The 288,358-nt window shown below is 40.0% G+C and overlaps 4 protein-coding genes across 5 annotated transcripts; 3 read left to right on the top strand and 1 right to left on the bottom strand.

The window, feature by feature from the left end:
* The first annotated feature begins 21,956 nt into the window (after positions 1–21,956).
* On the top strand, positions 21,957–34,558 carry C19H5orf46 (chromosome 19 C5orf46 homolog). Its single transcript, XM_059246073.1, has 3 exons — positions 21,957–22,026; positions 29,249–29,414; positions 34,501–34,558. Exons 1-3 carry the CDS (start codon positions 21,957–21,959, stop codon positions 34,556–34,558), a joined length of 294 nt encoding a protein of 97 aa, XP_059102056.1.
* Positions 34,559–48,914: 14,356 nt separating this feature from the next.
* Scgb3a2 (secretoglobin family 3A member 2) lies at positions 48,915–52,438 on the bottom strand. The gene is made up of 3 exons (XM_059246755.1): positions 52,075–52,438; positions 49,443–49,642; positions 48,915–49,079 (listed from the first exon to the last, which is right to left on the bottom strand). The coding sequence occupies exons 1-3, from the start codon at positions 52,127–52,129 to the stop codon at positions 49,056–49,058; spliced, it is 279 nt and encodes a 92-aa protein (XP_059102738.1). The 5' UTR covers positions 52,130–52,438; the 3' UTR covers positions 48,915–49,055.
* Positions 52,439–76,517: 24,079 nt separating this feature from the next.
* Spink1 (serine peptidase inhibitor Kazal type 1) lies at positions 76,518–83,137 on the top strand. The gene is made up of 4 exons (XM_059246615.1): positions 76,518–77,133; positions 78,889–78,920; positions 79,913–80,019; positions 83,014–83,137. Exons 1-4 carry the CDS (start codon positions 77,082–77,084, stop codon positions 83,057–83,059), a joined length of 237 nt encoding a protein of 78 aa, XP_059102598.1. The 5' UTR covers positions 76,518–77,081; the 3' UTR covers positions 83,060–83,137.
* Positions 83,138–120,552: 37,415 nt separating this feature from the next.
* Positions 120,553–273,115, top strand: Jakmip2 (janus kinase and microtubule interacting protein 2). 2 transcript variants are annotated; one of them, XM_059245893.1, is made up of 22 exons: positions 120,553–120,841; positions 214,204–214,479; positions 222,892–223,389; positions 227,006–227,215; positions 229,019–229,117; positions 232,529–232,675; positions 233,221–233,361; positions 235,404–235,460; positions 236,282–236,401; positions 237,626–237,754; positions 239,736–239,819; positions 240,516–240,578; positions 244,006–244,104; positions 245,007–245,105; positions 245,929–245,982; positions 246,782–246,847; positions 251,323–251,391; positions 253,921–253,998; positions 255,869–256,072; positions 262,124–262,189; positions 265,965–266,035; positions 272,662–273,115. In XM_059245893.1, exons 2-21 carry the CDS (start codon positions 214,351–214,353, stop codon positions 266,013–266,015), a joined length of 2,463 nt encoding a protein of 820 aa, XP_059101876.1. In that variant the 5' UTR covers positions 120,553–120,841; positions 214,204–214,350; the 3' UTR covers positions 266,016–266,035; positions 272,662–273,115. The 2 variants fall into 2 exon arrangements, with proteins under 2 accessions (XP_059101876.1, XP_059101877.1); XM_059245894.1 differs by lacking the exon at positions 265,965–266,035.
* Positions 273,116–288,358: the final 15,243 nt, after the last annotated feature.

Genomic DNA, 288,358 nt, shown 5'->3' with positions numbered 1-288,358 from the left:
GCCTGTTGATTAATTGCCTTTTCCCACTTTGTCTGAGCTCATGACATAATTTTAACTTATTTCACAGCTTCTTGCTGATTTTCTCCCTAGTCCAAGTTTTCTACCCCATAATATTCCAATATATAATCTGATCACATTACATTTAAAAGATGTTGCAAGCCTCTGGACAGCTGTGGAAGGGAACATGTGAACATGGAGGAAGGGAAGGCCAAGGTCTCTTCTCACTACTTTGGACTCTCAGATACTCTGCTGCTTTTCTCCCACACTGTTCTGTGGTTGGTGAATGGTGTATTTGTATTCCTTTTCTTGTTTTTTTTTTTTTTTCATTTTTTTTTTTTCAAATCGGAGTTGCCACAGGATGGATGAAGGGATAAGTGAAATGAGAGATAGAAGAGAAGAAGGAAGAGATCCTGGCTGTTTATGGAGGTTGGTTGTAAGAGGACAAATGAAGGGATATTGATCACTGTAAAGAACCAAGGCTCCTCAGTATGACTGAAGTGAACTAACTGCGTCTACATAGAGTCAGAGGGACAACGTTTTTTCTGAGTCTGAAGCCTGGGGAGGAAACACCTAAATGCTAACTATTTCAGTCTTAGTGGAAACAAAGTCAAGATCTTTACTTTTTGGATGTTCTTTGTACACTTAAAAACAGTAACATATCACCTTACTAATTCCAAAGGGTGTCAATCCTAAAAGTTAGTGAGAAAGTATTTTAACTGCCAGCATAGAGCACAGAGGGCTTTGGTAAGCAGCAGCGTGAACATTAACTCTAGAGCCAGGCATTTTTGTGAAAACAGCAAGTTTCTCTCTTACTAATGATTGTGTAACACTCCATGGTGTATTTGTACCACAAAAATTTCTTTGATATTCTTCTATTGATGGACATCTATGCTGATTCAATAGCTTGACTCAATGGTTGTGAGTGGTGCCACAATAAACATGCATAGGCGGACAAATCTATGCCTATTTGTTTTCTCCATGTATATGCTCAGGAGTAGAATAGCTAGAGCTATGTAATATGGCTGTACTAAGTTTAACTAACTGCCATGCTGATTTCCATAGCACTCATTTATATCACACAAGCATTGTATACGGATCCCTTTCCTCTATATCCTGATCAACATTTGTGGTTCTTACATATTTTTATTTATATTTTATTTTAATGATAACCATTCTGACTGTGGTGAGATAGATATCAATGTAGCTTTGATTCACATTTCACTGATAGCTAAAATTTTGAGCGTTTTATTTCATGCATTTTTGGCTATTTGTATGTTTTCATTCTTTTTTTTACATTGCCCCAGTGAATTTGTCCATTTACTAACTGGAATATCTAGAGGTTTGATGTTTAATATTTTATCTTATTAGTATCTCCTGTATAATAATCTCTTGCCAGATAACTAACTGGAGATGACTCCTGATTTGTAGCTTGTCTCTCCGTAGACATGGAGGCTTTTTTCTTTTTTGTTTTTGGCTTTTTAAAAATTTATTTTTAAAAAGTTTTTTTTCATTTAACATATCAATCCCATTTCTCTCTCCCTCCCCTTCTCCTGCACCCCACCTCCCCCAATCTCACCCCCCATGCACTCCTCAAAGAGTGTAAGGCCTCCCTTGGGGAGTCAACAAACTCTAGCATACTAAGTTGAGGCAGGACCAAGCTCCTCCCCCCTGTGTCAAGGCTGAGCAAGGTATCCCACCCTAAGGAATGTGTTCCAAAAAGCCATTTCACGCACCTGGTCCCACTGCCAGGGGCTCCCCAAACAGATCTAGCCATATAACTGTCATCCACTTTCAGAGGGCCTAGTTTGGTCCCGTGCTTGTTCCCCAGCTGACAGGCCAGACTCCATGAGCTCCCACTGGCTTGGGTCAGCTGTCTCTATGGTTTTCCATATCATGATCTTGACCTCACTTGCTCCTCTGATCCCTCTTCCCTTCCTTCAGCTGAAGTCTAGGAGCTAGGCCAGTGCTTGGCTATGGATCACTGCATCTGCTTCCATTAGTTACTGGATGTAGGTTTTATGATGACAATTAGGTTAGTCACTAATCTGACTAGGTAAGTTCAGTCCCTCTTGATTATTGCTAGGAGTCTTAGATGGTGTCATCCTTGTGGCTTCCTGGAGATTTCTCTAGCACCAGGTTTCTCCTTAACCACCTAATGGTTTCCTCTACCAAGATATCTCTTTCATTGCTCTCTCTGTCCATCCCTCCCTCCACTCAGCCATTTCAGTCCCTCCTGTTCCCATTCCTCATCCCTTCCCTTCTACCCTCTCTCCCAGTTTACCCAGGAGATCTTAACTATTTTCCCTTCCTGAGGCCCTCCATGTGTCTCCCTTTTAGGAGACTTCTTATTAAGTATGAATACTTGGCCTTAGATTATACTTGTTCCAACTAGCTCATAAAACTTAACCCATTTATATTAATCTATGTTCTACCACGTGGCTCGTTGCCTCTCCTCAGTACTGTAAGTCTTACTTCCTCTGTGTCTGACTGGTGCATCTCTTGCCTCATATTCTTTCCCAGAGTTCCTTTCTTTACCCCAGAAGTCCTGTCTATCCTTTCCTGACTAGCTATTAGCAAGTCAGCACTTTATTAAACCAGTAAGAAAGTGCCTTACCAGGTGAGGTAAAACAAAAACACATCTTCATTCACACAGTGTACAAAAATATTATCTCAACACTATGAGATCTTTTCAGTTTGATGAAATTCTACTTGTCAACCATGAAGAGGAAGAAGACGAAGATGGAAATCAAGTTAACAAAATTGAGGTGAAGGATGACTTGTTCCACCTAGAAAAGGAAGAGGAAGACAACAGGACCACCACAGAGCCATCTCAGAGCTGGGGAAAAAGAAAAGAATAGTTAAGGGATAAAAGAGAAATAGGTGGTAGGGATAATAGCAAGAAAGAAATAACACAATAAATAACACATTTGAAGCCAGACTCCCCGATGCCACTGGTCGTCAATTGCTTCTGTGCAGAGTAGCATGGAACATTTCACAGAAAATCTCTTCTACATTTTATGGTACTATGATTTTTTACAACAAGTTTTATTAGTCTTTTATATTAATAATGATGTTGTACATAGAGAAAAAGTTTCACTGATCCCTTTATAAAATTCCATAGAAATGTATTCTGAATTCTATTTTCTTAATAGTGAAGAATAGAAAATGGAGACATGTTTTTAAATGCAGCCAGTTTGAAAAGAGGGACAAAGGGATCCAGGGACCCTTCCAAGTCCATCTTGTGGGTTCTGACATGAGCTTAAGGTTTATGCAGAGGGCCAGAGCAATGCACAGCCAAGTATTCCTGGCCACAGTTCAGTCCAGCCCCTTGCTGATCACTCATTGTCTCTCCAGTAAGGTTCTTTGGAAAGGTGTAAATCTCTTTCTGGGAGAATTTCCCAGTATGAGATCCTGGAAGAATTCCAATTTCTTGGGATATAGTATTTTCAAAATCCGAAAAATAAATGGTGGACATAGTGTCTCTTTAGAAGATCTTCACTTAGAACAGGCTGATTGCATTTCTCTGCCTTCTCTTTCCATATTTCACTCTTGAGGTGGAGCATGTCTATGTTTGAAACAATACTATAAGCAGAACGCAAGTAGGGGCCAAAGTTAGAACACAATCATTTAGTGCCAAGTAGCCCTGCTTGAGAGCCATTTCTGAATAACTTTTTGACTAGTGTAAGTAATTCCATCTCATTGGTTTGAGACAGGACAGGATCTCATCATAATGTCTAGGCTGGAGTCAAACTTGTGATACTCCCGCTTCAGATTCCCAAGTAGGTGCTAGGATTCATCATGGCCAACACTAAGTGTCTTTGATTAGCTAGTTATGATAGGTCCCCAAAGCGTGGCTGGTTTTACATGAGTTTCCCATGATTCATTGCATTAAGAATATGTTTGAGTTATCTTTCACAAAACAGAAAAACAGTTGCTACAGCATGCATGCAATGACAGTAGCTCCTCTCTTGAGTGACAACGCCATCATTTTCACTGCTGAACTGAAAATCTCCATTTGGAAGTTACTGCTGTTGTTGACTTACTTGGCAAGAATTTTAAATGATTTTTTAAGCACATTTTTTCAGTTTTCTTTGTCTTGAAGAGAAGCAGTAAAATAGTAACTATTCTTTTTGGCCAGCAGTTTACAGGTTCTCATAGTGTTCATATGGCAGTAGATATTTTATGTAGAAAGTTCCTGGAGAATCACACCTTAAAACACTGAATTTACTTTGTGTGTGTGTGTATGTGTGTGTGTGTGTGTGTGTGTGTGTGTGTGTGTGTGAAATCTTGTTCTAAATAAAACTATATAGCATTTTAAAAACAACATAACAACTCTGGTTGTTGTTTTTAGTGCAAAAAAATTATCTTTTTTTCTTTGTATTATACCTTAAAGTTTTAGAAATGGAATCAATTCTCATAAACTGGGTGTGTGTGTGTGTGTGTGTGTGTGATTTGTTTGTTTTGTTTTCTGAAATAAGAGCCATACAGTGGTTTCATATCCTGAACTGCATTGCTAATTGCTTCCCAATGCCCCATTCAATTCCCAAACAGCCTGGGTGATGGCCAGAAGGCTGATGGATGGGACCAGCTCCACCCTCCCAGCAGAGATTGGGTCTGCCAGCCTAAGCCTATTTACACTCCCTGTCATGTGTGCCATGCTGGATTTGTCAGGCACCCGTCAGCAAATGGCACTCCCTTAGCCATAGAAAAATCACACAGGAGTGGGCAGGCACATGAAAGGGCAAGTCTGGGAAAGAGCAGGAATTTTCTTTACCATGGGTGGGAGGACGGTATGCTGTCTCTGTCTGAACTGGGCCTTTTGTGAACTTAAGACTTACCCTGTGGGCTGGAGAGAAGGTGGTTAAGAACACTTGCTGTGCTTGCACAGGGCCCAAATTCTATTCCCAGCACTTACTAGAAGCTCAGAAACCATTTGTAGCTCCAGTTCTAGGGTATTAGATGCCCTCTTCTGGCCTCTCCAGTCTCCTGCACATGCATGGTGCACATAAACTCATCTGTATAGTACACAAGCATACATTCATATAAAATCAATGAAAATTCTTCCTGACCCCCAGACAATACAATTCAGCCATTTTTCTGTGGTAGAAAGTCAGGCCAAGGGTGAATGGAAAATGACAGTAAATAAATAAAAAGAAAAAAGCACTTGAATGAAAGTTTTAAGAGAACTGTTTCTATAGCCTTTTAAATACCTGAAAGTTCTTTTGCTGTTCGTGTCAGATTGAATTGAGCATCCTACATTTTTCATTACCAAAAACATTTTACTTCATCTAACAACACAGTGAAGTTTAAACTTTAAAAATCGTGTGTGTGTGTGTGTGTGTGTGTGTGTGTGTGTGTGTATCCTCTGATCACAAGCAACCTTTATAATTTCTCTGTGTGTTTCACCACTCCCAGGACAGCAGCACACAACTGAACTCCCTGAGATGTGTTACATGAGCAGCTGGGTTCTAATAAGCAAGCTGCTAGCCCTGTCTGACTACTGAATGCAGAAAGGTGACAAGCATGGATGAAGAACTGTACTTTTAATTCATGTGAAATAATTTTAATGCAAATGGTCACATGTATCTGGTGGCCACAGCATTAAACAGCCCAGCTTTCCCCTAGGGACATTTCCCTTGATTATTGCTATTTCCCACCTTCTTTTTCTATCTAGTTCTTTCCAACTGACCATAATCTTTGTGTGCTGAAATGTCACATAAGTGTAGCTCCCTTGTAAGTCAAGTCCAAATACAGAAATGTTAACACCCACAATACAGTGATTGGTAATTTCCTGTCATTTATAAAATTTTATAAAAGTGTTAATAAGCATGTTACTTCAAGAAAATTTTAAAAATGCATCCATTCCAAATATTCTAGGAAAAGAAAAGTCATAGTCAGCCCTGACCACACCTGCCACTGGTCCCTTTTTGCCAAATCACACTACTTACAATGGATTTCATTATAAGACCATTACCCTTTTTTTCTCTGTTTTTCTTTATGTCCACACCTGTTACATTTCTATAATGTGCAAAAATGTCTGAGATCATTCACCAGGAACAACAAGGAATTTAGTGGTCAAGTGAATAGAATTAGCTCCTCAAGAAGGTCTAAAATGGTCTTCTCGTGAAGTCTTAAACATTTCTAATCCCAGAGCCTCATTTTCGCTTGCCTTGTCTCTGTAACATCTCTAAACAACTCAGAGCAAGTTTTTCCATCTTTCAGTTATCAGATCATCTGCATCATCTCCGTTCTGAATGGATAGGGATGCTCTATAACACATTTGAAAATAGCAGGAATGTGGTAAATGAACCTTAATGTTCATCTTTTGAGGAACGTTATAGGCATTGGAGTGAGAAGACTTAATGGTAGGAGAGCTGCTGTGGAGAATATTGTGTCCATTGCTCAGAACTGAGAGCAAGAGCTAAGGCCAGGAGATAGAAGAAAAACTCTTGAAATGAAAATAACCAAAGGATATTTGACCAGAAAATTGAAACAAAAAGTACCCCTCACAACATGATCTCTGCACCAAAGCTTATGATGTTTGTTTTACATGTATTAGCTAATCTGTGTCTCTTAGTGAGTCTCAAGCAAGAGGCAGATGTTTTAATTCCTATTTTATAGACAGTAAAATTAAAGCTTAGAAAGCTTCTGTAACCTGCCAAAGATATCTTGGCTGATGTTTGGATGAAGCAGCATCCAAACTTTATTCTTTCTGACTTCCAAGTCTGTGCCATATGCTCTCAGTGAGTTCCCGTGGGAACCACATTTATGGGGTGACTGCAAATATTCCTGGGGAGCCAAAAAAGAAGCTCTGGACAGATGACTAGGAGTTACGGTCTCAACACTCTAGCCTTCCCAGTTGGCGTGGGACCTGATAGCTTGAATAGGTTTTGAACATACAGAGATGCATTCAATGGGATATTGTGGATATTGAATAGGTAAGCCCCCATAGACACATATTTTTGAATGCTTAGCCCAAAAGTAGTGACACTATTAGGTGGTGTGGCCTCATTGGAGTAGGTGTGGCCTTACTGGAGGAAGTGTGTCACTGTGGGGGTGGGCTTCGAGGTCTAAGAAGCTCAAGTCAGTCTCTCCTTGCTGCCTGCAGAACAAGATGTAGGACTCTCCTATCCTGTCCCTATCTCCAACACAATGTCTGCCTGCACGCTGACCTGTTTCCTGCCAGGGTGATAATGGACTAAACCTCTGAACTGTAAGCCAACTCCAATTAAATGTTTTCTTTTGTAGGAGTAGTTATGATCATGGTGTCTCTTCCCAGCAATAGAAACCCTAAGACAGGGATTTCATGTAGAAACAGCAGAATCAGCACAAACAAACTTCCCCTGTTCTCTTCTGTGTGTCAATTCATCATATTCTGCCCAACATTAAGTCCTTCTCATCCCATAAGCTTCAGAAGAGGAAAGCAACTGTCAGCGCTGTGTTTCACAGACTCGAAAACTAATCTTCAAGGAAATGTTAACCCTGATGAAATCTGTCTTCTTGTTTCCTACAAACACTTCCCACTACTTTGATGACAGGAAGCTCACTGCACCACCACCTGACACTCCTGTGGGTGAGCAAAAGTCTTATACAACTTGGGAAATAGACCAGAGGATCAAGAGTTTATATTCTCCTCTGTATAGTGTGTTTGAGGCTAGGTTACATGAGAACCTGTCTTAAAAAAGCAAAATAAAAAATTTATAAAAACAAAACAACAACAACAAAATGAACAAAAACCAACAGCACAATAGAAAAAGTATGAAGTGAAAAGACTCCCAAAACAGGCTCCAGTCTACCTGTTCCTCTGTATCACTCCTACTCCAGTTCTATCTCACATTTCTATTGTCCTCAGTACTGTTATGGTGACAGTTTATTACAATGAAAATCTTCTGAACAGTCCTGTTGCACTCAGTCTAGCTTACTGTCAGCTTCTGCTACAGGTGAGCAATCTGAGGAATGCAATCGGGGCCACAGCACTTCTCCACTTAAATCCCTTTTACATTGTCCTAAACAGGAATCCAGCTATAGAAACTAGCCTACAGAATTCCAGACGCATGTAGTCCTGGATATTTTCCAGTGTGCATGCTACCCTATGACACTATGCTGAACTCCTTGATCTCTTATCGACTTTCCTTTTCCTGTCGGTAAATCTTGGTCTGCTTGACCCTCCCCTTGGAACGTTCCCTGGCCTTCCTTATATGCTTGTAGCAAGCTATTCAGCGATGATCTTGTTGAGATAGAATTCCCTCATCAGTTCGTGTACATCCCCAGCAGGTTCCATGACTGCTGGAATTGTGCTTGGCTGGGCCATGTCTGTATTTCTTGAATATAGTGTGGCTTTTGGCACCTTATAGGTTAGTATCTGGGAAGAAAGAGAGAGAGAGAGAGAGAGAGAGAGAGAGAGAGAGAGAGAGAGAGAGAGAGAGAGAGAGAGAGAGACAGAGAGAGACAGAGAGAGACAGAGAGAGACAGAGAGACAGAGACACAGAAAGACAGAGAGAGACAGAGAAACAGAGAGACAGAAAGAGACAGAGAAACAGAGAGACAGAAAGAGACAGAGAAACAGAGAGACAGAAAGAGAAGTTAAGTCTAGGTATGGTGGCTTGAATGAAAATGATCCTATAGGCTCACGGTGAGTGGCACTATTAGAGGTATGGCCTCCTTGGAGTAGGAATGGTGTTGTTGGAGGAGGTGTGTCACTGGGGATGGTCTTCAGATCTCAGAAGCTCAAGGCAGGCCCAGTGTTTTCTCCTTCTTCCTGCTGCCTGTAGATCCAGATGTAGAACTCTTGGCACCTCCTCCAGCACCATGTCTGCCTGTGTGTCCCCACGCTTTCTGCCATGATGATAATGGACTAAACCTCTGAACCTGAAAGCCAGTCCCAGTTAAATGTTTTCCTTATAAACATTGCCATGGTCATGGTGTTTCTTCACAGCAATATTAGCACTAATTAAAGCACCAGGTTTGTACAATCCAGGTTATACACCAGTTATCTGACCTTCCTTAATTGGTTTTAGTAACACACAGCAACAAGTGCACATCCTACCTCTGCCTGTTAGCCGTGGTGAGGCTGATTTGTGCATTAAAATGTCCACACCTTTAATCCAGCACCCGGGAGGCAGAGCCAGGCAGATCTCTGTGAGTTTGAGGCCAGCCTGGTCTACATAGTGAGATCCAGAACAGGCACCAAAACTACACAGAGAAACTTTGTCTCAAAAAAAAAAAAAAGTCCACACCTCAATTTATTTTGCTATTGTTGGTGTTAGATTTTTTTCAGTAATTACAAAATGAGGATAATTATACTCAACCTGACCCTATATTTCAGGGTAGGGTAATTGTGAGGAATGCATGAGTTCCCCATGGGAGTGGGCCTAAAGAATGGAAATTATTCTTACTAAATTATTCGAGCTATTCAATCAGAGAGGCAGAGAAAACAAAACACCTCATGTGCAAGATAATTGCTTGAGATTTGTTTTTGTTGTGTGTATTTTTTTTATTCATCCCGGCTCTGGATTGCTGATGACAATGCATGTTCAGAGCTCAGTCATACACATCTTGCCCAGTCATCGATAACATACACCTTACTTGCAATGTATGGTAATATGCCAGGACATAAACCCAGCCCAGACTGCAGCAAAAACATCAGTTCTCAAAGATTGGGGGAAAACAAAAACAACCTAAGAAATCACTTCATTTGCCATCAGAGGATGCCAAGGCAAGAGAGAATGCCAGTCATTATTCTTTCTGCCCTCCTCTTTGGAAAACTGTAGACATTTGGACCCAAGAACAGAAAAAAAGACAAGTTCGAGTTCACACAACAGGTTAATTGCATAATTGGCACATAACATACACCAGTCCACAGTTATCCAAAACATTCCCACCATGCCACTATCCTCAATGTTATTACAAGTATCATTTCTTTCCTTTTGTTAGTGTATAGTTTGTATGGAATAAAATATTCATGTATATTTTACACACATTTTTAATTGTTAAGGTATAAATCCCAATGGGAGTTTTTCCAAACCCAGCAATTTTGTACCTGTGTTCATACTCATGACACATTATGTCTCAGAGAAACCATTTCGTGCTCACATGTACTCCTGTATCCTCCTCTCTCCCTACCAATCACTCACCTGTTTCCTCTAGCTACAATATTTTCTTCTTTGGAGAAGGTTATACAAGTGGAATTCTTCATGCAAAGTTTTTCATTTAGATCCTATCATTTACAATGATGCTTTGAAATCCATTCGTACTGTCACATATGTAAGTAGTTCATTCTTGAGGCTGCATCAGCATCTACTTCAAGGAGCTATCTAAGCTTTATTATTCATTTACCTGTGAAGGATATTTGCATTCATTTCAGTTTGGGGTTATTACAAAGTCACTGTAACTATTTATGGGTGTGTGCATCTGTATATAAAGTAATACACAGGAAAATATTATATATACATTCAGGAAACTGTTTGATGGGTCAATATGGCCAAGGATATGTTAAGATACATATATATTTTTGTATGCATAGATATAATATGCATAAAAATGTAGAAAAACAGGATACCAGAGAATACGTTCCTATTTCACACTCTACCAACAATGCATATGAGTTTCTATTTTTTAATTTTCTGCTGCTTTTTTGTGTTTGATTTATTTTAATTTAATCCAGTTTGATAGATGGATGGAAAGAGACACCTTTGGTTTTAGTTTTAGTCTTCTAGGACTAAGGGAGCAGGCTGTCATTTCATATATGTTTTTATGTCCATGTATGTACTTCAATGAGACATTTGATCAGATCTTTTGTCCACATTTTAAAATTGGGAAATTTTCTAATCATTTCACTTTGAAAATAATTTGTATAGTCTGACTTTAAATTTTACAAAGAAATATGAGTTTTTCTAGTGATGGAATATTTTCTTTCTAAACAGTGTCCCTGAGTATGTGTGTTTATCTTATATTTAGGGTTATATCTAGAAAACTTTTGTCTAGACTATAAGTAAAAAATTTTCCCTTGTAATTCTATTCCTGAAATATTAAAGTTTTTGTCTTTAAGCATTGTGAACTTGTTTGAATTAATTTATACATAGAACAGAGTATAGCCCCAAATTGCTTTTCCTTTTTCCTTTTCCTAAGAATACCCACATATTTAACTTGTGCTAAAAGGAGTCTTTTCTCTGTTTGGTTATCTGTCTACATTCAATGTATACAGTTGACCACAAAAAACAAAAAATGTTGACATACTCCTGGACTCTATTCTGTCCCATAAATAAGCTTAGCATATACACCACACACACACACACACACACGCACGCACGCACGCACGCACGCGCTGCGCGCCTAGAGCGCACACACACATACACACACACTCACACATTCTGGTTTGCACTGATTCTTTATCTTTCTATTCAAATAGCAAGTTAAAAGTGTTTTCAGTGACCTGGCAATCCCATTCTTAAAATTACTTTACCAGTTTCTGTACAACATCCTCTTAGAATTTAAGAGTTACATTTAATTTATGGATAATTTGGGAGACTTTTTTTTATAACACATTAAATTTATTTGCTTACTTTTATTTATTTCAATAGAATAATATAAGTTTATGCATACACGACATACTTATTTTCTTAGATGTATATTTAAATATATTGCATTTGATATTAGTGAGACTGGTACAATTCAATTTCAGTTTTCTAAGTAGTCCATGCATATAATGCTGTTGGTTTTCAGGTGTTAATCTCCCTTTTCCCACTTGGTTGATGACACATTCATTCTGTGTTGCTGGCTCTTCTGCTGCATCGGTCAGACTTTCTACAAAGTCAGTGTTTCCGTGAATAGAGTTGGTCTCAGTTCTTCCAATTGTTAGGCACGGATGCTTAGCTCACTGCTCTGGGGATGACTTCCAGCACAGCACCTTAAGGAGCAGTAAGAAAGGATATCTACACCTGTTTGTAATGTTAGGGGAGAGGCTGTCATCATGACTAAGCATGTCAGCCAAGGGTGTTTCATAGACTTTCATTAAGAAATTTCCTTCCTGTTTCTTGTTTACTAGCAAGTACACACACACACACACACACACACACACACACACCATATTGTATGTTTTTACCTCTGCATACATCTAATAAATATTAAACTGTCAAATGACTGTCACTATTATATTAATTACAAGGATTTTTTTCTGTTTTAATAGGTCCATATTGTAACTATTGACCTGTAATTTTCTTGCCATTTCTTTCTCTTATTTTGGTATCAAGATAATGTTGGCCTCAAAAAATGACTTGGCTAATGATCACAATGAAATAGACTCAATGTCATTGGCTACCAGGATGCAAATCAAGATCGAACTCACATAGCACTTCACATCAGTTACAAAAGCCAGAACAAAAAGAAATTAGAGCGACTGGGTTATAATGTAGAGGAGACTGTAGCTCTCAAAAAAAGTGCCTCTAAGAATGTAAAATGGTTCAGTTTTTAAGTTCTAGTCCTCAGACCACAAACCTCCCCCTCTGAACCATATCCTCTTCACTGTCTCAATACATTCATTGACCTGTTACAAGCAATAACTGAAGAGGTTGAAAGTCTTCTAAGGCTAAGGTGAGTAATGAGATGAGCAGGTAATTCTATTGCCATGTGAGATCTGTGGAAACTGAAACTGCATGTCCCCTAAAGACTCACACGAACGCCCATCTCCTTGAAGGTTAATACTCAAACAGCATAAACAATGTCTGCTAAAGTGTGACTTGATGATTAAGGTTTAGTATATTCATACAATTCAGGAATACTATTCAGGAAATAAAAGAAATGGCATATAGTTATATAAAATGAACATCCAAGAACCTTGATAACAATGTAATAAGTGAAAGAAGCTGGATGCAAAAGTCATTTATGGCATTATTCCTATTAAAAAAGACAGCAACAGGCCAGTCTGTACATAAGTTGTCGTTGCCAGGGTGAGGAAGGGAAAGTTCAGAGGGAGAGGAGCCACAACTGCTAGTATGTACGGGTTTCATTTGTAATTGATGAGAGTTTCTAAAAGTGCCTGTAACAGGTCAATAACTGTATTGAAATAGTAAAGAGGATACTTCAGAGGGGTAGGTTTTGTGTTCTGTAGACTATAGCTTAAAAAAAACTCTTAAAATTGGTTGGAAATTGTTTTATCCTCTTACATATTGTGAATGAGTTTGTAGCTCTTTTATTCTTTGCTTGTTCGATGTTGAAACATTTTATTGCTGAAGTCCTCCTGCATGCTAAGGAAGTGCCTCACCATTGTGCCCTATCATAGGCCCTTAGGGTGTTGTTCTTCTTGCTTTGGGTTTTTATTTTTCAATTATTTGAGACAGAGTCTCACTAAGTAGCTCACATTGATTTTGAACTTACTAACAGGCTAATGTGGCCTCAAACCCATGAAATTTATGCCTTGTCCTTTCAAGCGCTGGAATTACAGGCGTGTACCACCATGGATGAAGTTTTCAAGTATATGTTTAATTTCTTAATAGACACAGAAAACTCAGGATATTTCTGTGCCACAGAGCACATGTGGTAGTCAGAGGACAATGAATAGGAGTCAGTTCTCTCCTTCTGTCATGTGTGGCCTGGAGGCAGCAGGTGACTTTACCTTCTAAGTCACCTCACTGGCCCAATCACTAAAGTTAAACCACACTCCATTCCGAGTACCATGATGGTGAAATCTCACATCATGCTACAACCCACTTGGAATGAGAATGGATGGGTTACAACCTTTCAGTCATTTTAGCTGACTATATTATCAGATCAAGTGCCACTTGGTCACAGCACTTCTGTTCAAGTAAACTTTACTTTACTTTATAATGGTCCAGAGGGCAAGAGAAGCATGCTGTCAGTTCAGCTGAACCACAGAGAAGCCACCTTTAAGTGTAAAGACTCAATAAGGAAGGAAACTGTATGCTGAGATCATTATATTTCATTAACATTATCATGCATGTTGTTAGAAATTGTCTCTATCATTAGTTATCAGGAGTTACGTGCCTCTTACTATGTTTGATTGGTGAATTAAACTTTATCATAGAAATGTATGGATGTTAGAATGTTATGTATAGACTGTGATACTGTCTGCAGTTTTGTATATCCATTGGGGTCATGCAAACCATAGAAGAAGAGTATGGCTCTAGTAACTCTTCTGCATTCTTCTTGATGTTATGATCTATGAATCACTGGGAAACTTGATCTGTCACTGACTATTGGGTTTTGCCTCACAGATGTTGTAAATCTGTTGTCATTTGTATAAACCAATCATATGTTTTCTTAGTTAATTAACTCTGTAGTTTTGTAATGCCTCTCCATGCCTTTGAATACTATTTGTTCTGAATACTGTGTATTTTGATACTAATATAAACAATATGGGTTTTTTTAATTAGTGTCTGAAGCTACATCTTTTTATATTTTTAAAAACTTTTAGCATTCATTTATTTATTGGAGGGGTGTGTGAATTGCACAGGGCATGTGAAGGTCTGAAGGTATTATATGGGAGTTATTCCATCATGTGGGTACTGGGGATTGAACTTAGGTCATTATGCTTGGTAGCAAGTTTCCTTATCTACTTAACCATCTTCTTGACTTTTCTTGCTTTTACTTAATGTAATTATTAATATATTTTCTTTTGTTTTCACATCCTTTTTACCTACTTTCATATTGAACATTTTTGTAATGATAATTTAGTGCTCTGGTTTTTAATATTTAAGAAAAATCACTATTTTCTGTAATTAATTTGGCAAATATATATATATATGTATATATATATATATTCACACATATATGTGGAGAGAGTTGAGAAAGAGACAGAGAAGGGAAGAGAGAAAGAGACAGAGAGACAGAGACAGATAGAGGACACACTGGAGAGGAGACTAAGGGGGTAGCTCTCTGATAGAATTAGTGTTCATTGTGCTTGAGGTCCTGAGTTCAGTTCCTAGAAAGATGATAGATATATATGCATGTACATTTGTCTCTCTCATTCCATCCCATTTGTCCAAGTGAACTATGACAAAATTCATCTTCTGGAATGTCACCTCCACCCTCTGCCATGTTTTAGCTACTAGCAAAACAAAAGCCACTGAACACCTAACCACCTTACTTGTTTACACTAGAACCTTTAGCTCAAGCCTTGAATCTCATTCCAATGGGCGTCTGAAACCAGCTCTGGACTTAATTGTTATTCACACATTTAACAGGCACCCACTGGACACTCAATGCATTTATTCAACAGTCTTAACTTGCCAATCATTGCCGAGTATTCAAGACAAAGGGTACTCAAGGATAAATAAAGCATGGCTCATTCTTGAGACACCTGTAGCTTAATTGGTGTGGCAGATATATAAGCAATAACTCATGATTCAATACAGTATATGTTATCATGAAGGTGTGTGCAGAGTGAGCTGACAGAAGAAGTGATTGATTTGTCATGGATTAGATCAGTGACGTGATCACAATTTCTTTAAGAAGGATGCAATATTTAAACAATGAGTTGGTGGGAACTGGTTATTTCTAAGCAGAATATACAGAATGATAAGCATGTAAAGCCACCTGGGGAAGGTGCTTCTGGTAAGATAATAGAGGAAGTGACATGTGGAGGAGATCAAAAGGTAATAATCATGATCAGAGAGTGCTGAAGTACTATAGCATTTATTAGAAACACATCATGCCAAGGTCTTCATTAGCATAATCTCACTTATAAAATTTGTATGAAGCTGATACTCCAATTGCCTTCATGCTGGAAATAGAGACATGAAGTTAGAGATCATAAGCTACTTGCCAAATCAAAACTCAGGAACTCAGAGAATGCTAAGTGATTTAGGAAGTAGGGTATGGACACCAACCCAGAATGTATACTGGATGTAAACAACCAGTGTGTACATTCCAGTACATACCAGACAAATTCTCCCTCTGGTGAAGTCACAAACTGATTGGTGGCCCTCTGGCTGTGCTTTAGGAATTATTCTGCTATATTTCTGAGAGGAAGCCTCAAAAAGCAAATGTGGATGATGCATTGAGAGGTCTTATCTGCATGTAAGGATCCACAGTATTAGGTAAGGGAGGTGACAGAGGGTGTAAACATAATTATTGTTTTAGAAATTTAAAAAATTGCACCAATGTGGAGGGCAACTTGCAATGGGGACTATCACAAAATAGAAACCTTAGGCTGCTCTCACTGTGTAACCAGATAAAGTTCCAGGGGTACCATTTACTGTGGAGGTAGGAGAAACAAATTTTAAGGATATCTGGAAAGAGAATCCATAGGGCTTTGGTCAGAAAATTTGGTTCTTTGGTGATAAAGAGCTCAAGAAATTTCACATTTCTAAGTAGTAATGGGGTGGTTGACAGTGTGCTTTTTAAAATTCTGGTTGGGAAAACACAGCAGGACACTAACAATGGGGTGGAGTTTTAATATTTAGTGAACTTTTTTATTTCCTACCTGGAAACATTGCTCTCTATTTCCTCCCCACTCCTCTTTCTTCTTCCTTTCTTTTTTTCTTTCACCTATGCAGATTAACTGAAGAACATTTGAGATTTTAGTCAGCTCACTTTAATTGTTGTTTCTTTTTCTTTTTTTTTTTTTAAATATTTTTATTTACTTATTTTTTGTTTGGGGATTTTTTTTTTTTTTTTTTTTTTTTTTTTTGGTTTTTCGAGACAGGGTTTCTCTGTGTAGCTTTGTGCCTTTCCTGGGACTCACTTGGTAGTCCAGGCTGGCCTTGAACTCACAGAGATCCGCCTGGCTCTGCCTCCTGAGTGCTGGGATTAAAGGCGTGCGCCACCACTGCCCGGCTTTAATTGTTGTTTCTAACGTGATTACTCCAGAAACTGAGAGCTAATTCCTAGAATCAGGCTCTATTCCTCCAGGAACCTCTGCCTGTGTATGCTTCATTCCTTCTGCCTAAAGTGTCTTCTCTATACCTTGCTTGCATAGCCAACACTCATATAATTACCTTTCAACACCCAAATGACCCTCCATAACCCTTCACACACCCTGCTGATGCCCTGTAGGAATCTGTCACAACTCCATTAACATCTGCCTCTGCTGTAGCTATTGGAACTATTTGATTATGAGTTTGTCTCCTTAAGCAAAACAAGATTAGTGTTATGTATTTTCCAGTGCTAAGCAGAATACATGGCAAATAGTACAAGCTCAAAAATGTACACTGAATGAAGAATTAATAAATGCACCTATGTCATGAGAATTAGCTATGTGACAAGTTACAGACAGAAAGGTCTTACAGTGACAGAGTGCTGCCACTCCTCAGCAACTGAGAATGACAATCTCCCCTGCACTGTAAACATTCCTTCCAGGCCAGGTCTTGAACCTCAGCTGAATTGGAGCTGGGATAAGAGAGGGTCCTTGTGACTTCTAGATGAGGAAAAGGGAGGCAAAATACTCCAGGGAAGATTCTCTTAGGAAATGCTCAGAGGAAAACACACTCCAGTTATTCGATTAAAGAGCATCTAGTGCCATGCATGATTTGGGCTTCACACACACTATTTACTTTTTATATACTATTCCTTTGACATGTACTTGACTCCCTTTTGTCTTCAATGTAACTCCACGATATAAATTTTTATGTATGGAAACATTTTTGAGGGCACAGCCAAGCATAGTTACTATATTTCACAAATGAGTATAAGATTTCCCTATTAAATTTCAGTGTTGGCTAAAAGAATAAAATCAGTTTTAGCTCAAACAAGTAATTTTAATATAGCTATATTCTGTGAAATATCTGAGATATACTTCCTATTTCTCATTTGAACTTCAGTGGAATTAGCTATCTTGTGTGATCTTCAAGCTTTGTCTTCTGTTTGCCTTCTGCCAAGAATTAAGAAGGCATTATGGGCATTGAACATGCAGTATATCAAACTGAGATCAAGCTATCATGGGTGCAGAAGACAAACAATTCCCTCAGAGGCCAATAAGTACTGAAGAGGTCAATGCAAGGAACAGAGCAGATGCAAATAAATTAGTGAACTAGGCTGTGGACTACAGTGCCCTTTGCTTGATCTAGGCACTTTAACAGGGCAGCGGCTCAGTGGCTGCCAATGTAATATAATGTTTTGCTTACTAGCAGATTCTTGGGAGCCACACAACCTTGGGTCCAATACCCTGCTCTGTCTCACACAGAATTTGTAACCTTTGACAAACTACCTAATCTTTCTAAATTTGTATTCCATTATATCAAACAAAGATAATAATGGCAGCTTCAGGCTGCTCTGTTTATGTGTTGTATCTCATTTATCATGTGACCAGAGTATTCTATTAGTAACAGTAGTCTTAATCTCAATGTTTCTTGCATGGTTAAGTGTCACATCTTTTGTGGGACAATCCAAGTGAACAGAATGAGAAAGGGTGGGATGGGATTACATGAAGTGGAATATAAGGGAAGGGAACACAGAAGAGAAGAAAGAAGGGTAGAGAGGAGAGAAGGGAAGGGGTGATAAGAGGAGGCTGAGGGGAGAGAAGACGGAGGGAGGAGAGAGAAGAATATGCCCATCATTTATTTTCCCCTAGTGTGTACAAGGCAGTGTGCCACCTGCTCACATATATTTTCCTGTTGAGTCTACAAACAATCACAAGAAAAATAAATATTCTTATTTTTCAGATACTTGGATCCAAGGCACAGAGAAATTGAGGAATATGTCAATGTTCGTAGGAGCTAAAGCATAGTTCTTTCATTTGCATACTTGCTAACCAAGTTAGAGATATGTTCCAGAAAAAAATCCACTGCTTCCTTTTACCAGCATGGGTAAAACTCTCTTTCATTTTCTCTTTATCTAAGTCCAGTTCATTTGCTTATGCCTGTGACTGACAAGGTATAGCCGGTTAATTGCTATTAGCCTGACATGCATGAAAGGCTCCGTACAGACTATCAGACATTTCATCATTGCTATTTAATGTACTGTGGAGACATAGGCCAGGAAACATTATGTTCTGATTCTACAGATAAAGAAGCTGGAGCTCAGAGTGGCACCAGATACTGTCACACAGATACTGCTTGACAGAGCTACCTGAGGCAACCAGTTTAGGTTTCTGTTCTCAAAAATATCCACTACTTCATTTATTCATTACATTATTTATTAGTTATCTTCTACACATAGGCATGGTGCTAGCAAATGTGATACTTATGACAATGCCATTTTCTTGCTACCCAGCCAATAAAAGCAGTTCACTCAGGGTTTTTGCCTGATCCATGTCATTGAACTCCCAAGAAGCCAGCAGAATTCTATCATAAATCACACTGTCTATAGCTTTTGCTTTCCTGTAGTGCATTAGAAAAACATGCCCTTCTGGATTGTTCTCAAAAATTATTGTTTTTCCAGCAAACAGCAACATGCCAGAATCCATGACATGGTTTATGGACTATTCAAAAGGTAGTCACTGGACTGTCTTTTCTCCAATGACCCACAATATAAGCACAGTGCCACATCATAAGCAGTGTACCAGGTGGCATAAAACTAGCTTGATGAATTTTCTGATGAGTGAGTGAGACTTTCTGAAGACCAACCTTTCTCTAAGGAGATCAATGTCAGGTCTTTGGAAGAAATGGATTGTAAAACCTTGACAGTATGTATTTATTTTTATTGAAAATTTTATTTATAGATAGATAATTAGAAAAAGACAGAAGATAGATAACAGATTAGATAGATAGATAGATAGATAGATAGATAGATAGATAGATAGATAGATCAATCCACGGAATGAAGGAAGATAAATCAATTAAAGTCATTAACTCTTAGGCAATGAAATTAAGGGTTCTAAGGGCAATTAATGAAGGAAGAAGTTCCAGCAGAAGTAAGGTATGATAGATATCACAGCAATTACATAGAATGTGGGCATTCAGACCTAAGCTTGCAGAATAAATTGCAATGCCCCAGGGAGAGAAGATGGACAAGTTATCCCAGCAACAAGAAAAAGTATGAGCAAAGGACATGATCTGAGAGGGCATGCCCACCTGTGAATAAGAAGTCAACTCCAAGAATGGAGAGAGACATTAATCTATATGCTTATTTTTGTGCCAGTGGGAGGCTGAATTCATCAGCTACTTAGTATAACTTGAAGTCTGGTACTGTGATAATTCCAGCAATATTCATTCTTCTTAATAGAAGCTGTTTGTAATTGATAGCTTCTGGGAATGGGAAAATTAGTTTTCTTCAGTAGAGTGACAGTAGGTATATCAACCACACTCCAGGGCCAACCTCCTTGCTCAGGAGCAATCAGCCAGCAAAAATTGGACATAATGCCTTTTTTGTCTGATTGTTTCTCTTTATTCAAGAAGGAGAAAGACAATGAAATTGGATGGTTATGGATGTGGGGGAGGATCTGGGAGCAGTTTGGATGGGGGGAAAGAATGTAATCAAAATATATCATATGACATTCTCAAATAAATAAAATCATTACTTAAAAAATAAACAATAAATTTAAAATACATTGTCTTTGCATGGTCTTTTCTATTTCCAAATAAATTTTTGCATTGTTTTCATCTAGTTCTGTGAGGAAACTCATTGGAATTTTGGAGAGAACCGAGTCATATCTTTAGCATCTGTTCAACAAATGGTACTGGGAAAACCAGCTATTTACAAACTTAGATCCACATCACTCACCCTGTACAAAAAAACATCAATTAAAAAGGATCAAGTACATGACTTTAAAACCCAAAAGGCTGATGCTCCCAGCTGAAAACACAGGGAACATACTTGAAGTTATAGATACAGGAAAGAACTTTCTGAACTAGACTTCAATAGCATAGAAAATATCCCTAAGTATCGACAATGGGACTAGGTGAGATTAAAATGTTTCTGCACAGCAAGGAAACTACGGTCAACCATTTTACCAGCGACATCTCAGAGATGAAATTGGTATCCAGAACAAATAAAGAATAGCAAAAATTAAACACCTAAACCACAAACTGTCATTTAGTAAATGTGCTGATGAACAGACAGTCCTGAAAAGATGAAACACAAAAGCCAACAAATATATATTTCAAATGTTCAATGTTCTTAACAATAAAACAATATAAATTAAAATATCTTTGATATTCCGTCTCACCCCAATCAATTTGGCTATGATCAGGACAACAACTGACAGTAAAGATCAATAAAAACATGGAGAAAGAGGAAACCTTTACTCATTGTTGGTGGGATTGTAAACTAATGCAGCCAATATGGAGGTTCCTCCAGAATAATTCAAAGTAGAACTACTGTATGGCCTAGCTGTACCATTTTTGGGCATATACTCAAAAGACTATATATGCTACCACAGAAGTATGTGTACGTTCATGTTCACTGCTGCTGCACTATTCACAATATCTAGGAAACAGATGTCCATCCACAGAAGCCTGAATATTGAAATGTAGCCTGCTAAGAAAAAAATGAAATTGTGAGGTTTCTGGGTGGTGGAAGGAGAATATTATATCAATAAGGTACTCTAGTCTCAGAAAGACAAAATTCACATGTTCTGTCTCATAAGAAAATCTAAACTTTTAATGCTTACATACATGTAAAGCAGCAGTTGTGGGGGTGGGGTAAAGTATGAAACTAGACAGGAGCCCTGAGAAAGAAACAAGAAGTAACAAGAAAGTGGAATAAAGGCAAAAGTCACGTATGACTTGAAAATTGATAGAAGGCTATTAGGCTAGAACAAGGGAGAATGGAGGGATAGAGAGGAGGTCAAAAGAAATGACAAAGGCAAATTTTGTTTGAAAAATGCCTAAATGAAACCCAATTCTTTGTAAGCTATTGAAATTTTTTAAAAAGAAAGAAATTGCTCTGATTTTGAAAGACAGGGCAGAGCCTATTGTTAGAGATCTCAGAGCAAGCTGTTCAGACATCTTGTGCAACAGCCTAAATTCCACAGCAGATGATGTCACCACAACTGTCCTATAAATGGAGCAAAGATTCAGGTGCATCTAAGCAATTTATCTGCACCAATACCCAGGTCAACAGGAATGGCTGTCTCAGTTCTTCGGCTGATGGTTGTCCTGGGACTGTGTGCCCTAATCCTGACAAGCCAGGCAGGTAAGTGTTTCGGATCACAGCCCAGAAACTTTGCCATAGTTAGCAGTAATGGGTGGAAGCTGGCACAGAATATGAAGGGGAGGGGCATTTTGGCATTGCAGAAAGAACATTTGGCAGGGAGGTTGGAAACACATCTAATACAAAGAGCGGTTGTATTAAGATTGATTTGGGTTGTATCCTGCATCCTCAGTAAATAATGAGGTTTGGAATGAATCCTTTCTTATATTCTTAAATTATGAAGTGACACTATTACATTATAAATTCACTGAGAGGTGTCAGTGGGGTGATTTGATGATTATAACTAATAATGTTTAATGATGATGAAGATATCATTTTCAATAGCACCCTATCGTGGTTCTACCACTAAAGAGAAATGTATATTCGGGCATGACATTTGAAACCTCTAGATGTGATACAAATAAGGGACATTAATTGCTAACAGTCTCACAAATGTATCATGAAATTTAAACAAAAGAGGCAACAGTCTGGAATAGTACCTGCTCAATAAAAATCACTAAATAAATATTAACTCTTATTATTATTATGTATAAATTATTTTTAAGTTTGAGGACAGTTTTATTAGAGTTTAAAGAAAAACATCCCAGGTAGTTTGTATATCTCAGCATATGTATGTGTGGTGTGGTGTGTGTGTGTGTGTATGTGTGTATGAATATCTCAGTTTGTATATCTTAGCTAAGGAAAAATAAGTAATGCTATTTATGTTACCAGTGTGGAGTTCAGACTCATGGTGACTGGCAGACACAGTGCTGAGAGGCATCTTAAGAAAAGAAGTTAAGAAGGCCCAAAGTATCAGAAAAACCCAAAGACACGGAAAGGTGCATGCTTAATATAGAGATAGAAGAAGATGAAAAGTTACACTTCCTGAGTACTTCAGACAAACTGGCCGACTCATCAAGCTGCCTGCCTGTAACCTGCTGGGGGTGGGAATTCTGGGAGGAAAAAGTACAGTGTCATTAAAGTGTAGGAGAGAAAAATAAGACACGTAATCATCCTATCTCTTTGGCATGGACTAAGGTGAACTCACCTTCCTTCTTTGGAAGGGGTGGTCCCTTAGCCAGATGACTGACGTGGCACAAGTGGAAATGTTGGGTCTCCACCCAGGCCAGAAATTCTGTTCTCTTAACCAAAAGTGTCTCACATTAATGGACCTTTATTGCTACTCCAGCACTCCCCACTAACCTAAGAATCATTGGGAACCATATCAGGGATGAGAGACTCCCAAACACTTCTGGCATCTTTAGCCTCTGCTAAAGATGAGGTTGCTAAGAAACCCAAATACATTTCCTGCTTTTAGCAGAGAAAGAACTGAGTACTTCTAGGTTTTTGTGTTGTTGTTTCTTGTTGTTGTTTAACCTTAAATTACTTAGCCAATTTCTACCCCCTGTTCTCATTATTCATGCTATAGAAGACCTCTAACTCTAAATTCCTTTATGGAAGTATGGCAATGACCAATCTGGCTTCCTACAGCTGAAAGAGATTGTTGGGCATAGCAGTTGGGGTACCACTTCAGTGGGTCTATTTAAAAGACCCCAAGCGAGCATTGGTAATTTCAATAAAGCCATGTTTAGAGAGGAAAGGAAGTCCTTGATTAGTGCCCAGAAAGACCTGTGAGAGAGAAGACAAGAGGAATTAGCATTGCAAACCCTAGACAAAGAATCAGGAGGAGCCAATACTTTTAAAACACCCCAATCAAAGCCACTGGAATATCTTGATGGTCCACCAGAGCATGCATCCATTGGTCTGGTCCTTGTTTTTCATTTTTCTTTTGGCCTCTGGATTGGACTAAAGTGTAGTGAACTCAGGATGTGCTTTCAAGTACTTCAGTTAACTGAGTGGCTAGAAGGACAGTGCAAGGTTCCTCCCAGATAGTTTCTAGAGTAGGAGAGAAAAAATAAGACATTTAATCATCCTGTTTTTCAGTTGAAGACAACAGTGGCGTGATCCCACCTCTCTTGGCTGCAAGTAAACAGTTCAGTGTTAAAATTGAGCCAACATCCTGATATCTTCTGTCTTGGGTGACATTTTCCTTACCAAGTAGAAAAACATTAGAAAGACCTGATTGTCTAAGTAGCGTCTCATACACACTTAAGCATAATGTCCTTGAGTATGATTCCACGGACAGTCAACCAACATGCATCTTAACTTTGGCTGTACTTTTTTGTCAGGTGTATAAGACCAAGCAGATATTCAAAATTAATCATTTTCATTTTGTTTCCAGGCCAGTCGAGGTTCTGATCCTCAGGGGTCTCTGAGGATGGCAAGGAATCCCTGACTCCCTTGGCCTCCCTTTTATCATTTGTCCCACCTTCTGAGAAAAAGTCAAAGGCCTTGATTGTCCTTGCCTTCACTTGGAAGCACTAAGGTCATTTTTCCCTCTGTGTTGCTCCTTCTGTTTGTAGACTAGACAGGCCCATCCAATGTCATCTCCATGGCCTCCTTAAACAAGAAGACATGTGGCTCATCAGAGCTACAGGTCATTCAGAGAGACGGGCCGGGGGCCCAGTTGACCTGGGAGGGCAAGTGGTAAAATACTGTCTCTGTAAATCCCTCTGTCCACATGACCGCCACACTACGTCATTGAACATGCAGAAGGTCAGTTACACCAGCTTGGTATTTTTAACCACTGTATAATGTTTAGATAAAACATAACCAAACACAAAACATTTAAATAAACCTTCATTAGACATATGTTTTTGTTCTTTTAAGTCAGTATTTGTAACTAATACCAAGAAAGCAGATTAATAAGAGAACCCTACTAATTTAAATAGAAGTTTGACATCAACAATATATTCTAAGTTTTATTCTTTACACACCTTAAATGATTTACCCAGACCCTCCATAACTTATTTAGTCTTTCTGGTTTTCTTTCTTATTCTGGAATCACATGTAATTGTAATAGACTCTCATAATAACCCTACTAAGTAAACATGCCATTCTCTCATTTTGTTTGATTGGTGCAAATCCAAGATTTGCTGGGGGAAGTTTTTTTCTTTATTTGTTTTGTTTTTTAGTATAGGCACAAGGGAAAGTTCTCTGTGAAATCTGAGTTTCTAGGTTCTTCCCCTTGCAACTAAGCATGCGTTTCTTTTGTATCCCATGCAAGCACACAGGACTGCAAGCAGCATGCAGCATTCTCACTTAGGAATTTATCATTTTCTCTGCAGAAGCTGTGAATCCTTGAATTGTCTCTGTTCAGGGTGACGCAGAAAGCAGAGTGTGTAACCACTTAGCAACAGGTCCCTTTGCCTGTAAGCCAGCAGATCTCACAGCCCCAGGTGACTCATGGCATCACCAATAGAAAAGACAGGTGATAGACACAAAAGAACTATGCCAGAGGGGACATGGAATGTCTGTGCCCACTCTGCTTCTAAAGTCACCAACACAGGGATATGAAGGGTGAGATTTGCATTCTAAAGACAATTCTCATTCATCTCATAAACTGTGGAACTGGTTAAATAATCCAGTTTTGTGTTAATTTCCTTAACTATAAAATTACACAACTATCGATGTTACCAGATAAAATGAGCATGCTTTTATAATAACTTTGTAAAATGTAGAAATCTATATAAATTAAAATGTTGTGTTTTTCAGAATTTTATAATCACATTCAATTAAGAAATTCAGCTGAATACTTAATATAAATAAAGGCTACTCTGTATTATATTTTAAAAGAGGAAATATTTAATTATGGAGCTTGATGATTTGAGATTTCTAGATATTCCAATAGCATTTAAATTTTCATAATATTCTAAAATGCTAGAGGAAAATGGAGCTACTTATCATTGTGTTGCTGTTTTTGATAATAATACTAATAGTAACACAAATCAATTACTGTGAGCTTATCCTGAGTCTGATTCTGTGATGAGTGGTATATACACTATGGATATATATCTATATACACATTATAAACTCGAACAATATATACAATACTTTTCATCCTAGCAACATCACAATGAAAAACTAAAAGACAGTGGTTAAATGTAATTTGCAAAAGTACGTGACTAATATTTTGATGAAAACAAAATCAGATTGTAGGACCTTAAATCATGGGGCACACCACTCACTAACACCTATGTCTATGCATATGGACCAAAGACTGAGACTAATTCCCAATTTCCCATATTCTAATCCCCAGCTCCTCCGATATTGAAAAGCTAGTATTTAGTATTACATTAAAAGTGAACAAAACTGTTATATGTTGCAAAAAAGGACTCTTGTTTTGTGCAGGGACTTTCTGCACTACACTTGGCTGGTATCCTCATAGAACCAACTTATGGGGGTAGTGTAATACAACCTGAAGACCATATTCCCTGGAGTTAGACAGAATTCAGGGTTATACACTGGCTCAGCTGAGTTTTACAGAGTGACTTTAGGTGAATTGTTGAATTCCCCAGAGCATCTGTGTTCTCCGGAAACTGTGACTCCATCACTGAGTTGGATAAGGATACAGGTCTGTGAGGATGTACTAGTCCAGCACTGCATGGCAGGTACTCCACAAAGGCATCTGTTTCTTCTCACAATGAAAATAAACCCATTCTGGGAACTTTGGTCACACAGACTTGTAATGTGAGGGTCACCATCTTTAGTTTAACTCAAGTGAAAAGGTTCTGTGCGTGCTCTACTCTGAAAGAAACTAAACCAAAGCAAAATGTGTTCTAAATGAAAAACTCAACTGTTGGATGAATGCATATTTGATTATTGTCTTTTATAAACCCCAGAATAAAAAGCCTATCAAATATTTGATTATGACATAGTAAATAATAGAGGCTTATGGAATTTAATGCCATTTTTCCTAATAGTTTCTATTTTAGAATATAACATAGATCACACATTTTTTCCATCATTTAGTAGAGATGTAGCTACACGACCTTCAACTGAGTCTAGGGAAAACAGTGTTACGCAGTTGAGACTTTATGAGTCAAAACTTGTAGTGAGAATGCAGGAGAGATACAAGACACTACTGTGTATCTTAAAAATCATTTTTATGCAAACAATGTTTAATATTGATCTTAAAAGCTGGGCACACCTTTAATCCCAGTACTCAGGAGGCAGAGTCAGGCAGATCTCTGTGAGTTTGAGGCAAGTCTGGTCTGCAGAGCGAGATCCAGGACAGGCACCAAAACTACACAGAGAAACCCTGTCTCGAAAAACCAAAATATATATATTGATCTTAAATTTCATAAACTTCCAGAGTCAGGAGCAAGATAAATTCTTCAATTCTTAAACATCACTTAAATGGACTTTTCTATAATTCTTATTGGGTGCCTCAATAAAATACTTAAAATTGACTTTCTTATAAATTTGAATTTTAAAATAAACAATGAATTATTGTTATTTTGATACTGTCCTAGATATCACATTTATCAGTTTTATCCTAAAAATAACCTGATGTTCAACTGAAATTGAATAAGGCATCCAGTATTTTTTGTAGAGTCTGGCAACATCATAGTTCTGTTAATAAAATGAAAAAATAAAGGTCCTACATCATCTTATTATCAAGATTCAGAGAGAAGGCAGGACACTGTAGTTTATATCACTCTCCCAGACCTTTTCATCTCATGAAAATGAAGAACATTAACACCCAAGAGACACATCTGAGTCCTATAGTCCTCATGCTTTCTTCTCTTGGATTTGTACAGCCTTCTCGCCCTCAAATATTATCAGTTTCTCCAACTAATAAGCTAAAAATTGCATATCTTAAAGCATTACCCAGGGAGAAAAATTATACAGCATTTGTAAAATCATTGTTCATAAAATTAATAGGTGATATAAAAATGACAGAAATTATTTATTATTTATCTTCTGTTCATTCCCATAAATAAAGTGCAGGTGTATACTTTTCCTGCAAAGAGCACACAGTTTTATCACAGAATACTGTAAACATCTAGATTTTGTTATCAGACAAACATGACCTTGGATTATATTTCTATCATCTGGTAATTCTTTCTCTTTGAAACAGCTTTGAAATCTCTGTCCAACTCCATTTCTTCAACTTTGGATTGGCTTAGTAATTTTCTCACTTCATAGAATTGTGAGGAAAAAATGACAGTACATGTGAAATACCTGTTAACGGTATTGCACAACAAAACTACTATGAAGATTTTTATCTTCCTTATTTATATTACCATTGACACGAAAATCATGTGGAACACCAGTGTTCTATATTATGTGGACAGCTAGGTTTTCTGTATCTTGAACCAGACACTAACATTAGTGTAATGTAATGTAACAGCTTATTGTTGTACCTGTACATAAGAGCGTCTCTCGGTCCTCATCAGAGAAGCCTCTACTTGTAGTAGATGACAATTAACATAGAGACACACCCCACTACACACACACACACAACTTGTCAATATGCAAAGAACAAAAGACTGTGGAGTGCTCAGCCCCAAATAGGACATACCTATCACACCATTCTTCCCCAAGGCTCAGAGAATCTTAATGGAAAAGGGCTTGGAAAGATTGTAAAAGTGTGAAATGGTTGATAACATCAAGAAAACACTGTTTTCCAGACACACCAGGACAGATACATATATAACCCACAGCAATTGTGACAGCATGCACAAGACCTTCACAAGTACAGCAAAATAAAATCTCAGCCTAGAAGGGGGAGGCTGGACACGAAACACCACTGGCTGAGGAACTCTTGGTACTTGACAGCTACTGAGAGAAGTCAGTTTTCTTTAACACCTCACCTTGATAGGTTGACCAGACACCAGGGAAAGTCCAAGTCCCAAAACTAGCTAGGAAACATAAATTGGACTTGATGGGGAGAGAATAAAAAGAATCTCAATGTTGGATGGGAAGGGATGGGAGAGTGCAAAGGATGGTAAGCAGGGCAGCTGGAGTGAAGACACTCAGAATACATTGCATGAAATTCTCAAGGGATGAATAAAAAAATCTTCCAAAAAGAAAAATAAAGGTACCTCTGTGGGTTTTGTTTTCTTGGTAACCAAATATAGCCATTGTCTACCTAAATACTTATGTCTGTTACTCATTTGTTTTTAGAAATAATGAGATAATGTTGTAAAGGATTCAACCAGACAAGCACTGGCTGTTCAGGGACAGGAAGGTGTAACTAATGAGTTGGTACCAGGTAGATACCCAGGAGCTCAACAGTTCCTGTACGAGAAACAGATTTTCCTTTTTGGTTACTAAGAGTCACATCTGAGAATTTTTTCTGTTTATTTTTTGTTTTCAGATGACAACCCAAAGGAAGATGAGAACCCAGATGAGAAATCAGATAACAATCCAGATGACTCCAGTAAAAAACCAGAGCCAGAGTTCCCCAAATTCTTAAGTCTCCTGGGTTCAGAGATCATTGAGAATGCAGTGGATTTCATCCTTCGCTCCATGTCCAGAGGATCGTAAGTACTGAGATAAACCGGTCTTGCCAGCATCACCGTAGATAATGAGCACACTCATGAAATGGAACAAATGCATTCACTTTTCCTTGAAAAAAAACAAAACGTTTCCCTACCTTCCGGCGCGTTTACCCACCAACCTCACAGTTCCCCAGAGTTTTCTTGAGTGCGAGCAGCAGGAAATATTAGATAGAAGGATTTAGATTGTGGAGATAAACAGATAGAAAATAAAGGATAGCCTCGAGAGGGCCTGGAACCTATTCCAACAGGCCCTGACTGTCTCTGCCCCAGGGTATTTATAGAGAGGCCAAGGGTTGGAGCAAAAGACCTTTCCCCAGCACAGCCAAGTGCAGCCCATCTCAGACACCTGCACTTAGGCCCGTGGTCCTAATCATCCTCTCTATGCAGACCTGCTGGGTAAAGCCATGAGGAACCTGAAAACAGGCTCCCACACTACTTTAAGTTACATTTTACATATGAATGAATTGCCCTGAATTCCAGAGTGAGAGTGCTACCTCCAGATCCTTCACACAGTATTTTAAAATCTCAGGGTCATAATAAAAGGGCAAAAGGATGCAGAACCAAAAAATGGAAAACAAGGCAAGGTCTCCCCTGGGGAGTCAGGCCAGCCTGGTAGACTCAGGCATGGCAGGTCTAGTCCCCTCCTCCCTACACCAAGGCTGAGCAAAGTGTCCCAAGATAGGCTCCAGGCTCCAAAAAGGAGGTGGGAATGGGGGGTGGGAGGAGGGTGGATGGAGGAATCCATGGCTGATATGTGAAATTAAGTTAATTATAAAATAAAAAATATTTTTTAAAAAAGAATTTGTACTGTATCAAGCTGATAATCGAAAAAAATAAAATAAAATAATAAAAAAGTAGTAATGTTCAGCATTTAAAAAAAAAGAATTGGAAAACAAGTTGTGGTCCTGATAATGAATGTGATAAGTCCTGTGTTTGGTTTCTAGTTTGTGTAGCTCAAGAGGCCTGGCTGAAGTAGCTGATAACTCTCTTTAGACATAATGTGCAGAACTCTGAGGAACAGTGCATTGACTGCCATGGAGGATGACCTAGCCCAGTCTTTCTAATGTTCTCAGCCTGCTTCTTAATACCCCTTAGATTTGACATATTTTGGATTTGACATGACCTCTCCTTATTCTTCAGAGTTCTTTCAGTCTGCACCCCTGCAAGTTACTGTTTTTAATTCGTTTTCATCTAGAAACCTAAGCATAGTTTGACAGAACTCTGATTTATTACCTACCAGTTTCACAATACAGTGGATAATTATGTTTGAATTAGTCTTCCTGCATTCCGTAGTAGGGTCACCCAAAGGCAAGGCTAAGAATGCAGGTTTTAACAAGCTTTCTGGGTAATTCTGATATGAAAGGCACACATAGCCAGGTGTTCAGCTACAGAGCAGGACCCTACAGTTCTACTGCACGTTGAAGTTCTGTTTATATTCTATTTAAATATGAATTCTCAGGTTTCCCTGGGGTAAGTATACACAGCTTCTTTTTTTTTTTTTTTTTTTTTTTTTGGTTTTTTGAGACAGGGTTTCTCTGTGTAGCTTTGCGCCTTCCCTGGAACTCACTTGGTAGCCCAGGCTGGCCTCGAACTCACAGAGATCCACCTGGCTCTGCCTCCCAAGTGCTGGGATTAAAGGCGTGCGCCACCACCACCCGGCCATACACAGCTTCTTAAACTCAACCAACAACAAATGAAGAGCCATTTTTATAAAGGAGTTGTTGGTTCTCTTCTTGTAGACTTTGATATGCTTAAAATCTATGTTTCGTTGTATAGGATTCTGTATCTGAGCCTTCTCTACACATTGTTAAAACTCAAAGATGACTCTATTTTATTGTTTCATTTTCTTTTGTGGAAGTTTTATTTGCATATGTTGCCTCCTCATGATTATTAATAGAAAAAAGAAGAAAAGTTATAAGAAATAGTAAGTAAAACATTTGATATGTGCAAAATACAAAATAGCTAATAATGTCACCTACAAAGCATAGCAAAGCAAGGAGGCAAAATAATTACTTCTCCTTCACTAGGAAAGTCCCCTTATGCAAAATGTCAAACATGCCATTGTATTGCCCTGAAACTTTACTATCAGTTCCATTAAGGACTTAGAGGTTCTGAGCTCAGAAATGTTAACTCTGTGCCTGTACTTCTCATCATATTTAGAACAGATTCTTGCTTTGTGATACTAGAGCCTTTAATGAGGTCAGGCATGCTACCTTAGAGTTCCCTTCTGCCTGAAATGCTCTTTGTATTTCTCACTGCTTGCTCCTATAGCTCATCTTCAAGCTCCTCCTTAGAAAACAATTCTGTTATTCTTTTATTACTATTCTCTCCCTCCCTGATTACTGTTCTCTGTCACTTTGTTTTGAGATGGTATAATATTACTTACAACAGTCTAAAATTACTTCTTTGTACTCATGTAGCTTAATGGAACACAGAAACCAGATAGGTCTATCTAGTACAATATAATATCATAGCATATTTCCCATGGTGTCAATCAGTAAATAATTATTCATTTGATGAAATAGCTAAGAAAAAAGATCTTAGAGATTATACTTAAAACACACCTATTTCAAATCAGCTATGGAAACCTAGAGGGTCTTTGTTCAAAGACAAAATATTCCTTGTTCAAATGATCAGATGTACTTGAGGATGGAGTCAGGATGCAAAACATATCGCAGAGTTCTTGTACAAAGGAAGAACACCACCAGTGTTATGGAGATGCTTCATAGAAGGAGGCTTCCAAAAAAAATCAATTCTAGGGTCTTAATATATGAAAAGTTGGGATGAAAATTGTGAAGAACAAGATCTAGTCTATAAATTCCTTCTTAAAAAAAACCTTCAGTCTTTAAGGTTAAATAACATGAGCTGATACAAAGACAACTATAGATGCCTAGCAAGATAAACTCTATCTGAATATCAAAGATTACTTCCACAGTAGGCAATGGGGAAAATGCCCATAGAAAAGTGTTTGGGGGAAATGTGAACTATAATTTAGACAGTTAGCAAAATTAGATAGTTAATAAATTTAGATATTTAATAAGAATAGATAAATATAGATTTGCACAAATTTCTCATGTCATCATCAAAAATAAAAAACCCACAAATTTGCTCATTCATTATCATTCCTGAAACTCTTCCATGAATTTCTATTGCCTACCCAGTGAAGCATAAGCCTAGGTTTACTGAGGTGGTGAAGGTCTATTCATGATGTCCTTGTCTTTCCTGTTAATTTCAGCATCCATCTCAGCAGACACCTAAGCCTGAACCACTAATAATATGTATATGAACCCTCAATGTCTTTGCATGAGCTTTTTTCTTTCTCTGCCATCAGTTCAGCCTGAAATCTACCATTCTTTATTTATTCAACAAACCAAATCACTTTCTAAAGCCCAATTCAAAGACAAGCTCTGAGAAGAAGTTACAGACTCCTACAACTACAAAATTCAGGATTTTGTTTTGTTTTATTTTGCAATTTGGAATTCACAATACTTTGTGTTGTGGGTGCAAAGTGGCTGCTTTCATCTTCAAGGGAGTAAGGAATCATTTATCCTGGAGCCATTTTGAGTGACCATGGCCTGGGAGCACAGACTTAGGTTACCCCAAATTCCATGTTCCAACATGAAGGCAGATTTATAAAGTTTTTACAATTTTACAGAGCAGAAAAAGTCATAAATCAAGGCAAGTTTAAAACTTTGATGTGTACATCACAGAGGCAGGTACATTGAGATGGGAGAATACTCTGTAGGCTCAAGATGCTATCTGATGACATTCTTAGCTTTTGGATGGGTAGAAACTAGTAGTCTTCTAAATTAATAGATTCCCAAAGGATTTAGTATACTGTCACAAGATAATAGTTCACATACAGGGTGGGGGTGGGGGAGTGGGGGGGTAATAAGTAATGGCTGTTCTGGAAGGCTAGAACTAGCTCAAGATAAAGTAATTCGCCTCTGGAACAGCAATATTCCAATCTCTCCACACTACTGAAATTCTCATTAACCAGTCAGTCTCTGCAGACACGGACTCCTCTCGGGAGTTTTCGTTCACAGCCAATTGCAGCTTCTTGTTAGGAGCTGTCATTCTCAATATGGATCTGTATGACAGTATTCCCAAGTTTGTTGTAAAGACTGGTCCCTGAGTGTGTCCCTGTTCTCCACTAGACTATGATTTATTCAAAAATCATGTTTGCATCATCTTTCATCTTCTCAAAGACTACCCTTGTTTCCACCCAGCCTGTGAACTATAGAGGGCAGTATGCCTGGCATGTAGTCATCACTCTAGAGAATTCACTTTTGAACTTGGCAGTCTATCAGCCATGTGTTGTGAAAAGGTGGTTTCATCTTCTTTTTGTTTTGTTTTTGTTTTTTTGGGTTTTTTTTTGCTTGTAAAAGAATTATAAAAATTAGTAAAACAAATACACTCAAATTCATACTGGATGTTAGATCCCATTTCAAGTGCTAGCATAATACATATGTGTGTATGCACAGCTAGTACTATATATACATCCATATATAAGCACACACACACACATATATATGTACATATATATGTATATATACACACACACAATGCATACTACTTATGAGGTTTTGTTTATTAAAGGACCGCTAATGGGTTTGTTACTGAGTTCAGAGAAAATCATGCCTAAATACTTTGACAACTATAAAGTATTACAGAAATCTTGGGTCTTACTTCACTTTCATATAGGAAAATCTGGAACAGAAAATTATGCCTCCACTATGAAAAAGCTTAGTTCTAGGCACAGCAGCACAGGCTTGTAGCCCAGATGACTTGAGACACTGAGGCTGGAGGATCACAAGTGTGAGGCTAGCCTAGGGAACAAGTGAGACTCAATTTCAAAAAAATAATAATAAAAATTAAAATTCTAAGTTTAAGGAAATTAAGCAAGAAAAGGGAAAATGAGACAGTGTGTTGTGTGCTCCTGCTAACAATCTCCTAAATCTGCATAGTGTACTCCTGCTAGCAATCCCGTAAGTCTGTATAGTGTGCTCCTGCTAAGAATCCCGTAAGTCTGCAAAGCTCCTGATTTTTTTTTCTTCTCTTTTTCAAGAAGTTTTATGGAACTCGATGAGGACCCCGGACAGCCATCTTCAAAAGTGACCTCCTAAGGTGATTTTAACTTATACTTTACAGGTAAAACAATAGCATCTTAGAGACAGAAAGCAGAGGTTTGGGTAATCATATTCATAGATTTTCGGGAACTCATGCATAGTTATAACCATTAGATGGGGCTTTTTGGTTCCTTCTTTGTCCTAATTGTAGTTTGTTTCTAAAATTACGTTGACATGTCTGTATTGTTATCATCTTACATGTCAGCTTACCAGGAGGCTCTTAAGGGAGGAAGCCAAAAGTGGCATGAAAGAATGAACAATGGGGACAAAGAGATCGGGTCCCTGCTATGGTTCTCCTAAGAACCTGCTGTTGGATCTCTGTCCCCTTAACAAATGCCTGACATAATCAGGTTATAAAAAGAAATTATTTATTTTGGCTCTCAGTTTTCAAGGTTTCATTCTCCAATGGACTGGTGCCATTGGGCCAATGGTGAGGACCTCATTACAGCAGGAGCCCGTGAACCCTTCAGCTCACAGCCTGGAAGAGAAAGAGGAGCAAACCAGAGTTTGTACAAGTCCACCTGTGAAATAAGAGGGCCATGCACACTTAAAAAATAAAAAAAAAAAGGACTCATGCAATCATAGAGTTAGTCTGTCATGGCAAGAATGGAATATGCTGTGTTTGATCCAGGGAAAAAGCACCAGCGATTTCTCTGTCACACACACACATCTTGTTTATGTGAAGACCATATGGTTTGAGTTCCCAGAACTCCCATTCTTTCTTTACTCAATTATCTCTTCAGAACTTAGGTTGGGATATAAAAACAAACATTTTAGAGATGGCAAACTTGTATCAGTACCTGACTCGAAATGAGTTACTGCTCCATTTAAGTGCTGGGTATATGCCTAATTTATAGTCTCTCTGAAGACAAACATCATTAGCTTACATTTCACAAATGAAGAGATGAAGGCATGGGAAAAATTGTTGATATGGTCATATTAATTAGGAAGGAGGAAAAGAATGGAAATGAGTCCCATGCCAGAATATGCGTCCTATAGCTAAGCCATATATCATTGCTAGAGAGCAGAAAATGGCATAGGAGGATGCAGCAGAGGGTAATGATTAAGCCATGATGCATGCTAAAATGAAACACTTCTCTCTTGGTTCGTTGATTTGCCTTATGTACACCTCCAGAAATCATGGCCTTTCCCAACTTCTGTTGTTATCTAAGCTGGGAAAGTTCCTTTTCTCTACTGGTTTCATTTCATAATTTAGGTGTGGCCAATGTGAGGTCAGAAAGCTACTCTTACATTACCCTAGAACATAGCCTACTCTTTCATGAGCTTTGATGAATGGAAATAAGGCTTGGGCATCATAATCAAGATATGCCTGACACACATAATCCCGACTCTTGCTCAAAGCTAGATAAGCTTCTAAAAACACTCTCTTGCGTGTTCACGTTTCCATTTCCTCCTCAAGGAAGGACTTTCCTGTTTTGAGTGCCCAGTACTTTGTCTTCCTTCAAGCTGCTACAGTATATCTGGAATCATTTGTGCCCATATCCCAAATCCTTGAGAGCCAACCTGGGCTTCAGTGTAGGAGGAATAATGTAGATGAGGCATTATGGAGGAGTCAAAAATCAGTTGGCATCATGATAATACAAGTTCAACCTGTACTGTGGACACCTGCTGTGTGTACCTCCATGGGTAGATAGGTGGCTTCACCTCCTGAAGCCTCATTTCTCTCCTTTTGAACTTGAAACACTAGAGGAATGAAACAGTTTCAGACTGTGATGGAATGATTTCTTTTTCAGCTACCCAAAAAATCTTCAGATAGATTTCTGAATGAACTCTAGATAACTTAATGACCCATGAGGAATGGTTCAATATGGAAGTGTAAAAAAAAATAAGTAAAAGAGTTTTGATAAGTGTACAACATGGTCACTTATGGGTAGCCCTTCATGGGTAGTTGAAAAGTTTTGGTTCTATGGTAATTGTCTTATCTAATCAAAAACACGTCATCACTTTACAATTAAGTGATTCACAGCAATGTCTGTTTCTCCAGCTCAGAAAATTTGGCCAAATTTCTATTTGTTTCTTAAATTAAGATATATAGACTAATATATATATATATATATATATATATATATATATATATATATCTTTAAAATGAGCTGGAGAAGTAGCTCAACAATTTGAGTGTTTACTGATCTTCAAAGGACTTGTTTGGTTCCCAGCTCCCATGTGGGACCTCTCACAAGTGCCTGACTCCAGCTCCAGGGCAGCCAAGAATTCTGGACTCCCTAAACACATGCAAGCACACACAGAGAGACATACATATACAAATAAGTAATAAAATAAATCTTTTAAAAAGATACACAATTAAAGGTAATTGACAGAGCATCAATAGGTTCCTATGTTTCTCTTAGTAATGTGTTTAGCACCATTTTTACACCATTTACCATCTTTATTACACACTCCTTTAAAGAGTATTTATTCTACTCCAATTAGGTGTTAAACTTTGTCAGTGTTACCATTAGGAAGCTCATCATCTGTGCGAGCACTGTGCTCAGTGGACCCTGAGCGCATGCATGTAACTGATAGGTACCTGTAGGAAGGCTTGGGGAATGTCTTGGGACAGGGCAACAAGGAACCCCTGGAGGAGGGGTGAGTATGACGAGGGCTTTACAAAGAAGGTGAACTGTCTACATCCAGTATCAGGGGATGGAGAGAAAGCAGTATAGAGATCAGAAAAAGTATGATGCTCCAGCAATTGAACACCTGATTAAGCTGAGATACCCTCAACCTCGGCTCCTCCACACTGATGTGACTTCTGCTAGGCACAAGGTTTCCAAAAACTTTTAACTCTTATTGCCCCGAATTACTTGAAGCCACTTAGAATCAATTTGTCCCCTCTTATATCTTAAGTCATTGGACATAATTGGCTATAAACTGCCTTTTCTCAAAAACAAATGATAAACCTCATTAGATAATTAAGATCTTCAGATGAAGTAGTGGATGAGAATGTCCTTTATTAATTTTTAATTTTTATGCACATTACTCAGGTTAAGAAAAATACATATTTTGGACACACAAAGTCTTGTGCTTAGATTTACTATATCATACCCAAAAATAACTAAATTAAATGGAACGTTCTGATGCAACTAATTAAATTAACTAATTTAATTAATAATTAAAGTTGGGCACACTATCGCCTCTTCTCAGGTCAGCTTGCTCTCCTCCAATCATAAGATGTATGTGATTGCTGTGTCTTTTCCATCTGCCAAGCATCCAGGTCATAGAGACAGTGATATCTCTGTTCATCCTTAAGTTTATTCTGCATGCATCCCATCCTCACCCTTGGTGCTGAGTTTTTGCTTATCTACCTTGAGGGGTTTTTTTTTGTTTGTTTGTTTGTTTCTGTTATTGTGCTTAATTATTTTCTCAAAACTGTTTGACAGTTGATTTTATCGTAAGTCCTCTCATGCTTTAACATTAGATGTAGAAAGTCGTCACTGTATTTGTAAAATTGGAATGTCAATTGCTCACTTCTCTCTATCTGTGTTTTGAAGGGCACACCCATCTGGCAGCAGGACAAAGCAAGGACAGCCAGATCCTGAACATCCAGTTCTGTTTCCCAAAGTCGTCCAGAACCAGAGACCTCAAGGCAGCTCCCAGCAAGTTACTGGGAATGTATCCCCGTTTTCAGACAAATATAATTTGAGCTTTTTGACCTTTCATTCCTCTTTCCACAAAGCCAGGAAACGGCATCCTCTTAGAGTTATAGAATTACATACTTGACTTTACAGAGATTTTTGTTGTTCCTGGCAATTTTCCCTGGCATCTTCAATTTTGTAATGAAGCAAAAAATGAGATTACATATTACACATACAAATGTACATAAGCAAATTCAAGGCTTCTTTATATATACAATATACATGTATGGGAACATATTCTAAAAGATAAAGTAACACATTTAACATTAAAAAGCCAGTATGTAGTAAAAAGAGGATTTAATTATTGCTCCAAAAACTAAGTTCTTAATTTCTAAACATATGTGTGGTTTCAATATTTTATACATTCTTTTTTAAGTTTTCCATTCAAAATATCTGAGCCTCATGTCCTGTGTTTGTGAACTCAAAACTGATCTACTGGTCTCCCTCTTTTCATTCAAATGTCTGTTTCTCATCCATGGTCATTGTTCTGCTAGAATAACAGTGTTGAGGAGGGAAGAGTGCCAAGACTGATGAGTGCAGCCCTTTCCCACTACCACCTCAGTGCACAGAGCTGAGTCCTCAGCAGCCATCACAGCCCACTTGACAGACACATTCTCCCAAAACTACCTAATATGTTCAGGAGGACAAGACTGAAGTCGTGGAGCAAGGTGACCATGACAGGTCTAGAATACAAAGCCATTCTGTTTCCACTGTTCAGTCCACCAGATTTGCCCCTGGGTCCTGTCTTTCCCAAGCATTGCTGCTAATCCAGTCCCACCCTGAATGCAGCCGTTGTATTTTCAATAACCAGTATTTGTCTGTCTTCCTGATTTTGTTTACCTGTGGTAGGTTTGCATACGGCACGAAGAACCTTGAATGATGTAGGTGAACAAACCAAGATGGAATATTCAACCAGTGGAAAATGAAAATGAATGTTGCATTTTACAGTGAATTGGGATGGCCCACTCTTTGCACTTTTTGGAGAAAGATGTCATTTTTCAAATACCACATCCTTCCTAACCAAGTTACCTAAGATATCTATTAAACTCAGCATCTGATAATTAGAGTGGTTTCTATACCAATTGTGCTCTTAAAATCTCTTTCAGGGTTTTTTTTGGGGGGTGGGGTGGGGGCAGGTGTTGTTTGTAGTACTGTGAGTTAAACACAGTCTTTCATACTCTAGGCAAGTATTCTTCCACTGTGTGTGTGTGTGTGTGTGTGTGTGTGTGTGTGTGTGTGTGTAAGAGAGAGAGAGACAGAGACAAGGAGGGGGAAAGGGGACAAGGGAGGGAAGAAGGGGGCTATGGAGAACAAGAGCAAAGTGAGAGCAAGAGTACATATACACCTCTGTGGGCACCAGGAGCCACCCGTTGCATGGAGACCAGAAGAGAGCATGCATCAGTCTTCCCATTCTCTGCTTTATTTCTTTGAGACAGGATGTCTCCTTGAACCTGGAATTTGAGTGTTTTGGCTGCTTGACAATCAACAAGCCCATATGAACCTCTTGTGTTTCCCTCCAAATGCTGGGGTTACAGGCCTGGGCAAGACCACACCCAGCTTGCTACTTGGGTGCTGGGTTCCAAACTCAGATCCTTACCACTGTGCACCAAGCACTCCTAGCCACTGAGGTGTATCCTTAGCCCCTTTTAGACTTTAATTCACTAATTTGCACCTGTGCCGTAATTTTACTACAACAATCAATGCCGTACCCATGCAAGCCACTCACTTCCGTCATCCATCTTGAAGTGACTCTGTCAGGGTAGGACTGGAAATGGTAACAGGTACAATGTCAACACTGGGTGGGGAGTAGGGCTAAACAGGTCCTGCTCAAGAACTCTGGAAATTCTCAGTTCTTTACAGAACATTTTCTCTTTTCTGCCTCTGGTGTTATCTACCCCACTCTCCAATAAGATCCACATATTCAGGCAGCAAATACACTCATTTTGAAAAGCAAAGCTTTCTTTCATATAAATAGTGCTTTCCTTTTATGATCTTGTGGCCTCACTGAAACTTCATAATCACGGTGTGATTGAAGAGAGGTAAAGAGACTCCCTGTGCTCACCTGGGTTCAAGCACAGGATGCCAAAAATCAGGAAGAGAGACTGAGGGAACACCAGAGAAGCATGTGTAACTCCAAGCATAGCATCTGTGACACTGGTGGGCATGGTTCACACCACTGCTATTCTGACCTCACAAGTTCCTACCTTGACTCCACAGTTTGTGGGGATCAGCACTATGCCCTTCATGGAAGTGCTGGGCAGAGGAGGGCTTCTACTTAAATAGAATTCAAATTGTATCAATTCTTTTGACCACTGCCCATCTTTTCTTCTGAGAAAAAGCTATATTTTAGTTACCTCATGGTGGTGGTTAATCCCACCGGAGCTGCTCACCTGCCACCCCTTCTGCTGTATCTCAACCTTTCATTTTTTTCTCTCCAAGCATATTGAGGCAACCTTCAAGTATTTCTAGAATGTTCTTTTTCAGGCTTGGAATTTGCTTTTTCCCTTATTTAACATTTTCCCATACAACATAGCCATGTAGCTGTGCCTTCCATTCATTAAATCCTTTCTCCAATATAACCTTCTCAGAAAGATAGCCATAGGTTCTTGGATTTAAAATCCCATCTCCTCGAGAGTATTTCCCACTTGGGATTATTCATTTCATTCCATCATGTCCATCTCTTAACATGCTGTTTTAACTCAATGTATTTCATTTCTTCATTAGAACGTTGTATATTTATATTTATGAATATATATGTATATATGCACACATACATGAATGTAACAATCTTTAATGAAAAAAGGTCATGAATTTACAAAAAAGCAAGAATGGGTAGATGAGAGGTTTGGATGGAGGAAATGGGAGGGAAAATCATGTAAATACAATATAATCTCAAAAAAATAAAAGAAATCATTTTTAAAATAAAAGAAATAAATCTAAAAACATTTTAAAAATAGAAATTTAATCTCATGAGATAGGCATTGTGATTACTTTGGTCAGTGTTCCTGGCCCAGTTGTGAGCAATAAAAACAGACTCTACTAGCAAATACTTCTCCAGTAACTACTTCTCACATCCATCATTAAGGAAAAAATGGAAACCATAGAAACTTTCCTTAAGGTGAATGCATTACGAGTGCAAAGCAAATATCACTTCAAGTTCAATGTTGTTTTCAAGTGGCTCAGTCTCCACACAAAGGCTAAGTAAGTATCTTACCAACCGGTCACACACAGCACAGTGTAATCATGAGGCCATTCATGGCAATATGAGAGATGGAAGAGCATTCCTTGTGCTCCCTGGAGAGATCTGGGAGGTCTTCTCAGAGGCAATAGTATTGGGGCCATATCCTGATAGAAAGTAAAGGAGAAGGAAAGGCAATTCAATTGAGGCCAGGCAGGTGAGTAGTTAGACATGAGAGAAACAAGGAAACAGCTGCTTATTGGTGGCTGTGTCTCAGTCAGAGGGCCCGTTTGAAACTGACATCTTCCTATATATCAGAGAGCAAGCACTGAGGTAAATTCCAGTTGCCATACATGTGCATTAATGGGGGATCTACATCTGTTACCTTAAAAGACCCAGGCTTCATTACAGCATTATTTCCAATGTGCCTTTGACTACCCCTTATGGGATTTTCCTGAGGGACACTGGTGGTGCTTCATAGGTAAGTGCCCATTTTCAAAAGCTAATGAATATTGTGAGAAAGACTTGGAGGTACAGCCAATACCTTATTGGTTCAAATTGACACTACAGTTAAATGGTAGATTAAATCTGTATCTCATGATGCAAAAGTAAAATGTGTATTGGATCAAGATTGATGTATTATAACCATAAAAATTTGAGTATGCATTTGAGGAATTTCAATAAGTGTCTACCCACAAAACTGTCATGTAAGATACTGAACATATTCATTGTGCCTCAAAGTTTTCTCTTGTCACTTGTAATCCATTTGCTTTTGCTATAGATTGGCTTGCACTTTGTAGAGTCATAAGATTGATTTTAAAGTATATATAGGTAATTCTGTCTTAAGCACTAAGACAACACTTGACAGCATCTTGGGCGTAGTTGACTTATATGAGTCCTAGGCTACCTTGGGAAAGCCAAATCCATTGTTAGCCCACCTCCAGATTCAGATAAAGTGAGAGGGAAGCCATCTATCTGGCTTTTCCTATTGTCAATATAGTTTGCTTGGCAACATGGGTGGAAAACGCATTAACCTAAATATAAATCAGTAGAAACAAAATTGAGAATAATTCATCTCCTACAATGTCTTCAAAGTAAATGTTTGGTAAAATGTCTAAAGTGTGGATCATTCAGAGTTTTATCATGTTATCCATTCATTAATAAATTTCATGGTGAGTATTTTCATGCTCCATAGGCAGTGGTGGATGCTATATTCTGCTCATTTTGAACTTCCCCAAAGTGGAAAACAAATCACAACCAATCATTTATGAATACAATGTTCTGTTTCAAAAGAAATATTCAGAAAGCAAAAACAGTGATTCTTTTTTATAACCTATTACAATTGTATCTTGCCAGCACAAGTGACCAAGGATATTTTAAAAGAAGTAATACTTGTGTTGATATGTGGAGGGTAAAAGAAAGAACTTGGCAGAATGGGGCAAAAATCTCAAAGACAATGAAGAGGAGACATTTAAAGCTGAGTGTGTGACATTTGTAATAGTGCTACCATGCTCTGGCCACAGAGGAAAGCCAAAGTAGCTGTAAGTGAGAATCCATAGAAGTCCAGGAGAAAAGTAATCTTACAGGATCTCACAGGTTATCCTAAAACTTTGCTTCCCAAACCTGAATCAAAGTGCTTAAGCAGTAGAATGAATGTGAACACTGTTTTATATTTTAAACCTCCGATAGGTTGATGGAGAGGCCAGAGGAAAGTGAAAGCCTGCACAGGAGCACTTGCAAGAGATAAACAAACCAGGGCAAAATAGCGTCAGTGAAGAAGCAGTGATGTGGAGGAGCTCAAGAAAATAGGAGATGACTCCATGCAGATGTGGTGATGAGTCAGATGGGATCTGTCAGGGAGAGGGAAGTATCGATAATGACTGACTTACGTCTCAGTATGCGTGGGACGTAGAGGACACTGGACACAAAATTACTCAAAGCTTTCCTAGGTTGTTAGAGAAAAAAAGTGGCCATGATTCTGGTACCCAGCTCTTGGTTTCTACTCTTCTATCCATACAACCTCTGTTCATGTTCACTGCATCTGCTCAAGTGACTTCAGGCACACAGATGTGGCTTCATTTCTTTGAAGAAGCCGTGTTCTCTGCATTATGAGCACATTTACTCCCCTAGTAGCTTTCCTGAACATGATTTGGCTAAGATGTCACAATGTAAGACCTTTAGATGAGTAGGCCTTGTTGGTTAAACTTGTCATAGTATGTTCAGTATCAATCAAAAATACAGCAATCAATGTCCATTTATTGAACAGAATACACAAATAAAATAACAAATGACTAATAATTATTACTTTTAGTAACACAACACAGTAGACAAGTTTACAACTGAATGAGCTACACATCTGGTTAGGGGTATTGCAAAGAGTGATCTTTGACATAAGTATGAAACTAAGGAGTGTCTGTGTCTGTGTTATGAATAGGCTTTAAAATACTGAAAAACTCTTGAAGAATTTGAAGTTTGACTTACTTTACTGTAGAAAAATATCTTTCTTGTTGTATAGCTGATGGATTGAAATGGAATCTTTGGGAATACAGAGAATTGGGAGATTAATACAGCAGCCTGGTGGCACTATTAAGGTTTAAAAAGAGTAGTTAGTACAACAAAAAATATGTAGGATAAACAGGAAAAATTATTATTGACAGAATTTACTTGCTATCTAGAAGGGAACATTGACAAAAGAAAATATTTAGCATAGTTACAAACCTTCTGTCCGAGAAAGCCATGAGAATTATTCTGTTATTAAACTGAGACAGGAAATTAGAAAAGAGGGTTATTTATTATTTAAAAAAAAAGAAATAGGATTCACAGAAAAATCACAACAAACTCCAGAAGCCAATGAACAAAATAAAGCCTCTAAATATGTATGTGTGTAGTTTTTAAATACCCTTGTCAACAGTTTTAAATTTTTATTCAAAAAATTTTTTACATACAACATATTTTCATCATATTGTCCCATCCTTCAACACCTCTCAAATCCTCCCCCACCTCTCTATGCACCCAATTCTGTGTTCTTTCTCTCCTCCAGACTCCAAAAAGAAACTAAGAACAAAGACCAAAACAAATAAAGAAAACAAACAAAAAACCCAGTATGACAAAAAACACCAAAACAAAACAAAACATACACACAAGAAACATATCAATCCAACAACAAAATAAACAAACAAAAAACAAGCAATTAACCAAACAACAACAAAAACCTCAACAACGTGGAGTCAATTTTTGTGTTGGTAAACTACTCATGATCTTGTCTCCTGGGATCCTGGGCATGAAGGCTGTGTTGGAATGTGGTTGATATACCACAGATACTCCACTGGTGAAAATTTATTTTCCCTTTCCCATCATGAATCAATCACAAGTAGATTCTTGGTTAGGAGTGGGACTTTGTGTTCACTTCATCTTCTCTATATTAGGATTTTTTTTCTGGTTTGAATGCATGCCAGTCTTTTGCATGCTGTCACAGTTTCTGTGAGTTCCTAGGTGTGTTAGCCCTGTGTTTTGAAAGAGAGAAAGTTTAAACGCAGGCCTATTGAGTTGAACCTTAGAAGGATCATCTCTTGGAGTTAGTTGTCAGACTAACTAAATAACTAAATCTCTTCTCAAAAAAAGAGATAAAGACCAATGATAGATTTCAAAGTTTAGAACAAGGAGAGTCTAGGCATACTAAGACTTCATACAAGATGAAATGAGAATACTCAAGTTTAGAATCCTAGGAAAATTGTGGGGAAAATCAGAAAATAAGGACCATTTAAAGAAATTAGAAGTTAATGATCAAATAGAAGTAAAGTAGATAAGAAAGAAAAGATGAAAAATAAATAGGGCACAAAACTTTAAATATAATAGAATTGTGTCAGATAACAATTATCTTGAAGTGTGATTAAATATGTTATATTGATGCATATGTGTATGATACTTTTACTTCTTATTGAGGAACTATATACTATATCCCTTCCAAAGTATGTCAGTAGTGATTATTCATGACTAGCTTTGGACAATAAAAAGAATAGTTGGAAATGATATGTATCACCTTCAGGTAGAAGTTTTTAAAAACTAAGCATACTTTTAAATTTTCATCTATGCATACTGTATTTTACATCATCCCCTGATCCTCCCTCCAACCTTCCCATATTCTCTCATCTACTCCTTCTTAAATTCATAATCCTTTCCCTCATTAAGAATCCAACCTTGATTTCACCAGGTTGTCTTTCTCTGTGGCTATTTTAGTCTAAATTGCTGGAGAAAGAATTTGATAATATGTGGTAGACTATTGTCAACCAAACTCAGTCATATACTATGAGTCAAACGTTGCGTATATACAACACTAGGATTTGAGGCTGCTTATTACTGCAGCTGGAAACTAATCTGTTATTACATATTTGGATAAATGAGAAAATGAAACAGAAAGTTTTACCAGGTGCAACTACAAATTGTCCTGACTTCATGATTTTTCTACTTTACAATAGTATAAAAGCATTCTGTAGAAATGGCACTTCAAATTTTGAATTTGAGAGGTCAACATTAACAATAAGATTCTCAATGGGAGAGAGAGAGAGTGACACCTTATGCTGGAGAGAATGTGGAGCTAGGGGAACTCTTCTCCATTGCTGGTGGGAATGTAAGCTTGTACAACCACTTTGGAAATCAATATGGCGATTTCTTAGAAAATTGGGAATCCATCTCCCCCAAGATCCAGCTATACCACTCTTGGGCATATACCCAAGGAATGCTCAACCACACCACAAGAGCACTTGTTCAGCTATATTCATATCAGCATTGTTTGTAATAGCCAGAACATGGAAACAACCTAGATGCCCTTCAACTGAAGAATGGATAAACAAAATGTGGTACATATACACAATGGAATACTACTCAGCAGAGAAAAACAATGACATCATGAGATTTGCAGACAAATGGATGGATCTAGAAAAAATCATCCTGAGTGAGGTATCCCAGACTCAGAAAGACAAACATGGTATGTACTCACTCATAGCAGGATACTAGATGTGGAACAAGGATGACTGGACTGCTACTCACATCACCAGGGAGGCTACCTGGAAAACAGGACCCCAAGAAAGACACAGGGATCGCCCAATGACAGAAAAATGGAATGAGATCTACATGAACAGCCTGGACATGAGTGGGGGTAGTGAAGGGCGAGGGTCGAGGGAAAGAGAGCTTGGGGGAGCGGAAGATCCCAGCTGGATCAAAAACAGAGAGGGAGAACAAGGAATAGGAGACCATGGTAAATGAAGACCACATGAGAATAGGAAGAAACAAAGTGCTAGAGAGGCCCACAGAAATCCACAAAGATACCCCCACAACAGACTGCTGGCAATGGTCGAGAGACAGTCCGAACTGACCTACTCTGGTGATGCGATGGCCAAACACCCTAATTGTCGTGCTAGAAACCTCATCCAACTACTGAGGGATCTGGATGCAGAGATCCATGACTAGGCCCCAGGTGGATCTCTGGGAGTCCAATTAGCGAGAATGAGGAGGGTTTATATGAGTGAGAATTGTTGAGACCAAGGTTGGATAAAGCACAGAGACAAATAGCCAAACGAACGGAAACACATGAAATATGAACCAATGGCTGAGGGGTCACCAACTGGATCAGGCCCTCTGAGTGGGTGAGACAGTTGATTGGCCTGATCTGTTTGGGAGGCATCCAGGCAGTGGCACCGGGTCCTGTGCTCATTGCATGAGTTGGCTGTTTGAAACCTGGGGCCTATGCAGGGTCCCTTGGCTCGGCATGGGAGGAGGGGACTGGACCTACCTGGACTGAGTCCACCAGGTTGATCTCAGTCTGTGGGGAAGGCTTTGCCCTGGAGGAGATTGGAATGGGGGGCGGGCTGGGGGGAAGGTGAGGGGGTCGGGAGGGGGGAGAACAAGGGAATCTGTGGCTGATATGTAGAACTGAATTGTGTTGCAAAATAAAAAAAAAAATCAAAAAAAAAAAATAAGATTCTCTCTGATCATCCTGGGGTCAAGCCACAGCTTCCATACAGCTACGAGGTGACAATGGTACATATTAGCATTCCACACTGTCCTATGAGGCCAAGCTATAATGTTCAGTAAGCTGGGAGTATTGAGTGCTCTTTTTGCTTACAATGGATGTATTGTGATATAAACCCATACTAAGTCAAGAAATAATCTGTACTTCTGTACTTTAGTTAAAAAAAAAAAAAAGAAAGAAAGAAAGAAAAAAAGAAAAGAAAAATAGCCAAGAAATGGCAGGAAATCAAGGTTTGTCTTATTATTTTATTAGTCAAAATCCAACCAGGAAATAGAAGTACTCTTATGCGCTTAGACTACATAAAACGTAACGCAAGGAGTTGATTCAGATGTTAGAATTGACTGAGTGAGGATAGAAGAGCTTCAAATCATGTCAGTATTGGGAAGACAATCCAGAAACTGACAAGAGGAAAAGCCACAGCCACATCATGCTTGCTGGAGAACGAAACTGCATATGCAATCAGATAATCAGAGTTCAGAGACTGGAGTCTCCTGGCAAAATCTGGGTTCATTGCAGTCCCAAACATCCCAACCTAGAACCCTGGACATGGTGCTCTCACTTCCAAAGACTTCCATCAATGAGAAGCAAAGAGATCCACTCCCACAATAGGTTCCTCTTTCTTCAACTCTTGTCTGAGTCTCTCAATGTCCACTGACCTGTCACCCACAGAAACTCTATCTGTGGCAATCAACGTGCTATTTTCTCTCTTCCTTCAACAGAAACCAGAGTAGAGGAAGGACAAAGAAATATGTCTGATGGCAAACGTTTCTAAGACTGTGATAGGCCCAATAGTGCAAAGAGAGTAACACTCTCCATAGGAACAAACTTGATTTTTCATGAAGGTCTGCTAGCACAAAAGGGGTTCAGTTATATGTTTCGTGTGTCTGAGACTGGAGTACACATATAAAAATGATATTAATGAGATTAGATATTTGAACAAAAACCAGATCATTAAGAGCCCTGTGTGTCATGCACAGTAGGTTGAAATCTATTCTTCAGGTGATCATAACATAAGCAAAAATTCTGTCATGGAAAGATAAGTTCAACATTGTTGAAGATGCTAGATTTAGCAGAAGAAATAGATAATTTATAAATGCTTTGCCCAAGGATTCTGTAGTAAAGGCTTGACTTGAGAGAAGACACCTTAAAGCTATTGAATGGTCTTAATGTAGCTACAAACTTGGTACAAATTAGCATCATGGGGTTGCAATGATATCAGCATGGTCTTAGTCTTATTAAACATTACTTGATTTTTTTTCGCTTTTTAAATGCAACTTTTTAAATGAGAGAATAGGAAGTTGATGAATCTAGAGACACCAGTAGATAAAGAAAGGCAGGGAATGGAGATATTTGACATATAGAAAAGAGAAAGTAATGATCATATCCTTCATATGCTAGACTATCTGTCTAATAACAGAGTCTCTAGAGACTGTGGACCGAGAATAAAACTGTCTAGTTAGATTCAAGAATGAACACAGGCTGAGCCCCAGATCTTTTCATTGCTTTATTCATTCTTTTCTAGACTCACTATGCTTTAGGACATAGTCTCCAAACGGTAGAATGAGATTCGGCCAACCAGGATGTGCACATCCTTCTCTTTCCACTCCCACCTTCACTCTCTTTATACAGATGTTACACTAGGTGTGATAGGGCCTCCTGGAAAACAGAAGCACAGAGATAAAGATGCCAGCCTGTTACATGTAATTAGCAAGTTTCAAAAATATTCACTTTCACTCTCCTATTTGACAACGTTTTGCTGATGTTGAAGTAAAGACTCAGTGTTCCTTATCAAGGATTTCAAAGCTGTGCAGTTAGATGAATTCACACCTTAGACTGTTCAAATGTTCTTTGTATAAATGCAGATATTTTGCTTCTTGGAGTCACTGGGATATTATACACATATTTCATGAGTATAATCAATGGAGAAGAAATAATACACTTATAAGCAATGAGAGGGCATTCGGGTAGCTAAGGCTTCTCCCCTGGAAACAAGACCTCCCCCATCCAAGTTGTGATTACCAGAAGCTTCTTCACAGCCTCTGAAGCCTCTGGCCCCAGTTCATCCACACACTTCTTCAGCCCTGCCACCAGATGTTCTACAGAGATTCCCAGAGTTTTCAGAAGCATCTTCAAAGGATCAAATAAGGGAAGAACATTGTCCAAAGGTAAAGGTAGGTTTCCAACAGGAAGAGGGGCACTGTTGATGAGGAAGGCAGTGGCTGCAGAGCAAAAGAGAACAGATTGAAACACGGTACCCCCATCCCTGTCTAAGACCCCATTTCCTTCATCTCTGCCCATCACAGTCTCTACCCTCCATCCATTCATTGGGATTTCCCGTGAATATCTATGCTTTTGGGAGTTTGCATGTGGCAACCCATCTCCCTAGAACTTGCTCTCTCCTGGTAACTGTAGTCCTTTCTTCCTCTTGTGGTCTGGTTTCTTTTTACATGTTACGCCTTACAGAAGCCTGTAGCAGCCACTACACTTGAACATCATCTTCTGTTACTCTTTTCTCATATTTTTCTTATCACTACCTACAATATTATGTGTGTGTTATTTTACTACCTTCATCCTCTCATTGGAATAGAAACTTCGTGAGATTAGTAATGTATTTACTTTTGTTGCTGTGCCTGATGCTCAGAACTGACTGTGGCATGTAGTAAGGGAAAGTGCTGAAAATGAATTCAGTAAATACTAACGGGTGATATTGAATAAGAAAGTACTTTGTATATAGGCTGTCCATAGCCACAGCCTTCCAGCCAAAGGAGAGGTGCCATAAAGCTTCTCCATTCAAGGTCAAGCATAGATGCACTAGATAATGTCCATGAAATCATGTCCGTTCAGGGTAACATCATAATTGCCACCAGTTAGAGCAGGAACAGTTCTGAGAGTAAGGAGAGAGAAAGCATTTAGACACAAAATCAATAAATCATTGGGATGTTAAAATGAATATATATATATACATACACACATATAAATATATATATGCATGTATGCATGTATGTGTCTATACACACACACATACACACACACACATATTTAGTCTGGCCATCTATCCAGAGAGGAAGACCAGAGTGCAGAATTTCAGTGGGTATGGTCAATAGGTAGATGATAGGATGGTGCTGTAAAAATTCATTAAAATCAGATTTTTTTAAACGTCTTCAATACCATACCCACAATTATGGAACTTTTTCCAGAGGACAGTAGGGAGTTATCAAAGTTTTTTCATGGGGCAATTGCATTTTACATCTTTGGTTTAAGTCACTAGCAATAGGAATCGGCAGGGAGGATGAAGGATAGAAAGAAATCAGAAAGGACATTTAGAGGCTGAGCAAGGTACTTATAGAAGGAACAGGTAGAGATAAGGGAAACTGCTCATGATTAGTTTATGATGTATGAATATGTGCACATATCATGTAAAGCCTATTAATTTTTACAATCAACAAGTTAATAATTACAATTTAAAATAATGGTTTTTAATTTTCCAGCTTAAAAAGGAGGGAAATTACTTAGCATAGAAAATAAACAGAATAGAAAAATATGTGATGTACTTTTTTTTGGAAAACCAATGCAGATACATAAATACATGTGTGCATGGGAACATTCACATAAGAATCTATACCTTACTAGCTAAGACTTTCCATAGTTCATTTTTTCTTTGAAAAACGTCTTGATTCCTGATTCAAAGCATGAAACTGAGCCTGTCCCACACCCTGCCTCCATCTTTTATCATCTATTTTCCCTCTCAAACATTCTCCGCATAGGGTGGTAGTTATTTTGATCCATGCTCCTTTCCGCTGCCATATTTGTCTACAAAACTTTCTTTACACATCAAGGGACAATGAAACATTCACAACTGTCCAAATTTCTCAACAAAAAAAAAATACAAAGAATGATCTTAGGTCAGGATCTTAATTGCAGGTAGCACTCAGCATCTCATGGTTAATCCTCATATCATTCACATTAAAGTTTTCCATGAGTTTCTGTATCTTTCTGGGGGATATTCTTTGAATCTTTTACCCTTGGTGAACAATGACTACCATCAAGCATTTTTCTCAGGGATCCAAACACCTCATTCTGGTAGTTACAGTGGTTCCCTCTAAAAGGAGTGGCTTAGGTTCTGAGAAGCCAGCTTCTGTACCTTATTAGAAAATTAAACACTTCAGGTTCCAGTACACCCACTGAACTCTGCCTGTATATCTCACTGGATTGTGCAGTGCAATAATCTCTGCAGAAGTTTCACCCCATGCCCAACTGTAAGAACTTTTGCAACAGTTTTTATAGCCAATAAATAAAATTGTTTCAAGGGAATCTGCCTAGCAGTCTGACTAATTGGAGATAAGAGCAAGAATAACTTCAAAACACTGTTAAAAAAATTAAGGGAAACTGTGATGTCCATTGTCCAACAGCAGAATGGGCTTTGTGGACCCTCAGTAGGAGCTGGTTAATTTACTGTGTATTGGAGATAGTCCTTACATCGGGTTAGCTTGCCTGATAGAGGATCCCCACTATTTTCTAACAGTTACCAACATTTTCTGTGACTCTGAAATTTCTTTTATCGTGCTTCACTGCCAGTATGCCAGGCTTAGTTGTGTTATTACAATAGAAACAAAAAAGTAGAGAACTATTGATGCTCCAGATGGTAACTTACCAGTATAACCACAAATGCTGATGATCACCAGCAGAAAGATGGATATCACCTTCATAGCTGGTGTCTGTGATGATTTCCTGGACTTTGAACAATCGGAAAGCCCAACGAATCCACAGGGATGTCTGCTTTGCCACACATGCACTAATATATGCACCGAAGACCTGAATTTCAACCATTGTCTTTTGACTCACCCCACAAAGAAGAGCATAAAGGGCCTGCTTCCTAACCAAACACAGTGGAGGGCTTTCCACTTTTCATCACATTCTCATGAGGACCAAAGCCACACACGGAAGTAGTCTCAAGTAGTTCTTTCCCAAGCCCTCACATAGAAACGATGGCAGACTGCAAAGAATTCTTCTCCTGGAAGAACACTTAAGAAGAAGAGAAGGCTTTATGTCAGGATAAAGGCATATTTTCCTCCAGTTTGTTCTCTATTTATTTAAAGTTTAGAGAATTGCATTACCTGCTAGACTTCCTCAATTTAGCTTAATGACACTGCCATGTTTCTCTTGAATTTGCTCATTGATCAATATTAACATACTGACTATGACAAGGTCACCAGATCTCTGTTATCTTTCCTAGTGTCCTCCAGTAATCCAAGGACAATTCAGGGTATGTTTATCTATCATCATCTAATACATATCTGTGTCATCTATAACATTCTGTGCATTCTGAGAATCAATCTACATTTGGAAAAACCAATCCATTTCCAAGGCTGTCTTCCCAGGATCCAGGGCTCAGCCATGGGACATCAGAATGACCACAGCAGTAAACAACATTTACTGGAGTTCATTAGGGGCATTGGCTAAGCACTGAATACAAAAAAAAAAAAAAAACCAGGTCGTAAGAGAACATTCAATAGGAGAAACAAGACAGAGTCCATGTGGTTCATGGAATGAGTTGAGAACCCATTGGTCATGTTTTACTGCCTATTTCCAATACCAGAAAATGCAAAGAAGACATGTGTTGTCAGTCCCTTAATATGTGAGATCAAACTTGCCCTAACTTTCCCCCATATGAAGGTGTGGTATTACTATAAAGACTTAATAAATAGTACAAAGGCATATGTGTGTCAAATAAAAATGAATATGTAGGTCATCTGTTACTAATTTCTATACATTGTTAAATTGTACTGTTTTACTGCTGTTAATTTCAGCTACTTGATAAACTAAATGAAAAGACTACAGATTGCTTCTGTGCAAAGTGAGTGCTGCTTTCTCTATGTACTGTTTCTAGTTCTCAGACATATTAATACCTATAATAATAACATGAGGTGGCTATGCTGCCTCCCATAAGTTTTATGTCATCATTTCTTTTGGCATACTAAACATCCACTGTCTTATACCAGGGCTGCCATGCCTAGTGTGATTTAAAAATCATCTTAATAGTGGTTTCTAGAGTTTCCCTCTCAGCTTCAGGAGACATGCTGGCAGACACTGTTCTTTCTCCATGCCTCCAGCTCCTTCCCGCCAAGGCCTCACCTGTGCTTCTAATGTTCTGAACTCTCGTGTGAATTGCCTTTTTATTCCACATTTCTGTTATTTAAGACATGTAGAATCCCTGCTGACCCTGAAGACAATGGCTTCACCCAAATTCCTAATTCCTAGAGGTTAAGAGCAACTCAACTGTGAGTTCATTTTTTCTTCATGTGCAAAACAAACAATTCAGAGTCCAAACATTTTCCCTGGGCAAAAGCTCTGTTTGTCAAGACACTCTGAATCTCTGTTTCCCCTGCCCTTATCACTGCAGTCATGTACTAGCTGACTAAAGACAGTTCAGCAGGACTGGAGCCCATTGGAACTGTTCAAACTAGTCATTCTTTAGTTCATTGCTCTATTACTCTTATCATTTCCCTTGGAAACAGCAATAAGAGCTCTTGGCCACGTTTTACCTACTCATCTCTCTCCCCAGGACCTTGTCGCTCCTGTGAATTCCTAGGCCCTTTGTCATGCCATGTTCCTGTACCAGGTACCAAATTCTGTTTACACTGACGGTCATCTCCTGATCTGCTGGTAAGAATATTTATAAAATAAAATCTTTTATTTTTAATTTGTTCTTTGAGAATTCTCAAATCCTTTCTTGCATGTTTTTTTCTGACACTGCTAACAGCTTTCTTTGCATCATGGATTGAAGTCTTCTTTCTAAGGTTTAGTTGTGAGTATCTTGAGAAGGTTGTTTCCTCATTTTGGATCCTAATACAGAGCCCAGCAAAGTTTATAATTACAAGGAGTCTCAATGCCAGATCCCATGTGTAATCATTTCAGTCTTATAATATACCCTCTATTGATAAGTTTTCATGGCATTTTTAAACAAATGACATAAAACCAGAAGCACTGAGTTAATTGTTGAGGTCACTTAATCAAAGACAGGATTTACATTATCACCTCAATACAGATAAGCTTTTGACAAATTTCACTCGTTTCTTCTTGGAAAAAGCCCTAAAGAAACTAGGAATAGAATAAAAATGTCCCAACATAGTAAAAGGCTATATCCTATCAACCTTCAGCCAACATCACACTGAATGAGGAAAACCTCATTGAATTTCCATTACAATCAAGAAGGGGACAAGGGCCTGGCAGTGGTGGAACATGCCTTTAACCCCAGCACTCGGGAGGCAGAGCCAGGCAAGATCCAGGACAGTCACCAAAACTACACAGAGAAACCCTGTCCAAAAAAAAAAAAAAAAAAAAAAAAAAAAAAGGAAGGGGACAAGAGCTCCTACTTGCTCTACTTTTATTCAACATGGTCTTAGAAGTCTTAGCTAGAGCAATAAGACAAGAGAAAGAGAAGGTATACAAATAGGAAAAGTAGAAGGCTAGCCCTTATTTGCAAATGATATGATCCTATATATACAACATTATAAAGATTCTACCAGAAAGTTCTAATAACAAACACTTTCAGCAAAGTAGTAGACTACAAATTCAACATCTGAAGACCAGTAGCTTTTCTATATACTGATAGCAAACGAGCTGATAAAGAAATCACAAAACCAATGACATTCACAGTGGCTTCGAACAATCTTAAATACCTAAGAATAAGTCTAACCAAGGAACTTAATGACTTCTCTGACAAAAATGATAACACACTGAAGATAAATAAAAGACACCAGACTTCCTAGACCTGTGAGTTAGCTGAATTAATGAGCGAAATACCTGTATTACTAAAAGTGATCTACAGACCAAATACAATCAAATTTTATTAAAATTTCAATGACTTTTGTTTGTACCTGGAAATTCAAGAATAAAAGTTTGAATTTAAACAAAAAATTTTTTTTTCAATGCCTGGGACCCACCTAGGCCCTCTGAATGCAGGTAACAGTTATGTGGCTTGGGACAGGTGTTACAGCCACATTGCCCTCATATCCAGGTAAGGACTTTCTTAAAATGACTCTAATCACTTGGGAAGTATGACAAATGAGATTATTCTATGAAATTCAAAAACTTCTGCATAGTATGAGAAACATATAAAAACCAAAGTAAGAGTAAGTCCAGGCTGGTGGGCTGACCAACCCTGTAACTACCCAGACCCAGAACCAGGGTTGTGTGTTAGCCCACCCCAACATCCATCTCAACTTTAATCTGCTGGAATGAGAGTCAGGAGGATCAGTCCTGAGGATCCCAGGGCAGGAACTCCAAGGCACATGGAAGCATCAAGATGTCTGGGCGGGGTGTGGGGATGGGGTGGGGTGGGTCATGAAGTCTCAGTGAGGGCCCAGTGTCGATGTTGTGGCAGAGATCAGGGGCCTCAAACCGGACCAATGGTTCTTTGGTATGAACGCCTGCATGTAAAAATATATGAATAAAGGGGTTTACTGTGTGACTGTATTATACTGCAACTTCCATGAGGAGATTTTCCCTTTCTTCCTTTTTTTTCCTTTTTTCTCTTTAATTTTATTTTGTTTTATTTGGGTGGAGGAGGGAGATGGGTGGGATCAGGAAGCATAATATTAAAGATACAAAGAAATAAAAAGAAAGTTTAAAAAATTAAGTCTATAGAGTGAAGGAAAATCATTACTAGCAGTTCTGAAAAGAGAAGTAATATCCAGAATAAATAATGGACTCAAAAACACTAGATGCCAGAAAGCCAACCAACCCATTCAATAAATGAGTTAGTGAAATAAATAGAGTTTGTAAGAGATGAAATATAAATGGTCAAGAGATTCATTTTTAAATATTCAACATCTTTAGATACTAAAGAAAAGCAAAATAAAACCATAGTGACATTCTATCTTACACTGGCCAGAAGTCCTATCAAAAAAAAAAATTTCAAATGCTATTAAAAAGGTAAATTAGTCTAACCACTATGAAAATGAATGTGCAGATTTCTCAAAATAGCAAAAATAGAACTACCACTGAACCCAGTTATACCACTTCTGGTTATGTACAAACGACCCCAAGTCAACATATCACAGAGACATTAGAGCATCGATGTTTACTGTAGCCCTGTTCACAAGATCTGAGTCTAAATGTCTATCAACAGATGGATAAAGAAAATGTGCTGTTGATATACAATGGAATTTTATTCCTCCATAAAACAATAAAATGATGTCATTGGCTATAAAATTGATGAAACTGGAGATTGTCATATTCAGTGAAATAAGCCAATCTCAGAAAGACAAGTATGTTTTCGGTAATTTGTGGACCTGGGGGATTCACATATGTATGTGAGTACATGTTAGGGGGGTATACATGTGAAGACCAGAGGACAACCCCAGACACCACTCCTCAGATGTGATCCACCTTGCTTTTTGAGATAGCTCCCTCTCTGGCGGCAGGCAGAATATGAAGAGGTCCAAGATTAAAGTTTTTTTTTGTTTGTTTGTTTGTTTTTTTGTTTTTCTTGTTTTTTTTTTTTTTTTTTGTCAGCTTGTCTTGGATGGAGCCATACATGTTTCTACATTATTGATATCTTGCTGATGAATTCAGCTGCGCTGTTACTACCGTCACTATGGCTATCCTTCTCAGACACAAGAATCTAGCTTCTTTAGCCTTCCAACATGGGGCAGAGACCATTGGCTCTTCCTCTATTGCAGACCAGCTCCAGGCTGCAGGTAGGGCTCTAAGAGCATGCCCCAGTGTCTCAAAACTAAGACATTTTTCTGTCTGAAGGGTTAGAAGTAATACACATTTCCATCTATTTTCTTGGTGGTTACTTTTCTTTAGTCTCTCATGTTTGCTCTGAATTCCTTTGTTCTACACACACACACACACACACACACACACACACACACACACACACACACGTTAATGTTGTATATAGGAGTTATATTTGAAGGTAACATTTTATTTGATAAGAAAGAGTCATCCTGACAACACACTTGTAATAAACCTCAACTTCTTGATTGGTAGGGCTGCAAAGTGCAGCTGCAGCTGCAAAGAAAGAACAAGTCATTAAGTTATCTACCTAAAGAGATAATCTTATAAAGGATTAAAAGAGTTATAAAGCCAAACTATTGAGGAGTCTAAGAAAATAAGGAACTCGTGCATATATCCTATATTTTTTAGTGTAACAAACATTTTAAACTAACATTTTGTGATTAACAAAAATGCCAGGCTTTCTAGAGCTGGAAGTGTTTACAAAGAGAGCTGTGTCTTAAATGCTTTGGTTGGAACTCAGGTTTACCTTAAATCTCCTAATATAAGCCTGCTTGGCATGTTCCAAGGCACAGTGATGCTAAAAGCATTTTAAATCCTGAAATATATTTTTCTGTCTTATGTGTAACTTCAGAGCATAAAAAAGGGAACTTATAAGTCTTTTTTGCCCACGCAATTTCAGGCCCCAACATTAAAAAAAAAAAAAAAAGTGAGTTGTCTAAATTTTGAGTTTTGAGGTTACATGCCCATATCAGAATTGAGGTTAGGAATCTGTGCAGAGTTAATTGCTATCATATGTTATCATCCAGACTTAGCAAGAGAGACTGGAATAGTAATTAAGTTGCTTTGTGCCTTTAACCTTGGCTCAATAATTCAGACAGCTGGCTACTATATCTTTGTGAACTGGACTGCTTTTCCTAGGAATAGTTTATTCTAAAACCCACTAACAAGGCACCTGGCCTAACCTAAATCTACACTAGGGCATGCTCTTAGAGCCCTGCCTGCAGCCTGGAGCTGGTCTGCAATAGAGGGTTTTTGAAGACCACTGGTCTCTGCCCCATGTTGGAAGGCCAAAGAAGCTGGATTCTTGTGTCTGAGAAGGATAGCCACAGTGACGGTAGTAACGGCGCAGCTGAATTCATCAGCAAGATATCAATAATGTAGAAACATGTATGGCTCCATCCAAGGCAAGCTGACAAAAAAAATATACAACATTTTACAGGGAAATACCAATAGAATGCAGGCCTGGAAAGCAAAAGCAGAGAGAATAATAGATGAATTGAGAGAACCAAACCAAAGTTTTAAATCAGCTAATAGTTATCTTGGCGGCTGGGGAGATTCAACTATTTTCCTATGTCAACCTGAGCTGTGGTATAAAACAGCTTCTCGTGGAACTCAACCGGCCCTGACTGTGTCAAAATTATACAGCATCTTCCTGACAATCCACAGATGTGAATATGCCCAATAGATGGGATGTATTCAAGAGATAAACATACTACAATACAGGCAGTGGGAGACTCCTCACATCATATACATAGTAGCAGCAAGCATGCAGGGACACAAGAGAAGCTAAATACATTCTGGAGTCTTTATTCTCACAAGCCTTGCTTGAGCAATGACAACCCATCAGAGAGTTCCTCTTCTGGTGGGCTGACATCTGAATTTCAATTGTCATCTGTTGCACCTCTGATATGGCTACAGCCACCAGCAACTCTCCAGGACTTCAGCACCAGATTGAAACTGATGAGGCACCACCCACATGGACTGAGCAGTTAAAGGTTCTCAGTATCTCCAGTATGAAGGCAGTCATGTTGCTTTAATACTGTTTAGGTAAATAGTGCCATGCTACCTCAGGCTTCCTGCCAGTGGCTTTCCAACACTTTACAGGGAAATACCAATAGAATGCAGACCTGGGAAGCAAAAGCAGAGAGAATAATAGATGAATTGAGAGAACCAATGCAGAACAGGAGGTAAAGTGCCACAGCTGACTGGATGTTTTCAGTTAAGGCTGCATGGCTTCAAGTGGTTCTTGAGTTTAAAGATTTGGGTGAGAAGACAGAAGAGAAAACCTAGAATTTGCAATGGCGTATATTAGAAAGTAAACTGAAGTAATTAAGTAGATTGATAACAAAAATGGGTGGGTTAGAGTCTCTTAATTTTCTATTCTTTGCATTATTATTCTCTTTCACAACGCATGCCCAGCACAGAAATCAAACACATGCTGCACATGTTCACTTTAAATCAAATAAGCACTACTTGTGTCTGATGAATTTTCTGGGAAGTGTTGACACTAATCTAAACTATGACTAACTGAATGGGATTGGTATTTGATCTGGGAAGAGCCGACCTGGGGTTTTGAATGAGAGAAGAAACTCATTTAGAAACAAAAGGCAGTTAGACCTGCCTGTGTCCAGAAAGACTTCATGCTCATGCATTGCCCATGGAAGCAGCACACTTTAACTGGCTCTCCAGCAACAGGTACTCCCAAACCTACGCTGTAGTCACCACTTCCTTTATGTGATCCTTTCCGGTGTGTGGGGCAATGCCAGGGTGCTCATGCCTTTGTTTTATATTTTTGTATTCTAAACCATAACCTGGGAAAATCTAACCGTGACTTCTTCCCTTAGCCTTAGGCTTTGGCCTTGGCCCTGTCTAGTACTCTACAAGGGAGCTATGTTCCCTCCCAGTAGGTGTCAAACTGAATGTGACCACACTCAGTGACTTTCAACAGTTCAGAATGCACTTGGCCAAAGCACAGGCTAGTTTCAGTGTCTTGGCTAGGAACCATTTCCTTTTTCTTAAATGTTTACACTCACTGTGGTTTTGATGACCAAGACCCAGCCCTGGAGAGTTGCAGGGGCTCCTGGCCAGCACGGTATTTGCATAACACTTCTCCAGCTTCTTAAGACCTACCAAACATTGAGGGAGATCTTTTTTTTCCCTTAAGTTCCTTGTTTTGGGTTCTTAACTATTAAGGACAGAGGTCCCCAGTGCCACATAAGGCAGGTTTGGTGTGTGGGTCTGTATTCTCAGCAGCCAGGAGACAAAGGCAAGAAGATCAAGGATTCAAGGTCATCCACCCATACAGACTGAGTTTAAGCCAGCCTAGGCTACATGAGACCTTATTTTTATTGTTTTGTTTGTTTTAAAGTGGGAATGGAGGAAAAAGTAAAAGTCCAAACTATGGGACATCCTTAGAATTTCTGAAATTCGAAACTGTACAGGAATTACTTTCAAATTGGTGGTACAAGTGTGCTCTCTTGTGGCTAAATTTGAGATTACACTACAGTTTGTCTACAAGTTGTCTTGTAGTTAGGAGAAAATAATTGATTATAAAGCTTAAAGTCGAAAAAGAAACAATTTGAAATGGAAGACTTTTGAGTTCTCTCTGATGTGTTTGTCTTGGCTTTAGACTTTACTGGAATGATAAGCCCATGAAAAAGAGACATTATCTGAAGCAAACCAGAAAGTCTGGAAGCTTTCTTACTGAGTTTAGTGATATGTGGGAATGAGGGATGCTAGTGCAGAGAGTGTTCAAATTGGCTGTTATTCTTATTGTACCTGTTTTACAGTGCCTCTAAATAGTTGACAGTGTGGATACCATCAGAATCATTCTATCATGCCAAGACCTTGATAAATAAGCAGACATTCTAGTCAACACAGGCTATAATAGTACTTAGTCTCCTTTTTCATTCTCTGATCTGTAAATCATAGTTCTAAAACTTCAAGATACTGAAATTATGGGGAATACTTTGAAAGAATATTATATATACAATGTGTGGTGTGTGTGTGTGTGTGTGTGTGTGTGTGTGTGTGTGTGTGTGTGTCTTGGACAGGAACTTAGAAAGTAGCACTAGTAAGAGTGAAGAACCAAAGCACCTCCATTTTAAACAAGCCCCTAACCCCAGTTTGAAACAGGCCTTTGTTTTGAATTCTCAGAACTGCTGACATAAATTCTAGGAACCAGAACCTACAAAGTCAGGGTGTCAGGAACAGCCATCTGGCCATCGGGTGACAACTGATTAACCACAGAATGTCCCAACCTGGAGACAGCTCAGGAAAAAAGGGTTTAACAAAGAGTTAAACTGGACATGAGATAACAGCAGAATTCTAGAAAGTCCCTAGGCACGAGCCAATCAGGATTGTACCCGTACTGAAATCCCCCTGATATGGTAACCTTGTGGTTTTGCCTTTAAAAACTGTGCATCCTCAGGGAGGGGCACTTCCTCTAGCCTCCACTGCGTCAGTGTGCTCAACGAGGTCCCTGCTGTGGCTTGAACTGCTCCAATAAACCTTGCTTTTGCATTTCGGTGAGTTCGTGTCTCTGGTGGTCTCTTTGGGGTCTTGAGACTTGGGCACAACAAAGAGAGAGTCACAGACCACATTCACATACCTATGAACAAACATTAGCATCCCCCATCACATGAATGTGAGTGTTCCAAAGGACAAACTTTAGACAAAGAATACCACAGTACAACATGGCACTTCATTCAGTTGGTCTTGATTATGTATATCATCTCATTGAACTCGTATTCTTTAAGAGTACTTTGATACTAATAAACACCTACCTTTTTTTTTTTTTGGTTTTACGAGGCAGGGTTTCTCTGTGTAGCTTTGTGCCTTTCCTGGATCTCACTCTGTAGACCAGGCTGGCCTCAAACTCACAAAGATTGGCCTGCCTCTGCCTCCCGAGTGCTGGGATTAAAGGCGTGTGCCATCACCACCGGCCAAACACCTACCTTTTTGAATGGTTAGTATAATCCAAGTATATGGTATGTAACAATAATAAAAACACTAATAAAAGTGATAATGACCAGAATGCTGAATTTTTGCTTTATTAGATATATTTCTAAACATTTCCAAGAATTATTTCCTTAAATCCTGACATCTCTGCATGGTATGTACTTATATTATTTATCTTTGTAGAGATGTGTTGGGCCCTGCCCCGCCCCCAATTTCTTGATTATCAGTTGCCCTGCTTGCTGACTTTGACCAGATGTCCTCCATATGCTAATTCCCTGCCAGTTTCCTTTCTCCTGAATGCTTAGCTTATCTATCGGAGGTTCTTTGTATATCCTGCATTCAGTGTAAACAGCTAGGATGCTAGTATGTAAACATCTATAGTGAACTTCTGCCCTCCGGGGTTCTCCCATTGTGCTGTAAGCCTGTATTTAAGGCCTCCTCCCTCCTTCAGTAAACAACATTTGGCATTCTGCTGAGATGAATGACCCGCTAGTCTTGTCTCTTCTCTTGATCCTCAGCCCCTCGCTTGGACATGGTGAACTGGTAGTGGTAGCACTAGCTCAGGCATTACTGCTACAGAGATGAGGGTCTTGGAGTTCAGAGAGGATAGATTTCCCTCTTAGAAGATGGTGTTAAAATATGATGATGCAAGTGATGCCTGACAAGGACATCAAGACACCAATTTCTAAAACCCAGACCCCGCTGTTAGATTCGAGCCACCAGTGGTAGTACATGTGCACTAAAATTTACCCACCGGAAAGTGTGGAAGGGGAGGCATCCCAGGCATCTCAGAACCTTACCAAAACAATGGAGGCATTGATAGGTTTGAAAACTGTCCCATCCTTGAAAGATTTAAAAATCAAAATGAGAGAATAGAATAGAACCAGATGGCAATGCCGGCACCGTGAAATGAAAATTACTAAGATTTCCATAGAAACAGAGAAAGCAGGAATAGCCTGGTCTGATCCTTACACCCAGATCCTAAATGCAGCCAATGTGACCATCCTTCTCTAAGAGAGTACGGAGGCTCACTGGGAGAGCTTATCCCTCTTAGGATATAGGCTTCAGGATACCCTTTTCCCATAACAGGAGAGCATGGTAGTAATGGGGACAAGTCAGGGTTTGTCCTAGAAAGAGCTGGTTCAAGACACGGTTGTGTTAGTAGTGAGTTGAGTTATGAAAACAACCCATCTGGCCAGAAGGAGCTCAATAGTAAAACACGGTTTGCCTGAGTAGCATGAGATTCTGAGAAATGTTAGTGTGAAGCCCAGGAAAGCTTTTTGGAAACCAAATTGGGAATATAAATAGGAATTTCTTTCATGTCATTCAGAAAGTGATATGCAGAGGGGACCAAATTGCAGACATCAAATGTGAATTTTAAGTAATCAGAACTAAGTTCAAAATCCACTTCTATGACATTCTGTAACTTATTAACCTCTCTGAACCTGGGTTTTATCATCTGTAATTAATTCTACTCTACAGATTTGTAGACAGGAGAAATTAAATGTGATACATGCAGAAGGTGCTAGATAGGCAATGTTTGCTTAATTTATGATATACAATGTGAGTAAGTAATATTATAGCTGGCATAGAATAACAGTGCAGCCGGTGGCAGTGGCGCATGCACCTTTCATCCCAGCACTCAGGAGGCAAAGCCAGGCAGATCTCTGAGAGTTGAAGGCCAGCCTGGTCTACAGAGTGAGATCCAGCATAGGCACCAAAACCACACAGAGAAACCCTGTCTCGAAAAACCAAAATAATAATAATAATAATAATAATAATAACAGTGCAGCCGAGAAGATGGGTATAAACAAGTAGGCAAAGGAGAAAGGAAATAGGAATGGTAGTGGGTCAGGAAGGGCATATCTCATCAATGAGAATGGAGCAAGAAAGTCATCTTGGATTTTCATAACACAATATAAGGTGAGAATTTAAACAGGGCACAGTTACAGGAGCTTGAGCCTAATGAAACCTGGGCTGTATATATGGTGCCATAGAAAATTTGTGTGTTGATAGTTCCTTTTCCATTGGTGTGATAAAATATCCTGGCAACAAGAAATTTAGGGAAGAAAATGTTTTATTCAGCTTGAAATTCTAGGTTACTGTCCATCAGAGAACTCACAGAAACACATCATCTCCATAATTAATTACTCTGTGGTATGTATTTTTTAAAATTTTTCTGTAAATTTAAAATTTTTCTGAAGTAAAACATCTACTTTTAATGGCAAAATGTAGCTCAACTGACAGTGGTCTGAACTAGGGAATTGCCAGTAACAAATAAAACTAGTCAAAATTTTGGAAATTGGTTCATCATGGCTGGATTCACTTGGGTTTATTGTAAGAAGATGACCTTTGAGAGAAAGAGGCAGAACAATGATTAGCAGGAGCAAGACACATACTAAGGTCCTCTGCCTCTCTGGGCCATTAGAACCATAGCCTCTCATCTGTCAGAGAGACCATCCTAACTCACTTGCAGGGATAATCCAGGAACAGGGCACAGTGGTAGAAAAGGAACCAGAAGGACGGAGACAAAACATACATTTGGAAAGCAATGACTGGTTTTGTAAAAATCCTTGCAAGGCCTGGGAGGAAGAGTGACTCCATGGGGTAAAAATTAGGCTTTCAAAGGAAGTGGGGACATTCAGAAAAGGAGAGTTGACAATCACGTTAGACAGAGTTGCACTGAGTAGTACCAGTGAAGTGATTTCGGGACACCTAGTAGAAATGCTCACAGTAGAGCAAAGCCAGCTAGAGTCTGGAAATACACACTGAGCATCAAGGATGTGAGAAAGATCCCGGGATTCATTGGTAAAGTGCAAGAGGTTGGTCAGGAGTGGCAGGGACCGAAGGGGGATCTCCTCCAACTATTGGCAGTTACTTCTCATATTTACGCTTTAGCTGTACTTGCTCCCTGCCCCTCCTGTGTTTTCTTATTTAAAATTTAGTAACTTAGTGGTTGATCTTTGCCCCTAGATATACATTATAATCTTTAACTTTTGAATTTTTTGGCATCTAGATAGCATATGAATTCCTTTCTTTCCAATAAGCATTTGTATTTCACAATTGGAATGCTTTCCCTTCTTCCTGCTGAGAACTTAGTTAATCATTGCTGAAGAGGATCCATGACTGGCGAGGGAACAGAGCATCTGGAATGAGAGACTGCGGTGCTACAGTGAAGAGCTGGGTGGAAGGCACTCACAGGTGTTGTGTGTCTGATGCAGATGGCTTTCACCTGTGCCATTCGGAAAAACTGAGATAAGAGAAGTATTCACGTAAATTAATTTTACAAGAGAGAAAGACTGCCCACAAAAAGAAAAAAGGCAGGAGATTGATTGCAAATTCAATAAGAGTGGCCCAGTAGCAGCAGTAGTAACCATTTATTAAGCTTATGTTGGTGTTTGTCATAATGAAATTTACATGCACTATCCTATTTATTTCCTGTGATAATTCATTAAAAGGTACAAGTTCACAGTCCTGATTTCAGTGTTCCAAAGCCCACAGAAATCTGAAAAATAAGTTTTCATTTTATGTTGTAGTTCAGATACAGTAAAATCTATCAAGACATTTAGGATATTTATTTTCTTTGTAGATAATGCCCAACTTAAAATGGTTTGACTTGCTCATTTAACAATGCTATGATATTATCAAAGCATTCCCATATAGTCATCCTATCTTCCACTTTTATTCTCTCTCTCTCTCTCTCTTTTTCTCCCTCTCCCTCTCTCCCTCTCCCTCTCCCCCTCTCTGTCTCTGTTTCAGTCTCTCTATCTCTCCATATAAATCTTAAGAATAAAATAGGCTTAGTGCAAATTGATACTGTTAGGGCTCAAACCCAGGACAAACTGCAGAGGTGCCTACTTAACATATCAAAGCAGACCTGGCCTCCAGGTTATCCCAGCATCCCTCATTCCATTCCTTTTACAGGGTGGGCCTGGCATACCCCACCCACTACCCTGAACTCTCCAGCCCAGGGGCTGGGCTGCCCTTCCCCGAGAGGCTCTTCCCCTATAATCCAGACATTTCTGTTACCAGCCCCATTCTGTACCTTTGGCCTCCTGGCTGCTTCACCTCCTTTCCTCTCTTCCCTCCTCCGTCCCCTCCCCATCTCCCTATCCCATAAGACCCAGCTCCGCCTGGTCATGTCCACCCTGGACATTCCCAGATATCTCTGCCTCTGACTATGCTCTCCCACATGTCTATAGTAAACTTTCTCCTCCACCATACCTAGGAGCAGCCATGTTCTTTCCTTTCCTTTTTGTTTCTTTTTTCATTCAGATAACTTAGACTAATATGCATACTGTAGGCATGTTGAGAGCAACTAGGCTCAGACAGAATGTTCAGTAGGTTAAGTAGCATACTGAATGCATTTTCTATATGAAGATTTTACGAAAACTGTGACTTTTTGGTCTGTGTTTTGCTGCAGGGTCACTGGCCTGTTTGATAAGAAGAGTCTCTGGTATTTTGATTAGATGCCACAGACAGATACACTTGAACTTTCTGTAATGTGCAGAGTAACTAATAAAATGTAGATAGATAGATAGATAGATAGATAGATAGATAGATAGATAGATAGATAGATAGTAGATAGATATACAGACACATAGGTGTATGTGAGAGTGTGCATGTATGTATATGTATATACATGTATGTTTCTGTATTTTCTTGTGTGTGTGAATTCTAACACTTGTCTGGTCCCAGGGATTTTTGCAGAAAGTCTTTGGAAGCTGAGTCCTGAGTGTGAAGCTTAGTTCACAGTCATGTAGACAGGCTTTGAGTTGTTGACTATCCTCCCCACAAATTGGGCTTGGGGTCATCTTCTAGTACACTGGGAGCATTCATCTCTCAAAGACTGGTAATACAATTCATCTGGTTACACAATAAATAAATAAATAAATAAATAAATAAATAAATAAATAAATAAATAAGCTGTCTTTATAGGGTGAGAGTCTAAAAAGCACCTGCTGGCATTACCTCCTCAGGGCTGAGATGTTGTGGGGTTTTTCTGTAGACAAGAAACAAAGAACAGAGTAATCAAAAATGTGTGTTTGACTTCTGCTTGTGTGAAAATGACCAAAGATTTCCAGGGAGGAGCACATAAGAGACTCCTGGGTTTTTTCATGCATTTTGTTGTCCAGTGTGTGATATTATCCCCTCAATTACATTTTTGCAAACTTATAAAATATTCTGTGCCAGAAAGTGATTAGATTTTGTGAATGGATAATGCCACCCTCACACACACACACACACACACACACACACACACACACACACAATGTTGTTATTTCACGACATTGGCTAATGTGCTTGATTCTGGAGATAAAAGTCTTCACATCCAGGAGTTTAGTCTCCATTTAATGCTTTCTCATGGAGGCATGCATAAAGAGAGAGTGTGAATGGATGAAGGAGGAATTGAGACTGACGGTTGACACTTGTTTCCCATCTCAAAACCCTTTTTAATCATATTTCCTTCCAACAACGCCAAGTTTCCTATCCCTTTAGAGCTCCACTTCAGATGGATGCTATTCCTTATCTGCTCTCTCTGGTTTCATGAAAATGAAATTTATGTATTCCATCTGCCAACACAGCTAACGTATATTAGATACAGATAAAACTTGTTGAATGAAAGGAAAACTCACTTTGAGTTACTGTTTCCACATGCTAAGGAAGTAGGAAAGTTGAGGTTCTTCTCCTTATATGAGGTGTGAGCAAAAGGACAGAATTAAGAGCAAAAGCAAGCAGCCATTCATGAAGAGCATGAAAATCAAAGAAATATAGGCCCTGCCTATGCATAAAGCAAGTAAAAAGTATGACTAACAAGAGAGAATTAGTGCAATTTAGATGCCATTATCAGAGTTACAGGGGTGATGTGTAAACATTGCATTGTTCTAAAATAGCATTCCTCTTCAAAAATCATAAAAGTAAAACAACACCTTACAGATGAAAAGCTTTAAATAATGTCAAATGAGGAGTACTTGCTACCCTAGCTCTTCTCAAAGAAGAGTTTAGGATGGACCTCAGACATTATTAACAAATATCTGAAGGGGTATCATGGAGACAAGTAGAATTGCTCTGAGGTCAAAGATTAGACAAACGGCAATTTCAAAAAAACAAAGGAGAAGAGATAAGGCTATATCTTAAATAGAGTGTAAGTAAACAGACACCTTTGAGAATAAGGGACCGTAGTTCCTTGTACATTTTATTGAAGAGATGAAAAATTGCCTTTATCTCAGGGTAACATTTGCCTTGGGCACAGAAGCAGAGCTTGCCCTTTTTTGCCAACCAACACACAAGTATTTAGCCTTAATACTGTTTGTTTTAACTTGAAGGTCACTAAGAGTTGCTATGAGTGTCCTCCAACTGAGGACATGTGCAGATGGAATAACAACTAGCTTCATTTACTATAATCAGTTCGCTTTCTTGTTTTTTGTTTTTATTTTTTGTTTTTTGTCTGTTTATTTGTTTGTTTGCTTGCTTGCTTGCTTGGGATCAGGTCACATAAACAAGAGCATCTGTTGCTGTCAGCTTGTGCCAGGCCCTGACATTGGTTCATCTAACCTTGCAGTTAGTTACAGGCCTAGTGAACTCTATCGCTCACAGAGGTGTTGGCTCTGTGTTGAGATCCACTGTTTCTCATCATCTGAAGTATTACGTTTCGGGTTGATGACCAGCAGTAGATGGACAGTACTTAAACCTCAGTCTGAGAGCCAGAAGCATGACTATTATCCTGCCCAATGCCATGAGAGGAACAGTTATGTATATTCTAGGGAAAGCTGCAGACCCTGGAAAAACATGTTGAAATTGCCAGCTAACATGTGTTTGATCTTACAATGGTAGTATTAAAATATTTTTTAAAAGTCTTTGCATTCCCCTAAACATGGCAGTAGATGTTTTTGTTTTGTTTTGTTTTTGGTAATAGCTTGTCCTGAAAATACCACTTGCCTTCAAAGAGACTAAAGTTTCGTTAGGTGTTGTAATCAAGCTAATAAATGCCCTGGGATTGTTTAAAACAATGTACTCAATCTCTTGTCCTATTGTATACTCCATCTGTTGAAGTTTAACTTGCCTTTAAGAAAACAATGGAAGCAACCTGACTTTGCCATGCGCATCCAATGGAGTCAGCTTTCCAATCTAAGTTAAGTGCTTAGCTTTGATTTCAAACTATGTACTACTCTTCCACTCCCCTGGGCCAAAATAATATATGTATGTGTTTTTTGTGGTAATCACTTACGGAAAGCAAACAGGTTGAAAACAACCATAAAACAAATGTCTGATAAATAACAGCAACAATCTGTGGCTGTATCTCAGTACATCCGCCCCTCCTTGACGTCTGCACACTGATAAGCTCATCCCACTATCTTCCACGTTCATTGTCTCTCTAAAAGTGAGCCAAGGAAGGAGGAAAAAAAAACCATCTCAACTCCAGTTAGCATGATGCTTAGATAAGCTCAGCTTACCTAAGGGTAGGTTGCGGTCTATTTCCCATACTGTTAAGCAATCTTTACAGAGTCAAAAACATCCTGGCAATAGCAAAGAAAGACATAGTAAAAGGATAACTGCCATCTGATGTGCATATCAAGAAAGGTGGGGCAGTTGTGAGGGACAAAATGATGACAGGAGGGCCAGAAAGCATTATAGAAAAAGAAAGTCCCATGGACATGAGGTCCCATGTGGTACTGTAACCAGGGCATATGGGGTCCTCCAGCAAGTTCTTCGGTCTGCAGATTAAGAAAATTTAAACCAGTCTCAAAAGGAAACACAATGATAATTTTATCGAAAACTGGGTATGCTATGGTTCTTGGCAGCTGCCAGGAGGAGGAGAAAATGATAAAAGGAGATGAGGGGAATCTAGAAATTAGGCAGGCTAAGCCACAGAAGTCCTTGAGCAGCTGTGGAGTTGAGTCATCAGAGATACAGAGAATACTCAGAGTGGTAGGGCAAGCAGGCTTAGATATTTGACTAGTATTTGAGGAAAGGAGATAAAAGAAGAGCAAGAAAAAAAAGTCAAAGCTTTAATAGACTGTAAGTAAAAAAACATCTGCCTAGTCAAGGTGGGAACAGTGGAGAACTGGGTACCCAGAGTATTTTTTTCCCTTGTTTTTATTGAGAGGATGAAAATTGTCCTCCTCTCTAGCTGATGTGGCCCTTAGGTATGAAAGCAGTGCGCCTCCATCTGGGGCCAACCAAGGAGGGCGTATTTAGTTAGCATTTGTCCTTCACCTTCCAGTTTAGTTAGCTTTAAGTCAGGAATGAATAATTAACATCTATTGCTGTTAAGTTTCCTTTTGATTTGGTTAACTTTGGTCCAGTTTAAAACCCCTATCATTGGCTCACCCATAACCTTATGATTAGTGACAGTGGCTTAGGGCTCCTTTTCACTTCCTGAAAGGCTGTTGTTGATTTGTTTACAGTCTAACCACTGAAGACCAGCAACTTAGAAGACAGTGCCACCAGCTTAGAAGTTGTCCATCTGAAAACCCGTCTCCCTTGTAAAAATCTTTCACTCTCTGTGTACCAGGATGTTACTGATTCCTGATCATGACATTTGACTCAGAGGAGGCTGACATATTGATAGTCATATTTTCCAAAACATTACCCAGAAGTAGATGTCTGCAGGGGCCATTAATTCCCTTTCTTCCTGGCTAGCATCCTGTTCCAGTATCTCAGCAAAGATAGAAAATATTCACTCATACATGTAGCATGAATCTTAAAAGTTCTTATTAATAAAAACAAACCTGAAGCCAGGTATTGGAGTCAATGCTGGAAGATCAGAAAAGCAGAACAAGCCACAGCTTCCTCACCTCGCCAGTTCCTCAGCTGATCCCGTTTCCTCAGACTGGAAGCTTCTCAGTCCTCATCCAGAATGAACTATTGCTCAAAAGCCTAAAAGCTTAACCAGCTCTAGTTCCTGGTCCTCATGCTTTATATACCTTTATGCTTTCTGACATCACTTCCTGGGATTAAAGGTGTGAGTCACCATGCCTGGCTGTTTCCAGTGTGGCCTTGAACTCACAGAGATCCAGGTGGATCTCTGCCTCTGGAATGCTAGGATTAAAGGCATGAGTGCCACCGTTTTCTGGCCTCTATATCTAGTGGCTGTTCTGTTTTCTGACCCCAGATAAGTTTATTAGGGTGTACAATATTTTGGGGAACACAATATCACCACACACACACGTATGACCAAATGGATTCCACCAAGAGTAACATTGCATAGCATTTGCAGAAAAGTTGTGATTTTAGTCATTAAAAAATGACCCCCAAATCCATGTTTTAAAAGTTCCACTGTAACTTTTATTGACATCAGTCATTATAATTAATTGATTTCCTTCGTGATGGGTAAACTGTTTAGCAATATTTTCATTTATTAAAAAACTAAGAATAAGTGAAAATATTGGTAAACATGACTCAATACTAAAAACTGTCATGGAGCCTGTGAAAATTTAAGCATCTCATTAGAAGGTGCTGAAAATAGATATAACCAGGAAAGTGAGGGTGGTAGAATAATGTGAACCTATAAAACATAGAACATGTTGGGGTTGGAAAGATGCCTCAGTCATTAAGAATACTTCGTGCTCTTGCAGAGGACCCTGGTTCTATTCCCAGCATTCACAAAGCAGTTCAGAGCTGTTTATAACTCCAATTCCAGGGGATCTGACTCCCTCTTCTGGACTTTAAGTATAACAGACATAAACATATACATATATATGCAGTCAAAGCACTCATACATGTAAAAATATTTTTTTTTTATCAGACAGATTGTCAATGACAATAAAAGATTAGGAAACTTAGTTCTTGAAATCTAAGTCAGTGTTCTAATCATGTCATTAAGTTCAATTTTATGTAAGTTCAGCTTGATCTCTGTGGCCAGAAATGAGAGAATCGAAATGCCTTGTGCCTCGGTTTCCTTCCTCATAACATGGGAATAAAAGTGCCATAGGGATTAAGATATGGAAATGAAGTACCACAGAGTGGTTGAATTTTCAGCAGTAGTAATTATATTTGTAAGGATGATGAGAATAATGCAGTGGATATAAATATCACAAAGCAATAACTTTATAAAGTGCTATAAGAGACCAGGAAGTTAAAAAAAAAACACATTACTTATCCAATCAACTGCCCAGATATCCTTCTAAGATTTAGAAGACAGGCCTATTAAAAATCTCTGGGGCTAGTTCCAGAGCATGGAGGGAGACAAAACCAAGCACATTTAACAAAAATGATGAGGTGGGGGATATGTTTCAAAGGGCAGGAGAGCTCACCTCATAAATATGAGACCTTAGATAAGATCCCCTGAACTCATAAAAAAAAGTGCGGTGTGATTACACAAGTTCATTACATCCAGCACTGGTGTTGTAGGGTTGGAGGGTGTCGGGGTGTGGGCAGAGATAGGACAGTTGCTGAGGTTTACTCGTCAACCAGCCTAGATGTAAAGGGTGAAACCGCAGGGCAGAAACTGATAGAGCAGGGCACCTGAGGTTCGCCTCTGAACTCTACAGGTATATGCATGGGCATTCATTCCTGTGTGTGTGTGTGTGTGTGTGTGTGTGTGTGTGTGTGTGTGTGTGTGTGTGTGAAAGAGAGAGAGAGAGAGAGAGAGAGAGAGAGAGAGAGAGAGAGAGAGAGAGAGAGTCTAAACAGTTATGAAGTTCCTTGAATAAAACAAACAAACAAACAAAAAAAACTAAGTTGTGTTACAGGAGACCCTGTTTCAAAAAACAAGCATGAAAAAGACTTGGCTATGTCAAGGGCATCGTCAAATGTGAGATCAAACACCTTAGACTTGATGTCTCTCTTTTCCTTACACGGAAAACCTTTGTACAGGATGTGAAAATCAACAGGTACCTTCCCAACACCCTCATTCCAGGAAGTTTTGTCAGCATCCATTAAATAGTTCTCCTAAGTGTTGTTATCATTCTCTGTTTATGTACATAATCAGTCCTTGCATCAGTGGGGAATAGGTCATGTCATATTTGAGTTCCCAATGTACACCAAGAGGTAAGAAAGGGGAAGAGATTTCTACAAGGCTAGACAATGTAAGCATTCTAAACATGATCAAGATTGAACACAAAAGTATCAATTAGGGTTGTTCTAGTCAAAGCCTGTACCATCCTCCAAGATAAACAACAGTTACTCTGTCCAGACAATGAGCATAGGAAGATGAGATACATTGCTCCAACTCATGGAAGAAGGATCATATTACTACCAGTCAGCAATTGTAATTTCAGAATAAATATCATTGTGCAATACTTATGTACATATTCTAAGTCTATTCTCCTACCAAATAAATACATTTTGATGTATGTTTTTGTCCCTGAGGGAAGAATGTCACCCCGCAGGTAAAATAGTAGACTTAGTCTTGAAACCAGGCCTGCCTTGACTTCTGCGCAGACTTTCTTCACAGCCTTCAACACGATGCCACTAAAAGGACATTCCCATCCCAATTTCATGGGCAATTTCTAACCAGAACTGTGTCCCATATTGTACCATTCAGAATCACAAGATTACTTGGAAATCACTGCAGTGAAGTGTTTCCCAAGGCACAGGTGGGGACTGGTGAGTTATGAGTCAGAATAGAATCAAAATACAAAGTCATAATGAAATTGATCTTTCTTTCTTCATGATTTTACTTATCAATCCATCATAACATGATTTTTTTTTTTGCTTTGGATTCAGAGTCAAAGAGTGTCAAAATCACTGTCAAGACTCTAGAATCAGCAAGCCTAAATCAGAATGCTGTTACTACTGCTAGTATTACTTAAAGGATGCCTAGGACAAGATCCTAGAGGACTCCCTTTCCCACACTATACGACCTTCCCTTACTTTGTTGGATCAAAAGAAATAATCCTTTTCTGGAGGGTGAACTCTCCTTAACAGTGGCTATTGAAACTTTCTTGCCAGCAATATGGCACTACACAGTGGATGACAAGAGATGAAACGCAAGAATTTTACTGATTCAAATACTTCACGGTGGCAGAAAACACATCCATGTCCTAAACATGCAGATGAGAGTTTACAGACAGAAGAAAACTATATTTTATTCTATCAAGACTTGAATGAATAAACTGCTAAATGAACCAAGAAAAGAACACCATATGGAAAAGACCGAAAACACATGAATGAACAAGACATAAACTTTGGTCTTTGGAAAAATCAGAATATTTACATTTTACTGAATGTGTATTTTCAGCAAATATTTATTTAATACCCAACATTTTGCAGGTACTTTGCTAGGTGCTAAACCAAAACAACTATATTTCTCCCCTAAAAGTAAAAAAATATATATATATTTTCTAGCAGTCAAATAAGGAGATATAGATTTTAAATTATTTTTAAATTGTTATGTATGTGAGTTTTTTTCTGCCTGCATGTATGTCTGTACACCACATGCATGCCTGAGGCATGTAAGACCAGAAGAAGGATTCAGGTTCACTAAAACTGGAGTTACTGATGTTTATGTGGAGCAATATGGGTTCTGGGAATCTAATCTAGGCCCTTTGGAAGAGCAACAAGTACTCTTAAATTCTTAAATTCACCTCTCAAGCCCATAGAATTAAAATTATTTTAAGTGACATGAAGAATACCATGACCATTAATGTAAATGAAAGGTAAGGTTAAGGAGGATTCAGGAAAAGAGAAAAGGGAACATTTCATGAGAAAATATTTATTAACACATCTTAAAGTTTGAATGAAGGAGTTTATGTTTTACTTCTCATCCAGGGAGAACACAGAAATGACCCACATGGCTGGGAATATTAAGAAGGATGCCATCCAGAGGTAAAGCAAGTCTAAATCCATTCCAAGGATCTTGAAGAATGAAAAACTGGAAAGAAGTATGGTCATAGCTGCATTCCACAGAGACTGTTGCATGGACAGAGCACTGAAGAAAGAAGACACGAGAAAACACCTAGAGGAATTGGGGGCAAGCCAAAGTAGATGTAGTAATGTCATCTAAGATGCTATAGTGGATATGATTGGAAGTGTGTATAAGTTTTGGACATAGAACTGAGAGAGAGAGAGAGAGAGAGAGAGAGAGAGAGAGAGAGAGAGAGAGAGAGAGAGAGAGAGAGAGAGGAGAGACAGAGACAGAGACAGAGACAGAGACAGAGACAGAATGGTGAGAAAAAATTGCAGACTTCTTTTGGCAATTGGTAAAGGAATCATCAAGATGAATAGTAAGGTTTTGGTTTGAGCAATCAATTTGAAATAAAAAAGTAACAGTGAGGAAAATGAAGAAAAATTCTAAGTGATTCAAATAATAGCACAGAGCATGCTTCATTTGAGATGCCTATAGGATGTCCTGAGAAAGATATCAAACTTCATATCCCCAAATTTTCCCATTCATAAAAATTAATATCCTCACAATGCCCTGCATGCCCCTTCGTGACTCAGGCCCTTACTGTTTTCTTAGTATCATGCCCCACATTTCACTTTCATTTCCCTCAAAGTGGGCTGTCCTGCTCAATGATGGCGAACACATCAACTGGTTCTTGCCTCAGAGCCTAACCCTAAACTTTCTCTCTGCCTGGGATGGATATTCATAGCTTTACCCATGGTTCAATTCCTTACTTCCTTCTGTTTGGATGCCACCTGGTCATCAATGCATTTTCTTACCACCTTGTCATGAGTACCCCCACCTTCCATTGACATCTCCCTACTCCTCTCCATAAATTTGTCATAATCTTATTTTTTTTTTTTTTTGGTTTTTCGAGACAGGGTTTCTCTGTGCAGCTTTGCGCCTTTCCTGGAACTCGCTTGGGAGACCAGGCTGGCCTCGAACTCACAGAGATCCGCCTGGCTCTGCCTCCCGAGTGCTGGGATTAAAGGCGTGCGCCACCACCGCCCGGCACATAATCTTATTTTTATAATCTTTTATTATTGCCTATTGTCTGTCTTCCTCAACTAAAATGTATGGAAGCTCCATGAGATATAGAGTTCCATGTCATTTGTATCCAGTGATATATACCAAAAGATGGGTAGTGATTAACAATTCTGAAGACTTGAAGAAGGTCTGAGAATTTACCCTACTGGTTAGCTGAAACATTAGCCAGTCACCATTTGGGGATGTTGAAATAAGCCAGGCACCAAGGTCAGGCAAATGACTTAATTATTTTGTAACAATAGCTAGTGTGTCAATATTTGTATCAAAGATGATGTAAGGCGGGCCATATGACATCTATGCAGAAAGTGTCCTGTGCTGTGAGTAAAGGACACCAAACTTAAAAAAAAAAAAAAGTAAGTCTAAGTCGTTTTAAGGAGCAGTAACTCCACCTTAGTGCTGCTCTGAAATATGTTCTTTATTATTCTAGACAATAAAAGAAAAAACTTACCTCTCATGACAAAGGAAGACATTACTTCATATGTCAAGGCTGTTTGCTATGCAAACATCCTGGAAAAGATAGTATGAAACAAAGTAATGAGTATCTCTACTCACAAGACAAGCAGAAACTTGAAAGGAAATAGAGAAGTACCATCATGCATGGTAGATACTCAGAACATATCAGTTAATGAAGAATCAGTCCTGTGAGTTACTTATTACTGTTACATCAGTTTTCAAATGCATAAATTGAAGCAATCAGAAAGTGAATCAATTTTCTAGAGGCATGCAGCTACTCTGGTAAGCACACACAGCCCCAAGACAGGGAACTGAGGAGACCAGGAGACAGGGAACTGAGTCCTCTTTATCTTTTACCCCACCCTGCCATCAGCCTGTCAAGCATTAAGGAACACATGGAGACTAAAGAGAGAAATGGGAAAAAATGAAAAACAGGAATGGAAGAATGGAAGAAAAGGAAAGAATGGAGAGTGCCTTTGAGCTCTCTACTTTTGCTCATCCATTCAGAACTACAGAGGAGACAGGACTTTTGATCTTGCCTACAGACAAGAAAACCAGGCTCAGGAAAGCAGGGAGCATTTCTCAAAACCTGAGAGGATATCAGGAATCAAGCTAACTAGCTTTTCCTGGAGAATTTGGGTCCAGCCTTTCCTGCCTTGTTTACTACTGAGATAACATTTCCCCAGCCTGACAGCCTCACAGAGTCAATCAATAACCAAGGATACCTATTATACAGCACGGTGGGTGGAGCCTGTGCTACGATCTGTCTATAAGACCACTTCTCAGTTCCTGAGGAGAAGTACAGTGCAGAGCTCCTGACCTTTGCACCTGGATCTGCAACCATGAAGGTGGCAACTATCTTTCTTGGTGCCTTGGCCCTGCTCAGTTTAGCAGGTAGGTGTGTTCGCGTATTCTTCGAAAATTAGTAAAAAAAAAACAAAAAACAAAAAAACCAACTTTGATCTATTGCTTTACTGAATATATCTCGTGGAAATTTAGATAGTCTAGTGTTAGCTCATTGGTGCCCGTGAATTGAAATGAAGTCAATGGAGTGAATACCAAGAAGTATCTCTAGCATGAATTACAGAAAGAAGTCATTTCTAACATAAGTGAGGAAAGCATCTCCGGTAAGACGTGCCCAGAGATAGTCATGGCCTGCTCTAAAACAAGGTTGCTACTCCATTAGGGATGTGGTAAGAAGAAAGGGTTTCAATCTAAAATACCCTTCTAACTCTAGAAATGGTTACTAGACTATGTAAGGCCAACTTAACAAAATTGAAATTCTTATGAACTTGCATAAAATAGGTAACAATGACTGCCATTTAGTTTGCATGAAAGTCACATTTTGAGTGATTAGAAGTTTGATGTTTGATCTGTAGGATGTTTAGAAAGAAAACATCCTGTTTGAACCGGTGAAGAAATGCTCAAACTTACCATGAGACTGTTGGGAGGCGATTCTGGTTGAGATGGGTTTGGCTTTTGTAACTGGCATTGATGGACACTTTCCCTTCCCGCGGCTCAGGCAGAACTTTGACGAGAGCCACATCTGTGCTGAGCTAAGAAAGAGAAGGCCACTGCTTGTTGTTTTAGATAAATATTTATAGAAGAAAAGGGCCCTTTGTCCCACCTCAAGCCTAATAATTAATATAACTAGATGCCTGTAATAAGCCCCTGCTCATCAATTTTTAGACTTGTTTACATTCTGGATCCAAAGGGACCCTAGCAGCCTCATCTTCTCTGATGAATCCCCGCGTTCTTTTTCATTTCTTCAGAGATCATTGACTGAAAATTAAGTTTCAGGAACATTTCTCCTTTGGGGGCTATCAGATTAGATTCCTTTCCCTGGTAAACTCATCTACATTCACAGTTGCCATCTGCTCTTTTAAAAAAAAATAATAACTTTTTGATAGTATAACATAATTACATCATTTCCCCCTTCCCTTTTCTCCTTCCAAACCTTCCCATATACTTTCTTGCTCTCTTTCAAATTCAATTTTCTTTAATTATTGTTACATATAAGCATATCTATCATATGCTTTGATGTCAGCAAGACTTGTTTTTTGAAGAATGGAATCTTTTCTGAACTACATAAATACCCAAAAGACAACACAGACCTTTAGTCAGTCAGTGTAATGCACCTGTGGGAAAAAGTTCTTTGGGAACCGATGGTGAGCTGGCAGAGAAGCCCCATTTTTAACATTATTTACAAAAGGAACTTAATTACATCCCAAGACCCGATGGCTATTTCCCATACTGCCACCCACACCCTGAGGTACAGATATTTCTAAGTCACTGACTGAGATGAAAATTCTATGGACATCCAGAAGTTGTCTGAATAATTAGTGCCTATACATTTCAAACTCTGAGTACATAATTTCTATTCTCAAGGAAGTGGATCAAATTTTCTGAAATGCCAAATTGAAATGCTCAGTAACAGTCAAATTTTTACTTAATCCTTTTCAAGATCTTAGCAGGCAGGGAGTGGAGAAAACCTATCCAGTGTCCTTGAAAGTCTGTGGAAATAAGAAGTGAGAAGTGGATAGTGAAAGCAGAGAAGTCACTGTAAAAACCGCATTCTTTTGTAAGTAAGAATAGATCTGACTTCTTTATTTGGGATTCTAGTTGGCATGTCTGATTTATGTTTTCTAGGTAACACTACGGCTGACTTCGCAGGCAAAAAGGTAAAGAGAACTGTATAATTTTCTTGTTTCTTATAATTTATAATTTCTTAATTCTCTAATTTCCTATGCGAGCTGTTAGAGAGGTGAAGGAAGGTTCCCCAAGTATTGATCCATGAGGAATGAATGAGTGTCAGCAAAACAGAGCTGGTGGCCGACGTCCTGGAACAGAGAGGTGATGACGCAACACCCAGGAACTGGAATTCAGGGTCCAAGAATGACTAGCTGTGTGACTTTAACTCAATTCATCATTTTGTGACTCTTCCATTGTGGAAGAGTGGAATGATAACTTTACAAGATAGTTATTGGGTAGATCAATGAATGGATAATTGACAGTTTTGATTCTGGGGTGAGACTTTTCCACTAGAACGATGCATAAAAATAAGACAGTTGCTGGGCGGTGGTGGCGCACGCCTTTAATCCCAGCACTCGGGAGGCAGAGGCAGGCGGATCTCTGTGAGTTCAAGGCCAGCCTGGGCTACCAAGTGAGTTCCAGGAAAGGCGCAAAGCTACACAGAGAAACCCTGTCTCGAAAAACCAAAAAATAAAAAAAAAATTTAAAAAAATTAAAAAAATAAAAAAATAAGACAGTGCCCTATGAAAGGTGTTTAATAATAATCAGCAAGGAAGACTACCCTGTTAGCAGCTTTCCTTCAGGAAGACAGCATACCAGGAAATGTGAGCTTGAGAGTTATCTTCTTCTTCTTACCAAACCTCACCATAGCATCATGATGTAAGTTGGGAACTGATGTTTTCCCAATTTGCAGATGAAGTGACTGAGATCAAGGGCAGAATTAGTAGACAGCCATAACTTGACTTTAAATCAGATTTTCTGATTCCAGGGCAGATTTCTTTTGTTGTTGTTGTTATTGCTTTCTTATACAACATCCAGTGTCATTATCCTAATTGAAAAAAATTAATTTAAATTTTAAAAAATATTTTAAGATCAAACATTGAAAATGATAGAAAGTGACTGTTTTTAATTCTGTGTTTAGGCTGATTGCAATTATGGAGTTACAGGATGTCCCAGGATTTATGACCCTGTGTGTGGGATGGATGGAATTACTTACTCCAATGAATGCACCCTGTGCTCTGAAAACAGGTGAGGATAAAACCCAATTTCTAAGTACTTATTTTAACTTACTTACCATTAGAATTTTACACATGTTATCCTATTGAAACCTAGGTCAATAAATAAACCTTTCTTTTCATAAATTTGGTATGATAATATGATTTAAAAATCACTTGGATGATAAAGGCCTTAATTTTCTTAGCAATATGGTTAATAGTCTAGATTTTCAAAAAGCCTATACATACAAAATAACTTTAATCTGAAAAAAAATGATTCTTGACAATAGCTAAAATGGCATTTTCTAATGCTCCCCCCAATTAGCAAATGTCAGTTATATAGGTTTTAGTGAACAGAAGTGTATTTTATAACATGTGTATTCATGGAAATGAAATCTAGGCTCAATGTAGTTTAATCTTCTGACGTGTTTAAAGTTGGGGAACAGGAATCACTCAGGACACTGGGACAAATAGACGTATCGGTTGTTCTCTTGCACTATGACCGAGCAGTCAACCACGTGCCAGTTATTATCCTTGTGTCCCATGTGTTTGTGACAGAAACAAACGAAACAACCACCAACAACACAGCCCACCTCATGAGCATGTGTAAGAGCTTCTTATACGTGGTGGACATTAACAGCAAAAAAAGAGTGTAAAGGGTTATGTGACCAAGCAAAAATGGCAATATCTTCTAACTGAAAGGGAAAAAAAAAAAAAAAAAAAATTAATGAAAAAAATGCCATTTAAATGAGACTGAGTTTCAACCAAACAACAGGGATCCCACACGGGACAGGAACAACTTAGATTTTCTAGAATTGACTCCATGTTAAAGACTTCAGCTCAGGCTCAAGTGACTATAAATTGTCACTATTCCTCTGCATGAATCTCCTCCCTGTAATGCAAATTCTCTTCTGGGATGCTCTAAAAGAGTTCATTAAAGTCTCAGAGTTTACCCAGGATTGTAGACATTTTAGACCCCAAACACTAGGCATTCAGCTTTACGGTGAGGGTGCTGCCAGTGTGTAAAATATGCCAGGCATGATAGCACATGCCTGCTAACCCCACACTGCAGGCCAAGACAGAAAAAATCCTGAGCTCTAAGCCAGTCTGTTCTTTCACCTGTCAGCCTGGGCTACAGGCTGAGCTCCTGGCTCAGGCGTTTGGGGAAGAACAGGGGAAACTTGTAGAAAGAATACATTCGAAACCACTTGTTAATTTTCTCATGACCTATGTTGTTGACATTAAGGTCAAGCATCATAATTTCCATCCACAGGGTGGAGGAAAGCCCCATAACACCCTTGAGACTTGTGAAATCTCCAAGTGTAAGCTCTAAAGTCTGAAGGCCTCTATTTAGAGCGAAGCATTCGGAAAATATGAGCAAAATGCTGAACACGCTCTCCTTTGACCTTTTAACCTTCTGGTTGCAATTAGCTCTTTGTATTCTTTCAAATACGTGTAAATGTAAGAGGCACATTCCACTGCCTGAGAGTGCAATGTTTTCCCCTGTGTTCTGAAATAATATTTATGTCTCAAGATAGGTTTGTCTTTCTCAAACATAAGAGGATGATCTGAGGTTTCTATAGTGCCTTTGTTTCGATTGCCCATTAAAAGTCACACATACAAACAACAAAAAATGGACTCAGCAGGTTGTATCTATTTGTACACACACACACACACACACACACACACACACACACACAATAATAATCAAAGAAAAAGAGGCTATCAATTTGAAAGTGAATGGGTAATGAGGGTTTGGACAGAGGGAACTTGAGAGTGGTTAGAGAAGAAAAGTAATGTAATTATATTTTAATTAAAAATGTCATCTTTTGAAGTTGCACAAAAATGACCTGTGTGGTAACTATTACTAGAGCCAGGCTCTGAGTCTAACTACCAGGATTTGAAACACCAAACAGGCCTTTCCTATGATAGGTCCCATGTGTATCAGGCGCCTGCCAGGCATGTTAAGTCAGGACATTATACGTCTTCTACGCTTTGTCGGAGAAGCTCTTAACAATTCTTTTAAATAGGAGAGCAGTGACTGACAGAACTTTCTGTGGCACTAGAAGTGTTTTCTATCTGTGTGGGCCAATACAGAGCCACTGGCCAATTGTGCTAGTCACTGACTCTTAAGCACAGATAGTATACTGAGAAACTGAAGTGTTAATGTTGTTAAACTTTTAAGTGTAAGTAACCCAATGTGGTTAAAGAGCAAAGTGAACCAAAGTGAACAGCACAGCTGCGGATAACAGACTTATATAAGTGACTTTGAAATCGGCATTATTATAAGTTAATGTTAATGTTAAAGTGAAGAAACAATGGATCCAGAAAAAGTACATGTGAAAATAGATGAGTATTACATCTTCTCCAATAACAGAGAAAAAAATGGTTGCATTCCAGTCTGTTCAAGGAAACATTAACTAGAAAGATAACGCTAGAAGCAGTCTTAGAACTAGGGAACAATTACAGAATTAAAGGACATTTAGATTTTGTGAGAGAAACTGGTTTGGTAAAGGAAACATGGGAAGGGCAGAGAAGATTTTATCTAAAGAGGCCTCAGTATTGGCTGCTGTTATGAGACTCAAGATGGCGTGACAGGTTCAAGCCCCCATCTTCTAAGATGAAATGTTAAACAGTGAGAAGGCCCTGCTGTAGCCTGGGCACCAGCTAAGAGTTCCATATTGTTAGTAAGTTTGCAGCACTTGCAGTAAAAGAAACAGTGTTGAATTTGAGATTAATTTCAAAGGTTCCCAGTAATACCCCATTAGATCTGTAAATAGTAATGATAGAAACGTTTACTATTCTGTCGTATCCCATGTAAACACAATAGAAAGCAACAAATACTCAGTGAATAAGTGAACGAATGAATGTATTGGAAAAAGGGAAAACTGGGAATAAAACATAAGCCTCTCTTTTTTTAAAAGGGGAAATTATTTTTTTAACTTTCATTGTCATTCTCCCATAATCACTTATCTGTGCCAATGAAGTTCAAGCTGACCATTATTTGTTTTCTTCAACTCTTCTACAGGGAACGCCAGGTTCCTGTCCTCATTAGAAAATATGGGCCTTGCTGAAAGTCAAGATTTCGAACGCTTTTAAGACTACCACAATGCTTGGCTAGCCTGTTTGTTGAATAAATGCATCTGAATAGACCTTGTTCTTCCCAAAGCTTTCTGATCAAAGGCGTGGGTGAATATCTTGGGGATTGGGAACTTGGGAAAGATCCAGACTAGACTGAGCTCCACCAGTTACTTCCTCACACCTGTAAAATCAGCTGTCAGAGATAGACAATGCACAGTTGAGCACAAACCTGTGTAATGAATAGAGTTTGGATAAGTGTAAAGAATATATCCTGTGCCATGCCCAGGAAGTCATCTGGCAAGGAGAAAGGGGGCCGTCTACCCAAGGAACTGAGTGTGAGCGTTTTGTGTGGCTTGCACTGCTTCGTTTGTGAGCCACCAAAACTCTGCAGGGTTCCTCTTGTCCTGTGAGTAAAGTTGGAAAAGTAAAGTCACTTGACTAACACCACAGCCTACAAGCTGCAGGGCTGCTCTTTTAGATCTGGGCTGGCCTGAAGGTCAGTGCTGCTGCCTTGAGCCACAGTGACCTCATGTGGATTATGCCTTGACTTTCTTCAACAGGAATTCTAGATCATGTCCCCTATCTTAAGATCTTCTGTGTCTATATTCAATAATAATAAATAAGATAGAAACAAGGAAATATTCCCAAGGGAGGAAATATCTACAACTACTTAACAAAAATAAAAGAAGCAGCTTGAGATTCTGAGTCTCTAAAAAGTTAGTCTAAGATGGAGAGGGAGTAGAGAGCTAACGTAAGCGGGACTGTGTCAGGATCTATAGTACAGTGGGGAATGGGTCAGCCATTGAGCTGAAAATAATCAAGGCAAAGTTTTCTGCACTAGGGAAGTTGAGCTGTCTAGTCACCCACTTCTGATGATACGCCAATATTCCTGTCTTGAAATTGAACTCTGACCACTAGAGGGTGATGTAGTCTAGCAAGTGACTCAACTGAAGCAGCCTGCTGGCTCTCACTAAATGCCTTGCTAACTCAAGTTATGGATGTAAGATGGCTTCCAGCATCTTATCTGTGATGCTAGAGGACACTTGAAGGACACCAAACATTAAAGAAGTCTGTGATGGTAAAATTAATTTAATCATTGAATGTTTTAAGTTGCCACATGTAGTTAGACCAGTCTGCAAGTCCTCAAGGAAAAAAATGATTTGTGTTTTTTAAAAATATATATAATTATAAGTTAATCTCAAATCATATATCTTTGATGGCTTTGCTTCCTGGGCCTATCAGAAGGCACGTGGATTCTATGTCCATGTCTGGTGGTTACACTTCAAAAGGGTGGATTCGTGAACCAGAACATGCTTAAATGAGACTATGAGCATTGATTGATATCAATATAAAACTTCAACCCATGAAGAGCAATTAAAATAAGGAAAATTGGCTAATAGGAAAACCCCTTAGCACTGGGAGGGTCTTCCAAACAATTCAAGGGTTAAGAATATCGAACAGCTCAACTCTAAACATCTGTATCATACACACACACACACACACACACACACACACACACACACATACGCCAGAGTTCAGGGAACATTGAGGAAGAAGAAGCAGAAATAATATAAAAGTCAGAGAAAGACGAGTTGTGTGAAATTCTATCTGTAGTTACCTATACAAGACCTGTACAAAGTTGCATCCATCAATATTCCATTATTAATGAGGAAGGGGCTCATGAGGTCACATCCCTCTCTGAGAAGCTATTGACAGCTAAAGAGTGTGAAAGGAAAGTCAACAACACTCATTAAACTTATGAGGTCATTTTTTAAAAGTATAATAGAGATGTTTTGACATCTGTGTTTTAAAATATAATATATTTCTTAATTCTCTGAGAACGTTATATATAAGCAATATATTCTGATCATATTTACACATCCCCAGCTCCTCCCTTCCAGCTCCTTCTGAGTTTCCTTTTCCTAAGTGTCCCCTTCCAACTTAATGCCCTGTTTTTCAAAGAACTCACTGAGTCCAATTAGTGCTGCTCATATACTCATAAATGTAGCACTATCCACTGGTACTGTCAGTCTACCAAAGACTACACCCCTAAAGAAAATTGATTCTCCCTCCCCTAGGAGCCTTCAGCCATCAATAGCTCCTCATTTAGGGGTAGGTACTTCTGTGGTCCTCCCATATTTATGCTGGAATGTTGATTGGCTTGATCTTGTATAGGTAATCACAGGTGCTGTGGGTTCCTGAGGGCAAGAAACCTGTCATGTCCAGAGAACAGTTTCCCCTAAGTCCTTCCTGACTTCTGGCTCTTAAGATATTTCCACCCTCTGCTGGAAGAGGGAATATCCATTTTCTTCAACGAAGTGGTACAGGGTGTATCAACCTTATTCTAGGGCAGGCCCCATGCTCAGGAGCAGTTGCCCATACATATAGAACATCACGTTTTATGGTGACTTTTTTTCTTTTGATTTTTGTTTCAGTTCTAATTTTTAAGAGAAAGAAAAAAAAAACATGAAGTTGGGAGAGGGTAGAAGTGGGGGAGAATCTGGGAGGAGTAAGAATCTAATAAATATATACTGTATGAAATTCTGCAAGAATAAATAAAAATAAAACTATCCACCCACCCTTTTATGTTTTCTGAGCCCGGGGGAGGGAGGTGCAATACTCATTTATGGCAGAGCACTCACACAGACTTGTTCTCTGTACCTTCACCAGTTGGGAGTCTCTGTATCAACTACACAAAGATGGTTCTTTGATAAGGACTGAGAGCTGCACTATTCATGGATATAGATGTATGTTTTTGAAATCAGTTTGACACTATGTCCACTTAGCAGAATAATACTAGCAGGTTTACCTCCAGGGCTTATAGGTCCACAAGTTTGGGTTTTTGGCAAGATTTACAGTACTAAGACTAAGGTTCCTCATGTGGAACAGGCTTCAAATTCACTCTGAAGGTTGATTACCCCAGTAGCATGCAAGCCATTACTGCTCCCTGTCACATCTAGCCAGAACAGTCAATTTTTTAGCTCCCAGCATTCATAACTGAGTAAGATGTTGCCCTTTCTCCCCCAGTATTTGCACAGCACTTTCTGGTCCTCTGAAAGATAGCTAGCTTGACAAAAGCTTCTAGGTCAGTTCTAGCTTAATTTCTCTATGACTAGAAGATTTGGTGTTTTCCTCAATAGAATCTTACCAGGAAGTTCTGACTGCAAACCGAAATCAATGGTAAAATAAATAGATAGATAGATAGATAGATAGATAGATAGATAGATAGATAGATAGATAGATAGATAAAATCTGCATTATTTGGAAAGCCTCTTGGATCCACTAACCACCAACTTTTTAATATAGTCACTTGTAGCTTCTGGGAGAAACACGATTCTTCATGTATGGTAACTAAACAGTATACGAGTTTGTGAAATAGTGGGTTTCTCTATCGGTCTTCAAATATTGACAACATTGCTTAATCCTCCTCCAACTTTCTTTCTCTTTATTACCTTCTCATACCTCTACCTTCCTTCCCCCATTAGTCCCATTTCTTTCTTCATAACACTATTATTCTACTATATCCCCTCCCTTAAGATTTTTCTTTTCCCCTCCCCCTTCCAATGGCCTCTTTCTAGTTTCCTGGCTTCTACAAGCACTTTGAGATAACACACAAATCTGAAAATTCACTCAATGCTAGAAAGTCAAATGCCAAATATTCTTTCTCATATGTGGACCCAACCATCAGGTCATTAGATTTGTGTGTTTGCTGATAAGCTTTTTAGAAAACCCAATGGCTGAGTCCTGGCAAGGCACCTGAAGGTCCTCAGTTGCTGTCCTAAATTTTTACTCATCTTAGATTCCAGGAACAGTAAGTCTCACCAACATCTATTATTGAAATTCACCCCATACCTTGTGTAGGAGCCATTATTCTATATTGGAAACCGAGGCTGTCTGCAAACAAGAATGATCATCTCTTGAGAAGTAAATTGCTCACTCAAAAAACAATGACTCCTTCTATGAAGTTGTCCAGGGTCTCAGGGTTGAGACACTGCCTCACTCTGCTGCACACAGCCAGAAGAATCACATTAAAAACTTGTAATGGCCTATAAAGGCAAACTCTCTAGAGCTTTCTGTTTTTCGATTTTACAAATTTCATTATTAAAAACTTGCAAATAAAATAAGCATCATACACCAAAATAAACCAGACCCAAAGTTTATACATCTCAGTGAACTTCTATCCAGTTAGAACAGGCATTCTGAAGCTGTGGAGCTTCACATTGGATTTTACACTTTCATTACTTATATATTTTTTATGTACTTATTCACCACCAAACCTGAACAATTCATGCCAGAATTAGAACTAGAAAAAAACAATTAGCTTTAAATACTATGAAATAACTTTCATAACTTGTATCTATTACTTGCATTCAGTCTTTCCTCATCCTCTGATATTTAGCCTTTCTTTTTTTTTTTTTAAAGATTTTATTTATTTATCATATATACAGTGAATGTTCAGCCTGCAGGACAGAAGAGGGCACCATATCTCATTGTAGATGGTTGTGAGCCACCATGTGGTTGCTGGGAATTGAACTCAGGACCTCTGGAAGAACAGCCAGTGCTCTTAACCTCTGAGCCATCTCTCCAGCCCTATTTAGCCTTTCTTATTCTCTTTTCTACATGTTATATTGTAACCACATATATGTTTGTTTACATATGACTATATAACACTGGATAAGTTCTACATATGAGAAAGAATATATATTCTTTCTGAGCTTTTTTGATCTCACTTAATATTATACATTCTAAGTCTATCCATCTTCTTGCAAATTTTATAATTTCATTTTTCTTTATCTCTTTCTATAAATATATGTGTCACATTTTTATTATTAATTCATCTGTTGTTGGACAACTAGGCTGATTCCAATTTTTTGCTATACTAAATAAAGCACCAATAAATATTATTGTTAAAATCTTTATGGTAGGATATTGGATTCTTTGGGTATATGCCCAGGAGTAAAATAGCTGGGTCATATGGTAGTTCTAGTTTTAATTTTTGAGAAATCTCTAAAGTGATTTTCATAATGGCTATATTAATTTGCACCCCCATCAACAGTGAATAAGGGTTCCTTTCTCACCACATCGTCTATAACATTTGTTATCACACTTGGTGATAGTCCTCTGATTGGGTAGTATCTCCAAGTAGTTTGAGTTTGCATTTTTCTGATGACTAGGAGTATTAAACATTAAAAGAAATAGTTGCTGGCCATTTCCACTCCTGTTTTAGTTAACTGTCCATTCATTTAATTTGCCCATTTCTTGGACTTTTAGGGACCCTTACTCAAGTAAAGCCAGATTCTTTGCTTTGCTTTGTTACAGAAAGAATTTCAAGAAGGTTCAGTACAAAGCAGTTTACTAAAAGAGATTTTAATGTAGATTCAATTATAAGGATTAAAAGGAAGCACTAGGAAAAAAAGTAAGACAGACCTAAGAGCATGAATGTGTACTTCTCAAAAGGAGGGGGTCACACTTCACTGTCTGTACAGTCATCACACAGAGGACTTTCGAGGTTTTTTTAAGTTGTTATTTTCAAAGAGTGGCTTAAGAACTAAAGTGAGATCACAGGAAAATTCCAGATGTGCATCCAGAAGCAAGGTGATCTGTGCTATAAAAAAAGTTAATAGTCTAGTTTGTGAGATTCCCAGAAAATATCTTGGGCAGGAATGAAGCTATCCCTGAGGTCACATATGCTCTGGCTTTAACCCTTGTTTATCACTATTTCAACATAAAAGAAATATTTCCCCTGTATTGAAATCCTTCACATTAATTGTTAGTTGTGTGGGAATTTTTGGTTCTCAGCAAATTAGAGGCTTCAATCAGACTCTGTAATGAGGGGCTCCTTTCCTTCCCATGTCCTCATAATGCTCCCTGTCTATTTCTCTTGCCTATAGCCATCTCCCAGAAGCAGATGAGAGATCTTCTAAAGAAAGCTGGATACAATGGGCTTAACACAATGATTTAATTCCTACTTGGTAGGTGTCACATATGGTAGTTTGAATGATAATGGCTCCCATGAGCACATAGATTTGAATACCTGGTTAGCAGGAGTGGTGCTATTTGAAAAGATTACCAGGTATAGCCATGTTGGAGGAAGTGGGACACTGGGGGTGGGCTTTGCAGTTTCAATAAGCCCAGAGTCTCTCTCTTCCTGCTGCCTGCAGATCTGGATATAGAACTCTCAGCTACTTCTTCAGCACCATGCCTGCTTGCATGCCGCCATGCTACCTGTCATGATGATAATGGACTAAACCTCTCAAACTGTAAGCCAGCCCCAATTCAATGCTTTCTGTTGTGGAGGGGCCCCAAAACAGCTTGACCATACAGCAGCCATGACAGGCTTAGGGGCCTAGACACAGCTTCTGTGACAGGCTTACTGGCAGGCAACACCCAGATCCAGGAAAAGCCTTAAGCTGACACCACCCAGGGATCCACCCAGGGGTGAAGAAGTACCTGACATCCCAAACATTCCAACCATTAGATAAGGTGGCCAGATGTCCTTGAGTCTAGCACACACCTATTTTTTTTGTTTCACAGATACCCCTAGACGATTGTCAGCCAATCAGGGTCCTGGACCCTGGAAATCCCCTCACCCCAACATCTGCTATGATAAAAACCCTGCCCCACCTGAGCTCAGGGCTCTCTGCTCTCACAGCTATGTCGGACAGATGGAGGGACCAAGCTCTGGAGCTTGAAATAAAGGCTCTTTGCTTTTACATTTGGGATTTGGTCTCCATGGTGGTCTTTGGGGTCCCCATGGCGGGCATAACACTATTATAAGAGTTACCATGGTCATGGTGTCTTTTTGCAGCAATAGAACACAGACCAAGACAACATAGTATGAGAACACCTAGGAAGCACTGTGTGTGATTATTTGAAATTTGAACCAGAAAGTAAAATATCTCAATTTTGCTCTTAGGCTTCCACAGATCAGAATCAGGGGCATTAAAACTCCCTCACCGTTATCTATACTGTTTTGGGATATTTGATTGCACTGTGATACTCTGAGACAGTTAATAAAGTTAAACCTCCAATCAAGGAATGGAGTCCACAACTAGGTGACTGGAATTAGCCATAGAGATTTTGGAAGACCGAGATAGAGAGGCAAAGGAGAGATAGAGAGGGGCTTGGAGAGATGTGTGGCTTTTTCAATCTGGGAAGATGGAAGGAGAGGGTCAGCTAGTCATTCCTCCACTGCTTTCTTGATCTACCAGGTTTGTACCCCAATATCTGACTCTTGAGTTTTTATTAATAGTAGGGTAATTTAAGTAAATGCTTCACTGTCCTTTTCACCTTCCTTTTTCATCATACAAGTTCAGCTACCCTGGGAGCACACAAGGGCACTGATCCCGAATCACTGTGAGAACCAAGGCACAAGCTGCTGTTGGGCCTGGTGTTCTATGTTCACTTCTTCACTAGATCATTAATTCACTCAACACATGCTGGTCACCTGCTGAGTGCCAAATGCGATTCACTGTTCTAATCAGTGGGGATTAGTATTCAACGAGTCAGAGAGGGATGCTATCCCTCTTGGAGCTCATACTCAAGTGGAAGAGGAACATTCATCATCAAAAGCAAGTTAACACACAGCTATTTTCAAATAATGTTAAGAACTACGGAGGAAAGAAATGTGGCGATGTAATAGAAGGGATGGTCAGGCACAGGAAAAGGGGCCGTGATAGATTAAACATAGACAAGGACTATTATAGCAACCCCCATCAAGAGGTAGAACTTGTTTCCTACCCTACATCTTGGCTAATTTTGTTTCAGACTTACGAAAAGAATGCACCTGAGGTAACAGATGTTCAGTTTCAGAGAACACCCCAAGAGATATTGTAGTTTCTATTCTCATCCTCTTCAAATCTGAGATGCCCTGATTGATGGAAGAGTCTTACAGGTAAAACTTTCAATAGATCTGTTCTGGAAACTCAGACTGGTGAGGAAGGCAGCCTAGAAGTGGTCTCTTAGTGAGTTTCCAGCTGACCACAGGTGCCAACAGGATGCAGCAGACAGGTTAGCCCTGAAAAGCCTGAAACAGTTCCGTTGAGTTATGAGCAAATGAACAAAGCTACATGACAACAGACGACTGAAATTGAAACAAAGATGTTTTCAGCTTTAACTGAAGTTGTTGTCAGGAGGGCATCAGCAAGGTGTCTATGTTTGAAAAGAAATCTAAGTATTAGCCAAGCCAGCCACGCAGAGATGCATGGATCATATTTCTAGGCAAATGCAAGTAAGTTCTTGAGGCTGGAAGAATAAAATAAGATACACTACAAAAACAAGAACACTATGTATGGAGTAAGATGGATGCAGGGAAGGAAAAGCAACATAGGGACAGGAGGTGAAGCAGGAGAGTAAGAGGGGCAGTATCATATAGAACCTGGTAGACTGTGGTCTTAACATTGGATAAAGCAAAAGGTTCATGAGAGATTTTAGGAGTAAAGAAAGCAGTATTTTAACAAATAAATATTATCTCCAAGAACAGATCACAGAAATGATAAATAAGACCAGTTAAAAAGCAGTTGAGTTATTCCAACTACAGACTGAATATAATGACTTTGCATGGTACTGACTTTGAAAATGAAGGAAATATTTAGATTGTATTTTAGGTATAAAAGCTATAGGGCTAACATGATTTGGATGAACTGAATGGCTGAGGAGAGAGAATAATCAAGAATGCCTCTAGGTTTGAGCCAAAATTAGATGGATGAATCACAGAGAAATACACTGACAGCAAAAAAGGAGGCAACAGAGATTAAATTTTGATGATGTTTCATTACCTGGTGTGGAGATGCAGAGAAGGTAATTGGCTATCTGTCTGGATACAGGGTAGAATACACAGAGAAATAAATTTGTAATTCTTTAGCATGTCCATTGTATTTAAAGTCATGGATAAACATAACTACTAAGTGTGGATGAATAAAAAGATTTGCTCACATAAAGATGAGATAAAAAAAAAGAGTGACCTGTTAAATGCATAAAAAATAACCATACAAAATCATGAAGGACACACTACAGAACATCAGGTTTTTAAAAGAATGGGACCTAATACTACCGAGAAGTTTAATGATGGTCTGGAGGAAGGTCTGATGGACATTTTTACAGAGAAGTCACCAGTGACAAAGTCAAGAACAATTTTGAAGAAATAATAATCAAACTAGGAGGCTACCATGGGATGAATTGAAGAATGAATGGGAAAGAAAGAATGGAGTAAAGATAGCTATTTGAATAAATTTTGCTGATAAAGAGGAGACAATTAGGGCTATCTATGGAGTAAAATGAAGTCAATGAAGGCTCATAGGTGGTTTCAAAGCATGTTTGAGTCTACCATACCTGCAGTTGTATCCTAACATTCATCTCTTGAGCACACAGTCAATATAAAAAATGGAATCTTCTATTCCATGTTGGACATTGCTAGCCATTTTGTTTAGTATCTACTTAGCTGTTGACTCCTGAGATCAATCATCACCAGATTACAATAGTGGTTGATGGAACTTCAGAGATTTTGTCCACCTTTGCAAAAAGGCTTCATGTAATACATGTGATGCTTACCTCATTCTGTTTCACAGAGTTAGAATAGTAACTGAAAAACACGCAAGCTTGCCTAAAGGGGTGAGGATGGAAAATTCATCTACACATAGTACAAGGGTCAGGCACAGCTAGGAAGGTTTTGGGTAAGTCACAGAGATATATACAATAAAGTGAATGAAAACAATCTTCCAACAGATTTTAAATGATAGTTAGAGCTTGAGTGAAAATAGCTTGCATTAGTGGGAAATATACTCCTAGAGATCAAGTCATAAATTTATTAAAGAAAAATCACAGTGCCAGGATTAGGCTACCTACCTAGGAATTACGAACTATAGAGGACCTTTAGCTGCCCAAAACAATAAAGACCATTGTCACTGTTGTTGGTTACCCATCAGATGGTAAGATCCTACTCCTGAAAACTGCTGCAAAGAACATGGAGATATTAAGTTGAGGCTGAACTGGAGTTTTCCCACTGCTTTCCAGATTTCAGTGCCAAAAGTTGCTTTGCAGGTTCCTGGGGGAGGGGGTCATGGAATGAGAAGCAGAAGAAGGAAATATGAGTATCACTATAAGTCTCATGATCTATTAACAACCATCATGGAAATGTTGATGGTGACTTTTACACATGATTTATCTTGCCTTTTCTGTTCCATTTCTATGTGTTAATCAATTGTTTCTTATTTATTCTCTTCCTTTTTCTACTCTACATTATACCAGAAATGGGAAGTAGGCAATTTTACAACTTAGCATTTAAACTATAGAATATTTACAGTGAGATCATTTTGGCTTATATGCAAATTTGTCCATTTCATTACATAATAGCATGACATCATTGTTATTATCGTTGAATACAGTTTAAATCAGAATAGATAGAAGATGGATGGCTGAACACCACACCACCAAAGGGTGAGCTTTGTTGATTATCTGTCCTAGACTCTTTCTTTAGTATGATTGTGGTTTTTGTTCAGTTGGTTGGTTAGGGTTTTTTTTGTTGTTGTTGTTGTTGTTTTCTACTGTGAAATTGGCAGGAAAAGGAACCTGCAAACTGTATTTTCCAAGTTCCCTGGACAGTCAGTATTAAAATGACATAGAATGAAAGGAGGAAGAAGAAAGTTATTTCATTTCTGTTGTCTGCAGAACACCAAGAAATGACAGCAGCACCCATGGAGTGTCACCTAGATCCCAGTACAGCACTCCCAGTTGTGGGAAAATCATCATCATCATCATCACCAGCAGCAGCAGCAGCAGCAGCAGCAGCAGCAGCAGCAGCAGCAGCAGCAGCAGGAGCTCCTGCATCCCTGTTCAAATGCAAGGATGCAGTCTTGGCGCCTTCATCAGACAGCTGCCGAGAGCAGCTAGGCTTCAGTCCAGATTCAAGTGGAGCTTCTGGTTTTGCGCTCCAGCCTTTTCCCTTTTGTTCTCCCTTTCTGAGCTTATTGTAACCAACTCGCTGCACCAAATCCCTTTTACTTGAAGTATCAAGAACGCTCTATAGTTTGTGGAGTTGACACCAACTGATACAGATATGAATGCCAGTTTTACAAAATACGTAAGAAAAGAGTTTTCCAAAGCTGGGACCTCTTTCTGGTAAGTATTACCTATCTGAGACTTGAATTGTTTGGGAAATTAGGCTTCCCACCTATCCAGGGAGAATGGGGCATAGTGAAGGAGCAATTATGTGATCTTAGGCAAGTTAAATTATTTTTCAAAGCAGGTCTTCCTAAAAATGGAATACAAATATGTTTGATAAAAGAATAGATGCAATTATATAAACTGTAAACACAATTATAATTATTTGTTCTGTGAAATTTTGAATGATTTAGAAAATGTAAAATCAATAGGACAGATGAAGTTCCCTGACTACTATGAATTTTTAGAAGTTTCTATCTGTTAGAACCTTATTCTCTACCCTCCCTTTCTCTTTTGCCATTTCTATCCCTGTCTCCACCTCTCTACATTATTTTTCATCATTTTAAAAATTAACATGAAAGTATAGGTTCTATTATGATATCTTCCTATCATGTGCTTTGCTCACATTCACCCTCCAGTACCAGCTCTTGTTCATTTTTCTTCTATTGTATCTTTCTTTTCTCCTACCAGATATACACTTCTTATTTCATGTCACACACACACACACACACACACACACACACACACACACACACAAGCTTCCTAGTGAGATCTGAGCTTGCTTTACACAGCATAGCTGCATTAGGGGGATGGCTTGACCACATGCAGGGTCACCAGGTGTCTGGGATCGTCTGCACTTGGCTGTGCTGGGGAGAGTCTTTTGCTCCATCCCTTGGCATTCCTTTAAAAGTCCTTTAGTAGAGACAGAAGGGGCTGGTGGGTTTTGACCCAGGTCCTCCCGAGCTATCCTATGTTTCTGTTTCTCTTCTTTATTCTTCTATTACATATTTATCACGTCACCCTCCTCAAGCGTACCCTGGGGGAAAAAGAAGGAGCTGGTCTCCCTCAAGAGAAAGGGAGAGAGAGGGAGGGAGAGGAAGAGGGAGAGGGAGAGGGAGAGAGGGAGGGAGAGAGAGAGGGAGGGAGAGGAAGAGAGAGAGAGAGAGAGAGAGAGAGAGAGAGAGAGAAGCATATATGCCAGTATGTTTCAAACCCTTCAGAACTGATATTCAAATGTCACTTCATTAACTGGAGATTATATTATACCAGAATAGATTCTTGACAGATCTGGGAACTTCTGAAGAACATGACTAAGGAAAAACTTGCTCATACTAAAGGTAAAGCCAATTGAAGATGAAGCTCTTGTGGTGATGGACCCCCAAACAGGCAAAAGCCATTGTTCCGTCTATTGAATCAGAATCCTTTTAAGTAAAGATAAAAAGGATGAAAATTAAAGGACGTGGTGGGTCTGTGAGACAGTGCAGGGAGGGAGATGCAAACCCCAAGAAAAGAGAAAAACACAGATTATACCTTCCCACCATGCAGAAATGTCCCATGCCCACACGCTGCTAACAGGGAGTCTTGTGGGTCTTACGGTATATGTGTTATATATGATACAGAGTCTGCATATGACAGCAAACATGCAAACTGAATTTTTCTGAGTCTGACTCAGATATTCAGCCCCTCCAGTCTCATCTAGGACAACTTCTGATAACTGCAGTCAAACAACATGTCCTGCGCACCTATGGCTGAGACTGCTTATTCATTACAAAGTGAAGAACTTTGAGCTGGATGAAAGGACCATTACCAAGAGCACAGGGTGGGTACACAGCAAATCAAAAGAGGAAAAGGGGAGGGACTGGGGACTGGTGCCTTTTGGTACCTGCTACTTTCAGCATGAGATGTCGATGTAAATAGAACTTCTTAAGGGTCAGTTTAAAATCCTAGGCATGAGGAAGCCCAGCTAAGCATCAGGACAAGTTATCTTTAAAGGAAAGATTACCATTGTTCTACTGTGATTTATGAACCACTTCTCACACATCCACCATCCTCTCTACCCTTACCACATTTGCTTACACTTCTACTGCAAGAGAATGAAGCATGTCTCTGCCAACTGTGTCTCTAAAAACTAACATGGTTATTCTGCCTTTCTGACTAGGAAAGATATACTTGCCAATGTATGGTTTCAGAAAATTATAGAGACTTCCCTCTCAGGCATAAAATATCAGAAATTTTGCCTTTTATAAAATATTCCCTTTTGATTTTTGAGTAGGTGTTTTAATGGAGTGAAATGATTTACACAGAATCAGAGCATCCACGTTTGTTTTGTAGCTTTGCTCATTGTCAGTATAGATAACACCAGGCCAACATAAACAATACTCTACAGATTAATTAATAAAAACTAATAAATTATGAGACACAATTATGTTTGCATGATTTCATCTCACGAGTCACACCGAAGTGTAGCATGAACCTTAAAGGGTCTTATTAATAAAATCAAACCTGATGCCAGGTACTGGGGTCAATGCTAGAAGATCAGAGAAGCGGAACAAGCCACAGCCACCTCACCTTGCCAATTCCTCAGCTGATCCTGTTTCTTCAGACTGGATGCCTCTCAGCTGAACTGTGCTGCTCAAAAACCTAAAAGCTTAACCAGCTTTAGTTCCTGGTCCTTATGCCTTAAATACCTTTCTGCTTTCTGCCATCACTTCCTGGGATTAAAAGTGTGAGTTACCATGCCTAGCTGTTTCCAGTGTGGCCTTGAACTCACAGAGATCTGCTTGGATTTCTGCATCCCAAGTAATAGGATTAAAGGCATGTGTGCCACCATTTTCTGGCCTCTCTATATAGTGGCTGTTCTGTTCTCTGACCCCAGATAAATTTATTAGGGTGCACGATATATTGGGGAATACAATATCACCCCACCTAAGTAAATTTGTTTTAATATTTCAGATTATGTTGATGAAAAAGAAAGCATAAAATTATTTAATCTCATGATTTCTTTTATCTTGTATATATCACTCAAATGCTAAATTCTAATTTGCATTGATGTTAGAATTGCCTCTAACAGTTGATATGACAAGTTGATATGATATTTTCCACTGGTATAACAGTACCACAAATGTTATGGCAGTAACCAACTACTTTCTGGTTGGATTTAAGGCTCACTTCATGAGATGGAACTAACCAATGGAACTAAAATGGTCATAGGCCCTAGGGGAGAATCCAATATTATGGACATAGTATCAAAACAGCTCCTGGAGACTTACTGTTATACCCACAAATAAGTACATTCCTCAACCCTCATTAGGGAAGCTTCTCCTTGCAGTATATGGCAATTAACAGGGACCACCAACTGGTCAATGTGCTGAGAACAAGAGCCTGCAGAGTGTTTATTTCTAAAGGGTATGTGTACATCACACACCTCCCTGACAAGGCTCAGCAATCTTCATGGAAAAAGGAACAGAAAGATTGTAAGACCCAGAGGTGATGGGTAACTTCAAGGAATAGTGTTTACCAGACACAAGACAGTTGAATATATGAATTCCCAGTGATTCTAACAGTGTGACTGAGATCTGTACAAGTTTAAGTAAAAAAAAAAAAAAAAAAAAAACCAAAAAACCCTCCCAGCATACCCAGCATGGAGGGGGTAGGCAAAAATGTAGTGTATTTTCAGTGATATTGTTGAGTGATTTGTACCAAGAATGTTCAGTTCTAACAGAGATAGAGAAATAAGTACTCCCTTTGAACATCACTAAGGCAGGAGAGACAGGGACTAGGACAGAGGGAAGACTCCTTAACATCCATTCAGCACTTGATTTCTGGAGAAGCCAGGAATCAGTCATCCTCCAGTAACAAACAAGGGTAAGGAAGAATTTTCACTATGGAAAGATCCATTTATAAGTGAGGACAGTTCTGAGGATGAATTAGTCACTTCTCATCACTGTGACAAAACACCTGGGAAAAACAATCCAAATAAGGAAAGACTGATTTGGACTCATGACTTCAGAGATTTGAGCCTATGTGGGTAGCTCCATGGCAGAAGTGAGGCAAAAATCAAGCAGCAGCAATTTGAGATAAAGGAGGCTGTTCATCTCACAGTGACCAGGAAGCAGACAGACAGAGAAAGGAAGAGATTGGAAGAAAATTATACTCATCAGAAGTATCCTCCCAGAAACCTATCTCCTCCAATCAAGCCCCACCTTCTACAGTACATAGCACTCCCCAATAGTTCACTCAATTACAAGCTCATCAATGGATTTTTTTTTCATTAATTGTGATAGTAACCTCATGGTTCAATCACTTTCCAAATGTCCAACCTCTGAATCTTGCATTTGGAATCAAACCTTCAACATAAGAGTTTTGGAGGGATGTTTCATATGTAAAGCATGAGAGGCAATTTGCATTGACCTACAAGGGGTGAACTGACTTAGCAAAACACATAACTAGTTAGTGTAACCCTGGAAGCCCTTAATTGTTCCAGTGGAGCTTCTCTTGGAATTCAGAAGTCCTCAGGGGGTACCTTGGGGTTCTTTGTGATGCTCCAAAAGACCTTGACATCAACCAATCAAGTTTACAGATGATTTTCTACTCATCCTTTCAAATGAAGGGAAGTTCCTGGATCTCTTGTTTTTTCCTTCCCATAAGTGGAGGACAGAGGGTTAAGCATCATATAGAAATATCTGTTATTCTCAACTTTTTATTTCTACCTTTTGGAAGTCATCAAACCCTTAGATGTTTGGATTCTTTATGAAAAAAATGAGATATATAGAGGGATATGTATTTAATTTTATCTCCTATTATGCCTTCACCGACAAGCCAGTTGGTCATACTCTAATATAACTACCGTTAGGTTGGCAAAGTTCACTAGGATCAATTGCTCACCCTGAAGTAAGAGAGATTACTTTACATGTGAGAAACAAGATAGGTATAAGGGCTCTAGTACAAGACTAACCCAAATATATACATATGAAGAAAGTCACAGAACAAACACAAATTTAGTACTATGATTCCTTGGGCTTAGATCACATGCTAGGGGGGCTGGGGGTTTAGCTCAGTGGTAGAGTGCAAGCCCTGGGTTGGGTCCTCAGCTCTGGGGAAAAAAAATCATATGCTAGGTTCCAGGTTAACCTAGGTACTCACCTGACTCAGTTTCTACACCTCATCTTTACCTATTTTCCTTCTGTTTTCTCTCTTTCTTTGGGTGGAAATATCTCTTGCTTAAGTAGAGGAGGAAGGTAGTTATAAATATTTACATCTCTCTTCAGATCAACTTAAATTTAATAGATATGTGCCCCTTGCTGCACATCGATAATTTTTTTTGTTGTTTTTGTGTTTTGAGACAGGGTTTCTCTTTCCTGAAACTCGCTTTGTAGACCAGGCTAGCCTCGAACTCACAGAGATCTGCCTGCCTCTGCCTCCCAAGTGCTGGGATTAAAGGCATGAGCCACCACCCCCCAGCTGATAATTTTTTATTACTGCTTCAAGAAAACTGTACTGGCCCAGTTGTTGGAATTGGTCAGGAGAACCCAGAGCACCCAAACAATACAAGCTTTAACCTGTTTTCTTTGTCACCTACCAGAACTAGAGGCTCTATTGATGAAGACAGCATCCATGCTACTATTATTTAACTAAATTGACATGATCCAATTGCCTTCTAAACATCAATGTTTATATGCGTAGACAAAATCTACTCTCATAAAAGGCTTTCTCTGAAGTAAATGGTATTATGAGATACAGGGAAAGCATGCTGGACTTGAGCTAGAAAGTTCTACAATACTGGCTAGATTTCAAAGTGGTGGAAAGTATCATTCTGGCTCCTGGAGGAGAAAAGACATCAATATTCTTACCCAGCTGTGACTCCTGTGAACCACAGAACCAACTTGTCAGGTAAGATGTTCCCACTTGTAAAATAATTTCATGACTGTTATAGAGGTAAACAACTATTCCAATTGGATTAGAGTCTTGCTCTCCAGGAGAGGGCCCATTCCTAGTATTGCAAACCCAATTAACAGCCCATGCTTAGGAACATCCTAGACCCAAGGAAACAACTTATTACTGTTGTTTTAACTAAGTGATATGGCATCAGACTACATTATAAATATGTATAGATGAAATATGTAGATGAAAATAGATGAAAGTTATTCTTGGTTTTAATCAGAGAAGCTTCTTTTCATAGTGAATCATGGTGAATATAGAGACTCAAGGCTCTTCAAGATGCTGAGAATGACTGATGGATGAGGGCCTAGTACCAAATAAGACATCTATAGCACACCCTCTAAAGCATGAGAAACTTTGTGAAAGAGAGGGAAGGATGTAAAAGACACAATAGAGGGTGAAGGGTTATGAAATGCCATCCTCTACATTTAATATAATGTCTACAACTAGGAATTAATTGACAACTTCAGCTACTTACAATGGATCTGCAGAAAACTGACCCTGTGAACAGTTTTGTGTAGGGATGAGCTTATGGAACACTACCTTTCACTCTTGGACTATTGGTTATTGATAGATTCTTGGAGATAAAGAATTATTGTCATCAGTCATATACCAATTGCTAAGCCCAGCAGGCTCCAAAGGATATCTCCAAACTGATGACCACACAGACAGCCCTGGTTAAGCTCAGTTGGTCATAACAAGACAAAACTAATAGACATGAATGTGTGGAAGATATTTGTAGGGATAGGGGTAAACACGAGATGAAAGAGAGTCAGACGTTGGGGTGATCAGTATCCTTTATGTATACGTATGACAAGGTCAAAGAAAAAAACTAACTGATAAGAAATTTGGAAGTTGAAATGTAGAAAACTAACTGTAGTCACTTCTAAGACAGTTGTATGTTTATTTTCCCACAATCATTAAGAAAGGGCAATTGATCAACCAGAGTTTTCATTTCCTCAGACCTCAGCCTGAAGAGTTTTACATTGCATGTTATTATGTCTGTGTGTAGAAAATGAAGAAGACAATTGATCAGATCAAGAGAGACTTGTTTAGGTGACCTTATCTATTTTCCTGCTAATATTAGCTAACAAATGAATTCAGTTTCCTAGTTTTGAAAAGGGTGACATTTATTCAACTATAAAGTAAAGGCAGTATTGTTAACTTTCAACACTTAAACTAGGGATATCTAAGTACAGTGAAGCATATGAAGATTTACTTTTCATTACTAATACTAATGACCAGGTCTGTGAGATGACTACACACATGAAATGGGGACTCAGATTAAGTTTTCTTTGAAAGAATTTGCATAAAATTAATTTTTTTCTTATTCATTGGTAATTTAACACACGAATACAATGTATGCAGATCACTTCCACTATCACCCTCTGCTTTCTCCCTCCAACTCTTCCCAGTACCTCCTTACTCCTTTCCTGATTTCATGTCTTCCTCTCTTTCTCTCTATGCTTGCTGCTCTTATATGATAACTCATTGAGTCCAATTAATGATGCCTACAGACACATAGGTATAGGGTACCACCCACTGGAGAACAGGAAAGGACCATGGGCTACACCTCTGAAGGAAACTGACTTTCTATCTTCCAAAGGCACCATCAACTGCCAAGAGTTCCTCAGTAAGGAGTGGGTCCTAGTGAGTACCTTCCCTGTCTATGCTGGAGTGCCAACTGGCTTGATCTTGTGCGGGTCTTGTGTCAACAGACACAGCTGCTGTGTGTTCAGGAGTGCAATGGCTCTGTTATATCCAGAAGGCTTTATTTTACAGCCATCTTCTTCAACCATTTACTCTTACAATCTTCCCTCCCCACATTGCACAGTGCTCCCTGTGCCTTGTTGGCTATGGGATGTGTTAGAGGTGGCCCATTTAGGACTGAGAACTCTAGAGCCTTTTAGTCTCTGAACTTTTACCAGTTGTAAGTCTCTGTATTAACCACCACCCCCTGTACAAAGATGCTACTCTGATGAAGGCGAGAGTGGCACTAGTCAATGGGTGTAAGAATAAATATATAAAAGGCAATCTGACACTATATCTCTTTAGAAAAATAATAGTAGTAGGAGCTGTGCACAACATTTCCTGTGTGACACTGTGTAATTAGCATCCTGCAGCAAGCCTATCCTCAGCTTTCACTACTCCCACCTTTACTGTGGGATGTTCTGTATGTCAAATATGTTGCTCTGGTTGGTTAATAAATAAAACACTGATTGGCCAGTAGCCAGGCAGGAAGTATAGGCGGGACAAGCAGAGAAGTGAATTCTGGGAAGTGGAAGGCTGAGTCAGAGAGACACTGCCAGCTGCCGCCATGACAAGCAACATGTAAAGATACCGGTAAGCCACATGCCATGTGGCAACTTATAGATTAATAGAAATGGCTTAATTGAAGATAGAAGAAGTAGATAACAAGAAACCTGCCACAGCCATACACTTTGTAAGCAATATAAGTCTCTGTGTGTTTACTTGGTTGGGTCTGAGGGCTGTGGGACTGGCGGGTGAGAGAGATTTGTCCTGACTGGGCCAGGCAGGAAAACTCTAGCTACCCCACCTTGTCTGCTTACCTTAGCTTCAGTGTTAACAGTCATTGAGAATATCCTTCTGAAATTCTTAATTGCAGGGAACTCTCTTTTCTACTTAAAGAAACAGGTTTCTAATATTCTCATACTTAGGATATTTCCCTTACAAAGTGGACTAACAGGAAATCACATCAATGTCACTGTAGTGAGACTTGTGAGTGGATAAGAAAAGCAGAGTGAACCTATTTTTTAAAATTCTCTTACATAAGAATAAGTCATGCAGCACATTTGAACTGTACATTCTCAAAGAATAATTACATTATAAAATTAATCAACAATGACATGACAGTTATTACTGGACCATGAGTGTTAAGATATATCATAGTCATTCAAAATTTCAGCTTAGCTCACTTGTGTGAGATCCACAACCTGAGAATTATATAAGCAGGGAGATTTCTCATTCCCTACCTCTTCTGGATCTTGCTTTCAGTTTCTTGGAACTAAGCGTCTTTTCCATTTGTGCTGCAGCAGCAAAATACCACAGGCTAAGTAATTTCTTTATAAACAACAGAATTTGCTTCTCATGGTTCTGGAGACTTGGAAAGCCAAGGTTACAGTATAAACATGTTTGATATGTGATGAGGGCCCCTTATCTCCTTCCAAGGTGGTATCCAACTGCCCTTACATGGCAGAAGACAGAACGGCAAGAAGAAGCCCTGATAAAGGTCACCAATTCCATTAATGAGAGAAGCTGCATGACCTAATCATCTGCTAGAACAATGCCTACTACTATTGATTATGCTTAATACTACACAATTAATGATGGCTTAGTCTAAGCACCTGCATTTCAGTCAAGCACTTGATCACTTCACTAACTGTGTTAGTGAATTTTATTTTATTCACTAATTTATTAATTTTATTCATGAATTTATTGGATGGCTTCATTATCTCTGAGAGGTCAAAAGATCAAAGGACTGAAATGCTGAACAGGTGACTGCTCAGTGGTGTCTAGGCCTATATATTGCAGGGGCTTTGAGAGGCAAAGAAAGGGGCCATCAACTATCATGGCAAACATCTTGTATTTTAATCAAGATAAATAGTCACATCTAATACAAAGCATCAACATATTTAAAAGTAACTCAGCCTCTATTATGGGAAGGGGATAATAGATGTCTGTGAGACAACCACTAACCACTGTTTTGTTGTTGTTGTTGTTGTTGTTTTGTTTTGTTTTGTTTTCTGTGTTGCTTTGGAGCCTGTCCTGGAACTCACTCTGTAGACCAGGCTGGCCTTAAACTCACAGAGATCCGCCTGCCTCTGCCTCCTGAGTGCTGGGATTAAAGCCATGCACCACAACCACTGTTTTAAATGTTATCATTTGATATAGATTGTATTCTTTAGCACAACCAGGAATATCAGTAAAAGTTATTAGATAACTAGAAGCCAAAGTTGGCCCACAGAGTCAAATCTGAATAGTTCACTGAGAATTGCAAAGGAAATACGGTTTATAGCATATGCGAAAATTCAAGGAAAGACAAGACTAGAATACTAGGGACCAGAGGAAGGAAGTAAGGAGATAGGAAGGGCTTTAAAATTGTGATGAATTAAATGAGTTTTGAATGTCTGATTTTAGAATATGCATGCCACGAAAGATCATTTTCTTAGAAAGGAAAAAAGTCAGTGTATCCCAAATATTTTTCTAAAATTAATTTCTGGGATTCACTTTGCCACCTGGCAGACCTACTGAAGGGTGTATTTGCTTTACCTGGGAGGTGGTAAAAGCTTCTAGTTCCACATTTAACCAAGTTTCTAGTAGATCACTTGTAAATGTTATGGACTAGGGAATATCCAATAGATACAACTGATTATAGACACCCGACTGAATTTCAAGTGTATATGCTTTGTTTTGTTTTATGCCTAGCATGTGGTATGCTCTCCCCAAATTTAATGAGAAATAACTAAGTATAAGATGTGTTATTTGGGGAATACTAGGAAAACGTCCAAAGAGGGGCTCAAACGTGTTCTCTAGTGAGTTTTGATTTTTTGTATAGGCTTTGAGCCCCAAAGACAGTATCAGTGCAATGCTCAGGAGTTCCAAATGGATCTCATAAAATAATACCTTGCTTTCTTTGCTTAGCCTTATCTACATCACGTCTGGACCAAAAAGCAGAGATAGAAATAGTAGAGGAAGTGTCTGAAATAAAATAGAGCCTTTTACTCTACCTAGCAATGATGTTATCTATACTGAGTTTTAAAACCAAGGACCAACTGGAAGCATGTATGTTCATCACATTCTTCTTAACTAAATTTGTTGCCCATCCTCAGCTGTGACTCATGCGCACTGGCAAGTTGTTGAAGCTCTCAGAGGGGACAACAGAAAAAATATCACATATATTTGAGGATGCAAAGAAAAGAGATGAAGACCTCTTTGTAGTATCATTTCTTTAACTGGAGCACAAAGATCTTTCTGAGTGAGCTCTATAGGCAAGCAAAGGCTGCATAAAATCATCCTTTGTTGGGATTCTTTAGTCCCTGTGTGAGTCCTTTTCCATGAATCTGAGGACAGGGAAACACTAGAAGATAAGAATGACTTTTCCATTTGTTCTTCCCTGGTTCACAGTGGGTGGATAACTTGAACTAGGATAAAGTTATTTGAAAGAATGGATAGAAGTTTAGTGCACATAACATTCATCTTCACTTCTTCAAATTTCAGTGAAACTCTTCTTGTGATCTCAACAGTTAAAATACTATCTGTGTTCTCCTTGGAAAAACTAAGCATCAAATCTAAGATGTTAGCTATCAACCACCTCAAAGACAATGATAGAATCAAATAAACTTTAAGTTTCTTTGTTTAACTTACAAAACTGATTTGCTATGGTTGCCATACCAGAGAGCTGGAACACAAATGAGAAATTGTTAGACAAGGGTGTTTTTGTTTTATCTTCTTTTTATTTGTCATAACGGTGCTCTGAGAGGCTCCCACTCTGACAGAAGGATTTGTTCCCCTAAGATTCAACAATAGGGGCTGGGAAGTGACTCAGCAGTTAAAAGTGTTTGCTGCTGGGGCTGGAGAGATGGCTCAGTGGTTAAGAGAACTGGCTGCCCTGCCAGAGGATTGGGGTTCAGTTCCCAGCACTCACATGGCAGCTTGCAACTCCAGCTTCATGGGATCTGACACCCTCACACTTATGTACATATACTGAAATTAATTACTTTAAAAAAAATAGTACTTGTTGCTCTTCTAAAGGACACAACTTGAGTTCCCTTACTCAACATTATTTAGCCCACAACTGCCTATAACTACAGTTCCAGGGGAACAGGTACCCTCTTCTAACCTTAGGGGACAACCCCAGACACGTGACATACCTTCAGACAAACACACACACAAATAAACATAAATCTAACAATTTTTTTTAAAATTAAACAATAGAAAACTTGGGCATGCCCAAGTTGTAATGGATTCTTCCAAGAGAACCTGCCATGCTGAGGACTGACTTGCAAAGGCACCTCCTAAGTAGTTGTGATACACTTAAAGGAGGTTTCAAGAGTAAAATGTTTTCTTATTTCTCATCCTCTTCATCCCACGGTCATTAAACATGATTGCTGGGTCCACAGAAGTGGCAAGAAGTAAGAGCATTATTTGAAACCAATGATTCTGGTTTTTTTTTTTTTTCTAGGTATCTAAATACATCAGGGCTTGGTGAAATTGGGGAAAAATAAAGAGACACATTTGAGATTACAATGTGTATTTGTAGTTTTCCTAATTCCACTTCCCTGAACTGTCCTTGTTAAAGCTTGCCTCTAATTCCACAAGTAAACAAAGAGCATGCCTTATTAACAATGTGATGATGTTTTTCCAGAAGACAGACTCTGTAAAAAGTAAAACTCTTTCCTTAAGGTCTGTGTCTGAGAGATCTGGTTATGCTCTTAGGAAGGGATGACATTCCTGTAACGGAAGCATCCGGCATCTAATAAAGTCTGCAGGTAATAATCAAATGATATTTAATATTCTTCCTTGGAGAAGCTCATATTTGTTTGCATATAGTAGATCCCATAACTATTGACCTGAAAAACTTTCTGAATATTTTATAGGAATTTTTAACTGTAAGAATACAACATAATGTATTCCCTATGGGATGGCATGGGATCCTAGAAAGTTGGAGTTTTGCTTACCTTGGAAATAACATGAAGCTTGTTCTGCAAGGTTGAGTGTCATGCTGGAAGAGACACCAGGAAGGTTCCTGTACAACTGTGAAAGAGAGAGAGAGAGAGAGAGAGAGAGAGAGAGAGACAGAGACAGAGACAGAGACAGAGACACAGAGACAGAGACAGACAAAAAGAGATACACACACAGAGAGAGACAGAGACAGGGGAGAGAGAGAGAGAGAGAGAGAGAGAGAGAGAGAGAGAGAGAGAGAGAGAGAGAGAGAGAGAGAGCATCTCTCTACTCCAGAGCCACTAATACTCTGACCTGTGATACTAGGATAGAGAGAATATGAACCTACCTCACTGCTGCTTTGCAGACAGCCTACTCTGCTGATAAGGAACACTAAGAGTGACTCATTGTTATTTGTTTTTGTTTGAAGGTTCTTCTAAGCATCTCTGAGCATCTTCTTTACCAGGTCACAGGCAGTTTCTTCAACAGTAGTAGATGGTTCACACCACACTATACAGAACAGGCTTATCCTTACTGTGACAGACAGTCACACCAACTATTGAGAGTTTTCCTCATAGGCTCAAGTCAATGACATTGTGAACAAATGAGAAGCTCACCTTCCTAAGAGGTTTAAATTTAATTCCAAGCCATTCCTTCAAGAATTTATGTTTTAACAATTCCAGCTCTTTCCATATTCCATCAGTCTTCTGGAGATAGTTTCCGATTTCTCCCTTTTATGTTACACATAGCCCTCTTCTTTTCCTAATTGTATAACAGCTGTGACGAACTTTATTTTAAATTCTTTGCTGAAACAATCATGGTATTTGTTCCCAAATGGACCTATTACATGCTCTGCTCCTCATGTTTCCTCCACAAAGACAGGCTGGAAAGGGGATAGGAAAGCTAGAGCAAAAAAGTATCCCTGGGAAATAAAGAATACTTATTACCTTCTAAGCACGTATAGCATGAAGTATAAGTAGACACATATGTATTAAAAAATCATAACATCAATTAATTTTGGAAGGTAAAAAAATTGATAATGAAAAAGATTTGGAAAAAGAAGCAAATCATTTGTAGAGAAGCATATAAGACATTAACTCTACTCTCTATTCAAATCCAAAATTCAATTTATAAATTTCTTAGCTTAATCTTTGAGTAGAAGAAAAATAGCCTTTCTCCTTAGCTATTTCTTGAAAGATCCTTCTGTTTTGTTTTGTTGGTTTTTTTTTTTTCATTTAACAAAGTGTGATATTTGAAATTAATGGTCTGGAGACTCATGTACCACCATTTATTCTTTCTCTCTCTCTTGCATCTGACCAACACAATTTATATGTATTTATTGCTCTGTGACTTCATCACTAGAAGCTGGGTCTTTTACTGTCAGAATCTGATTGTGTAGCATCTCAAGCCAGTCTTACTCACATCTGGGTAGTTGGGAGACACAGGGTGATCAGAAGTTAGGAAAACGCTTTCTCTAGTGAGACAGACTATGACTGAAGCTTTCTGCAAACACTGTCCTTATATTCTGTTGCCTACAGAAGACCAAAGAAGAATTGGCACAAATTACAAAAGGCACATGAAGCCCTGCCTCCAAGGCTAGTGTTTGAAATTAGATACTGGAGTATTAAGACTCCTGCTAATCATTATGGCATGTTCAAGGGTAACTCAACGAAAAGACATCATCATCTCCCCTCTCCTAGAAACTACATACAAAATTTTAACTTGAACACAACTTAAAGAAAGCTGGAATCTTGAAAAGATGGGTGTGTGACATGAAGGAATTACATTATTGTTCTTTGTTTTTTCCTCAAATTTGAGATCTTGGCCAGAGGAAAAAGGAGAAAGAGGGTAAAAAAGTTAGGATCAAGCTCCAGCCTACCTAATACTGCCATAGCCATTTGTTGACCAAATTATATGTGTTAAAACCCATCCCAGACACCTTAACATTAAAAGATGCAAAATTATACATATATATATATATGTGTGTGTGTGTGTGTGTGTGTGTATGTGTGTGTGTGCGATTTAAAAAGATATATCAAACATAAGATGACTTAATAAGATATATATTATACATAATTGTATATACATGATTTAATAAGATATAAAACATAAGATTATATTATATATAATATATATAAAACATATGATATAAATAAGATATATATCTTAATAAATCATCTTATGCTGAAATAATAACAGTTTTCTCACATCTGAGAGGATGAGAACCCCATAGATTTTTCAGTTCTTAGGTATCAGGCAAGAAAGGTCCACAGTGTTTGTCTCACACAGGAGAGCTGACAACATGGCAGTTGCTAAGACCATGAGGCTCAATGCCTCAGAAGCCCCAATCTGTCATTGGAAACATAGAGGGTTCCTGAAGAGCTGCTGGTTGTTGGTCAGTGATGGAATCCTGGAGACCAGGGTTCTATAACAGTAGCAGCAGCAGAATAAATCAAGAGGGCATCAAGAGGGAAGGCCAAGTGAGCCAAAGGCCAGTAGTCCTCCTTCTACTATGCCATTTTACATCTGGGCAACTACCAGAAGGTTCCACTCACCTTTGGTGTGTCTTCTCCCAGAAGTTAAGGCAATCAGTGTAATTTTTCAATTAAGGATCCCTATTCAGTTGATTTTACTCTATGGAAAGTGACATTAAAACTAACTATCACAAGTATCAAATGAAAGAATATGTGATGGCCAAAGACAAAGAAATAAGGTAGGTTAGCTAAATCCTAAGAGATAGGAGGAAAGTGCAGGCCTGTGTGTCCAGCTACTTAGGGGCCTGAGGTGAGAGAATCGTAAGTTGACTAGACTTGAAAATTTAGCAAAATATCACAAAGTAAGTTGAGGGCTGGGTAATTCAGCTAATGGTAGAGCTCTTCTTTGGCGTATATGAGAGGTCCTAAATTCAATCTCCATTGTGAGAGAAGAAAAAGAAAGAAGAGGAGAGAGGAGGAGGAAGAGGAGATAAAGTAACAGAAGGTAGTAGTCATTAAGAATATTTGGTAGCTGAGGTCAACTAGTCTACTGATATGCCATGAAGATTAGCCTTCCTGCAGCGTGGCAGGAGATGCAGACCTCTGTGAGGTGCATCTAGAAGCATGGTAGAGAGAGTAACTGCTGTACTGTCTCTTAGTCTCCTACAATAACCTCTTGGGGACTTTTAAGGAAATACTGGACCTGAAGATGTAGAAGGAAGTCATGGAATAGATTGAGGAACCAAGTGACCAATCCATATGAGTAGATCAGAGTTCATTCATTGCTAAATCAGTGAGAGTTTGCCATATTATGATTACAATACAAATACTTATTTTCTTCTATGATTTTATTGCAAACTTTTTTCTGCCAGTGGCAGCTTCCTCCTCCCCCTCTTCCTCTTCTTCTGGTATTGAATAACCAGTTGGTGTTCTTTTCTCTAGGGAAGACTATTTCTCCCACTCTCAGCATTCCTTGGTTGCCTATAGTTCTTTGAATAGAGTTGAGGCCTTGTAGGCTTTCCCTCAGCACATTTAGCATGTCCATTGTTGTTGTCCTTGTTCAGTTTAAGATAGCTTTCTTTCTTCAGCAGAGGTTTTTATAATATTAAGGAGAGGATTAGTATTAGGATTGAGTGGACTTTTTTTTTTCTTCCTGGGGATTGGTATACAGGATTGCTGGCTCTAATCTTCCATCAAGAGTCAGCTACTGTCTGCAATGACAGTCCATGACCAAAGGTCATCATAACTCTGGCAGGTGTTAGCATCTGCTGCTGTCTGATGTGGCTGTGCCTAAGCACCCTACCCAGGGTCAGCTCTGGCCTCATTCCCACTTCTTCAACATCCTCCACATACTGTGAGACTCTACCCACCTGTGAATCTTACTCTCACGTCAAGTCTGCCCCCCTTCTTATGTCTGTGGCATCTCCCATATATTGTAGCACTCTGCCTTCCTGGGTACTCTGTGTTCTGTTATTTAAGACAGGGTCCCACTATCTAGTTAAAAATGCTCTGGAACTTGCTATGTAGCCAAGGCTGGCCTTGTACTCATCTACCATACTCTTGTCTATGTTTTCCAAGAACTGGGATCTTAGATATAAATTACAATGTCTGGAATTTTCCATTATAAAGATCATTTGTCCCCAAAGACATTATATCATGATGATGTCAAGAGATAAAAGTGCTTTGTATCATACAATGTCCCAGTTTCATGTTATTTTCTGAAAAATGGCCTACATCTGGGTACATACTGTCTTAGTTAGGGTTTCTATTGCTGTAAAGAGACACCATGACCATGACAGCTCTTATAAAGCAAAACACTTAATTGTAGTGGCTTGCTTACAGCTCAGAAGTTTAGTTCATTATCATCATAGCAGGACATGGCAGCATGTGGGCAGACATGTGCTAGAGAAGGAGCTAAGAATTCTTACATCTTGACTCACAAGCAACAAGAAGTGGTCTGTCTCATTGGGAGTGGCTTGAGCATATATGAGTCCTCAAAGCCTGCCTGCACAGTGACTCACTTCCTCCCACAAGACCACACTTAATCCAACAAGGCCATACCTCCTAATAGTGTCATTTTCTTTGAAGGCCATTATTTTTTTCAAACCACCACACACAGCATGCTTGATACCACCATTCTGACTGGGTGAAAACTGGCACAGGTTCACAGCATCCCAGTCAGTATAGGGGGATAGTTTTCATCTATTCTTTTCTTGCCTTCAATTTTTAGTTATGTATCTCTCTACCATACATATAAATTGGGAAGACACAATGAGAAATAAGGCACAGATAAAGCACTCATCCTAATATTTGTCTTTGGGCATGCTGTGAGTCACAAGATGATGCTAAAACCATGTGGTAAGATCCAATGAAAGTTTTGATAAAAGGTAGATTTCATTTCTCTGACTTTAATATCAGATCATTGTGGTCTTAATACCCTGTGTACAATATCTCTTAGGAAGAAGAAAATAGGTTGATATTCACTCCGTCGGTTGGTGGAGGTGACAGAAGAGCTGGCTTTTGTGACCAACAAAAGACAACCACTGATTTAGTTTAATCAAGGTCACAAAGGTCATTTTGAATATAACATTTTGACTTAGGGTTTCAGAATCAACTGATATTTCAAAGCCAAAGTTAATAGTTGTCCTCTTCTGCATAGGCACTTCAAAATAACTTGATTCTCTAATGTTATTTTGGATAGTTGTAACACCCAACTAATTAAATCTTTGACATATTTATTTTGCATTTGTCCAAGAGTCTTGATTTTGTCAGCTTTGAAAAGGATACTTCAAGAAGAACTAAGAGGTGATCTGTTATCTCTCTATCATCTATCTATCTATCTATCTATCTATCTATCTATCATCCATCTATCTATCATCTGTCATCTACTATCATCTATCTATTTATCTATCATTATCATTCTCTATCTACCTATCAATCATCTATGTAAGTAATTATTAAATATTGAAAACTTATTAAAAGGAGAACTGAATAAAAAAGAAGAATTTTTAATTTGGAGTAAAAGAAGTTTGAAAGTTAAAATGTGGGAAGCTTCCTTTCTAAACTACCTTCTCTAGATTTGGCTCTGTGTTTCCTTCACTATTTTTATTGAGAACCAAATCCACCAGTGCAGGAAAGGCATTTCTAACATCACAGTTAGGTCCTTTAGCTTGTAAGAAGTAACTGGGACCAAGGGCATGTTAACCAACCAACCTCTAGGAGGACGCAGTGGGGCAGAGGGTATGCAGGTTTCTTCCAAAGACATTTCCTCAGTGATGAAAGTTAAAGGAAAACATGCCTCTGCCTCAAACCCTTCCGTTGTACATTTTTGTAACTCGGAATTATGGGCAAGTGCCAGCTTCCCAATTTCATACTTCAGATCAACAGTAAGAAACAAATCAAATAGTAATAAAAAATAAATTCAGGATGTAAATATTTAAAGGAAGCTGGCTCATAAATATAAGAGACAGAGCATGAAATCTGGGAGCTTCATGCTCTGAGATCCCTTTCTGCTCCCGTCCTACACACAACTTGTTTCTTACAGGAATATAAGCACTCAACTCTTAAGGACCCTAAGGGATAGTTTTGGAATCTTTAGGTGGACAATATAAGGAACATTTTTCACAAACATGGGTGGGGGGGGGAGATGAAGGAAAAGGCTAGACTTCCAAGCGTTTCACAGGGAAGTCCGAAACTAAAGGGAGAGTGATTACAGGGTACCGAAGCTGGGGTTCACAGTGTCTCATGTGCCAGACATGAGCTCAGATTTTTTTGTTTATTTATTTTCACACTGGTTTACTTATGCGTGTATGTATGCATGTGTGTGCATGCCACACAGTGGAGATAAGAGGACAACTTGCAGGGTTGGTTCTTCCCTTCTACTATGTAGGTTCTAGAGATTGAGCACAGGTTGTCAGGCTTGGTGGCCATCCCAGTGAGACTGAGACGTGTATTAGTTTATGTCCCCTTACTGTGACAAAATGCCTGACCAAAGCAGCTTAGGGGAGAAAAGGTTTATTTTGGGTTACAGTTCCAGAAGTAAGGTGTTCATCATAGAGAGGAAGACATGGCGACAATAGAGCGGTCACAGCAGCGGCAGCAGGAAGCTGGCTGGTCACATTTCATCTGCATACAGGAAGAGGGAGGATGGGAAGTGGGGTATAAGACTTCAAAGCCTGCTTCCAGCAAGGTTCCACCTTCTAAATGTCCCATAATCTTCCCAAATAGCAACAGCAGTTGATGGCTAAGTAGTCAAACACATGAGTCCATAGAGGAAAAAACAGAAGATATACTTACCACGTCTCATAGTTATGGAGTGAGAGTAAGTCCCACAGAGAAGGAAGGCAGGCTAGTTACAGTGGGGAGTGGAATTTAGAGTATTTGGAGACCCTGAAGAGAGGAAGGCATTTTCTTCTTTGCAACCCACTTTTTAAGGGCCTTGGAATTTTCAGAATGAAAAGAATCTAAGATCAGGGCCTCTTTATAGTCTTCTCAGCCACATCATTCTCACTGTGGCAGCAGGAGCTCAGCGCTCATGTTCTTTAGTGCTGAGCTCAGAGAAACTCTAGGCCTGGGGATGTGAGCATAGGAACCTTGAAAGTCAAGTACTTAAAACTCCTGGGCTTCCACACACTTCCTAACTTCCCAAAGCCAGCACTCTGAGCCTTTTACTCACTGTAAAATGCAAAGAAACTAAAGCTTAACAGTGCATCCTTCTGAAAGAAGACATTGACTAGCAACCATCTTTCAACCTGGAGAGCTAATCCATGAGCAATGCCTCATAATTCTACCTGTAAAATATCCATGAAGCAGTTCAGTTTTCCTTACCTGCACTGCCACCACACTGACCTAGCCATCACCATGCAGATGCAGCCATTGGACTCATCACTAATGAATTTTTCATGAGGTCTTTAGTCAAATCTAAACTTCACACCAGGCTACATGGTACTGAATATTCATCCCTGCTCACTTCCTCAAATACCTCTCATAATTAGTTTGTATTTTATCACTATACCCTATCTACACTGTGCTTTTGAATATGTTTCTCATTCTTGTATTTTTCTTACCCCAGAGTTCATCTTTCAAACCAGATCTCTTTTGTCAGCTGCTATATGACAAATACAAGCCAAATTTCACATTTTGGCTTCACAGTGGATGCCATGGCGTCATTACCATTTTACCATGTTATTGGTTATTTTTTCCTTATACCCACATCTAGACTGAAAACTCCACAAGAGCAAGAAGTATGCCTGCTTTGCTCCCTGTGAGAGGTGAGTACTCATTGTACATCAAAGGTCTTGATCTTATGTCTTATATTGAAAAATGATTTTGAAAGTCTCTAGACAATATTATATCTCTACAAATACTATGTAAAGATCAGCACTTCCTATAGAAAACTAAAAGATGAAGTAAAACTTGCATGTGTGCTGGAATTGACCTAGACTGTTTATAGGTTTTATGGTTGCAAATGTTAGAAACGGCCATTGAGACAAAACTGTTCTTATGGCTTTGGTGTCTCTTTTGGGGTTTTTATTGCTGCAATGAAACAGCATGACCCAAAAGCAAGTTGTGGAGGAAAGGGTTTATTGGACTTACACTTCTTCATTGTAGTTCATCACTGAAGGGAGCTAGGACAGGAACTCAAACAGGGTAGACACCTGGAGGCTGGGGCTGATACTGAGGCCATGGAGAGTTAGCTCCTCATGGCTTGCTCAGTCTGCTTTCTTACAGAACCCAGTACTATTAGCCCAAAGATGACACTACCCACCATGGGCTTGGCCTTCTCCATTGATCACTGATTGAGAAAATGCCTTACACCTGGATCTCGTGGAGGTATTTCTTCAGCTAAGGCTTCTTCCTCTACAATGACTCTAGCTTGTGTCAAGTTAGCATACAAAACTAGCCAGTGCAGTGTCTGTGCTGACTTTATAACTAATTGACACAGGATAGACTCATTTGGGAAGACAGAATCCCCGTTGAGGAAAAACCCCCAGTAGCTGGCCTGTGGCTAGCCTATGGGGCTTTCTTGATTAATGATTGATGTAAGCGGGACCATCTCACAAGGGGTGGTACCATCCATGGGTCCACTGTCTAGAATGGTATAAGAAAGAAGGCTGACCAAGCTGTAGGCAACAGGCCAGTAAGCATGTATTCCTCCATGGTTTCTGCATCAGTTTCTTCCTTGAATTCCTTAGATTATGGACTGGAAGGTATAAGATGAAATAAACCCTCTCTTCTTCAAGTTGTCATGGTCATAGTCTTTTATCACAGCAGTAGAAACCCCAACTAAGCCAGAGTCCCTGGTTTGCTGGTGTTTTAAACCCAAATGTTATCTACCATTAACTCCTCTGCAATTGCCCAGGACTTGAAAAGAAAACCTGCTTTTTGTTTCCACATCAGAGCAAAGGTTTGGATTGCTAAATGCACTTTAAAGCTACAATGGGACAGCTGTCATTGTTCAGGGCCCAGGTGTCTTTTTGTATTGTAAGAAAACTAATCCTTTGATTGCTTTTCTTCCTTTTTATCCTGACAACTTCACAGATTCTTAAATATTGATAATTCTTTATCTTCCAAACAAATCGACCCAAGAAACAGAGGAAAGAAGTTGTATCTTTCAACAAAATGCAATTGGTGCACAAGCATGTGTTGAGAACCAGGATGATTAAAGATTAAATAAAGACTGAGTAACAAGTGATGTTTTATCCTACAGGATCTGCACACACACACACACACACACACACACACACACACACACACACACACATCCTTTCCTTTCTCTGAAACAGCTTGCTTCCAACCCACCCCACAATCCCTCCAATAATAAAGTATTCCCTACTCTCCCAATGGAGATTATATCCTTTCCTTATCCATTAGTGGAGCTCCCTGCTCTGAGCATTGTTTTTTTTTTTAACTTGCTCATATAATTATCTTTAGACTTTAAGCTTAGTGGAGTATTCATATTACGATTTGTGGGTAGATCCCTGGGTCTTAGTGCCAATACTCAGCATCAGCTAGCAGTAACACTTGCTAAAGCAATGCATCAGTAAACAAGTGAGCATTATCCTGACCTCAGTGCTAGCAGCAAAGTGGGAGAGAATAACCAAGTAAGGAAACATTCTATCCACTATCATGAACACGTTTTTTAAAATGTCACAGATGATGACTTAAGCTGCTGTCAGAGTGTGTATATGTGTGTCCTCCTCTGTGTAGGGGAGGACAAAACCTGTCCATTTGACCACCTATAGAGCAATATAAACTTGCCCTCACCATGTCTTTCCTTTGCTACTTTGTCTTGTTTTCTGAGGATAGCACTTTTTACTGACCCTAGAACTAACTGCTAAAGCTAGACTGGTTGGAAAGCAAGGCCCTGGAACCTGAAGTTCTCGGTAGCATCAACTCCTGCTCTTGGGTTACAGACACGTGACACCTGTTCTAGCTTTTATGTGGTTACTGAGGATCCAATGGAAGTCCTCACACATATGCAGCGAGGACTTGACTCAGTGAGTGAGTCACCTCCGTCGCCTGTTGTCAAAGATTTCCTTGCCAATATCTTCTTGCTGTTGTCACTTTAAGATGTATTTGGGTTTTGAATTGTGTTATTCTGGCTCAGGATGATTTGTGTGTGACTGTGTGCATGTGTGTGTGTTCTCCATGTGTGTAGTATACACGGGCATGCACATGTATGTGAGGGTTTGCTCATCCGTACAAACACGTGTGAAGGTCAGAGGCTGATATTGAGACGTCCTGTTCTGCTCTTCGTCTTTTTTTTTTTTTTTTTGAGATAGGATCTCTTGTTGAACCTGGAGGTTGCCATTTCAGCTAGGCTGGCAGCCTAGGAAATTCCCATGATCTGGCTATCTCTGCCCCCTGATACTGCGGTTAGAGGTGAGTTCTGTCACATCCAGCTTTTATGTAGGTGCTGGAATCTGAACTCAGTTCTCATGCTTGTTCAGCAAGTATGTTACCCACAGAGCCATTTCTCTAGCTACATTGTTACCCATACACTAGTGTGTTTATTTTGTGTAAGGTGAGTTGTGGTTATGGTGTGTGTGGTGTGTGTGGTGTGTGGTGTGTGTGTGTGTGTGTGTGTGTGTGTGTGTGTGTGTGTGTGTGTGTGTGTGTTTCCTTGCTATGCCAATGAGAAGACCAGAGGACAACTTGCAGTTGTAGGAGTTGGTTCTCTCCTTTCACCAAGTAGTCCTAGAGATCAAACTCACTTTATCAGGCCCGGTGGCTGCAGTGATTTAAATAAAAATGGCCCCCAATAGGCTCATAGGGAGTGGCACTATTAGGAGGTCTGGCTTTGTTGGAGTAGGTGTGGCCTTGTTGGAGTAGGTGTGGCCTTGTTGGAGGAAGTGTGTGTCACGGGGGTGGAGCGGGCTTTGAGGTTTCAGATGCTCAAGCCAGGTCCCCTCAGTTTCATTCTCTCTTCCTGCTGACAATGGACTAAACTTCTGAAACTGTAAGCCAGCCCCAATTAAATGTTTTCATTTGTAAGAGTTGCTGTGATCATGGTTATCTTCACAGTAATAGAAACCCTAAGACAAAAGTATGTTACTGAAATCACATGGTACCTTATATGTGCTATTATGGAATATACTATAGTAACTATATTAAACCATATAATATTTTGCAACTTATTATAGCATGCTATGCTATAATTATAACACATTGGTATGATACAAGTTAAAGTTCACTAAAGCAGTAACAGGGAGGAGTGAAATTTAACTTTTTCTTTTCTTTCTTAAAACGATTATATGTTTAGTTGAGGTATTTTATTAAGAATTGGCCTTTGGGTTCATTCTAAGGTGTCATTACTTTCTTCACATTTTGTTTGTTTGTGTGGTGTTCTTGTTTGTTTCTTACAGTTAGGTTGGCTCTGAACTAATAATCCTCCTGTGTGAACATCTTTTTGATGAGTTTATTGGCTCCAGGGCCAATCTCTTTAGCTTTTTAAAATTTTCTCATGTTCTGTTGAAGCCAGAAACGAATTTCACTAAAAAGAAAAACTAATAGATACAGTAAACCAAAAGTAACTAAAAAATATTTAAAGCAAACTACTAACAAATAATGATAGTGCAGTATCGGCATAGTGAGAAAGAGGGTGGGGAGAAGGAGGGGTCTTAAAGTGGTTAACTTGGAAAGTTGTTCAAACACCAAATGTCTCCCAAAGAAGCCAGAGTCTCTCTGGCCTATGTCATCAGGGTCAGCTCTTGGTGCACATGGTGAGATGGTGATGAGGTGCTTGTCCCTGGTTGGGATCTGCCATTCCTGTGATCTTGGCATTATAGCCAGCAGCTTCTTTCTCTCCTTTCTCTTTGAGCCCACCTCTGAGGGGACGGAAGAAAATGAAATACAGAGAAAAAAAAGCTAGATGTGTGCAACCATTCCCTCCTGTGGTACCATACTTACATGTGGATGTTGGGAAATATGAGCAGGCCATGTGTGATGGCTGAGGCTCTAGCAGGAGCTAAGGGCTGCTATCTGCCCAAATCAGGAGACAAGCTCTCCTTGGAAGGGACTCAGATAGCAAAGGCTAAGAATGAGCTGTACTGTTCCCTTGGCCTCCTGGTCATCTTTAAGTCAGCATTGTCAGAACATGCTTGTGTATCCAGGAAAATAAAATCCTCTCATGTGTTCAAATTTATTGCCTATGAATAAGTAGCAACAATTATAAACAATATTTAACCCACAGGTACCATGCGTTGGACATTGTGCTGATGTTTTTTGCATACATCGACTTACTTAGTTCTCACAATGACTCATGAAGGGTTGTAGTATTTCCATTATTTAAATGCAGAAGCAAACATAGGTTCAGGAAAGTTAAACTTGCCTTAAAACATAGTTTTAGTAAATAGTGGAAATGGCATCTGGACTATCAATATCTCTGAGATCTGTGTCAATCCACTTGAACCTGCATGAATCAGCATGAAGGTTAGTTTTGTTCTGTGGAGGAAAGGAAGAAAGGTGAACATTAGAACAAACCGAAATGTTAGAAGATTAGTTTAATTATAGTGTTGCCATTTATTTTATTTGTATGTCAACTTAAAAAAAATTAGCTTGGGGCTAGAGAGGTGGCTCAGTGGTTAAGAACACTGGCTGTTCTTCAGAGATCCTGAGTTCAATTCCCAGCAACCACATGGTGGCTCACAACCATCTGTAACGAGATCTGGCGCCCTCTTCTGGCCTTTGTACATAATAAATAAAATAAATCTTAAAAAAAAAAAATTAGCTTCATTCTCCAAGATTTACAGTGTTCTAATTTGTCAAATTTAAGAGACTATGCAACCTCTTAGAACACTCATGAATTGGCCACCTCCGCCACCACCACCACCACCACCACCACCACCACCATCAGCCACTGCAGCTATCATATATTTAGTATCTTCTCCCCTAGCTGGAATTAGTATATCCTTTCCTTAAAGCTTTTAGATTAAGTGGTGTCTGCAGCGTACCGCTCCACAGCTCTCACTAATAATAGTAAATATTTACTGTATGCTTACTACACGCCAAGGGCTTTTAGTGCATTATCTCAATCAATCTTTACAACGACTGCCTGAGACAAATTCTAGTGTCATCTATAATTTATGGTTAGAAACAGAGCACAACACTGCAAATTCCCTTGCTTTTCTCCTACCTACTACCCTGACTGCCAGCTGGCTTCCAGACTCCTAAAGGGCACCCATGAAAACAGCACGAATTGCTTGCCTATAGTGTTCGCTCAAGGAGTCTGAAGCCAGATAGGTTTGGAACTGTCCAGTGTCTAGTGCTGCCGAGAATCTCGGTTGTTCAAGGTATTTCCGGTTTGTTTGCTCTAACTTCCTTTTTTTCCGGGGGGGTGGGGGGAGGCGGGGGAGGCGGTCAGTATCGCCAGGTCCTTTTCAGGAGACAAACTGGAAAAACGGCGAAACCAAGTGACCTGAGAACAAACTGGAACGCACGTAAAAGAATGTAACGGGCACCTGGTTTATTGCAAGGTCCAGCAGTTTTGTTTTGTTTTAACAACCTTGAGTGGCATTGAGCAAAGGATGCTACCAAGGATGCAGAACTTTGGCGTGATAACAGTCTCCCATCACCCCACATAATCTTCTCATTTATTTTTTTTCCAATAGAAAAATGTAATATATTTCATCTAAAACGTATAGACAATACAAACGCATGCTAAACTGTTTGGTGTGTTTCAATGTGTAACTTCGATTCAACTTTAGCTGTTCTTTCCCGGTGCCTTTTCCACCCTTGGCGCCTCTCAGACTACCTGAAGCTTATGTTAGGAGAGACCAAGAGCATCTCAGAGACAGAGACCGAGTTTTACTCCAGCCCCTGCAGCTTGCCTAGCTCCTCTCCCCTCCCCCTTAGCTTGCCACTTGCAATTGGACATTGCCATGGCAACCGGCAGCTGCCAGGCCGGCTGCCTCTACCGCAGCAGGGGTGGGGCTGTGGGGGTGGGGGAGGATAGGAGGAGCCTGAGGAGGAGTCTGCTGCGAGTTCCTGGCTGATTCTGAGCTCACACCATCCTCCGAGAGGGAGGAGGCTCAAGTGATGCCTCTGCTGCTGGTACTCTAGTGGAGCTGGAAAGGGTGGTTCCTATCGCACCATCGCCAACCAGAGAGGGAGGGGAAAAAAAAAAAAATCCCAGCAGTGGCTGCTGATGTTGGCTTCCGAGGCTGCATCCGACGCGGTCACAAGGAAAATGGATTCAGTTTGCATCCCTCCCTCCTTCCAGTATCTTCTCCTGGTCTCAGCATGGTGAGTAGGAGGCCGAGGGGCTACCTTCCTCATCTATCTGGTTATTAAATGACTTGTGTATATATTTGTGGCCTAGACTTAAACAATGACTCGCGTCTCTCAGACTAGGAAGGGGGGGGGGTTGGGGGTGTGGAGACAGAGATGAGGATGGAGAGGGAGCAAGGTTGCTGGGGGAGAGAAGTGAGAGGCATCCTCTTGTGTTTTAGGGGGAAAAAATGATGTTTTGATTTTTTTTTTTTTTTTTATCACAAACTGGCTCCGAATACCAGCTGAACCACCAGATTCCTTTCCTCTCAAGCTTAGCAACAAAATCAGGGGGTGGAAAGGAGCTAGCAAGAGGAGGACTGAGTTGAAAGCAACCGTTTCCTTTGCAGGTCTCACAAACAGGGTTGGGCCTTCCCTCAAAAACACATTTGGTTTCTCAACCTTGTTGGCCTAATTATAAGGTGATTTTTGCTTATTTGCCCCAGTGCTAAGGTAGTCCCAGAATTAGGCATTCTCTGATTCACAGTTTAACATATTCTCGTTGAAAAGCCATTTCTGAGATCCAGAGTTCCTTTTTCAGGATGTATATTTATGTATATGTGAACATGCACATCTACATACATACAAAAATGTATGTGCACATGTTACTTTGCAGGTGTGTAGCATTTATGGAGTGTATTTATATGCACAGCATGTTTGATTTACTATCTTTTTTATGGGTTATTTATGCCTTTGCATTCTTGGAAGTAATGGCATGTTTTAGGAACCATGCTTCTGGTTTGTATTATTATTCATTGGCTTCATTTGGATTAATTTGACATTTATTCTTGTTATTGTCCCTTAGGTTCGTTGTGGCCAATTAGGACAGATGCCTATCGTTTGCTCTGTGTTAGAGAACTAGATGCCAATTTATAGTCTGGCTATTTTTAATTGAGTTTGTGAGCCTATGTTGAGGGCCCCGAATTAACAATAATGGGAAAGGGAGGTGGCTTGGAATATTATTTAGCATATTGCTTCTTCTCAAATAAATGTTGAATCGGCTTTCTTGACATCCTGACCTATCCTTTTCAAATCTGTATGGTGTGTCCCAGCGAGCACAGCTGAGCTGGCAGGTGAGAGGCATTCGCTCTATTTAATTGTGTTGATATTTGTTGCTCATTCCTTCAGTACCCACCACCATTTTACAGCTCTCTCTAATGTTCTGTCCTTGTATGGCTCCTCTAAGTGATTAAGTAGGGAAGTAGCATGGTCTTAAAAACCTAAGTGTTCTCAAGGACCCCAGGCTAGCCATTTCCGAATTAGCCTGCTCATACAATGAAATGGATGAGAGCAGGCAGGAAAATGTGGCTTGTAACTGAAATGGGGGCAATTGTAGTTTATAAATGCTTACTGGTATCTGCTTGACCTTTTACTATGCTAAGGATTTAAGGCAGCTCAGGAGACTAAAGATGCCTGAGACTGGAACATACAGGGCTCCATTACCACCTAGGATAATGGATTTCATTGAACTAAAGCCAGAAAAATCCTTTCAGGTAAAAATGTATTAGTAATATTACATGCATCAAATACATGTATTGTATCTACCAACCTTCCCCCCATCACTGCCATTGAGAATGTATCTTACAATGCAAAATAATAGATTATTTTCATCTTAATCTTTCATTTTATTTTGCACACTTACCTCTAATTTATAATTTTTATGTCATTGGGACTTTAGTTTTATTTTCCTGAGAATTTCTTTATTTGGTTTATAAGTGGGAAAGATGCTAGTGACTCAATTTTATATGCTCATGTATTATGTGTATTCACAAGTCTAAACTCTTGCTACCATGTGTCTAATTATAAGAACTATATAAAGTAGGTCAAGGAAGGAGGTACTGGGCTTGTATGTCATTGCAAAAAAAATTATAGCACATTTTACAGGGTATTATTAAAGAGAAATTTTGAGTTCCTAAAATAAAATTTCAAATATCTACAGTAAACTTATAAAAGTTAAAACATGTAATAGCTGGACCTGTTTCATTAATGGAAAGCAGGTATCCTGGCGCTTTTGGTTTATTTCATTTCTACTGAATTTGGATGTGGTTTATGGATAAAGTTGGTACAGTTTTAACAGAAGTACATCACTGTAGGTTATGGCTTGGAAAACTCACTGTTGGTAGACTCAGTTATAGGGCCAGACCCTGTCTCTCTGTAGAAGGGCAAATGGACTAGAATTACTTAATCTGGAGGAGAAGAAATTGAGACATGGCCTTCAATTGTTTCATATAAGCTTCTGCTTTTATGTACGACGTTGACAATTGCTGTATTTTGGAATCTAGAATATAATCAGTGGGCTTCAACTTCACAGAAAGTTCTTCACAATAAGTGTGGATAGCCATGTGTGCTCTTCAGTCATCAAGGCTACCAGCTTATGGTCTAGATATGCACTTCTCTGGGATGGACTAGACTTCTTCCTAAAAGAATGCCTAGCTTACTCGAGTAAATTGTCATTTGAATAATTCAGATTAGCTGTTTGACATTGGATACTTTGACATTTGTGGCTGTAGACTCCATTTTGTAATGTGTTTCTAATTGCCAAATCTGGATACTTTAAAAGAAAGTGATTGGTCGTCTATTTGGAAATTTTTTTATGTGGTTTTAACAGGATGCAGGGATTCGCCTGTGTCTTTGCTTACCAGCAACTTCACGGAGAGTAATGCCAAATGATTTTATTAAATTGATTCTTCACTGTATTGCTGATTTTGAAGACTGTATATTTCTTAGTGGGGTCTAAATACAAAATAATTAAAGACTATCAAGTTGGTATTAGAAAAAAAATTGTATGAACACTATGTCCAGTTTATTGTTTCAAGGTGTGTTTAAAGGGAGTATGTAAAAGTTAATTGACTTTTGCTCAAAAAGTATCTTGAAATTACCACTCTTGTTGAAATATTAGTTAAATATTTTTATTGTCATGTAAGCCTTTATTAAAACTTGATATAAAACTGAAATACACATTTAGTTTACTGCTTTATCAGGTGATGCATCCAGTCTCTTCTAATGACCTCAGAACATTCTGTAATTTTGATTTCACACTGTGAGTCTCCTTCTGGGTGGCTGAAAGTTCATATTTGGATAGTAAAAACTGCTTCTCGTTTTCATTAATTCATAAAAAGTTTAATGTTCTTTATTTTCTCAAAATAAGAGCCTAAAATAAAATCAAATTTATCTTGGAGGTTTTGGTATTAGTTAGCGCTGAAATAAATAAATAGATTTATACTTGGTTTTCATTCAGAGAGATCAGTTACTCCCCCATTTACATATGCCTTTATTTTTCCATTAATTAAAACATTTTTTTCAAACAGAGTGAATTAATCAATTTACTAACAACTATTTGTAGAGCTCTTATCTGATTAGCAGAATTTGCATATACTAGCAACATAGAATTTCCTTGGAGGATATAAGATATACACACGTGAAGCAGTTAATGATGAAACAGTACAGTTACTATTCAAATTACCAATACATCTTAAGTGTGTATAAACTTTTATACTTCACAAAGTCACTTTAATTTTAAATGTCAATAGTTTATTGTGTCGGCAAAGGTTCTTTTTGTTGTCCTTTTGATTGTTTTTAATAAATGAAAATGATTCAGGGAAGCTAAACTTGCCCAAGTTTGTGTTAGGGAAATTATCAAACAGGGGTTACATGCCAAATCTTATGAGCCAGAATCTTTCAGGTTACAAAATTTAATAAATTAACTTGAAGATTTGACTTATAATATTAAATACTCTAAATCTGCACTGTGTGGTTCATTTTATTTGGATTTAGATTTGATTATTCCAGGCACTCTAATTTGCTTTTGATGATACTGGTTCTACAAACAGGTTGAGTGTATATAGGGAATTTTCTGAAAGAACAAAAGATGCCACTAATATATTTTGGAGAAAAATCTGAGCTTCTTGATAAGTCACAGAAACACAGAGACATTTGCCAAGAGGAAGTCAGACTTTCACTAGACTAATATGCATTTACTTTATGACAAAGTGTTGTTTTGGTTTCTAACGACATAGAGATTGGGAAGTAGCATTGTTTTCCTTGCGCTTGGGACCAAATTAAGATTCCCATGGGTCCTGGATCTTAAGAGCAATTGTGCCATTTTGCCTATGTTTCTTTCTACCTACTTGTTCTTAAAACAAAAAATGGTAATCTATTATAAAAATAAGTGATCCTAAGTTTGATAACTCTGGCATTTTCTTAGACAAACACTTTTATACATTTCAAAAATATCCAATGTCCAAAATTCACCTTAAAATATTTTGTAAACATAAGTATATATGAATATATGTGTACATACATCTATGCATTTTTTTTGTGAGATGGGTTCTTGCTACATACTGCATGTTCACATAGAACTTGCTATACAATCCAGGCTAGCTTTGAAATTGCTACCCTGAATGGAGGGCTGAATGCAGGTAATGGGGAAGAGTAATGAACAAGGATACAAAGCTAGATGTTTCCCAACTCTGTCATGGGTATTTTGTTTTTGATGATAGGTGAGTGCATAAAGCATATTTGATCCCGAAAGTATAAAATTTAATGTAAATTTCCACAGCTGGTGTTCCAAAGGCCTATTTTAACTGCATAGAAGTTTATTGAGCTATATAGATTTCCAGTCTCATTAACTGTGGTGTGTGATATTTTTATTTGTAAGATTTTTTTTAACAAAGTTTATAATTTTTTTTAAAGTAAGAAATTACTATCATCCTGGCTCAGTAACCTGGGTTTTAGAATTATAGAAATCTGCCACGTGGCTGACTTTTCTATTGTTATTGTTGTTGTTATTATTACTAATAATATGACATGCATTTTATGTGACTGTTGTAATTCAGCTGTAGCCAAGTAGCAAATGGTGCTTCTTAAACTACCATTCCTCTTTGGGAAAAGTACCCTTTGTAATGAATTATCTGTAATAAAGCTGAGATCATTGCAATGAAGATATTCTATTTAAGACACATTTTACTAATACAATTAATTTTGTCTTTCAGTGACTGTGTTCACTTTAAAATTATATATCCTTGTTGTGGATGGGGGAAATACAGGAACATATAAAAGGAAAATGAAAAAAATCTGTAATCTTACTGTTAAGAAATAATTACTTTTAATATATGAGGATATTTACTTTCCATTTTTTCCAATATGTATATAGACACACATTCAGACGTACAATTTCACAAGTGAACCATACTCTAAGCATTGTTTTATGTTTCTGTTACTTTATATATGGTGGCCATCTTTTCATGTCACTAAGTCTCTGTTAAATTTTCTATTTCTGCACTTTTTGATAATTGAAATCTGCCCCCCTCTCCCCCGCCACTTAGGAGTCATTACGCTTTGCTTTGAAATACTTCTTGTATAGGTAGGTCCTGCTTGATTTACAGCAGCTGTGAGGCAAGCATTATTCTAGGAAATACTAGCTCTATATCCTACCTGCCACTGGATCTTACAGTGGTGTTAAATTAACCTTGGTCATCTCTTGTCTTTTGCTAATGAATGAATGTTAAACCCAAGTCAGCGAAATAAATCCCTGCCTGAATCACTAGGAGATTCACAAAGTACAGGCAACAGCACCAACTGAAGAACAAAATATAGAAGAAATCTCTTTCAGAGTTAATTTCTTCAGTGTAATAGTGCTACATACCTTAGCTTTAACCTCTGTGGCCAGTTCAAATGTTCTTTGGAAATAGATTCAAACATCCATCAGTTGTCACAAAGTTTCCAAACTAAACCAAGTCTCATAGTCATCATTTGGTTTTCACTGTGCTCGTGAAGTGTATCTAAGTTTTCCAATGAGAGCTTGGTCATCTGATTGCCATCTTCACCCCAAAAAAAAAAAAAAAAAAAAAAAAAAAGAGTGATTGAATCTTCCTACACTCAGAATTGAAATGTCAATGGTCATTCCTCCCCCTATACTTTGAGTCCTAATTGTATGTAGAACTGTTTGGACTTTTCCTGGGTATACCCTGGGTTGGTCTCTACACACTGCTTCCTTTATAGTATAGAAAAACCATTATAATTTTAGAAACAGTTGCTTTCCATTCATGAGAGTATAAGCTTTCTGAGGGCAAAGGATTAAAATGTCATGTTTCCTGTTTAATAATGTACTCTCTATCACTTATGTGCTCAGTAATGACTGGTAGATTAGACTAAGAAGCTGACAGACCAGTGGACTGACAGACTGGAGAGTGTCCTGAAAGGTCTTAGGCCTCTTATTTTAGAAGAAATTTCTCCTATGAAATCTTCAGAGCCTCATCTTGTTAATGTGACCTCTAGTGTTTGGAATGCTGCCCAGTGGAAAGCATTTGCTCAGCATGCGATAGGCCCTGGATTCATTCTCCAGTATTGCAAATAAATAATCTGTAAAAACAGAATAGGTTGCGTTCATATGAGTAATAGTCTCAGGTTTCTGTTAAGACTTTGAAAGAGAAAATCAAACTTGTTAAATCTACAAAGCAGAACATTTAGAAATCCACCATGAAAGTGATGTGACATAACAAAGCCACCACATGTGATGTGACATAACAAAGCCTGTGAATACTTCGGTGGCTCCTTTTAGTTCCCTTTGAAAACTGAATATTAAGTTGAACATGACAGCATTAAGGCTATGCCTTTCAAATTGCTATAATTGATTAAAATAAGCTAGTAATTTAATTATTATTAGCAGCATCTACTGGTGTGATACACATTCACATTTCTTCAACTACTCTAGAAAGCCACTCAACTAAATTCACTAATTACAAACAAATTATTCTTTCATATCTATATTCAAAGAGCAAGTCAAGACAGAAATGTATGTTACAACATACATCTATAAAAGCAGCATGTGAAGTGAAATATAATGAGAGTGACCTGGAAGATATGGCTATAGTTGGCCGACATGGAGACAGCCCATCCAGCCATTGGAACCACCCATCTATACTGGTGGAAACCTGTCAGTACAGCAAACCTTAAGGAAAAAGGTAGGGTCCTTTTTGCTTTTTTCAACATTTAAGGGTCACGATGTTTACTGTCATCTTTCTAATTCTGGAATTGAATTATAGTTAAAATATAAACCAAAAAAAATGAAATCGAACGAAGTTTAGCTGACACTATCTGGTCCGAAAACAACTCATTGCTATTATTTTCAAGAACAAAATTTTACTGAGAGTATTATGTCTAATGAAGCCTGTAAGCATGTGCTTAAGGGAAAAAAGGTGATATTTTCATCCTGCCTTCTGCTTCAAACTGGAAATATTCCCCTGGAAACTACTTCTCAGCATAACCACATTACAAATGTAAACCCAGCAAATGTTTCTCACCCACGATCCTTATCCAGTTTTCCTGTGCAGAGTTTCATAGAGAGAAACACCTTCAAAAAAAATGGAATTCTTATTCTGTCGTCATCACTGATCCATACTCATGGCCATAAAATTAGTGTTAAGGTCAAAGATAACCAATTTGAACATATTATCCAAGACAGAAGAGTGCCAGAATTTTAATGTTAGAATACTGATGTAAACATTTAAACTTTAAAAATGAGTGTGACTCTGCAAAACCTAGGCTATGATGTCATTCTACCAGTGAGTCCTTTCAAAACAAACCAATCAACAATTGTGTGTGTGTGTGTGTGTGTGTGTGTGTGTGTGTGTGTGTGTGTGTGTGAGAGAGAGAGAGAGAGAGAGAGAGAGAGAGAGAGAGAGAGAGAGAGAGAGAGAGAGAGAGAGTCAGGGTGTGTTTGAGCCTGGATTTTAAACATGGAGTTAGCAAAGCTCTCCCCCTGATTAATTTTCCATAGAAGGAATGATTGCCTCCTGCTGTCTTCTTAGCTAGATGGTCTGCATTTTACATCTACATGCAATGCTGCACTCAGAAAGGAGAAGAAGGAGAGCATCACCATGCAGCAGAGGATATAGATCCTTTACGACCTTCATGTTTTTATCCTGTCTAGGTTTGAAAGGGCTCATTGTCCAAAGTCATATTAGATACACACCTGGTTTGCTCTAAGGTGCGTATATTGTTGAGTACACATACACTATTCCCTTTTTCTGGATAGTGGCATATACTTTTCTGTTTTTCTATTTATAGAGTAGGACACCAAGCCTAGATGACTTAGCCAAAGACCCTGAAAGGTAGTGAGGAGGTAAGGTGTGTGTGTCTCCAGTCAACCACTGGTCTTCTGCTTCTTAAACTTTCACTCCTATCTGTACAGTTTGAAACCTCGGCTATCTCGATTTATTTTGTATAATCCTCTTGCTTTGGAACAGTCTTTGACTATATAGCCAGCTGTAATCTAAGTGGAATTGATCCACCCTTGGTCCACGTGGTACCACTGCAAACCACATCCTCAATGTGCTTAGATGTCCTGTGACTATAGAAAGGACATTTTGATGTCACTGGTGAGAGCAGAGAGTGCATTGTTGAGGAGATGGGCTTCTTACAAAGATGACCTCTCTCTCCCCGGCTCTCTCTCAATATTGTTTCAGACTTGTTTTAGTATTGACTCAACTTCTCTCTCTGGAAGAAGAAAGAGATCCGCATTTTAGAAAACTCTGGATAATTCAAGTAAATCACTTCACTGCAATAGCAGGTGAGGATAGCTATGGCCCTCTTATTAATAAACATAGCGGGCATGCTCTAACTATAATAAATACTAACAGGAAAAGTATTTCTTTCCCATAAGTTACTCGAATTGGAGAAAAAGCCTTAAATTTGTTCAGTATTTGCTTCTTTTTGACTTTATGCAGAATGTTTGTTTTCATTTTTTTAAACTTATTTGCAATATATACTAATCAGGTCTACAGGTCTACAGGGCAAATTAATTGTGACCTATAACAATAGCAATTCAGTTGAGCTATCTAAATATCATGTAGTACAAAAATGAAAATGCTTCATGATATTTAGGAAAACACGTAAAACATAACTTTTAAGCTTAAAATCTAATTTAAAAAATCAAAAGGTAGAATTTAATCCCAATTTTGTGAAGGAGAAATTACACACACACACACCACATTAAAACCCAAATAATATAAATAAAAATGTTAACAGGAATTAACTGTTGTGATAAGGTAATAAGAATTTTTTCACTTGTGTTTTCTATGGTTTTTAAATATTATAAAGGAAAGATTCTATCACTAAAGTGTATAAAGTTTGTAAGAAATTGGCTGTATAGAGCAACTTTTCAGGAATTGTGGAAGATGAACATTTCCACTCTTCCTAGATCACAGGTTTCCAACCTGGTCCCCAAAGAAAGCCACGGTGTCCTAATGAGCCATAGAGAACAGAAGGCGGGATCCAGATCCCCATAGTGTCACCCACATGGTGTCATCTTACAGTTTTGAGGAAAAAGATCCTATCTCCAACAAAGTTTCAATCCCAGTGATATTCCATGTGTCAAAATATTAAACTTCTTCAGAACTGAAGCTCTGATTTTTGTTCAGCTTTCAGTCTCTTTTTTATTAGTGTCAGGGTCATGATTTTTTGTTGGCAGTAGTTATTAGAACCCTGGGAATAAAAATCTTAGTGTAACTCAGTAAGGCTGTGAAAACCCAATTTTATGGGTTTTTAAAAACATGTATTTTCATTATGTGCATGCCTCTCTCTCTCTCTCTCTCTCTCTCTCTCTCTCTCTCTCTCTCTCTCTCTCTCTCTCTCTCTGTGTGTGTGTGTGTGTGTGTGTGTATGTGTGTGTGTGTGTGTGTGTGTGTGTGTATGTGTGTGCATTCAAATCATTTGTGCATTTAACATGTTTTTAATCTGGGAAACTAGAAATGGACTGCTGGTACAGGGTGAGGGGAAACATTTTGGAAGGGGGAATAGTAGAATGTAGGTGAAACCAAAGTAGAGATGGGGTGTGCTGAGGGCAGCAGGCTCAAATACGTAGCAGAGAGAGGAAGATGGAGAAATGAGCCAGGGAAAGGCTCAGCAAAAACGAAGTGTGCATGAAGAGATTACTTGGAAGCCTGAGATCTTGCAATCTGAGGAAAATATTTAAGACGATTTGGTAGAACAGAACGTGACCTGAAAGAACAGGGAGAGAATACTAGTTAAGTGGGTATGGGAGAGGGGGAGGGCTGACGAAAGGGGTAAGGGATGGGTATCCAAAACTAAGGATGTATGAAGAAGCCATATAAGGCTTTACTAGTTCTTAAGCTAATTACAAAAATCATACAGGAGTTTGAACAGAAGTATCACACATCGGTGAACCATGCTGCTCCCAAAAGACATGAGTTGATTAAATGAAAATCTCAGCAACAGTCATGGGTTACCTCCCTAGGAGTCATTGGCCGGGGAGGCCACAGAGGCATCCAAAATAATGCAGGCTATTGTCATTGCTCTAGGTTGTGCCCCACGGTTTGATGGTAAGACCTTGCAGCCAGAGACCACATATTTTGTTTGCAAGACACAGAGAAATCAACCTTTAGCTGACCAGGAACCCATTTCGTTTGTTCAGACTTTATAGTGCTGGAAGGTACCATGCAGGCAGAAGTAGGAGAAAAAACATCAGTACTCTTATCCATCAGCTCCATCCCACATGCTATAATTTCCACCTTCCAGGCAGGAGGTACTCACTGCTGCAACTGTAGCAAGACTTTATGGGCTCAACCCACCACTTTTTTTTCTAATTGGATTTAAGGTTTCTTCCACGGGAGTGAATTCATGCCTGGTACTATAAATATTGTCAAAAAACATGGCTAGGTAAGCCATATGCCCTAAGGAAGAACCTATTGGTATTGGTTTTCTAGACAGGCACGTTTTCAAACTAAATATCGGTGTTTATATCCATGGACTTGGGCTGTTCCTAATGTGGGCCAGAGAAGCTTACAGACAGGGGTAAATGCAGGGATGCAGCACTGTGTAAAGCATGGTGAAGAAGTGGTTGGGAGTTTCCAGCGCTAGCAGGAACATCTCTACCAACCCACCACCACACAACTCATACACAAGCAGGGGCAGGAAGAATGCAAGCTTGCTGTGATAGAATCAGCATCTTTTTACTCTGCACTGGCCTAGTAAACCTGTTCAGTTATGAACAAGGCATGTATTTGAACACTTTCAACTCACAGAATTTAAAAATATTCTTTCAACTAATTTCAAATGGGTGTTCTCTAGACCTCCGCTCCTGGTTTATAACACATACAGAAATGGAATCTAAAAATGATCCTAGCACCTAGCAATGCATTCTCAGCTAGGTGCACTTGTTGGGGAGTAAGGAATGAATGGGGAACCTACAAGGATGATTCAGTCTCCAGCATCCAAGTACAACAAGCAGAAAGCATTTAGGCACCAAAATGAAGAGACCTGGATGCCTTTATCAGAACACGGGCACATCTGCAAATTAGTCATGGAGAATGAAAACATAACACAAGGAAGCGTGCTGAGGAGCAACCAACCACCAAGGCCTGTGAATAAAGGCAACATGAATTTGTGAAGGTTCTGTTTACTGGCCTACATGGGGAGAGGGATTGTAAACTATCTTGCCTTAACATTAACATAGGATGGGACAGCTACCCAGAATCAAGTCACAAATGGCCATTTTTCAGGAAACCAATGCAGAATGTGGCGTTTAAAACAAAGCAGAATGACACCATACAAACAGAGCTCTTGGCAGCCTCAGTGGCTTTCCATGTTCTGAATCTCAGTATATGTAAAACACTGTCACATGACTGTGCTGGGAAACACTCTATAAGATTGAGTTAAGCTTGACTCTCACACCCCGCAAGGGAAACTATGGGATGGCTCTCTCTAAAGTTACTTCCCATTTGAACCCTGACTTGAATATGAATCTAGTGAGAACACATGAACAGTAAATATCAGAAAGTACATTGAATACATCGATTCCAGTCACAGCCAAGGGACTCTTTCATTATTATTTGTTTTCTTCATTTAACACAGAAAGCATGACCCAGAAAGTGAGAGAAAATGGAAACCCAGAGGGGAAAAGGTCACTGAGTATTTAATAAGAATATTGATCCTGACTCTTGCTCTACCTTACTGATTTTTCTTCTTTGAGTTATAATTGTCAGCTCCCCAACCTCAGTTTTAAATAATATGTACCTCTTTTTCTATCTTTCTCTAAATATACATGAAGCAGAAGTCTGTAAAACCAAATTAAATTTCTTAAACTCATTTCTGCTTAAACTAAAAAGTAAATGTTGAGTTAGAGTATGTACACGCTTCTTCGCTTCTTCTAATTGTAAAGGTGTGTTTGTAGCTTTATAACTGTCCAGCACAATTTCTGACTGTCCTTTGTCTTAAATAGATCATTCTCATGATAATCAAATAGTACTAGATTTTTATATTTCAAAATGTGTGTATGTGTGTGTTAGGTTGGGGGAAGGGACAGACAGCAGGGGGAGGAAGGAGAAAAAGTGGGAGGAAAAGGGAAGAGGGACAAATGGAGGAGAGAGAGAGAGGGAGAGGAAGAAAGAGAGAGAGAGGAAGAGGGAGGGGGAGAGGGGAGAGAGAAGGAAGCAGAGACAGACAAAAAGAGACAGAAGAGGCAGAAAGAGAGGATACTGCCATTCAGTTGATCTAACAAGATATTAACCACACCCAACAATGCAGATCCCAGACTAATTAGTCAAAGCAATGCTTCAAAGGAACTGAACTTCTTTCTCTCCCTTAACACAGATACCACATCCTCGCACAAGGTAAATGACACGTTGGCAGAGAAACAGATGTCTTATCAAGCTTACTTAAGAGCTTACAGGAGACCATATTGAAGGATTCTTTGCACTCAACCTTGTGTACCTGTCATAAATGCAGCCCCAAAGGAAAGTGCATCCCCTGCCCTGCAGAATATTTGTGCTTGCACCTTCAAAGAATCACGGCCTAGCTTTCTCTTTTTAGAGGCCAGGTGGGAAGCCAGCTTAGCCATATGTGTGATATTTTAATCAAAGTATGGGCATCGCTTTGCCTGCATGAACACATTAAAGGGTATGTTTATCCCCCTCCTTCTCTCACTTCTCTGGACATGCATTAAGGTCATATTCAGAAGTAGAATGTCTTTTCGAACCAGAGTCCCTTGACTTGACAAGGGTCCTGTTCCTGTGGCTGTGCCTGAAGTACCAAGTTCTGTTCAGGTGATACTTTCCACCTGGAGCAATGTGATGATACAAGGGCACCACAGGGATTCCTCGGTCCTGGGAAGCTAGCTGGGTGACATGAGCAGATAGCCTATCCATTCTGCTTGTTGTTTTTGTTTTGTTTGTTTTGCCTCTTTTTAGTTGTGAAAAGACAGAAATAAAAGACACTGCTTCTTCTTTTTTTTAAAAAAAATATTTCATTCTGAGAAGCAAAGAAAAGATTTAAAATTGTGCATGGAGGTTCTCCTGATTCATTGCTTTCAAACATGTAGACAGATTGGCTAGGGGACTGAAAAATCTCTAAGTCTTCTACAATAATTTGTCCTATTATTTTCCTGCTTTTTCTCCAGCAACTGTGATTTTCTGTGGGGCAGACTTATTCTCCCATTAGCCTACAGTCTCCTTGAAGGAATTGAGGTGGGAGGGTGCAGAAGAAAAGAAAAGGGAAATGTAGTTCTGAGGAACTGATCAGAGCCTGAAGATGGTTTAAAATACACATTAATTTACTCCCTCCATTTGTAATGTGCAGCTGGACACGCTACAGTGCTTGTGCCGGTGAGACAGCATCACTGAGGGGTGTGTGCTGTGGATGTCCTAAAGACTATCACAATGCAAACGTTGGTGACTGATGGAAATGCTTAGAATGCCTTGAGTACAAGTGCAGGTTTGAAAACACTGTGCTCACTTAAAATGCACTTATCTGTGCAAGGAGAAGAAACACAGAAAAGAAAAGAAAAAAAAATTCAGGTGGTGGAAATACATTTGAATTTTGTTTTTTGAGGTTATTTTTCCTTATGACCCATGCTTCTGAAATTGTTCCCAGTGTACATATATTACACGGTTATTAAGGAAAAGAACAGACCAGAAAGAACTTTTAAAGATGGCTTTAACTGAGCATCCTTGAAAGGTCTGTGTGGATACTGGAAACATTAAGTTGAATGGTATTTTTTGTTGTTATTTCTGTTCCTTCAGCCCTTTAAAATTAGGTGTGAATTAGGATAACGATCATTCATAAATGTACCAGCCAAATGAGGTCCAGCAGCAGCACTGCCCTCTCAGAATTAAAGGTGTGAAAATTCTGAAGGAAAAGCCATGGGGTGAGACCAAGGGGACCACAGAGATTATGTCATCGAAATCATAGAAAAGAGCAGACTTTCTTGATGCTCTCCTTGTGAATCATCATGAAGATTAATATTAGGGTCACTTTTTTTTTTATTAAAAGGTGACTAGTTGGCTTATGTTCATATCTTTTTCTTCATTTCCAAATGCATTCTGATAAGCCGTTATTGTCGTCTCTTAGCGCATATTCACACTGCGGTCTTTCTTAGTCACTCTAGCTATTTTCTGGTGCTTCTATTATGAGCACAAATCGCTTTCCCAATAAAGGCCTATTTGAATGTCTACTTAAAATGTGTCTGCATATGCAGAGAGAAGAGGAGGTGAGTAATTTCACTTTTTTCTTTTGTATCATTCACTATCAGGGCCATTTTTGAATATTGGCTCCATTATCCTGCCCTCATCCTGCCCATTTTCAACTTCTCCTCACTTACACCACCTTCTTCTGAGTCACTTATCTCAGACACCTGGTATCTGCGACCACACAATTAGATGAACATCTCCCTGGCAGAGCAGTCTAGCCCACTCAGATGTCCTCTGGTCTGAATTCCTGTGATATTTGTCTCATGCCCCACTGTTCAGTGCACACTTGTTCTTCTCATCTGTATTGAAAGGCTCCTGAGGAATGGACATTTCTCTTCCTGCTTCCCAGAGTGGACAGAAACCCATCTGAGGAATGGACCCTGTGTGCCACACACTCTGCTCTGTGTTTTGTGTGTTTTTCATTCAAGGTGGCTGGGACGTATCAGAGGGGCTTGATACATTCCCTATACTGCACAGCTGGTTACAACCAGACATTTCTGTCTCCTTTTCATCCTTCGGTGGTATCTGGTGGCTCCATAACAATTTTATCTAACTTTCTACACTCCCTTGCTCTTGTGTTGTTTCCCATAACTGTGGTGACAACTCAGTGTATTAAATATGAAATCCAAGCAAACCTTGCTTTGGAGTGCTCTTCCTTGTTCAGGCTAAGAGATCCTCCTTCTCTTGATACCTTTCCTGTGCTATTTTCCCCGCTCATCAAAGGGTCTGATACACTAATCTTGCCCTGCCCCAGGAACCATGCTAAGTTCTCTTCATTTCTTAAGAACGAATATACTTTTTCTCTATTTCAATTGGAGATTGCCATCTACTTTGAAATTAAAATATGCACCCAGTATTGGATTCTGAATTCCAGCACAAAGCTAGCGGTGGAGCAAGCAGTGATGGTGTATTTAATTTCCTGCAGTGCCTCTAGGCTATAAAGCAACCTAACGTCAGCAGGAGACAGCACCAGGGGACTAGTTTGCAGGGGCTCAGAGGGATGCTGAATAGGAAAGGGACCTTATTCATCTGTGTTAGCTTGGAAGAAAGAAGACCCCTGAAGTCCCCAGATTAACCTGCCTGTTCCTCCCAGTCCTTGGTGCTGCCATATTTCTGCTTCTCAGTGGAATGAACTGGATTTCGTTTTCAGATGGAGTCACCTGGATTTCAGATAATGCAGTGATACAGTGTGATCAGCTGAAAGAGAATAACTCAAGAGTGCAGATAGCGAAGATGTGCATTACCTGAGCTAGTCACCCTGTGCCTTCTTCTCAGAGCTCTTGTTTGCTCTGTGGATTCACATGGAACTCAAGAGCAAACAAACCACTCGCTATAGCCAGAGGCCTGAAATATGTATGCTCCCTTGTCATTGACAGCTAAGAAGTAACAGTCACAGCTAAGGAGAATTTAGCTTAGAGAATTTCTCCATTTGTCTCTCTGTATCTGTGTCTGTGTCTGTCTGTCTGTCTGTCTGTCTGTCTCTCTCTCTCTCTCTCTCTCTCTCTCTCTCTCTCTCTCTCTCTCACACACACACACACACACACACACACACACACACACACACACACCATGCCTTAAAAATGTCTGTGTCTTCATTTTCACATGCTATATACTAGCAGTTTATATCCTCGGACTGGCTGTGGATATGAACTTGTTTGTTGTTTTCAAAAGGCTTACAGCGGCACACTTCCTTGGCCTAGGAATTACCCTCTTAGGACTGCACTCCAAGAAAATAGTTGAGTGAAAAATCACTTTATGATTATTGCCCATATGATCTATAGGATCAGAAGGCTGCAAAGATATTGAGGCTCTCATGCCCAGTGTGACTTTTTATTTGGAGATGGAGTCCTGCGAGAAATAGGTAAGCCTCACTGAGGGCATAAAGTATTCATCTAATGTGGCAGGCATCTTTTCAAGAAGGGGCCCCAGAGATAAGCACACACATGGAAGGAGCCCCATAGGAACTCAGTGAGAAGGATGACTTCTGAAAGTCCAGGATGAAGACCACAGGAGAAACCTGCTGTCACTTTCATCTTGCATTTAAATTGTTATATTAGTGTTCATAAATGAACACACAAACCAATCATCGGAAGAAAAGCATAGATTAGAATGCAATCTCATGATGGAATTATAGGACCCAAGGATCTATATTAGTCAAAGTTTGCTACATTACACAAGGAGATGTATAATGTACATCTTACATGATAAAGGCACAGTAGTCTGACAGTGACCACCAACACACTGGAGAGACAAAGAACTGGTTCCAAATCCAGAAAGTGGAATGTCTTTGCCATCCAAACCCAGTGCCCAAAGCATGGAGGTGCCATGCTTTTGACTTCCTGTTGAAGAGCTGATGGAAAAGCTGGAAGCAGCAGCAATAGAACAGCTAGGTGGTGCTTCCAAATAGAGAGACCCTTGCCTGTCCCTCTGCTGCAGGCACACTTCACTCTTCATCCAGTCACCTTGCCCATTTGTGAGCCGCCCCCCCTCTCTAGACCTACATGTCAGTCCTCTCTGGAAACACCCCCAGATACAGAGTGGTGTGACACCTGTCCTAGGCATCCTTAAATGAAATCAAGTTATACCTGAGTTCAGCTTTCACAGGCTCTGTACAATGCTTATTGATATATAGAAAGTTATCCCAACAGGCTTCAGATGCAGAATGAGAAAATGCAAAAGAACTATTTTTTTTTTAAATCAAACTCTGTGTATCTATGTATGTAGTGCTAAGTATTATATTTCAAAACTTTCTTGATCTGATTTTATTGTTGCCCCCCCCTCTCCCTCTCTCTCTCTCTCTCTCTCTCTCTCTCTCTCTCTCTCTCTCTCTGTATGTGTGTGTGTGGTATGCATGTGTGTGCAAGTGTGTGTGTGTGGGGGGGTGCATGTTGGCTAGCATGGAAGCCAGAAATTGATGTTTTGACATTCTTCATCAGTGTCAGGTACCTCTCTGCCTTTGTTTTTGGTTCTGAAGCAGGGTTTTTTATTGAACTTGGAATGCCCCATATCAGCTAAACTGCCTGGCTAGCAACAGCTACATTCACCTCCCAGCAGAGGTGAATGTACAAGCAGGCACCACAATATTTGCAACGGGCATTTATGTAGGTGCTGGAATCTGAATTCAAGTCTTCATGCTCACCCAGAAAATTTGGATGTTCTTTCCTTTCTTTATAAGTTTGTCTGTAAAGCTTTTTTTTTAATGAACATGAGTTATTTTGGGAAATATCCATATGATACGTGTATTTTAATCTCATGCTTTAAAATGCATTTGAAATAGAATAACACTTATCCAGATTATGACCTTTTAAAAGTCTGCAGCTACTAGTTTCTTAAAAACTCATACCTATAATGTCATTAAGTAAAGCATTTTCATTATCCTTATAGCTTAATCTATATTCATTCTCACAGTGGAAAATTTCCCTTTTGATACCACTTGGTGCATGGAACATGTAACCTCTTTACTGTTTCTAAAACCTTTCTTCTTAAAAAAAGATTTAATTTTTGTTATTTGTTTTTTGGCTCTTTTGGGGGGCCCTCCACCCAGCTCCTAAATAAATCACACATGGAGACTTATTCTTAATTATGAATGCCCAGCCTTAGCTTGGCTTGTTTCTTGCCAGCTTTCCTTAACTTAAATGATCTCATCTACCTTTTGCCTCTGGGCTTTTCCTGTTCTCTTACTTTTGTAAATCTTACTCTTACTCCATGGCTTGCTGTGTAGCTGGGTGTCTGACCCCTGATGTCCTCCTCCTTCTCTGGCTCCTCTATCTCTTTCTCCCAGATTTCTCCTCTTCTAAATTTTGTCTGCCAGCCCCACCTATCCATTCTCCTGTCTTGCTATTGGCTATTCAGTTCTTTATTAGACCACCAGGTGTTTTAGACAGACACAGTAACACAGCTTCACAGAGTTAAACAAATACAATGTAAACAAAAGTAACACACCTTAAAATAATATTCTGTAACAAATTTTTATTACTTTTAACTACATGCATGTATGTGTGTCTTGGGCAGTAGTTCTCAAACTGTGAGATGTGACTTCTTTGACAAATCTCTATCTCCAAAAATATTGACATTAAGATTCATAACAGTAGCAAAATTACAGTTATGAAGTATAGCAATAAAAATAATTTTACTGTTGGGGGTTGCCACAACATAAGGAATTGTATTGAAGGGTCTCAATTACAGAAAGTTGTAAGCCTCTTGTCACGGATGCTAGACAATGAACTAGGGTCCCCTGTAAGAGCTGTAAGTACTCTTAACCATTGTATCATCTCTGCAGTGATGAGAATGTACATTTCCAGATAAAAAATTCCAGATTTCAGTACTTCAGAGTCACTGAAATATTGTGACTCTGAGAGAAATCTGCTTAACTCTCCTAAGTCTCACTGTCCTTAGCTTAAGTACAGAAGCATTGTACTCTTCTTGTAAGGCTGTAGTTAAGATGAAGTTAACCAGCAGCAGAGAGATTAGAGACAAGATTCCGGGATCAGAGTGCCCAGTTTCAACTTTAGCTTTCAGATCTGTTCTTTGTGTGACCAGACACACATGCCTAACCTCTGTACCTCAGATTCCTTGGGAATTAAATGAGAATAGTATTACACAAAGTAATCTTGTGTAATCTTAAATATTTTAATATTTATAAAATAATCATAACAATATTGACACATGGCAAGTCTGAGTGTTTAAGTATATAAGGATATAATACAATAAATATATAATATTTACCATCAGGAGTGCCACATTTTTGTAACTATTTGCTCAGAATTTTTGCATACAAATTACTGTATATTTGCGAGCTTTTCTCTTGTTGCATTGGTGGAAAAGCCCTGATTTTGGAGATTTCCTGAAAATACGTAACGTCAAAAATGTATTGTAAGAACAGGCAGTAATGAATCTTAAAAGAAGAAATATTTACCTATGTTCTCATATAACTTTTTAGTAACTCATATTTCCTTACAGCTTGCCTATGATAGCTAAAATATATACACCTGTGTAGATAAACCTCATATTTTCACCATGGGAACATCCCAGGCCTGTGAAGAGCCTATGGGTTCTGTCCCTTCATTCTTATCTCAAGTGCTTCTCCCCTGAAATTGCATTTCTCATTTCCCTGAATCACTTCTTTTTCCCTTGCATTATTCACATCATCTAGTAAATATGTACTTGTACCTTATGTCTTTATTAATACCCCCAATATGGGCAAGGACCTGAGTTCAGTCTTTGGTACTGGGGAAAAAAACCCACACAATTCAAACCAACACACATACACACTCATGAAGGGGGGGGTACTTTAAATCAGGCCCAAATTTCTCTCTCAAATCATCTAGTAAGTACAAAATTCTTGCCAAAATTATGAAGCCTTAATACTTTACTTCATATACCCCTCTATTGTTACCTAACTTTTATCTTCAGTTCTTGTCTTCTCTATTGAATTTAGCTAAGAGTTTAAGCAAATCAAATTGATAAGAGAAAGGAAAAGAGAAAGAAATGGATTGATTTTAGAGGGGACAGACCTGACACAAAAGGAGTGGCAGCCCATTCAGTTCTGTGTTCTAGATTTTAAAGAAGTGTGTATGAGTATTTGTGAGATGGATAGCATAATCATGAGGGTCAAGTTACCCTTTTATGCTATCAAATCATGAAACGGATCTCTCTTTTAGGATCTTCCCATGATCCTCTTAAAAAAGGAGAGGTGAAAACCATGATACACATGATAACATAATGAACCTGGGGACTTTTGAGGATGCAGAGTTTCCTTAGTTCTGTGTGGCAGCTGAGAAGAGCCATGGCATCTTAAGTTTCTGCTATGGTGGAGCAAGCCTACCTGCAGCTTCAAGGAGGCTGAACCACGAAGCTGTACTCTGACCATTAGGAGATACAGTGGCAGAGTCCTTGTTCCCTCACGTCTAACTCCTGCCGATTTGGTCACTGTGTGCTCCTCTTGTGTGTACTGCTCTTCAGACACGCTTCTCTCTTGCCTTGCTCATTGTTCTCTTCTCTCTTGCCTTACATGGCTGCCTTCTTCTTGTCATTCGGCTCACAGCATGTGTGACCTTTTTTAAGACTCCCCTCAGCGCATCCAGTCTAGAGAAGCCACTGCCACCTTTTCCCACTTCACACCATCTGATGCTTCTCAAACTTTCGCTGTCAGTGCCCTAGTCTCCCTAAATCTTAGAACTAGGTCCTAGGAGTAGGCACACATGTCACTTTAAATTACTTCTCATGTGACTGCATAGTCCACAAAACTCACTTTAAATATAATGCTGTCATTGATGGACATCTGCTCTGTTAGTCATTCTGGAAAATTCCTTCTTTCTTCATTTTCTCTCTTGCTTCCATGCTCCCCATAGAAGTAAGTACCTTCCTCCCTCCCTTCTTTCCTTCCTTCCTTCCTTCCTTCCTTTCTTTTCTTTCTTCCTTCATCTTTTATCATTGTTAAATAACATTGAAAAGAACATCTTTATCTATGCATTAAAAAATAACCTTCCTGTTAATTGTCTTCCTGAGATTATTTACCCAGTGATGGAAGACAGATCAAACAGGGTTATAAGACCCCCTGTAACCCTTAAAATGTGTTGCTTTTCTCCTCATCTTTAGAGACCTGTATCACTGAAAATGCAAGGAAGAGGTGTAAAGAGAGAGAGCTTTCCAAGAGCAATAGAACAGACTGTAAGTAAGTCAGAAGGGACAAGTGTCTGTTACCATGTAGGCTAGTGGTAGAGTCATTACCATGGCAACTTAAACAGTGTATCAGAGCTGAAGATGTAGCTCGGTGATATAGTACTTGCCTAGCTTTTGCAGAGCCCTAAATTTGACGTTCAGCACCACCTAAAAGAACACACACACACACACACACACACACACACACACACACACACACACACAATATGAAATACACACCCCATAGATTATTGGGACCTTTGTTCTTTCATGTTTTTGGTTTTTGCATATATAGACTTTTGCTATATTCTAATGAGGTTGTTATCACATAAATTTCTAACATATTTGGATTCTATTATGTTGAAATTTTCTTTGTGTTGTAGTTTGCTTCCTATTGCTGTGATAAAACACTGACCAAAACCAATCTGGGGAGGAAAGGGTTTATTTGACTTGTATTTCCCCATCACAATCCATCTTTAAGGGAAGCTGGGGCAGGAACACGAGGCAGGAACTGAAGCAGAGATCATAGAGGAATGTTCCTTACTGGCTTGCTCCTCAGGCTCCCTCAGCCTGCTTTCTATATACAACTCAAGGCCACCTGCCCAGGAGTGGCACTACCCACAGCAAGCTGTTGTCCCACATTGTCATCAATCAGAAAATGCCCCAGAGACATGCCAATCTGATGGGGACAATTTCCCCATTGAGATCTCCTCTTTCTAGATGACTCTAGCTTCTGTCAAGCTGACAAACAACAACAACAACAACAACAAACAAACTAACTAACTAACCAGCAATTATTTACTGTTTCTATAATTTCAATGTTTGAAAGTTATTGTCCCTTCAGAGATCTGGTAGTCCATTACAACCTGGAGCCTCTTTTGACATACAGAACATACTAAAGGTTACTTAAGTTTTTCAGAATATTTTTTTTTTTGCTCCATCTCATATTAAATTTATACTGTCGAAGAAGTTATTTTTACCTCTCCTTAAATTAGATTTCATTTACATCTTAGCAATTACTCACTGCGCCTCCCATTACAGATAGAAATTAGCTAAATAGTTTAATTGTTATTATACTGCCATGAACTTTTCTATAATGACTTAGATAAAGTTGTAAAATTGGAAACCAGTGGGTGACGGTCTGATTATCCCAGCACTTCCTTGCGCTCATTAGCGGTCTAGTAGCATCGATGTTGGAGGGAGTAAGTCTCAGGACCTTTATTCTTTCTGAAACCTATAAAGCTGCTTGCTAATATACCTATTTTACCTAAATTCCATGATCAACAATTTTAATGCATAAATTTGCTTTTCTTTTAAGTTAAAAAAAACATACGGTATAGTTTATCTTTGATTTTTAAAAATTCTGGGTGATATTTACTACCTAACAACAAATTAATATTTGTATTTGTACTTGATATATTTGCAAGAACAAACAAACAAAAGCAGACCCTTTGGATTGAAGCAAATCCCATTTTTTTTTTTCAAAATCGCCAATGAGTCTTTATTAAAAGTAATTAGAATAAATCAATGCATTTGTGGGCTAGTGCTGAGCCTCGGGTACAAATCTACTACCACCATGGGATTCTAAAAAAATTGCTACCAACATAAATTAATACGTTGAATTCTTACTGTAGGCCCAGCACACTACTAAATGCCCCCAATTATTATCTCTCTTGGTTTCTACAGTTTCTCTGGCAGGCAGGTATTATAGATATTATTCTAATCAGTCACTTCCCTGTAGGCAAAATTTTCTGTCCCATCAGCCAGTTCCCAAATAAGCACACAGATACTTATTATTAATTATCAATGCTCGACTGATAGCTCAGGTTGTCACTAACTAGCTCTTATAACTTAAATTAACCCATATTTCTTATCTACACTCTACCACATGACGCAGTACCTTTTCTCAGTAAGGTAAGTTCACCTCCTGCTTCCTCTGCATCCCCTCATCACTCCGAAGACTCTTCCTCTTCTTTTTGTGCTCTTTTGGTCTGCTGGTCCCACCTAATCTCTGCCTGTCCAGGTACTGGCCAGTCAGCTTCTTTATTAAACCAATCACAGTGACATATATTCACACAGTGTACAGGAATATTCCACACTTCCCAGCTGAGCAGCCAGGGTCTGGGGAGCACACAGCTAGGTTCAGGTTAAGGGGCAGAGTCAGGATTCACACCCAGGCCCATGTGATTCAGTCTGGATACTAACTATCCCTAACTGAGCTGATTTGAACAGATCTCTTACTTTGAAAAAAGCTAGAGTTTCTCAAAGGTTTTTCTCTAGATTTGTGTGCAAAAATCAGAACTAACTTCAATCCTCTGGGTGGAAAGGTGGTCTCCTAATGCAACACAGATGTTGTGCCATTCCTCCCCAGGTGATGGAAGGAGCTTCATTTGTGAAGAATTCTTCCCTCAACAGTACACCTCACCAGAGAAAAGGTCCATGGAGAGTTACCACTGTTTGTCACAGGTGCACCTCTGGCTTCTGGGTTCTGCATTTGTGGTAGATTAGTTTCTTTCATGGTGAATAAGCGTCCATTCACAGGAACCCGCTTAGTCCAGAAGACCCAGTCTCCTTTAAACAAACAATGAAAATTATGTGAAAGGGTGGAAACAAAACCAAAAAACTTCAAAGCATTTATTGAGCACTTACTGAAACATATGACGGTATCTAGCTGCTTCTGGGACACAGGAAGTGCAGTGCTCTGTAACCATCTGTTTCCTTGACTGCCGCCCCCCACCTCCTCTCTGTGTGTCTGTTGTTTGTTCACTGTTGCTCACCTGTGTTAACAGATGGTCAATCCAGAGACAGTGACTGCACTCTGGGAGGACAGTGCCCGGCTATTTATATTCAGTCTTGTCTGCAGACAAGTGTGCTCAGCCCTGCGGGTCCCTGTTGGGACAGCAGACAATAGGAGACCAAACAATGGTTACTTGTTCTCTTTTTCTCCTCCCAGTCTCTTTTCTATTGGCCTGTCTCCTTCTCCCTCCTATTGACATGAGTTCCCATGAACACCTGTCTTATGGAGATTTATTGCACCTTGTTCACAAAGCTATTTCAAATCCTAAGACAAAGAATAAATACAACACATCATGCTGAGCAGGTTATTTTCTGTTAAATGTTTGTGGACAGGACAACTTTTTATGAACAAAGCCTTTTTTTTTAATAGCTCAGAAGATAAATATGAAGAGATATGCACACATAAATATGTGTGCACAAGGGTAAGGAACCACAGTGGGTAGTTCCCTGCCAGGTTTCCTTGATTTTTACTGACTTGATATTTTTCTCTAACAAGAATGAAATGTGTCTTTGATATAACTTTTTTCTCCCTGATAATTCAGTGATTGTGAAATATAAAAATAAATTTTCAAAGTAGTGTATTTTGCATAGGGATGTGCTTAGTCTTACTGCAACTTGATATGTCATGTTTTGTTGATACTCATGGAAGACCTATACTTTCCTAAACAAAAATGGAGAAGGAGTGGATGGGGGTAGAGAGGACAAGGCGGGGGCGGGGGGAGGGACTGGGAGGAGAGGAGTGAGGGGAAAATGTAGCCAGAATGTAAAATAAATAAATAAACAAATTTTTTATTAAAGAATTTTTTTATTCATCTTACATACCAACCACAGATCCCCCTCTCTTCCCTCCTTCTGCCCCTCCAGCCTTCCCCCTCCAACCCATCCCCCATTCCCTCCTTCAACAAGATATGGCCTCCCATGGGGAGTCCAAAGTAGTGCGTTTTGAAAAGTGATCATTTCTAACTAGTATAGTTCAATCTAATTCACAACAGTCAAATGGTAATCACAGAGACTGTCCTTGATATTAAAAACTCATTGGAGCAGGTATATTGGTCTCTTCACACTGGTAAACGTGCTCTTTATCAGACTTCCACGTGGATATGTATGAGCTCACTGAAAAGTAGCCCATATGCCTTTTGTTAGCACACAGGGTGCACACACACACACACACACACACACACACACACACTCAGTTTTCATTGTGAGTTAAGTAAGTTCAATTTCCTGGTGTTCTCATATTAGTCAGTACATTAACTCCTGTAGATGCACCAGTTGTGAACACAATTATCGTCTGGATTCAACCAAAGACCAAAGATACCGAAGAGCACTGGGGAGAGTGCTGAATACCAGGCTAACCATTGCTGTTACCGTCCATGCCCAAGTGTTAACCATTGCTGTTACCGTCCATGCCCAAGTGTTAACCATTGCTGTTACCATCCATGCCCAAGTGTTAACCATTGCTCTTACAGCTGTTGCTGCTACGTCTTAGGTTTTCAACTCCACACTTTACCTGAGTGTAGACAACTTTCCAGTCATGTCTCCATATCTCCAATTATTATTATTTTTGTTTACCCGTTCATAGGCCTTTCACTTACATTGCGAATTTGCCGCACTCAACCCAACCAGTCATTCAAGCTCTAATCTCCGGTGTCACTGTGATATCCCACCTGCCTTATGTATTCTTTTGGTTTGGTTTGGTTTTTGAGAGGGTGTCTCACTATGTAAGCCTAGCTGGCCTGAAACTTGTTATGCAGACCAGCCTGGCCTTGAACTTAAAGTGATCCTCCTGCCTCGACCTCCCAAGTACAGGAATTACAGACATGCTTAACTTATTGGATCATTGTGAGAATGTGCTATATGTCCATGTTTAATAATTTCTTGTGATAAACTTTGTGGCTTTTAGCTTCTGTCAGCTAGAATGTACTTTGCCACACACCTCAATTCTACAGCAACTCCAGTCAGCAATCTTCTCAGTATCTCTTCCTTAGGCCTAGACTTCTTCCGGCTCTGAGTCTACAAACTCATTATTAATCATCCTTTTTTTTTTTTTTTTTTTTTTTTAGCTAATTCCCGGCACATCCTGTAACCTTTCTATTACAGCATGTGTCTCTCTATATTTATTTATGAGTTATCTCTCTAAATGGACAACTAGTGCTGAAGGGTGGAGACAATGGCTTATTCCCAGAACAGGGCATGGAATCTGGCATGTACTTGGCATTGAGTAATCATTCATCTGACTGGGTGGTTTGCAATTTGAGAATCTTAATTTTTCCCTTCACCACACTATTTAGAGGTTGTTGTGTTAAAAATCAAATCAACAGACCAGTGATAGTGCTTTCTAATCTTCAATGTTTATGAAATTAATTTAAATTGAAGTTATCAATATTATCTCCAGCCCCCCCCCCCAAAAAAAAAACCATAGTGGCAAGAATTGAATTGTATAAAGCAAAAATGGGCCAGTGAGAGAGCAGAGTAGTTGCAACAGTCACAACACAAGCCTGGAGACCTGAGTTCAATCCCCTGAGCCCCACGTAAAGGAGGAAGGAAAGAAAACCCCCCACGAAGTTGTCTTCTGACCACGCCATACACGCTGTGACGAGTGTGCTTACATACCTGTTTTTCACAGGCGCCTTTAAATAACCCCCCAAAAATTAAAAAATAAAATAAATAAAATAAAAAGGAAGATGGGAGGAACAGTCAATGTTCTTAGCTCCCAACTGTTTGACAACACAGTGGCATCAGTGGGGCAGCATCCTTGTGTTAGGACTGCAGGCATCCATGAACCACTTAGACAATACGATTTGACGCTTCACTGCAGCCATTAGGCAGATCTTCAGCCTCCGAGAATGGCTACAGTGTTCTGGACACAAAAGGCAAGCGCTTGCCACTCTTGGCTATTATGAGAAACATCCTCAGCAAAAGATACATTTGGCAGAGGATACAGGCCAGTGACTTCTACCAGAAGCGCTAGTTTTTTTTTACTAAAGTTGATTCAAGTTGATTTTCTCCCACTAGAAAGTAGTCAGTATACACACACACACACACACACACACACACACACACACACACACACACAGAGTGTGAGGAAAGACTGCTCGGATTAGATCTTTAAATCTCTAAAGTTTGCTCTAGAATACCTTCTTGTTTATTTTTTTAATTAAGAAACTTCATAGTTAGCAAACTAGACGAAAGTTTCTCTTGGAAAATCAAAGCTGGCAATTCTGTCCGACACCGCATTCACAAAGAGCAGTGCTCGGTGGCCGCAAGGGAGCAATTACCTGCACAGGAAGGCTACACCACTTCCCTTAGTCAGTACCTGGTCTCCTTCACTATTTATACATCCTGATTTGACCTTGTAGAGTAAGCATTTGATTCCTTCCTCTAAGCCCAGGTTTCTAAATCGGTCAATTATCGTATGGTGACTGCAACTGGCATGAGGGACTTTTGTAAGAATGAAGTCATGTAATTTAAATGCCTCACCCAATGTCTGATGTTGTAAGTTTTCTGTAAGTGTTTGCAGTTTGGGTCAAACCCAGCATTTATTGGGCATCTACTGTATGCCAGATGCTGGAATAGGCATGAAGATATGGTGTTGAGAACAAGCATGGTCCCCAACTTTAGAGAGATTGTGGATTATCATCTAGAAAAATGCTACTCATGATGCTCATGCTCATGTGGCCTTTATTGATGTTGTGAAGTGTGAAGGTTGATGAAGCCATTGGATTGCTTAGGGGATTGTTGTGCTGGAGTGTAAAGACAAAAACAGAGAGGCCCTACTATGGAAAGGTGACCCGAGATGAATATTCTCCCAGAGTTCCCCATGCCCACCCTTCCTACAGCTCTGCTCCTCCCCCAGAGCTCCCCATCTCAGCAGATGGCTTTGCTATCTGCTCAGTTGTTCTAGCCCAAAATACTCTGACTCCTTTCTCTCTTCCCTTCTATCCCCCACCACATTTAATTCATTAGCAGATTCCATCATCCCCTTCATGCAAAGCATGTCCTAGATCTGTCCACCTCCCCACATCTGTGCTGCCACCAACTACAGTGGCACAAGCCACCACATTTCTATTGGATACCCAACAACAAGGCCTTCTGACTGCTTCCACTCAACAAGCTTGCTCTGTGAAGAGCCAGACTGTAAACATTTTAGATTTGTGAGCCTCTGTATCACACCACTGAAATATCTCCTTATGGTCCCAAAACAAGTATAGGCAGTTCTTAAAGGGTCGAGCATGGCTATGTCCCAGTGTTTATGAAAACAGACTGCAGGTTGGGTTCATGACGACAATCTATATGAAGATAGAATTCACACCCAAATCCCAGGAGTGGCTTCTCCAGCACTGAGGATGCACCCCAACCTTCCTGACCTTCTCATTTGGGGCCCCTTTCTACCCCAACCATTTTATCCTTTATCTTGAGGTTTGGACCAAACCAGCTAATTTCCCATTCAAGGCCTCTATTCTAATTACCCTGAGTTCTCCTTCCCAGCTGGCATGGCCAATCGCTTCCCTGAATATGTCTCTCCTGAGAGGAATTCCTCACCACAACCTGGGCTCCCTCCAATTCACAATTTAAAGCCACACATCTCTCTATCTTATGCTCTTTTCTGTGCCTACTTCTATCAGAAATGTCCTCATTGTTAATGGTTTATTTTGTGCTGTGATCTGTGAGTGATCAGTTGTGAGCCGAGGGCAAGGTCAGAGGCTGCTGTTCTGTAACTCACCTGCCGGGGCCTCTCCCAGCACCAGACCCAGAACGTAACTCCCAAAGCACTTTAAGAAAGGAGAAAAATTGAGCACTGCCCATCAAACCAGATGCTACTTCAAAATCACAGTCTTCAAAGGGTCATAGAACCCCAGCTATCACACTGGACCGGGCTTTACTCTGCTCTCCTTATCCAAAAATTGCCAAATGTGACTTACCTAAGAATAATCAATGGGAAAAGCCACTGGGCCAGAAATAATTTGAATTTCAGAAGAAAAGGGGGTATTGTCCAGCTAACAAAGAACCTGTTTTACTGCTAAGTACACTGCTGGCTATGTGGCTGTTCTGTCTCCTATGGCTCTTGTCCAAGCATGATGCCTAGAGGCAGGTACTTAAGAAAGACACAGCTAATAAGGAGAAACTATAAAAGGAAGGTTATATTCAGTGTGTTAATTGGCTTTTCTTCTTATCTACAGTATTAAATTATAAAGACACAAATGGCATCTTCCGTACAGGATCCTGGACTTTAAGAGATCTGGTGGAAGATCTTTCTCTTAAGAGCTAACTGGGTTCTTTACTGGAAAATATTAACTGTTTATTTTTAGGATGGAGAGTAGTTCACTGACTGCTGTGTGCTGGTCTGCTCAGGCTGCTGTAATACAATTCCATAATGAGTAGCTGCAGCAGCAGAAATGTGTTTTCTCACCCTTGTGAAGGCTGCAAGTGTCATACCAGCATGATAGCAGGGGTAGATCTTAGCGAGAGCTGGCTGGCTGCAGATGGCAGCCTTCTCGATTAGTCCTTCTGTGGCCTCTTCTCTGTGGATTAGGGGAGGGATCTTAGATGTGACTTCCTCTCCTTATAAGAACATCATCTTATCAGATGTCAGCACCAAACATTGTTCTCACTTCAAAAGTACTAAGGCTAGTTTATTCTGAATCCAAATATGAGTGGCCATGGCCAAAGAACACGGATCCAAGTTATTTCACATACTTCATTCCAAGTCGGTAAGAGTTTCACAAAGCTTTATAGTGCATCAGAACACTTTTCGAACACATCTGTGGAACTATACATCAGGCAGGTTGTAGCAAAGGCAGGGAAACCCCTGCCATAGGCCTCAGGTGCTCTTTGATGATGCTCTTGGCCTTTGCCTGGGGGACACTAGTTGTCTGTTAGTACACTTAAAAACAATTTGCCTAAGAGTCACAAGGATGGATGTTAGGTTAAACTCAGTGGTAGACAGTGGAGGTGAGGCAAAAGATATCTCAAGATAATTTGTCTCTGGACCTGCAACATTTCAGCTTTCCACAATAATTGAAGTTGGAATCAGTCAAGTGGCCTTTTAGAATCTTTAGAACAACTGAAGAGGTGTTCTTCAGGGAACCACAGTTCACAAGGTTGGGGTCTCATGGTTGTGACCTCCATGTGATCTTAAACTATTTGGCTTTTAAAAATGGCTTCTTTTAGCATGCCAAACAATGTGTTTTGTTGTATTCTTAGTTACATCCTTGAAGGACCTGTTTCCAAATGCAGTCACATTAGAGATCAGAGATTCACATATGAATTTGGTGGGAGCACAGTCCAGTCTATCAGGGGAGCAACTTTCAAATGCTGCAGCTTAATGCATTACAGATTTCTTTATTGATGGAGGGGTGGGTGGGGGAGAGAGAGAGAGAGAGAGAGAGAGAGAGAGAGAGAGAGAGAGAGAGAGAGAGAGAGTGAGTTGACTCTTTCTTGGGGAATATCTGCTGTCTGTGCTTAATTTTTTATATTTTTTATTGACTCTTCTTTTTCACAAGTTCTAAACCTGTAGCTTTTTCCAAATTGGAGATGGAAATTTCTACAGAGATGATTGCCACATCAGCAATGCACTCTCCCTGGGAGGTGAGAATGAAGGACAGTCTCACTGTGAGGCCTTTGCCTTTCTCACACTTCTTAACAACACAAAGGTATCCACTGAGGATTGAGTCCCTTGGGGTAAAAAGGAAGCTGTTTACTGCAAGATGGCTGTGCTTCCACTAACTCCTCACAAACTTGGCCCTTTCAGGGCATTTTATGTTCCCTTGTCATCACTTATGTGTATTTTTATAATATTTGTTATGCACCTAGAGGAAGATATTAGATGTAGGCTAGAAGATTACTAGAATCATTTTTTAAAAGTTTTTAATTATTTGACCTGAAATTAATGTTTTCATTTATGAGCTCAACACTACTGACTCCTCACTGTGGATGTGTCACAGTTCTAAATGGTATTCATAAACACTTTCGCTGAATCCCATCAACAATCCGATGAAGGAGGTTTTATTTAGTGTGTGTGTGTGTGTGTGTGTGTGTGTGTGTGTGTGTATGTGTGTGTGTGTGTGTGTGTGTGTGTGTGTGTTTATTTGAATGTATGCCACACATGTTCAGTGCCCTCAGAGGCCAGAAGAGGGCATCATATCCTCTAGAACTGGAGTTTTAGGCAGCTGTGAACCACCTTATGTGGGTACCAGGACTTGAACTAGGGTCCTCTACAAGAGCAGCTAGTGTAAACTACTGAGCCATCTCTCCAGCTTATGAGGTATTATTGTTATCTTGTATTTACATATGGAGAAGCCGAGATTTGTAATGGTAGCAAAATAATCAGAAGCGATTATTAAGCCTTATGCATGGTACCAACTTAAGTCAACTTCACTTTACTTAATGTAAAAATTTGATTTAATTTATTAGTTACCCAGCGAAAAATTGAGCTTAAAGCTGTTGTCTCAGTTTAGCATGAGTATAGATGCTAAGCATTGTTGAAGCATCGCTTGATGTCCAATGATCTGACTTCTGGCATGAAGTTCGTCTATCCAACACTGAATAGGTGTTTAATGTGTAAAACAGTCAGGTAGGAAGTGGTGAGTTGGGCAGACTTCTGCTCTGAGATCTCTGGCAGGTTGGCAAGTCGGTCTTATCCACACAGAACTAAAAAGTCCTCAGTAAGATTGGAATTGCTAGCCGGGCGGTGGTGGCGCACGCCTTTAATCCCAGCACTCGGGAGGCAGAGCCAGGCGGATCTCTGTGAGTTTGAGGCCAGCCTGGGCTACCAAGTGAGTCCCAGGAAAGGCGCAAAGCTACACAGAGAAACCCTGTCTCGAAAAACAAACAAACAAACAAAAAGATTGGAATTGCTGCCACTCAGAACCCTAGAAGAGAGCAAATCATTTCACCTGGGCAGTACATGGTTCAGGTAAGTCTGTCCCTGTGGACTAGTTCTGCCATACGAGAGAAGCTATTAAACACATCTGAAGCGAGATTTCCTCCTCTTGTGAATGGTGACAGTGGTTCCTGCTTGTTAACACAGCTGTGAGATGTTGGGGTAATGCACTATTAATGTTGAGTGCTACGGCCATCACACAGGAAAATCTCAGCAAATGTTAGCTACTATGATTGTTGATCCCATTGTTTGACACTCAAGAAAATCAGTAGTTCTAAAGCAAAGACTCCAGTGAACCCACATTACAGAAAATGCAACCCAGGCTTCAGAGCTCACAGCCTTATCATTGTGCATGTTGCACAGCTGCTGTGTCCATGCGAACATGTTTCCAACCTTCCTAAGCCTCAGTGGTTCCATTTCTTGCATGGGAATAATGGTGTCTACCACACAGCATTCAGTGAGGTGTAACAACACCATACTGAGAATCCTTCTAAGGCATCCATGGAATTGTTTCAGATACTCCTCATAGTAATGTTATCAAGTATTCGTCCTGTTGTGTCACATGTAAGTCACCAGCTTTATTAGGTTTTAGCCATCTTATCCCCATTCATGGGAGAACACAAAAGTCCACAGAACATAGATATCTATGTACTTAGAGCTAATCTGTGGTGGAGCCAGGATTTGAATCGTGGCATCCTGCAGTTTGGACATTATACTGTACTTTCTTACTTTCTAAGTAAATCTATGATATCTACAGCAGAGTCCTCAGGAAAATGCCTGCATTCAGCAAGTGCTCCCAATTATTGCTGTACACGAGAAAGTATGGGGAAAAAGTTTCCCAGATGAGGTAGCTGCACCTTGGGAAAATACAAGTATGTAGTTATAGAAGCCCGGGTGTGAAGAATGTTTTAACATGTAGGTGTTCTAGACAGAGCAAATATTATATGTGAAGACACAGAGACAGGATAGCTGAGGGCATCTATGGAGAACTGTGAGAACTGAGTGTGTTTGGAACACATCACGAGAAAAGAATTTGAGACAATAGACCTGGGAAAGATAGGCTGGCATTTGACTTTGGATTTCACTTAAATCAAATGGAAGTCATCTGGCAAGAAGTCCCTTTCTGACTTGGGACGGAGTTCTCAGACAGTAACTGTCATGGCACCTGAAGCTGGCATGAGGGACATGGAGTCTGCCAAAGGGGAGGCTAGTCAAGATCTACTATTAATTTTGGGACAGATTCAGCAGCCCCAGGACTATTTCAAACAGAAAGCTGCCTTCTGCTTACACCTCTTTTTTGTAATTGTAAGTTGTCCATGCTAGATCTCTGAGTTCCCAGGCCAGTTGTGTCCAATGTTGTAATTATTTTCTTTAACATGTTTAATCTACCCTCAGAAGAGAAACTGTGCATATCTACTTGCAAGTGATGTTTGAAGTATTGTTTCTTGCGGAGATGTTTATATGTGTTACACTTACAGCCTTTATCCCAGTGAGAATGCCCCTCTGCTTTGCTTGGTCAGCCTTTCTCCTGGTTCTAGAATGACATTGTCATAGCATACAAGGACTCTTAGTACCTCTGTGGGGTACAAAACATATGCACGGTGGCATATGGGCAACAAGGAGGCATTCACGCTTACATGGTCTTCCTCTTGTCCTATGAATCCATGCTGCCTGCCTAGCCTTCAGGGAGGCCTGGATGGTAGATCACCTTTTCTGCATGGGATGCTGGTCCTGCTGAAGACTGTGAGGAGACCAATTCCATCTCTTGCTTTGATGTACTCACGGAGATGTAGAACTAATCCTAATTGGTCTTAATAATAAAAACCTGGCATCAGATATCAGGATGAAAGCTGAAAGATCAGAGAAGCAGAGCAGCCAGCCACTGGAAAGGACTTCTTGCCTCTAGGAATCCTCAGACTGAAAGGGGGCTGAGCTCCTGTCTCCTCCCCTTATATTCCTCTCTCCGCCCAGCCTTATCACTCTTCCTGTCTCCACCTGCCTAGTGCTGGGATTAAAGGTATGTGCCACCACTGCCTGGCCTCTGTGGTTATCTAGTGGCTAGCTCCACCCTCTGGTCTTCAGGCAAGCTTTATTTGTTAAAGCACAAACAAAATATCACCACACAGAGAGATACATGCTTACTTGCTGACGTCACTTTTCAACATACTCTTTTGTGTGCTTATGTGTATGTGCACATGCATATCTGTGTATGTTTGTGTGTAAACATGCCACCACACATTTTGGTTTAAATATTTGGAGTTATAGCACTCACTACACAAATTATGGTAAAGCAAACTGTTCTAACAGGTGACCAATCATAAAAAAATAATATGTGAAGAACAGTAATTTTCAATCAATTTTTATGGGCATTTCAGAGTGCTAACCATTTTCAGAGAAAAGAAAGTAGATTTAAAATGTTTTGGAATGTGTACATGGGTGTGGGTTTGGTGTCTGTGTGTGTAGGCTCATGTATGTGGAGGCCAGAGGCTATTCTTAAAGTTGTTCTTAGGAAAAGACTGTATGTCCTTGAAGCTTGGTCAGGCCCTGCTATACTATAACATAGAACATAGGCACCTTTCTTTTTTTTTGGTTTCTTGAGACAGGGTTTCTCTCTGGTTTTCTGGTTTTCTTTTCAAGACAGGCAGTCCTGGAACTACTCACTCTGTACACCAGGCTGGCCTTGAGCTCACGGAAATCTGCCTGTTTCTGCCTCCCAAGTGCTGGGATTAAAGGCGTGCACCACCACCGCCCGGCCTTCTCTTTTTTTCAAGACAGGGTTTCTCTGTTTAGTCCTTGCTGTCCTGAAACTCACTTTGTAGACCAGGTTGGCCTCAAAATTAGAGATCCGCCCCCCTCTGCCTCCTGAGTGCTGAGATTAAAGGAGTGAGACCCCACCACCACCTGGTGCAAAAATTTAAGAATGAAAATCAAGAGCATTTTAAGGCTCAGGGAGTGTCTGAAGGAGCAAAAATACAAAAGTAAGTTCATCGAAGGCTGACAATAATAACGTAATAACATGGCCCTGTGGCTGTTGGGTCTTTCTCTAAAGCACATAACCAGCCAAGTTACTTCTTTAAAACTCTTGGCAAATAAAAGTGCAGATTGGACTATTATTTTCAAGTTCAAAAGCAGATATCAGAAAATACAATCACTAAAAATTGAAGGAAAAACGACTAAAGGCCATAAAAAACCCAAACAAACAAACAAACTAACAGACAAACAAAAAAAAAACCAGAAGTTGAAACCTGCCCGAATGCTGCAGCATTTCAGGAGTGACAGAAAAGAACAGATGTCCTGTGCTGTGGGGTAGATCCCTCATATATAACTTGGTCTCAGCAAGTGGAGATCAAGTCATGGGCCATTATCATGATGACACAGAGGTGTCGAAGATTTCTCCTTTTGACATTCTCTATGAATAAAACAAAAAGTGGGACATCAAGCAAAATCCAACAGAACTTGAACATTGAGAAGCATGAAACAGGTCTTGAGGGGCTGGGGAGCTGGTTCAGTGGTTAAGACAGTAGTCTATTACTCCAGTTTCAGGGTATCTGACACCTTCTTCTGGCCTCTGTGAGCATGAGGCACATACATGGTGTTCATATATATACATGTAACAAAATGCTAGTTAACACATGTAAAAAAAAATAAAAGAAAAGATATGTCTTGAGTTTTCTAATCATTTAAAGGTAGTTTTGACTTCATTTTCTACAGCATTTGTCCTCTGCTAATGGGCTTTCTTCTCAGGTCACTGGTGTTAACATAAATCTAACTTTTCCCTCATGGTTTGTCTCTGTTGTGTCCTAACATTTATACATAGGAAGTTGCTTACAAAGGGGCTGAGGACCTATTTTCCATAGAAAAACCTCACATTTGAACTGGTGCTGTGTCTTGATAAGGAAGCTACAACCAGAGAGCTTTTGTGACAGGGTTTGAAGACATTGGCTATTCTGAATCTTTAAATATTGACACCATTATAAGGCTCTACCACCTACAGTGAACTATAATAAGTTCTGTATAATAAATACAGTGACTGTCCTGGTAAGGAATATACCCTGATATTGCTCTTCAGAGTTTATATAAAATCTCTAACAACATTTAGGTAATTATTTAGGCTCTTTTTCAATTTTAATATAACTAGAGTTTCATAAATGAAAGTGTCTCAGGATTCTCTTTGAGCACCTATACATTTATTAACATCTAAATCCAGTGACTACATTTTAGGATATTGATATATGCTTAATGATGCCATATAAAAGGTCAAGTTCAAAGCTGGTGGTTCCTTATAGATACAGGATGCCTGTCATTATAACGTCTGACATGACATGTTAGAGAAGACACCTTTTTCTCTTGCCTGGTATGCACAGTTTTGTAAAAGAATTCACTAGTCATTCTACGTGCTCTTTATCCACCATTTGCAAACAGGCCAATTTATTACATTAGTTTACTTATTTGTTTTATACACTACATCCAAAGAGGACCTGCCTCTTCTTCACCAGCTCTGGGTTTACAAGTGCATATGACCACCCCAATTTTATTTTATTTTTTTAGCGTGGGTTTGAGGGAACCAAACTCAGAGCCTCCCATTTTCAAGGCAAACTGTTCATTGAGCTATTTCCCCAGCCCTTGTGCCAAGACCTGCAGTACAAATACAGTGGCTGGACCCTGGACAGAGTGTCGTGGGGGAGCACTTGGCCAGCACACCACACTTCAGTCACTGAGAGAGCAGCGTGCCTTGGTCCAGGCAGGCAGGCCCCCCAGCAATTATTTTGTAGGATAACTGAGAGATAATAAGAATTATGATGAAAACTAATCCAGGTTTCTGTCTCATCCTGTCAATTGTACAGAAGACCAAAAAGATACCAGGGCCATAAGTTTCTTTTGAGTTCAAACTCTAACGCCTGCATTTTATGGTGAAGGACACACAGGTTTGATTCTCCCACACCTACCCACTGAAGCTCCAGTATTCCAGCACCATCAGCAAGTTTCAAAATATTTGATAAGTTAGGCTTCGTCCACATGCAAGTCACTTCCAATTAAATGTACAGCATCAGGTTACTTTAGAATGCTTGAGAGTGTTGAAGACCATCAGCTTGTGTCAGATCTCATTGCCGGGCTCTAAGCCTATCACACATCCACAGGCTGTGTGATTCGGAGCAGGTCAGACAACCTGGCTAGGCGTGTTTCCTTATCTAAACTAACAGCCTGGAGGCCTGCTTCCCACAGTGTCAGTACAAGGATTCATACAAATGCCATATGCAAGACTAGCGTGGTAACTTATGTATTTGGCACACCCGGACTATAATTGATCACCATCCTCACTTGAAAGGTTTCTCTAGGGAGAAGGCAAAATATTAAAAGATAAGGTAGGAAATGGCCTGTGAAATTCTTGAGAATGAATGAAAATTTAGTCCTATTTCAGATGCACAATGCTGTGGATCAAATCTTCAAAAATATGACTATGTGTCAAGCATTGTACTAGGCATTTTTCTAAGCCATTAACACATGCATTTCAATGATTAATTTGTTTCTGACACCCAAATAGTATAGGAAGAATATGCAACTAGATGGATTAACAAGAAAACACATGAGAGGTGATTCAAGTCATCATTTTCCCGAGTAAACAATGAAATCAGCAGCATGGGACTCTCTGCAGCCGCTCTCATACACGGTCATGGTGAACATTTGTGGAGTACCCGCATCCTGCCTTCTTGAACATGCTGCATAAATTAAATCCTCCAACTTTCTATTCCCCCACTATATCACCTTTCTTTTAAAAATAAATTGTACTCCAAATCCTACTTTGTTTTTTATATTAAAAAAATTGGGGTGTGTGTGGGCATGTGTCTCTTCACACATGTGTAGAGGTTAGAGGACAACTTGCGGGAATTGGTTTTCCCCTTCTACCATATAAATCCTGAAGACTGAACTTGGGTCAAACCCAGGTCATGGGTCTTGGAGACATTTATCTGCTGAGCCTTCTTAATGGCCCTGTTTTACCCTCTTAATACATATTATCTATTCTACCGCATACTAAACTTATTGCTGTTATAGTCTTCACTCAAAAGACTGTAAGCTCCATGAAATCCCAAATTTTATAAGTTATTCTTCCTAGACCTAGCTCATAATGAATACTTAATGAATATTTACTGAATTTTTATGGTGGAGGAAAAGAAAACACACTTACTTCTTGCTAAACACACTTACTTCTTGCTATACAAGAGCTCAAAAACCAGTTAAAATATGAGATGGCATGATCTTTGGAGGCCAGATTGAGAGGAGGCTCTTCTACTTCTAGTTATACTGCTATCTAGGGACCAATTGTTTTTATTTGTTTTTTGGTGTGTGTTGGGGAGGAGGTATTGTATGCACATCTCTTGAATTTAAGTGCACCTGGAGAATGCAAGAGCCTGCTTGAATTTAAGTACAGTTTGAGAATGCAAGAGCCCTTGGTGGCCAGAGGGTATCAGATCCTCTGGAATTGTACTTGTAGGTTGTTATATACCTATTGATATGGGTGCTGGTAACTAAACCTATGTCATCTGCAAGAGCAGTAAGCACTCTTAACTGCCAAGACATCTCTCTAGACCCCTTGATTTCATCTTTAGACCTGTGATTAGTGTCTCTCACATTCTTATTCTGTAATTAGACATTAGATCTTAGTGTCTCCAGGACAGTTCCAAGATGAGATGGTCTATCATACTATACTTCTAGCCAGAATCTCAGACAACCTTACCCATTACTCTGAGATTGGCTGAAGACCTAAATATCTGAACTTTCTTACAAGACCCCAGAGAGATACCATCATCCCATAAACAGCAGGAAGCAATTCTAAGAAAAAAACACCCCTTCTCCCTAAGGTTTCATTTTTCTCAGGGTTATGGATAAATAGTTATAGGGTTGGGGGTGGAACAATAAAATTCAGACTCAGTATTCTCCTTAAGAAAAGAAAAATGGAAATGGACAGGTATAGGGTATTAAGGTAGATTAATATATATACTAGTAAATAAATTTAGTAAAATATCAGCCTTAAATAATTTGCACTGTTAGGGATTCTTGTATATTGATACAAATGCAAACTATTTTTATATTCATATTTAAGATAATTTGTATATTGATACAAATATAAAACTATATTTGTCATATTGTACATATATTCCTACTCTTATTTGAAATATTTTATATGTTGACACAAATATAAAATTATATTTGTCATATTGTATGTATGTTCTACCTCTGTTTAGGATGTTTTGTATACTGATACATATTAAGGATATTGTTGTCATATTGCACTACACATTTCTACCTCTGTTTAAGATATTTTATGTATTATCAGAATTTTGAGGTCATTGTCCTTTTACTGTACATCTGTTTACAGACTGTTTACCTTGTTAATGTGAAGCCTTAGTCCTTAGGTTATTTAGGTAGATAAGACTTACAGATTTATAGTCATCCATGCTTGTCATTTCTATAGTTATGTTAGATAGGTTGTTCAGATTTACAGAAACATAGGTCAGATGGATAGGTAATCTTCAAACATTTCATAGACCTAGAGAATATGGCATTTAAATGTTTTGATAACTTAGAATTCTGGTGACATAAGACACAATTGCTTCTGACAGCACCGATCTAATCACGAGATAATGTTGGGCTTCCAAAATACTCCATTTGGAAGTTGTCTTCTTCTTGGCACAAAATGGCCTGCTGGGCAAAGAATTGCCCTTGCCCCAACTGCTGACAGTATGAATACTGCCCTTTCCAGACAAGCAGGACACAAGGAAAAGCAACTACTGAACCTTGCCAAGACAGGGTAAGATGGTCTTTCAAAATTCCTGCTTGTAGCGAGGCAGTAGTGGAGCACGCCTTTAATCCCAACACTCAGGAGGCAGAGGAAGGCAGATCTCTGTGAGTTCAAGGACAACCTAGTCTACAGAGCGAGATCCAGAACAGGACAGACATCAAAATTACACAGAGAAACTCTGTCTTGACAAAAAAATTCCTGCTTCTAAAAATGGTCTCTCAGATATTCTAGGCCTGTAGCCAAATTAGATACCCCAACGGTGCTAAGAAACTTGAGGTGACTGTCCAGGCTGCCAGCTGTCTCTGTCTATTCTCACAAGAATTTTCAAAAATTGCTGGCATACATTTCCCATTTTCTCAGATATTATTATGTTCCTTCTCAGGTCTTTAATGGGGTTGAAGACTAATAGTTACAGTTACAATCTTCTTGTATCTTAGCTAGAACATATTAAATAGTAGATTCAGATTCTTCAGGATAGAATAATCTCTGTAACATGCCATTTACCCATGTTCTATACATCTCTAGATTTTAGTATGTTTCTTACTTGATGTTGTTCTTGTTGGTTGTAGTTCTATTTTATTTAGGTCATTACCCTTTATCTCTCCTGGAAAATACTTGATAATCATTCCTATCATATATAATTTTATATTAGGTTAGAACTTTCTTATTTAGACAAAAAGGGTTGATGTAGTGGGATGCACATATGCGGCATTCTTCACTCCCTCGTGGTTTGGATGCTGAGATGGAACAGGCAGATCTTGGACAAGGCAGAAGATCAGTGTTGACCACAGCTCAGTTTTTCAGGTTGTAGTGAGCTTTATCTTCTAATAAATTCCTTAGCCTGTTATACAGACGCCGTGGATTTCTAGCTATAAATAAGTTCTGTTGTTCTATGGCACAATAGAGTAAATATAATTAACAATAGTACATCATATGTAAAAATATTTAGAAGGTAGAAATTTAAATATTTACCATAAATAAATAATGGGGTTTTGAATTTGAAACTAAAAGTTATATTATAGTGGAAACTAGAGAATGCAGCACAGACTCTGACAGTCTCTAATAGATAATCAAGTTATAGGACTGTGGTGATACATTGTGTACCCTAATAAACTTATCTGGGGATCAGAGGACAGAGCCAGCCACTAGATTAAACATAGAGGCCAGACAGTAGTGGCATACACCCTTAATCCTATCACTTGGGAGGCAGAGATCCATCTGGATCTCTGTGAGTTCAAGATCACACTGGGAACAGAGTCAGGCAGTGGTGGCACATGCCTTTAATCCCAGCACTTGAGATCTCATGCCTTTGCTTGGAAAGCACACACACCTTTAATCCCAGGAAGTGACATGGCTGGGTGGAGAACAGTGTATAAGGCATGAGGAGACAGGAACTAAGCAGCAGTTCAACTGAGCCCCTCAGGGGTGAGGACTCAGAGGCTTTCAGTCTGAGGATTTGTGGAAACAGGATTGGCTGAGGAGTTGGCAAGGTGAGATTGGCTGTGGTTTGTTCTGTTTCTCTGATCTTTCAGCTTTTACCCCAATATCTAGCTCCTTTTTTTTTTTTTTAATAAGACATTTTAAGATTCGTGTTACATAGGACCATTTAACTAATATTTTGATTAAGGGACCTCTAAAAGTCCCTATGCCTTCATAGCTAACATTCTTTAAATTAAAGTGGATTCATATTACTAGAATATTTTTAGCAATCTCTGAAATAAAATGATAATTTTAATTAAACAGAAAATTAAATTAACTGGAAAAATCCCATTTCTTAAAAACTATACTTGAAAGTAGTTGTATTTATTTTTAAGCCAGGTTAAGGGTGAATGATGGGAAAGAACATTGTTTATCAAGTATCATTTAACCTTTCAAGAGTGGTAAGAAGTAAGCTCCATACTGAGAATAGAAATATCAAATTCCTTACTTCCAAACTAATACAAACTCTGGCCCACTTTGTTGACATTGTTATCTTCTAGAAATCAAATCAGCTCATAAAAGTATTCATAAGAAAGTACAACAGTTAAAAGACATATATTTGTACATATATGTTTATAAGATACTGAGACGACCAATTATTAACTAAGGCTAATTGTGAAGACATAATTAATCATTGTGTTCTTGGAGATTTGGGGAAGATAATGCCTATAATAATAATTAATAATAATAAACAGCTTGTGAAATGTCACTTATGATTTTTAAATCATTCTGCTTTTTGTGAAATTGTCTGATATGAGTTTCAGATCTCTCGCTTTCATCAGTTGAGGGATTAGAGCAGATGCAGTCATTTGACCGAGGTCACTGTTGGCAGAACCAATGATCAGAGGGAGGTCTGACTGCAGAAAGCATGAAAAAATAGAGATAATGACTGGAAAGGTTCTGGGGGAGCCCATAGGAACACCCCTCTCTTGTATGCCCACCCTGGCCCTCTGCATCACCTGATGATGGAGTGTTTGCTCTGCTTCCAACACAGCATAATTTTCTTCTTATACAGGCATCCACACTGGCCCTCAGGGTCCCCCCTCCACCACTCCCTTAACGCAGACTGTAAATGAGACTCTGTGTTCACACCCATTTGGAACATAGGGCAGTTTATTAGCAATTTGTTATGAGCTCAACGTAGTTAGTACAACCTACCCCCAAATCAATATCTGTTGTTCTTCTTGGAAAGCAATTGGTTTTGTCGATAACTGCATATGAAGATGCTGAGACAGCATTGATAGGTGGAGGAGTGGGAAGTTTATGAAAAAGACACACAGCCACACTAGACAGAACCAGCAAGTTGTCTGTATATATTCATGCATTTATATAAAATGCATATAGCAACAATAAAAAAAGAATTCATAATTTGAGATCTAGCAAGGGAAGAAACATGGGAGGGCTTGGAGGGAAGACAGGGAAAGGGGGAAGTGGTGTAGTTATATTTTAATTTCAAAAATTTTAATACAAACAAAACAAATGGGAGCTGGGTCATGTGATCCTTGCCTGTAATCCTAGCATTTGGCAGAGGTACGAGGATCAGAACTTTAAAGTCATCTTTATCTACATAGTTAGTTTAGGGTTAGTCTATGAGACCCTGTCCCTAAAAGAAAGAAAGGAAGGAAAGAGGGAAGGAAGGAAAGAAGGAAGAAAAAGAAAGAAAGAAAGAAAGAAAGAAAGAAAGAAAGAAAGAAAGAAAGAAAGGAAGGAAGGAAGGAAGGAAGGAAGAAGCGAAGGAAGGAAGGAGGGAAGGAAGAAAAAGAAAGAAAGAAAGAAAGGGAGGGAGGGAGGGAGGGAGGGAGGAAGGAAGACAGAAAAAGGAAAAGTACATGAGAAAGCAAATGTAGGGAACACAGGGAAAATGGCCATATCAGAAGATCATAATTAGAAAAGAAGAGGAAGAAGTAGTGTAGTTGTGCTGGGCGGTGGTGGAGCACGCCTGTAATCCCAGCACTCGGGAGGCAGAGGCAGGTGGATCTCTGTGAGTTCGAGGCCAGCCTGGTCTACAGAGCTAGTCCAGGACAGGCACCAAAGCTACACAGAGAAACCCTGTCTCGGGAAAAAAAAAAAAAAAAAAAAAAAAGAAAAGAAAAGAAAAGAAAAGAAAAGAAAAGAAGTAGTGTAGCTGCAGTAGACAGGTGTTTTCTTTATCCATCCCCTCTCTGGCAGGACACAGCCCAGCACACACACACTTTAGGTTCCCTGTGTCTGAGCTAGCTACTTTGTACCTAGGTGAGTGATGTCATCAGGAGTGCTTAAAAAAAGATGTTATGCTCATTTATTACATAAGCTTTGCTTGGTGGCAGCTCCCTGCCAGTCACTGAGCTCATCAACGGCAATGAGGTAATTGATGCCATCTCTACCTAAGAACCAGAGAGCTCAAAAGATTCTTTTTTTTAAATTTTTTTTAGAGTTTTATTTATTGTGTATATAGTGTTCTGTCTACATGTAGATTTGTAGGCTAGAAGAGGGAACCAGATCTCATTGTAGATGGTTGTGAGCCACCGTGTGGTTGCTGGGAATTGAACTCAGGACCTCTGGAAGAGCAGCCAGTGCTCTTAACCTCTGAGCCATTTCTCCAGCCCCTCAAAAGATTCTTAAGAAGTCCCCACCTAGCCCACAGTTTCACTACAAGTTCCTTTGTACAGCCGACTCTTCTCAGTTTAAAAGTGTAAGCACCATAGAGATATTAATCTTAGATATTTCCTGGAGGGGGCCACAAAGGTAGAAGAATTCTAATATAGTGAAGTAAAATCAAATGGCAAGACAGTAGCAGGTGTGACATACTTCTAAAAGGAAACCTCAGAGCATGGCTGGCATTTCAAACATGATTTTATTGGAAAGTACCGGCTGGTGGCACTAGGTACTGGCAGACGTTGGTCTCCAGACTCAGACTACAGGCTTAACAGTACTTTCCTCCTTGAATTTTTTGTGAGGGTCAATGGTTAGGGGCAGGTATGATCCTAAGCACATGGCAAACCCTCAATACACAACTGTCACTGCCATTACTGTCATGTCTCCTCCCATTATCTGGAAGAACACAATAAGTGCTGTATTTTCTCCTACCACTGAGGCAAACAGGAAGAAATAGTTATATGTAAATTTAACACACTTCTTACAAGAGATATAGAGCCATCTCTATTTTCTGCATTTATAATTAGTACCTGTGACTAGAACATAGTAGCCCCAAGCCATGGGGAGGTAAGGATTAGCTCAGTAAGATGCGGGTAGAGAAATGGCACCAAATGAAGACACTTATCATTTTTTATAGTTGTTTTGGGATTTATGGGAAATAGAGCCATGTGAGCTGCTCTTTTAGATGTCATGTAAGCAAAGCTTTATACATACAATTAAATGTGCTAAGCATTATTCACTAACCATACTCTAGAAACCTAGTGTGGAAGGAATTTGAATGTGCCCCAAGTTAACCACATCTCTTGGAAGAAAAATAAAGCACCAAGGTAAAGATTGCACAAATAAGCAGAATTTAACTTCAGACATTTAGTATTTAGAACCTGCATAATCCATTACCTTCCAAGATTTTTTTCATAGTGATTTATATATATATATATATATATATATATATATATATATATATATATATATATATATATATATATATATATATATCTGCAATGTGCCGATCCTAATTGAAGTGCTGAGTTGTTTGTTTCTCTGAGGCTCAAATGCTTGGTACATCTTCTGAATAGCAAATACCCAGAACAATGCATGATGCTGGGAACGTACAGACCAATGTGTCATGAGAGGGTTTGCTGGGAAACCAAGAGCAGCTCGTTTTCAAAGCCATCTTCCACCACAGATGGCTCGAAATGAAATAGCTTCGATATCTAGGTGACCTATTTCTCAAAACGATTGTTGTGATTACCGTGTGTGTGTGTGTGTGTGTGTGTGTGTGTGTGTGTGTGTGTGTGTGTGTCTGTGGTGGGGAATGTGGCTATGCTCACTGGGACTTCCAATCGTCTTCCTGGCTGAACAGGACCACAGATTTAAATGTCACTTTCCCAGCTTCTGGAATGAGCTCAGCCAGGTTCTCTTCCAATAATCACCCTCTGTTCCAAGGGCTCCAGAAGTGGGGACTGTGGGTGGTTCTGAACACTACTGAGTTACAGAGGTGTAGCAGGTGTGAAGCTAGCCCATCCAAAGCGAGCCAGATTATCATGATTGCTGTATTCAGGAGTCTAATTTACCTCATCGCCCTAAAGGATTTCCTCTGTCTTTAATAGTTTCTTTTCCTAAAAATGAAAGACAGTTATTTTGATGATAAAGGAGATATTTTTCGCCTCATTGGCTTCTCTTCTCTACTCCCAACGGTCCTAGGAAGTGTGTGTTTGGTATGTTTCCATGCCCCACCATTTAGGAGCACACAGCACATGGAATGGTAAAAGGACAGGACATTGCAGAATAAATAATAGGGTGTAAGACCATCTACCTTGTATCCTCAAGACTTGGTTCAGTGCTTTACAAATATTAGTAAAAAAAGTAATATATTTAATTGGCTTCCTGAATTAGTGCCTCTATCACCTTGTTGTATGTTTGGCACAAAGCAAGTCTTTAGTTACATGTCAGCTTGAGTTAATAGTCCTTTATAATAAACAGTATCTTCTGGATATTGAATTGAATCTGATTGATGTCTCTTGGGCAAAGGAATTTTTTTTTTATTAAGAGGTTTTCTATTTATTTTATATACCAACCACAGATTCCCCTGTCCTCCCTCCTCCTGCCTCCCAGCCTTTCTCCCCCAGCCTACCCCCCATTCCCACCTCCTCCAGGGCAAGGTCTCCCATGGGGAGTCAGCAGAGCCTGGTACACTCAGTTGAGGCAGGTCCATGCCCCTCCTCCCTGCACCAAGGCTGCGCAAAGTGTCTCACCATAGGCACTAGACTCCAAAAAGCCTGCTCGTGCACTGGGACAGGTCCCGATCCCACTGCCTGGGGGCCCCCTAAACAGTTCAAGCTAAACAACTGTCTCTCCTACCCAGAGGGCCCAGTCCAGTACCATGGGGGCTCCTCAGCTAATGGTCCACAGTTCATGCGTTTCCACTAGTTTGGCTAGTTGTCTCTACTTTTTTCAGTCATGGTCTCGATATCCCTTGCTCATAGAATCCCTCCTTTCTCTCATCGATTGGACTCCTGGAGGAGCTCTGCCTGGGACCTGGCCACCGATCTCTGCACCTGCTTCCATCAGTCACTGGATGAGGGTTCTATGGTGACATTTAGGGTATTCAGCCATCCGAGCACCAGAGTAGGCCAGCTCAGGCACGCTCTCGAATATTGTTAGTAGTCTAAGGTGGGGTCATCATCCTTGTGGATTCCCGGGAACCTCTGTAGCACTCTGCTTCTCCCTATTCCCATGGTGTCTTCATTTATTATGGTATCTCTTGCCTTGCTTTTCCACTCTGTTCCCATTCCAGCTCAAACCTCCCGCTCCCCTAAGCTCTCATCCCCTGTCCATTGCCCTCCATTACTCCCCCTCACCCTCAGTTTGCTCATGTAGATCTCATCCAGGAAATTCTTTTTTACTAGGGACTAAGGAAGTTCTTGGTCATTCAAACATTCCAGACACCTTGGACATCATTCCTTTGGGGATTCAGATTGTTCATCGTATTTAGGTTTCTATGGATTTGCTTTCCTTGGAATCCTGAGGAAACAACTGCAGATGGACAAGACAGTGTTTTCCAAGCTCTGTAGTGTTCCTTCCTGCATGTCACTTGGTTTATACAGGCTGCATAATGAATGAGGGAGAATGCAGAGAAGTAATTGCTAAAAATAACTGTCAAAGGCATAAAAATGTATGAGAGAATTATCCTATGAATATTAAGAAGTATCAGCTTTTCACTGTTTAACCAGTGATTTACTTGTTTTAGAAAAATTGCCTGTAAGAGGACCGGTAATATGGCTCAACACATAATAGTGTTTGTTGTCGTGCCTGATGACCTGAATTCAACCCCCTGGACCTACATGGCAGAAAAAGAAAAACTGCTACAAACTGTCCTCTGACCTGCCCACACGTGCCTTGATACAAGCACACACATGCGCACGAATGCATGAATAAATACATAGATTCAAAATTGCCTATTATTAAACATAAAAAAGGAAAGAAAATGTCTTTGAAAGCTGATCAGCCTTTATACTGTACTATTACCCCAAACTGATGTTAATAACCCAAAGAAGAGACCGTCGTAGCACAAGCCACCTGGAATGTGTTTGACTCTACCTGTTCCATTAGAATATTTTTTTTTAACCATACAAATGTTTCTTATTTTTGTAAGAGTATTTTTACATGATCTCCATATTTGAAAAGCTTCCAGTTAATGTGTGTGGGAGGTTACTGATTTGTAGGATTGAATTCTATTTTTTCTTTAAAGATGAATTTTTTTTTCACAAATTAAGTGCAGGAAATTAATTTTTTTTTCTTAAAGATGTGCACAAGCTAGAAAGTAGAGGTTAAAAATCACAGTATTATACCAGTTTATAAATTTTTGTAAGATGCCGGGATGCTAAATGCTATGTAAATCATCTCATTAACATCACATTACATACATAGGGATGCTGGTTCTATGTGGATGAATATGGAGTAGGGTGCATTTTTCTCTCTCTAGTCTAATGATGAGAGAAACAGGATACATGGCACAAATGGCTTAGAAAGACCAAGACCAGGGGCTGTAAAATGTGGTGACTATATCCTAAAATTCTCAATATCTCCTTTAACTGAAATAAAATACGGACCTTCCATGGTGGCATTTTTCTTTTATTAAATTCAAAAATTTCATGAAGTGCATGGTGAGTGTATTTCACCCCTCCCCAAATGCCTCTCTGATAGCATGAAACTATCTTACTTTTGTGAGAGTAGGGAAAGTTTTCCTAAATAACATGAAACAGAGCTGCAGAGGAAAAGAAGGTACAAAATCAGAATAAACCACAGGTATTTACCTCTCTCTCTCTCTCTCTCTCTCTCTCTCTCTCTCTCTCTCTCTGTGTGTGTGTGTGTGTGTATGTGTATGAGTGCATGTGACAGTGTGTGTGTGCATGTGACTGTGTGTGTTAGTGTGTGCGCATGAGTGTGATTGTGCATGTGTGACTGTGTGGTATGACTGTGTTGTGTGTGTGTGTGTGTGTGTGTATGTGTGTGTGTGTAAAATCATGTGTACATGCATATTTACATGTGGTATGGAGGTGTGGGAGACAGAGGCTAACATCAGGAAGTCTTCTTCAATTATCTTCTACCTAATGCACTGAGACACGTTCTCTTAATTGAACTCAGAGCTCTCTGATGACCAGTCTAACTAGCCAGCTTGCTCTAAGATTCCATCTCTGCCTCCCAAGCACTGGAATTACATACATTTGCATGTGTTTGGGTTCCCGTTTCCACCTGGAGTTTACATGAGTTCTGGAGCTCCAACTCTGGTCCTCACACTCACAAGCGGTGCTCTGCTGACTAAGCCATCTTCCCAACCCTACCTCTTATTGTTAAAGTAGATTTTAGCAGTTATGAAGATAATCTTGCTTCTGTAGACAAAACCTGAAATGGGGATTATTTATATTATGTAGTTTTACCCTTCATTTTGCTTTCATTTTTAAAAAAGATTTATTCATTTGTTCTGTATACAGTATGTATGACTGTAGGCTAGAAGAGGGCACTAGATCTCATTACAGATGGTTGTGAGCCACCATGTAGTTGCTGGGAATTGAACTCAGGACCTCTGGAAGAGCAGTCAGTGCTCTTAACCTCTAAGCCATCTCTCCAGCCCCTTGCTTTCATTTTTAATGAGACCAAAATATTGTCTTCTTTCACTTATGACTGGTATTGCTTCCATGATAACTTTTCCTTAGCTATTATTTAATAGGACTGCCATTATACTTTAAAGCCTTGGGTCAAATACACTTTACTCAACTTGACAAAATGAAAGTAAACTAATGAATTCCCTAGTACAGAAGACACCATGAATCTCAAAAACACAAAGGATCCAAGGTAGATCTGAGCTGAAGTGTCTTTCTTGGAGACTACCAACTCTTCTGGGACTACTTTCATAGTCCCAGAAGATGCTGTGCAAGCTGCCAAGGGAGAGAGGCAACCAATAGTCCTATCCAGCTGAGAAGCCTGACCAGTATAATAAGATATCCTAAGAGTACAGTACTGCTACTCATGTCTTGGCAGTAACCAACAATTCTCTGATTGGACATAAGGCTTACTCAACAGGAAAGAAACAGATCCGGTATTGGAAACCTGTGACCACCTCAGGCGAGTGGTCGTAGATGTTAAAAGAGAACCTACCATTGCCACTTTTGTAAACAATCATAATTCCCAGGTGCATTCATGATGTATCATCTTATATTTTCATGCTTTTCTCTCTTGCATCCTTTCCCATCCTTGGTCACTCCATGCTTCAGACCTATCATTTTTCTTTTCTTTTTCTTTTGTAAACTTCTAATGGACCTATCTATTGACATTTTGCATTTAGTTACTATTTGTGTAAGTTTCATAATTTTTATTTTGCTGTCCTCTTTGCCTTCTGTATCTTTTTTAAAAAAGTATGTCAAGTGGCCTTTCAATTTTTTTTGATGTTGGATTCTGTCTCCTTGAACTGACTGTGTGAGAGGGGAACATTTTGCTGGCTAGTTTCTGAAGTCCTTGTTGGCTCTTGACTTTGCTGAGTCTCACTTTTACTGTTTCCTTCATGGGTTCCTTCTCTCGGACCACATGCTGAACAGGGTCTTTTCATGGAATATTTTGAGCTTCCCTAACTCCAATCACTTGCTTCTTGCCTCTTTCTGGCTAGTGAGTTAGAGCAATCTGGAAACTTCATCTAAATTGAGAATCTGATGTTTTTCCCAAGGTCACCAAGAAGACTTATAGTCAGGCTACTTACTTTCCATGGTGGTTTTAATGAGAATGGTCCCCATAGGCTCATATATTTGAATACTTAGTTACCTGGGAGTGGAACTGTTTGAAAAGGATTAGATTAGGAGATTAGGAGGTGTTGTCTTGTTGGAATAGGTGTGGCTTTGTTGGATGTAGTGTGTTACTGGGGTGGGTTCTAAGTTTACAAAAGCCCATGCCTGGCCCAGTGTCTCTCTGTCTGCCTGCAGATCAGGATGGTAAGCTCTCAGCTACTTCTCCAGCACCATGCCTGCCTTCCTACCACATGCTCCTCATCATAATGATAATGAACTAACCCTCTGAAACTGCAAGCCCCAAATTAAATGATTTCTTTCATAAGAGTTGCTTTGATCACTGTGTCTCTTCAGAGCAATAGAACAGTAACATAGATTCTTTCCTTTCCCCTTACCTTGGGATGTAGCATCCCTCTCCTAAACCAAGGATAGCTCATCTAGAGTTGGTCTCCTCCTGTGTCACCCCCATTCATCTATCCAAAATTCATCTCATCATTTTAGCTGCCTCTCCTGAATCAACAAATACCGTAAAAGTAAACCCCGAAAGTCTTGTCTTCTTGGCTGAGAGCTTTTATCATCCCCAGATCTTAACCTGGACATATTTCATAATCTTGTTTGCTCTCTAATGATTTTGAAAATTGCAGGCTTTATTTTTTTTCTAGTTGTTTAAATTGTCTTTATTGGGTAGGATTGACCTGGATCATCCTATCCACTATTAAGTAGTGTCCTCAGTGCAGTTAGAATTCTTACTATTTTTTCCCACTGTTCATTTCCTCTTATGTAAAAATGGTGATTACATATTTGTTTGGACCATTTTAAGTAAATTGATGTATATACAACACTTCAAGAGAAATAACACTCATATCATGAATGTTCATCAAAATGTAATGTAGTTTTCTTAATATTTTTGTTTACTAAAACTACTTCATATAAAAAATTAAAGCCTAGGTGGCTGCATCATTGAATTCCTTGCTAGAGATAGTAAGTGTAAGATACAGCAACTTGGTTTTACATGGTGTGTTATTAATATGCAGGACTGCTGTCCAGCACAGATGAGTTTTTATAGTTCCCTTAACTCTCCCTCTTCCCTTACCATATGCATTTCCAAGTCATTAACTGTATTCCTTAAAAGAACCCTGCCTAAGTAGAATCTATTGGGTTTATGAACTCCACATAAACTCAAGGAATTTGTTTCAATCCTTAGCATTCTTGGCAGGGTGACTGCTCAGAATTTTACTTGAAAAGGAAAATAGGATAGATCTGTCTTTGAAGGGAAGTGTGCATTCATCCTTATTTTCTTTTTAGTTTCACGGGCATGACCATTATTTCCACCAGAGTAGAAGGGGTGGGTGCTAGATGTTGTGTAGTTAAGCTGTCTAAATCAAGATGGATGAAGGGGCAACCAAGTGAAACATCCAATTCCTGGCTCTCCATGCAGCCGCCTCCTCCTCCCCCCTACTGATATTGGCAAGGCATTTTCTAATGTGAGGAAGACTCACAAAGAGAAGGGAATATACGAGCACTGAATAGAAGGACTCTGATATTTGTTCCTATTGTCTCAGTAGATTTCATGTAATTTTAGAAGGGTGTCTATTAAAACTGTAATTACTTCCATACTAGAATTATTTTTAAAATTCAGAAGCAGAAATTTATGACAATAAATTTTAAAAGGTAATATGTAATAGAATCTAGTCATGTAGTGGATATAGACACTGAGATCCAAGAAACATAAACTGCTTTGTTGCTGACAGAGGTGACTGAATTGATTCCCTGAATTCTAGGACGAACTCAGAGAAAGCCTTGATTCAGTGGTCTGAGCAGCTATTTCCTGGAATAGGTAGGAAATGTGACTTCTGTGTGTAGTAGTGACTTCTGTGAGGTGCAGCTGAGAGGTCAAACTGGAGCCCGAGAAGACAGTTCAGAGCGTGTGTCTGGTATGGGTGTGACACTGAAGACAGACAGAAAGCCAAGATCAGAAGGGAAGCATCAAATCAGAAAGCAGTTCAATTTGCAAGATGAAATCTAATGTTCTGATTCTAAGTCATAGAAAAAAACAAAGTTCCTGGGAGGATGTTCTAACATGACATAAACTCTACAAAATGTGTTTAACATCTGTGCAATATTTGAGTGTGTGTGTGTGTGTGTGTGTGTGTGTGTGTGTGTGTGTGTGTGTGTTCTGTTATGCCTTGTATTTAGTGGACACATATGTGGTGCATGCACATGAGTGTGAGGGTACACACGTGTGGAGGCCAGAACAGGATGTTGGATGTCAATGCCTTCCTTTGCCACCTTCTGCCTTATTGTTTTGAGGCAGGGTCTGCTCCTGGACTGGAAGTTCACTGTTCTAGTTGGGCTGTCTGGTCAGCAGGTTTTATGGTTTCACCGCTCTCCACTTCCCAGTGCTGGAGTTACAAGCACTCACAAACATGAGCTCTCACAGACTTTTTTCACTTTGGTGCTGGGGATCAAACCCAGGACCTCATGCTTACAGAGCAAGTGTTCTAACCCATTGACTCATTTCCCCACTCCTTGATAATTATAGAACACCTACCATTTATTAAAGCTTTTAGTAGTATCCAGTACAAGTTACACCCTTTGCCTCATTTAGTCTTCTCAGAGACCCTTGAGTTCACTATTCCTTTTTGTCAACAAGGAAATTGAAGCTTAAGAAAACTGGATTTTCCCCAAATCACGAAGATACCTGTTTCTTTAACCTATCTGTACTTTACCAACATTCAGTCCTTCCCCTGTGCTCTTTAACATCCATTTTTTCTACCTATAGATATGTCTGAGAAGGAAGGAAATCTACCCCTCATATTCACTGCTGAGTCCTCACTTCCAAGCAAAGCGCCCAATGCAAAAGTTAATACTTCTTGGATAAGAGTAAATTAAAAGGCCATTCTATCTTATCATAATCATCCCTATACAGTGGCATCTGCTTTATTATGACTTTAAAAAAAACTATAGGCTGAGTCTTGACTGTGTGTTTCCCTAGCCACCAGCACAAGCCTACACCTTCTTGGCCTTAATCATTGAATCTGAGTTTGCCATTGAGTTCATGGTCTTCAAGTCATTATAAATTTTTTAATGTTATTTTTCAAGCTAGATCCAATCATGTGCTACTGTTACTAGTTGTTATTTAACATTTTATCTTTTCAATATCAGTCAGTAATATTCAGAAAGATTTAAGAACCCATGACTTTGGCTTAACTAAGAAATAGCATAGAGGCTTTCTTCGACTCTGTTCAGAAGCATTCATTTGTTGCTGAGACACTTATAACTGCCTCGGAAATCTGCATCAAGATGTAAAATAATATTACTGTACATTTGCATAATGTAATTATGTTTTCAGAGCTGTTTTCCATCACATCTATCATTTTATTTTATGTTTCCCTTTGGCAGAGCCTCGGTGAGCTCTAAATTCATGTTGCCATAATAATATCTAACTGAATACCATTAAAACACTGGTGTGGGGATAAAAGTGCAGCCTTCATTTGTGCAACTCTACATAAGCTGCTTGCTCATATATTGTCTTATTGTACCTCACAACAGCATGAGAGAGATAGCACAGCTGTTATCATCACTGTTTTTCACAGCAGCAAATGGAACCTCAGAAACTGTTAATAATTGACTTTTCTCAAAGGTCATCCAGCTTGCATGTGAAAAGCCAAGACTGGATTTGGGTACTCTTGATTTTAACACTTGAGTTTTCAAATTTTTCTTCTTCCTGACATTTGGCTTTATATTACATTTGTACCTCTTGATCTTAGAGTATTTATTTGACTTTCCTTTTCTGGTAGCTCATGCATCTGTTCCAAGAGTCATAAAAGTATATGTTGTAGCAGGGTATCATGTCTCTGCAATATTATAATGTAGCCACAGTATGCTCAAGATTTATTTTCAGTAGCTTTGTTTATGTGTATATGTCTATTTACAGAAGAGTATGTCCTCGTGAGTGCAGATTTCCGCAGAGGCCACAATTACCTGGAGATGGAGTTACAGGTGCATGTGACCCACCTCATGTGGGTGCTTTGAACTGAACACTGGTCATTTGGTAGAGCAGTAAATGTGTTCTTAATTGCCAAACTGTCTCTCTAGCCCCAGTAATATCTTTTAAAGATATTGCAAGTATCTATTATTTTAAAAATAAATAAAGGTTTATTTTAGTGTATGTGTGTGTGTGTGTGTGTGTGTGAATATGTATATCTTTGTTTGTGTGTATGCACATGTGTGCATGCATGTGGAGGCCAGAGGAGTACACTGGATCCCTCAGAGATGATGCTGTTGACATATGCAGGATACGTAGTGTCTTATGTTTTTTTGTTTCTGTGATAAGACACCATGACCAAGGCAATGTGTAGAAGAAAGCATTTAATTTGGAGCTTACAGTTTCAGAGGGTTGGAGACCATGATCATCATTGCAGGCATATGTCAGCATGCTGGCAGACATGGTTCTGGAGCAATAGCTGAGAGCCACATCTTGATTTATAAGTGCACATCAGAGTGCTAGCAGGAAATAGTGTGGGCTTATGAAAACCTCAAAGCCTGCCCCCTGCGACACACCTCCTACAACAAGGCCACACCCCCCCCCCAATTCTTCCCAAACAGTTGCATCAACTGGGATCCAAGCATTCAAATAGATGAGATATGGGAGTCAATCTCATTAAAACCACCATACTGAGCTTGCTACACGTGTTCCTGTGTCTGAACTCCAGCCCTCATGATGGCATAGCTCCAAATCACTGAGCTATCTCTTCAGCCCTCTCCTGGCTTTAGATAAAGGGCAATTGTTGGTAACATCCTTACTTGGACTAGAGGAAGACTTTGCCATTTCTCTGAGCCTCATCCAGAGAAAGCATCACTGTTTCCATAGACCCGAGGCATTGCATCCTTGATGTGGTCATGCACATGTCAACAATACACATTCACTTCATCTGCTCTCCACACAGAAGTCTCAGGGAAAAGCCATCATCATTTTTGGCTCTGTCTTTAATAAGCTAGCTATGTAATTTATTTCTATGAGACTTCCTTTTTAAAAATATTTTGAGGTTTTCCTGTATAACCTGAATTTTAAGTTTTTTGCCCATAACCACAGGTACTCAATTAGAAATGTTGCCTTATAGATACTGACAGCTGGGGAACCCCCAGTGTTTGTCTATTAGAAAATACTATAATGGTAGCTAGCCTTATTAGAAAATCATTCCCCACATGGGCTGTTACACCTATAGCATAAATTCCTAAAAGCACCACACCCAAATCAGTTACGAAACATTGGCAGATTTCTCTGTATAAACTTACACAAGTTCACACTCCCACCAGAAAGAAGATGTGTTTCCTCACATCTTCACAAAAGCAGGACATTTTAAACACAAGATGCCTAATTCTGTGTAAAGATACACAATTGTAGTTTGAAAGTGTCAGTCTCCACAGTATGTGTTTATACTATACATATATGTGGATGTATATTCTTTTATGTTTGATTACATATTCCTGTATGTGCATGTGCATATGTACACTTAGCTCATCAATTTTATCCGAGTTACTTGTGAGTAAGCCTCCCTTTTCACCTCCCTAACCCTGGGATTGAAAGTACAAACCACCACACCTGTCACTTTAAAGCTAATTCTTTGAGAATTCCATACAGTGTATTTTGATCATATCCACCCCCGCACAAGCTGTTTTCAGATCCACTCCTACCCAACTTGATGGTTTCTTTTAAAAATATTTAAATTTTTATTTATTTTTAGTTTTAAGATTATAATATAATTACAACATTTCTCTCTTCCGTTCCCTCCCTCCAGACCTTCCCATCTACCCTTCCTGGCTCTCCTTCAAAATCATGGCCTCATTTTTCACTAATTATTTCTCCATGCATGTATGTGTATGTATATACATATATATTCCTAAATATAGCCTATTCAGTCTGTGTGATGTTACTTATATGCATGCTTTCAGGGATGGCCATTCGGCACTGGACAGAAAATGTGCGTGCTCTTCCCTGGGGAGGACCACCTCTTCTGCTCCCAGCTGTCCTCAGTTGCCAATAGTTCTTTGTGTAGCGTTGAGGCTTCATGGGCTTTTCTTTGTCCAGTTTGGCCTGTTCACTTGTGGCTTCCTTATTCCACTCATGTTTGGCCAGTCACATTGATGAGACTTTATGGGTGTAACTTCTGATACTTTAAATACCATCCAATCTAATCTGTGTGGTCCAACTACGTAGGTTTGTGGCCCACCTTATAGTGTGGTTGACCTTCCAGGAGTTATGCCGTTACAGAAAACACTCTCTGCTTTTCCCAGAAGGTATCACATGGCAATAGCTCCTCAGGTAGAGATGGCACTTGATGTCCATCATCCCCTCTCCATGCTTGACATTTGTCTGTCCTGAGCTTGCTTAGGTCTTTCATGGATTATCACTACCTCTGTGAGTTCCTGTGCACAGCTTCCCTTTCGGATCCAGAAAACACTGGTTTCCTTAAAACCATGTACTACCTTGACCATTGCAGTAGTTATGCCCCTCTAAGATGAAGACCCGTGATCCTTGGGGAGAGGGGTGTGACATGTGACACAGACGTGTGTCCTCTTTAGAGCTGAACCTTCTTCAGTTTCTTGTTCTCTACACATGGGCCAGTTGTGGTTCTCTGTGTTCATTGGCATTTACTGCAAGAAGAAGTTGATCTGCTGAGGGTTGAGCAATGCACTGATCTCTGGGTACAGCAATATGTCATTAGGAGTCCTTTTATACTATGTCCATTTAGCAACACAACAGTAAAAAGTTCTCTCTTAGGGCCTATGTACTATACAGGCACCGATTCTCAGCCTGTTAATGGTTTCCAGGTATTGTAGACCACAGGAGAAAACATGGAGAGGAATAGCTAATACTGTAGATCCAGCTCAGGTCCCTGTACTTGCAAGGCAAGCACAGTACAGACTGACATATCCCTTTTCCTATCTTTGTTTTTAACAGTGGACTTTTAAAATGCAAATTGCAACTTCTTAATAGCACACAAGCTTGAACCTCTCCTTTTTCTGTGCTCTGTGTAAAACTGAATGAGAACCCCCCAGAGCTACACTTTATCCTTAGGTCAGCTGGTGGTGACACTTCTGTCCTGGTATTGAGCCTAGATCTCACTTTGTCAACTTTTCTCACTTTGAATATCTCAAAGGTGAACACAAAGGTTGGCAGGGTTCTGTCAAGGGTCACTGAAGGCCTTTAACACATTCTCTACTTATCAGGTTACAATTCCGTCTCAGAGTAAAGTGTTCTCTGAATTCCCAGCTAGCTCCAGGAAACTACCACTTAGGTGCAGAAACTTACAGAAACTTTGCAGTTCATATTCAGCTTGATCAATAGAAGTTATTTATGCATCTTAATAGGTTTATTGAGGAACCAAGAAATCAGAGGACAGTCATCATTAAGAGTAGAGAAATAGTCTATCTTTCAGCATCAATGAGCGTATTCCAAAGAGATGTTTGCACACATATCCTGAGCACAGCTGATGATGAGAGAAAATTATTCTGCTTGATTTGTGTGCAGATGTTTGCCGGCACCCTATCATTCTCACTCTGTAATAGCTCCATCAAGTAAATGCAGCACCCTTCTGAAACATGAAGAAAGCCAGCTCCCGCAGGCCCCTGACTGGCTCTGCATAGTCCTGTGAGGTATTACTTCACTGAAGGAGCTTCCTAACTCCACACTGCAGCCTGTACTCAAAGACACAAGAAGCAATAATGTCAGCTACACATGATTTAGAAGTCAGAGCAGTGAATCCTCTTCCAGGTGTCACTGTTGAGTAATGACTGTGCAGACTGATTAGCAAAAGGACTCCATAAGAGACCAATTGATTACCAGTATTTAATGAAGTCTATGAGAAGAACGAATCATACCACTCATTGATTGACATCTCAGACCTTGTCTACTGGTAGTGCTGGAGATGCCCTCCCCCATTTATTTTCTTAACAGCACAGGCCCAGTAGTGAAATGCTGTGGAAGAAATGGAAGTAGGATGAATTGCTCAACATCTGGAGACTGGCAAGCCCATGATCATTGCACCAGAACATTTGTTTGGCGAGAGCACCTTCCCCTCAGATGACACCTTGCTGAACCTTCACTCCCAAGACCCTTACATCACGGCAGCATTTGTGAGAGTGGCACACACTTATGACCTAACCACTACCCCTCAAGTCCTGATGTCTCAATTCCATTACTGTGGGGTTGGATTTCAGCATATGAATGGAGGTGAGGGACTCTAGTAATCACACCACAGCAGAATCCCATTAGGGTCACTGGAATCCACTCTTCGCTAACCAGCAGGCTTATGTTCAAACCAAGTGTGCCTTTCTTGTTGTTTACACTAGCCTTGAGCATGAGCGAAGGACTCAGTGTTGCTTTCCTCTTTAAAATGCACTGCCCACGTCTCTGCCACAAACCAGTTTCTCTGATTGTGGAGTAAATGAACTTAGTCTTTGGCCGTCATCAAAAGTACACCCTGTTGCACCTGTCCCAACATCAAAGACAAGGCACCATCCTCAATTTCTACTTTCTCCTGAAATGAAATAGTTACTAACAGTTCTGTGCTTTCCTTCAAAGCAGTTAGAGAAGCCATATTTCTTACATCATCTTAGAAGATGAGAGAGCTACAGAAGCAAGGAGACAAGGGGGCTGAATCACAGAGGCAGGAGTTTGTCTGAATTCCCTTGGAGACTTGCTGATTCTTGGTTCTAACTAGGGGTTAAAAGCCTGAGATTGGCCTTTGTCAGAAAGCGGTGAGGAAACACAGAAACTTTCAAAAGAAAGAAAGAAAAACAAACAAACAACAAACAAACAAACAAACGAACAAAAGACCAAGCTGGATCTCCTCACACAGACTGAATTCTAAAGCTGTTACTGTGTCCTCAACTATCATTCTCTTTACAGTTCCTGATTTTCTCCTAGAAATTCCATGTGGTGCACCTTAGACTTTCTCAGTCTGATTTCTGTTTTAACCACTTACACTTATTTTTAAATCTCTGACTTTAATTTATACTGTTGAGTCATTTCTTCAGCTCCGTCTTCCAGTTCTTTAGATGTCTATGCCTCTGGATCTTAGCAAACTCTTTTTTAAAAAAAAAAAATTTTATTTTGCAATACAATTCAGTTCTACATATCAGCCACAGATACCCTCGTTCTCCCCCCTCCCGCCCCCCTCACCTTCCCCCCAGCCCGCCCCCCATTCCCATCTCCTCCAGGGCAAAGCCTTCCCCACAGACTGAGATCAACCTGGTAGACTCAGTCCAGGTAGGTCCAGTCCCCTCCTCCCAGGCCGAGCCAAGGGACCCTGCATAGGCCCCAGGTTTCAAACAGCCGACTCATGCAATGAGCACAGGACCCGGTCCCACTGCCTGGATGCCTCCCAAACAGATCAGGCCAATCAACTGTCTCACCCACTCAGAGGGCCTCCATGTGCTTTCAGTTAGGATTGTTTTGACTTAGAGTTTGCTTTGTTTTTAATGATCTCTGCCTCCTTGCTTATACATTCAGTCCTTACTGAACTCTTACATCATTTTCCTGCCCTAATATAAAAATTCTATGCCTAATAATTTCCAAATATGAGCGTCCACGAGTCTAATTTTACTACCAGCTAGTTTTGTCCCCGTAACTTTCGAAATTTGTACAGAAGAAGTTTTTGAGGCCTGTGTGAAAGCAGGGTTTGGAGCATTTTTTCCTCTCTGTTGCTGAAAGAAGTAGTCTTTCAAGGAAATATTTTCTACCAATATATGCATTCAGGCCAGCTTCACCATGAAGGAGGGCTTGGGACTCCTCGTCAGGAAATGATATTCACACATTAAGGATTTGGAAATAGGCATTTTGTCTTAGTGGTCTTATGGAGCAGGGTGGTTTTCATTTCTCATTGAGAACATAGTTTTGCTCATCCTGCCCATAAGAAGTAAGTTCTGTTTTTAAAGAAACATTAGGGTTTGTTTCCTATCTCCAGAGGTCACTAGTCTGCACCTCTTGGTTCCTAACATAAAACCATGTGTGATGGTTAATCTTCATTATGAGTTTGATGGGATTTAGAACCACTGTGGAAGCATCTCTCTGAGTTTCCAGAGAAGTTGATGTGTGGCCCAAGGCAGTTCTTTCTTCATACAGTCCAGAGAAACTGAAAGGTTGGACGCGGACACATCTGATTTAACTGAAGAGTTAAAACCACCCTAAGTGTGGATGGCACTATCCCATGGACTGAGGCCCTGCACTGAATAAAAGGAGACCCCCTCCCCCCTCCGTCTCTCTCCCATCCTTTCCTCCCCTCTCACTACCTCCTTCCCTCTCTCCCTCCTTCCCTCCTGCTCCCTCCTTCCCTCCCCCTCCCTTGTTCCCTCCTCCCTCCCTCCTTCCTGACTGTGGATGCCATGTGACTATTTGTCATACTCTTCTGCTTCCTTGCCTCTCCACCACCATGGACTGTACCCTTGATGTGTGAGCTGAAATAAACCCTTCCTTCATTAAATTGCTTTTTTTTTTTTTTTTTTTTTTTGGCATGGATTTTTGTCACAGAAATAAGAACAGCAACCAACACCCCATGTGTAAAATCTGTTTTTGTTTCTGGAATCCTATTCTGATTCTCTTATTGGCCTTTGCTGCTGTTGTTGGATGATTAAAGGTAAACGTTTTGAGGTGGATAAAGTGTTCAAGAACACTTTTTCTCAGTGCCTTCCTATTCCACAAGCCACTCCTCCTATACCAACCCCAGTTACCTCTCTTCCGAACCTCTTTTCCTGTATCTATCTCCAACGTAAAGATGCCTTCTATCACCGTCCACCCAATAAATATAATAATTTCCGCGGATGTAGCCTGTAATTATCGTCTCTTTCCTTGGAAGTCTCTCTTCAGTTATCTTTCTCTGTTTTCACGTCAGGCTAGAGTCCGATTCTATCTTGTTGAATGGTTGTAGCAGGGCTCTGACTGCAGCCCAGCTTGACTTGTTAGCACACCATCTGCACAGGTCACACACACTGGCAACCCTACAGCCCATTAAGTGAATCCTTTACTTGGCTTAAACTACCTTTCTAGTTTTTTGTTGTTTTTTTTTTTTTTAACCTCAAGTCTCCCTTACTCTACAGTGAAACATGCTGTTCAATTGTGTTTCTCCTGCAATATGTAATGAGTGGGTACATGTTTTATGTGCTTTATTATATTAGGACCATGGCATGAACTGAGGCCTCTGGGAATAAGAGAGTGTAGGCCAATTACAGGAAAAGGTATGCAGTAACTAGATTCCATAGCATGAAATCTCATCAACAGAGACTGTGATAAATGTGGTTCAATCTACACTGGGAAGAGTGTGGTAGAGGAGGTATTGTTCTGTGGGCCACAGGGCGCCAATGACAGCACGTGTTGTATTAATGGTTTCACTGCCACTTGTCTATAACTTTACGAAGCAGAAATGAGTGACAGTCCCCTGAAATGGGACAGCATGTCAGTTTCCATCATTTTTGTACGTGAGCTTTGCTGGCACTTGGTTTGTGCCTTGTGGCTTTGCCCAGTATCCCTACGGGATCATTTTCGTACCATGTTTGTGGTCACTTCACCTTTATTGAAGCAGGAATGTGAAGGATGACAGCATCATGTATAAGGGAAGGATCTCTGTGGAATATTGGGATGCTCTTGTCTCCTTTAAAATGGAAGCAAATGTCATAATATTACACTCCTATTTTTGTCACTGGATCTGCTGTGACTTTAAAATGTATAATGTAATACATAGAACTAAGGGTTATTCTGCATAATCTCTCCAGAAAAAAAGTGTTTCAATTTATATATAACTTTTGTCGCTATATAAATCAAGGAGGCATGCCAGCATTTAGACCTCAGCTTCTATACATTTGTGTATAATAAAGTCTCTCAGTTTGTGCTTCTCTCTCTCTCTCTCTCTCTCTCTCTCTCTCTCTCTCTCTCTCTCTCTCCTCCATGTGTCCCTCTTCCCTTTTCCTCCCCTTTTTTCTCCTCCCTCTCACTGCTGTCTGTCTCTCCCCCCACCCTAACACACACACACACACACACACACACACACACACACACACACACACACACTCACACACAATTCATCTGTGTAACAATAAGGAAAGAAAAGAGAAAAACAAGCCTATCTCTGCTGCTCAGAAGTGGATAAGGAGCATAAATGTTGGGCCCAAAGCCCAGGCAAGGGACGTTGTAATTGGAGCAGCGCCATTTCCATTGCATAGTGCCCTCACACAGAAGCCGATTCTTCTGGTGCTCTAGACAGCAAATGTGGGAACTGGTAAAAGCCAAACTGCAGACTAAAAGAAACCATTAACCTGAGGCCCATCATATGCGACAGCTATCTTTAGTCCAAGGAAATAGAGCCCACATCCTTGACAGTGTTCCATCTTGTGCACTGCTCATGGAAGGAAGCCAGACAATTTAGAGTCATTTTTCTTTTTCTTTTTTGTCCTGTCTACTACTAAATATTTTTTTCCCTTTTTTTAGCTGTTGTTAGAGAGCACATAATTTCCTTGGATCATTGGCAGCTCTCTGAACTGCCAAGCTCAATCCAGAAATCATTCCATAGGTATTCTGGGCATTATCACTCACTGTGTCTAGCCTGGATCACTAATAAGCATCCCTTATTTGAGAATGAGGAGAGAAAGGCCTCTGAACATGACATCTAAAAATGGTCACATATAAAATAAACAGGCCCTGCTTGCTTGGACGTTTACTGTGCCCCGAGTCAATTAGCCTGCAATGCAGCACCATAAACATGACAAATGCCACAATTCCACAAGTCTTCAATTCGTAGGTGCATATTTTGGTCAAAACGACACTAAGCATAAAATTTAATTTCTGTTCCTTAGGAAATGGTTTAGTTTCCCCCTTTCATCGGTTTTTGTTTGTTTGTTTATTTGTTTGCTTCCCCGTATCCTTCATCAGATTAACTCTGACTTTCCAAGAGTACTGAAGAGTCATTAGGCAATGCTGAGAAAGAAATGTTCGTGGAAGGCAGAGCTTCAGAAGGACAGTAGTGTGAAGGCCCTATTGGGGAGGCAGACTCATGAGGCCAAATTACATATTAAAACCATCAAGGCTGCAGATGGAAAGTGTCAGCCACTTGGAGGGACGGAGGGAGGCAGGCAGGAAGAACCGCAAACAGCAACTTTGACAAACACAGCCTATCAATGCTGTGACAAACACAACCTATCAATTTCACCAGACAATTATGGGACCAGGAAGAATCTTGCCAGCAGCTCGTTTTTCTACAGAGCCTCTCCAGCTCAGGAAGGCTTGGCCTGGCATAATGACGTCTTGTCGTGGGGAGGGGCCTTGAGGAGTCGGGCTTGTTTTATTTTATTTGTGCAGGATGTGAATGTCAGCCCATGATTAACCACACAGAATAAACGGAGGCATCCAAAATGGGATCAAGCTGCTGGCATCCCCCTGGTCCTCTTTAACCAAAATAGAATGTGGAAGGAATGTTTTAAATCCTGGTACTTCTCCAGCATGGGTAGCAGTGATTACCAGCAGAATGTTCCACATTAAACCTTAGATTGAACAAGAATGACCATAATTTGACATTTAAAAAAAGAGTCAAATTCTAGCTTGGCTATTACGATCTTCAATATAAATATACTAATTGACCCTAAGATTATTTAATCAACAAGAGTTTGCAACAGTTTTAGGAGAAGGCAATTATTTGAGAAGGGCAAACATTATTCTCAAATTTTGATTTTTCCAAATACAACTTATCTGATCAGAAATTCTATTCCTAAATTGATTTCAGTTCTGAGCCTTAAAACCCTTCAGCTAACTTGGGAGTTTTATGGTCCCTAGAAATGTTGACTTCACTGGTCTAGGATTGAAGTTATTTTTTATTTTTTTCCATTTCATTACATTTTATTTAGTTATCCCATTTATCTATCTATCTATCTATCTATCTATCTATCTATCTATCTATCTATCTATCTATCGTGTGTGTGTGTGTGTGTGTGTGTGTGTGTGTGTGTGTGTGTGTGTGTGTATGCATGTGTAGGTTATAGGACAACTTCCAGAAGTCAGTTCTCTCCTTCTACCACATCATCCCCAGGATCAAGCTCAGGTTGCCAGTCTCTGCAGCAAGGGCTTTTATCGTGACATGGCCACCTCACAGGCCCTAAAACTTGAATTTAATTATTCCCAAATGAAGTAAGGCCTTTGAAAGAATGGAAGCAAGTTGTGGGAAAGGTTCTGATTTTTCCTTTTTGATACTGAATTTCTTATCCCTTTATTGCCTAAACAAAAAAAAAATCAATTAAGAGCCCTATCTTTTTCCATTATAAAGCGATGTGCACAAAGGGTCTTTACCATTCATAGTCCCACATACCACCCACCTACTTTATTCATGGATTCAGATTCTTAAGGATGAGAAGGAAAAAATGACTTGTAAGTTGGAGCTCTGACACAGAGAGGTGGACACCTCGGTGACTACCCACTGTTATGTTATCTTGTCAGCCATCCAACTGTGATGGTGATAGCTAAAATGGATTGAGACAGTCACTTTTGCATGGCTTTGCATGTATTAGCCTAGTCCATCCAACAGCTCCCCAGCGGGCAGAAATTGAAAGCTGGGCTGAAGGGAGTTAAGGTGTCCAAGGTCATACAGTTAGTAGTTGCTCAGGGTTGGTCTTTCAATCTGGCTTCTGAGTCTAGTCATTTTTACGATACTAAAATCTGCAATTATGTTTATTGTTACCTAACTCTAGATGTAGATAAAATATGCAGGAAAGACGCAAAGCTACACAGTGAAACTCTGTCTCGAAAAAAAAAATGCAACTTTTACTAATTCTACCAAATAAAATTTGTGTATAATTTTACTTGCTAAATGCAAATCAATGGCACAACTGTGCTCATACTCTTTATTCATTTTAAAATTAGTGTACAAAGTAATGGCCCGAAGTAATGGCACTTTCACACATTTGTTCAAATTTGCCTCGTCTCCCGCTCGTCTCCCTTCCCCCCAATCCTGGTTGGTCCCATTTATCTCCCGGAAAGAATGCATTTGCTTTCATGTCACATTTATTCTATTACCTCAATTTTCCCACTTATTTTTAATTAAAATATAATTACATCATTTCTGTCATCCCTCACCCTTCTCCTAGCCTTCCCGAATCAACCTTGCCCCTCCCAGCTGCCTCTTAAATTCATAGCCTTCTCTCCTTCAAGCATTGTTGTTACATATTCATATAGAAATAATCATATGAATACAGGCTGCTGATTCTCTTCAGTGTTGCCTGAATCTATATGTCTCTGGGATTGACCACTTCATATTAGACACCCAATCAGGGTTCTCATCCCTGGAGAAAACTAATCCCCCCACTCCCAGCAGTTGTTAATTGTTTGTATCTTTTCATCTAGGGACCGGATCCAGTGATATTTCCCCCATCTACAGCAGGATGTCAGTTGACTAGAATTATTCAGGTTTCATTTAGGCAGTCATGATGTGGAGATTTTATGGGTGTAACTTCATTGTCAGAGTTAGAAAGCACAGTCTCACAGCAGACTTCCTGGTCCCTGGGATCTTATGACCTTCTCTTCCCTCTTCCTTGATGTTCCCTGAGCCTTGGGTATAAGGGTTGTCTTGTAGACATACCACTTGGGGCTGGGCACCCCACAATTTATCAATTGTTCTCTGCATTTTGACTGGTTGTGGTTTCTGCAATAGTCTCCTATCTGCTATAAAAAGAAGCTTCTTTGATTGGGGGTGAGATCTACACTTATATGTGGGTGTAAAGATGATGTGTGTTTAAAATAAAGTGAGGAGCGATGTTGGTTTAGGAAAGTAGCATTGATAGGTTCTCTAAGACCAATGACATTACTAACCATGTGAAGCCGGCTAGGTTGACAGTAGCAGGCATGATTACCCTCCTGTTAAGCAGGCCTTGAGTCCACTTAGATAGCTGTTGGTTGTCATCAAGATGTAAGTGCCACTATTGCACCTTTAGGGGTATCATGCCACGCTGGTCATTGTTGTGGTTCATAGGCATCACATCTGCATGCATAGGGCTATCGATCGCTTTACTTCCCTAGCAGCTTGCCTAGCACTCTCTGATGCTATGAAAGGTAGTCTTGTGGGAGAAGGCTTCCAGGTCAGATCCAACTCAAATCCTTGGAATTCTGTACTCAAAGTACATGGTATCCTCAGCAATAGGTACTTAAGTTCAACCTCCAGAGCTAGGGCAACAGCCTACACTGTTTGGGGAGTCTCTTGAACTGCCCTGACCAACAACTCAAAAGGTTTCCCATGCCTTGTACTAGGGCTTTTGTTAGATAGTCTATGGCTCTTTGGGGAAATATTGTCATCCCAAGTCCTGTCACTTCATTAATGTGTGTGTGTGTGTGTGTGTGTGTGTGTGTACGTGACATAAAATTATATGTAATTTTAGGTAAATACAAAATAAGGATTACTTATGCATTTTTCAAGAATCCTAATGTCATTTTTCCTTTCTCCTTCCCTTTCCTGCTGTATTGTATCCTCCCCTTTCCCTCATTTCTTCCATCATATAACCTGTTTTCTGTCATTCACCTCTTCAGAGGTCCTCTCCCACAGTGTATTTTCCTAGTTTCTGTGGTTACTCCAGGTTCTGTACTCACATCTGAGGATGTGGAGCTCAAAGTGCTGATGAGAGAGAGCATGTGGCCTTTGTCTTTCTGGGTCCCAATTACTGACACAGTATAATCTTTTCTAGTTCTATGCATTTACCTACAAATTTCATGATTCTCTTTATGGGTGAATGTTAGTCCATTGTGCATATGTATTTTCACTATCCATTCATCAGTTGAAGGACACTGGGGTTGCTTCCATTCCCGAGCTATTGTGAATGGAGTGGAAAAGCTAAGCACGTGTCCATTTCCTGCTTTCTTTTTCAGTCTCTTCCTTCAGAGACTTTAAGTGGTCATCGTATGGGTCCTTCATCTTCTTGGCTAGGTTTTTCCCAGGATGTTTTATTTTCTTTGAGGCTATTGTTTCTTTGCTAATTGTTAGATTGGAAGAACTACCTAAGTATGAAAGTCAGATCCTTAACTATCCCATTATAACTGTGTCCCCACCTGCCTTTTTTTGGCGTTTGTTTTATGGAATTGGAAGCCTCTAGGTACACTACATAAATATTTATGCTTCTATATTTTCTTGATTAAATTTTCTCTTTATTAACATGTAGTAATGCTACTTAAATGCCCTTAGCTTTTAAAAAATGTTCTGTTCCTGTGCCCCATTTGAGCCCTCTGTATGGTTATTGACAATTTCTAAAAGAAGGGTTCTGAATTCTTTTTCTGACATGTCGCTATCCCAGGGTCTTGATATCTGATATGGAGGACTTGAGGAGTGAGCATTGAAATGTCCTAATATTCTCTTATCTCATATGTGTGTGCTTTTTTGTTCCACTTTGTGCATTTGTTGAGGTGAATGTTTCCTCCCATTTCAATTTTTCTCCTTTATGCCATTCTTTTTGTTTTTGCTGTTTTATGGGAGTCCCCCTGGTGGGCTCTCTTCCTGTTTCCTGTCACTATTGTGAGAGGTGATGGCTGTAGCTCTTCTAACATTTAACAGTAGTCCTGCCATTGATTTGTGGCAAGGAACATGATGCATCTCATGTGTCCAGGATAAGGTGCAGGCCTAGTGGTATTAGCCAACGGTCTGGGGATGTAGATATGTCAAAAAAAGATTTTGTAAGTATAGAAAAAGAAGACAAGCCCCTAAAAGCTTTTTTGGCTAGATCAAAATTAAACATAGTTGCTTAAAAATTAAAGTACAAAATTGAAATAATTAAAAAAATAAAAACAAAGGAAAGTAAATAAGTAAAAAATTATGTAAATAAAGACAATCAATAACATGAAATGTTGGTCCTTAGTTAGTGTTTCGTTCTCACTGAAGTAATATGATTTCTCTCCCGTCTTGGATTGCTGTTTCCCTCAGTCTTACAGAAGGCTGATGAAGCCTAATAGTTTACATAATTTGTATAAACCAAGTCAAGGTTCTCTGCCAGATGAGGAGGGTCTCTGTGAACACAGACTGTTCTTCCAGAATTCCCAGTACTAAGTTCCCCTGGCCCCTTCCCCCAGCCCCAAACAGGTTATAATCTTGTCCCTGGTGAAATAAATAATTATCCGGTGGCAGGGCTCCCTCCAACTCAGGCGTTGGGAAGGTGTTTAGAAGGCCCACCCGCCTGCGTACATTTGTGTGCCACCAAAACACCTCGCTGGGTTCCACAGCACACTTTTGGTGTAGCTTACCCTAACTAACCCTTGCAATGGCAGAGAAGGACTGTCATTCTCTCAGGTTCGGTTCCTTGGCTGCACTTCTGCTGTGCCCTCTCGTCCTTACCCTGTCCCTGTCTACTTTCTGTGTTTGCTTTTCAACCGTCCAGACCTTCTCTCCCTGAACCCTCTTGGTGCCGTTCTTGTGGCCAGCTCACTGATGATGTCATTTAAAACTGGCTGGTGACACTGATGGGACAACCACAACAGGTGCAGCATTCTAACCGTGCTCCACCATCGGGCAGCCTGGGCATATTTGTGAGAGAAGTTCACTGCTCTGAATAGTTAACACTGGTCAGCAAGTAGGGGAGTCTGTACAGGACTCAGTAGCTCACTCTTCTGGCTTCTAACGACCTTTGTCCATTAGCTCAAGTGATGCCTCTGAATTATGTTAGCAGTGAAGTAAGTTACTGGTCATGTCACTGGAAAGGTAGGACTAGGAGAACCTAGTTTCTTTCTGTGTCTATCCGCAGCATTCTAAGGCATTGCCCTGTATCTCATGATCCCAACATGCTATCAGTAAGTACTTCTTAGAATTGTTTCCAAATTGGTTTCTAGTAGTAAGTTTAAATTATTCTGTTGTTTTGGTTTTGGTTTTGTCTTTTGATACAGGGTTTCTCCGTGTAGTTTTGGTGCTTGTCCTGGATCTCGCTCTGTAAACCAGGCTGGCCTCGAACTCACAGTGATCTGCCTGACTCTGCCTCCCGAGTGCTGGGATTAAAGGTGTGTGCCACCGCTTTGATAGAAATATTTCCTGGACATTATTTATATTCTGAGTTTGAAATAAATTGTCCCATGCCTTTCGGGTTGATGATGAGAAATCTGATGTTATTTTGGTTTGGCGGTATGCTGACTTTTCAATTCTTCATAAACCTAATTATATCTGGGAAAAGGAACCTCAGTTGGTAAGATACCTCCACCAGATTGCCTATAGGCAAGTCTATAGGATATTTTCTTAACTAATGATTGATGTGGTGGGTTCAGACCATGGGGTATGGTATAATCCCTAAGCAAGTGGTCCTGGGCAAACTGAGCAAACCAAGAGGAGAAAGCCAGTAAACAGTACTCCTCCAAGGCCTCTGCTTCAGTCCCTGCCTCCAGGTTCCTGCCTTGTGTTCCTGCTCTGACTTTCCCTCAGGATAGGTTATGATCAGGAGATGTGAGCAGAAATAAACCTTTTCCTCCTCAAGAAGTCATGGTGTTTTGTTACAGCCATAAAATCCTAAGGCAGTTAGTGATAGGCAATATTTTCCTTACAGCTTTTAATATTATTTCTTTGTTTTGTATATTTTGGCCTGTTGACTATAAGTTGTAGAGAGATTGTTCTCTGTCACGTCTATTTGCAGTTCTAGATGCCTTTTGTGTTTAGATGTCCAGTTCTTGCTCATAGTTTGGATAATTTTCTGCTGTATTTTCATGGAGTAAGTTGACTATGACTTGTGTTTATTTCATCTCCTTCTTCTTTACCATCGATTCTGAGGATTCATTGCTTCATTTCTTGAGTATAACTCAGGGTTCTTAGATGGTCATGCTCATCATTGTTTTCCTTTATGTAAGTCTGAAATATTGTCTTAACCTTGTCTTCCATCCTTGAGATGTATTGTTCTGTTTGATTTTCTTTATTGATAATGATTTCTACTGTGATTTTTTTTTATTTCACTGATTAATTTTTTCATTTCCAGACTTTCTGTTTAGAGTTTCAATTACCATGCTGAATTTTTCCTCCATGTTTTTTTAATGTTGACCAATTATTGAACACTTCATCCACCTTCCCAACTTCCTTTTCAAAGCCTTCACTGATTTCCTTATTTCATTCTTATTTTAGATGTCTTTGTGCTCATGAGTACAAGGGCTCTGAAATATTTTTACTATTATTTGAGCTATCTCATTATCGTTATTTTCTCATATTGAGGGGTTGTGGGTTTTTGTTTATTTATTTGGCTGGTTTTTTGCATGTGTTTCTTTATTGTGCTTGCACAGACATTGGAATGAATGTGTTCTCAAGATTTATGTTCCTCTTTTCCTTACTCTTTTTGCTTGTGTGTACTGTTTAACAGGGAAGCAAACTACAATAGCAGATGCAATGATTTGTGAGGATTCTTGGTGTTAACTTGCAGTAGAAGACATTTGTGTATGCCAATTAATATTCAGAGACAATGGTACTACTGTACTCACTGGTGAATATGTAGTTTATAGTTTGTTTGTTTGTTTGTTTGTTTGTTTTCCTGTGTCCTGCCCAGTCCTGCAGCAGCTCAGACCCAAGTAAACACACAGAGGCTTATATTATTTACAAACTGTATAGTGTATGGCAAGCCTCTTGCTAGCTAGCTCGCATATCTTAAATTAACCCATAACAATTAATCTGTGTATTGCCACATGCTCTGTAGCTTTACCTGTGTGCCATTACATGCTGCTCTTTGGATGGTGGAATGGTGTCTCTCTCTAGACCCTGCCTTTCCCTTTCCTGCCTGCCTCTAAGCTGCCTTGGCATAGGCCAAAGAGTTTATTTATTAACCAGTGGGAACAACATATATTCACAGCATAAAGAATGATATCCCCCAGAACTAAGAGTGTCAATGATTAAATACTAAAATGAGAAGTGAATGGGCAAGAGTAAAAGGAAGGATTGCATTATGGATGAGAAAGTATATGGGTCAAAGATCTAAGATACATAAGAGAACATACTGGAAATGGGTTTAGAGGTAGAAAGTGAACACATAAACACCTATTTAGGCAGCACTAAAACAGCAGAACAATCAGAGTAGAAAAGAATAAATTAAAAATAATAGGGTTTAGAGATTTAGCTTACTGTCAGAGTGCTTTATCCAAGGCCCCAGCTTTGGTCCCCAACACTGAAAATAAAGATAAAAAAATACAACTTAAAAATAATAAATAAAAATAAGAAAATAAATAAAACAAATAAATAAAACCATGAATATATTATAACCTCAGTGTTTTTTCTTGCTGAGCAGTCTGGCTCCTGTTTCCCCTAAGCTGTCTCTTTTTTAATCAGCCTCCACAGGTGGAAGAGAAGGCTGCTAGCCTCAGCAAATCAAACAAGTTAACCTATGTATCCTATCTAATGAGAGGGATTTCTGTGTGGGAAGTCTACTTTTTCCCATTTGGTCTCTGGTATTTCGTGGATCATTCTTTCCACGCACAGGGCTTTATGTGACTGTGGCTTTCTGTAGAAGGCCCGCCCACCTCCTGACCTCTGTCATTTTCAAGTCTCTTCCTGGCCAGGCCAATCCAGACACTTTGGCATGCTCAATCACTCACTGTCCACATTTGCCTGTAGCTCACTCGGGCAACAGTAGGGGTGATGCCTCTCAGTTAAGTCCAGGAGAAACTAGAAGGCTCTCAGCTGCAGGGCTTCTGCATCAGGAGCCTTTGTCTGTCCCTGCTGCTTACTCTGGTCAGCCACCTCACTGGGCCTGCTGGATCTACCTCTGGTTGCGTGTCCACAGCCAGGACAGTCTTGTTGGTGTCTAGGATGAGGAAGAGCACCTTGCAGGCAGCTAGCTACTGCAGATGCCAGATGTGAGCCATGTGTACTGCTTCTTTGTGGAGAAAATCCCATCCCTCCTCCTCTCAGTTTTCTTTAGCTCTTCCCCTTCTAGGAATAGAGTCTGTTGTCTTCATTTAAACTCACTCTTTCACTGAATCCCATAGTTGGCTTCTAGTCCTGTATTTTACCTGGAAACCTCCGTGGTGTTTTATCATGAGATCCAATGATGAAGGGCACTCAGTTCCTCTGCTTATAGAAAGAAGGGGTTTGTTTTATACTGTACCGTTTTATAGTATCTATCATCAGTATTGACACTGTGATTACATTGACCAATGTTATCACTACACCCAGCCTTCTGAAACATCAGATACTCTGAATCAAACTAAATTAAAAGTCTACTGAGCGTGCTGAGACAGACATCTTTATTTTGTTTCTACTGAGCTCTTTCCTGTGTCTCCAGGCCCCAAATTATAAGTACTGTCCTCTCTGGTCACTTACAGACTCACTCATACCTTCAACTCTTTCTTTTATTGAGAAATATTTATTAACTACTGCACATCATTAATCCACTGTGACCCCAGCTTTCACAGGCTTCTGTCTTCTTAGCAGCCACAAAAAAACCAAACATCTACTTATAAACTGTGACAAATAGTCACGCTATGTAAACATGCCCTGAGGAACAGGCTTAGATCTCAAAAACCAGGTGGACTTTTGGGTGAGTTTCTTACAGCTACAGTAAGAAATGACCACAAACCAGGTGGCTCCAGATGACAGGCATGCATTCTTTCACGGCTCCAGAAGAAAGCAGCGTGAAATCAGATGTACAGAGCAGGAGTTCTTTCTGGACAGATGGGAGTCTGCTCCTTAGATTGTAGACAAGTCGTTCCTATCTCGACTTCTTCTTGCCCTCTGTGTGTCTTCGCGTTTCTGTAAAAATTTTCCTCCTCTTAAGAGGAAACCAGTCATTGGATGAGGCACACCTTAATCTAATATGAGTCATCTGAACTTTGCCACATGTGCAAAGCCACTGTTTTCAAATAATGTGAAAATTCTGGGGAGCTGGGGATTAAACATGTCTTTGGAGGTCACAATTCCTCCTCTTAGATAAGCCTCCTTGAGTCTGTTACATCTGAGAAGCTAAAAAAGTAAAAAGAGTTCTCTGTGAAGTAGTGATCCTGCATAGGCCGTGAGGCAGGATGGGGTGTCTTCCTTGACTATGTGAAGTCAAACACATGCTCCAGGGAACACAGAAGCAAAGTCTCAAACACAGACTCTCTATACAGAATACCCTCCTGGGAGGTGTGAACATCACAAACAGGATTATCTTCATGCAACTCTGCTACCAACTAATGGAAAAGGAAAACCTTGACTCTTTTCTGGCTGGACTTTCGGAGAGAAAGCCCCAGAGGTATAGCCTTTTGCAGAGCCAAAGTTTGGATTGTGATGCATTGAACACTGGGTTTAGACACAGTGGTTCTCAACTTTCTTAATGCTGCAACCCTTTGATATAATTCCTCATGTTGTAGTGACCCTCAAGCATGAAAGTATCTTGTTCCTACTTCATAACTATAATCTTGCTACTTTTATTAATCATAATGTAAATATCCAATATGTAAATCCCATGGGGGTCGCAACCCACAGGTTCAGAACCACTGGTTTAGAGGAAGCTGGATGTGGTCAAACTTAGCCTTATGGCAATTTGGGCCAGTGACTGCTGCAAAATATTAGTTGGAAATATGTTATATTTATTTATGCTGTGGAACATTTGTTTAATGATACAAAAATGTATAGCATTCTTTTATGTTGCATTTGTTTAAATCTGTAATACTGCATTACTTTGTCTGTCTGAAACACCTGATTGGTCTAATAAAGAGTTGAATGGCCAATAGCAAGGCAGGAGAAAGGATAGGTGGGGCTAGCAGGAAAAGAGAATAAATAGGAGGAGAAGTCTGGGAGAAGATTGAGGGGGAGCAAAAGGAGAAGGAGAGGAGGACTCCAGGGGCCAGCCACCCAGCTACACAGCAAGCCACAGAGTAAGAAGTAAAGAAAGGTATACAGAAATAGAGAAAGAGAAAAGCCCAGAGGCAAAAGGTAGATGGGATAATTTAGGAAAAGCTGGCTAGAAACAAGCCAAGCTAAGGCTGTGCATTCATAAGTAAGAATAAGACTCTGTGTATTTATTTGAGGCCTGGGGAGGAGGCCCCCAAAGAGTAAAAGAGTAAAAAGCAACCAACTACAAGTGACCACAGATTCTAGGCCTTTACCTAACAACCTAATATTCACAACAACAAACCTATTATTCACAAAGTGAAGACAGCTATATCTTCCTCAGGGTGTCATCGTGAATATTAGGTTTGAAACAGCATATTTCGGCTTTCAAATGTTTAATATGAAAGAACAATGTGAATAAAGATTAAAAAAAAATCCCCAGCTGCTCAAACTTGGCACAATTTAACCAAAAATACTTCCTCAGTGAAAACAGAAGCTGGATTTGGGAGGAGAATACAAATAACTTTCTCAATCTGTACACCACTGGAGGAAGTACTCATATTAGCATGTAATCTGGGTACAGTGGATGCTGTGGGGGAGCTTCCAGGAGTAATTTTAATGGCTGACCACACACATGCTGGTTTATGGCTAACAGTCCTTTCTCAAAGTCTCAGGCAGTGCTTGAGCGTTCGAAACTTGTTTTAAAAATAAAACTCCTGCAGCCGGGGGAGGTTTTAGACACAAACCTTATTATAGGCGGGCACATTGGCACGGAGTGGTTTGTCACATTTACTGCCCTTGGGAAGGCTGGAGGGAGGAGGTGACAAGACAGTAATAAGCAGGGACAGGGAGAAAGCAGGTCAGGCTAGAGCTCCCCCAACCAGCCCCAAGGTGGCCTGCACTGGACAGGAGCTGGGCGGCTCTCACTCCCACTCAGAACCAATCCTGCGCATGCTGAGGAGATTCAGAAACAGGGCCACATATGTACCTGTCGCAGCTGTAGTCACATGGAGAACAGCCCAGAAGGATCTGTGGACTCACCTGAGGGGTTGGAACCACATTCCTCAAAGACTTTCAGTCACGGAGCATGAGAAAGACCTTTTGACCTGAGTGCCACAGAACACTTTGCACTTTACATTTTTCAAAATGTTTTTGTGTACTTATATAAACACACATATACATAGAAACATGCATGTTTGTGTTAACATTTATATAAGTGTGAATATAATTCATTTTTACATGAATAACTTCACACTTTGCATATCATTATTTGGGGACTTAATCATATACTTTGAAGTCCAGCTAGTCTGTTGGCCAGGATAGATGAACCTACATATTTTAAAGTCACTGCATAGTATCTTGTAGACTTTATACAGATGTTCTCTCTTACATGGAAATGGGTTCATGCCTAATATTAACTTCTAGAGTAGTTTGGCTACCATGAAGTCTCTGTTTATCACCTTTAGTATGCTATAAAATATACACATTTGTCTCGTTCTACTGAACATAAACTCCATGTGGACAAGGACCTTTATACATTGTTTTCAAAGGTCTCCTCCCTTCAGCCCCTAAAACTGTCTACCAACACCAGTATTCACTGAGTAAATGTTCTGTGGTCGTACACTGACTCCACATGCAGTAAGGTGCACCCCCATTGCCCTTTCCACAGTCAGGCAGCTCGGTGACGACAAGGACAGTCACTTCGGTCCCTTCGCCTCCCCTAGCTGCAGGGGAGCCATAATGCCTTGCACAGGGGACAAGCTCAGTAGCTTTCAGAGGTGAACAGTACAGTGCACAGTTTAATCCTCAGTCAGCTCGATGGGACTCAGTGCAGTCCACCAACTTAGGATCATGTCGTTCTGGTGCAGAGTGGCCTAATGAGCATTCCTCCCAGCTGCCTTCTGCTCCCTCTCTGCTCTAAGGTGTTGCAAAAATGCAGAAGCCTCTAAACCTAGCTCCTTGCTTCCACCCTCATGCTATTTCTTTTTCTATTCTAACTAGTACAGGCAAGAGTAAAATGCTAAGAACTCAGTCAGATCAGGACATCTCTTTTAGCACCCCCCGGGGCTCCCCATCCTCTTTGAGTAGAAGCCAGAATCGATTAAAAGAAGTCTAAAAGGCGCAGCGTGGTCTACAGTGCTGTTCTTCCATTAATGCCAGCCCTCAGCTTGGCTGCTGTCTTGGCTCCCTCCCTCACTCCAGCCTCCTGGCTTCCTACAGTTCCAGGACTTGGACATTTCATCCTACTCTGGAGTCTTGTACTAGCTTCCCCCTTCGGCACCCACTTGGACTACTCACTCCCTTCCAGCCTTCCAATATATCCCAGTAGCAGAATTCACTCTCTGACCTACATAGGTTTCTTTGGTTAAAAAAAAATTAACATGTATCCATTGTGCTAAATAACATACACTAGAATGACTAGAATTCATATCATCTTCACACATGTAGATAAAATACTCCTAGTTACTCCATGTTACTCCCTCTTCCCCTCCCCTCATCAACTTTATTTCCCATTTACTTTCTCTTATGTATGTCTATTGTGTGTTCTCTCAAGTAATGTTAATTCCATGGGCCAGTGAAGTATGATTGATGACCAATGATTGATTGACTGGTTTCTGTGCCTTTATGGCCCTTTTATGCCCAGAACAGTGCTTGGCAGCTGTCTTAGTTAGGTTTCTATTGTTGTGAAAAGACACCATGACCATGGCAACTCTTATAAAGGAAACTATTTAACTGGGGCTGGCTTACAGTTCAGAGGTTCAGTCCATTACCATCATGGTGTGACATGGTGGCGTGCAGGCAGGCATGCTGCTGGAGAAGTAGTCCAGTGTCCTATATCTTGCAGGCAACAGGAAGTGGTGTGTCTCACTGGGCAGTATCTTGAGCACATATGAGACCTCAGAGCCCACCTCCACAGTGACACACTTCTTCCAACAAAGCTATACCTACTCCAACAAAGCCACATTTCCTAATAGTGCCACTCCTTATGACCTTATGGGGGTCAATTAAATTCAAACTACCACATCCCACTCCCTGGCCTCCTTGTAACAATATCATAGTGCAAAAATGAATTTAATCCAACTTCAAAAGTCCCCATAGTTTATCACAGTTGCAACAATGTTTAAAAGTCCAAAGTTTAAAGTCTTTTCTGCGAGTCATGCAGTCTCTTAACTGTAATCCCCTATAAAATAAAAATAAAAAAGATTACATACTTCCAACATATAATAGCACATTACCATTTGAAAATGCAGGGAAGATGCCGGGCGGTGGTGGCACACGCCTTTAATCCCAGCACTTGGGAGGCAGAGCCAGGCGGATCTCTGTGAGTTCGAGGCCAGCCTGGGCTACCAAGTGAGTCCCAGGAAAGGCGCAAAGCTACACAGAGAAACCCTGTCTCGAAAAACCAAAAAAAAAAAAAAAAGAAAATGCCGGGAAGAGAGTATAGTGAGGAAATAGTGGACCAAAGCAAGACCAAAAACCAGCTGAGCAAACTCCAGACTCTGCATCTCCATGTCTGATGTCAAAGCACTCTTCAGATCTCCAACTACATTCAGCTTTGTTGACTGTAACATACTTCTTTCTCCTGGGCTGTTTTCACTCCCTGTTAGCAGCTTTCCTAGGCAGGTATCCCAGGACTCTGACATTTCTAACATCTTGGGTTCTCTGAGGCAATCCAGGCTTGAGCTTGACAGCTTCATGCAATGGCCTCACTACTAGGCCTCGATTCACGACACCCCGGACACATGACTGGCCTCAGCAGCTTTCAGCTTTCCTTTGTCTTGGGGACAAATTCCATACCCCCTTTCTTCTACCCTTAACTATAGAACCACATGGCCAAAGCTGCCAAGTTCTGCTGCTTACTGGGGCTGGAAATGACCCTCTTGTTCAATTATGTCTTTACCAGCTTTCTGTTTTTTACTGCCTAAGCTTGGCTGTCCTGAAACTGGATCAGGCTGTCCTCAAACTCAGAGATCTGCAAATCTCTGCTTTCCAAGTACTTGGATTAAAGATGTGCACCACCACACCTATCTCTAAGCTTTTCTTTAGTTCCTTTTCACAAATTGGAAAACTTCTCCAGGTGGGATCTTGCCCTGAGGTCACCCACTCCCTTCATTCCATTTCTTAATCTGTTTATCTCCTTGAACACAGGACTTAGTTTCATTCTACCTTTTGGTGTTCCTTTTCTCCTTAAATTTTATATTTTGTAATTTACCCTGCTCGACTTGCTCCTTTTCATTATAAATTTTCATTAGAGTTACCACTAATAACCACTGTTAGTCTATACTAGGCTGTTCTGAGATTTCCTCTGCCAATGGAATTAATCCAAAACTCTTCACTTTAGCCTCAGGCAGACTCTTCGGACAAGGGCAAAAAGCAGCCACATTCTTCACCAAAATAGCGCAAAAATTATTTCTAGGCAACACACTAAAATTCTTTTCCTCTGAATCCTCTTGATCCAAGCACCCACAGGTCAATGAGTCATACTCAGCACTACTGTTTTCCACGCTCCTACAGCATGGCGCATTAAGCAGCACTTAAAACATTCAATTGCTTTTCTAACACAAGTACTAAAGTCCATACTACTCCAAATAAAAACATGGTCTGGCCTATCACAGCAATACTCCATTCCTGGTACCAACTTTTGTCTTAGTTAGGTTTCTGTTGCTGTGAAAAGACATGACCATGGCAACTCTTATAAAGGAAAACATTTAATTGGAGTGGCTCACTTAGAGTTCTGAGGTTCAATCCATTATCATCATGGTGTGGCATGGTATCCTGCAGGCAGGCATACTGCTGGAGAAGTAGCCCAGTGTCCTATATCTTGCAGGCAACAGAAAGTGGTATGTCTCACTGGGCAGTACCTTGAGCATATATGTGACCTCAAAGCCCATCTCCTCAGTCACACACGTTCTCCATCAAGGCCATACCTACTTCAACAAAGCCACACCTCCTAATAGTACGACTCCCTATGAGCTTATAGAGACCAATTACATTCAAACTATACAGCAGCTATGAATTCAGAACCTCAATAGTGGTTAAGCTGGCTTTAATTTGGAGCATTTGCACCCTTGTTGCTCAGTGACACATTCAGCGGTGTCCTCTAAGAGATGTTCTGCATGTCTTGTTAGTCCATCTGCACAGATAAAATGGAATATTTATAGTCATTATGTGTTACGACTTGTTACATTTTATCAGACTTAGTCTGAACTAACCATTTCAACAGTGTAAGATATCTATGAACCACATCCCTAGACTCTGGCATCTGAACCTGTCTTATTTAATCATCTCTTGTGATCATTTTGGATAGCGTGGCTGTTCTCTTTCTACTGTTTATAGGAGTAATGGATGCCCTTGTCTGAACCCTGTTTTACATAATAAAATATTAACCAAGAGGTTATAAGTACTCTGAATAGAAGTATTTTCAGTTGAACTGCCCTAACCCACCAAGCCCATTAGGCCTCTGAACATTAGTAATTGAGTGTGATGTGCAGCCATTTCTTAACTATTTAAAATAATCAGCTGCCAAGAAACTTGGATTGAGTCAATGAGTGGCTCAGACATACGAACTGTATGATGTTGGGCAAAGAGCAAATAATAATAATAATAATAATAACAATAATAATAATAATAATAATAATAATAATAATTTCTTTATTTGAATAGTAGAATATATCTTCCTCACAAATCTGTTTTGGTGAAATATTTGGGCAGTGGTAAAAACTGTGGGAGAGTGCCCAGAGCATCACAGTGATGAATAATGCACAACCAAATGTAAATATATCCAATACTCTCAATAAGAAATGTGTATCCTAGCTGGGCATATGGCTTATATCTGTAATCCCAACATGTGTAAGGGTGAAGCAGGAGGATTACCATAAATCTGGGGTCAGCTTAGATGTCATAGTAATTTCCAGGCCAACCTGAGCTATTAAATGAGACCCTGTCTCAAAAAAAAAATGAAATAAAATGAGACAAAAAGAAAGATATGTGTATCGATTATAGTAGAGTTGGTGTGGAATGTTTTTCGGCTGGGGGTCAAACAGAAGGTCTCCTCCATGCAACTCTCACAGTCCCTCAACATTCACAGATCAGAAAATGGAACCCTCTTCCCCTATATTAAATATCTCACTTGAGGTAATAATACTGACAAATTTAATATCATACAGAAAAAAGAGCCCTTTCAAGATTCTCTCTTTCTCCTCCATTTTACTTCCATGCCCAAGTCAGGCAGCAGCCTTGATCCATCCCTAGGTCCCACTGATTCTTCTTGTGTAATTTTCCTTTGATCCTTCCCTATTCTCCAGATCTCAGGACAGCTTCTCTGTCATCTTCCAAGACTCGGCTTGGCCATCCTTTCTGCCAGGAGTGTGCTGTCCTCCCCAGGGAGCAGATCCCCTCCACTGTGCACCTCTGTGTCGGGGGTGTGCAGCTCTTCTGGCTCTCATTACATCTGCAGACTACAGTTCATTATTTACATGTTGGCCTCCCCTGTGGGGGGAGAGTTGTAGAGAGGCTTCATAAATCATACACTCAGGGGTGACTAAATGACTTTTCCCTCCCCCATCCGAGCACTGAGCAGATAATGCATGTCAATAGCTCAGCACAGTGACCAGCAGTAATGCGTGGTCAATGGCCATGATGATGATGATGACAAGCAGCCTGGGAACACTCATCCTTCACAGCATGAGGTGAGTCAGCAGACGAGGGGTAAAATTATCTTTACCAAAGCTATTGCGGTCAAGGATATTACAGGCCAGGACACCAGCACTTTGTAACATAGAAAATTGCGTACTACACACACACCCAGGAAATTCTTGAACCCTCTGACATTCTGAGCTGTGGAGGAAAACAGCCCTGGGGCTTCATTTTTCCTAACAAAGCTGTCTGGAGAAATAGATTAAAACCGAAAATGAAAAAGTGCCATTCCTGCTTTATGTGCCAGAAGGTAATAAATCAAAGAAAATACTGAGGGGAAAATGTATTTCTCAAATACAGATTGCTAACATTTGAAAATATCTTGCTTAATTTTCTCGGGAATCACCTACTATCTGTACATTGCAACATTTAATGAGGGGAAAGCAAGCCTTTGCTGAGCATAAAAGAGACCTGTGTCCACTCCTGGAACAACCATGTACCTGAGGAATGGCACTGAGATTATTGACAGAACTCACTATTCTTCCAACAGCGCTGCCCTTTGGGCTCTGTTCTTGTATGTTTTCAACAAACCCTTTGCTTTTGTATATCTGCTATGAGGCACTGTGCCCGACAATGAAAATAGAGTCGCAGATAGGCCCAAGGAATTCTTGCCTCTTCAGGCCAGAGAAATTGCGATACTGAAGGGAGGGAGGTGAAAAGTGTAGGGGTTGCAGTTTATTTCATGAGAGGAGGCAGGAAGGCTTCTTTAAGAAAGGAAGGCTGAGAGAAAACAGTACCCCTGATGACTTACAAAATAGTATCTATTTAAGCTCGGATCTGGTCCACCTCTGACTGTAGTTCCTGAGAGGGAGCCAACACGCACTTAGTGGTTAGTTCTACTTAGTTGATTCTTAGTAAGCCAGGTTTGCAGCAGGATGTAGCTCTCTAACTTTCTGTGACTAAGGTCTGTCTCTTGAGTCCCCATCAGATTTGGAACAATGTATCTATCTACTGGCACTAATCTCAGCTCTCACTGAGCGATGTCAATCTGTTGTGTCCCAGCCTCATCGCTGGCTTCAGCTGATGCTCTGCCTGTTCTTTTTCCTCCTTCCATTTCCTTCACTGAATTCGTTTGTTTTGCTTTTTTCTCCAGAAGCAATATTCAGTTCCCATTATAGAAGTAACACAGTCATCATTGTAGATATCTTTGGAATGGGGAAGAAAGGCGTCAGCAAAGTTGTGATTTCTCACCATCTGGCACTAAGAAAGCTGATGTCTGACTTCTCTTTGAACACTTATCTTTACATGTATGTAACTGTGAGCTGTCTGCTTCTTATTCAGTGCCATAGATCTTTACATGTATGTAACTGTGAGCTGTCTGCTTCTTATTCAGTGCCATAGATCTTTACATGTATGTAACTGTGAGCTGTCTGCTTCTTATTCAGTGCCATAGATCTTTACATGTATGTAACTGTGAGCTGTCTGCTTCTTATTCAGTGCCATAGATCTTTACATGTATGTAACTGTGAGCTGTCTGGTTCTTATTCAGTGCCATAGATCTTTACATGTATGTAACTGTGAGCTGTCTGCTTCTTATTCAGTGCCATAGATCTTTACATGTATGTAACTGTGAGCTGTCTGCTTCTTATTCAGTGCCATAGATCTTTACATGTATGTAACTGTGAGCTGTCTGCTTCTTATTCAGTGCCATAGATCTTTACATGTATGTAACTGTGAGCTGTCTGCTTCTTATTCAGTGCCATAGATCTTTACATGTATGTAACTGTGAGCTGTCTGCTTCTTATTCAGTGCCATAGATCTTTACATGTATGTAACTGTGAGCTGTCTGCTTCTTATTCAGTGCCATAGATCTTTACATGTATGTAACTGTGAGCTGTCTGGTTCTTATTCAGTGCCATAGATCTTTACATGTATGTAACTGTGAGCTGTCTGGTTCTTATTCAGTGCCATAGATCTTTACATGTATGTAACTGTGAGCTGTCTGGTTCTTATTCAGTGCCATGGATCCTCCTGCTACATTGAAATTTACTTCCGTAAAATGCACTGGTATTGATTTCAAATAAGGTATAGAAGAAACTTGTACTAGATGAATAAATAAACTGGTGATAAAAAGAAAGTACTGTTGTTCCTCAAATGTGAATTTTTTTTAAAAAGAAAAGACTATTTCAGATACAGTATTTTGATAGTCATTTTCATAAACTCCTAGAGCAAAGCTGTTCAAGCTATACGGACTTTGCTTCTCCATTACACGATCGAGCGTAAAGTCTTCATTTCTTTCTTGATATTTTCTCTTCAGTCTAGTATTTATTTATAATGTGGAGTAGTGGGGATGTGAACTTGCACTATTTAATTTAGTGCCTGACTTTTGTTTTAAAGTCCCTAAAAATATTAGTTTAGGTTATTTCTAAACCACAAGGGACTTTTTGTTGTTGTTGTTGTTGTTGTTGTTGACATTTTCTGCATTCTTTGTTGTCCCACTGCTGGAGTTTTGTGTCATTTGTAACCTTCACTAGCTCACTGCTGCCCAACAATTAGTGTATTATCTGGACTTTCACTCCATCACAGACCAGACAGAGAGAAAGAAGCAGCACTCAGAAGACTCCACCAAACGTGTCTTGATGATGCTCTCGACCTTGCTCTTTGATTTTTAGTGAGGGAATTACCTCCTATCAACTGAATCCTTCTCTCTATATATATAGAGTGTTATAACTGTGTGTATCTTTAACTTCATAGTTGTGTTTAAAGTCCAAAATAGGAGAATGTATGTAAGTACACAGGGCTCACCACCCAAATTCATAAACAGAAGATGTCCTGTCATAATAAAGAAAAATATGAGAGTGGGATGAATTCCTTTTTGGACCTTTTGCTGTGGTTTCTCTCTCTGTTCAGTTTGGTACTACACTGAATGTCAAAAATAGTCTTCCTTAAAGGCAAATGTAGGGGGATGGAAAGATGACTTATTCAGTGCTTAAGTGTTCTTACTGCTGAAGCGTGAGGACCTCAGTTCAGATGCCAATACCCACATAAAAAGCCAGGTATGGCTGAATGTGTACCTGTAACCCCAGTGCACTGGAGACAGGAGGGAGAAGAATGGGAGGACACAGTCAGGCCATCAGGGTTGGTGCCAAAGCATTCTTCCTTGCTGAGCCATCTCTCCAGCCCTCACAATTAAAAATTAAATTATATTAAAAGTAAGAATTGCCAGTGTTTACTGACCAACAGCCTAGCTCCAGGTGTAGTGAGAGACCCTGTGTCCAAGGCATATGGCTGAGAGTGCTAAAGCAGCATACTTGAAATTTTCCTTTGACCTCTACGCAGGTATACACAGGCCCATGCACCACGTGCATACATGTATACACACACACACACACACACACACACACACACTCACACACACACACACACACACACACACACACACAGAGAGAGAGAGAGAGAGAGAGAGAGAGAGAGAGAAAGAGAGAGAAGAGAAATAGCAATTTTCCTATTAATTTCTCCTTAATCTTGAGAATTTCATGCATGTATACAATGGAATATGATCATAACCACTGCTCATTTCCTTTCTCCAGCTCCCTCCAAATCCCCCCAACACCAACACAATCCTTTTCTGACTTCACATCCTTTATTGATAACCCATCAAATCTAATTAGTACTGCTTATATGAATAAGGGGTGGGGCATCCCCCGGAGCATAGGAAATCTACCAATGTCAACACATTGAATGATTCTCCCTCCCCATCTACTGCCAATAGCTATTCAGAAGGGGATGGGACCCAGAGAGCGGTGCCCTTCTAACATCTATACTGGATTTTTGCTGACTGGGTCTTGTACAGGTCATGTACAGGAAACCACAATCGGTGTGGAGAAATGAGTGCAGTAGCCAGGCGAAGTTCAGAGGTTTGCATTTCCCAGTGCTCTTACTCATTGCCCTGCTCTTAAATTCGGTCTGCTGCCTCTTCCTGGATATTCCCAGAGCCTTTCTCAGGGAGGGACTGAGAAAGACATCTCATTTAGGGCTGGGCACCTCTTTCTCTTATTCTAAGCACTTTGCGTCTCTCCACTGACTGCTGCCCTCTACAAGAAGGAAACTTTTGATGCATGCAGCTCGGGTCTACAAGTATAAACACCAAGGTTTAGAATGAAATCTGACAGCAGAATCATTCCACAGAATAACAATACCAAGTTCTACCTTAGGAACAAGGACCTCTCTAGCCAGGGGCTACAAAGTAGTATGTGTAAACCCCTTTTTTTAAAAAAACATCAGAGTCCCAGTAAAGATTAAACAATACGCAAATCATCAGAACTTGCTCTTTTTCCTTACCTCTTTCCTTTTTGTTTTTTTATTTTTGTTTCTTGGGTTTTGTTTTGTTGTTTGTTTGCTTATTTTTGAGAAAATGTCTCTCTATGCAGTATAGTTGGCATCAAACACACAAAAACTCTCTTTCTGTAGCCTCATGAGTGTTGTGGTTACAGGTGTGTTCCACCATTCAGGCCTGAATCACATATATCGAGTGCCTAGAATGAACCGTCCATATCAAACACAATAGTCCATACATTATTCCTGTCCACGTGTCTTCTTTCTGGGTTTTCATGTCCCTTCCATGTTAGCCTTTAGGTTCTGGCTTTACAAAGTCCTTCTGTTTTGGTAAAGTCATCTATTAACTCTGAAGTATTTATTCAGAATTACTTTTTGCCCACTGTTCTAAGCAGTAGGACTCAACAAAGTGATAGGCATCAAGTGGACAGAATCTTAGCCTCAGGTACAATCCTTCTCCGTGTGTGTGTGTATGTGTGTGTGTGTGTGTGTGTGTGTGTATGTGTGTGTGTGTGTATGTGTGTGTGTGTGTTGTGCACCTGAAATCATCATGATGTAGAATATGAAGCTTCATTTAGTACATACATATTGTATTACATCCAACTGTAACCTAAGGTTTTATATATAATTATATTTCAGAGATGGTATCTGAACTGACTTTTATTTTTTTCCTATGGAGAATAGTCTATAGAGTTAGATAACCACTTTAGTAAACAACAAAACTTTTCTTTCAAGAGACTATCATTTGGGACACACACACACACACACACACACACACACACACACACACAAGCCCACTGGTACACACATGCATTGTCTTCTGTAAAGAAAAAAACTTTCAACACAGAATTTTATTTTGTAGTTTTGTAACATTTTATTTATTTAATTCAGTGGTGCGTGTGTGTGTGTGTGTGTGTGTGTGTGTGTGTGTGCGTGTGTAGGTGTACAGTGTGCAGGTGAGGGTCAGAGGACAATCTGTGAGGGTGAGTTCTATGCATCTACCATGTGGGTGGGTCCTGGGGATCAAATTCAGGTTGTCAGGCTTTTCTCAGCTAAGCTGTTTCTCTGACCTTCCTGTTTTGTTTTGTTTTTTTAATGACCCACATTACTTTGTAGTTTATTACTATATTATAGCACAACACAAACAAAATGTTGTTACTTACTATTACATGGAGCACAGAAAATTAAATAGAGCTTTCATAATAGGACTATGTACACCTATCTATGAATACTCCAAGCTATTTTATTCAAATTTATGTGTTTTTGCCTAAGAAGCATTACACTAGTCATTATAAAATTTTGCATTAAAATTATTCTGCCTTTTTGTAAAACAGCTGACATACTTGGGTCACCTTCTGTTTATAGAAGTCTCTGTTTGTGTTTGGTACTTCACAAAGGTGTCTTCTCGATGGGTTTTCTTTTGCTAAATTCAAACTCATTGGAAACTGTTACCAAGGAAACAGCTGGATAAGTTATCTATATTTCACTTACACCTAAAATAGAAAAGCTTGCTCTGGGTTATAAATACAATCCTATAAAACTTCCTCCAATAATCTGTGTGCTTTTCTGTTCACACCATCTTCTCTTTAGTACAGTGCACATGTACAGCAATGCCTCCCTCAGGCAGAGGCTCTGAGCTTACGTGTTCCTTGCTCTGTCTAACCTTAATCACTTCCTGCTGAGTCTGGGGGTTCTTCCTGTGTCCAGGTGTTGATATTTGTCACCCCACAACAGCTGTGAGGCACTTTGAATCGAGAGAGAGAATGAAGTAAAAATACTTGCCACACAGAGACTTCCCTTTCCTCATGAGACTCAACCCATCCCGGTGAAGCCCTTCTAAATCCAGACAAAAGAATATGATGCAAGGCAAACCCTGCACCAAGGAGTGAAAGTAAGCTTGGAACTGTGATGGGCAGTGACAACAACTGGGAACCCTTAGTGAATGAATGCACTTGGTAGCACACCCAAGTATTTCCAGCACTCAGAAGGCAGAGATGAGAGTGTGGAGTTTGAGGCCAGCCTGGGCTGTATGATGAAAGTGTGTCTCAGAAAACCAAAACAAATCAAGAAACAAACAAACATAGTTTGAGATCCACATAAATGCCTTTCATTTTATTCTTTCTTTAACTCTTGCATGAAACTTTAACTTTTGCCTAAAATATAAACAACTATTCAAGAGTTCCCACAAGGCAGTAGCAATTTTCCACAATAAATCTTAATATCTTAATATAGGTATCTGTAGAACTGATACCTTGTGTTCCCTGGTCTTGGCATTTTCTATGGGTAGAGACCAAAGCTTAGTAAATTGTGGTATATGTTGTGGGTAGGTACTTTGTGTACAAAGACAAGCAAGATGCTGTTTTACTCTTCAATGACAGCAACTGCCTACTGAAGAGTAACTGTAGTGCAAATGGGACCGATGATGTAGCTCAGTGGTAGAGAGCTTGTCTAATGTGGGCAAGGCCCTGGATATCTAATGTTGGAAAAGCACAAAACAGAAATAAAACGAGTAGTTACATAATCATGGACATGGCCACACTCTCCTAACTCCTTGACCTAGACTCACATGTCATTCTTCAATGATAGGGTCCTAAAGGGGATGATGACCACAAGGAATGAGAAGATAAAGAAGAATATAGGAAAGTTTGGTGGGATGATAACTTAACATCTTTAACATCTTAATATCTTAAACAACTGATAACTCCTGCAAGCGAGTTTATTTAAAAAAAAAAAAAAAACACAGTATCTTATATACATTTTGCTGGGGACAATGGGCCAGAGTGAGCAAAAAGCTATCACACAATGGAATGAAGTCAGTAGCAAGCTAACCAAGCAATGCTGCACGAAGGGAATACAGGGTATTACAAGAGCATCACAGATGGAGTGACTGATGACCACAGTCCATAGGGTATGATGAATTGGGTTATCAGGATCTGAAGTCTCAGTTCCCCCAAGGCCCTGGTCCACACCATTACTGGCTGTCAAGCCTGTTCCTGGTTGTAGAGAAGAAGCTATGTTCCTTCTCTGCATATCAAGGTGTCAGGGAAAGCCTCAGGTTGATCTATCCTTTAACAGCTCCTGAAGCTCATTCTGTCCCTAATTTTCAGAGGATTATTATGAAAATCCAACTCCATTGGGTCCTTTTTACCTGAAACCCTATGGTAACAACTTTGGTGTCTAGTCCCTGCCAGCTTCTCCAAGCTCATCATTTGCTGTTTGTCTGGTTACTATTTTTTTTTCTTCACCATCTTTCATATTCCTTTTTACCTGGAGAACTTCATATTCAATACTGCTGTCTAGAATGTTCCTTCCCATTCTAATAATTAGATGGCCAACTCTCTTTCGCTTGTCTATCTCACCTTCCCTAAGCAATCTCTTCCCGCCCACCTGAATATGTGCTGTGATTCTCATCTGGTATTATCTGAGCAAAGGCCACAGTTATTAAAAGTTATTATTATCATTTTCTTTCTTAGTACACTCATATCTGGTATCAGATGCCTCATTAGTTATTCATAAATGAATGAGTACATAGTGAATGAGCATATAATGAATGAATGACAATCGCTATGAAACATACCTTCACAGTGAAGCTAGGAAGCCAAGCTTGGGAGCGATTCATGTCACATCAGGGTAGAGTGAAGAGGTGTGAAGGAAAGTGACAAGAAGTGACATTTGATCTGGTTTTCAAAGAGAAAGCTGAAGGGATGTCACCAGGGAGTTGAGAGAAGAAAGGAGGGAAGTCAAGCAAAGAACTACATGTCCCAACTCAAAAGTTTACAGTAGATGAATGTCACCTGCTTAGGCCTTCACTTCCCACCAGATGCTGCTACCATTGGATGTCCCTGGAAATCCCCCTTAGAGAGAATAGATGTTTCTCACATGTGTGGTAAGAGCGCTTTACCTCCCTACAGTTTATAAATGTGATTCGAAAATGAAATTTTGACAGGACATCTTTAAAAAAAAACCCCACCAAGAACGCTGAATTTGAGTTATATTGATGGCATTAAACTTTAACTAATTCTTAATATTTGCTATTTTCACGTGAAAAAGAAGGCAATTTGGTGAGAGACTAGAGCTTAAAAAGCCCAACAGCTTACCACCCTGTGAAGGTGTATAATTACTACTATACTGAATATCAACACCTCACACAGGTGTAGTGGATTGGAGAGCTGCCCCCACTCCAGGCACACAACAGCAATCCCTCCATATAGGGAAACTAGATCTCCAGAGTTAAAATGTCAAAATGCCTTAAGCGGCAGGCTTGGTATATTGCATTTTTGTGCCACACTCATGACTGCACAATGAAGCGCTTCTGCATTTGGGGACGGGTTGAGGGGCTGTAGCATGCCTCTGCTGGCTGGCAGGGATAATGTACTCAAGTGTAATTCAGACATGTTAAACACTGACAGCATCTCATTCAAGAGCATCAACTTTGGGAAGAAGAGAGGCTGAGACAAGCTCTCAAAGCTTCCCTTGGATGGACATTTTCCAGTATCAATTATGCAGAACTGCTGGAGCATTTGGCTCCACGCATGTGAACCCTAGCTATTTCATATCACGTTGCTTTCAAATCGTAACTCAGCGGCAACAGCCTTAGTGGAAAGCTTGAGGTTAATTACGACTTTATTCAGCTTCTAGCTTGAGGCAGAAGCAGCCACAAAGCCAAAGACCCCTGGGAGTACTTATCCTGTCAATGACAGCCTCACTGCCCTGCAAGCATAAGCATGCATTTCTTTGCTCTTTTCCAGGGTCTCTGCACCTTTCCTGTCCCTTCTTTTTAAACAAAGGAGTGATAAATTTGTTAGTTCTGCCCTTTATGTTTTAGCTGCTGTTTAGCAGAGTGTTAAGTCCTTGAAGAACTGTAAATATGATAATAAGAGCAATATTTGCTAATGTTTTCATCACACACTTCATTGCATTTATTCTTTGAAAGAGCCCAGTATGGTAAGCTCATTATAGTCCAAATTTTACAGCAAGAGTGTAGAAGCTTAGAGAATTTAATTGCTCAAGAATATACAATAAGGAAATGTAATTAATAGCCAGTTTTTTTTTCTGATTTCAAATTCCAGGGTCTTGACCACCTCCTACCATTCCATTTCATTAAGCCTCAGATGTAACTTGTATCCTGTGCCCTCTCTGTAGCCTGCTGGCAGCTGGATCTGAATCCTGCTATCTCTTTAAGAAAGTATTGCTATAGCTAAAAAGCTTCATAGACTGACAGATGTGCATTTGAGTGTAGGCTCTGCAATTTCATAGCTGAACAACACTTTCCAGGTTAACTAACCTCTTTTCTTCTTGGTCTAAAACATAATGAGTAAATGCCAAAAAGGGTTTGACTGGAGTAGCTTGGTGACTCGTGTGTGGTACGGTGCCAGGCACTTAGGGAGAGGCAGTGTGATGGGGGGGTTGGCTACCACACCAGCTGTTTAAGAAAGCGTTCATGCCTGCTTAATCTGCTCCGACTTTCTCCTGTGCTTTGACCATTCACCCATTCATTGCTTCCTGGAATGTGTTTTGTCTCTGTCGATGTAAGTCCCATCATAAAAGCTAGAAGCCACCACTGGATAAGAGTGACGTGGATGCTTCTTAGCATCTTTTAAAAGCCAGCCTCAGTAAATGTAGACTATACACTCTTCACATAATATTTTTTTTTATTAAAGCTTGAGAATTTCATAAAAATGTATTTTGGTTGTACACCCCCAACTCCCTTCAGATCCATCCCCACCTCTATCTACACTCAACTTTGTGTCCTTGTTTGTTTTTTTTTTTTTAACCCTATTAAAGCCAGTTTGTGCTGCCTGTATAGCCATCCACTGAAGCATTGCTCACCTCCTGGGGGCTATGCCCTTAAGGAAAATTAATTTTCCTTTCCTAGCAGTTATGAATTACCTATAGCCCCTCAGCTAGCAGTGTTACTTTGTGCCCACCCTCCCCTCTCTTTGCTGTGCTTTTGTCTGGCATAAGCTCGTGCAGGTCTTGGCATGTTGCCACAACCTCTATGAGTTCGTATATGTGTCCTAACGAGGGTTGTCATTGCTGTGATGAAACGCTATGACCAAAGTAAACTTGGGGAGGAAAGGGTTTATTTGACTTGCAGTTCCAAATCCCTGTTGATCATTGAAGGAAGTCAGGACAAAAACTCAAACAGGGCAGGGTCTTGAAGGCAGGAGCTGATGCAGAGGCTATGGAGGGGTGCTGCTTATTAGCTTGCTCCCCATGGCTTGCTCAGCCTATATTCTTATAGAATCCAGCACTACTAGCCGATGGGTGGACCCACACACAATGGGCTGGGCCCTCATCCAATAATCACTAATTGATAAAAATGCCCTACAAGCTTGCTGTACAGCCAAATCTTATGGAGGCATTTCCTCAATTGAGGTTCCCTCCTCTTAGATGATTTTAGCTTGTGTCAAGTTGAAAGAAAACTATCCAGCACTAAATGTAATTACCTTGTTGTATCCTGAATACACTGGTTAGTGCAGTAGAGATGTCTCATTTAGGGCTGAACACTCCACAGTCTCGTATTGTACACTCCTGGACTAGTTCTGGGTCTCTGTGTCAATCACCATCTCCTGTGAAAACAGGCTTCCCTAATGAGATCTGAGAGATGCTCTAATCTCTGTGGATAACAACAAATAACCAGGAGTCAGTTTAATATTATGTCCATCTATCAGAGCAACAGTAGTTGATTGTCTTCAGGGGCCTATAACCTGCGTAGCCTCAGATTCTTGGCTCTGATAACAATGCTAGGGTGGAATGTGCTGTATCATTCCATGATTTGTGTAGACAAGTTTGCTCTCCCTTGCCCCAAGCTCATCTTCTCCCTATGCTCCTGGCCCCTGGGGACACTCCAAAGGGCACAGCTACAGTGTTTGTGAAAGGTGGCACCCAGCCCAGGATCCCAATCCTTGAAGCCAAATACCAGGGCCTGTAGAGAGCAGCAGCTGCTGGAACACATGGATGATCAGCAGGAGTCTCTTAGTTCTCATCAACAGTATCTCAGTGCGCCACCACCCAGTCTCTGGAAACATACATGAGAACTCTGGTCTCATGTTCTCCTCCTTGGTGTTAACAGTTGTCTGTTCATAGTTTTCTCCACTTTCCCCTTTGCTCCAGTGCAGTATTTAAGGACCTGTAGTTAAGATGCACCTCCTTTCTCTTCTCTTGCCAGGATTCTGGTTAGGTCTCCGTTACCTGAACAAATCGAGCAACCTCCTCTCCAGTGTCCATGTCTCCATTTTCTCCCAACTCTGTCACCAGAATAACTTCATGTAAACCCGTCCCTGCTAGATGCTTACCAGTCAGGAACTTCAGCATCCCCTTCACTGCGTACTGGGAGATGAATCCTACACTCTGGGATTGGAATTATTCTGAGTCTCCTACCAGCTACCATTTCCAGCATTAGTGGTTACTAGCCAGATTAGAGCCATGCTTAATTGGGTCTTATTCCTCCCCAAAATAGTCTCTGTGACTGTTCTCTCTTGTGTCACAGTACCTGCCATTGTCTTGACCCAGGATATGTAGCTGGAAGATTTCCTGTGTCCTGGCCGGCCCACAACAAGGATGCTTCACCTGTGTTGACATCTGTTAGCACCTCATGTACCAGGCCAAGGATGCTATCTTCTGGCACACTTCCTTATGTGTAGGGAAGGTAGAAGGAAAGGTCCTTGTCTATACTTGTAAAATACTTTGTTTTATAAAAACACATTAACATATTAGAGTTAGTTATGATGCCACGCACCATTAATACTAGCAGTAACATTTGGGAGGCAAAGGCAGGCAGGTCTCTGTGAGTTTGCATCCAGCCTGGTCTACAGAGCAAGTTTCAGGCCAGCCAGAGATACATAGTGAGACCTTGTGTCAAAGAAAAAAAAATAAAGCAATCAAAATGCCTATCAGAGAAATAAGATAGATAACAGTGCCAATAATAAACAGAGGTAGGTGTATATCAGATAGATAGACAGGAAGACAGACAGGCAGGCAGACAGACAGACAGAGATAGACAGATGTTAGGTAGATAAGTGACATATAGGTAGATGAGGGGCTTGACTTTTTTGGTCATAGAACTCTGACTTAAAAAAAGTAACATATTGTACTAGCAAAGCATTTTAAAGTAACTGTAACAATATTAAGTGAATGACTCAATTAATCCAGGATTCCACTTAGTTACTCCTCACTGTTCAAATCTTAACCATTGAAGAATATCCAGCTACATATATAGTATTTTCATATTTTTGAGGTATGAATACTAGGACATCTCCATATGTGTGCCTTCCTTTAAGGACTTTAATGACCAGAGTATCAATGAATGACATGGAAAAAAGACAGAAGAATGGGTGGGTGTTCTCAAAAAAGGGCACTAGGCAATGTGAAGGACATACGCTTCAGGTAACAGCTCCAAAGCAGATGTCAACGTAATTGGAAGTACCACTGTGAGTTAGACACGAAATATAGTATAGAGGAGGTTCTGGAGACAGGAGAGCCTCAGAGAGGGCATGTACAGACCACTCTGGCTGGGAGTGGATGGACTGGCACAAACTCATTTCTTCAGCAGTCACTGTTGTCTCTGTTTCTCCCTAGGGCTTCTGGGGCAGCGGTTGAGAAGACCTTAGCAAGGAGCACCACACAGTAGTTGCTGAAACATCTCACTCCAGGAAATGAAACAGTAACATGGCAGTACCTGTTTGAGAGGATTAAAATCCATAAGACTCCATTTAGCAAGGAACAATGTCCAAGAAAGGGCGAAATAAGGGCGAGAAGCCCGAGGCACTCATCGTCGCCCTCCAAGCTGCCAACGAAGACCTCAGGACCAAGCTGACAGACATTCAGATAGAACTGCATCAAGAGAAGTCCAAGGTGAGTAGGGGCTACCTGGGGTCATGACTCCAGGCAGCTCTGGCTGTCTTCATGTGCAGTAAACTCAGCAACTCCTTTGAATCCTGGCCTTTGATTCCTGCACCCAGAGACAACCATATCAATGTAAAATTGCATCATTTAGATAACTGTTACTACAAAAACATTCTTGATCACAAAGTAGCAAATGTCTTATTTCATTGTTTCGGCATCCTTTTCTAATTACTGTAAAAATTTAATTTTACCCCAACCTATTTTACCCCATTTCAATGAAAATAATAAATGAGATCAGAATCAGTTGGAGGCTATTTCTTCCTATGTCAGCTAAGTTTGGCCTTTATTAGTAAACTCCAATATAAAGTTTATGAAGAAAATGTCTATATCTCCATGAAACAAAGAGAAACATGTTCTCACATTTAAAAGGCATTCATTTGTGAGTCAGAAACATGTTCTCACATTTAAAAGGCATTCATTTGTGAATCAGAAACATGTTCTCGCATTTAAAAGGCATTCATCTGTGAATCAGAAATTTTAGGCATTTTTTTTTCTTCTTCTTCTTAGAAACAGACTTGGGTGTCTTAGTTTCTCTAGCTGTAATTTCGATGACTGATTCTGTTCCTGCACATCCATCTCTCACACATCGCTCTGCAAGAGAATAACATGGGAAAGCCCAGGAGAAATGGAAGTTCCTGAACCCACAAGTCAAAGATTTTGGTTACACATGTGATGTAAGGAAACAGCCTAGGCGAGTCCAGTGAGAGGGACTCAGTCTTGAGGATTAGTTTTTCACTGTATGATCTTTCCCAGGTCTTGCCACCCACCAGTGTCCAGTTCATTCAGTTTCCTTTTCCCTGGGGCAAAGTAACATCTGAAGGGAGGCAGGCTCCTTTTAGTAAAGACAGCATGACAAATGATGGTTACAAGAATTCTTAGAAGAGGGAAAAAAAAAACAAAACCCACAAGATTCCGAAAGAGATCCCACCAGTGCCAGTATTCCACACATCGAAGCTTTTCAAAATGGACAGCTCTTGAATTTAATGAAACGGCCTGTCTTCCAGTGCCAGGGATAACATCCACAATGGTGCACATGTGTCATCCCGTCTTCCTCTGACAAGGCAGGAGGGCTCTTAATCAAGAACGCAGCCTTCTCATCCCCTATCCGTGGTACCCCTGCCTTCCTCCCTTTCCCTCACAGTTAGTTACAACCTCAACACAGGAGTCAGAGCAAAGCCTCTCTGCACGTCAACAGCAAAGGGACGGTGGAGGGCAAACGAATCATAAAGCAATTGCATTATAGATAAATACAATTGTGTTTTCAAAGGAGCAGGCTCTAGGGGAGAAAATGATCAAAGCCAAGGTATGAATTTACACTCTCGGTTTAACCCTGAGGCTCTTATGATAAAAATGACAGTTCAGCTACTTGGAGGGAATGGAGTAAAGCCTGAAAACCTTTGGGGCGATGGGCCATTACTCACTTTCCCAGCAAATCACGTCATGCTATTGGCATTTACAGAATGCCCAGTGTGCAGAGAGCAGAGTCCATCGTGAATGCTTTGGTTGGTGTTATAAATAGCTAGCTACAACTTGCACCAGTGTACACTATCCATCACACACTCTCACATGCACACTTCATCTTGTCACAGTCCCAGCTCTTCCACTCAGCACCTGACTCACCCTGAGCAGGTCTTGGAGTCCAACTTTGCTTTCTTTCCCTCATCTGTCAAGTGGGACTGCAGAGACGCCTGCTTCTGGTGAGTGTGAGAGAGAGTGAAGGCAGGCGGGAGGAGGTAGTTGGTGTCAAACGTGGAAAGTGTGCTGTGCCATTATCTCTTCTGACCCTCAGTTCCCACCTCTCAGGCAGGCATTGTTGCTATTTCCGTTTCTATGGAGAAAGTACCTACCTGGTGTGCAGGTGGTGCTCAAAACTACTTACTAAATGAACCAGCCTGACTCTTTTTAAACGCTCTCCTGACATCTCTGTGTTAACATTACTATTATAGTATTTGGATAGGAAAGCTCAGGCCTGAGTGAAAAAAGGCCTGTCTTTTCTCTGAATCAGCACTCAGAGGCCACTAAGTACATGGATATTTTCCTGTCTTTGGATACCATGAGGCCACAATCCCGCGCTCACTGTGGATTGCTATGGGATAAGAAATTCACCCACTCACTGGCTTCTCCAGGGAATATGCCTCCCCTCAGAGCTGGAATACTGTTTTAATGAGCAGTATGGGCCAGGTGACAGACAGAAGGGAAGAAGGGATGGGAGCAGAGAACAGGGTTCTGAGCTACAGGCTGCAGCCATCCACCCTAAGGTGCAGGGCCTAGGAAGCAGTGGCTGCAAATAGAAGCGACCACTGGAAGCAGCCCCACAGGCTGCTAAGCAGCTGACACCGGGCCTCCTGGTCTTCATAGCATATCTGGGACAAAGGCAGCCTGTGGTTAGCATTCTGCCTCCACTGGGGGAAGAACATGAGCTTCAACAAGCTTAACTCACTTGTTCTCTGGTGGCAGCAAGTGCGGGGGGGGGGGGGGGGGGAGTGTTCCAAAATGTCAATTTCCTTCTAGGAAATAGAAGAGACCAGGAGAGCGCTTGAACACCTAACCTCTGCCCACCCCTTAAAAAAAAGCACCCAACTTCTCTGTCTTCAGGTCTCAGAACCTCTGGTTGGAGGCTCAAATTTGGAGCGTGGTATTCTTTCCTTTCTGCACCTTTGCTTCTGTTTTCAAGAAGCATAACCGTCTGAAAGAAGATTCTAGAGAAGAGGGAAGGGAGGAGGAAGGGTGGGCAGAGGGGTGGGGGGGGAAGGAAGGAGAAGGGGAGAGGGCATGGGAGGGAAGGGGGATGGGGAAGGGAGAGAAAGGATCGCTCTCCGAGGTATTAAAAGGTTTCCCATAATAGAAGCCTGCTTGCTGCTGTCTCCCCTCTCAGCCCTTGTGTCTGGAAGTTCCTAGGCTCCAGTGACAATCCCTGCTGGTTGACTGTGAATTTACTCTCCAGGAACACACAAAGCAGATAATCCAAGCCACAGCTTCTGATAGCTTGACCTGTCTAGATAACCCCACAGCCCTTTCCTCACCCTTAACTCTGCTGCGATTTTTAATCCCTGCCTTCTAAGAGTACATTAAAACTCCAGTCACCGCCAAGTGTATCTTGGCAGAGTTTGTGCGGGCATTTCAGAAGGCCAGACTAGAATTGCCGACAGAAAACACAGCGTGAGCTCTACATAAACGGGTCCTGCTGCCTCTCCCTTGTGCCCCACTAAGACCTCTAAAACCGGGATTAGTTTTTCTTAGTGATCTCTTTCTTGCATAGAATCTCAAGGGCAGGAAGGATTTGAAAGTTCATCTTCATAGCCTTGTTCAGTGTCCCAAGTCCTTGCCGTCCCACCCCCTCCCCTACCCCTTATGGCTATGCGCATTCCCGATGTCTTCCAAATCAAGACCCTATGCCACCAACACCAGGGAACTCAGGGCACCCAAGGAAACCCAGGTTTCCCTTTGGACATTTCTTTCTATTTGGGCAACAGTTGCTACAGTCTTAATGTGGTACAGCAATGTTAGTCACACATTATGGGCATTTGCATTTTTGTTGGTGGTGGCGGCTTGATATAATGCTGTATAATACATTACCATGTGCAACAATATTTTCAAAAAGAACATGGTAGTATCTACTGTCTCTTAGTCACTCGCTTTTGATACCTTGAGTCATCTTCACCACAGCCAGATGAGAAAGAGAGCATCATCCCAATACGCCAACGGGAAGGAACGAAGACTGACAGAGGTGGAGGACTTTGCCCAAAGTTTGAGACGAGTCAGGCCAAGGCTGTAGGCCAGACTTGGCTCTTGGCCACACTGGTCTAATTTACTTGTTCATGTAGAGGGTGTTCCTTACTTTCTCCCCGGAAACTGTGGGGAAACAAATACCACAGGGCCGGCCTGGTGGCTAGATGTACTAATATGTACAATGCCTATTTAGAAAGGTGTCAATTAGTAAAACACATAGGAACACAGCACACCCATGGCTGAGCTTGCTATCACTGCAAAACATTCTCACTGTTCAAAATGATTTTCGTTTACTAAATACTCTTCTCCACTTCGAAATATTATCGTGTGTTCGTATTTACACTTCTACTCAGCAGTAGCTCTTCTGTGTCATCATACATCTCAAGATTTATATTAGGGTATTTAAACCTTCTGCCTTAATGCCTAAATCTGTACAAATGAGTTCAGAAAGAGACTTGGCCACACAACTGCTATGGCCTCTCACATCCATCCGTCCCCCAAATCACATCCTTTGGCTCTTCCTCAAAGTGAAGCACTTTCCCAGAGGAGTTTAAAGGGAAAACGAATCATGTCAAGAAATCCTGCAAATAACGGCAGTTTCCATGGCAACTGAAACAAATGTGAACCGTTTCTTTGTTTTGTGAATTCTCCCGAGTGACTGGCACCATGACCAGCTTCTGTTTATGTCAGTTTCCTCTTTGGGTTGGAATATGTCCTCCACACAGCTGTATTTTCGTGGTCTAACTTTTTTTCTTCTTTTAATCTGCCTTCCTGCGGACACACATGAGAGATTACTATTTATAATCTGAGAGAAACAGCACAATCACAGACAGAATCACAAGGAGATGCTACGTTAAGTACCTCCAGAGAATTTAACATAAGTCATTTAGGGTGGAGTGTCTCCTGTCATTTCTAATATTGCTTTATACACCACAATGCTTTACAGTTCAAGTTATTTTCCCATGCATTTTAAACTGAGTCCTGGAAATACCTGTCTATCACAGGCATTTTTGAACACTTTTCTTAGATAGTGAAACAGAAATGGAAACCCACAACACTTTACCCACTGTCCATTTTCATTACAGTTTGTCACTGTCCTATGGAGTGCCGCTTGCCTTGTACTTTTTGACCCAGTACCCTTGTGGTCATGATGCTCTTCCTAATGCTACTACAAACACTTACTGTTGAGACTGAGTAGAACCAAGTTCCCATCACTCAACTTAAAGGCATATTTCTAATGTCTTAGGAAACTACACAGTTTTTAAATTAGAAAAAAAAAAGCCCTTCCTCTAAAAATAAATACATTATCTAGGATAGAAATCAACAAACCTTCCTACAAAGTGGAAGACACTAAATATTTTAGGGTTGTGGGCCAGGCAGTCTCTGAAAATACTCAATCACTGTATCATGAAAACAGCCCTAAGTGATGTGTGAATGGATGGGCATGGCTGTATTCCAGTAGATCTTTAGCCACAAAGACAGAGACAGTTTGGCTTATGGGCTCTAGTTTCCTCATCTCATTCCTGGAAGATATCATCTTCTGTTTAGTCTGGAAAGATGAGAATAAGATCTAGACTGTCCAGAACAGAGAGGCAGCCAGATGGTGGTGGTGCATGCCTCGAATCGCATTGCTTGGGAGGCAAAGGCAGGCAGATCTCTGTGAGTTTGAGACCAACCTGGTCTACAGATTGAGTTCTAGCACAGCCAGAGCTAATAACAAACAAAACAAACAAATGAAAAGCACACAGAAACTTAGTCTCGAAAATAACCTAGAAAAGGGGGGGGGGGGGGCGAGGGAGGCATTCAGAACAGAAGTAGGTATTCTTAGCTGTTAGAGATTCTGTGTTTTACAAGGGATGAGTGGATGCATCGTTACCCAGGTAACTCCCTAAGCCTATGTTCTCTAAACTGTATGACAGCGCTTATTATTCATGACTCTGCCTATGGGGCTAGCTAGGAAACAATGGCATATGGCCTTTAATTGCACCTGTGCCTTCTTGCTCCTTATTGTGCTGTGCCAGCAATCAGTGGATATACAGTGGTAGTCTCTTAGGAGTTTCCACCCGTGGGGCAGGATAAGAGGAGGTGGGAATGAGAGAGAATCATGCACAAAACCTGTAACATAAAGAAAAATGTATTAAGGACCAACAAAGTGCACAGAGAAGACAGTAGTTATGAGCTTAATCCTAAGCAGTCAGGTCACATGACAGGAAAGGATGCTATGTAGCTGGGCCAGGAGGAATGTGAGAATCCCAAAGAGACAAAGGAGGAGCCATCAGGGAGAAGAAACTGTAAGCAGACAGGTACAACTTTATACCGTGTGCAGAAGATAGCATATTCCCTTTTATCTGGAGCAGGGGCAGATGAGGAGAAGGAGGAAGGAAGTCCTCCAGCCCAGGCTGCACAGGGGCTTGATTAGCAAGGCTGAAGTGTGAGGATTCTGTCTTCAGTGTGGAGGAGCTGCTATAGCTTAGGAGCACCTACAGCAGTACTTCCGGGACCGGGGTTTCCTAAGAGGACATCACTAGCAGTGTGAAGGAAGTCAAGTGCGCCAAATGAACCCCAAGGAACTTTGGAGCAACACTGGAAAAAGAAATAGAGTGTGTACTACAAATGTGTGCCAGATATGTGATCATTAATACATTCCTTATGGCTGAAAATTTAAAAAGCGAAAGGGATCAATTACTTTCCCTAATAGAGTCTGTTTAATATAATTCATACAAAATAGTATCATTTCAACACATAGATATTATAAAAGGACTAACAAGAAACTCGGTCTTGTGATAAATTTTCAAAATCTAGAGTGTATTTTGCAAATCGCAAGCTTGCAGCATTACAAGTGTTTAGTGTAGCCAGTGGTCACTGTGCTGGACAGTAAGCTGAGGAGGGATCAGAAGACAGTCATTTGAACACACCTCAGTGCTGCTCTACCAAGTCCTCTTGGGTTCTCCACCCTTATAGGATAACTGTCGTGAGATTAATTGCTGTATGTTAAAAAAATATATATGTTCTCCAAACATTACTTCACTTAGAAAATACTGCTATAGCCGAAGAGAGGTAAGTGACTGAGGTAAGTGAAAATCCCAGGCAGTCTATATTGTAATTACAATGATTTTAAAAGGAACTTTGACTCTTCAAACACTTTTAGGTTGAAAAGCTCTCGAATTTTGGGAGAGGGGAAACCACCATCAGGATATATTGTAGCGGGGGGGGGGGACGGGGGGGAGAGGCTATTTTCAATAAACATTAAAAATATATATTATTATTAAAGCTTTCCAACTAGAGAAATGGCAGAGACTCTCTGTCACTCAACTAGGTAATACCCCTGGGACTCCCAAATTGTCTTCACTATTTCAAACTCGTGTGTGTGTGTGTGTGTGTGTGTGTGTGTGTGTGTGTGTGTCCACCAAAGCAAAGAAATGGAGAAGACATACACAGGTAACAGAACTGAGTGGGGGAGGGAATAGCACAGGATCACAAAGGGACCTTTTCATGCTACTGAGGTGGCCCGCTGCCACATCATAGTGACCTGTTAAATCAGAGATTTAAAGAGCACAAACCGGCAAGAAGATCTAATACTGTCACTGTAACAAATGTAATGCAACAAAACTCAGAAGATGATTTTCAGCAGAATTCTTGAAAGGTGGGAAGATCAGAAGAAATTCTTGGAGTGTTTGGCTTGGGTGGCACTAAGGTCAGGGGATAGGAGTGAGACTAGAGAAAGATACAAAGAGACCTCCTGCAGCATGCAGAATTAGAAACCCCTAAAGCCTTGTAATTAGAGCAGAACTTAACAGACTATAGGCTTTGGGGGTGCTATCTAATTGGCTGCCTCGTGTGCACGTATGTGGATATATACAAGTTGGGGAGCGGAACATAGTTATTATACAAAGAAAGATAAAGTCATTGCTATTATAACTATCTTCATTTTTCCCTTCTCCATTACCAGCAGGCGGTTCTCCACCTGCATGCCCCTTCCTATATGATAACGAGGGGCATTATATAATAACACTTTAGTCACCTATTTATTTACCTTATTGCAGTATATATAGCAAGTATATATAGCAAACTTTCAGCTATCCAGAGATGTCCACATGTATGGATTTGGGTGGAGCCAGAGTTGTGCAGCTGGTAGTTATAGACTCTTCTCTGCCAATGGAAGAACTACCCCACTACCCCAGCAAAGCTTCACAGTTGGATTGGGTAAACCAGTCCCTTGCGGAGTTGTTAAAAGGCACATTCTGATGTATGGGTTTGGTGGGGAACCCGGGATTCTGCAGTTCTAACAAGCTTCTCGGTGTCTCTGGAGCTGCTAATCTGTGGACCACAGTGCTGATTAAGAAGACCCCAGAATATCAAGTATCTGTCTGAACACACTAAGATAAATATCTTAGAGGTTTCCGCCTTTTACACAACATAGCAGCCTCTTCTTAAGGCCTGTGCTTTCTTTTCCTCTGAGCATATAGTAGCTTAGACTTTTTTTTTTTTTTTTTTTTTTTTTTTTTTTTTTTTTTTTAATAAATAAGGTATTAAGAGATCACAGCGGCCTAAGCTGCAAGATCCTGCCTGGGAGCACGAGTTCTCTTTGAGGCTCATGCTTTTTTTTTCATCCTTTCACCTCTCTGCCTCCAGGTATCAAAGCTTGAAAGAGAGAAGACGCAAGAAGCAAAGAGGATTCGTGAGTTGGAGCAGCGCAAACACACCGTCCTGGTGACGGAGCTCAAAGCCAAGCTCCATGAGGAGAAGATGAAGGAGCTGCAGGCCGTGAGGGAGAATCTCATCAAGCAGCATGAGCAGGAAATGTCAAGGACAGTGAAGGTGCGGGATGGGGAGATCCAGAGACTCAAGTCTGCTCTGTGCGCTCTCCGGGATGGTAGCAGCGATAAAGTAAGGACAGCACTCACCATTGAGGCCCGGGAGGAGGCCCGGAAACAGTTCGATGCAGAGCGCCTGAAGCTCTTGCAGGAAATTACAGACCTGAAAACTGCCAAGAAGCAGGTGGATGAGGCTCTGAGCAATATGATCCAGGCGGATAAAATCAAGGCTGGGGACCTTAGGAGTGAGCACCAGTCCCACCAGGAAGCCATCTCGAAGATCAAGTGGGAGTCAGAACGGGACATTCGGAGGCTGGTCAGTAATAATGAGAGCAGGGCAGAAACCGGTCTCTGCCAGAGCTCCCTGTGATTTGCTTTGCTGGGTGTTCGCTTGTCAGTTACTGCTATAAAGAAACACCCTCGCTTTTGCGGGCTGCGCTGTCCAAAACGCAAGGTAGATTGATAGGTAGTTTGGTCGGAATTGTAGAATGTAAGAGGTTTTCCAGTCCTCATTTTCACAGTAAGTGCATTCTCCGGGGCGCACAGGTGTTCATGCACCGACCTGTATTTTTGGTTAGTCCATGAAAAGATTGTAAATTACAAGCCATTCCAACCTTAGCTTGTTTTTGTGGGCTTCCCAGTTGTAAAAACTCCACTGGGTATTTTACAGGACAAAGAGGTGTTTCCACAATTTGTCTGAAAATGGCCTCTGTTGAAAACATCCTGAGTGATTCATCAATGCAAACATGGAACTATAAAATTCCTGGTCATTTTAAAAATGGGTTCCTTTCCTCAGAATAATCAAGGAATATTTGTTATGAGCCATTCTGTTTTTTAATTGGGTGTCATTCACAAATAGCTTCCTTGCTCTTTACAATTTTCTTTAGTTCAATCCACACAGAACTGGCTTTTGTTTTGTTTGGTTTGGTTTGGTTTTTGGTTTTTAACATGAAAAACCAACAGCCATACAGATATCTCATAATGCTAAAATGAATAAATTAATGCATGTTCTAAGAGCTATAACATCCTATGACCTTAGAAGGAAAATTTATACTCATCTAGGTCCAAAAGTTGAGGATTAGCTTAAACCTTTTAGAATGTATTTAACACTATGTTTCTCTAAGTCAGTGGTTCTCAACCTTCCCAAGGCTTCAGCCCTTTAATACAGTTCCTCATGTTATGGTGAACCCCAATCATAAAATCATCTCATTGCTATTTTATAACTGTAATGAATCATAATGTAAATATCTGATATGCAACCCCTGTGAAAGGGTTGCTCAGCCCCACCCCCCAAAGGTGTCGTGACCCACAGGTTGAGAACCACCTCTCCAAGCACGGTGCTATTCAGGAAAACCATGCTTTCCCTCTTGGGTGTACCAATCCTCAATAACTGTTTCCTAGGAATTCCACTTTGGTGCTTTGGATGGTGTCTCTAGGATTTCCACTTTGAGCAAAATGTGCTTCCCCTAGACCATTTTACAAGTTAAGCCCGCGTCATTTCCTTAGTAACGTGGTATGCTGTGCCTGTAAAATGCTGCCTCTGCCATGCTTCCTGAGGAATTTACTGCAGTTCATTCTGCTGTGCTGTTTGACAATGGAGGCCAAAGGCAGTGCAGAAACAGTGGTCTCTGCCCTGCTCTTGGTTTCTGAAATGACCATGGCTGATGAAGAAGGATTCAAGACTGTGAACTGTGGAGCAATCAGGTAGGTGAGTTAATAGAAAGCCTTGAATTAAATATTGTTGCTTGCCTTTCAGTGTGAAATCTACAAATTAGTCCTAAGTTCTCCCAGTACTTCTTTCCAAGAACACTGCTGACCTAGGCACGAGATTCTCCCAAACAACCACCTAAAATCTAAACCATCCAAAGAGTGCCTCAAACACTGGGTGCAGACAGACTAAGATGGGGGAGTGTTTCTCTAATGTATGTGTCCCTGTCTTCACTTTCTCAGTTTCCTTTCCTACCCCTCCCCTCATGCTCCTATGTACTTTTGGACCTGGAGGGAAAGAAATGAGATCTGCTCTTTCTAGAAAATGTTACCAAAGAATTCTGCAACATATTCCTTCTCATCCATGAACCGGAGCACTGGTTAATTTTGCAACATTCTGAGAATCAGATTATGTGTTCACAACCACTGTATAATAGAGCCCCCTCTATTGCTAGATATTCTACAGGGACCCACTTTGGAAAATTCTGAGAAGAAGTGAATAATCTTGGAGCCAGTATAACACAGTGCTTGATAAATGGGCTCAGGGCTCAGAAGACAAAGTTAAAATATCAAGATTTCATCACTCACAAGGCAGGGAACAATGACCAAATACTTAACCTCATCTGGTACATGGTGATCATGGAACCTACTAAACAGGACATTATTAGAAAGTGAGATAACTTGCATAACTATAGTGCTTCCAATACTATAAAAGATGAGTAGATTTCATGTGTAATACTAGAGAGGGTAAGGATGACTCCACTAGGGTGTTAATGAGCTGATAGTCTAGCATCTGCTGTTAACTAGAAGGCATCACAAGCAATCAGGAACGTGCAGTTTACGAGCTACATTAAGCTGCAGTGAACACTGTGCATATCAACTCTGACAAATGAATGAGCACTCAGCTTAACACAACTCAGCCTTCTTGAAGGAGTAAGGAAATGCAGCAGATAGTCTCTCCCAAATCAACAAGACACTGTTTCAATCCTCGTCAGTTATCAGGTGATGTTACAGGACATTGCAGACTTCAGTCCAGTGGTCTTCTGATGTTGACCTAAAATTTAGTCATGTAACCTAGAATTAATAGGCAGGCATTTGTGTGTGGGAAATAAGGGACTTTGCAAGCAGATGATTTTATGCTCTCTAACTCAACTAAAAAGCACAGCATAGAAGCACACTAAGTGAGTTATTAAATATGAGAAAGGAGAAAGTGCTAAATGTCTTTCCATTTTAAGTAATCACATAGAATATATTGAAATGGGACAAAAGGTTCCACCCAGTGTCTATAATCTCTTGAAAAATTGTTACAGACATTCATTTCATTTATCAGATATTCCTCATCTAAGGACAGCAAACTGGTTCCAGTCCAGTGGAACTTTAATCCACTGGTACCTGATACCTGTGCCTTAAGTTGAAAATTAACATATTTGAGGCCACATCAAAGCTCAGCACAAATGAGTGCTGAAATCAGTAACTGTATGCCACAGATATACAAAGAAACATTTTGACTGACATTAACACGCATTTTTAATCCCTCTTCTAGTCCCAGTGATGTTTTTCTGACAGTAATGGTAGAATGGTGGCTAAGGCTGGCTGCCTTGGAGTGTGGGAAGGAAGGGAAAGGCCACACAGCAGGAATGGCTGGAAGAACCCCTCCAGATGCCATCAGAATTGACGTTCCTGGAAAATCAGAAGACCAGGACTGGGAAGCCTGCGGTTCCTCCAGTTGCAAATGACTGGCTGATAGTATCAATTAGTATTAGGTTCAAGACCAAATGCTCGCTCCCCGAAAAAGACAGTAGTAATTTATTTGTCCCAAGTAACATCATAATGGAATATTCCGGATTTATCTTTATTAGAGCTACTGGTACATTTTAAATTTTGTCTTTCCTAGCCAACTCAGATCATTTCAAATACTATATGGAAGGACAACACCATACAGGAGATATCAGAGAGAAAGAAACACACACACACACACACACACACACACACACACACACACACAGAGAGAGAGAGAGAGAGAGAGAGAGAGAGAGAGAGAGAGAGAAAGCTCCTTTTATTACTCAGTGTTTGCTTCATGTTATTCATGAGTTCCAGTACACATGCCAGATTCCTGAAGACTGTTTTTCCTGAATCATCACAAGAAGAGGTGGACTTCCCATAGTGAAAATGGGATTTATTTATAGCATATTTAAATTAATTGTCCTGGGTCTCATTTAATTCAGATGGATGAAATCAAAGCCAAGGACAGGATCATCTTTTCCCTGGAAAAGGAACTGGAGACCCAGACAGGCTATGTACAGAAACTCCAGCTGCAGAAGGAGGCTTTGGATGAGCAGCTCTTCCTGGTCAAGGAGGCCGAGTGTAACATGAGCAGCCCGAAGAGAGAGATTCCAGGAAGGGCGGGAGATGGCTCTGAACACTGCAGCAGCCCGGTGAGTTCATTCGAGTTGAGGTTTAACAACTCCGGAGTGATCTTTTATTTAGCTCTCAAGTTCTGCTTTTCACGTAAGCTATTTTCCTATTTATAAGTACAAAGAAATCAATTCTCCCTCCTACTATAAAACCAGCGTGTATCTTGGGAACAGGCTTCTCTAGACTTGCAGACAACAAAGTAGGCTGTGCTTCATCAGCAGGTCACGTGAGAGCTGTAGGTGTCTTTGAATCTTTCACAGAATTTTTCTAGCCCAGTGATATCTATCAAAACTTGAGTCTATTATAAGAATCACAAGTTAAGTGAAAATATTTGCCTGTTGCCAAAATTGGTAATTTCCCTATGTGTGAACAATGGGATTAGAAATTGACAAAGACAGTTATCTTCTACAGAGGTTGGAGTGTGTGCCTATAAGACTGAATCATCTATAGCCATAGCACGAAAGCTTCCAGTCTGAATGAACTTGCCACTTACTTCACTGGAGTATCATCATCTCATATGAGAAATTATTTTCAGAGGTACAATGACAGACATAAGCTTGCATGTAGTGGGCTATCAAATGATTTATCTGCAAAAAAAAAGATGCAAATGTATCATTTAGGAACAAAAAAAATTAGTTCCAAAGTATGATGTAGAACAAAGTAATGAATTGGTTTACAGGACTCACACACACACACACACACACACACACACACACACACACACACACACACACCGTAGGCAGTGGGAAATATATACTGATCTAAGATGCAGCACATGGAAATTTTAGTTCTTCTGTTAATAACTATATGTGATTTAGCATAATCACCCCCAGATAGACTTTAGAGTTAGACACCTTGGTTCAAGTTCATTAGCTGAGTGGCCTTATGCAAACCGCTTCCCTGTTCAGTATCCTTATCCATAAGATGAAGGGCGTGTTGGTTTCTTCGAGGCTGATCTATGCACTAGAAGACATGATACGGAGAACAGAACGTAGAGCCTTGTATTTGGGACAGTTAGCCTTCGTAACTCTGATTACTGCTATCCTCCACAAGACCTGGGTTAACACAGAACCACCCTCAGTTTAACCTATTCAGCTGAATTCTTGAGAATATGATGACTCTGGGGATTCAATACATGTGAAACTGCTCCATCAACAGTGAACCACTAGCAAAATGAAAAACAGTAATAGAATCACAAGCATGTAGTCATAGTGGGCCTATACTACAGAATTAAGCTGTAACTGCTGTGTGTAAGTGAGGTGATTCATACAATTGGTATACTGTACAAAATATTTTATTCTAGATTATATTGTATACCCTGATTTTGCACATGAAGGTAATATGTGTTTCCTCATAGTGACTTTTTTCTTTGGGAGTATAGAAAAATTCACAAAGCCCCATGTCTACTTCCTAATCTGCCTCCTCTTTGGTTAAGTATAATGGCAGACAGTTATCTGTATCATAGCAAGTAATGGGCATGTGTGACAAAAAGATGTTCCCTGAACTTCACACCTCACCTTGATCACAGGGCAAACAGCTCTGTTAAACTGCTTCAACCTTCTGTCACTTTCCATACCGCAAGTCTGGGCTCCCAGGTCTGTCTGCCACATGGAATTCATCTGTGGTTTTAACCAGGCTTAATCTTCAATCCAGCAGTAAATGTTAGGAGTTAGAAAGGTAACTAGTCTTCTCTTAGTAAAAGAGCATCCACCTATCACTTCATGGGTCACATTGGAAGAAAAGAGCCTATTATTTTCATGAATGGTGTTCCAGACTTTGAAAAGTCTTGTTGAAGGGATACTTGTTTTAATTCTCACGTGTAGGATTTGCGAAGAAATCAAAAAAGAATAGCTGAACTGAATGCTACTATAAGAAAGCTAGAAGATAGGAACACCTTGCTTGGAGATGAGCGAAACGAGTTGGTAAGTTGTAACCAAACTCTTTTTTATTGTGTGTTTTGTTAGATGTAGGCTATAAAAGTATGCATTAAGTTGTATAGGTTATCATGAGAGAAAAGTGAGCAAGTAATAATAGTCCATCATGATAAATCCTCACAAAGTGGCTGTCCCACAAAACTACCTTCCATGTGAGTAAGTGGAAAATGACCGAGACCCTCCCTCCAATCCAACACCCACCTAAGGATGGCACCACTCTGATTTCTATATGGGTGTCTATCATAATTAATTTTAAAAACATAATTGCATCTTATGCCTGTGTGCCTGGCTGCTTTGGTTCAGTCAGTGTTGCCCGTGAGGATCTCCCTTGAACTGTCTGTGAAACTGTTCTCTTTCTTTCCTCTATAGCATCCAGTTAACATATTGCAATATATGAAGCCATTCTTAGGGAGAATTTATGGAGCTTCTAAGCACGTTTAAGCTGTTAAGACTGCGGCTGTGAGGTATCTGTGATGAAAAAAGTGCCTGTTGTCTCTGAGCACAGGGATTTGGATCCTGAGATATGGTCAGCTGGTTCCTGAAGTTGCTCTGACACTTTAGGCTCCCAGTGCCAATGCGTGAGGGCCTCGGTGTTTCCACATCTTTACCAACACGCACAGATGATCATGCACTTCAGTCATTTTTGTGGCCATGAGGTGCACTCTTTTTCTGATTTTTGTTTTGATTTGTATCTTTTCTAATGAGGCTGGGGGAGCTGTCAAATATCTGCTGGCTGACGAGCTTCCTTTACAATCTGTCCTCATCATTTTGTTCTTTCTCTGTTCTGCTTTATTTTCTTATTAACATTAAGACATTTTGAAATTAGACATTTAGACACACTGCTCCGTAGTTTATATTGTGATACAGTTGTTTATGAAAAAGTGATTTTAGCCTTTCCCTTAAATTTAGGCCATTGTTTCTCTCTAGACCTTACTCTCAGCACCTATCACAAGTTTTGAGTGTTATAATGTAATTGCTATTTCATTTTATTTTTTAAGTAATATCATGCAACTTCTTCCAGAAAGTGTGGCTCAATTTCTAAACATCTAGAGATTGTTAATTATCTTCTGTTACTGGTTACTCTTTAACATTCATCATACTTTGCACATTTTGTTTCCTTGGGATTATTATGATTTTCTTTAGAACATAGCATAGGGTCAGTGTCTTCATTTGCTTTCAAGTGCTATGAGGAAACAACATGACCGAAAGCAATTTGAGGAGAAAAGGGTTTATTTGTCTTACACGTTCTGATCGCAGTCCATCATAAAGGGAAGTCAAGGTAGGAATTGAAACAGGGACTGTGGAAGAATGGTGCTAACCTGCTTGCTGACCCTGTCTCACTCAGTTTGCTCTCTTAGACACCCCAGGACCATTTATCAGGAGTCAGTACTGCTCACAGTGTGCTGGGCCCTCCCACATGAATCATTAATCAAGAGAACGCCTCACGGGCTTGTCTACAGGCCAATATCCAGGGGACATTTTCTCAATTGAGGTTCCCTCTTCTCAGTTGACCCTAGTTTGTGTTGAGTTGGCAAAAAAACAACCAGTACAGTCACTTTTAGAAACATCTCATATTCTCAGGAAAGAAAGGTGTGCTCTATAATCTTTACTTATAGTTTCATCTAAGTTTGTTGCCTTGTTTTAAGTTTTTTTCTATATACTTTTTTTTGTCTATTTATTATCTCAACAAATTTGTCTATGTCTCTTCTTAGCTCTGTCCAGTTTTCTTTATATATATTTGAAGTTATGTTACATGATAGGTATAAATTAATACTCACTAATGGTTTTGAAATATCAGCCCTTTCATGATTATAAAATACTTTCTTTCCTTGACCTCAGATCAATCTGTTATTAGTTAAACTATAGCAGGACTTCTTAGTGTTTACATGAACCTCTGTTTATTAATATATGTGCATCATATGTGTATAGTTTCAGTCTCTTTCATATATTAAGGCCTGTCTTTCTGAAGAAGCATTCTGTTGGGTGCTTCGGAACTGTCGTGATTGAATGCTGGGCTAAAATTGGACAGTTCTTTCTCCTCATACTTATGTGCATTTTCTATGAATAGTATTCACCAAGCAGACTTAAATATATAAAACACAGGGCATTAACCTTCAGAAGAGATCAAGATTGCAATAATAAACCCAGTGAATAATCTGTCTTTATATGTACTCAAAATCTGATAGTAACATTTCAGACACCAAAACTCAAAAGGTTTTGCACCAGATTATTTATGAAAAGTAAATCCCACACTTTTGTCATTGCTGTGAAATTGTAGTTTTCAAACTGATTAGGATGGGATTGGAGAAGTGCTAAGAATCACAAACAGAGTCTTTTTTTTTTTTTTTTTTTTTTTTGTCAATCATGGTCGCTTTCTCCTCCCTCAGTATCTCTCCAAATCATAGATTGCCATAAGAGGAGTGATGAGTTTTGAAATATTCTGATATCCCTTTTCCTCGTGATAGGAAAAGAATAAGCTAACTATTAGAAATTCAACATGGAAATCCAATCTGTCTAAAAAGCTTGGCCTATAATACATCAACTAAACAGAAATGTTTTGAAAAATGAAAGGAAGGGCTGCTGATGATTACAGAAAACATTCGTACATTTAGCTTCTAAACTAAAGGCAATTTGGGCAATATATGTAGTCATCACAGCAGGCAGGGCATCACTGTCATTAACAAGCCAAGGGCAGGGATGCCGTTCAACATCCTGTGAAATATAGGGCAGGCCCCAAGACAACAGTAACAGAAAAACATAAACTGCCTTACTGAGAGTGAGGAGATTTCAGCAAGACCTTTTATTTTAAGGAGCTAATGCAGTTGGAGAGGATGAGGCTTGGAACCATGAGGTTCAAATGTGCGTCTCTATGTTCCTGAGCCAATGAGTGGTCATTCCTAGTCCAGGGAATGGGTTTGGACATGCATGAGTGAGTGAGGTGATGAAAGTAAGCCGCATCATGTGTCATCATCCAACTGCAACATCTGTGGCACCTCTATTAAGGTAACAGACAGGACAGGATGTGAAGACTGTGTTGAAAAGGCACTAAAGCAGGGCACCATGGCTCATGGCCTTTAATCACAGCCCTGGGGAGGCAGAAATAAGAGGATTCCTGTTTATTCCATGCTAGTTAGTTTTACATAGTAAGTTCTGAGCCTACTAGCACTCCACAGCAAAATCCTATTAAAAAGAAGGAAGGGAGGGAGAAAGGGAGGGAAAGAGAATACCCATTAGAGGAAACTAAAAAAGATGGATTGGTTAAATGGAGGACAGGAATGTAGTGTTAATCCTGGGACACGCTGGGTGGCTGCAGGGGCACTTTCCCTCTTTCACACTTGACCCTTCCTACCCTCCTCGCCTCAAGATACCAAAAATAAATCTTAATTCATTTATTTCCAGTTAAAACGTGTGCGGGAAACCGAAAAACAATGCAAACCTCTCCTGGAAAGGAACAAGTGCCTCGCCAAGAGAAACGATGAACTGATGGTGTCCTTGCAGCGCATGGAGGAGAAACTAAAAGCCGTAACCAAGGAAAATTCAGAAATGGTGTGTATCACAGAGTCCTCCTCCTCAGAAGCTGCAGCCTCCTCCTCTGGGGCCCCGTGACCTACTGGTTTTTCCTGAGGTTGTATCTTATATGCTGGTTAGACTTTCCCTTGAGTAAGCAAGGAAACGTGAAGAAGAAAGCAAGAGAAGGGCCTGCCTCTGAATTGTCTGGGGATTTTAACCTTGTGGAACTGGAGGAAGTCTTCCAGGGATGCACTCACCCTTCAAACACTTGCAAACGGAGAAGCAAAGCCTCAGCATGGTTCCTGAGCCACAGAAATGTGGATCGAGCCCATGCCTGCCTTCTAATTTGATTGATAGTTGGGAAATCAATATCATGGCTAGTATTCTGCGTGGATGACTGATGTGATTGTACATTCCTGAAAAACCTTCCAAGATAAGATAGCTATAGAAATGTCCAAAACGTTGCCAAGGACTTCAATGTAATAAAGCAGATAAAATGTACTTAAGGGTAAAAATTTACCAGTGACTAAAATTGGGAATTTTTAAGGTTTCCACTTGTAATGTCTTCTTCTCCAATTTAGAGAGAGAAAATAACATCTCACCCGCCCTTAAAGAAACTGAAGTCTCTGAATGACCTTGACCAAGCTAATGAAGAACAAGAGACGGAGTTTCTCAAACTGCAGGTCATTGAGCAGCAGAACATCATTGACGAGCTCACAAGGGTAGGTGAACCCACTACAAACTCCTAGATAGTCTCAAGGATGAGTAGCCAACAGACAATGTGTAAGGAAGCACTTAATAATTTTGGATTAACTCCAAATGCCTACATTCGTGTGCTCAGCATGTAACTATATACAAGGAACTCTATCCCAAAATGTTTTATATTATTAAGCTTATTTATACCTTTCAGTTATAACCATTTGCTAACTAGTTTAGAAGCAAAAATATAAGCCACATTAAAGGAATTTTCAGATGCATTGTTATATAATTACGTTATGCATGTAAGGGTAGATCTATATATCTTGTAATTGTTTTCCACTGTCGGGCTTGTAAGGCTCAGCAATTCAATTTGCCTACAAAACCAAGACCATATACTCCTTGTTTTTACCACCTAATCAGTGCATAGCACATAGATACAGTCCATTAGAAAGGCTTTGGGAGTGAAGAGCAGCATCATAGTTCTGTAATAGAGCAGGAATTCCAGTCCACACCTGATTGACAGATACTTTGGTACCTGCTGAGGATCACTGCCACCCCATTCGCATCTGGTTGAAGTCCTGTGACCAGTATGGTGGAAGAAGACCTCTTGAAGCCTGCAGGCTTTTTCCTTCATCTCTCTGCCTTTACTCTGTGAATGGCATCTTCATTTCTTCTTATTTCAAGAATAAGCCAAAGCCTGTAGACTTGAACTAATCATGGGGGCAGGAGGGCTGTTACACAATAGTCTTTAGAGTAGGCGAACTTTGATTCACCGCCATTGGGAGCAAAAGAGTCTACTTCTGTCTGTAATTAATTACTACTCATCCTTTAAAAATTGTCCATTGTTGCTGGGTAGTGGTGCTGCATGCCTTTAATCCCAGCGCTCAGGAGGCAGAGGCAGGCAGAGATATCTCTGTGAGTTCCAGGCCAACCTGGTCTACAAATTGAGTTGCAGGACAGCCAGGGCTCTCCCTCAGAGGAACGCTGTCTTGGAAAAAAAAATTGTCCATTGTTCATATATGCTATAATGTGCACCCCCTAGATTAAGAGCATAATTTAAGTATACAGTGTATAAGTTTTTAAAGTTTCAGCTATATGGAGGATGCATGATTAAAATATTTTGTATATAAGGCAAAAAATAAAGTCTAAATGCCAATGTTTTGAATTATATTCAAACGTAGTGTGAAGCCTTATTCCCACCTTGATGACTCCTAAATCTCATGAAGTCACTGTTCTAGGGATATACCTGGCTTTGAATGCTCTCAAATTAAGCTATAAGTTTACCATTGATCAGGGAGTTCCATATAGCAGCCCATATTTGCAGTAAAAAACACAGAGTACTTAATGACTAAATCCCAAGTTGTCCCAGTATCTATGCTCACAGCATGTGAGTCACGAAGTTGAACACAGTTTGTAGGTATTCACCTAGTTTCTCAGAAAACCACCGCCATCTCTCCCCAAAATAAAACAAGCAAAACTAGGTGACTCCAACAGAGTAGATGCTGTGCTTCCTGTCCCATCCTTACCAGCTGCAGACTAGAAACAAGGTTCCAAAAATAGTCAAGGGACACCTGCCTATGCTATGAAATGACACGATGTAAAAAAATAAAAGTGAATTTTAATTAGAAATAATTTTTTCTCACCACAAACACAAAGTAAATTTGGGCATTGGAAAGCATAGCAACTGCTTTTTGTGGGACTCTGTTTTCAGGCACAAAATGAAGGAACACAGCATATTTCCTGATCAAATGGCAGGGAAATTACAATATACATCCTCTGAAAATACTGGTATATCATATGCAAATGTTACCAAATTGGTAAAATAAAATCATACTTCAAAATAAAAAGACATCCCCTCTCAGGGGAGAACAAATGTCTCTTTCAAAAACAAAACCAGGGGCCACAGAGGTAGCTCAGCAGGTGAGTTCTAGTTCCTGAACCCACTGTTAGAGGCGCTCTGGGATCCAATACCCTCTTCCAGCCTCTGGGCAGAAGAAAGTGACAGCAAAGCTATTGGGAGATGTGCAGCTACTTTCCATCTGAAAAGTCCTCGTCTGTTTTCTAGGATCGAGAAAAACTCATCCGTAGGAGAAAGCACAGGAGAAGCTCGAAGCCAATCAAGGTAAGGAGGAAACTTTTACGGAGCATTTGCCACAAAGAGCCAGGACGGGGAGTCCTGCCAAGGAACCTTCCTGCAAAGATGTGATAAATCAGATGCTCTTGAACTGCCACAAACCATGAGCACTACTTGTTTAAAAAAAAAAAATCTCTTGACGTTTCTCAGTCTGAAAATGGCTGTGCTGTTGTGCCCTAACCGTAAGGTTATGACTTCCTCTAATAGGAAAGCCAGTGGGTTTTAGTGTTAGAAGGTCTTTCTGACAAGTGCGTGGGTTACATTCTAAGAATGTGTAAGAGACATGGTGATCAATATCTTCCATTGAATCTTATAAATTTCTGATATTTGTCCTATAACTGATTAATGAGTTTATTAAATTATTAAATTATCATCATTTGGGAAGTGTTATTGATAATGACATTCAGTCCACCATTGTTTTTATAGCCCCTTACAGTGCACAACATCTCATTGTTTTGATTTCTGGATGACTAGAGTTACGACCCCAAGCCTTTATTGTCAAAGCCCCTTAGGCAAATTTTAAATACTAAACAAAGAAACATGCATCGACTCATCATGACATAGAAGGTACTGTGAACAGATTATGATGGCTGTAGAAGACAGCCAAATATTCATACATTTCCTTTGAGTATGTCAGAAGTGAAAAAAAAACATGGAGAAGAGATGGATGGGCATTGTGCTCCTACCTAGTGTTTATATTTCACCAAAGAACCATTAGAGACCCCGTGACCTCCTTGCTCATCTGTATCTGACATTCTTCACCAGTTTGGGTCATATTATTAGTAAGTTTATACTTTCTCTCCACTTAGAGGCCTGTTTTGGATCCATTCATTGGCTATGATGAGGACTCCATGGATTCAGAAACATCATCTATGGCCTCCTTTAGAACGGACCGGACACCAGCTACTCCCGATGATGACTTAGATGAAGTAAGCTTTTTCTTTCCTCTGGTCCTGTATGACATTGTCACCAAATCTTCCCTCTAAGGGGAAGGAAAAGCACAAAATGATCTTATAACAGTGACCAACCTTGAGATCACGGTCCACTTTGATAACTCTGGGAAGTAAGCATCACGTATGTCATGGCATCTCTCTAGAGACTTCTCAAACCTTCTGTGTGGTTCTATAATTTTATTACTCATCTAAAAATAAAAGTGACTTCCCAAAAATCTTCATCTGTGGAAGGTGTGAAAGGCAGAACAAGCCCAAGAGGCTTCTAGATTCAGTCTAAGGCAGCGTTAAAGTAAACTCCATCTTCTGTGGTCCACCTTCATCAGAATGATCTAGGGCCTTCAGCTACACTAAACACAGCTACTAAGTCAGGGTTAGGGGAGTGAAACCTGTCAGTCCACACTGTTTTTTTATAAGCAGGGATCCATGTAATGCTAGCTGCCCCAAGCCCTTTAAACAGCTAAAGGTGAGCATAAACTTCTGATCCTCCTGCCTCTACCTGCCAAGTTCTGAGATTTCAGGTGACCACAACTCCTCCATATATATGTATAAATCCTCCACATATACATAATATATAACTTCTCTCTCTATATATATATGCATATATATGTATAATATATATATATATATATATATATATATATGTACTTGTATGATGCTGGGGAGTGAATCAGGGCTTAGTGCATGCTAGACAAGCATTTTAACAACTAAATTTCATCCCCAGCTCCTCATTCCACATTTTTTACCAAATTCTCTGGTGATGAATGAATTATGCCCCAAATCTAAGTTCTGAGACTGAGCTTTATGATTTATTAAGGATGAATTATAACCACAAACTAATGATTTATTTATGTATCTGAATGCATGGGAAGAAATAAGAGTAAAGCTTTAAGTATCTGCCTCAAATTTAGATCCAAACTTTGGGTATGACTTCTAAAATTGGGTATTATTTGAGGCCAAATTGGAAGTAATCATTAATGTAAAAATAAATAATTGTTTCTTCCATTAAAACAATGTCTTACATGTTTTTACAACATCTACACTGGACATATTCCAATTCGCATTCTTACTGACAATTCAGAATTTAAAATAAAATAAATTATAACTTCTTTACAAAAGTGGGCAAATGTCACTTTTCACACAGAACACAGGACATGAACATAACATAATTACTTTGGGACTTTTTGCATTTCAACCCCCCAGAGTCTAGCTGCTGAAGAATCTGAGCTACGATTTCGACAATTAACAAAAGAATATCAAGCCCTCCAAAGAGCATATGCCCTCCTGCAGGAGCAGACTGGAGGCATCATAGATGCTGAAAGAGAAGCCAAGGTGAGTCTGGACATGCAAGAGGGCCTGGAATTAGCTGGCAGAAGTTGCATTCCAAATCACCAAGGACATTAAGATGTCAGCAGCACAGAAAGCTGTGCCCTTTCATCATCTGAGGCATTTGAACTGTTTTCTATTTAATTCTAACAAACTGCAGATCTAAACACGTAAGAACCAGTACAGATCAATGCTTTTAAGATAGTTGGGTGTCTGTTTCTTATTTTTGCTGCTTGAAAACTTACATTTTCTAGCTCATATTGGATTTTGATGATCCATTTTTTAAGTTCCTTGCTTAAAAATAGTAATTATTTTATTTTTCAAAAATAATGATTAAGCCACATTCTCTTCTTAATTAACAAGTGCAAAACATTGCATTTACAACTCACTAAGAATTTCACAGATAATGTTTGAATGAACCTTTGTGTCAGATCTCTAAGGCAGATTTTTTTTTTTTTTTTTTTTTTTTTTTTTTTTTGGTTTTCGAGACAGGGTTTCTCTGTGTACTTTTGGTGCCTTTCCTGGAACTCACTTGGTAGCCCAGGCTGGCCTCGAACTCACAAAGATCCGCCTGCCTCTGCCTCCCAAGTGCTGGGATTAAAGGCGTGCGCCACCACCGCCCGGCCAAGGCAGATGTTTTTATAAGAGAATTTAAGACCCAGAAAGATTAATGGACTTGCTCAAGATCACACAGCTAGTATGTGGTAAAACTTGGATTACTGCTCCAATATTGGCTCTACTTTCTTTCTAGAACGTCGTAATTGTTACTCAAAAGCCTTTCTCCAAAAGAAGGAGGGACAGGGGAGAGAAAGAAGGAAGGAAGGAAGGAAGGAAGGAAGGAAGGAAGGAAGGAAGGAAGGAAGGAAGGAAGGGAGGAAGGAAGGGGGGAGGGAGGGAGGGAAGGAGGGAGAGAGGGAGGGAGAGAGGACAGAGGAGAGAAGGAAGGAAGGAAGGAAGGAAGGAAGGAAGGAAGGAAGGAAGGAAGGAAGGAAGGAAGGAAATGATTTATTCATTCATTCAGTCAAAGCTAAATTACTTACCTGGGGTCCTGATTCGAGGACCTGAACCCAGCCCTTAAGCTGCAGAGTCGGAACCACCTAAAGAACCTGCCTTGTGACTTTGGCAAAAGACAAGAAGGAGCATGTCTCTGCTGTGCTGTTGCCCCACTTTTCTTTTTGAAGGGACCACAACATGCTGAGAGGTGCCACAGCAACTACTTGTAGTCATTTAGAAGGTAGATAGGTACTACAAGTCTCTATTTTTAAGTGGTAGTGCGCACGTGCGCTACACACACACACACACACACACACACACACACACACACAAGGGGATAAATGTTAAAGACTAAACTTTGATTTGAACAAACAGGCAAGCCATCATCAGAAAGAGATGTTCTCTTATGCTCACGTATTTTCCTCAATACTATTATATTTGAGGTTTTCACTGTCAGTATTTGCTAACCCTTCATACTGCATAAGATAGTATATAATATGGATTATATATATATGTATATATATATATACATATAAATAAATATCCTATAATGAATAGTAAAATAAAATGTTTTTAATTTAGATTTAGGTACCAGAGCACAAAGTTGGCTCTGAAAGAAACAATGAAACTTGAAGAGGTAAATAAGACTTATTTCCCTCTCAGAAAGGAAGTTCCTTTAAATAGAGAGAGCAGCAGTGAGTTGCCATCAAGGGTTTGGAAAACAAGCGATGACATCCCAGGTCAGAAGTGATGTCTAGGTGGAGTCTGCAGTGTGACAGTCCTTTAAATGCTGGCTAGAGAGCGTGACTGTTGGTGTGATAACAAATGAGACCACAGGAAGTTTATTCAAGACTCTAGATCTTCTTCGATCATGAAGGCAACTTCGAATACTTTTGTTTTTGAAGACCCTTCCCCTACACAAATGACTTGGCTGAGCACTAGGAATGGCCGTGGCCGTGTTACTCACTGAACTCTGGAATTTTGCTCTCACCAGGCACAAGAGCAGCTCCAAGCAGAGGTACAGAGATACAAGGCCAAAATCGAAGATCTGGAGGCAACGCTAGCTCAGAAAGGGCAGGTAGGTGCCTGGTTGCTAGCTTTTCTGCAGATGCAGCTGGTTCAGGCTGCCTCTCCTCTGTCTGGCTCACCCCATGCATGGGCCACACCCGGGACATGGCTTGGCTCACCAAAGTGACCTTTCTCAAACTGTGTCAGAATGTAAACTCCTCCTGTCCCTGGTGTTATTCTCCCAGAGTGCAAATCCAGCCACAGCGGTGAGTGAAGTTGGGCAAGAGAGAGGCCAGAGGAAGGGGTGCTCAGTGGGACAAGGCCTAGGAGCTGTCACAAACTGCTAGGGCAGTGCTCTCCCCCCCCCTCCCCACCAGCTGCATTCTTTGCCTCTGTGCTCCATATATGGTTCTGCATTTTAATGTTTTCCATCCATATGTATCGAGCCTGTGTGCATTCTGACCTGTTTCACTTTTTTGCCTGTGTGGTCACTTCTGAGTCCCCAGAAGGCTGGTCCTGGATTATTCAGACTGGAAAAGGTAGAGCTAGTAAGTGACAATGAACAAGGGTTAATTTGTCCTGGCGACTTCGGCCCCAGAATCCTTGAAAAAGTAGCTGGCGAGGGTGGGTGTCATTTACCAGAACCAGTTAACTCTGTGCAGGCAAACTGGGTGGAAAGAGCATGGCTCTGGCCGACTGGTTTGAGGACACATACTCCTTCGTGGCACTCTGAAATGCTGACTGCGCGATATTCTTTGTCAAACAGGATTCACACTGGGTAGAAGATAAACAACTTTTCATTAGGAGAAACCAGGAGCTTTTAGAAAAGGTATGTTGGGCGCACCACCCTAGTGGGGCAGAGGAGGAAATGATGATCCAGGAGCAGCAGGGGGTGCTCTCAGGAGTGGCACAGGGGACCAGGGAAGGGGAGGCTTTCCCACCACCGCTCTGTCCTCTGCTGCGTGCTCAGCTGCATCCCATCACTGCCATCATCATCAGCTAAGTGGCACCCGTGCATGGCTGCAGACCTGTGAGGACGTGATCCCTGTGCCCCGCCGATTTGTTAACCATATGTGTGTGCTGTAGATATGCTATGTGTGTGTATATATATGTGCGTGCACACACACGCACATGAGCATCTCCTGTGTGGTTGTTCACCTGCCCTCCCCCTAAAAAAAAGCAATCTCACTGCACATGTTGTTTTGTGTAAGAAAGTGACAGAATATATCTGTGCTCCAACTGTCACAGACTATATTCTCACTTTTAGACCTATTTGCTAAGCTTGGCTGTTTCTTTTCTTTTACTTTTTAAAGGAAGGGATTGGTTTGTTTTTTAGAAGCATCCAAAACAAAAAAAAAAAAAAAAAAAAAAAAACATCAGATCCAGGAAACTGGTCAACAAGCTAGGATATGCTTCTAACCAATAAATATAATTAACCACAGGCTTTTGATCTGAGGCAACTTAACATCATAGAACATTTCAAGGTTAAAGGTTCAAGGTTCCTTCGGTGTATTCTTTCTACAGTCGAATGAAAGATTTAAAACATAATAATCTTATACTTGACAGAAACAGAATTTAAAGCTTTTGAATATATAAAAATTTTCTGTTGGTCAATTCAAAATTATGTAGAAATTATTTTAGCATTATTCTCCACCATCTTTTTTATCACTGATAAATGGTAAAAATTGACCACTATTCCATGTCAAAGTGGGAGGGAAAAGCTGTCCTCTTACCTCTAGTCTGGCAAGGATAGTACATCCTATCTTTCTCCAGATGTGGCAGGACTGAAGTATGAAGGTGGCCGGTACCCAAAATTCAGACCTTAAAGCTTCTATAAAGAAATGCAGTTAGGTGGGCATGGTAGCACAAGCGGCTAGCTACTCAAGCGGCTGAGGCAGGAGGATCAGAAGTTGAAGGTCTCCCAAGAGTATACAGTGAGTTCAAAGCTAGCCTGGGTAACTTAGTGAGATTGTTTTGGAAGGAAAAAAAAATGAAAAAGAGGATTTAGTGGTAGAGCACTTGCCTGGCACTCCTAAGGCTCTGTGTTCAATCCCTGTTAGAAAACAAATAAAAAGTTAAACAGAAACACAGGAGAGACAAGAAAAAAAGTCAGCCCTATCAATGAATTAAAATCTGTAAACAACTGTTCTAATTGTATCAGTAGCCACCAGATCCAGTGATCTCCCTCAGTACCCCATCACAGATCCAGTGATAAGATTCTAAGAAGGATAATCTCCTCTATAACCTGAGCCAATTCATAAAAATAAAACCTGAAATTTCATTAGACTACAGGTGTTTATGATGAGGAGCTGGAGAGATGGCTCAGCAGTTAAGAGCACTGGCTGTTCTTCCAGAGGACCAGAGTTCAATTCTAGCATCTACAGCAAGTGGCTAACAGTGCTTGCAACTCCAGTTCCAATGGATACAACACCCTCTTCTGGCCTCCTGGGGTACTCAGCCATATTTGTGTGCACATGTACACACACACACACACACACACACACACACACACACACACACAGAGACAGATGGAGGGAGGGAGAGATGGAGAGAGAGAAAAAGAGAGACAGAGACACAGAGAGAGAGACAGAAAGACAGAGAGAGGTTGACAAGATGCATGGCGAAAAACAAAAAAACCCTTGTTGATCATATTAATAAATGTCACATGTCACATTTTTATGTCTCATCATTGCTCTGCTGCTCTTGTCCTACTAATCTCAGAGATGTCCCATGATGTGTTGTTATAATCCTTTATCATGCAATTGATTCCAGGATGCTTTCTGATTTCCTTCAGTCTCCTGATTTTTTTTTGTCAAAAGGAAATATTTGAGCTATGTCTTCTAAATCGAAAACAGAAACACGCAAACACACAGAAAACAGAAAAAATGCAAGCTAAATATTTTATTTTCAGTTATATATTTTGAAAAATAAGATCCAACTCTACAATTAAAGCCCCTGTGTTTGTGTCCTACATTTAAACTTTTAAACTGCCGTGTGTAAAATGATTCCTTCACAGATAATGACAAAGAAAGCAGTACATGAAGACTATCAGTTTCCTGAAAATCCACAGGGGTCTTAGACATGATCCCTGCCTGAGGGGAAGGCACATTGGTGCACATCTGACTTAACTCCTTGTCTCATGCTTCATCAGGTCGTACAGGATGCCTTTGAGAAAGTCACATAGGACAATAGTGTGGTGCTGTGTAACTATAGTCCCGACAGAAACACTAAGGCAGAAAGATCACTGGAGGCCAGGAGTTTGAAGCCAGCCTGATCCACATAGACAGACCCTGTCTTAGAAAACCAACCAGTCAGTAGCAAATAAGAAACAACAGGAAACAGTTCCACAGGACAACAGAGAAAAAGGTGCCATTTCTGAGTCTTTGGACTAGCAGAGGTTCATACGGAATTCAGAGCTTAGCATTCAGGGAAGAGAATGATTTCCTCTGTAATAAAACAGATAGAGGAGTGTTTTCCAGGTAGATGAGGACAGAGAAAGCTCCTGGAATCACAGGGTTGATCGGGGCTGCTAGGGGTGTGTGCGGTGTGTGTGTGTGTGTGTGTGTGTGTGTGTGTGTGTGTGTGTCTGCATGATCACATATGCCTGTGCAGAGATGACACTGATAGCATTTAATTCTGAATGATCAAGTGGTGAGCAGCTTTCTAAGGTTTGGAATTCCATATTATGGAGTCTCAAAACACTCTATTCAGCAATTGACATTTTGTATGCATGAGCAGTTTAAAGCAATTACTATGTATTTCCCAATTTCTACAAATGTATACAGCAAATCTTTTCACCATACAAAAGGTTGTTTGAGGTGATGGGCACGACTTGATTAGATTGTAGCTATAAACTTCTGTAATTGTAAGCTGTAAATTAATGGTCATGTTATTCCTGTGACAACTGGTATCTTCAGAGATAAGCATGTCAATTGCCCTCATAAACATCCTTAAATCTGTTTCCATCATACTGTGTCTGACCTGTATGGGATATATGTCTCAAATTCACTGTCTACAGAATCTCTAGCCCTCATGCTCAGAGAAAGGTTCTTCCTGACATGTGTCTCTGTGCCTCCCCAACTTAGCTGAAAGATGGCTACAAGGAAAGCCAAGCCTACCTTAAGCACATCTCCTTGGGGATTGTTGTCACGGTCCAGAGCAAACCCTACTCACTGAGTGGATGAAGGCTCTCCATGCTTGCCTTGCCCAAGGCGCCCTTCGCTGTGCTCACCTAACTCCAGGGTTTACTTTACCAGATAGAGAAACAGGAAGCAGAGAATCACCGTCTACAGCAGGAGCTGCAAGATGCCAGAGACCAGAACGAGCTGCTGGAGTTTCGCAACCTAGAACTAGAAGTAAGAAAGTGCTGATGCTGATGATCATGACATGCGCAGAGCATGTTAGGGCCCGGGGCCTGAATTAGGCATTCAGGGTCATCTTCTCATTGGGACCTCAGAGTTAGGTCAGGAATTTCTAGCTGTGACAACTGAGACTAAATACCTTAAAAATGTTGCCCACATCATGTGACTGGTAATGATTAATCAAGAGGAAGCTTGGAACTGTCCTGACAGGGATTGTGCTCTCCCAACAGCTGGGTGACTGCTTTTTAGAAAATACCTAGATTAATCAGGCCAAACTTGGGGTGATTGTTTTGGAGGATTTATTGTTTTAAATAAAACATGTATCATGCCACACTTTCATTGTATTCTACAAAATCTGACTGAGGCTCTGGGGGATGAGAAGTTCCTGTTTGAATTTTCTGTTATTTTCCTAGTGATATTTGTCTTGAGTTTATTTCAGAGTAGGTCTGGAGGTAAAGTTAGTAATCAGTGTGCTCCAGTAGAGAATGGCGAATGATCCCTGCAACCTACATATCTTGCTCATGAAGAATGAGAGGACCCAATGTACAGAGACTGTTTGCCACCATAACCCTTCAGAGCCAGCCCACCCTAGGATATCTGAAGGGAATAAATATTCATACTGTTTAAATTGCGTCTCCACTTTCCACATTTCCCTGAACAAGAATCTTCAAGGATGGATGACCCTGTCCATACATTTTCTCCCATATTTTCAGCTGATGGACTGCTTAATTCTTTACTATTCATTTAAGCATGTACATCTTGAGGTTTTTGTTTTTTTCTTTTTCTTTTTTTGGCCAAATGACACATTGATAAACTGCTGAAACAGTATAAAGAGACAACTGGGTTAGTGTTTAATCAGTTAACTGCTTCTTTTCTCCTCTTATGCTTTTTTCAAGGAGAGAGAGAGGAGATCCCCTCCATTTAATCTACAAATTCACCCTTTCTCAGATGGTGTGAGTGCTCTGCAGATCTACTGCATGAAAGAAGGTGTCAAGGTAGGCAGACATTGGATCATGTGTGTGTGTGTGTGTGTGCAGATGTTAGGAAAATGGGGGACTGAGAAAGGAACGGCTGCTCATGGTCACTCCGTATACCAGTCCCTAGATAACAGGACAGAAATAGTCACACATCTGTTGGAAAGTCAATAGGACATAAAATAAATAATTATTGGACAGAGGTATAAAAGGGAAAGGCAAAAAAAGAGAGGCGGGTCATTTAGATCAGAGTAACAAAGAATGCTGTAGGATCAAACGTGCGTTAAAATAAATGGTATGAATTACCTCAGGGAAATATAAATAAACTATGTGCTTCAAGAAACGTAATTCAAGATGGCCATATAGAACGCGTCATCTGGGTCCCTTTATTGTGGCTTCCTAGGTGCTGCGGAATTCATTGTCCTGGGATTTTTGAGTGAGATGAGACTTCTGAAGTCATCCAGTTTTTGTTGCTTTTGATGGATTTAATTGAAGGAGGATTTTAGCCCTTTAAAAGGGGCTTAGCCTTTATAACATGGTGCTTACTAGATCAACTGTGACTCTTCCTTTAGTGCTTAGTGGGACACATTTTACATATTAAGGTTGAGATGATGTAGCTCTGTTCCCCACAAAATAGATTGCCCAGCAGTCCTCATGAAAGGCATGAGGACTTACCCCTTGAGGTACAGCTGGGGTGCCTCCGGTTGTTTTTGGTGGGTCCCGTCACCTTCTGCATGGCTCCTCCTGCTTCCACTCTGAGCTAGCTGCTGCCCAGTGTACCTGCTTCGGCCCCCTTCTCTGCCACGTCTGTGCCTGACTCGAACGTGTCTCCTTGATTTTACAGGATGTCAACATCCCTGACCTCATAAAGCAGCTTGATATCCTGGGTGATAATGGGGTAAGTGGTGCACGGATGACGTGTGACAAAGGTGTGGACTGGCCTGAACAGAGTTGAGAAATACTAGGCAGTGTGCCAAGTATAAGACACCAGCAAGCCAGACAGCATCTCTCCCTAAGCATGTACCTCCCCACAGAGAATCACACATGCCGAAGCAGCCACAGGCATGACCGGAAGGTAGCCGCAGAAAGGAGGCGTGGTAGAGGGCTTTTCATAGGAAGGGTTCAGGTTGGAATGCAGACCTCATCTGCAGTGATTAAAGCTAATTACCATCTGACTGCTGCTCACAGGCATCCAGCGTAAAATTAATCAGCCAGGCGGTCGGAAAGACTGCTCAACACTAGAGTTGTTGGCAGCCCTATAAAATGAAGCAGGAGGCTGTGTTCTTTCTTTCCTTTTAACAGCTCCCTCTGAGCGGGGCCAAGGGCTATTAATTCAGGGGCAGCACCACTCATAGCAGCATAAGGGGAATGGCACACCTAGTCTATGGAGCAATGTACAAGGAAAATGGCGCCATGTTCCCCTTGAAAAGGAGAACCAATGAAATCTCATCAGAACTGCTGTGAGGAGACAGCTCCTCCTTTATTCAGGGATTCTTAGCATGACTGCTAATGAAGTGTGCGTACAGTCACACAAAGCAGTAGACTTCGCACAGGATTCTTGGGGGGGGGGGAATTATTAGGAGCCAGAATGTGCAGCGGCTACTTGCACACATGCTGTGTTCACGGCACATGTGTTTTCCATGGTGCAAATGTCATGAGCATCCTCACCTGATTGTCTTTTCTTTTGCCTTTCACAGAACTTAAGGAATGAAGAACAGGTGGCCATAATTCAGGCCAGCACTGTGCTGTCCCTGGCAGAGAAGGTAACGAATGAAGCTGGCATTCCTAGTCATCCAGTGTCGAGCTTGGTGTCTGAGAGTAGACGAGTGAAATACCAGCCCTGTGCACCCAATTTTGCATTATTGAATGTGTGATAAATGTGATTCGACCCAGGGGAGTGAGAACAGACAGAAGTCTCTATAACCACTTTAGGATGGATGGATGTTTTTTACATTAAAGTCACTTGCAAAATATATCATTTATCAAAATGGAGAGTCTTTTCAGTTTAGAAGCCAGTAAGAAGGGTTTTGTTGAGAACTGGTGAAACTAGAGTTGTTCTAGTCTCAGGCTGTCCCTTCAGTGTGTGTGTGTAGGCGCACACCTATTGTTCCCCATAGATTCTGTGACTTGGTCCTGACTGACTGCAGCCTCAGCCCGAAAGCCAAAACAATATTATACTGACCTCTTGTGTCTAAACCTGGTAAATGACATGACAGAAGAGAACCAACACAGGGAAGCCAGATTCCTGGATGCATCCAAGTCTATGAATCCATAGCCAGGTGTGGTGGTACACACTTTTAATCATGGCACTTTGGAAACAGAGAGGGGAGTTCAAGGCCACCCTGGTTTATATAGTGAAAATCTGTCTCAAAAAATGTGAATTCAAAAAGAAAGAATCTGCACATAGCAGAGTCATGTGCACATGCTTAAGTAACATGAAAGTTTTATTGTATATATTCATTAAGATGCTGTCTTAATTCTGAATGGCCTAGCAATGATATTAAAAGTTATATGAAACCCTGAGCAATAATCAGCTCTTTTGAATTTGAAATGATCAAATTCTACAGGTCAAATAGCAATGTTCTGATTCCCCAAATACTAGCATAAAGATGAAGGAGAGGGAAAGAAAGAAGTGTTGTTACAGAATTAAAAATACAAAATATTGACAGGATCCATTTACTGATATCAGTTTAAACAAACCAATTTTACACATTTTTCTGTTCTGATCACTTAGAAAATTTTAATATGGGCCAATTATCAAATGATAAGAGAAACGAATGTCATTTCCACAAAATGTGAAAATAGATGTTTTGTTTATTTTGAGGTTTAGAAAGGCCTTCCTTATCTGTCTGAAATACATACTGAGGTGCTTGCATTTGCTTGCTCTTTTAGCCACGGTTTCCCTCAGAATTCAGTTACAAGCCCGATCACTCGTTCTTCCCTCCCCCCAGCACATTAATAACATCTTATTTTCCCTACAGAAGGTACAGAATTTAGAATTTGCCGAAAGGGTCCTTGGGATTCAAGCCTTACCTGCTTCTTTCTCCATCAACTCTCTCCTCCAGCCTCTCTCTTTCTATATTGTCCCTCCCTCCTTGTTTTCCTCCTCTCTCCTCCTTTTCTTTCTTGCCTGCTTCCTTCCCTCCATCTTTCCCTGTCTTCCTCCTTCTTTCTCCCCCTCCCTGCCCCTCTTCACCTTCCCTCCTTTCCTCTCCCTTCCCTCCCTGCACTCTGCTCTTCCTCCTCTCATCATCTTGTCATCTCATGTTGTCCCAAAGTCTTTGCCAAGATGCCTATGTCTTCCCTTTCCACCTATGCCTGGCTGTCATAACCGCTCTGCTTCCTCATATGCAGGGAAGCCTTCCTAGTCCACCAGGCCTAGACAGCCTTTTGATGCTTCTACAGTGACTGTGTTTTGCTCCCTGGTTTTGACAATTGCATTTAAGTAGTCAAACTTCTGTTTTCCGCCCCACCCACCTATCTTAATTACTTACTGTTCTATTACTGTGATAAAAACACTGTGACCAAGACAACTTACAAAAAAGGAAGCAATTATTTGGGAGCTTGCTTGTAGTTTAAGAGGTTAGTTCATGACTATCATGGCGGGGAGTGTAACAGCAAACGGGCAGGCATGGCACTGGAGCAGTAGCTAAGAGCTTACATCTTGATTTTCAGGTAACAGGCAGAAGGTGAGACTAGACCTGGCTTGGGCTTTTGAAACTTCCAAGCCCATCCCCAGGGATACACCTTCTCCAACAAGGCCACACCTTCTAATCCTTCCCAAACATTTCCACTAACTGGAGACCAAGCACTCAACCCTAGGAGCCTGGAGAGGAGGGGGTCATTGTCATTCAAACCACCACACTTCCTCTTAGACTCCAAATCCCAAAGGAGTGAATATGATCTTTGTCCCTCCTCTCCTTGTTTCCCCTATTTCCACCTGAGCAGCTAGAGAAGAAATGATCAGTAAGTGCTTACTGAAGAAGTAAATGAATGAATCCATTGACACCCCCAAGAAATAGCACACTTTCTACCAGCCATTCTAGGTATGTCTTTGATGACAATGGTCAGAACGTCTTATTCAATTGAAGACATGAGAGGTAGCAATCCTTTAATGTGGTGTAAAATTGCCTTGATTTAGGACTGCGAAGAAAATGTAGACTGACTCTGTGAAAGGTGTAGACTAGGGAGGTAAAGAATAAGAACTAGGCTTGTGTGCCTCATTAGATCCACGAGTCTCACCCTGGTCCCTGTGTGAGTGTGCTGCAGTCTGTTAAAGCACAGGGGACACTTGTGGAGTGCTTGTTTTGAACTGACCCCTTCTAAGCACTGAATCTAGGTATCATTATCACATTTTCCAGAAGGAATCAGAAGCACAGAGAAGGTGGGTGCTCTGCCCAAGGTTGCACAGACAGTGATTGAGTTAGTTAGGACCCAGAGTCCATCTCTTTCATCTTTTCACCAGATGCTTGTGCAGCTCAAGAAACACCTAAGTAGGCTGTGCAGATCATCAAGGAGCTAGGTCATTGGATCTGTGGCGGTCTAGTACATGCCTTGCCTCATCTCTCTTCCTTGTATGGCAGCATCTAGCTGAGCAAGCACTGGTTAATAGCTGTTAACACTGTGGTAGAAAGTGAGGGGCTGGATGAATAAGATGAGCATTTAACCTAGGAGCTTACAATATGTGTGATTGATTTTTTTTTTTTTTTTTTTTTGCAAAGGTGCAGACCTTTGCGAATCAGCTTAGAGTCATCTTCTCCATTAGGGACTCCTTTGGTTCGATTCCCAGGTTATTTTAAATGTCCTCTTTGATCTTAAGACTATAAATCTAGATAACAGTTACTAATTAGGAGTATGATCTTCCGCCAAAGTGTATACCTAGACAAAATTCCAACAGTGGCGTCCTATATGTCTTTATATAAAAAGGTAACTGTAGTGGTTTTAGGTGCAGTGGTTTTAGAACTGCATCACATACTGTATATATCATCATTGTGTCTCATATCTAGTTTACAGATAACTTATAGTCCTTTTACAAATGGTAACTTGCTTTAGCCACACAAATACAAGCAAGAGCCAGCATGCAGGTCTGAAGCTCATAATGGAATACTTGAGGTTTGCAGTACCTGTAAATGCACAATCTGAAATAGAATCTATTTCTTCATAAAAAGAGGGAAACAGGAAGAGGTAGCCAAAATAATATGTGCAAAACCAAAGCTGTTGACTGAAATGTCCTTGAAGAAGTTGCCATATATATGGATAGAGACATGAGAGATTCACAGTTCTGCTGCCATAGCATGGTTTCAGGAGCTAAGGTGAGCTGGTCATGATGTCTCTCCAAAGGCTCTAGAATGTAGAATTGCTTGTTGTGCCATACCATGTGTCCACACTGAAGAGAAATAAAATCTGACAGTGGGATACTTTAGTTCATGCAATATACAGTGACTGTCACCTCACACAAATTTATTTTTTTTAATTTTTTTCATTGATATTTACATCATTTGACATTTAAAATTTTGTGTTTCAGGGGACATCAGGTTGCCTTTCAAAGCCACATAGCAAAGAAAAGCTAAAACTGAATAGGAGCCGAGGAAGCTCCCTCCAGTACTCTCATAGTTGTGCCCAGTCACCTCCCTAAGGTCTAAGCTGGCATCACCTTAATGGACACCATTCTGACCATTGGTTCTATTAAGCTACGTATAGGGTATGCTCACATAATAGGACCCAGAGACAGTGGAGTTATTAATACCACATCAAAATGGTGCATTCCGAGTATTAAGGAATACCTTCTCATTGTGTGGTTTGTTTAAAATGCCTTCACCACATTAGAGAAATCATTTTCATATATCCAAATTTTACTCTTACTCATAACGCTCCCTCCACACCTCCAACCTTGAGCTATTGGGCAGGCTGTGCCTTGGAACTTCCTCCCCCCACTTGTCCTTTAGATTTCAGCTCCCAAAGAAATCCTCCCGTGGGTGCAACGGCTTTGCTACTCTTAGTCAGCACTGAAGCCTTAGCAGCTGACACGTAGTAGACAACAGAGGACGTTGGATGCGTGGAAGATGGCAGCATTTTGTTTAAACTCCAGGAGAAAAAGAATGCATTAAGAGTTCATATAAGGGTTCAATCAAAATCCAGAGAGATAAGGGGAAAGACCAAGCACTCCAGTGAACAGCCCACAGAATTCATGCCACGTCCAACAGTCATGCCAAACGTTTCTATCTTCTTAACCCTTTAGTGGATCCAACAGATTGAAGGAGCAGAGGCTGCCCTGCACCAGAAAATGATGGAACTGGAAAGTGACATGGTAAGCATAAAGAGGAAAATATTATACCCTAATGGAAAGTGAACATCACTTCTACCCTTTTTATCTGGCGCTAGTGGAAGTTTGTAACTGCCCTATTGATCTGTGTGCAGACTGTGGGGCATATTTCACAGAAGTAGCTGATGACTTTAAGCTCTAGTCTCCCCCAAAGCATGCCATACATCAGCAACATTTATACAACTAGTGTTGAAAGAACTTAAATTTTAGGTATTTTCTCTCAGGCTGAATATTTTTTCTGCTATGAATAATTACCAAGTAAAAAACATTACAGACTTGATGGGTATGTCCGGTTTTAAGAATCCACAAGCTATTTCACATCCATTGGGATAACTACTGTCAAAAAACAAAGAGAAAGTGACAGTTGTTGGGAAAGAAGTGTAGAAGCTAGAACCCAGGGCACTACTAAGGTAAGTATGAGTACAAATATGGAAAATAGCATGGGGATTGCTTTTAAAATCCAATAAAATTATCATATGACCCTGCAATACCAAAAAACAAAAACAAAAACAAAAAACAAAAAAAACAAAGGAATTGGGCTGTGGCAGGTTACTGTACACTTACTCTCATAATGACATTATTCACAACATTGAATGTAGCCAAATTATCTATTGCTGATTGAAGGGATGAACAAAGTACGGTATGCACATGTGTTGGTTCAGTCTGAGATACCTGCTGGACACAGCACCTCCTTTGCCTGCAGCTCCCTCCTCATCCTCTTCCAAAACATCTCATTCTAACTGCAGCCAGCATCGCCAAACATGCATCCCTAGTGTCTAGTGAAGGGTACAACATAGATGAACAGTGAGGACACGAGCTGTCACAAAGCAACGAACACTGTCATTCCACGCATGCGAGCTAGTGTCATGAAACTCATAGGAAAAGAAGGCACAGTATGGCTGTCAAGGGTTGAGAGAAAGAAAAAACATAGGATTGTTAAAGGGGAGTAGTTTCTCTTTTGCCAAATTAACAAGTTACGGACATTGATGTCAAAAGAGTATGGATGTATTTCACACTACAAGTATGTACTTTAATGACTTGAGTGTTCATTTTATTTCATGCGTATTTTAACACAATTTAAAATAACATATCTCCAAACATAGGAATTAATAGGTTGTTAACTTACAGCATTATATATAATCTTATAACAAGATGTCATTTAAATGATCATTGTTAAAACAAATGTAGTAGGTTCCTATCAAGTCATGAAACTGTGATAACAATAATTTGTATTTTATAGAACTTAACAGTTTTGGGGATCATAATATCTTGTACATAGTTCAGGCTTTACCAAGAAATTAAAATCTATAGTGAAAGCACATAAGAACTGTTTGTGTTCAAAGTGGCCATCGGAAGCCCCTTCAATACACGACTACTTATGCAGCAGTCAGCCTTTACAGGGTACTTTGGGCACTGGGACCTAGCAATGGTCAGGAAAGCCCAAGCAGCTTTACTGCATACTCTCAGAAGTGAGCACAGCTGGGTTTTTAACCTTCCAATCAGCTGGAAGAGTTCTTTACTCTTCACTTAAGCACCCAAAGAAATGATTGACTTGCACGTGGGAATATGTTGCACCCAAAAACAAAGCTCTAACTAATAATGGCAAGATGGGCATGCAATGAGAGATGTACAAGAACTGAGGACATGTGAAGAAACTTCAGATTTATATCCCCTGGCTCACACAAGCTTTGCAACAGGGGCCAATAAATAATCACAAATGGCAGTGCGTGTGGAATCACTCTGACTCTCTAAAATGCCCTTCATCTTTGTGTTTATTAATTTGAATAAGTTAAGTTTGTTTATTATATAACATCCCTGTGTTAAATTTCATAACATTCTTAGAAAAACATACTAGAACAATACACAATACACAGCTGTCTTCTGTGCCCTTAGGGAACTGGTTCCAAGACTCCCTGGAAATACCAAAGTCCACAGATGCCCAAGTTCTTTCTATGCCACAGCTTTGCATATAAGCTACACACACCCTCTTATGTACCTTAAATCATCCCTAGATTGTGATTATGTATTATTACCATTTATAATGTAACTACTTTATAAGTACTTATTATATTCCATGTTTCTAAGGGATGATGAAAGCAAATGCCATAGTCAACAGATGTTTCTCTCAAATATTTTCATTCCAAAGATACTGGAGTCTCTATGTGCAAAACCAGAAGAAACAGAAAGCCAAGCGTACTCACACAGATAGATTTATTACTTAACAGCAACCATGTCAAAATCTGTCCTTAATTACCTACTCTCAGACTGGCTTAAAAATCTTTAAGAGTGTTTCACATGATTCCTTGTTATGCCTTTTATGCTTCTTGCCATTGTTTTTCACATCCCCTGTGCAAGACTGTGAAGGCTAAACTAATTTTCTTCAAAGAGAATTATAGTTCTACAAATACTAGTGATTTGTGGACTAGAGAAAACATTCATCTGTATAGCTTTCATGTATCCCTTTCTAATTAACGGAACTCGCTCTCAATTTGTCAATGTTACTCTTTTTTATAGGAACAATTCTGCAAAATCAAAGGCTACCTGGAGGAAGAACTGGACTACAGGAAACAAGCTCTTGACCAGGCATATATGGTAGGTACCATCAGTGGCCAACACTCTGTTCATCACTCTGTACAACTGAGCTAAGATGTCCTGTCTAATTTGTCATTCCGTGCAGTTGAATACACACAGGATGCATGCAGTCATTAATTGCTGCTTCAGTTTTGGAACAGAAACCCCAAGATTGCTGCTGCTATATAATATTTTTATATTTTATGCATAATTCTAATTCATTCTTAAATCAAATGTATACTTGTAGGTAATATTTAGATGAAGGTCATACTGAATGCCAGGGTATATCCAAGAGGATTTTATTAAATCAAGTAACATCATTTGGGACTCTAACAGAGTAATAGAATAACAATGGATTTAAAATATGTTACGCGTATTTTAATTCATTTATTTTTTAAAATGACCATATAAATTACAGATAATCTTGTTATTCCTAACTTACATATGAGGAAAACAAGGCTTATAGAGCAAAACCTTTGCTCACGTTTGTAGAAGGGCAAGCTGTAATGTAGCTCTTACTCCAGAAACTGCAGCCTAATTTAGACCCATAATGCAGCCACCACAAGCGAGGCTATGCTTGTGAGTGGACTGTGCCTTTTTCTCCCCATGGATTATTGTGCTTATAGATGCTCATGACTGATTCCTTCCTTCTGCAAAATGCATACTACAAAATGGTTGGCATTGGACTGCAGCTCTTCTTCTCTCCTTGTGCCCCATCCTCACTGGTTCATGGTCATGAACCAGAAGACAAAGAACAAACTAGCGGAATATTGCAAAACTTGCTCATAGAGGTTTTTATAATGCTCTTGTAACTCTGGGCGAAAGTGAAACTCTGAACCCCTGTTTGTATCAGGGATAGTTTAGTCTGTCCTCTCCCAAATGTGTGAAAGATTCTGATATCGTTTAATGGGGAAGTGGGAGAATGAGAATTGGTCACTGCTTAGAAAATAAAACACTAATTTATTTTTCTTCATGCCTTATCCTTTTACCCTTGTCTCTCCTGCCTTGAGAAAGCAAATTTAAGCTGGACTCCTGAAATAAACTGATGAGACCTCATTCAGAAAGCCATATTTAATTTTCAAACAATGAAATACACTTGGTCCAGGAGCAGTAATAGAAAAGCATCTCCTGTCAGGACTTGGAAACTGACTTCTGTCAGAATTATGGGGAATAAGACTGTAGATTTAGGCAACTACTTTTGACATGGGACACACACACACACACACACACACACACACACACACATACACACACACACACACACACACACACACACACACACACCACACCACACCTCACCACCAGGGAAACTCCAATATTCTAGGCTATTTTTGAATCATATTTCCATTTTTTCTCAAGGGCAAAGAATGGAAACCATAAGACATCTTCAAGTACAGAGAATTGTCGTGTGAATAAGAGATGGTGTTTTATGTTTGAAATATCTCTCCAATTTCAAGTACTTTTTCCTACTTACACTTGTTGCTAATACTACAGCCACTGTGGCATATGATTTCAACCAGCTGCAGGGTTGTCAAGTAGGAAGGAGAATAAGCCCATTCTCAGCTCCACTTGAAAAGGGAAGAGGGTGTGATGGTGTAGTTATAATGTAGTCATTATAACACAGGGACTCCTAAAAACAAGTACCTAAATGAACAGGATCCCAAGAAAGAAAATGAATTTACTTACAAAGCATTGTGTGGGTGGCATTTGTGGCATCTCACAAAGGGAAGATCCGGAGGAGAGCCAGGCAGGAGATACTGAGAAACTCTAAGATCCCCTGAGACCGAGGTACCAAGTTCCTGTCTCACCCATACACACACACACACACTCTCCCAGTATCACACCCAAGTGCTCGGTCCCGAAGTTAGACTTTTCTGATTCTATTTGCCAGAGAATCCAGGAACTAGAGGCTACCTTGTACAATGCTCTGCAGCAAGAGACTGTGATCAAGTTTGGTGAACTGTTAAGTGACAAACAGCAGGAGGAGCTGAGGACGGCTGTCGAAAAATTACGGCGGCAAATGCTGAGGAAGAGCAGGGAGTACGACTGTCAGATCCTCCAGGAGAGGATGGAACTCTTACAGCAAGCCCACCAGGTGAGGACCAAGCCCCACGTCTCTGTTGGTCAAGCCTAAGCACGTGGGACTTACTAAAAAGCACTTGATATAAGCATGGAACCGCTCCCGAGATTGTCGGCGAGGGAAGTGAGTAACTCTTTCCCGCTATCACTCAATATAGGGTGACAGGTTGATAATAAAACTTGGTCTTGAGGAAAATGGCATTTCAGAGGTGCTGCATGTGCCTATCGTTTTCTGGAACGACTTTGTCATGGGCTCCAAATCTATTGCAACCTGATTACTCACCTGTGTGAGGAAACAGGGTACTGGCTCAGCTTTACATGTTCCTGCCAATAACTGAGCCTGAGGCAGCCATCTGGAAAGAGTAAAGGGGAGCAGGGCCTGTCTCTTAACCCTCAGAACAAGCAGAAATAATAGCAAAGCCTGGAGGCTGCTGTGTGCTGCCTGGCATTTGCTCAGTCAGGATCTGAAGGTTATATTTGTGGCTGGAGAGGTGCTCAGTGGCTGCTTTTCCAAAGGACCCAGGTTCTATTTTCAACACTCACATGATGGCTCATAACTGTCTATAACTCCAGTTCCAAGGGATCTGATGCCCCCTCTGACATCCTGAGACACCAGGTATGCACGTGGTATATAGACATACATACAGGCAAATCACTCATACACATAAAAAGAAATTGTTAAGAATGCAAAGTTATACTTGCATCATTTCACCTCATCTTCACAGAAGCTCCAAGAGGTAAGTGTTCTCATTATCTCAATTTTGGAAATAAAAGTATTCAAATGATTTATTCAAGATAGCAAGTGGCAGAGAAAAATTACAGACCAGGTGTGCCGTCCCCTGAGACCCCGGTGCTAACCACTGCACACTGCTGTCATATCCATCTTAGGGCATTTGTGACTTACATGATCCATCTAGAGTGGCAAGCCAAACAGCAGGCACCCCTGACCAACTTGCAGCCACAATTCTTTGTAATTCTTCATTTGTGTTGTAACTTGACCAGTGAGCAGCAGTAGAGGCCTGTCCAGAGAGCAAATTCAAAAGAATTGTAGAATTCATATTGCCAGGTTGCAGGATTTGGTATTCAGAGCTGTGACAATCTGATGGAATATGAGAAGGTACAAAGCATGTGTTGAAGTTAAAGGAGCAGAAGAGGAATCGTGCTTATTTTAGGGCACCAGGAAGAGCAAACCATAGACGCCCAGCAGCACAGAGAGGCAGGGGCTCTGTGTCCTCCAAGACAGCAGAGCGCTCAAGCCGTTTGCCCCAAAGATGACAGGCACATGCGCATGCATTTCTGTCAGGAAGCCTTCAGGATTGCAAAGATTTGACCAGTGGAAAGTTTTGGAAGCTCTTGACAATGGAGTATTTCATGGCCTTTTGTTTGCTTGCTTTTCACTTCTTCCAGGGGGTAGAGGTGTCTTCTGCACAAATTCATTACATGGCAAAAACATCTAATTGGGTTTAACAAATTGAGAGCTTTGTCTTGTAAATGCATGTATTTTTGCTTTAACATGGACTGATAGTTATCTAAATTGGCTTATGATAAATATCCTGGCATCCCACTTTGTGTCTCTTTAATCTGTTAGCTAAGGTTCCTCTCTCTTGAAAGAACTCTACCTTTTATGTTACTTAGAAGGAGTTGAGAGAGTTCCCTGGCATTTCCCTCTCCCTAACAAATGTTCACATTAAATGTACCTTTTATAATTATTTCTTACTTTTCTCTTCCCTTTTCATCAGTAAAGTACTTAATAGCAGAGTTATTCCAGAAGGCATTGGTCAGGATGTGTCAAATACAACTATGATGTAATTATGATGTGTAAATTTTAGAGGTCATTGCTAGCTATTTGCCAGACATTTATGCTTAGATATCCCAAGATGAAAACAGTATGCATTCTTGTCCTTATCTTTCCTCTCTATCTGTTTGAGTCAGTAGAATGACCTTATCTAAAATTACTCAGGCTTCAACACTTATGCCTTCTCTGTCCTCTGCCTCAGTGAACTTAGGTAGGACCACATCCAACTGATGTTGGCCCCCAAGTGCTTTGAAGCTTTCCTATTTTGCTCACACTGTTACAGGCATTTGCAGGATCTTTCATTATTATAGTGGTTTCCAGGTGCCTGACTCTATCATCTACACATGCACTCAGACATTTCAATGTACTTCCTAGTGGTAGATTCCATGTGCTGGATATCTAGAATATTCACCGTGGACACTGCCCTCCTGTGTATTTGAAGACAAAGGTGATTAGCATGAAGAAAATAATTATGGTGTATTTTGTTAAATGGCATTAACAAAGGCCCATGGTCCCCCAAGGGCTGTGGAAATCACATTGTAGGAATTTCCCTCTTCTCCCTTCAGTTTGTTGCATAAGTCAGCCCTGGTTTTTATCAACTTCCCCGTGACAATTTCTTGCTCAAGGGCATCTGTGGTTTCCCTTTCAAAGTGAGTCAAGTCCTGTGTAGGTTTCTTAAGGTCCTTCATTAGCTAGTCATCTCTCCCTTAAGATGTTCTTTCCAGTCCATCTCCTGAGTTCTTTCCAGTGCAAAGCCTAGTGCCACTTATTCGTGGTTTCCTATTCCAAAGCCTTTGCTTGCCTAATTTTCCACCAAAAAAATGGCATTCAAACATTCTCATTTTTTCAAGTCCCTATTAGAGGTTCACCTCTTCCAGAATCCTCTGCTGGATGAACAAAATGTACAAAACACTCTTTAAAAAATATGTTTAAAGCCTTATCTTATAATCAGTAAAAGCCATATATTCAGAGCCAGCTATGTACCAGATGCTGTGAATATGGCAGTTACTTTAGACATCTGATCTGCCATACAGGTGAGAAAGGACAAAGTCATGCCACAAATGAACCACAGCGTGAACTATCTCTAAGAGAGCCACTAAGTGCTAGGAATAAGCTTGGACAACATATATGGGTGTACATGTGAGTCAGAAAGGATAAATATGTTAGGACAGGTAGTCAGAGGATACCTCTGAAGATCCATGCAAACCAGGGAACCAGTCACACAAAGGTCTCAGAAAAAGGAGCAAGCACTAAGTCCCGCTGTACATTCAAGAGCCACAGAAGAAGTCAGTATGGCTGGTGTGCACAGAGTCGGGCTAAGAGGTGAAGCTGGAGACCAATGAAGAGTCAAGATCAGTGTGGGGCCTTGCAAGAATTCGGTATTAATGTTAATGCAACTCAGATAACTTTTCCTTTCCCCACCTCTTAGACTCAGGACTACTGTGATCTTTCTAACCTTTTCACCCTTGTGAAGCTGAGAATAGTACTGGGGGTCTTATGCATGCTAGACAGATGCTATACCATACCCCAACCTGATTATTTTGCATTTCATGTTCAGATTAGCTATATTAGTTCATGTAGGAAGGACAGATTTTAATATGATGAGGATGGACCAGATGAGAAGCAGGAACAACTAAAAATAAGTTGTCTCATCAGATCCAATAAGGGATGAAGATGAGTTCATGTACTTGATAGTGAGAGAGGGAGAGAGGGAAGGAGGGAGGAGGGGAGATGGAGAGAGAGAATATGAGAATCTGTTTGGGACTCACAATGTTTCCTCTTGGTCAGATGGCAAGTGTCTGGGAAAGAGAAACAAGCTTATAACATGTAATGAAGAATAATGGATTCATCTACCGTGTGGATTGGTCTGTCTACAGACTAACACAGCCCTAGGAACTGGAGATGGGTGACAGCGTTTTACATCCTTGCCATTTTTCACCTTTGCTATTTAATTCTGTTATTCTCGGTTTTACGTTCTATCTTGTCAAAGAACATCATAGCTCCTTGGGATGAGGAACTAGGTGATGCCTTAGCTGTATTCTTCAGTACAGATGATACAGTCATAGACATGTCAGAAAATGGTCAGCAAGCGCAGAGTTCATGGCTGAATAAGCACTTCAGTAGTTGCATGGATGGATGGTTCTCTGAATCAATATGTATGTCTCTATGCAGACACAAGCAAGGAATTGTGTGCATAAACAAGAAGGAAATGCCTAGCACATTTATTGTTTTGTTGTATAGCCTTAGAGCACATGCGGTACCACTGAAGTACACACCAGCATACACATCACACATAGGTAGGTGCTACCATATTCCAGGCTCACCTGCATCTCCGTCATTCATCAACAGGTCAGAATGGCAACTAGAGCACAAGCCTCACCTCCTTTCTTTGACAGTGGCATTTGTCAATCTTGGCGGGACTAAGAGAGATCATCTAGATCACTATTAATTCTCTGAGGTGGGAGGATGTCTCCTGCATTGTGGGATGTAATGGCGTCTGCTGGCCCTAAGCCAGAAGAGCTGTTAAATATCCTACAATGCAGTTGTGACAATAAGAAATATTAACACAGTTAAGTACTGGTGATAGGTACACAAATTTGCTACTATACTAAAATATGAAATAATTATGCATTATAAAATAAGCATACCAACCAACTTGAGAAGTCCTCAGACATTGCCAAATGTCTCCGTCCAGGAGAGGGTAAAAATCACCTCTAGTTGACACATTTCAGAGAAGAGACTTGATTTCCATGTTGAAATATTTTCTTTTCTGTTAGCTTCCGTATTTTTTCTCCCCACACTGCATTATAAAAACTTCTCTGTATGTTACCACCCTCATAGGCTTCTAGCTGAAGGGCCAGTTCACTGTTTTAGTTCCTGCAAACAGTGGTCATTCAACAACAAGCTTGCAATGCATCACGATGCCCATGGGTACCAAAAGCCTTTGGGATGTCAAGGGGAATTGTGAAGACTTTTTTTGCTCCTCTGCAGTTGTCTGTGTAATGCCATTATCCAACCTGTGACGTCTCCGTGTGTGGAATGTGGTTACAAAGGCTTTTCTGCATTCCTGACTGACTGCTGTGATATTTTGTTACGATTGCTTCATCCCCAGCTTATCAGCTTACTTCTGAGAAGTTGTATTAAAGTGTACTCTCTACTGGCTTTTGAGAATTGGTCAGTCATGTTTTGTGAGGAAATTCCATCCCCGAAGGCAGTTGAAGCAGGAAGACAAGAAAGGCCAACAGTGGTCTGCTGTTTCACAGTCAGCTTCAGCCATTTTTTACTGTCCAAATAAGCAACCAGAATATCAATCCAAAGAGTTGACGAGGGCATTCACTTGACGCTCGCTCGTTCTAAGACTTGCTGCTTTGTTACAAGGGTATGGCATTCCTACATTTCATGTAAGCTCACATTCCCCAGGGCAAAAAGCAATGTGGCCAAACCCAGTGGCACTGTGGTGGAATACACACCTCCCACCTGGGTCAGGCCTCTGCAGTTGGTAAGAACGAGGTGGTTTGTCAGTAGCCCGAGAAAGCCAGTGAAGTCAGAGGTAAGGTTCTTTTGTGCTTATGCTTTCAGAACTTCCTGTCCACGATCGCAGCTGGCTCCTTGCTCTGTGGCAGTTCATCTTAGAAGAAGCATGAGTGAACAAAGTTGCTCACCCTGTGGCAGTTGGAAAGCAAAGAGGGGAATGAGATTGAGGTCCCACTATCCTCTTCAAGGGAATGCCCCAATGACCTAACTGCCTTCCCCAAAACCCTACCTCCCATCAGCCATACAGGCTGATGACCATGTTAGTAGTGTGTGTTGTTTGGGAAGGTTTTTAAGCTCCAAACTAAAGCAGGTATAAAATACTCTGCTCAAAAATATTACCAGTGACCACAGGCAGTGGTGGTGCACAAGTTTTATCCCAGCACTCAGGAGGCACAGACAGGTGGATCTCTGTTAGTTCGAGGCCAGCCTGGTCTACAGAGTGAGTTTCAGGACAGCCAGGACTGTTTCACAGAGAAATCCTGTATATATATATATATATATATATATATATATATATATATATATATATATATATATATATTTAACAATATTTTCCCACCATGAGTCTGGATCAGCTTTGGAACATGCAGAAACTCTGTAGATAGGGAAAAGTATGTTTGTGCTATTTCCATCTGCTGGCACTAATATCAATGTTTTCATAGAAAGCATTATGATTTGTTTGGTGAACAATTTCCTCAACAACTTAGCACCTAACAGTGTTTTCCCTGTTTTATTCAGAGAATCCGTGACCTAGAAGATAAGACAGACATCCAAAAGCGGCAGATAAAGGACTTAGAAGAAAAGGTATGCATTAACCTCCTTTGCTCAGTCTTAAAGTGCTGCTGACTTGGCCTCTGTGCTTTCTCCTCCGTCTTGGTTACCGTGCCTGGCACAGGCAGACATAGGTACAGGGGAAGTTGTGCCCACCTTCCGTAGGACGCCAGGGTTCGGGGTGATGCCGTCCCATCAGCAGCCTTGGTGTTTGTGCCATGTGTGATTTTGATTCCCTTCTCTCTACCCTCCTCATCTTCATTTCCAGTACTTTTTCCCCTCCAGTACTCTAATTTGCTTTTTTCTTTCAAAGACATTTTCATACTTAAAACAAAACAAAACAAAACAAAAACATTTTCCATTATTCATAAAAATCCCTTTCATCCCTGGGCTTCAGTTTCACTTCAACAATGAGTTCAGAAACCCAGGTTGATGGCAGTAGGTGCACCTCCCTGTCATTTCTCCGGTAGTTAGAAAGAGTGCCACACGCCTTTAATCCCAGCACTGGGGAGGCAGAGGCAGGTGGATCTCTGAGTCTGAGGCCAGCCTGGTCTACAGAGCGAGTTCCAGGACGGCCAGGGCTGTTGCACAGAGAAACCTTTGTCCTGAAATACACTGCCCACCTCCACCCCTCATACCCCACCCCACCCCCCCAAAAAAGAGAAATTTCTTCGAAGAGATCCTGTGTTTAGGGAAAAAAAAGTAATGGTGTTCTAAAGAGGGCATGTGGAAATGATTGAGTGTTGATGGAAGAGAAATGCTCAGTCTGACGTAAAGGCCTGTCCTGCCTGACAGGCCAGGAGCATTCTGCTGAGGAATGCAGAAAGAGAGCAGAAGGGTTCTCTCCCAAGCGTCTGTTTCCCTGACAGAAAGTAGCTCTACAAACCCTTGGGTTGAAGTAGGTTGTTTGACTGTAATTTCCATGGAATTCAAGAAGACCACGGCAAACCATCTGCCATTCCTGAGACTATGGTTAGAATTGAGTTCCTCCAAAAAGGCATGTGTCATGGTCCGTATGTGTGAGGTCAGAAGAAGTCAGTGCAGTCTGGAAGGAAGCCATATCACTGGGCGCTCACATTCTTAGACTGGTGAACTTCAGATTCTGATATCACCTTGGGTCAGTGACTACAAATACACCTTGGTGCCCATAAAATGGGAATGACAATACCCACACTGACCTCCCCTCATGGGTACCATGAGGAATGAAATCACATATGAAAATTAGGAAACCTTAAGAAAATAAAGGTCAAATTTAAAAGTATTCTGAAATTTTCCCATCCTTGAAGTACATGTCCTCCTTAAAATTTTAAATCTATCTTCCCTCATTTCAGACCATTTGGTTCTTCAGCACTGAGTGAGGTATATGTAAATTACAGTGACCCAAGAACTACATTCAGTTTCCTTGCAGTTGGTGGAAAGACGCAGAGAAGGCAGGGGCTGCTCCCAGTTCCCTGGTTGTTGGAGGACACATATCATGCCTTCAGTTTCTGACATTTTGGAGAGGCCAGGTCTGGTCTGACTTGGTGTTTATCCCTAAACTCCCCTTGTTCTGACTCAAACAGGAAGATGCAGTTGAGGCAATTCTGTGCAGAAATTTCGGGGTGCTATTCAGCCCCCTTCAAGAGAGGCTTCCAAAAGTGGAGCCATTTGGGTGGCCACCCCAGCTCCTATCCAAATGAATCCTGTGGAAGTTTGGGGAGAAGAGCAATTAAGACTATCAACAGGAGAACTTAATGACACTATCTCACCATCATTTTGTTCCATAATATTTATAGACCTGAACTTCTTAGACATTTTTGATAATGAAGTAATACATGAATTTCTACTGAATATTGTCTTAAAACAGTGAATGGAACTACTTAAATAACAACAAGCCGGTTGACTCTTGAGAGACCATAGAATGGGAGATGAGGTTCACACTAGGTGCTCTGCTCACGTGACCCCACTCCCACTTGTCCTCCAGCCTACTAAAGCAGCTAAGTGTCCTTTGTGTCAGCACACTCTTCATTCTCCCTGTTGGGATACTTGAAAGCCTACTCAGGATGCGCATGGTGTCCCTGCTGGGCTGGGGTGGCTCATTTTCATGCACACAGTTGGTGTAAATCAGGGGATATCAACAAGCCAAACAAAACAGCCTCAACCACACGCACGCAGCAGTTCCTGTGGCCAATGCACTGCCGCTGTTGTTGTTTCCTTTACTTCTTATAATTATTCCACGAGGGAGACACAGCAGATGGTGTCGTCCCTCTTACGCATGTAATAAGCAGTGCATCAAAGAAAGTAAACATCTTGCCCAAGATTGTATAACCAGTCCAGGCAAATCAAGATGAGAGGCCAGGGTGACTGACTTCAGGTCCCACCACACTGCAGAAGCTCAGTCTGTTGTAACAGACCAAGGTACTGGTCATCTCTTCATGCTCAACTCTTCTGTCCAACCTTCTCCTTGAAGGAATAGTGGGAAGCCTTCCATTCTCCCTCATTCTCTAGTCCTTGATGGGTGTATCTTCAAGAAAGACTTTTTAAAAGCCCGGATTGATGGCACATGCCTTTAATCTCAGCACTCAGGAGGCAGAAGCAGGCAAATCTCCATGAGTTCAAGGTCAGCCTGGTCTACAAAATGAGTTCCAGGACAGCCAGGGCTATTAGAGAAACCCTATCTCAAAAACCAAAAAGAAAACAAGGAATATTTTTTAAAAGAGTGTTTCCTTTAATAAAATAAGTCAAAACTTATAAATACAAAATATAAACATATGTTTTTAAATATGTAATATTATAAACAAATAGAAAAATATAAAATAAAAGAAGTCATCAACACATGGCTTTTAGCATGTTATGTTTATAACTTTGTTGCTATAATGTTGCAAGAACCTTATAAGCAGTGGCAACGAGAGAATTAGATGAATAGTATTTGCAATGTGTAAATGCCATCCAGGACCCTATTCCAACATGCTGAAATCATAGGATGTTCCTAGAGTGGCATAATGTAATTTAAACTACCAAGGGAATCCACATTTTACCTGGCCTGTGACATTTTATAATTAATACATAGTTGGTTTTATTCCAGTACTTCATAAGCATGCGTTAATTCATCTAATTTTTTGTTTCTCTAATAAAGGATTTTGGTAAAGAGATCAAATTAGGTTATTAATAAGTCAAATATAAAGAGGTCTATCTCAAGGTGAGGACAGCTCGAATATAACTTATTCATTATTTGAAATGCCATTGGTATAAAAATATCTTCCATACCAGTAGGAGGAACACACATTTGAATTTGCACAGGACATGCCCAATTTATACTTTGTATTCCTAACAGTGCCCCATCTCCTCACAAGTGGCCCACTGCAGGTGATCATCACACTACACCTTAATATTCTTCCTGCTGGCTCTTGTCCCTAAAACCTGTCACATTAACTAAGCAGTGACAGCTTAATGAGCACAAATCTCTGATTACAGTTTTGAAATAATACCCTCGCATCCCTGGAGAAGAGAGACAATGCCCACAAGAAAGTGCAGCTCACAATATCTGCGCTTTGGCTCACATTGCGCCGCAAGATTCTATTTAGTGAGACACCACTTTACTACTCTGTGCTTAGTTTTTCTCATCTATGAAACTTGAAGCCTAAAGCCTAGAGCAACTGTATGTGAGAATGCCTTATTATTAATTCTAAAATGTATGCATCCATGTTAGAGGCAATAGGTAAACAAAAGCTTGTTTTTGTTTTTAATGAGGTAATGTGGAAAGCTTTTGTGCTACCTGAATGTTGATGGAAGTTCAGATTTACATAATTTCCTTCTTTTTCTTCTGCAGTTTCTGTTTCTATTCTTGTTCTTCTCTCTTGCCTTCATTCTATGGCCTTGATGTCAAGGTGCCTCTTAAAGGTAAGATTCCATTTAACTCAATGGTGCAGCTCTAAGAGGTAGCTGATAAGAAGCATATTACACGTTGTTATTGCATCACAGGTTTTTTCCAAACCAAACAGTTTAGTTAGCCATAAAATAAGACATAGGTTCAATTCAGGTGGACTATTTTTAAAACTTAAAGTTTATGGTGTGGAAGTGATGTTTTCAGTTTAATTATATTGCCTTCAGAAGTTGCAAAGTCTGTGAATCTTAGTGTTCTCATTGTGGCTGTCCATCACCCAGTCGGCATTGTGTCTGTGTATCCACCAAGTGAAAAAAACGTCATTGTGCCTTTAGTATTTCTCCAGCATGAATATGCTGGTTCTAAGACTCAGAGAAACCAATTATGACCACTATTGTAATTCTGTCCCAACCTTTCCACAACAGAAGTCATGAAAGCATGATATTAAGTGAACTTAGATCTTGTTTTAAAACAATATACTTTTCAACATCAATTCAAGAAGAAAAAAAATGAAGCCTTGTTATGGTCATTACCAAGCCTGTGTCTGATGAGCATAGGCATTAGTAATTCTAGCTTGTAGTTCTCAATGTTCTCAGTGCTGAAAATAACATGCCCAGAAGCCTTATCATGCACCCCATGAGCCAGACCACTTGAGCTTGATAGAGTTGATGGAAGGTGGGAAGGATAGAGAGCAGGGACTGGTCTGCGGCTCACAGAATAGCAGGTAGTTCTGATATCCAATCAGCAATGGAAACCACAAAGCTCAATATTACTGTTCAAATGGGGGGTTCCCCCTGACATTCTAAATATACTTCCTATGGACCACTTTGACTTTGATTATCCTGTGAAATTACATTGTGCAGAGTTCCCGTCTAGGCTTCATATTAGTTATTCTTCTAGCAAGCAGAAAGATAGGAAAGAACACTTTCCCTCTTCATGGATGTTAACCTCATTGTCTCCCTGTAAAACAAATAAGAAGGCTTTAACATGACCTGAAGTTGGGAGATGGAAACAAAAAGGCTTAGAAAGTTTATGCCCTTTGAATAGCAATCCTCTGGCCATATTTCTTCTTCCAAAAGATTATCTTTATAGTCTGAAAACTATCCATTGTCTGGAGATAATTTTGCCATGCACTAAGAAGACTGAGCCTCATCAAGGGAGGGAGAGCATAGGGTGTAAAGGAGGAAGACACTAACTAGTTCAGCACTAACGGGGCCACAATGTCAGCAAACAGTTCCCCCTCAAAATAAGCAGAGTAGATAAAGTTATTAAGGAGGCAATGCTACACGGTAATTTAGGAAAGACAAACTAGATCCCATAAATATCAGGTAGAAAGGCAAAAAACTTCAGTATCACTAAAACTCATGCTGTCGTGTACCGGGAGTTATTCTGAGCTACAAGTGCTTTCAATCCTCACCAATCACTCTCCAAGGTAAGTATCGCTTTTATTCCCATTTTACAGTTAGACATGACATCAAGTGACTGTCCACTATTATGCAGCTGTGCTTGGCAGGAGCAGGGGCTGAACCCACAAGCCTCACGCCAGTCAGTTTTATTCAGCAAACAGCAGGGCATCTCTACTGCATTCCGAAGGATGTTCACATCGTCATGCAGGCGCAACTTCTTCTGCTGTTTCATATGTCACTCAGACGTTGTCTTGTAAAATCACACTGTGTCATCTCCATGGTTTGGGGGGTTCCTGAGGAATATTCAAGATTGGCTGTGTGCTTTAAAGCAACACCCAATTCATACTTAGTCACTTTCTCTAAAATGAAGGACTAATGTAAAAATATAATAGCAAATAAATGTGATAATGAATCTGGTCAGTATGAGATGTATGCAGGGAAAATGACAGTGGTTGAGAAGTCAATTATAGTGTGAATTTCGCCACAGACTAGAAGTATGATAGTAGACTATTTATTTAATCTATGTGAGTCTTTAAGTATTTACCTGCAGCATGGTGATGTGTTGAGAGAATTAAATGATGCCATATATGAAAAATACTTACCAAATCGCCTGCAAAATAATTAAATAATTTGCAATTCCTAGCTAGCTACTATTATTTTTAAAGTTAGTTATTGCATTTGCTGATTTTTGTAATATAAATATGAAAACATAACTTTCAATGTTTCCAAGAAGATTGTAACATAAATCCAAACAAGAAGTTGCCTCTTTTCAGAAAATAATCTTGCCTTGATTAGCTTATGGAAAGCCAACACTACTGAAAACTGAATGATGTTATTTGTGTCTGCAAAGCAATTTAGATAAAGGTGGAAAGAAGAAAAATAATCAGATTGTTCACAGATAGTAAAAGCATACCACAGATGATCTTGTATATACTAAGTCAATAATTGATTCTGTTCATAAGCCTAAAACTAACTTGCATATGAAGATATACATTCTTTAATTCATAGTCATGCTTTCTTTGAGCAATACTGTAAGTGATCCCTGGTAGTTTTTAAAAATGCATCATCCTGGCATTTACATCGCCCTGATTTCAATCTCTAGCCCCAGCCAAAAAGGTCATAACTATATTTTTATCGAACACTAGTAACAGCCCTGTTAAATAAATGCTATTCTCTTATTATACTTTATTATTTTGTGGGTCTGCACCCCCATAAAAAAACTACCCAGACTGGGTGATTTATAAATATTAAGGAGTTGTTTTTCACAGTTTGGAGGTTAAGAAGTCTACATCCAGTCATTGACAATCTGTGTCTGGTGAAGGCTCAGTTTCTCTTTCCAAGGTGACACATTGCTATGTGTTCTGTAAGAGACACTATGTCCTCATATAAAAGAAGGAATAGAAGGGCAAAAAGAACCTACTTAATTCCCTCTGGCATTTTATGAGCTAATAATCTGATCCATGACAGTATCACCTCCTATGTCAATAGGCAAGCCAAAGAAGCCTCTACCCTCTAGCCTCAGTTAGTTCTCATTCAATATTATATGTTTTCACCCCCGTACTTGCACAGATCAATTACTTAACAATTCTCAATGCCATTTTCTTTATCAGTAAGATAGAAATAACAATGGCTATCTTTTACTGAATTCCACATGAATTTATTGAATGATACATTGCATTTGAGTTCTGAAGGAATGAAAAGTGTGAGACTTATCCCCAAGTTTCCAAATGGTGTGACTGGGTGAATGATCATGCCTTTAAGATACTACAGTCTTTGGCTGCTAGGGAGAGGCAATTTTCTTTGAGGATGTGGTCCAGAGTAGGTCAATCGCAACCCCATTGGAGAGCCACCACCCAAGAGTAAAACAAATTGGACTCGGTGGGTTTAAAAAGCACCTGAGAACAAAAGTTAGGGAGGTAGGGATCAGAGTTGGTATGGAAGGAACTGGAGGATTAAAGTGAATATTATCAAAATATATTGTATGAAAATCTCAACTAACCAATAAAAGTATTGTTTGAAGATACTTAAGTCACAAATCAGAGGTCACATGCTCTTGGTTCAGAGCCTGCTGGCATATACGTTCAGAATGATACCTGTATGCTTCAGAGAAGGAAGGTAAAAGTCAAAACTTACTTAAAAAAATCTCTGTGGCTCACAGTGTGATTCTGGATAATTGATGTTATTCAGTTTGAATGCAGCTGGCCTCACAATAGCAATAATAATTTCCTTTAAAGACACTCCTTAATTTGTAAAAATGTAAAATCCTAGGAAATTGGTTATAAGCTAATTGGTTTTAAAAAACTAACATGTGCTAAAGACAACAAGTATTATCTAGCTCATTATGATAAGCAGAAAGGGTGGCAGATAGCTACAGTCCCAATATTGGGGCAGTGAGGGTAAGGGAACTGGGAATACAAAGCTAGCCATGGCCAAAATCAAACAGAAAATAAATGAAAATGATATATGCCTGTGATCCAGAATACATGATGCAATCTCTCATAGAATATAAACTGAAAACTTCCAAGTAAATGTCCTTGGGAGGGAATCTATTTATTTTATGTATACAGATGCATAAACATCCATCTAAAACACTGTTGTATAGGTTCAGATGAGATCTCTTTGCCGGAGAGTGAAGAATATTATTCTTTTTTAAAAAAAATACTATTATATCTTATGTGTATGGGTGTTTTGCCTGCATGTATGTCTGTTCACCACGTGTGTGCAGTTTCTCCAGAAGCCAGAAGAGGGCATTGGGTCTCCTGAAACTGGAGTTATAGGTGGTTGTTAGCCGCCACCACTTGAGTACTGGGAATCAAATCTGGGTCTTCTGGAAAAGCAGCAGTGCTCTTAACCAAAGAGCCAACTCTCTGGCCCCTGAAAACATTATTAAGCTCTTGTGGTAGTGGGGTGTAAATGTGAACTGAGTCTCATCTTTTCAGTTCAGTCTCGCTTCCTTTCCTCATCCTTTAAATAATTCTTCGATGTATTCCACCACTTCCCATTCACTTCTAGTACCTGAAAATCTTGCTCAGTTTAAAATTTCAATCTCATATTTAATTTAATCTCATGTCTTTTCTTATCCTATCTTAGTTAAGGTCAGATACCCCTGAAGATGAATAGGTTCATGATTTAGCTGTAGATCTCATGCCTGCCTTCCATCCATGGGACCCAGTGTTTATTGAGAGGACAGAGGAGCAGAAGAAGAGGGATCCTGCTTCTGAATGATTATCACAATTTCACTGACTTTGACTGATCAGGTCTTTGAAGTCTTTTCTTGGAGAGGTGGCCAAAGACTGGCCATCCTGAGAGTATGCATCAAACACGTGCTTTTCAAAGGGCCATTCCAAGAATGTACAGTGTACTAGTCTCAGCCTACCTGAGACCCAACCCTCTCCGGTGCTGTTCTGGCTCCCACCAGTGGTGCTCTAGCCCACAGCTTCTTTCTGGGGAGCCCATCTCTTGTTGAAGCATCAGCAGAGATCATAAAACTTCTGTCCCTATCTCTACTCTGTCGTCCCACTCCAATTCTCTCCTCTGAAAAACAAGAGAAGAGAAAGAATTATATATACAAAAGACAGGTCTCTTGCTGTGTACACATCACCAATCTTTTAATGCCTCTTGGCAATGCTCCTCCCCCCAATGTATTCTTTTTTATTTGTCTATTTAGCCATTCATTCATTCATTTGTTTATTTTATACGTGTGTGGAGGTTGGTTCTTTCTTTCCACATTGATAAGGCAAACTCCCTCTTTCTTCAGCAGCTGTACTATGTACTCCAGGCTAGATGGTCTGTAAGATTCCAGGTAATTCTCCTATCTCTACCTCCCACATCCTTATAGAAGTGCTGGGGTTACATATAAGTACCACAACATCCAGCTTCTTTATAGGTTCTGGGAATCCAAACTCAGGTCATCAGGCTTATGCAGCAAGTGCGTTTACCCACCTGCCCATCTTCTATGCCTTCTCTCATCACAACCTCTCATTCATTGTACACCTTTCCCATAACCTACTCTGTGACTACACTCACCGTCCTAATCTAAACCTTTGGAGCAAAATGTTCACACAAACAAACACTACAGATATATCTAACTTGTACCTACAGCAAGAGTTTGTCTGTTTAATGTGCCTCTATGTGGTGATTTGGAAATGGGATGGAGATATGGAATATCTCCTTATCTATCAATTTGGATCTTGGTCAACATTTCTGGGACAATAGCATAACCTTTCTACAGAATCAATACTTTCATTATTTATTTAGATGAAAAAAAGCGCTGCTTAGGGAAGCTGAATAACTTGAGGCAACAACAAAGAATTTTTTTTGCTCTATCCATGTCATTCAGAGCAAAGACCTGTCCTTAAGCAAGACATGATAGCATGTCCTCTTGTGCCATGTCTGGCTTTCCTTGGAAGAGAGAACATTATAAAGGAGAGTTCTACTTAAGTGAAAATCCAGACATGGCCACAGCTCATTTTCAGGACATTTCAGAGTCAACCAAAGAGTCCGTACTGCAGAATTCTCAGGGTGTTCTATCAGTCCCTGGGGTGAGAAAACATGCCAGTGGTTGTAATTGTAGAATAGGAAGTGTGATATAAAAGTAAATCATAGAAAATTGTAGATAACGTAGCTTTTAAAATAGTATCTGGCAATATTGATAATTGCTAACAGATCCAGGCACCAACTATAAAAACTATCATTTCTTTATATGTATCTTATTTCAATAAATCATGGAATAAATAATTATTTTTTTCTCTCTTAAAGCAACTAAGCCTGGAGATATTATATGATTTTCCAAAAAGCATTCAGCTCAAAACATAGACAAGAATAATAATGTTTTATCTTTATTTTTAAAAGCTTGTTTTGGGTTTCAATTTGGTTTTTTCTGCCAGAGATTGAACAAAACTTGTCTTGTGTAAGAGTTTGCCTTTTAAGCAGATCAAGCTACATCTTGCACAGCCTTGATGCAGGGAGAAGGGCTTAGACCTGCCTCTACTAAATGTACCAGGGTCTGCAGACTCCCTTTGGGAGACCTTGCCTTGTTGGAGGAGGGAATGGGGGGTAGGTTGTGGGGGGGGGGGAGACAGGAAGGGCCGGAGAAGGGAGGAGAGGGGGATCTGTGATTGGTACGTAAAATAAATTTAAAAAATCCTTAATTTAAAAAAAGAAAAGAGTTTGCCTTTTTTCTGACTTAGCTGTTAACATAGATGACATTTGATAAATTCTTTTCCTCTGTCTTACAGAAAAAATCAAGAACACAGATCATAACCCCAGAAGGCAAATGCTTTTAAACCTTCAAAGATGGCAAAATTGTTTACACCGACATAAGGGAAATCAAAAGCTAAGAACTACCTACCTTGTAGCCAAGACTGTGCTTTAAAGCCGTTACTCAAGGTTTCTTACTTGACAGTTTATAATGACCCTGTTGAAAAATCTACATTATATGCTGCATTTAATGAAACGTGTGTATGTCGAACCAGAAGAAGAGAACTATAAACGTACAGTGTGTAAAGGAAAAATTCAGCAATGAAACCAGTTTCAGCAGATCAAGAGATGTGTCTTGGGCATGGAACCAAAGTTACAAAGAAACATTCAACTCCTGCTGTGCAGGGGGGGTCATTTTAATGTAACACCACACCCCATGGAAAGACTATTCCTGAAAATAAACATCATTTTAAAAAAAAACAAAAGAAAAAAAACAAGGGTGGGCGGGGAATGAAGCACGAGGAGTACCTATGAGGAGCTATTTACAATAAAATGTTTCATTTGAAAAGTCTGGTTTCTTACTACAGGGATTTGCTTTTCTGTCCTTATAATTGTTTTAAACTCAGGAACAGAGACGTCCGTGATACGGATGGAAGAAACACTCTCCATTTTGTTTCTCCAAAAGGTGGAGTTGGGGATCAGAAGTGGATCCCAGTTATGCTACAAGCAACCAAGTCAAAGGACTCTGGGGAGTGTAACATGGGCTATAAATGGAAATCTGACGCTTCCTCGTATCACACACCTGCATTTCTCCACCACGGACAGACTGGTCTCATCCATATTGAAAATGATGAAGATTATACCGACAAGTCACAAACTCCCTAACTTAGCTCTATCTAGAGCGTCAAGATCTATAGGGAACTAGGGCCAGAAAACACCTCTGCATCTTCCAGTTTCAAGTTCAAATTGCCTGCAAATGAATAAGATGTCCAACTTGGGTAACATCCTAGAAGTGATAAGTCAAATACCAACAGTCGGGTTTGTCAGAGAGCTATGGATATTAAGTATCCTACTATACCCAAAGCAATCTGAACTCTTGTCATTTAGAACAATGAAATTATTTTCTGAGATAGCTGACAGAGACAAGATGGGTCTACTTTTTTAGAAAGAGGTAACATGTTACTGACACTGTGGTTCTTTACCACAGGCAGGTAGAAAACTCGTACTTCTCCTAAGTTATGTATTACTGAGTCTTGGATTCAGTGCTGACAGTAAGTATATGTTCCTGAAAAGCTGATTTTACACCTCATTTACTGTAGATAACAAGACAACCTCAAGTTTTCAAATATTCCAAGTTTTCTTTTGGGGGCCAGAATTCCCATGCATAGAGAATGTGTGTAGGGAGCCAGAAACTCTTTCTAGGAAATGTTACACAAATAGTTCCATATGTGAATTGAGCATACTCTCCTTCAGTTTCAGCACTGGCATTTTCCAAGCCAGAACAACCACCGAAAAATCTACAAGACAAAACAGGATGCTGGAGTCCCACATTTCTGTCCTTGTTTTGAATGCTTACTCAAGTGTTTGGCCCAGTCACTGAGCCTCTCTGTGCCTCAGATTCCTCATCTGCAAAATGGGGGTTAGATGCTTTTCTTTTTTTCTTTTTTTTTTTTTTTTTTTTGGAAGGTTTTATTTGCAATTCTGGAACAAGAGGTGCTTAAAGTAGCACAAAGTGCTTTGTAACTGTTGTAAATGCTATATTGTTTGACTTCCCTGTACAATGAAATAGTTACCGAGTATGGTTCAAACAGCATAGCATCACTGAAGCTTCCCCCATCAAGCTACCTGGGACATTGTTAGCAATAAATTGTGAGATTCAAAACCATGATGTTGAATCATCTATCGCAAACGGATTGACTCATACTATGTTGTTCCCATGCTAAGCACTTCCTATGCTCTCCCGATTGCATAAACACACCATCAACCAAGACCCTGTTGTCATCACAGGAGAGCCAACCATGCAACCAAGGGTTGGCAAGAAGAGAAAGCAACTGAAACCCGAATATTTCAAGGAATGCCAGATGATGTGCCCTAACGCAAACATAAAAATCAGAGCTATCCAATGGACTCTTTGTGCAACTAAGGTAAGTTCCAGATCAAACGCTAAAGATTAGTAGGTTCATTGTGCAGTTGATGTAAAACAGGGTACTTATACTATGCCTGCCACCCAGCTAACTCTCAGTCATGTGTGGATAAATACAAATGACTTTTTTTTTTTTTACCTCTTTAATTACACTTCACCTACCATTATGGGGCCCACTTTAGAAAATCCATACTTTATCTGCTCCAAACATGCCTTCCTTCTCTCCTTTTGGCCCTCCCTATCAAGAACCTGATAGGTTAATTTTAATACCAGAGCACTATATGTAAATTATTATGAATGTTAATAATATGCCATATCTGCTTCCCTGCTGTTAGTTGAATTGCATTGATCCCATACTGAACTGTGAGAGCAGCAGCTGATTGGTCATCTCTAAAACTTAGATATGTGTGTGTGTGTGTGTGTGTGTGTGTGTGTGTGTGTGTGTGTGTGTGTGTTGGAGAACATTCTTTCTGTTTAATATCCAGAATACCAAGGAAATTTCTCTAGATTGTGAGCTAAATGGTGTTATCTTTACCAAGTTTGGGTCATGTCCTCAAAATGAATGCTCTAATATTTAGACTAGGGAATTTTGAAAGATTCCATCCATATTTACAACTACAGCAATGTTGAGAAAATCGCAGATGTGTGTTCTGCTCATTTACAGATCCATGAAAATGGAATGCTTCCTTGCGTATGATGCTCAGAAAAAGCCAAAAGAATGTAACTTTAGTAATAGAGAAGTCTACTACGACTTTGTTTCTTATTTTCCAAAAAGATAATTCCCACTTCTTTTAATTTCTGTATCTGTACCATCCAGATACACTTGGCCAGAGATTTAGGGAGAATTAGCACAATAAGAGTTCATTTACCTATGTTCTCTTAGCCAAGTACGCATCTCTTTGAAACTGACTGGAGTAGTTCAAGAAAAAGAAAAGCTCCTATTTAGCACTGCCAGGACAGTGACCTCTCCATGAGTGAGAAGAAATGCAAAGACTCTGTGTGATAACCATTCTACAAAACACTGTCATCAGCTTCACCATCCCTTTTTAAATATCATCTAACTTGTATTTTAGATGAAGAATTAAGTTAGTGATGATCCTGTTTGTCTTAGGTCTTGTCAGTTAAATTGCTGCTAAAAGTAAGGTTTTAAGAATGAAAGAATACACTTTGCCTTGATTTTGATTTTTTTTTCTTCCATCTAGAAATAACTTCTTATGCAAGTATGTGGTTCTCCCCAGCTTAGGAGATATAGTCATCTCTGGGATCAGAAAGGGTTCCCACCCGCTGTAGAAGAAATAAAATTTGCCAAATCATTTGTGCTGCAGTATTTTATTTCAACCTGTGTATTTTTCATTATTTACATAAATCTCACCCAATTTTCTTCTGCTTATTTATTGTTAACTTTTTCTATAAACCCATTGTAAAATTTGTATGTTCATATCTTCAATGTAATTGATAAGCACCTTATTTTAAAATGATGCTTATTGTTTTAACCTGCCTGGGTTTTCATAGAAACTGTAAAAAGAATATCTGTTGGTTATATGTTGGTATTTAAATAACTGGACCGTCTCTGCAATCTTACATCAAAGTAGATGACCAATGTATTCTATATTAAAACATACAGTTGTGTATTTTTTATCTGTCAAAGAGTGGAGTGGAATACACACACACACACACACACACACACACACACACACACACACACACACACACGAGTGTACTGGAATAAGAACTGTAGGAACCAATTATGTCATTTGGGAGTCACATTGCTTTTGTTACAATTTAACTGTCCTCTCTCTCTCCACCTTTCCCTCACCTCCCTCCTTTTTTATTTTTATTTTTTATGGTGGTGCTAGAGGTTGAGCCCAGGTGCCTGAGTATTCTAGACAGCACAGAGCCATATCTCACCAGATCCTTGCCCTGGTAACATAATAGGTTTTAGGGATTAAACTTGATCTACTATTTGGAAAAAAAATAACTTTTGAAGTATCAGTAATGGAAGTAGATCTTAGACGACTGTTTATGGCCTGAGCTACTGCTTCCAGGATGGACCCACACCCCTCTTCCAGTGAATTTCTATTCTGGATGGGAAAAGAGACACAGGAGAAAGATCTCCTTCCTGACTACTTTATAATTCCCATACAGAATACTGCCTAGAGAGTGGATTCCAGACATAACTACAGAAGGACTTAGCATGATGGAAGAATGGAGTTGGTCCTCAGGATGCCTCTTCAAGGGCCAAATTCTATTATTCCATTTCAGAACTGAGCAGGGTAGGTCCTCGTTCCATCCCTGACTTTAGCAGTTGAGTTCTTCCTAAATAAATCTTCTATTGCTGGGAAAACCTGAGTCCAATTCTTAATTGGAATGTTAAAAGATGTATGTAAAGGGGCAGTGCCGGAAAATGGATTATAATTTACTACATTCAATCTACTGTGTCAAACTCAGAGGTACAAATGATTGACTTAATGAGGCTTTCTGGTTTGATTTTGCTCTTTTGTACCAAACTCTTTACACCCATCATATTTCCATTTTTGTTATCTACAGTCCTATAGGATGGCAGTGGTGGAGGCAAACAATGTTGAATCCCCTTTGCCCACCATGAAGACGGCGCATACTTCCTAAAGGATGAATGATCTCATTTCCTAATTAGAAGCAGACCTGGAACCTGTTAGAAACTGTAATCACTTAGGTTTGACAGACACCTCACAAAATGTGCCTATTTACCCCACTAGCTACACTATCTCCCCCACAGTAAAGCAGATCAACATCCAAACACTTATAAATATGAGATGTACTTACTCATGCATATGTATTCTGTACACAGTATGATGGTGCAGGCATCAATAGATATGTAACTCAGACCTGGACAGAGTACTTAAGGAAGATGCTTTTCTGATGTTGCTAGGCAACTTGGTTTTGTCTAGCATATGGTGTCTACACTCACCCTTCCTTGGCTGCCTCTTGGCTCGGCTGACCCACCTTCCACCATTACCACTCTCTCCTGTTGCCTGTGAATTTTCAATGACTCAGTCCCCCTAAGCCAGAAATTTTTATTCCTAGAATCTCAACAAAGAAAGCCAGTGCAATTTACAGTATTAATGTCAGTCAAAGGTCCTGTGTTTTTTTTATCAACTAAACTTGCATCTCAAGAAGCTTTTGTGCATGATCTAACCTATAGTGTCTAATTCTGTTGGGACTTAAGTTTAGAGCGAATAGGTTTGAATCCACAACTCCTTGTGTGTCTACTGAGTTAGTGTATCCAGGGAGCCTGTTTCCAAAGCGTTCCCCTGTTTTCAAAGGAAATACAGTCACCTGCATTAATCAGGGTTTTCCCTGTCTCATCAGCATGACTCTGTAGGCTACTTCACTGCTTACTCATGAGAGGGAGGACTGGGCTGGTTGCAGCAGAGGGATTATGGGACGTTCATGGGACATGTACATGTACTGTATGTATCACCATAGAGACTGGAATCCATTTATTGTATGTAAAGTTTTATGAATGGTTATTTTATAATTTATGTATTTAATATAGCAATCAACGAACTCTGGTGTTTTAGTTTCTATGAAAAAATAAACTGCATTTTTAAGAAAAATATTTACCTTGTATTATTCCTAGGATTTTTTTAAAAATTGTAACTCAACTCATAACGTTTTGTAAAAGCAGGGTGAGGCAAATTAGGATTAACAGTATAATTTTGTGAAATAAATTCAACATCAAGAATAGGAAGCCCATATCTTCTCTTGTCAGTCTTCTGAAATCTCAAATTTATGCTGTGTTTGGCGCAGGCACACTTACAAGGAGACCAAAGCAGGATGTACAGCTATCTGCAAAGAGCTATGGTTCTTAGCATCCCTTTTCAGATGAGTGTGCCAAGTGCTCGCTATCCCAATTCTAACCTTGCTTCCCTGTTCCCAGCTATTTATCCCTGCCCTCTGCTTTGTAGAGTCACCAGACATGGTAACCGAGCAAGTGTGCTCTCTACAGGAGCATCCACTGTGTGTCAAATTCTATGTTCCAGATGCTCTGGGTGAAATTTCATGGAACTTGAAAAACCTAGACAGGCTTGAGGGGCTGGCCACTGCGCAGCCTTTGAGTCAAATTCCTGCTCTAGGTTTACTTATGCTCTTCCTGGCCAGGAATTCTCTCATTTTCCCCTTACCTACATAAGTCTTACAGTTGAAGGTGTATCTTAGCTATCACCTCCTTCAAGAATTGAATATGTTTTTAACACTTGTTGAGCCAGATTCCTTACAGACACATGAAACCACTTATGTGTATATAAGATATAACAATAGAAAGGAAACTAGGGGAGGAAAGGCTGGCAGTCAGGGAAGGACTGGAGGGAGAGAAAGGATAGGAAAAGATGTGAGTGTGTTCAAAACTGTCTTTATGAAACTCAGCACTATGTACAATGCACATGCATCAGTAAGAAACTTTGAAAAACATGTATCTGGCAGAGTAGCCTTTCCATGTTCCCTGTGCCGCCTATTGCGTTTTTCCCAAACAAAGCTACTGGGTTTGTGCCTTTTCACTCCATTCCCTAGTTAAACCTGAGGGCTGTTTTAAGCTACCACACCTTTGCATCTAGGTCAGGTCCTTGTCCTGAACAGAATCTTACTAAATGACTCTCATTCTGTTGTTTTCTGTGTTGGACTGTCTGGGGAGGATTCACATACTATTCAGGTGATCAGAGAAGGCTCCGTGAAGGAAGAGAGAGCTGAACCAGGATGCTTCGGTGGAAATAAATGGGCTTTTGTTTGTTTTGCTATTCTCTTCCTTACATTGTTCCTTTCTCTCCTCCTCTCCTTCCTTTCCTCCTTCTTCCTTCTCCCTTTCTTACTTTGCCACCTTATGCTTAAGAAGAGTTTTGTTTTTTTCATGAACCAAAAGATATTTCCAAAACATGTGCAAATAAACTACCAAGTAGTGTGAGTCTGTTCCTTCTGGGTACTATACTGTACTCTATACCTGTGCCTTCTGGGTACTATACTGTACTCTATACCTGTGCCTTCTGGGTACTATACTCTACTGCATGCCTGCTCCTTCCTGGGTACTATACTGTTCTCTAGGCCTGCTCCTTCCTGGGTGTCCTCCAGTTAGTTTATATTTTTTTGTATTCTACTTTCTGGCCACCAGAGGGAGCATTTGCCCAGGAAAAACATGCATTCCCGCCCCCCCCCCCCCAAAAAAAAAGTCTGAAGTTGACTTTACATGGTATTTTGTGGGTTTTGTTGTGCATTTTTTTCTTTCCCACATCCATCTGAAGTGACAGCCTAAAATCAAGTGTTGGAGTGCCCACTCTTCTGCAATGGTTTTCACCATCTGAATTTGCAACCTTTCACTTCTGGATGTGGAGGGGTTCACACGGGCAGCAAATTCATCTGTAAACACAAAGACCTGAAAAGCCTGGTGACCAGTTACACACCCTCCAAATACCCCAGACTTACATCAGACACAGACAAAGGGGGTCAAGGCAGTTCACCAGAGTCACTCCCTAAGTTCCCACCTCTGAAATGAGCTCCCCCAGGGAACAGACAGGGGCGGCATGCTATTGTGTCTAAGATTCTCATACTATGTAGGAAGCTTTGTTTGTTTTTCTTTCTTTTTTCTTTTGTAAAATTACAGTATTATGTTTAAAATGTCATTGTTAAAACACACTCTGTTTTCCTAAAGGGATTTTCAAAGGAAAGAATTAAGGATGGGTCCTTAAAACATTAGTTACCTCCCAAGAAGCACAAGAATGAAAAACAGCAATGATGGACTTGTAAAAATGTTGACTCCATACACTTAAATTCCCTAAATCCACTTTCCCTAACTATCAACGGTACTGTAACAGACAAAGTACCCTGGCTTCTCCCACTCCCACTTCCTCAGCTACCCAAGGGTTGCTACGCGAAAGCACAACTTCAAGTATGCCAGCAGCTTCAATTTCATTTCAAATGGAAGAAAAATTGTCACCCACTAACGTCGACCTCTTCTGGACTTTCCTCTCCATTCTGTCTCAAGAGGTGCGTACATAGCAGTTAGTCACACAGGATCCCACTCTTGTCTGTGCCATTAGCCATGTGTTATTAAATGAGTAACTTAGCCATTCTAAACCTTCATTTTATTACATGTAAAATGCAGAGATAATGCCCCTTGCTTCATTGGACTGTGATGAGAATTACATAATTAGCAACAGGGTCAGAACAAAGGATAATGTGTGGCTAGAACCCAGTAAGGATGCAGTAAGTCACACTTTCGTGAGTATGTTGTTCAGTTTGTTGGTGCAGAAGAATGCAGCACAGAAGTGTGCTGTGGGAGCTCGTAGCATGAAAGGGCAGAAATAGAAAAGAAAGCTGCTTTCTCCGACACCTGTGCCTTCGGGATCCCTCTTCAGCTACTGGCTGTTTGATTCCCTGTCAAATCACAGAAAATGCCTTAAACTCCTCACAATGGTAAACAAATACACAGTGCTTTATTCTGGGTTTGAGCTGAGACTGGGGATGCAGCCCCAGGGCAGAGTGCATGCATGACATGTACAAGACCCTCAATAACAGCCCCATCACCTCTCAAAATGACAAAGGACAAAACTGCAGTCTTCCCTTTCAGACTAGGGTTATAGGTGGTGGAAGGGGGGGACAAAAAATGGCGGGAGAACCCAGGCAAAATGCTAAGAGCCAAGTACGACTAGAAAGCCTCTGCAGCTCCTTTAAATTGCCTGGAATCATCACATCTAAGGTGTGTCTGACTCAGGCATTACTGACTTAATGAAGTAAGCACTTCTGACCTGGAAAAAGACCTTAATGTGTATTCATTCATTTTCTTAATTTGGTCGTTTTTCAGTAAATATTGATTGAACAGCTACAGTGGAGCAGGCATGCCTGTGCATAAAGCGGGTGGTATATGGAAGTGACTCACCTATTTGGAGGGCGTTAGGAAGCAACAGAGCCAAGACCCGAGTCAGACCCTCTGACTCCAAAGTTAGAGAACTTTTCACTAAAAATCATAATGAAGTCAACTCATTTAATCATTTTAGAACAAATTGTAAAATCTTAGATGGCGTGATACATAAATGTACTAATATACTTACTAATATAAATGATACGTACAATCTATCACTCATTAAATAAACAGCAGTGTTAGAATGACAGAGTCCCTGATGTGAGGCAGGAAGTTTCCGTGAATTTCTTTTTCACCTGCTTGTGCAGCCAATAGCAGTATCTCAGACTGCGGGCTCACCCTTGAAGTCCAGCTTCATTCCCACACATACCTCCAAAACCTTGACCAACTTCTTGAATATCTCTGAGGCCCAAACTCCTTACATTTTGAGCAATCATGTCTCCTTGGGGTTATGCTGAAGATTCAGTATTGATTGGCCACAACGAAACACTGAAACTATACAGAAAATGCTTCCTGCAGACTCCATCATGGTCATTCATAGTCTTAACATCCACATTTACATTTTACATTATGAAGTATTTGTCCAAGTCTTCTTAGCTAGCATGTGGCTAAGTCAGAATCCGAACTCTGATCTAACCCTCAAGCTTATGTTCTCCACACAAAAGCATGGCAGGTGTCACTTGGCCTCCACACAGTTAGTTAGGTCTTTAAGGTAGCAGGACACGGAATACACCAAAAACACTAGGAGTAGACCATGCAGATACCTTTGCCTAAGTGTGTTTGCTGAATGACCATTGAGTTTTGTTTGTTTGTTTTACTTACATTTCTTATCTGCTGAGTTCAGTATGGTAGCAGGAACGTTACAAATGTTTAACACATATATTGTACAAGTAGAAAGGCATTGTTTTGCTTTTTTCTTCTGTCTATAATATGCTCAGGGTAAAGAGGACATAGCTATTTTCTATCACAGCTAAAAGTTAACAGGATATAGTGCTTCACTATCTAAAAGGTTGGAGACCCACTCTGCTATTGGTAAAAGCTTATGTGCTGGTTGGTTTTATGTCGACTTTTTGACACAAGCTAGGGTCATCACAGAGGATGGAACTTCAATTGAGAAAAATGTCTCCATAAGGCAAGTCTATGGGGTATTTCCTTAAATAATGATTGACACGGGAAGAGCCAATTGTGATGGGGCTATCCCTGGGTTCCATAAAAAAGCAAGCTGCTGAAAAAAAGGTAAGCAAGCCAGTAAGCAGCAGCCCTCCAGAGCCTCTACATCAAATCCTGCATCTAGGTTGCTAGCATGTTTGAGTTCCTGTCGTGAATTCCCTCAATGATGGATTGTGATATAGAAGTGTAAGCCAAACAAACCCTTTCCTCCATAACTTGCTTTTGGTCATAGTAATTCACAGCAATAGTAATCCTAAAACAGAAATTGATACCAGGAGAGGGATATTACTGTGACAGACCCGACCTTATTATTTTTGAGAGGACTGTGGAAGGACCTTGGAACTTTGAGCTAGAAAAATCATTGAATGTTGAGAGCTCAGTGTGCTGTTCTGGAGGAGCTTGAAATGTAAGAGTGTTGAGAACAGTGTAGAGAGCGGAAACCTGGCTTGTAAAGTTTCAGAAGGAAGAAAAGATTCTACCAGGCTATTTATGTGTGAATCTGTAGTATCTGGTCAGCTGGAGCTGAAGAATCAGCTGTAATTAAGAAGAGACCTGCATCACTGAGGTGAAATCTTCTGGGAAATGTTGCTTCAGAATTAGCACACAGTGTGTTACAGAGGTGGCCAAGGTTGTACCTTGCATTGGCAGCTGAACTTGGTTGTATAAGAGTCACACAGGTCGTACCAGTTTTGAAAGCATGAAGGAGTCATGGAGAGCAGCTGAGGCTTGGCACTATGAGAGGCCAGGAAAGGCCACTGGTAAAGGTGAAGCCTCAGTGGCACTGAAGGCCAGTACTGGACACCATAAAGAGCCCAGGAGAGGCTATTGGTGAAAGTGCAGTCCAGTTTCAGCAGAAAACCCCGGATTTTGGAGATGCTAGTACCATGGGATGACCACCAAGAACAATGGCAGCAGCGGTGTGAAGTCAGCTGGAGCCTAGAAGACAAGTGGTGTGAGCTGCAGAGGGTGGATTCTGAGACTTAACCTAAGACCTTTGACCCAAGACCTTTGGAGGAGCCCAGAAGACTGATTGGATCACAGACTTTGGACACTGAGTTATTTACACAATTGGAGCTTGGTTTGGTCTTGATTTGATTATAAGTGTGCCCTTGCTCTTCCCTCTTGAACTCAGAAAGTATTTATTTTTGGTTTTATAGAAATCCACAATTGAGAGATTTTGAACTTTTAAAGAGACTTCAGAATTTTACAAAGACTGAATTTTCAAAGAGACTGAATTTTTAAATGTTTGAATTTGTAGACTGTGGGATGCTTTTAATTTGGAATGTTTATATTGTAATGTTGATATTAATGTGTGATCTTTGGGATGAACAAGAAAGGAAAGGTTTTGGCTAAATGGTGAGGTGTTTGTGAAGTTGACAAGGGATCAGTTGTGCTGGGTAGTTTTGTCAACTTGACACAAGCTAGTCACCATAGAGAAGAGAACCTCAGCTGCGAATATGTCTCCATAAGAACCAGCTGTAAGACATTTTCTTAGTTAGTGATTGATCAGGGAAGGCCCTGCCTATTGTGGGTGGTGCTATCCCTGGGCTGGTGGTTCTGGGTTCTATAAGAAAGCAGGCTGAGTAAGTCAGAAGGAATAGTCCAGTAAGCAGCACTGGACCACTCCATGGCCGCTGCATCATCTCTTGCCTCCAGGTTCCTGCCCTGCCTTCCTTCAATAATGGACTATAATGTGGAAGTGTAAGCCTAAAAAGCCTTTTCTCCCCAGCTGGCTTTGGGTCACAGTGATTCACTGTGATAACCCTAACTAGGACAGACTCCTTCTCAGTCAAACCAAGGTTCTCTTTTTGGGTTCCACCATCTGCCTCACACAAAGGGCCCAGTGAACCCTGGAAGTGTAAAAAGAAAGGGATGGATCTGGGATGGAAAGACCTTTTATGGGCAAGAAATCAATATGTTCCCACTTGGTGGAAACTAAGGGTTAAAATACTTCCATCCAACCCTAAATATGTGTGTACCTGCACACACATGGACACACACAGAGACACACAGACACAGACAGACAAACACACACACACACACATACACACACACACACACACACACACACACACACACACACACTGAAATGTTCTCTTAAGAGTCCAATATATGTATCTATATTCCAGAAAGCCCCTGGGGTAAATGGAAATGAATTACTTCTAGGAAGGTCATTTAAGAAGATATTAACATCCATTAACAGAGAGCCTTGCTTTTTCAAAATTAGATTATTTAGCTGTTCTGTTTCATAAACATACAGGAAATGAAGTATGATGACTGATAAGAGAATGAATGTTCCAGTAGATAATGAGGATTTACTGACAGCCCCAGAGGAAACGCCGTATAAGGAGTCAGGATTAATCAAGACAAATGGTAAATGCTCTGCCATCTGTGGTGAGCAGGCTCTAAGAAGGAAGGCAAACTTGGATTTACATTTTGCAGATTGCTCCACCCTGGCTGATTCACAATACCAATGATGGGATTCCCAAATACCTCACAACTGGTTGCAAGAGCCAGGACGAACCAACGCCAGTACATCTGAAGGTGATGGTTTGGGGGAAAAGTTGGAGAAGGGTGCAGTTACTGCCTGTTTGGTACTGGATGGGAAATCTAGGGTAGGCATTTATGCCTGGAAAGTTAGGTCAGTATGCTTCCACCATACCTCACCACAGTGCTGAGGGATGAGTCAGGGAAGATGGAATACTGCCACAGGTGAGTGTAAAGGCTGGTGAAATGTGAACGAAGTTGCACCTGTGTCTGCTTCCTGGTTTCCCCATTGCACTACAGTTAGATATAGGAGTATGTAAGTGAAAGGTACATAGGACACTGTCTACTGCTCCACCTTGCTACAGGGTTTATAAACTTCTTAAAATAAACAGTTCAGATTGAATAATAGTTGATTTAAAATTTAAGTTGTGGGTCTGGAGAGATGGCTTGGTTGGGAGCACTGGCTGCTCTTCCAGAGGACCCTAGTTCAATTCCCGGCACCCCCATAGCAAATCACAACCATCTATAACTCCAGTTCCAGAGTATCTGATGCCCTCTTCTAGAACCTCCACAAACAACAGGCACACTTCTGGTGCACAGACATACATTCAGGCAAACCACTCGTACACACATAATTGAAATATAAATACTGAAGGGACAGGACTAGTTGTTTTATCCCAGGGGACAGTTTGCTAAGACCTCTGTCTCATATTATCCCACCATCCTATGACGACTCATGTCTGGCTTCAACCAGACCCTCAGGAAGTACGTCCAGTCTGGTAGCCAATCAGGGTCCTACCTGGCCACAAGCAGTCAGACAGACCCTTGACACAGCAGACAGACCTCTGACACCACAACCACAGTTGCTGACCAGATGTCATGAGCCAATCATAAAATGATTGCTGTATCAGTAAGGGTCTATACCAAGTCACTTCAAAGTACACTTAACCGCAGCTGGAATTCCCCTAAGCAGGCTTAAAAAGAGGATGCCTCATGCCCATCTGCCCTCAGGATGAAGCCATTTTGGGTGGGGCCTAAGCATGCTGGTTTTTCTTTAGAATAAAGCTGCTTTCTGCACTTACGTATTAGACGTCTTCCGGTCATTTGGAGCAATCTAAGGACCCTACAAATACATCTTTTTTTTAAAAAAATAAAAAATTGTGAACAGTAAAGAGGAAGGTGAAAGGGGAATATCAAACAAGACAGCACATTCTCAAAATAAAAGCAAATGAAAATTGCCTCAAAATCATATGACAGATGATTACATCATTGTGGATATCTTTTCGGGTAAATACACAGATAGAGAGGGGGGAAATCAGGGCTACTTTGAGAGAAATGGTTCTATAATAAATTATAATTCAAAATATATACAAATAAAATTACACATAAATAATTTAAATCAACTTGAATTTTGCATAACCTGATATGAAACTTTAAATGTCAGTAAATTTCAATGAAGTTTGTTGGCACATGCACACACAGCAGACGTAGCATGAGCTGGAGTAAAATTTTCTGGCATGCCTAAATCCAGCCTGTGGGACCACTTCTTTGCCTTTAAATTAAAGCTTTTCAAATTATAAGTTGAGTTCCTGTGTTTTTGTTCTCAGAGGCCACGCCATTCCAAAAGGATCCAGAGAATCAGGCCATGGAAGTTTCAAAGAAGGGTGCCCAACACACTGAGCGCCGACTCTTCAGACTGCCTCAGAACGCTCATCCAAAACCAAGATTTTCACATGTAAATCCCTGCTCAATTTCATACAGGAATTTTTGACTGAATTCTATTGTTTTCAGCTTCATTTTGAGGCCATCAAGACAGTGTTAATAAAATATAAGACCCAAATTAACATTGACATTTTTGTCACAGCTTATACTTATAATTATCTCAAGGGAATGATAAAAACTGTTTTTAGATATAACAAATTCAAAGGTCTTAAAAGCTAAGCAGTTGTTGTTGTTGTTTGTTTGTTTGCTTCCTGTTTATAATCTGAATTTTAAAAATATTTTAATTAAAAATAAAATTTCGCCACTCCCCTTCCTCTTCCTTCCTCCATGTCTGTCCCCTCTCAAACAAAGTATGTTAAAATACTTGACAAACTATGTCTTTAAAGATTTACTCTATTGTTTTTAATTCATGTGTATTGTGTGTGTCAGGTATGCGCATGTGAGTGGAGGTCCCACAGAGGTCAGGTCTCCCTGTAGGATTTACAGGCGGTTATGACTCAACACGAGTTCAGGGAATGAAAGTCAGGTCCCTGCAAGAACAATACATGCTCTACCCATCACTGAGCCGTCTCTCCAGAGTTAACATGAAGAACTCTTAAAACAAAAGCAAAGAATCCAACTGAAAAATGACAAATGATCTAAACAGTCTACTGAAGAAAATATACAAATAGCCTCTAAAATATGCAAATGGCCTATAAAGCACGCAGATGACCAAAATGACATGAAAAGTTGTTCATGTCATCAGACAGGATGAAACTGGAGTAAGAATCACAGTGAACACCACTTCACACCCTTCAGAAGGGCTCTAATCAGAAACACAGACAACTGTTAACAAGATATGAAGAGCTGAAACAAAAACACGTGGTTTGTGAGAATGTAAAATGGTACAGTCATTTCAGAAATTAATCTGGCAGTGCATCAAATAAAGTTACCCTAAGACCTAGCAATTTTATTTAAAGGTATATATACCCCAGAGGGACTGAAAAAAACACATTGACACAAAAATCCATATTCATGTCTTCAATAAGTGTGAAACAGCATCAGTCATCAGAGCCTCAAAACGGAAACACTTCACTGTTTGTCAATTGACTGATGGATAAACTGAATGTGGTATGTCCATGTGTTATAATACTATCTAATAATAAAAAAAGATTCAGTATTTATACTTATTATGACAGAGATGAACCTTAGGAATGCTGTGCTAAGTGATAGAAGCCAGTCCCAAAGAACCACATTTTGAATGATTTAATTTATATTTAAATTAATCCTATTTTAAAGGTGGGGGTTGTGTTGGGTTATAGCTCAATAAAGATGTTTACATGTGGCA

Source organism: Peromyscus eremicus, chromosome 19 (genome assembly GCF_949786415.1).
Source record: "Peromyscus eremicus chromosome 19, PerEre_H2_v1, whole genome shotgun sequence".
Lineage (NCBI taxonomy): Eukaryota > Metazoa > Chordata > Mammalia > Rodentia > Cricetidae > Peromyscus > Peromyscus eremicus.
The sequence above is the reverse complement of the archived record's forward strand: the minus strand, read 5'-3'. Positions and strand labels throughout refer to the sequence as shown.

Bases quoted from the DNA above. Each gene is read 5' to 3' on its own strand.
- C19H5orf46 (XM_059246073.1), top strand. From the start codon at position 21,957: ATGGCTGTCTCAGTTCTTCGGCTGATGGTTGTCCTGGGACTGTGTGCC. The intron at 22,027-29,248 runs GTAAGTGTTTCG...TTTTGTTTTCAG, and splicing joins AATCCTGACAAGCCAGGCAG to ATGACAACCCAAAGGAAGAT. The intron at 29,415-34,500 runs GTAAGTACTGAG...CTCTTTTTCAAG, and splicing joins CGCTCCATGTCCAGAGGATC to AAGTTTTATGGAACTCGATG.
- Scgb3a2 (XM_059246755.1), bottom strand. From the start codon at position 52,129: ATGAAGGTGATATCCATCTTTCTGCTGGTGATCATCAGCATTTGTGGT. The intron at 49,643-52,074 runs GTAAGTTACCAT...TTTGCTCTGCAG, and splicing joins CAGCATTTGTGGTTATACTG to CCACTGCCTTCCTCATCAAC. The intron at 49,080-49,442 runs GTAATCACAACT...TCTGTTTTCCAG, and splicing joins AGGCTGTGAAGAAGCTTCTG to GAGGCCCTATCACACCTAGT.
- Spink1 (XM_059246615.1), top strand. From the start codon at position 77,082: ATGAAGGTGGCAACTATCTTTCTTGGTGCCTTGGCCCTGCTCAGTTTA. The intron at 78,921-79,912 runs GTAAAGAGAACT...TTCTGTGTTTAG, and splicing joins CTGACTTCGCAGGCAAAAAG to GCTGATTGCAATTATGGAGT. The intron at 80,020-83,013 runs GTGAGGATAAAA...ACTCTTCTACAG, and splicing joins ACCCTGTGCTCTGAAAACAG to GGAACGCCAGGTTCCTGTCC.
- Jakmip2 (XM_059245893.1), top strand. From the start codon at position 214,351: ATGTCCAAGAAAGGGCGAAATAAGGGCGAGAAGCCCGAGGCACTCATC. The intron at 233,362-235,403 runs GTAGGTGAACCC...TCTGTTTTCTAG, and splicing joins TCATTGACGAGCTCACAAGG to GATCGAGAAAAACTCATCCG. The intron at 244,105-245,006 runs GTAAGAAAGTGC...GCTTTTTTCAAG, and splicing joins TTCGCAACCTAGAACTAGAA to GAGAGAGAGAGGAGATCCCC.